The sequence below is a fragment of the Ctenopharyngodon idella genome, chromosome 11 (assembly GCF_019924925.1).
Source record: "Ctenopharyngodon idella isolate HZGC_01 chromosome 11, HZGC01, whole genome shotgun sequence".
Classification (NCBI taxonomy): domain Eukaryota; kingdom Metazoa; phylum Chordata; class Actinopteri; order Cypriniformes; family Xenocyprididae; genus Ctenopharyngodon; species Ctenopharyngodon idella.
In genome coordinates, this window is record NC_067230.1 from 6798371 (window position 1) to 7040485 (window position 242115).

General features: G+C 36.9%; 4 protein-coding genes across 25 annotated transcripts; 1 reads left to right on the forward strand and 3 right to left on the reverse strand.

Annotated features, from left to right (window-relative positions):
- Window positions 1–33506: 33506 nt before the first annotated feature.
- On the reverse strand, window positions 33507–48735 carry pfkfb2b (6-phosphofructo-2-kinase/fructose-2,6-biphosphatase 2b). 10 transcript variants are annotated; one of them, XM_051912359.1, is made up of 17 exons: window positions 48085–48261; window positions 47525–47671; window positions 45035–45160; window positions 44103–44199; window positions 42079–42145; window positions 41835–41909; window positions 41677–41733; window positions 41441–41565; window positions 40728–40935; window positions 40504–40650; window positions 40313–40417; window positions 40075–40204; window positions 39744–39806; window positions 39597–39661; window positions 37614–37807; window positions 35582–35604; window positions 33507–35035 (listed from the first exon to the last, which is right to left on the reverse strand). In XM_051912359.1, coding segments are annotated over exons 2-17 (1572 nt in total). In that variant the 5' UTR covers window positions 47613–47671; window positions 48085–48261; the 3' UTR covers window positions 33507–35033. The 10 variants fall into 10 exon arrangements, with proteins under 10 accessions (XP_051768319.1, XP_051768318.1, XP_051768314.1 ...); XM_051912358.1 differs by having other exon boundaries at window positions 33507–35051; XM_051912354.1 differs by lacking the exons at window positions 35582–35604; window positions 48085–48261 and adding an exon at window positions 48276–48735 and having other exon boundaries at window positions 33507–35051.
- Window positions 48736–48920: 185 nt separating this feature from the next.
- Window positions 48921–61676, reverse strand: phtf1 (putative homeodomain transcription factor 1). 2 transcript variants are annotated; one of them, XM_051912351.1, is made up of 18 exons: window positions 61350–61676; window positions 61032–61124; window positions 60890–60946; window positions 60718–60787; window positions 59166–59324; window positions 58772–58952; window positions 57512–57635; window positions 57247–57426; window positions 56921–57169; window positions 54028–54156; window positions 53501–53770; window positions 53107–53238; window positions 52647–52733; window positions 51218–51268; window positions 50251–50406; window positions 50034–50129; window positions 49837–49962; window positions 48921–49545 (listed from the first exon to the last, which is right to left on the reverse strand). In XM_051912351.1, exons 2-18 carry the CDS (start codon window positions 61059–61061, stop codon window positions 49525–49527), a joined length of 2118 nt encoding a protein of 705 aa, XP_051768311.1. In that variant the 5' UTR covers window positions 61062–61124; window positions 61350–61676; the 3' UTR covers window positions 48921–49524. The 2 variants fall into 2 exon arrangements, with proteins under 2 accessions (XP_051768311.1, XP_051768312.1); XM_051912352.1 differs by lacking the exon at window positions 51218–51268 and having other exon boundaries at window positions 61350–61674.
- A 17545-nt stretch (window positions 61677–79221) lies between these two features.
- Window positions 79222–228998, forward strand: magi1b (membrane associated guanylate kinase, WW and PDZ domain containing 1b). 12 transcript variants are annotated; one of them, XM_051912014.1, is made up of 24 exons: window positions 79223–80041; window positions 143024–143140; window positions 167774–167893; window positions 171284–171490; window positions 173470–173686; window positions 174768–174850; window positions 175558–175593; window positions 179694–179751; window positions 180520–180623; window positions 181833–181949; window positions 184218–184403; window positions 184486–185121; window positions 200514–200545; window positions 203048–203291; window positions 206458–206549; window positions 208786–208978; window positions 210984–211286; window positions 216159–216362; window positions 220476–220569; window positions 221206–221293; window positions 222329–222472; window positions 223233–223371; window positions 224742–224821; window positions 227192–227442. In XM_051912014.1, exons 1-24 carry the CDS (start codon window positions 79744–79746, stop codon window positions 227246–227248), a joined length of 3849 nt encoding a protein of 1282 aa, XP_051767974.1. In that variant the 5' UTR covers window positions 79223–79743; the 3' UTR covers window positions 227249–227442. The 12 variants fall into 12 exon arrangements, with proteins under 12 accessions (XP_051767969.1, XP_051767965.1, XP_051767967.1 ...); XM_051912009.1 differs by lacking the exon at window positions 224742–224821 and having other exon boundaries at window positions 79222–80041; window positions 216195–216362; window positions 227192–228998; XM_051912005.1 differs by lacking the exon at window positions 224742–224821 and having other exon boundaries at window positions 79222–80041; window positions 203048–203285; window positions 227192–228998.
- Window positions 228999–230724: 1726 nt separating this feature from the next.
- Window positions 230725–232704, reverse strand: rhol (rhodopsin, like). The gene has a single exon (XM_051913115.1). The coding sequence runs from the start codon at window positions 232333–232335 to the stop codon at window positions 231268–231270; it is 1068 nt and encodes a 355-aa protein (XP_051769075.1). The 5' UTR covers window positions 232336–232704; the 3' UTR covers window positions 230725–231267.
- Between the last annotated feature and the right edge of the window lie 9411 nt (window positions 232705–242115).

Genomic DNA, 242115 nt, shown 5'->3' on the forward strand with positions numbered 1-242115 from the left:
TGATATATGCTTTATTGCTCGATTACCTCATATGCTGGACACTGGACAGCAATCACTTCTTTTTACTTGTTCAGTAAAACAAATCTGCATCATGTGTGCCTATAGTTTTTCATTCACACAAATGGCCTATATTAATATATCTTTATTCTGTAAAAAAAATATAGGCTATTCATTCATTTTTATTCATTAATTCCTTCATTCATTTAGTGTGAATAATTTCTTGTGTAATATATAACATAAACATGCATATAAATAATTTATATAAGTAGTTCTTGTCCACCCTGATCTTAAGATTTCTCACAATATGTCATGCAGCAGAAAAAAGCTGGTGCGGGATCAGTGTGAATACTCTTCTTCTTCTTGAAGCATCTGCATGTATCTTTGACTTTTCCCTCTCGTGGGAAGAGTGGCCTCAGATAATTGTCCTCAAGGGAATCACATCCTGTCAGAAGTCATGTGATCGCTGTCTGACAAGGCTGCAGTGTTCTGTGCTGTGTCATCAGCTGGCTATGAAGTCTTTAATTCACAACATCACAGCTACACAAAGCAGTAGACACAGAAAGGAAGTGCTCAATGCAAAGCGCAATAAGACAATACAGTTCAACAAGAACAGACATAAAATGACCTAATTAGCTTGTATGAGTCATCTGACATTAAGTCAACGTGAATGGCTTTTCGCAACACATTTGGCTTCCGTAATATGACGCATTTCTGAAACAGGATTTTATCCATTGGGAATTGATTGGATGGTGGCCATTAAATACCAGAAAGAAGCCAAAATAAATGCAAGTTTGCTTAATAGCTATTTGGATATTGGTTAACATATTCCAACAGCTGGCGAGGCCTAAGTGGAAAAGTCATGACATTTTACAGTTTTTTTTTTTTTTTTTGTCCAAACCATTTTTATCTATTAAAGGGTTAGTTTACCCAAAAATAAAAATTCTGTCATTACTCATCCTCATGTCGTTCCACACCCGTAAGACCTTTGTTAATCTTCGGAACACAAATTAAGATATTTTTGATAAAATCCAATGGCTCAGTGAGGCCTGCATTGCCAGCAAGATAATTAACACTTTCATATGCCCAGAAAGCTACTAAAGACATATTTAAAACAGTTCATGTGACCACAGTGGTTCAATGTTAATGTTATGAAGCGACAAGAAAATTTTTTGTGTGCCAAAAAAAACAAAATAATGACTATATTCAACAATATCTAGTGATGGGCGATTTCAAAACACAGCTTCGAAGCTTTACAAATCTTTTGTTTCGAATCAGTGGTTCGGAGCTTGTATCAAACTGCCAAAGTCAGGTGATTTCAGTAAACAAGCCTTCTTTACGTCATAAGTGTTTCGAAATTTCAATGGTTCACCACTGGGGTGCGTGACTTTGGCAGTTTGATACATGCTCCGAACCTCTGATTTGAAACAAAAGATTCGTAAAGCTTCGAAGCTTCATGAAGCAGTGTTTTGAAATCGCCCATCACTATATATTGTTGAATAAAGTCATTATTTTGTTTTTTTGGCACACAAAAATTATTCTTGTCGCTTCATAACATTAAGGTTGAACCACTGTACTCACATAAACTGTTTTAAATATGTCTTTAGTAGCTTTCTGGGCATCTGAAAGTGTTAATTGTCTTGCTGACAATGAAGGCCTCAATGAGCCATCGGATTTTATCAAAAATATCTTAATTTGTGTTCAGAAGATGAATGAAGGTCTTACGGGCGTAGAACGACATGAGAGTGAGTAATTAATGACAGAATTTTCATTTTTGGGTGAACTAACCCTTTAAGGTATACATTTTACCAGTTAATACATTTCCTGGGAATTGAACCCATAACCATGGTGTTGGTAGTGCCATCCCCTACGTTTGAGCTTCAGATTTTGATAATTTTTTCATTTTGTTTGTGTCTTTTGACTTTAAAGTCTGCATGAAATGGAAAATTGAGTCATCTGTTTTCTAAATGCATGTGCTTTCATTGCGAATGATTCACTCATGCATCATTTTTAACTTTTTTGACCTCATAATTCCTAATCAAAATGTCAGAACTGGATCTTCAGGTGAAACGGCAGACTTCTCTCTGGTGACGTATGCAGGACTTCTCCAATCCTTTCAGCCTCCCCTTTCATACAATCTATCTGCCTCCATCCAATCAACACCTGATGCATAGGACCCCCACCCAACATTATATTCTTCCATCACAATATGGAAGAAAAGATCTGTCGCAACTTTAATCAAAATCCATTGGAAGCTGAATTTACTCTGTTAAAGTTTCAATACACATCCCAATACCATTTTTAGATATTATCAGATTGACCTCATAATGATACATCAACGCTCCTGGCATATACCACTCCTTCCTACATTCTGTGGTAGCATCTTGTGAACGCCAATCTCCACTCTCGCCACACACTTTCACACTCCACACTCTCCGCCTGGCTCCCACACACACTATCAAAGTGCCTTAATGGCTCCTAATTAGCTCCCCATCTGCTGGTGACAGAGCACCGGTGGCATGCTGAAGCCCCATTCAAAGAGTGGCCATTGTGTCCCAGGATCATTTCCACTCCATTGGAGATTGCCTGGAGAGGACTTGGACCTCTGGGAAGGGATAGGACAGGAGAGCCAGGGTTACGGAGAGGGAGGAGAGAAGCTCTGGACGCTGGGAGGTGCACGGGACAGGACGGGGGAGGAGGCCGATACACAATGGGCGACAGTGTTGCGGCTTGTTGCAAATCTAATAATGTCGGAGCTCTTTCTGTCCCCTAGATGCCCCCCGCCACCCCCCGCGCACACAAACACATTTTGTTTTCCTCCTCCTTTTTTTCTCATGCTCATTGGCGACAGCTCTGCTTCTTCGAGTTAATCTGTGACTGTGTCATCTTCTGGGAACAGACATTTGTTTTGTGCTGTTAGTGGGGTAATAAATGCAACCAGACAGCACCATATTAACATCCTCGAAAAGCGACATAAGGCAGAGCTTCTGAAAGGAACGGACAGTGATAACGTCCGGTCTGCGTGGGGTAAACGAAGTGTATGCAAAGTGGACACTAAAAGAGTCACATTTAGCATTCGTGGGCCAGTTCCACTTATTTCAATGGGAATCCACATGATTAGGAATTTCGCTTGAGGGCGAAATATTTCCCCACGCAGATTTCACAACAGGTTCAAATTTTTCACCGCGTTGGTCAATAGAAAGCTGCTTGGTTTGAAAGTGACTTCTGTGTGAGCTGTGCTTCAAACATCGCTACACTATAGACGATAGACAATGGATAATTTTGCCAATCTGACTGCACATTTAGGGTACGTTTACACGACAACGATGTACTAAAAACGGGAAAGTTTTTCTATGTACAGATAACAACAAAATCAAAAATATCCCCGTTCACACGGATCTGCAAAAATGACTAAAAATGCTGTATTATGCATGCCAGGCCAGTAGTGGGCGATGTCACTTTGTAAAGAAAGTCACTTTGTTTTTGTAGTTTACACAGAGATGATAATGGTATCGTTTTCAAAAACTTGCACTTTGAAACCTGCTTTTAAAAGTTTGCAAAATACTCTTGTCGTGTAAATGAATGGCCAAAATGCATAAAAAGTTTTCCATTTTTAGTTGAAAATGCTGTCATGTAAACAGCCCTATAGACATCGTTTTCGACTTGATTATTTAATGTGAATTTAAAGGGCTAAAACCGCTCCAGGTGGATAGAAGTTGATCGTTAAAGATGCTTAGATGACTCTTGTCCCACCTCAAAACAAGAGAAGCTGAATGATGTTCTCGCCTTAACCTCATTTACATCACATTGCCATTGTATGGACAGATCCAGAGGATGTGTGTGTGTGTGTTTATGGGAGACCAGCTGCTCACAGCTGGGGTATAATGGCCAAGTTTTGGAGGGAAGACCCTTACTACCGGGCAGCTGTCACCACCAGCAGGGGAGAGGGACAGAGGCCATTTAGCCAGAGACCCTCTGGAGAGCTTCTGCTCGTTCTATTCTAAACCCAGATCTCCCTGTGTGTCAGGTGCTGTGCTATTTCCGATATTCTACAGAGCTGTCAAAAAAGTTGCCGTCAGCAACTATTTGTGGTCTCGCAGCTTGTCGCAACTTGTTGCTTATGGTATGGTTGGGTTGTATCTAATAGATCTTTGTGTGCTCCAGTCACCTGACTTCCTCCACATACCTATATGTGCTAAAATACCACCAAACCCATCTGGAGACTGGCTGGAAGTACGACCTAAAGATGGGTGTGATGATGGTGGCAGCTGTGCTTCCCTCACAAAGCCCTATTCAGAGAAAAGGGGACAATACCGAGGCCTGGTTACTCTCTACTCTTCAGTTCCACACTAAGATTAATTCCTCAAATCCGTTTTCCCAGTGGCAGTCTCAAAGAATGGGAAGCCCTCCTGTTTGTCAGAGCGTATTGTGCCAGTCGCCTGAGAATGAAACCCGTTGATGGTTCTGATAAATGGCCGCCGGCGTTGACACTGAACAGACCTTTCCAGCTCTTTTGTTTTCAGTATTGCATCTATGTAATCTGGATTATTTTGGATTGTAAGATCATCCCCCTCTGGGTGGTACGGCACCCTCAAGATTCTTTGATTTGACTTGTATTGCCATTAAAGGAATATTCTGGGCACTTGAGGCATGATGTTGATCACTGCTAAAGTGGATTTCGACCTGCACTTACAATAAAAGTGAATGTTAAAAGGATAGTTCACCCAAATATTTAAATACTTTGATCATTTACTCTCATTTACCCTCAAGTTGTTCCAAACCTGTATGAATTTCTTTCTTCTGCTGAACACAAAAGAAGATATTTTGAAGAATTTGTGTAACCAAAGAGTTGATGGGCTCCATTGACTTCTATAGCATTTTTTTCCCCATACTATGGAACTCAATGGGGCCCATCAACTGTTTGGTTACCAATATTCTTCAAAAAATCTTCTTTTGTGTTCAGCAAAATTAAGAAAGCAATTCATACAGGTTTGGAACAGCTTGAGGGTGAGTAAATAATTACTAAAAAATGACATTTTTGGGTGAACTATCTCTTTAACTCACTCCCAGACAGCAACATAGTGTGGCCCAGATCCGGTCCACATCTGATACATGTGGATTACATGCGGACCAGATCTGGGCCGACACTATATTGCTGTCAGGGCCGTTTCAATAGTAAATCTAAAATATACAAATAAAACATGATTTTATTGTGAAAAATCACTAACATTTTCGGTGTAAAGTTATAGAATTTTTTATAATGTATAAAATTATAACATAAGGCCTAAAACCCTATAATGACCGTAAAATTTATGAGTCAAAAACTCGAACGCATCACATTTCTGCTCCAAAAACTGGTCCCATTTACTTCCATTTTAAGTGCCTCATTTTTGTGGTAATCAACATTATGCCACAATTAAGCTAGTCAATTAAGCTTAACCTGTATTACACCCAGTATATTCCAGGATGACTGTTTTTGAATTTGCCCAAATGGTTATTTTGGTAATCATTATGTTTTGTTCTTGCACATAAAAGCTGAGTTGCACAACTGTGGTGACGACGTCATACTTTCAGAAATGCCTGCGACCGCTTCACAAGCCTCGGGATCAACAGGTGCAAGAAATGGCAGAAGGCAATGAGGCAACCAAGTCTGCAGGCAAGAATTGTTTGGTTTTGACTCATTGGTTTCATTCCTTTATTAGAGTGTAAATAGGGTTGAAATCACATCAGAAAGAGGTAACCAGAAACTCACATGTATCAGGTGCTGCTGTGAGGCTGTTTGTCCACAGAGCCGAGGCAGTTAGCCACACCCTAAAATACACACACTCAAGCTGTGTTTCTCACACACACACATACACCCTCCACACAGGTGTTTAGCCTGGAGCTTTAGTACAAGTGAAGCTCATCAGCCATTTTGCCTATGTGTTTAAAAGTGTACACTCACTGCCTAAAGCTGCCTGGATCACTTCAGTGCCCATCTGCCATATGGCAGGGCTGGGCTGTTAAATATAATGCAGCTAAATTTCAACCACTCACCTGTTTTATGTAGGTACTATATGTAAATTCAGCCAGTTCCCACAAGAGTAGAACAATCTGTCAGTCAGTTGCATGTGAAGATCAAGATACTACAAGATAAAAGTATTTGGACATTTGAGCCACATTTCTATGGCTCAGAAAACAGTTCTAAAAAAAAAAAAAAAAGTCTAAAATAATTTGTTTCCAGTTGCATCTTGTTTTGAATTAGTGTTGTCAAATCCATTCAATCGCAATTAATAGCATCTAACAAAAGTTTGTAAATATATGTGTGTGTGTGTGTATATATATACACACACACATCTTTATACAACAGTTCTTGCAGGTTCTCGAATCTGATTGGCTGAGAGCCGTGCGAGATTCTAGTGATAACAGCAGTCCGACCTTTTCACTGTTTGTATCACACCGCTTGAAGCAACTGTCATGGCGGCCGAGCAAATCCACCGTATTTTTTACGAATACTACACTTGTTGTACCACAAACTGTAATTTTAAGAATTTTTTTAGATGAGAATGTAGTTGTTTAGATCTGAAATATGTGACTCATATTTAATCATAGCGCCTATTTTACAATTTGTTTAGACGTTTTCGGAGATGCGAGCTCCAGGCCATCAGCAGCCGTTCAGTGCTCGTGTACCCGCCGAGAACAGCTTCATCTCGGGCAGTGCTTCAGGATTTGGCGCTGGCTCTTATAGTGGTTAAACATGAGATATAATTCATTTTGGGTACATAAAACAGGCAATCTTTGGTCTTATTACTTGTTCCAGAGCAAATCGAATTGGGCTATGCTAAATTTAATAATATAATATTAAGGCTATATTTAACTTACATCTTGTAGAGCACTGCTTTTGTATGTTTGACTGAATTGTACAATTGTGTTTATTTCCTATTGTCATTTATAATGGCTATTGTTGTTAATTTAAATATTGTTGTTCAATAATTATTTGCAATATGAGCAATATCACACTCGTAGCTGTGCGATTTGGCTGTATATCAGTACGCTGTGATTACATACGGCTGTATCACAGCCATACTGCACAGCTACAAGTGTGATATTGCTCATATATACACACACACACACACACATATATTATGTATTTACAAACGTTTCTGTTCGAAGCGATTAATCGATTTGACAGCACTATTTTAAATATTTTTTATGTTTTTAATTAGTTGTTTTAAATCATTTTCATGTACATTTTATGTATGACATTTTTATTTTTCTGAGTAGTAATATCATATATATATATATATGATATTTGATATTTATATATATAATCTTTGTCTCTTGAAATCAAAATTTAATGCGTTTTATATATATATATATATATATATATATATATATATATATATATATTAAATTGACAGCCTGATTTTTACTTTTGGCTTATTGTTTATTTATTTATTTTTTATTTGCCCCTTTCATGTTACTTTCTTTTTCAAATAAATAAATAAATAAATAAATAAATGATTTATCTTAAAGTATTACAATTTTTGTAAGTTATCAGCACTTGTTGATGGCATTGCAACAAGTGGAGTTTTTCTGTGAACAAGCCTTAGAGTCCATAGGAATGACTACGGGAATGAATGAGGCTACAATCTGGATGCAAAGGATGCATCCCATCTCCCCTGGGCATTCTCACGGTACAAGAATGTGTCCACTGCACAAACACACACGCACACACACACACATACAGTGACGCTATCTCTTTTCCCACAGCCAGGCCCGAGCAACGCCATACACTTGGACACACACACATGTATCAGGCCTGACTTGCAGGGATCCAATTGTGTGAAACAGGCAGCAGAAGGTGCCCCAGTTCTTTTACATTCTTCTTCTTTCTTCGCATTGTTTCGGGGGGGTTACAGTAACAAAGGGAGAATGGGTGAACATTGTGTGTGTGGTATGTTCACACCATCGTCCTCTAGTGTCTGTCCACGTCTGTGCGCGTTCATCTGTAAGTATAGACTCTAAATTACTCTCGTGTGTATGTGTGTGTCAGCGGTGCTGTTGAGGGGGGTATCTGGAGAAAGTTGAATGAGGAGAAGGAGACACTCATGAACAGAATTAGCAGAGCACATTCCTCTGCTTTCTCCCGCTCTCTTTATTCTTTCTTGCCGTCCCCCCCCACCTCTTCATGAGAAAATCAAACAGGTGGTTTGGCCCTGTTGGAGGGGCTGCGTCTTGTGGAGTTGGGCTGTCCCGCAGCCTGTTGGAGGCACTGAAAGGCAGCGTCTCCTCTCAGCTCCAGCTTGAGTCCAGTGTCCAGTTAAAGAGAGCCACTCTCATTACCATCTCAATTCTGGGAACGGGCTAGAGACCTCAGCTGCACCCTAACAGGCAGCCCATATGGTGCTTGCTTGGCAACCAGGCAGGGGGAGACTGCCGTATCCCCCCCAAAACACATTCTCTCACACACATACAAATATTCACATACAAAAAAGACACATGAAGACCTAAATGACACATCTTACCTATATACAAACACACGCTTTCATCTTAATACATATACAGCACATGATGCACTAGCCTTTAGAGTAGGCATCAAAGCAAAATAGACAGTTAGAGAAAGCCTGGGGCTCCCGCGCACACCTCCTGGGGGAGCTGGACCACACAACGCCTATGGAAGGACGCTTGGCTTCATACACTCTTATACTGGGTTTTTGGAGGCCATTTCACCATAAATGGCTTTAGTGGTTACAGACCCCACAGGTCAAAATTAACATGCACTATTTGGTTTGCATTAGTGGTTTATGTCAAGGAAAGATTCACCAATTTAGGAAAATATAAAGTAAATATACATTTAGATAAATTAATATAAAGGAATATAGATATTTTATAAAATCATATTTTGGTTTTATAAAATTTATAAAATTATTTTATAATTTTATTTTATTTTTATTTCAGTTATTTATTGTCATAATTTATAATATATTAGATATATTTTTAGAAATATCATGTATACTTTTAATACTGAAGTAAAACGAATTAATTAATTAATTTGTAGAGATACAACAAAAATGCTACTATATTTAATATTTAATATATATTTTATATATTTTTTTGTAATTATATATATATATATATATATATATATATAATTACAAAAATAAAAATATATAAAATATTATATATTAAATATTATAGTAAATACTTTTTATATATATATATATATATATATATAAACATCTTTAAAAGTTATTATCAATTAATTATATAGATTATTTTAAAATTGTATTCATATAATTTACAAATATATATTCAGTAGGGGTGTAACGATATTCAAACTGTTATTTCTTTTCAGAATTTATAATATATTAGATATATATTTTAGAAATATCATGTATACTTTTAATACTTAATTTTGTCATTAATATAATTATATTAAATATTTACTATAATATTTAATATATTTTATTGTTGTAATTTTTTCATTTCAGTTATTTATTGTCATAATTTATAATAGATACATTTTAGAAATATCATGTATACTTTTAATACTTAATTTTTAATTAAAATAAATGTATAAAATATTTACTATAATATTTAATGTATAATATTTTATAAAATTTATAAAATTATTTTATTATTTTATTTTATTTTTATTTCAGTTATTTATTGTCATAATTTATAATATATTAGATATTTTTTTTAGAAATATCATGTATACTTTTAATACTTATTTTTTAATTTATATAAATATATAAAATATTTACTATATATATATATATATATATATATATATATATATATATAATACTGAAAATAATTATATATATTTTTCAAGTTATCAACTAATTATATAGACTATTCTAAAATCTTATTCATATAATTTACAAATATAAATTCAGGTATATTTTATATTTTCAGACATAAAGCATTCAGTTTGAAATGCTGCTGTCCTGAAGTAAAACGAATTAATAAATTAATTAATTTTTTAGAGATACAACAAAAATGCTACCTTGTACATTTTACTGCTTCATCCATTGATTTCAAGTGATATTTTATTCATTATTTGTATTAACAAATAGTTGACCTCACCACCTGCAAGACCTTTCATAAATATGTCAGGAAGAACAAAAGAAGTCAATGTGCAGGGTGTTTCTCTGCTTCAAACCATCAGAGAGACCGAAGCTGTGAGGCATTTCCTTCCCGAACAGAGGAATGTGCTGGATCAGAGCCTAATAGTTAGAGGAAACGAAAGGTGCATGTGTTTATGTGCAGTTCTCAGTGTCCTCTGCCACTGCCAGTCCTCACGTTGGCAAGTCATATCATGTTCACACATTATCAGTTTCATCGTCCCCAATGACGAAATGTCAGCGTAAGCCATGTATGTGCCTCTTTGTGATTGCACATGCTCAGTCCGCCCCTCTCTACGAAGCTGCAGCTGTGCAGTCACATACACAACATGATTTCACAACATCCTCCTTCTGCCTTCACTGGAAATATCCTCTTTTACTCCCCCTCCCTTCCTCCCTCATTCCCTTTCTCTGCCTGTGTAAGTGTCTTTAGTCAAATGCCCTGACAGCCCAGCAGGTGCGAGACTTAGTCATCCTCTCTGCCCTACCCATACTTGAGTATGTGTGGGTGACTCAACACAACTCCTTATTAAGTGAGCCTATGTGATGTTAAGTTACACCACAGCGCTAGTCACAGGTACATGTTGTAATCAACAATTTAGCCAACAATTTAGCTGCTCCCTAAAAGCCCAGCTGTCTCTGTGTTTACTAAAAGCATCACTCACACATGCAGACGCCAAGCACCATGACTCTGGAGTTTCCAGACTTTCATATTTGTGTGCGTTTGTGTGTGTTCTGGCAGATGGGCCTGTGCAGCGGTTCTGACTCTTTGTACAGCTGGCAGTAGTTTCTGTTTCTAGAGACGAGAGCAGGCTGAGTGTCACATCACTCACAGTATTCACTCACTACTGTTTATCATACACTCACAGTGATAATCAGCCTGCTTATTGACACCCTCACAAGTTTACCTAGCGATCAAAATGAGGACGTGCCATCGTTTTTCTGTTTTAAATTAGCATTCCTGTAGCTCAGTCAGTACAGCATGGAGTGATTTTGATTTTAGGCATTGGATCAATGAACAATAAGTTGTTATCAAGTATATTACAGTTAGTTTTAGTCCTCAGATTTGGGACTTTTCACTGTTTGTATCAGTTCACATTTCAGACTACAAGAGCAGGTTTTTTGAAAGTTTTTTTGTTTACTCTCACTTTATGATTGCTCAAACATAGAATGTTCTCATTAGTGAGGAAACCCGTAGCGGAACTTGAGTGGCGTGATTATAGATTGTGTTAATTTTGGTGACGAAGCTTGACACTTTAACTTTTAATGGAACCATTTATATAACTATCAATCATAACATCACAAACTTTTGAAAAGTATTTAAAAATTGGACAAAATTAAAAGGTACAAGGTTGTGTACTTAATGGCTTTAGTGAGGGAAAGAACTACAATCCCATGAAGCACTGCTAACGACATAATTGAGTTTAAAATGATGGAGAAATATAAAACTACGCATTTAATATATATACTTAAACAATATATTTTATGTTTATTGCAAAACATGCATATATACAATTATTTAAGTATTTTGAGAGGCCAGCTCGATTAAAGTGCTTCATGGGAGTGGGCGGAGCTAAAGACCTCGGCTGCGTTCAGCCCCGACAAAATGTTGCAAAACGTTTTTTTAAACGGAAACTGTGGTGTGTTGAACACCCAGCTCTGATGACGCAAGAGATGCAACTATGGCAAGCTGAGAAGGCCATTTCTTTTTGAAGAATCTTTATGTTTATGAAAGTTTATGAAAGTATCACTCCACAATACAATAGCAAAATATTTAAGTATAGTATTTTTATGTTACATTAATCTTCCTAAGGAAAGGATATGGACCAGAAGACATTGCAATTACTAAATGATATTTAGACAGACTTAAAGAAGTTCCAGATCTATACTTGTGCTCTTATTATTTGTTATTTTGCCATTAATGTACATAAACATGTGCAAACATTATACTTGCTCTTGTGAATTTATTTTGATGTTAATTACATTTACGAGCTGTTTCTTTAATACTGCGTGGTTTACATGCATGTTGATGCTGATTGGGCTGACATTTCTGACACACCCACCAAACGAGAAAATGTATCTCAAACCAGTTGCACACCGTTGCACACCGTTTTCAGGAAACATGTCGTTCAACCCGGAAACCGTAGCAAAACGTTGCGCATGGGTAATGTAGTTTTTCACCTCAAATCCACTGTTTAACACAATAAGAAAATAAATTAGTAAAAATAAGTTGAAATAATGTGGGTTGACGGCATCAACAGAGGCAAATACCATTGATTAGCAACCTTGTAGCTCACAGTAGGTCTGACTTTAAAGTCCCCCTGAAATCAAAATTTTGAAAAGATTTTTAGCTTGTAGTGTTACTATGTTAGCCTTAAGGTTATGAATAAGCTGGTGTGTTCTAAAACAATGACAAAATTCGCATTCAGGAGATATAAGCGTTCAAAACTTACAGTCTCTCACTTCCGCTAAAATGGATCACAGATTTTCATGACATCACCGGGCCCTTCAGCTTCTCATCAAATCTTCTGTCCAATCAAATGCTCTCTAGAATCTGAAGTCCCGCCCCCTCCTACACTATCCGCTTGTTAAGTCGTGACGTAAGGAACGCCCTTTCTGGGTCCAAGCCTCCAGTCGTTTCACTTGAGAATGAAATCTCGATGGCCGTTTATGAGCGCTATTTAATCATATTAAACATTTAACATTTTAAAAAGTTAAACATTTAAAATACTTAGTCTACACAACATGCTCACAGCATCACAGACATTCATATTTTAATGATTTATAAAAGATGAATCACTGTGTGGTTTTGGTATGGAGATAAAGGTTATGATTATAATTTTTTGGTAGTATTACACCACATCATGTGTGTATATTAGCACCTTTTGTTGTTTTCTTGTGGTATGAGATAGAGCGTTTGGACCCGGAAGCGCTGCCGCGTGACGTCAGACTTAACAATCGAATAAACAGACGCTGAAGCTGCGGTTGAAATCAGTCATTTGTTCACACATTTACTAGTTTCTATATGGTGAATGACACATAGTGCACTATATAGAGGATAGGGAACGATTCAGATAGTATGCTTTCCATTGACGCGAATGAAGTCCGTTTTCGCGTTAGTGTCAGGTGAACCGCCGCAGCGCGAGCACAGTCTGCTCTGGTCCAGACTCCACAGACACGAGAGTACAGAGCGAATCATATGCGCGAGTCGGCGCAGACCACAAAACGTATTGGACCCATTTGAATTCTGCACAGAATGCTGTATTTTAAAGCGATATTGATGAGATTATGAGGAGAAACGGTTAGAGATTACAAGAAACCAAAGCTTTACCGAGCTCATCGGCTCTGGCCGAGCTGTGATATAAACGAAACGCCATTGGCTATTTTTTTTTTTTTTTTTTAAATGGGGGGGGGGCTGTTAGAAATATTCCTGTTTTAGTTGAAATTACATCAACGCATTGAATAATGCTGCACGTTCCAAGACACTTCAGTGGGCCATTAAGTTATCTTTAAAAATAAATTTCCCTATTGAGAAAATGAATGGAGTTTTTACTTCTGAAACCCAATTGTTGCACTCTATAGAAAAGTACATAATCAAGTTCCTAATTATTACACAATTTTAAAATGATTGATAATACATAGGCCTACTGAGTGACTGATACAATCTTTGTCATAGAATAGCTTGTTTGTTCACACTGAGTTCGCAGTTTGAACGTTCTTGTTTGTTTTCATTTATTTTTAAGATCTGAGGTGAATTATCCATCACTGATTTCCATATGGCTATAAAAATGATACTCAAACTCACATTAGATGCTTTTAACATTATATAAAGCACATAATCAGTACCTGAGATTATTGTTGTCATACTTTGTACGTTGTTGTTCTATAAATACTCCAGGCTAAAGATTCTTTAGACTTAATATCTATTATTTTTTAACTATGAGGGCATCCCCAAAGAAAGATTCTGTCAGAATTAGCTGTTTCAAGGACAGTTTTGTCTCAAAGTATACGTACTCGCACTCACACACCCTGATAGATAATCCTTTAAATGCCGTATTTTGTCATTATGAAGTATGTTTCATATTTCCCATTATGATCTGGATAGCTCTCTGTTTTCCAGTAGAACCATATGTCTGTAATCCAACAGCTCTGTGTTCAATATGGCATCTAAACATATATATTTACTCTGGCTGATGTGCGCTATAAGATGGATGGAGTTTTATTATGAGACAGAAATCAGTGTGGTCATATTTATCATGATTTACACACATGCACACTCAAACACACACACAGACTTGAAGGTCTCCACATCTGTCACCAGTTAAGGCACACACTGTTGCCATATACATGATGAATTCATCCCGAGTCTGAAGGATACATTTAGGGCTGCTATAACAGTGCGAGTCACGGTAAAGATAATTGCCATGTGATTAACAATAAATATTGTTTAGCGTTAAGAGTCTATATTTAAAGAAGCTTCCAAAAAGAAATCATATGCACTTTCTTGTTTTGAGAGGGAAACAGATGGAGGATCTTTGGAAACACGCAACAATAAAAGGCTGAAAGACAGGAAAAAAGAGTGAAGGATCAGAGCTGAATGAGAAGAAGTGAATGAATAAGTGAAAGAGAGTGAGAGAGGAATGGGAGATTGTCTTTCTGGAAGGTCTCCTCTCAGATGTGGGGTCTTCTTCACATGCTAATGGGATGTTTCTTTAGCCCTGACCCTGTTAGCATAACAATGCTGAGAAAGTGAAGGAGCTAAACTTCAGCTTTCTTTGGGAACTAAACCCCGGGCTTTCTTCTGCAGAAAAACACTCTTCTTCTATTGTGAGAGCAATGAAAGTGGTTCGGTGCAGCTGTGTGAGGTGATCAAAGCTTCTGCTCAAAATGAGTTTGAAATGACCAAAGTTTGAGATGGAAAATCAGTGACATTCCTAAAATTCTGTTAGACGTAATACAACGAGGAGCAGAAGGAATCCATGTTTCTACCAACAAATATGTATCTCAGTGTGCACCCTCTGGAAATGCAACACAATGTGATATATTATGGTACGTGGTGATAAAACTGTGCTGAATTATGTCTGCGATGTTTCTGTGTGTCCTGTGTTATGTCTGTCCAGATGCTAAGCTAATGCCAGTCAGTCATGGCAATGTAACCGTCTGAGCGTGTCCTTGTGGCATCGCTTTGTTTTTCATTTGCTATCAGACTTGAGTTTGCTATCTTAATAACATGAAAAGGTCACATGAAATGTGGTGCCTTTGATCTAATAATAAGACATTACTGAGAAACCATGATGCTCATGCTTCCTGCAAACCCTGTCTGACGAATTTGAACTTTGAAGTGCATGTAAACCCAATGATCTTGTATGCTAAATCTGGTTAGCAAAGCAAGTCTTGCTGGTTTAAATAGTGGAGATACCGAGATTCCATATACCCATTGGCCACTTTATTAGGTACACCTTGTTAGCACCGGAGTGCCTTCAGAACTGCCTTGATTTTTCATGGCATAGAAACTTTCCTCAGAGATTTTAGTCCATATTGACATGATAGCGTCACGCAGTTTCTGCAGATTATTTCAGCTCGCATCCGTGATGCGAATCTCCTGTTCTACCACATCACAAAGATGCTCTAGTGGATTGAGATCTGGTGACTGTGGAGGCCATTTGAGTGTAGTGAACTCTGGTGTCATATTCAAGAAACAAGTTTGAGATGATTTAAGCATTGTGACATGGCATATTATTATTAAGTAGCCATCAGAAGATACACTGTGGTCATAAAGGGATGGACATGGTCAGCAACTATACTCACGTAGACTGTGGCATTTAAATGATGCTAATTTGGTACTAAGGGGCCCAAAGTGTGCCAAAAAAACATCCCTATTACAACACCACCAGTCTGAACCATTGATAAATCTAGGATGGATCCATTCAACCATGTTGTTTACACAAAATTCTGACCTTAGCATCCAAATGTCGTAGCAGAAATCTAGACTCATCGGATCAGGCAACATTTTTCCAATCTTCTTGTCCGATTTTGGTGAGTCCGTGCAAATTGTAGCCTCAGTTTCCTGTTCTTAGCTGACAGGAGCAGTGTTGGGGAAAGATACTTTTTAAAAGTGATGCATTACAATATTGCGTTACTCCCTAAAAAAGTAACTAATTGTGTTACTTAGTTACTTTTTATGGAAAGTAATGTGTTACGTTACTTTTGCGTTACTTTTTCTCATCTGGGCTGGAATGTTTAATTGTTTGTTTTTATAACAACAAAAAGTTCTATTTTTGGGAAATGTAAAGGCCCTTTCACACCAAAAGTGAAATGAATAAGCCTCAGGCTGAAGGACATGCAAATTTATGCCTGTACTGTAGAGGGCGCAACTCAAATAAACAAGCCTTTCAGCTTTGCTGCCATTCTGGATTGCAGAGGAAAAGGACGCAGGAGAAGAAATGAGTAAATGTATGCTCACATTTAGGCTACATCCACACGAAGCCAGAGTTTTCCCTATCCGATCTTTTTTTTCCTCATCTCAAGAAATATCTGCGTACACACACAAAACCACTGAAACAACTCAAAATGATGTAGTATACATACCAGACCAGAATGTGGCGCTGTAAAACCTTGCACGCTGTATAGAAACTTTAGTAAAGCTTAGAAATAAAGCTTTATTTTAATAAAGCTTTAGCCTCGGTAGCTTCTGCAGCATGAACACAAGCATGTAGTCCGCTATTGTTGTTGTTGTTGCTGCGTTGTGCTGTTAGCGGTGCCTGACTAGCACTGGTGTCAAAAGTATTCACATTCATTACTCAGGTAGAAGTATAGATACTAGGGTTTAAAAAGACTTCTGTAGAAGTTGAAGTATCGACTCAAGCTTTTTACTCAAGTAAAAGTGTAAAAGTACTGGTTTCAAAACTACTTGAAGTATAAAAGTAAAAGTAATGTAAGGAAAAAAAATCTTACTTAAGTAAGGTAACGAAGTATTTGTACTTCGTTACTTGACACCTTTGCTGACTAGGGTCGACACGTGGGGTGATGACATCATCGATTCACAAAATATACGGATTGGCTGTACACGCAAAAACGCAAGGGTGTCGTTTTCAGATTTATCCACTCTGGGACCCGGTTTCAAAAGATAGCGGTTTCACCTTCTGAAAACGCCGGATCCATCTGGACGAAACACCTATACGATACAAAATTTTTGCGCATACAGCTAAACTCGTCTCCGTGTGGGCGGGGCCTTAGTCTAGAACTAGTCTAGAATAACCATCATGTTCACACAGCACACACAACGCCTCTGCACGTACTCCCAATTTCTCTCAACATTTGGACAGAAGAGCTGGCAGTCAATAAATGCGAAAACAAAGTAACTGGCGTTACTTATTTGAAAAAGTAACTCTGATATTTTGTTGTAAATTTAAAAGTAATGTGTTACTTTACTAGTTACTTGAAAAAAGTAATCTGATTACGTAACTCGTGTTACTTGTAATGCGTTACCCCCAACACTGGACAGGAGTGTCACCCGGTATGATCTTCTGCTGCTGTAGCCCAACTGGTTCAAGGTTTGACGTGTTGTGCGTTCAGAGATGCTCTTCTGCAGAACTTTATTTAAGTTACTGTTGCGTTTCTATCAGCTCGAACCAGTCTGGCCATTCTCCTCTGACCTCTGGCATTAACAAGGCATTTTCGCAGACAGAACTGCCACTCATTGGATATTTTCTCTTTGGTTGTGCATGAAAATCCCAGTAGATCAGCAGTTTCTGAAATGCTCAGACCAGCCCGTCTGGCACAAACAACCATGCCACGTTCAAAGTCACTTAAATCACCTTTCTTCCCCATTCTGATGCTCAATTTGAAATTCAGCAGATCGTCTTGACCATGTCTACACGTCTAAATGCTTTGAGTTGCTGCCATGTAATTGGCTGATTAGATATTTGCGTTATTGAGCAGTTGAACAGGTGTACCCAATAAAGTGGCTGGTGAGTGTATATATATATATATATATACAATGACTTTTCCTTGATTTTGCCCGAGACTCAAAGTCCTGGGGTTCAAGGGCCGGTGTTACGAGTGCTAATGATCCATTAGCAACCTGATGCATCCCTAAAGAAAGGAAGCAATGTCCCACAAAGCCCTTTACAGTAGGTGAAAAGTTTTAGTGGTTAAACTTGCTGGTGCTACTTAGAAAGTGTGATAATTGTAATAGGCTATTGTCTCCAGATCTGTTTCCTTTCCAGCGAGGGTCGCGAGCCATTAGCAGCACGAGGTACACTTAGCACCTCTGCTTCTGAATGAGGAAGCTGATACCCAAATTAGGACGAGTATGCAGGCTTTGCGGCCATGTTTGTGGTCACAACCCTTAACGCACAATGATGCTGCCACTGTATTCATGTCAGCTGCCTCTACACAAATTAGCACCTACTTATCTGAGGTGATACATCTTATTTTAATGCAAAACAGCTATTTCCTTATTCTCTGTATGCTAAGTGTTCAAAACAGGCACAGTTAGCCTTTCAATGTTTTAAGCACATGCTCTGAACGCCGCTACGGTCCGTGACATAAACTTTAAAGACTTTTTTTACGAACCTGAGGGGAGTGTAAAAGAGTTGTTCACTAGCATGTGTTTTAAGACATTGTAAATATGCACCAGGTCGTGTCTTTGGCTTAATTAGTTCACAAATGTATATTTTTACCACCATTGTTTTCTTACTGACACATTAAACTAAACGAAAGAGATGAAAATAACGCTAATAAGACCAAAAACTGAAGTGTGTCCACACTGTAGATGAAAAACATGCTTATTTTTGTATGCTAACACAACGACAGACTGATGGCTGTGTGCTGTCACACATCTGTTCTTCACTGGAGAGACTAGTACCATGGCGACAGGAGGCTGCCCGACTGGTGCCAGTGTATTTTTACGAGGCGGCAAATAATAACTCACAGCTGGCAGTGTGGGAACAGCTGCCGCTAACATCACTACGCCCAGCATCTTTCTCTCTCGCTCTTTTCCTCCCTCGCTTTAGGGCCCAGACTTACTGGAGCCGAAGCTCCACAGCCCACTTCCTCTCTCCAGACTTCACTTCCTGTCATTTGATGGGGCTTCCTGTCACGCCTCTATGATCAGGCCTTGAGAAAGCTCTTCTCAGAGAGTAGCTTCCTGTTTCAAAGACAGCTGTAGAGATAGTTCCTGCTTTTGGCCTCACTCAGGGAATTCTCTCTCTGTGTCACACACAAACACACTCGCACATGTGATCTTCTCTCATCGCATTTGTACTGCTGATTTTTCCATTTCCCTTAGCTAAGCAGGTGACTGCTGTTTGCTGATGTGATCAGGAATCGTTTTAGTGTCATCAGTTCGCCCATGTAATGTCAGCCTGTGGGCAGATGAACAGACGGATCCGCTGCTCTATTGTGGAATTCCAAAAGTAAAGCACTGTAAGTGGAAAAACACTTGCAAAGTGAAACAACACTTAATGTCTCACACGTCTCTCACTCCATTTGCCTGCTCTTGCCACATTTTGTTGCACATGTTCGTCTGCAGAAACTCAAATAGACTAGCACTGCAACTAACTGCTAATCTGTTGATAATTTGTTTGATTTATTGATTAAATAGAAAATTAATATTCCTTCATTTGTTTCCAACACTCTCCTCTGAGCAAAATGAGGGCTATAAAACAAAAAAGCGTGAACGCACACTTGCACAAATACAAACCAGGCACATCATGACATCAACCATGAGGTCATAATGTCAAACAACACCGATTCTCATGTGACCGACCATGAGAGATCATGAGAAAAATGACACCAGCCTAACAACAAAAAGTAGATGTATGCTTTTGTGTGCAAAAAGTTAGAAATTTAAATGTTATAATAATAAAACAAGATACGCTTAATCAATATTTAGGGACACTTCATTGCAGGCCTACAAAACGAGTAAATCTACAAAATAAATACACTATTGACTTTTTAATGTTTTTAAAAGAAGTCTGTTATGTTTACCAACACTAAAAAATAACTGTACAAAAAAAAAAAAAAAAAAAAATACACAGTAAAATACTGTTTTCTATTGAAACAGTAATATACTTTAAGAACATTCTGGGTAATATTATTTGTCATTTTCGAGAAAGTAACCTATAGGATAGTTTCTCGAAAACAACAAATATTACCCAGAATGCATTGTTTTTACAGTATATTACTTCTGTATATTACAATGCATTCTGGGTAATATTATTTGTCGTTTTTGAGAAAGTAACCTATAGGATAGTTTCTTGAAAACAACAAATATTACCCAGAATGCATTGTTTTTACAGTATATTACTTCTGTATATTACAATGCATTCTTTAATAATATTATTTGTCGTTTTCGAGAAAGTAACCTATAGGATTGTTTCTCGAAAACAACAAATATTACCCAGAATGCATTGTTTTTACAGTATATTACTTCTGTATATATACAATTTTTGAGAAAGTAGCCTAGGCCTCTTTTCTTAAAATGACAAATATTACCCAGAATGCATTGTTTTATGGTATATTACTGCTTTAATGGAAAACGGTATTTTACTGTGTAAATTTGTTTAGTATTTTTACAGTTATTTTTTAGAGTGAAGCCTGCATTTATTTGATCAAAAATACTGTGAACTATTATTACAAATTTATTACAAATTTAAAATATTTTCATATATTTTAAAATGTAACTTATTCCTGTGATGGCAAAGCTGAATTTTCAGCATCATCACTCCAGTCTTCAGTGTCACATGACCCTTCAGAAATCCTTCTAATGTGCTGCTCAAGAAACATTTATTATTATTACCAATGCTGAAAACAGTTGTGCTGCTTAATATTTTTGTGCAAAACTTTCATTTTTTTCAGGATTCTTCTGTATCTTCTGTAACATTAGAAATGTCTTTACTGTCACTTTTGATCATGATTAATGTGCCCTTGCTGAATAAAAGTATTCATTTCTTTCACATTTTTTTTTCTGACCCCAGAGTTTTAAACAGTAGTGTAGGTTCATCCATCCTGGCAGATAAAGCGATATAAACCAGTGCTGGATAGCCTTGGAATGCTGTAGGTGGGGAGGCCTTCGGTTTTTCTGGTGATAGGCACTGATTGGTACATGACGTAAATGGTATAAACCTGGTGTGTGAGTGTGTGTTCTGGGAATCTGCTGGGACGGAGGATCTAGCATTGCTGGCATTATTTATAGACCAGTATATAAAGCTACAGTAAAAAACTGCACTGCTATTAAGAGAGCGTGTATAACAGTTACACTTTTGGGTATTGTTAGGTATATTTTTCCACCTGATCTCTTCCTTATTGACTATTCAACTTCCTAAACATGTGTTGTCCTTCTGTCCATCTACTGTGCCCATCTGGAGTGTGTGTGTTTGTGTGAGAGGGAAGCAGCGGGGTGCTTGGGCCAGGACATGTTGGAGACGCAGCATGTGTCCTCTGAGAGGGATACAAACAGGCTGGTTTAAACCCAACAGGCCGGTCATATGGGCCAGTTAGAAGAACCATTTGGCTGTGGCATGATTCTTACTCCAGCATCTTTTATAGGATGCATTACACTAATACAGCTACAACATATCACATAAACACGCTAGCTTTGTGTTCGCTGCCTCGCTGCTTACTGCCTAGACAGCATCATGAAACCTCACAAGGGACTAATTGGAAAAGCTCTACATAAACTCACATAGACTTGACTCACAACTGATTACAAAAGGTCAGCTACTCAATTTAAAATAAAATACCCATTACATGCAAATATTAGGTAAAATGATCAATTAAAAAAACAACTAAATAATAAAATGTTATTATTTAAATAATATAAAAACAAAACAGATAATGTACTGGCAGAAAATTGCCAGGACATTATACAGTAATTTTACGGACATTTCCATTAACCCTAAAATTAATACAATACATTCTGCCCTATTTTTATGGATTTTTTAAAGAGTGTATATTACATTCTACACAAAATAACATGATGATTTTTCATGATGATTGTTTATAATGTTATATTAATACTGAAAATATACATTTTTATCTTCTTGATAGATAACAAGACCAGCCTTGTCTAGGAATAGACTGCAATTCTGGTCAAATTAGTACAATACTGGTAATAGTAGCACTAGCCCATGTTATAACAACTAAACTGCACAGACTTGATCTTCAGCTTTTGGTTTTGTATACAAAAGAAAGAAAGTAAGAAAGAAAGGCGATTTCATTGTTAATTCATAAAATATGTCTATAAAAGATGTAAAATTATAGCAATTCAGACTCATAAAAGTTACAAAGTCAGAGTTACAGAGAGTTTTATGCTTGGATTTTTACAATAAACCTCCTCTGGGGAACAGAATATTATTCCAGTTAGATATCTGGCCGTGTTTCATTACAAGCGATTGGTAATGATTTGTAATGTGTTCTGCCTCTGTAAACTTTATTCCAACTCCATGATCTAAAAATAAAACACGCTTAGCAGTGAAACAAACTGACTTATTACCTTTATACATTTTATAATAAAAGTCAGCAAAACTATGAAATAACAACAACAAAACTTCTCTTCGTTATCGTTGGCTCAGTGACGAATTGCTTATGCTTCTCCATTGTGATAAAAGCATCTGCTAAATGCATACATGTAAATGTATAGAATTATATAGCAACCAAAATTAAAAACGGCTACGATAAAATAACATTTAGATGTTCAAAGTTTTCAAAGCAACAGTTATTGCATCTGAATCCAGATATATAGTACAGTCACTTTCCTCATTCCTTTGCTTTCTTTTTCTGTCTTCCCTCTGCCTCCCACCCTCCTTTTTCTTTCCTCTCTCTCTCTCTCCCTCTCTCTCTCTTTGGGAAGCATGCCTTCCCCAGCTGTGTGTTCAGCCCCCACAGTGAGGGCTCAGGGCAGGCCAGGCTCACAGCTGGCCAGACATTGTGGAGCCAGTCGACAGGCGCATGGAGGGCCGCCCGCCCCGGCCTCTTCCTTTGCAAACATGCCCAGGTGTGGGGCCTGATGGCTGGGCCTCTGATGTGTGTGTGTGTGTGTGTATGTGTGTGTGTGTGTGATGGGGGGGTCAGAGCAGGAGGAGGCATAAAGGGTGGGTATTCCCACTGAAGCTGTGTCAACACTGAATGCAGGGGAGTGTTTGTGGCATGGGGGGTGGGGAGGGGGCCGTTCGCAGCGATTACTGGCTCATTGTAACCACATTGTAGGGAAATTGCTCATATTTTGCCAAGCAGCCAGGCTGGCGCACAGGCAGATGCTTAGAGCGCGATGAAGGGCTTTCGTTTAAGATGCATGCAGGCACAGCGGTTGTTTAAGTCAACAATGCATTCTCGACACATGCATACATGCATGCTTCTCCGTGACCGCATATGGGAATTGTATACTTCACATGTCTGCTAAATTACAGCAGATGTATGATGTTTTGCACTCGTAGACGGACGGTCCAAGCTGTTAATCTATGATCTCATCCTAAGGCACGGTTTGTTAGAGACGAGGCCAAGGGCTGGACAAAAGGTGCTTAAATGAGATAACATCCAATAAGCCTTTGAACATCTTTATCTGTGGCCCAGACACACACACACACACACACACACACACACGTACACACACACACTAATGAGGTGTTTCTGGCTCTGTCTTGTGTTGGATTCCCCTGAAGTCTCGCTGTCTCTGCTCCATCTCAGTCACAGTGTTTCAGTCCCCCTAGTGGTGGAAAATGGAGTCACGACTTCACGATTCCTGCACATCTGTATCCAGCCTTCGTCCCCGAAGAGTGACAAAAAGATTCAGCGTGGTCATGAACGTATAATAAGTGTGAAAGCGTAATGATTTCTTCAAGCTGTGCGTGACTCTCAGGAGACTAATTCATTCAGTTTTCTCTTTATTTTATGAAACATAACAACACTTTCGAAATGCATACGGCTCACCATCAACAGGGACACAAAAACGTTTTGGTATACCATAATTCATTTGTTGATTTCTCTTAAAAAGTAACATGATACAATTATAATAGCAGATGGTTTTACCATGTTATATTGATATATAGTATAGTAGTGAATGATTACTGTATTAAAGGGATAGTTCACCCAAAAATGAAAATTCTGTCATCATTTACTCACCCTCTGGTTGTTCCAAACCTGTATACATTTCTTTGTTCTTTTGAACACAAAGGAAGATATTTTGAAGAATGTGGGAAACTGAACAGTTCTGGGGCACCATTGACTTCCATAGTATTTTTTTTCCTACTATGGAAGTCAGTGGTGCCCCAAAGTGGCCTGGTTACAAAATATCTTCCTTTGTGTCCAGCAGAACAAAGAAATTTATACAGGTTTGGAACAACTTTAGGGTGAATAAATGATGACAGAATTTTCATTTTTGGGTGAACTATCCCTTTAATATACCATGTATTACCTTTACAAAATTATTTTGTGGTAATATCATGGTACAGTGATGGTGTCACATGATAATACTATGGCATTTTGAAATATACCATGGTGTTGAAATTCAAGTACCATCGAATTTACATGGTACTCTGGGGTATGTCCAAAAATAACATGGTATTACCAAGGCACATGTCTCAAAAACAGGATATTTCCATTGCACATTCTTAAGAAACCATGTAACTATCTTGATATTATGTCCAAAAACATGTTAATAAACATACAAAATATTCAGAATAGTAGTAGATAATTATGTTTACTATGAATAAACCTGATTATTCGGTTACATTCACAATATCATAGTACTTTGTTATATACCAAAGTACAGTGAATGATTACCATTTATTATACCATGATATTGTGGTAATACCATGGTACAGAGATGGTGTCACATGGTATTACAACACTGTAAAAAAGAATTGGTGTAACTTAAAAAAGTTACCTGGTTGCCTTAAAATTTTGAGTTCATTAAAATGAATAATTTAAGCTAATACAATGAAGGCAATTGGTTTAATCAACAGAAACTCAAAATATTATGTTATCTGAACCACATTAATTATCTAAGTTGATTTGACAAAAGAAAAAATGTTGTGATAACAAATCATGAAATAATTTTTTACAGTGTATGGCATTTTGAACAATACCATAGTACTAAAATTCAAGTATCGTGGTATTTTCATGTCCAAGAATACCATGGTACTGTGAAAAAAAAAAATGTTTTTTTTGTGTACAATGATACTACAAATACCTGCACATGGTACATACCTAAGAAACCGTGGTATTACCTTGACATTGGTCCAAAAAACATGGTATATCATGCAGAAATTGTAGTGGATAAATTTTCTCTTATTATTTGGTTACATTAACAATACCATTTTGTATTACCATGATGTTTTATTGTTCACTGCAATCCATACTGCAACAGGTGAGCAGAGAAAGAGTTGAAGAATTCCTCATAATTCAAGCATAACCCTCAATAATGGGGTGAGAATTGTTCTGTGTGAGGTTACTTGGCCTCTGAAACACCCAAGAGATGTCAAAATCTCCACAGCATGTGTGTGTGTTTGAGAAAATAGACAGCAAGGCAAAGTGTGTATGAGCTTGTGCTTGTTACAGTGTGTGTTTGCTGCATATTTGTTCTCTCTTGTGTGCATGTGCTCGTATTGTATCGGGGGAATGAATTGTTGCTCACCTGTTCACACACACTAACAAAAGCCAGGCAGCGGAAGCAGCTGTCTCACAACTGTATTGGTACAATACTCGGGTCACATACTCCTGTTTGCTCAGTACATATTCTCACCCTGGTCAGCTCAAACAGTTCTCATGTACAACTCATGTCCCACAGTTTAAACAGCTGAATATTTCCTCCAGCCCTGTTTACCAAACGAATATTGAGTGCTAAATTTCCTTGTGCTTCAGGTGTATGTACTTACTGTATCCTGCCAAATCAAACACAGCTAGACAATCTTTATAACAAAAATAAGAGATGTTATTGAATATTATCTCATACCAAGGTGACACTTTAATGTCTTTCAAACACATTTTTAATACATAATGTTTAGTGAGTTAAAAAATAAATAAATAAATAATAATAAAATGAAGAGGCAGACAAATAAATAGCCAAATTAACCCTAATCTTACAGTGAATGATGGACTGGGGTCATATCTCAGAACAAAAATATCAGAGATTTTATGATATTCTGGTAAGCAGCCACATAGCAATCACCTCAACACCATAGCAACTGCATAGCAACATACTAAAAACCCCATAGTAACACCCTGGCAACTATCCACAACAAACTCGCATCATTGAGGAGACTTTTGTAGGGTAGATCATGTACAGTTGGAACACTTTTTGCTTTTTATATTACCACACAAAAACTAATAATTTGTTGATGTGATATTTATTTTATTTGCCTATTAAAGAAAGTATGATCAATAACATCTATAAATAGTTCATATTTTCCACAGTTTGTTCATAAAGACAAGAAGTACTGTTGTTCCAGTTGTACTCATGTCAGGTAAAGTTGAAACATTTATCTTTAATGCTCTAAACTGACCTAACTAATTTCAAATGCTAACATTTCTTAAAATATATAATTCTACAAAAATAATTTTATTTCAGCGGCTTCACTTTATTCTTGTTCTTTTATTATATACATCTGATAATTTGCTATTCAATAGCAGAACATCTAAGAGTTAAATAGCCCATCAGTAAATCACTGAACAATTAAAATTAAGAGTTTACATTAGGAACAGTTAATCACTAAAATGTCGAACAACAATTTTAAATTACAAAAATATTAAATGATTAAAAAACAGCTCATTGTATAACTGTAAAAACAATATTCACTCAGTCAGTAAGGGAGTAAGTCATTCATTCACATACTCATTAATCAACTTACTGTTAATCAGTTACTCAATGTGGTGTCAGATGCAGTTGTTCATCCCAAATGTCTAGGCTTTGACAGCGTCCCAGACAGGTGAACGTCAGTTCACCAAGTACAACATATTCCTGGATCAACATCTTTGTTGATCCTGGAGCAACATTCCAATCAACCAATCAGATTTGAGGATTCAAGTTTAGGCTTACAATCAGGGTTTGGTGCTTCTACATTAGAGTTATTCACTTATAATTTCCCTCTGATTTTAGGGATAACTTATGAGTAGGGTTAGGTTTAGGGATAGGACTACATTTTCAGACAGGATTGTTGTTCCAGGATCAACAAAATATGCTGATCCAGGAACATCTCTTACTTGGCAAAATCACAGTGACTGTCCGGGACAATAAGATTCTACAGCAGCTGATACTATGTTTCATCCATACCCGCTGACCACCCGCATGTCCTGATTTTGCTGAGTAAGTCGCGTTCCTGGGTCAACATATTTTGTTGATCCTGGAACAAAATTCTTGACCGAAAATTTAATTCTAACCATATCCCTAACTCTAAACCTAACCCTACCCATAAGTTATCCCTAAAATCCTAGGGAAATGATAGGTGAATGACATAAACTGTAAACTTGTCCCTCAAATCAGATTGGTTGATTGGAATGTTGTTCCAGAATCAACAAAATATGCTGTTCCAGGAACATGTCTTACTTGGCAAAATCACGGTGACTGTCTGGGACAATAAGATTCGACAGCATTTGATACTGTGTTTCATCCGTACTCACTGACCACCCTGCACTTCCTGATTTTTGCAAGTTAGATGCGTTCCTGGGCCAACATATTTTGTTGATCCTGGAACAAAATTCCTGTCTGAAAATGTATTCCTAACCATATCCCTACTCATAAGTTATCCCTAAAATCCGAGGGAAATAATAGGTGAATGGCAGAAACTTGTCACTCAAATCTGATTGGTTGATTGGAATGTTGTTCCAGGATCAACAAAGATATTCACCCAGGAACATGACTTACTTAGCAAAATCACAGTGACCGTCTGGGACAATAGGATTCTGCAGCAGTTGATACTGCTTCATCTGTACCCGCTGACCACCCTGCACATCCTGATTTTTCTGAGTTAGACGTGTTCCTAGGTCAATATATTTTGTTGATCCTGGAACAAAATTCCTGTCCGAACATTTAATCCAAACCATATCCCTACCCCTAAACCTAACCCTACCCATAAGTTATCCCTAAAATCCGAGGGAAATGATAGGTGAATGACATAAACTGTAAACTTGTCCCTCAAATCTGATTGGTTGATTGGAATGTTGTTTCAGGATCAACAAAGACATTGACCCAGGAACATGTTGCACTTAGTGTAATCAGGTTCTGCGACCACCCTGCAGATTATGAGTTTCTACACACAATAACACAAAGAAACTAAGTTATGAAACATGGCAATTTTTAGAGGGCAGTCTAAAGATCACAAACATCAAAGTTCTTCAATATTAAAGTGAAGTGGTGAAGTGAAAATCTTACCCCGAAAAATAGACTTTGTTCTACCAGTGAACACCACTCACATTATTATTTTTTTTAAAATAAAATCTAATTCCAAATCTGTTATTGTTCACATTTCCACAGGTCATTTAGTTTCTGTTTGAGGAAGACAGCGTGAACTTGTCAAGTTGACAAATGACTGTCCATAGCATGCAAATACACACAGAGTCTTAAGGCAATACTGTAACAGATACTCAAGTCTTTGCAGTACAAAACAAACGAGACACTGGCACATGTTCAAGCGTCCATTGCATGTTGTGCGTGTGTTTGTGCATGCTACTGCGATCTCTAGAAATGATACGCCTGTTGTTCTTTTGCAGTCATGATTGGTAGTGCTGTAACTGTGATGACATGTGCTGCTGATATTTACTGAAGACCTCAGGGGCCGCTGCGCACATCTGGAGTCTAGACTCAGCGGCTCTACAGGCCTGAGACTCCCTCACTCTCTTCCTCTCTCTCGCCGCTGTCCACTGTTTGCATAGCTGCTTGTGTTTAATTTAAATTAAAGTTGCCCCCCTTCAAGTGGTTAATTGATTCTAGCGATGAGGGACAAAGTAACTGGAGCCGAGTGTCCTCAAAACACACTGAGAGAAATATTATTATGAAGACTTACGCAAACCAGCCCGCAAACATCTGTGTTTGTGAGAGAGAAACAATATGATTATCGCTGGACTGAGTTGTTGGACTGAGAGGAGCCATATATTTTACTTAATGCATCATTGTGTTTACAAAAACACTCGCACAAAGGCTCTTGTTAGCTGCAGTGTAATGATGAATGCTGTGTCATTGTGGGTACGTGCGGTTGAAGAGGTCTGTTTTACCTGTTAATCTCTTTATCCCCTCCCACCAGCTCTATAGCTCATATACTGAGAGCTTGAAAACTTGACAGTAGTTTATTTTACAGACGCTCTCTGGCTTCTTCTGTCCTCCTTTTGAATTTGTGTTGAACAGCTGAAATCATCATGCTCATACAGCATCAGTAAGGGATACAATGGAGTGAAACTTTTTATCCACTGCATATTCAAAATGCAAAAATATGTTTCTTAACTATATTGTTTTTATCTTGTTTTCTACTAAAAATATGTAATCCTTTCTTAACACAAAATTGCATATAAATTAAGACTTTTTCTTTATCTTGTAATTGAATTTATTTTATATGAACTCAATTTATCCAAATATTTATATTTTATATATATATATATATATATATATATATTCAATTTTTTTTTAAAGAAGTCATTTATTTGATCAAAAATACAGTAAAATCAATAATATTGTGAACTACTATTACAAATTAAATTAACTGTTTTCTATTTTGATATATTTTAAAAGATAATTTATTCCTGTGATGCAAAATTTGAATTTTTAGCACTACAATTTTTTTCTCCATAATTTGTTATAACAATGTAAAAGTCTTTACTATGACCACTTATCAATTTAATGCATCCTTCCTGAAAAGTATTAATTTCTTTAAAAAAAATTGTACTGACTCAAAATTTTGAAACTATCTTTGGCAAAAAAAAAAAAAAAAAAAAAAAAAATATATATATATATATATATATATATATTTGTGTGTATGTATATATACATGTGTTTATATATATGTACACACACACACACACACACATATATACATATATATTACACACACACACACACACACATATATGTATAAAGTTAAAAATATATAATAATTAAATATATTTCTCATTTAACTTTATACATATACATATATATATATATATATATATATACACACACACATACATACATACATATATATATAATGTATGTATAAAGTAAAAAAATATGGTATGTATAAAAATAAAGTAACTTGAGAAAATATCTAGGATGTTTTTTTTTTTTTTAAGCATTTTAGTGAATTTTCTGTTTGTATATTTGCTTTTTGTATATAATAAAAGTGCATACCTTTGCAGAAAAAAATCATACTAGTTTTTACTTTAGTTTATTTTTCCAAATTGCCCTCACAGAGAGGTAGTTTTGCATTCACACCCTCAAAATGATGGAAAATCTGGTTGAAATGATCTTTGTGTGTTTGTGAGCGAGAGAGAGTGAGAGAGAGAAGGTATAAATGAACCCCTGATTTACAGCTCGTCTTTAGGTACAGCCCCTCCTTGTTCCATGTTCACCCCTTCTCTCCTTTCTCTGCCCATAATAATGGACACGGTGTTTTTACGAGAGTACCAGACCAAACCCTATTCACACTGCAGCACTGAGTCGGCACTAAATGGCTCCGTTCAGCTCACTGCTATTAAACAGCTCATAAAAACTGGCCACACAACCGCTTGAGTCACACAGATGCAACTGCATGGCTCCTGATCCCAGCGTGATGTGGTTTGAGACAGCTGGCTTTGCCTATTTGACATCTAATGCATGATTATTAGGTATCTAAAATGACCTGAATTAACCATAACCAAGTCATAATTACACTTGGGTATTAGAATCAGTCACATGAATGAAAGCGGCCTGCGCACTGATCATAAAAAGATGGACTCCAAAACTTATCACATGACTCCTTAATAAATAAATAAATGCAATACTGATTTGAGTTTAAATTATGTAATTATATGAGAAGAAAGACATACAAGATCCATTAAACTAACCCAGTGTGAGACAAAGGTCACGTAAAAAAATATTTGACCAATCAGAATCGAGTATCCCAGAGAGCCGTGCAGTAATAATAATTATTAGCACCTTCTCTGAGGGTCGTGGCAATTCAGGTTCTTTCCCACCCTGCTTGCTTTCTCTTTCTTTGCTTTTTCTTTCTGTCTGACACACTGTGAGTGAAGGATATCAAATTCCCCTGAAAGCTCTCGGACAGGTGAGCGCTGCTTTTGGTGACCTCCATCTCTCACATTACGGTGCTAAACTGCAACTCCCTGCTGTTCTCGATTACATGCGCACACACACTCACACAGGTGTGATCCTTACACATCATTCTGTTTTTGTTGTCACTGAGTATCATACATCACTAAGGCCAAGAGTATTAAATTACAGTGCATTACGCATATGTATAACTGACATTATCATACAAAAGGGTTTTGTATGATCGATTGGGCCAGGTAAGATTGTTTATTGCTTTCGAAAGAAGTCTCATGCTCATCAAGGTCACATTTATTTGATAAAAATGCAGTAAAAACAGTAGTATTGTGAAATATTATTACAATTTTAATATTTTCTATTTGAATATATTTGAAAATGTAATTTAGTCCTGTGATAGCAAAGCTGAATTTTCAGCATCATTACTCCAGTCTTCAGTGTCACATGACCCTTCAGAAATCATTCTAATATGTTGATTTTGTACTCAAAAACATTATTTTTGTGGAATTTCTTAATTTCTTAGGCTTATTTGATGAATAGAAAGTTTGAAAGAACACCATGTAATCAATTTAATGCATAGTATAAAAGTACTAATTTCTTAAAAGAAAAAAAAATCAGTTGAATGATACTGTATAATCTTAACATTTTAAGCACTTTTGTAAAAGACCTCATGTTGCCAATATTTTGATCAATAATATTAAATATTTTCACTGATAATATCTTCACTCCACATGCTTTAGTAGTAATTTGATACTAGCTTCATTGTGAGCCAATGTAAAGAGGCATTGATATAATAATATTATTTTTATATCACATTTATCTAAAGGACACATTGAGCAAAACCAGTCTTGTTGGGATCTTGGTGGGTAGTTAAAGTAAAAGACCTACTACACACAAAAGACTAACAAAAGATTCTAATGTGCTTCAAGGAACCGGTATATAATTACCTGTCTGCATCAACCACAAATTTGAAAGACAACAGCAGCTTTACAAAGTGATGGAAAAACAAATCAGAAGGAAAGCAGAGAAAGAGTAAGTGGGGGAAAAATAAATAACAGAAAGTTGATCTATGTAATCATCCCTAGATAGGACAACCATGCTATTGTGGTCAAGCTGGAACACTTGAGCTGAGGTGAAACCTCAAAAAGTTTTCATGGGCTTTTTAACATGCTCTTATGAAGCACCTGCACTTTTCAGCTCTCACTGATGCATGAAATGATACTGACACATTCATTTTAAAGAGAGTTAAACGATTTGTTGCGCCACATTCAAAAGACGATACGTTTAGCATCCAAGCAGACAAACAAGAGGAAGAGCAGGTTGCACCAATTTTTGGGTTGGCAGTGTAAACATGGCAGTTTGAATATTTCTTCCTTCACCTGCAGTAACTCAGAAGTTAATACTTCTCTTGTTGGTTCTCCTCTGTCTCCATCAGGGTTATGTAACACCAAGAGGGCAGAGTGTGTGTGTGTGTGTGTGTGTGCTCCAGGTGCAGCCATTCATTTCTGTCAGTCACACTATTGTGATATAGCTGAAGAGGAAGTGCAATGGCCAGGCTGGATATCACTGGCAAATGTTATTTAGGACAGATAATTTACAACAAATATTTGAGTATAATGGACCAACATCCCATTACAAGAGCTGTGATGACAAAAATATTGGTTATAATAAAGAAGTTCCGGTCCTGGCTTCTGATTGGTCAATACAGCTTTCCAGCCGTCACCTGTTTATATTGCTAAGCAACTTCGTTATTTTTTCTGTGTAGCAAAACCCGTATCAGGGATTTAATTCTAGCTAAATTAATTTTTTCCATAAAATAACATTTTAACGTAAATTTGTGTTCTTAATATCTTACTAAGCACCAAAGAAGGTAGGCTATGCTTTATAACCAAAGCATTTTCAGGCCACAGCCACTTTAGCAGCGACAAAATTCAAAACATAGCACAGTTTCTATTATCTCACTGCTTAAATATAATGTAACAAACCCTTATCTGTTTTTCATCGTGAAGAGACTTCATAGCTGGTCTGCCGCTATAAAGTAAAGTGTTTTGGCGCCATCTTGTGTCTATATTGCCACTGTAACGGACACACACATCCACGCACACATCCACGCAAGCCGCGCACGCACGCACACACTCGAAAGCGTAACGACGCAGAATAAGACTGGCTCATCAACAGGAGATGTTTAATTGTATGTATTTGACAGTATGTATATTGACAGTATGTATATTAACAGCATGTATAATTTATAACAGTTGAAAGTCACATTGTGTGCAGTATGTAATGTGCCATCAAAGCAGTCACTACTCAAGGGCAATGCATGCTTGGATACATTAACAGCACTTGATTGTAGTGTTAGTTTTATGCAGCAGGGTTGAACAGACATAAACAAGTACTGATGGTGTTGCTGTCCTGGACACAGATCATGTTGACATGAAATTGAAAAGTTGATGTGAAGTTGTGACATGCTATACTCCATTCTGAACAATACAATTCTCCAGCATTTTGCTAATTTATTTGTAATTATTATGCATGCAGCATTTATAACCTTATTTCAGACTACATGGAATTACTTTTAAAAATGAACCTTCATTTCAAATGATGTAGTGAGGCAAAAATGTGATTAAACACGTAAAATAAAAATGCAAAGTAGTAGTGAACATTACAGCATGAAAAGTCTGTGGGCATGTTATGCATTAACTATTTTATCCAGCATCACTGGTTGATAACATGCTGATGAGAATAGTAGAATAGAAAATGAGCAGCTCCTCACACGGAAATATAAACAGACTTGTTAAGCTAGTAATTCCAGTTTTAACAAACACATAACCAGAGAAAACATTCCTAGCTTATTACATTCAAAACCTTAATAAAAACAACATTTGCTAGCAACCTTATAAAGTATACTTCATTTACATACTGCATTCTATAAATCCTTGTCATTTTGACAATGCGACACACAAATACATTTCTATAAAAATATCACGAGTAGCTAGCTTTGTACAATTTCCCCATAAATATCATTCTTATTAAGAAAATGTGCAAGACAAAAGTACTTTCATTGCCTTTCCTTGAAGCGACAATCTGTTATAATACGCAAATCTTTCCTCTATCTGCATCAAATCTCTGTTCCATTAATTCCCTGTAATGAAATTTACCATAACATTGCGGCCTGATATATGGTACCAGCGTTGACATAATCACCCTGAATAAGGCTTTTCTTCTGTCTGATGACTGACTATGGTATATATGAAGATGTTGTAATGGTTATGATTGTGAAAATGCTTCATTGCAAACAACATTGTGTTGCAACAAAGACACTGTATAAAGGTTATAATCATTTGCACAACCCACGTTGTGTTCAAGTTCTATCAGAGAACATTCAGCTCCTTTGTTCATTCTTCAGTAAGGCATCATCACTTAAAATAAATATTCTTGGATGGTCATATATATATATAATATAAACACTTACAGACGTGATGATAGATGATGAATTCATTGTAGTCATAGCAGTGGTGATTTGTCATGCAGGGGGTGGATGGGAAATGTAATTCCAACACTGATAAAGCAAGCAGGAGGTTGGGAGTGGGAGAATCTAAAAACAGAGTTTCAGTGTCATGCAGATTTTGTAAATTCTCCCATCTCACTCAGAAGCGGAAACAGTCATTAACTTCGTCTGGGCAGTCAAAGTTGATTCCTTCACATAAGGAGTCCTCAAAAAAAAAAAAAAAAAAAAAAAGATTGAGATAAAGTTAAACTTCAATATAAGAAGAATTACTATCGTTAAGTATCAGATTCTATAATATATATATTGCCACTGCCTTCAGAAAGTATATAGGCCCCTGTACATTTTCGATTTAAACTACTTTTTTTCAGTATATTAATGGTACTTTTCCTTCATGTAATAACTTATCAAAGCATTTGACAAGGTAAACAGGATTTTCTACAAAGATATAATGTCACAATACAGGTCAACTGGAAAACCTGCTGCATTCTGAATATTTGCATAATTCAGTTACTCTTCACAATTAAGCCACTACAAAACACATAAAAACATGATTGTGACTGAATCTTCCAACATAAATGCAGGTTATAAGAAAGCTGGCAGAAAAGACAACCGAGAATCAACATACAACCAAAAAACACAAGGTTTGTGACATCACACATATACCGAAAACAACTTTTTAAAAAATGCTACGGGGTAAACAAAAACGTTCAAACTCATGGGATTAAATGTACTCACAGATGACTGCCAACCACACGAGACTGTGAGAACAGAGAGAGGATGAAGGGGAAAGAGAGACAAATATGGAGAAGACAAATGAAGCGCAAGGACAAATTTGCATGTTCAGAGTAAATCATAGACAAGGAATACTGATTACTGAAGCACAACATCAGTTTGAAGAGACAGTTCACCCAAAAATGAAAATTTAGTCATTTACTCACCCTCATGTCATTCCAAACCCATAAAACTTTCGTTCTTCTGCAGGACATAAAATATGTTACACTGTTCGCTTCCATACAATGAAAGCTAATGGTGACCAGGGTCAGAATCCTTTCTTTTTAGTAAGCATGGTAATTTCACAAGCAAACAGAACTTGAGAAGTCGAGAATTAAGATAGGAAATTTCTACAATATAGACCCAAATCTTCCTCTCCTTTTAAATCTTTTGTGCAATTTGAATATGCCTTCAGTATGATTTAAAAATGACTTACATTTTACTAAAGTCATTTTTGGTCACCTTTCACTTTCATTGTGTGGAAAAGAGCAGCTAAATTTCTCATTTTATGTTCCACGGAAGAAAGAAAGTCATACAAGTTTGGAACAACATTTACATGAGTAAATGATGACACAATTTTCATTTTTGGGAGAACTATTCCTGTAAGCACATGAAATAAATTGGCAACAATTGACTGATGATTTTCTTAAGGAGAAAATATTTATAGAAAGAATCAAGAAGAAAAATGATTAGATTTTCACATGTTGTTGTTATAAAACTAAGTAGGATAATGCCAATTAGAACTGTTAGCTGATAAGTATATTAAGATATAATAAGGATATTGTATGATCTGTCGCATGTACCCATACAGCAAAACGAAAAAGAAGCTCAAGCTGAACAAAGAGTTAAAGTATGTATGTATGTATGTAGGGATAGTTCACCCAAAAATTATCCCATGATTTACTCACCCTCAAGCCATACTAGGTGTATATGATTATCTTCTTTCAGACGAACACAATCTGAGGTATATTTAAAAATATCCTGGCTCTTCCAAGCTTTATAATGGTAGTGAATGGGGGGCGTGATTTTGAAGCCCAAAAAAGTGCATCCATCCATCCATCCATCCATCATAAAAGTAATCCAGGGGGTTAATAAAGCCTTCTGAAGAGAAGCGATGGGTTTTTGTGAGAAAAATATCCATATTTAAAACTTTATAAACTAAAATAACTAGCTTCCGACAGACAGCCATACGCATACTGCGCAAGTCGACTTGCGCCACAAGAGTAACCCCTGACGCGATGTATGAAGTAGCAGGTAGGAGTAGCGTAAGCTTTGACACCTCTCGCGGTTTAAAGAAATCAGGCTGGGCAACAAACTCAAACTCCTCATCTCGAAATCCACTGACATTTCTCTTTAAAAATTCTCATTTTAGACTTCTAATTCGTGACTGGTGTTTTGTTTTGCTCTATCCTCTGTGCTTCCGCGTTCATCATTGCGTCATGCGTCGGGTCAGAAATTATGCTTCCGCCATAACAATGCGTACGGCCATTTGCCAGAAGCTAGTTATTATAGTTAATAAAGTTTAAAATATCCATATTTTTCTTACAAAAACTCATCGTTTCTCTTCAGGAGGCCTTTATTAACCCTCTGGATTACTTTTATGATGGATGGATGCACTTTTTTAGGCTTCAAAATGATGAGCGCCATTCACTACCATAATAAAGCTTGGAAGAGCTAGGATATTTTTAAATATAACTCAGATTGTGTTCGTCTGAAAGAAGATAGTCATATACACCTAGGATGGCTTGAAGTTAAGTAAATCGGGATAATTTTAATTTTTGGGTGAACTATCCCTTTAAAAACATGCACTTAGATAAAAAAAAAAAGGAACAAAATAAGAGATGACAAACTGAAATAATTTCATGCGATTAGCACAGTCAGTACTGGGTGTGACATTCACAGGTGATTCAGAACACCAGGGTGAGGTTGGGGTAGTGTCAGGACTGGGTCAACTGAGTCCATTTAATATTACAGGGCTTTAGATTCTGACACTAACTTGGCTTTGCTGAAGCAGCAGCGCCCCGCCTGGCGTGTCAGGAAGTGCAGGGCGGTGGGGGAGGGGGTGAGGGACAGCCAGGACCGGTTGCCAGCGCTGTAGAGGCGGGGCCGTTTAACCTGGTCGTGACTGGAAAGTGGGGTGTAACTATTCCGCCTTAGCAGCAGAGGGGCAGAGTCTCGTCTGACTTTCCCCTGGTATGAGATGAAAGAGACTGGGTGGGTTAAAAAGAGAGACCGCCTACATATATAGCTCATCTTTAAAGACCTTTAGCACACATCTCAATAGCGAACAAGACACTTGAGTCTTCAGTCTCCACAAAACAATTAAGTGACATGTTACCTGCAAGTATTCCCAAAGACAATCCACGTTAATCAATATATATACACAGACTAAAAAGTATGACAAGTTACTCCAGGTTAACATTATAAAACATCGAACGTGTCTACAGTGATGAAGAACACATCACCAAAGCACAATGTCGTTCAATGGAGCGTTCAACACACGGATAAGCATAACTCACAATACAAACCCACAGTTACAGTACAACCACAGGCTGCTGGGACATCATAACTGTGATTAACACACAAAACTGTATATCACAACTGTATAAATATTATTGTAAATCAACAATATATAGATAGGGATGCTGAATCTCACTCTGATGAGGTGAATAAGCACAAGAGGAAGAAGATTTTTAATCAAACCATTTGACTGACAGTTTGATTAAACAGAGAACATAGCTTAAAGAATGTTATGGGTTAACTAGTTACCATAGACAACAATTTTGACCTGTTAAAAATAACATAAATTACATTTACAGTGATGCACTTAGCATCAGTGACAAAGTAACATGACATTTAGTAATATTTATATAGTATTAATTATTATTTTGAATTTTTTTATTTTCAGTTTTCATAATTTTATTAGTAAGTTAATATTTATATTTTAATAATTTATGTTTATTTCAGTTTTAGTTATTTTAGCATTTTATTTCAGTTTTTATTTTTCAATTAACGAAAACCATTTTTAATAATTTTACACTGCTTAGAGTAGAAGTCTATGAGGCAAGGCATACATGGTTAAGAACACAGATGTATGAAAGTGACATGTGAAGGCCAAGTATAGTAACCCATGCTCAGAATTTGTCCTCTTCCATTTAACCCATCCAAGTAAGTTCACACACATTAGGAGCAGTGGGCAGCCATTTTGCTGCAGCGCCCAGGGAGCGATTAGGTGCCTATTAGGTGCCTTGCTCAAGGGCATTTCAGTCATTTCCTACCAGTATTGAGAATCGAACCCGCAACCTTCGGGTTACCAGTCTGACTCTCTGACCATTGGGTCATGACTGTTGTTACTTGTTGTTAAAGAACTTGCATAAGATTTTCTATAAATGTGTTATTTGAGCTGCAGTAGAGGTGGGATTATTGTTCCAGGAGGATGAATTTCTGGTTACACATTAGCCAATTCTAGAATTTTTCTTGATGTAAACAGTCCAATTCTGGTATCCTTGCACACTGAATGTTAAAGTTACTGTGTTAGCAGTTTTACAGTTGACATATCGAAGAAAGCAATTTAACATTTATCCCATTGCAATGTCTTTTGTTTTGTTTGAAATTAGTCAAAATTATTTCCTGTGGTAATTGACAGCACAGATGCTGTGGATAGAGTTTAAGTTCTATTGAACCCAGAAAATTGCTTTAACCAAGGTTCTCTAAAAAAAAAAAAAAAACAAGCATCACAGACAGCAAACATGCAGTGATGAAATTGTGATTCCCAATCAAAATAAAGCTTATAAGATATCAAAAGCTGTACCATAAGAAAAATAGCATGCTTGTTGTGAAGTTTCAAAAACATTACTGAAGAAAGATCCAAATCTGAGAGATAAATGTGGCACCAATTATTTTAAAATGAATATTTAATATTCTCCATTAATATTTCATTCTGCCAGAGAGAACATCACAAAGACAGATGTGGACTCACCAGCGGTCGGTCCCGATGTGTATTCACTGCTTCCACGTTCAGATAAAACATTTCCACTTTGCAACCTAAAACATCATCCAAAATTGTCTGTGAGCAGAATTTCCATGTGTATGTTTGCAAAAGTGAGGAAACAACTGTCCAACCCACCATAGGCAACAGGAGTCAGCTTCATGACAGTGTGAAGGGGACATTTCAAATAGGGGAGATCCTCTGAGACAAAAGATAAAAATAGGTTTCATATGACCATCTAAAACATTTCTGTGATGTATTGATCACTGTTGCTGCTCAGTTATCTAGCTGGCTGATATATATAAGGTCTTGTTGAAATTGTTTTTTTTTTTTTTTTTTTTTTTACATAGTCTATATATGAAGCTAGCTTATATATAGACAGTTTATATATATGAAACCAGGTACAGTTGCAAAGATTAGGCAGTTATGTGTGTTTTAGCATAATTTTCAAAATGCAAATGCATCTTGCCTGCACTCTTGTCCAAGAAATAAGCTAGTAGGCAGCGCATAACTGCCTGATGGCAGACGACTAGGACATTGCCTTGTCTCTCAAGCTCCATAATCACAGGTTCCAGTCGCTGAACCAGGTCCATATACGACTACAAGAAAAGAGAGCCTTTTGAAATAGTCAGACCTTCCCACAAGAACCCAGATATCAAGATAAACCAACAAACCTAGAGAACTACAGAGAGTGAGAAGACACATACCTCTCCTCCTGGATATCTGTAGTGGTACTTGTCCTGATCCCTTAAAGCAAACTCTTCTGGGAATGTGTTTTGGATCATTTCGTAGGTCATCTCCTCACATACACCCTGTTTTAGAACAATAATCGCTGATCAATGAACATACAATACATATAAACTGCATTTAATCTTTGCTGTGACCTGGGCATACTAACGGCATCAATCTCGTTGAGGATTTTCCACTGTTCATAGGGAACTCCCAGCTCTTCAGCAGTCTGGATGGTTCTCCTTAACTGGCTGGTCCAAACCTTCAAGTCGGACAGCTTATGCTCCTCAATGAACCCACGCAGGGCACTTGCAAACTACACACAAGGAGAAGGAAAGTCAAGCATCTTCTGATGAATAACCACTATAAAGGCAGCAATGAATGAGTTCAGACCTGTCTCCCTCGTGAGGAGAGTTCAGCGTCTCCTCCGATGCGGCCCTGGACGTTGTGCTCGCTTTCTCCGTGCCTGCAGAGGTAGATGGAGTGCGAGTGTACGTGGATGTTCATGAGGTAGTAGACAATCTTGCTCTGGATGTAGTCCTGAACACGGTTTACCAGGAACCGACGGCCCACGTTCATCACCTTGATGAAGGACAGGTCTCTGGGGAAAAAAAGTGAACGCTATGATCAGGAAAAGACCTTATAAGATCTTAAAATATAAAGTGCCTCTATTATGCTATTTCAGATATTACCTTTCATTTAGTGTGTAATACAACTGTTTGTGAATGTAAAAATTCTGCAAAGATTCAAAGATCATAGTGCACGATAAATGGAGTTATTGTACTTGTGCTGTTAGTGGTAGACCAATCACAACAGATTGGGCTATCTGACCAATCAGAGCAGAGCAGGCTCTCGAAAAGGAGATATTTGGAGAGACCAGATGTAACCATTTTAGACAGTGAGAAATGAGGCGATGCCGCAATGTATATTATGAGAAAAGTATTTTTTGACTTTTAATGCATGTAAACCTATTGTAGGAGATCTCCAAAACAAAATTAGGAACCTTTAAAATAGCATATTAGGGTCACTTTAAAGCAAAATAGATAGAAGATTTATTCCAAAGAAAATGATATTCCATCACGCATGTTTTTTCAAAACATACTTACTTGTCATATTCATCAGGATCTAGTGGTTGGTAAGTGACTTTATAACATTCAATGCGTTTAAGGAAATCATCCATGACTCTCTCTCTATGTCTTTCTGGATAATCTGGACTTGAAACCTTGACTTCCTGAAGATACAATAGGCACATAAGAGAAAACTGAAAGATAATGAACAATAATACTGCTGTACTCATTATATCTTCAGTTTAATGAAATGCAAACCAAATATCACAACATACCAGGATGTTAGCAGCAATAACCTCTGGATCATCACATACTGACTCCACAAAAAACACCTGCAAATGGTAAACACACAGAAATAGGAAAATGATATCACTAATCACTTCCACACAAAGATAACTCATCTTATGAACATTTAAATTGCACATTTGGCTACCTTGAATGCATTCTCCTGTGCAAAATTTAATATGAGATCTCGCCTTTCCCGGGTTGTGTTTGTGGCATCAAATACCTTAAAAGGACAAAAAAAAAAAAAAAAAAAAAAAAAAAAAGACAGATGACAATGTCACATGATTATCTAGTCAAATATATATAAAAATTCTGAATCTAATAAATATTCTTAAACACTCCACACCACATTAAAGTTACTGATGTGAACAGAGAAAAAGGTAAAACCTTACAGCTATTTGTCCACCTTCCTCATTAAAGTAGGTCTTGACATCTTGAAGGGCCACCAAGGCACACTGTCTATTTGGGATGTAAATATAGCTGTTATGATTTCAACACTTTTTAGAAAAACCACAAACTGTCCTGTCAGAAATGCACTAATGTAACCTTCAGGAAATGTGTCGAAACATCTCATAGGCCTTCTGCCATCATATTAGTCTAACTGGCTTACTTTAGTCACATTAATTTCTTGGTTTACTGAAAACATACAACCCGAATTCTGCAAATGTTGGGACGTTTTTTAAATTTGAATAAAATGAAAACTAAAACACTTTCAAATCACATGAGCCAATATTTTATTCACAATAGAACATAGATAATATAACAAATGTTTAAACTGAGAAATTTTACAATTTTATGCACAAAATGAGCTCATTTCAAATTTGATGCCTGCTACAGGTCTCAAAATAGTTGGGACGGGGGCCATGTTTACCATGGTGTAGCATCTTCTTTTTAAAACAGTTTGAAGATGTCTGGGCATCGAGGTTATGAGTTTTTAGAGTTTTGGTGCTGGAATTTGGTCCCATTCTTGCCTGATATAGGTTTCCAGCTGCTGAAGATTTTGTGGTCGTCTTTGAAGTATTTTTCGTTTAATGGTGCGCCAAATGTTCTCTATAGGTGAAAGATCTGGACTGCAGGCAGGCCAATTCAGCACCTGGACTCTTCTACGATAAAACCATGCTGTTGTAATAGCTGCAGTATGTGGTTTTGCATTGTCCTGTTGAAATACACAAGGCCTTCCCCAAAATAGACGTCATCTGGTGGGGAGCATATGTTGCTCTAAAACCTTTATATACCTTTCAGCATTCACAGTGCCTTCCAAAACATGCAAGCTGCCCATACCATATGCACTTATGCACCCCCATACCATCAGAGATGCTGGCTTTTGAACTGAATGCTGAAAACACGCTGGAAGGTCTCCCTCCTCTTTAGCCCAAAGGACACGGCATCCATGATTTCCAACAAGAATGTCAAATTTAGACTTGTCTGACCATAGAACACTTTTCCACTTTGAAACAGTCCATTTTAAATAAGCCTTGGCCCACAGGACACGACAGTGCTTCTGGACCATATTCACATATGGCTTCCTTTTTGCATGATAGAGCTTTAGTTGGCATCTGCAGATGGCACGGCGGATTGTGTTTACCGACAGTGGTTTCTGGAAGTATTCCTAGGCCCATTTAGTAATGTCATTGACACAATCATGCTGATGAGTGATGCAGTGTCGTCTGAGGGCCTAAAGACCACGGGCATCCAATAAAGGTCTTCGGCCTTGTCCCTTATGCACAGATTTCTCTAGTTTCTCTGAATCTTTTGACGATGTTATGCATTGTAGATGATGTGATTTGCAAAGCCTTTGCAATTTGACGCTGAGGAACACTTGTTTTTAAAGTATTCCACAATCTTTTTACACACTCTTTCACAGATTGGAGAGCCTCTGCCCATCTTTACTTCTGAGAGACTCTGCCTCTCTAAGACATCCCTTTTATAGCTAATCATGTTACAAACCTGATATCAATTAATTAGTTGCTAGATGTTCTCCCAGCTGAATCTTTTCAAAATTTGTTGCTTTTTCAGCCATTTGTTGCCCTAGTGCCAACTTTTTTGAGACCTGTAGCAGGCTTCAAATTTGAAATGAGCTCATTTATTGGATAAAAGTGTAAAATTTCTCAGTTTAAACATTTGTTATGTTATCTATGTTCTATTGTGAATAAAATATTGGCTCATGTGATTTGAAAGTCTTTTAGTTTTCATTTTATTCAAATTTAAAAAACGTCCCAACATTTCCGGAATTCAGGTTGTACATTATTATTACATATACACTATTAACACTGTAAAAAAATATCCTGAGCTTTTCTACACAGGACATTATATGAAAGTAAACTTCTCTTTTCATGTTCCACAGAAGAAATTCAGTCATACAGGTTTGACACAACATGAGGGTGAATAAACAATGACAGAAATGATATAATCCTACTTCCGTATCTTCATGGCTTCCTCATTGTCATGTCTGAAGAAATCATATGACTTGTATGCTTTAACTGCTTCTCTCCGGTACACACCAAGGTTAAACACTGCATAATAAACCAATAAACAAGAAATTGATGGTTAATCTGTACATTGTCACATTCTTGATTAGTTTTTGCACAACTGTAATGCATCAAGGTGATATCACTCTGTATGTATACCTCTGACTTCTGTTACAGTGTTTAAAACACTTGCATTGTGGGTCATGATGCACTCAAGAAAGATTGAGTTGAAAGAGGCCATATTATGCCTGTTTTACAGTCTTGGTTTTGTTTTTGGGGTTTACTAGAATAAGTCTTCATGATTGAATGTTCAAAAAATACATTCTTTTTTAAATATATTTTACATTTTTGCAGCACCTCTTTTCCCAGTCTGTCATTTATACTGTTTATTTCCTGTCTCTATGAAGCCCTTCTACCAAAAAGCATAATGTACTCTGATTGATCGGTTGGACAAGTTTGTTGTGGTTGGTCAACCGCTTCGAGTGTGTTTCGTAAATGTCACGCCCCTTATTCGTAACCGCAATATTCAGCTTCTCAGGTGTAAGCACTAACACTTGGACATGGTGAAAACACACTACTAGAGTTATTACTACTAATAACACCCTTTGCAGTGACTTTGTGCTTTTAAACTTTACAGATCTTTTTCATGCTCACACAGCAGCATTACACACTAAAGAATGTTGAAGATGTAAAAAAGCATAATAGATCCTCTTTAAATGTGTTGATTGCCAATGCAAGTTCAAATTTAACCTCTTGATATACTATTGATAGAAATGATCAGCTGAGAGCTAGATGGAGCATTTAAAATTGGAGACAGATGATATTTATAGTGAGTGACATTTGATATGTTGCAACTGTCTAAATCCAGCTGCCCACTCACCCTTTGTGGGAACTCCTATCCAGTTGAGGTAGCGTGTGAGTTTCTTCGACATGTATGTCTTGCCTCTGGCAGGGAGGCCGATCATGACAATTAATGTGGGGGAGTTGGTCATGTAAGACGCCCATGCTGTGGTCAGACAAAAACCGAAAAACAGACAGTTTCAACAGCACATAATGGGCTGGAGGAAGTTACTGTATCCAGTACTAACAATTATAATCTGCCAAATATAAAATACTAAAATTTCACATACCAACACCAACAGCATCTGCACCAAAAATTACATAAAATCAAACAACACAATTACTTTATGCCTGATGCATGTCATAATGTATGAGTTTATGTTTGTACTTTTATGGTTTATGGTACTTTCCATAACTACAATACAAAATAGGACCTGAAACTCTGTGACTGTTGACACCTTTTATCAAGGTCATTAAGATTTTTTTTTTTGAAAGTAGTCTCTTATTTAAAATACAGTAAAAACAGTAATACTGTAAAATAATATTACAATTTAAAATACTGTAGCTGTTTTCTATTTTCTGTTTTCTATCATATCATATAACATGTCAGGCATATTTTAAAATGTAATTTATTCCTGTGAAGGCAAAGCTGAATTTTCAGTGGCCATTACTCCAGTCTTCAACAGTGTTGGGGGTAACTTATTACAAGTAACTTGAGTTACGTAATCAGATTACTTTTTAAAGTAACTAGTAAAGTAATGCTTTACTTTTTCAATTTACAACAAAATATCGAAGTTACTTTTTCACATTTATTGCTCCCCTGTCCCCATGTTGAGAGAAATAAAGTGCAGAGGTGTTGTGTGCGCTGTGTAAACATGAAGGTTATTGTAGTTCTAGACTAAATGTGAACATGCATTTACTCATCTCACTTGCACGAAAACATTCAGTATTCCTCAAAATGAATAAAAACAATGAAATGCAATCTCAGAATTTTACGCAAACCTGTAATAATTAACTATATTAAATTACACAAATATACAAATATATGTATTTAATCTCACTTTATTAACCAATGTCTTTGCTGCTGAACTTCAATGACCTAATTCAACCATACAAATTATCAAAAATTACTTTAGATTAGATTTAGAAATAAGAGTGTTGAACATTCCCATGATTTTTTTCCCCCCAAACGGTTCAGCGGAAACCCCTGCCCTGCAACCAATTTCATTGGCTGAGGTTACAGTGACGGGTAGGTTTAGGGATCAGGGTTGGGTGTAGGTAATCGTTACTGTGATTGACATGGCTAATTAAATGTTTAGAATCGGCTCCCGGGCGGGATTTCCACTAAACTGGTTTGGGAAAATTCTTGGTTTTGTAACCTATTCTTCTTTGAAAGGTTTATTTGAGCTGCGCCCTCTATTGTACAGGCGTAAATATGCATTTCCTTCAGCCTGAGGCTTATTCATTTCACTTTTGGTGTGAAAGGGCCTTAACATTTGCCAAAATTTTTTTTTGCTGTTATTAAAAAACAAACAAGCAGCCCAGCCCAGGTGAGAAAAAGTCATGCAAAAGTAATGTAACACATTACTTTTCATAAAAAGTAACTAAGTAACAATTAGTTACTTTTTTAGGGAGTAATACAATATTGTTATGCATTACTTTTAAAAGTAACTTTCCCCAACACTGTTCTTCAGTGTCACATGATCCTTTGGAAATCATTCTAATATGCTGATTTGGTGCTCAAGAAACATTTCTTATTATTATCAATGTTGAAAACAGTTGTGCTGCTCAACATTTTTGTGAAAACTGTGACAGGTTTCATTTTTCAGAATCATTTGGTGAATAGAAAAGTTCAAAAGAACAGCAATTATTTGAAATAGTAATCTTTAAATGTCTTTACTGTCACATTTGATCAATTTTGATGTGTCCTTTTTAATAATATAGAGCATTAAACTTTTTTCTAGACTATTATTAAACAGAAATGGCTTTATTAGTTATTCTGCTAAGATCTAGGTATGTTTTTTTCTTCTTCTTCAAAGGATCAAAAGAATATCATGCAAATTAAATCCTTGATTTTTTTTTTTTTTTTTTTTTTAAATATTAGGTATGAAGAAAACATTGCATTAGGTCAGCAATTTGATAATGACTGAAAAAAAAAAAACCTAAACAAAAGTGCCTCTACCTTGATCTGCAATTTGAAACCAGCATAACAGACAATGCATGTCTAAATAAAGGGGAGCACAGCAGGTTTATTTCTAATCTAGACTGACAGTGAACTTCTGTTTAACAGCCTCAGTGACATCTGACACTATAAGAGGGCAACTGTGATATGATTCAGGCCGTTGTTAAAATGCACTGGGCCAGGGACAAAGCTGTTTTGTGGGAAATATTCTCAACAGCTAAAAAGTACCTCTCAAAACCCACTAAAACCCAAAAAATAGACCAGCCTAACCAGTCGACCACCTTAGACCGGTTTAACTGGGATTCAAAACAACATCTTGTGGAATGTGAAAGCATGTCGTATACTTACAGCATTTCTTCTCTTGGCCTCTGGGCTCTGATTTCTTTGCTTCAGCAGAACTGGTTGGACCAGCCTCCTGCTGCAGCCATGCAGACATACTGAATCTGACAGACTTAATCACTCGCTTACTGTTCCTGCTATAAAAACACAGCGCACCTGCAGAGAGAGGGGGAGAAACTGCGAAATAAAGACACTATACGCAACCTACGTTAGTGGAAATTACGTTATGGATTTATTCAAATGATAACTAACTAATTAAACGAATAAAAATGTAAAACATTTCCCCCATACAATTATACTCTACTGAGTGACACGCATCTTTTATTTTGCCACATCATCATTTTCTCAGTCATCCGCAGCGAAGTAACAACAAATGTCGCGCAGCGTCATTACAGAGAAGAGGATGCTGAGACCACCATGTTACGTCATAACCGTAAACAGAGGGTTTGTCAACAATCAGTCACTGATGGTCTAATCCACACATCTATTACATCATGGAATCAATATATTAATCAAACGCATTAAAGCACTGTGGCTATTAACGAGATACGTAAAACGTGAGACCTTACTGCTTCCTAATCGTCACCCCTTAAACCTCAGGGGTCCGTATTTTATCCTCTGTCCGCCGGTCCGACCGGCAGGTTCAGTGTCTTTGCACAGAATGTCGTCGCCTCAGCCGGTTTTGCACTTGATAACCTTCCATGGCAACCAGTGCCAAGCGCGTGAGTGAAGGTGTGTCTCTACGTCACCGTTTACTTACCGTAATACCTGCAAAAGGACGACAGTACGTCCGTCTAGGTGAACTGAAGTTCAGTTGACTTTAACCAAACATTACAGCATGCTAGTCAGTGAAGATGATTTTGATTCTTCTCGGTGACTCGACTCTTTTGAATCACCCATTTGTTCATTGGTGAACTAATTTGTTCAGTGGCCCTTTCTCGATACTTTTAGTTAAAACGTTAAAATCATAAGCGGCTTTTATAAAGATATAGAAAAAGACACGTACAGTTTTATGATTGGTTCATTTAAAAGATTCGTTCACAAACAAAATACAGAATATAAACACTGGCTAATGATTGCCGTATAAAAAAGTACATCAGTAAAATAACTGACTTTCCCGTTTATGATAATTAAATGAAAAAAAAAAAATAATAATAATAATATATATATATATATATATATATATATATATAAAAATAAAATAAAAATTTGGGGGGAGTCCAGATATTTTTTTTTTTAATAAATCAGAACACTTGTGATAGAAATATTTTATGTCAACATGAAATGTAAAGAAATAGTATTAGGAATGTCCATGACACACTACATTGTAATTCAATGGTATAAAAGTATATGTGCCCCCCAACCATAAACTCAAATATATGGTTAAGAATTGATGATTACGGACTCTCAGAGAAGGGTTTGTTTATTTTAATACAATGCCAGTAAAAAGTGCTCCCTCCAAGAGCTTCAGTGTGCAAGTTTTTCCGTACCCTTTTCTAAAAACCTCAAGACTTTTATTTAATTGCCCATTCAGCAGTTGACAAAGCCATGTCTCATAAATAGCTTATCTAAAAGTACTTTTATATGCATTTATCCACAAGGCACATAGTGGTTCTGATTTAAGTGGTTGTTTCCAGACCAGATAATACACTTGCAGAGTATACATTTATGAAAAACAGGGAGCACTGGTTGGAATATAACAGCAAGCTGTTAAGTAGTTACAATAAGCAAGTGCATCAAGAAAACCTACTGCAGTCTGGTTTGAGCTTAATGATTCTACAGTTCAAATATGAGGAAAACTCAACAACAAAGTTGAGCTGAACACAGGTTTGCTCGGTCTGGCCGAAAGGCAAAGATTAGCCTATGGAGGAAAAGTCATGCATAAGTTTGGTCAGTAGATTTGCACAGTTTTTAACAGATAACTTGGTCATCTAGTAGGTTGTGCACAAGCACACTTAAGAGTCTCTCTGGCCCCAGTGTTAAGACGCTGGCAGTGTAAAGGCATCGCATCAAGGTTTAATCTTCCAGAGCTGTTAAAAAAAAAAAAAAAACACGACTGACATTGTTAAACCTGTTAGTTAAAGATTGCTTGCACATTTTGTACTGCTTAAACACCGGTATGATAAAAGTCAAATACTATGAAGAGTGAACAACTCCCACTGTCCTGATAACAGGAAGTAGTACCAATTGCATTTATGACTTTAGTCATAAAAAAACAGATCAATAATTCCAGACATCTGCATTTCAGCGGGTCAATAAAACAGACCCAGGAAACAGGTGCAGATAACCACTGTACTTAAGAGTGCAAATGTTCCACTCACCCGGATGTTGAACCCTAGTAAATCGCTGACAGCAGCTGAGATGGCTGACAGGATGACCACTCTTGTGATATTGTAGATAAGCGGATTCACAGTCAGACCCAGCAGACGAAATGGAGTGTCCAATTCCTGAAAGCAGCAAATGATTGTCAATGCAATGCAAAGCATGTTTTATTGTTCTCAATGAATAATGGTCTTACTTTTAATAATTTCGTGGCCAGCCTCAGTACGTTGTTCACTATGTTCAGCTGGTCCTTTTTGTTTGGTTTCTTCTCCATCTTAAGATACAAGTTTATCTGAAGCAGAAAATGTAACAGCAAACACACAGCTAAGCTGTAAGCAATGCTGCATAGTGCATACATGTGAATGGTTCACTTGTTTCTGAACAATACTGCCTCTTTGTTCTTTTTATCTCACCTGTTCAGTCAGTAGCACAGAAGCGTTGCTATATTTTCGGTTGGTCTCTGCTCCGAGGGTAGCGAGGCGTAGGAGGAAAACCATCAGAGCAGCACACCAGACCATCAGCTCCCAGTTGGTCTCGGAGTCCAGAAATGTGTGATGACTGTGCAAAAGCTGAAACATAACAAGTGTTATCTTCCCGTTTCCTTCGCTATATTAAACAGTCACTTCTTCAAACTGTGAATAGATTTAACAAGCACAGCAATATTATACATAACCGAATAACACTTTAATTGTTTCAGAAGATGACTTTATAGGCACACACAACTAGTCTGGACCGTTTATACTTACGACTGTTCTTACAAGAAATGACAAATATAAATATAAATATATATATATATATATATATATATATATAAAAGTTTGAGACAACCTGAGTGACAGTGATATTTTAGTATTATATGTATTATTTATATACTATTATGGTTTTATAGCTTTTATTTATATATTTTCAGTTTTTATTTTATTTTATTTTTTAAGTTTGTGGTTTTATGTGCTTTTGTCATTTTTACTTTTTTTTATATATTTTTTGAATACTATATAGTAGCGAAGTATTCGATTTCGGATACAGTGCAGGTGTGAATGCCTTCCTAAACGCTTTCAGATTTAAATCCGATCACTCAAACCATTTCAGGAATTGGTCTGAGACCCATTCCAGACAAAACTGGACAAGTGTAAATGCATCTGGTTGTCGAAACTACATTTGTAAATTTTACTCCTCCCAAAATGTTAAAAAATAAATGTGTGAGAGCGTTATCAGCTATATGACGTTACAGCCTGATAAGACAGTGCTAATGCAGATGAGTAGCTGTGTATGTCTTCAGCAAGTTGATGCGCAAACTGCCGCAAATGAAACTGAAAGAAAGTCGCAGACGGTCAACACACAATCATCTTCATTAAAATTAGTGATACTAAATGATCTTACCAGTGCCGATGGCGCTCTCTCTCCTATTGCGGTCTTTGATCTTGAAATTTGCTGATGATAAATAAAATGCAGCTCATATCTGTTGCTTTAGTTGATGTGAACTCCGTTATATTTGCATATAGCTTGGGAATTGAAGATCTGATTTATATTCGTTTTGCGGAGACGCATTTATAGGGCCAAGTGTAAATGGAACAGTTTTAACAAATCAGATAGCTATCTGATCAGTAGAAACACATGAAGTGACCAGGTGTAAATTGGACCAAAGAAATTTAGAACAATACAGGACTTGACAACAAGGACTGCATGATGGCCCAGGACAGTTGAAGAAATTGACAAAAAGTTTATCATGCATATGCGTGTGTTTTGCCAATTTAAACAATAAAGGAGATTTAAACGATTTAAGCAAAAGACGACGCAAAAGAGAACTTAATTCGGGACGGTTTTCTGTGCACACACAAAGCGCACACACAGAAAGCCGCCTATCACAGCATAAGAGTACTGAATTGAGTTCTCTTTCTTGTCTTATGTTTGAAAGGATAAATACACACACACAAAAAAAAAAATATGAAACTGCCTATTTAATTGAATATTCATTTTAATGGATTGGTTATTTCTTAAGTGAAAGTAAACAGTTCGGAGAAAATCATATTTGGATCCGTGCATTAGTTCTTAAAGTGACAGTAGCCTAAACCCGCTGCGGTTCTAGTCCTTAATGTTAATTTAAATAGCAAAAGATAAAGACAAAATTACTGACTGCTCTTGACTGAGTAACTTTAGCAGCTTTAATGAGGGTTTATACAAGGACACTTGTGGTGTTCCTAGTCAAAAATGACCTGCCTACAAAATATAGCTTATAAATCTGTTGTTATGCTATATTATCACCAAATATTGGATTCAATCTTTTTGTCAACTTGTTTTCTTTCAATTAGCAAAACTTAAAATCACTGTGCGCAATCAAATATTCGTGTCACTGTCACTTGATGGTGGATCTGGTGAATAAACTGCCAGCGATCAAAATATTGATTTTGAAGATGATGAAAACAATAGTTTTGAGAATATGGTTGAGATCGTGAATATGAGCCAGATGCTGAATGTACTGGGGAAATGGGCTCTGACAATGTCAGTCATGATGGTAAAAGGCATCTGCTCAAGTGGAACTCTTTCAAGTTCCAAAAGGTAACGAAATATGCTAATATTTATACTAAAAATATCATACGTTTTTTATTGCGGCAGTTAGAGAGCCATCTGTGTTGGATATAGATCTGGGTCGCTAAAGACCCGAATATGTAATAATGATTGGCGAAACATTCATGCGTTTAAGGGTTAAAGGTACAGAAGGATCAGGATTAGTTTATTTTTGAAGGCAAACCTTAAAAAAATATGTCTGAAGGGTGTGTCAAAAGCATTGTGGAGTAGAACAATAGCTGACCTGGGCACAGATGATGAAGGCAATAGACAAAGCCAGGAGGAAAATTGATGATACAATGACATCAACAGAACGCTGAGGCCCTCGTCTCTGTTAAATAAAAAATATATTATTAAATTGATCTTCATATAATGTCAACTAGGTATCTTTAAACAGGACTACACAAATGTCACTGCCAGCAGAAACACTCATTCACTGTCATGTGTGCTCATATAAAAAGACTGGTTAAGCAAGTTGGATTAACAAAGCAACCAAAAAGCTTTTACTCCTCATCAGTCTATAAAGTTGAAGGATGAAAAATTATTTCATCAATTATTTAAAAGTCTATACTATTTTATTTTGTCTAAATAAATTAAAACTTAAACACAGAAAATCAAATCAATCAGTTAATATACATTTAATAAAAAAAAAAAAAATGCTAATATCAGTACATGATATGGTACTGATAGTAGGAAGAGGATACCTTCAGGAATGATCGAAGTGAAAGCCACATCTTGATATTCTGTACTTTCTTTAGCCGAAAATGAGGAATCTCAGATTTTTTGGCTTTGCGTGCAGATGTGAGATGGCTGAAAAGTTTCGCAAATAAAAGGCGCTGTGGATGACATCACATTTGTTGAGAACAAAAATCCTGTCTGGCTTTATGCAGATTTTGTGGCACTAAGACTCAGCAACACTTTACAATGAAGTTCAATTTGTTAACATTAGTTAACGCATGTTAGTTACAGAAGTGAACATAATATAACATAAGTGAAATTAGTGTTTTAACCAAATGGTGGCCTCAAACATAAACGTTAATAAAGCAAACACTCCAGAGCGCAACATACAAATTAAACATAATTGATTTTCATCTTCACCTGTTTATATGTCCTCTCAGCCACACACATCATAAAGAAAAAAAGTCCAGAGAGGAAAACTCTTTCCACTGTGGTGATGATGAAGAACGCATAAGACAAGGCACAAGGCGGCCCGATGGCCACTGCTGGAAGTTCCTCAAGGGAAACAGAATTGAGATTGGCAACATCCAGTTTCTGTGCCAGTCTGAAGCAGTAGGGCAGCAGAGCCAGTGAGGCCGTAACCAAGCTGCCGAAGATCAGATAACCCATCCCTTGCTCAACCACCTTCACCTGAAAACAGAAATCATTCAACGTAAGTTAACAGCAACAACACTGACCTGTTACTTCAGATCAGGTCATTCTGAAATGCAAATACCAATGCAAATCTCTAAACAGTCATTGTTAAAAGGCTTACATGGAGGTGTTTAAATTGAATTTGAATAAAATTTACTATTAAAACAGAAAGTCAACAGTTTTCTTCCCTTTCTAGGCAATTTAAACTACTAAAGTATAAATAAACAGAGCAGAGTGGTAAAGAAGGACTTTACTCGTGTGAGAATGATACCACTGATCTCCAGCACGGACATGTCAGCTTTCTTACACTCTCCTTGCTCCCAGATTATGGCACTGACGCGGTCTTCGGAGGGATGACAAGCTTGCAGCCATGAAAACTGGTGCTAAAGGGAGAAAATTAATAATTCAGTAAGAGTCATTTCTATGCCACTTATATGCTGTTTGATGAGGTTGTTAACCCTAGTAAAAGAAATCAATGACAGTTCTGATTTCCACACGTTAAATAGTTAAGGTAGTGCAGTTGTCCTGATATCGTAATAAAAAAATAAAAAAAGTTATCAAGAAAATGATATTCTTGAAAAATAGAGCAACTTAATCTATTTTTTTTAACTGTGTATTAATATAAAAACAATCATCCAGTGCAACCAACATGCAGAAAAAAAAGAAAGAAAAGAAAATGACATACAGAAGAGCCCTGCACAGATCCCAATGACTGCCAAGTTCAAAGTTTCTTGAATTATCAGATAATTTGACGTTTTCGTGACAAGGCAAGGTTAGTTCAGGTTATAAAATGCAATGTGGTGTGAAAAAAAGTTTTACTTTGAAAAATATTTTTTAATCTTTATCCCTGGATTGACATTGTCCTAGATCAGTGGTTCCCAAACTGGGGTATGTGAGGTGACAGAGGGGGTACGCGAACAAAATGCTGAGTTGTGACGTTCATTTAATTCTTACAATAACATTAAAACAGAGCATGTATTTCTAACAGGCACAATGCCGTAAATACATGACATCTAATCAAAATACCACCTTTTACGGTCAAAACTGACTGCATCCATTTCCACATAAGCAGCTGTGTGCATACGGGTGGCGCTATAATAGTTCCAACGGAAGCCACAGCAGAACTACAACACACAGCGGTGTTCCGTGAACGAATCGAGTTGAGTCATTTCATTGATTCAATGATTCATTCATAAATACAGTCACTTGCTTCGTTACTGAATCGAATGACTCGATGACTCACGCATTAAGACAGTGACTTACCGCCACCTACTGGCGGTTTTAGTAATTAAAAGAATCACTTTTCACGTTTTTATCATCGTTGCATATATCTCTATTGAATTTTTTTATTTTTTATTTAAAACATTATTAAATGTTGTAAAGGTATTTATAAGGATAAAAAAAAAAATGCACTGGGAAGTCAATTTAGGGGGCAAATACTGTCCCTTAATGGAAAAGAGGGGGTACGCAGAAGGATGGTAAATGCCTCAGGGGGTACTCCATTCTAAAAAGTTTGGGAACCACTGTCCTAGATTAACTTAATCCAGGATAATGTTAAACTTAATCATGGGCAGTTAGATATGCAAATTTCACACTGCACATTGGGTTAACATTATTATTTGCATATTCATGAGGTTAATAACATGGATATGCACAGAATGCGAGGAGCGCACAACCTGTGCTCAAAAGTGCTTGTCTATCTATGGAAATTAAATGCATTTGACACTGTGGATCCACACTTTAATCGTTGCCTTCAGACAGACACTAAAATTAAAGATGCATGAAAGTATCTATACAACCTGTGCGCAGCACATAAATATTTAATTAGGTAATTATTGTATAGTTTGTGATTGGTTGCCTGTCTAAACAAATTACATATTCATTCTAAAGCCCCATAATTTCGCACCGCAATCTTAATTCGCACAGGTGGTGTTAAAAGTAGCCTTTACTAGGGGTTAAAAAGACATTAAAGGTTATAGTATACTCAAAAATCTAATTTTTTTTTATTATTAATCCATACAACCCCAGTGGATGGCTCAATATCTTCTAAAGCGAAGTGATAGGTGTGTGTGTGTATAAGAAAAATACTAATATTTTTTAACTTTTTAAACTATAAATCATTGTTTGCAATCTGCTGTCGTACGAGCAATCACGAAAGGGACTTTGTGACACATGATGTAAGTGTGTTGTGAAGCTCACGCAAGGTGGCGGTCCTCTGTGCTTCGGCATTACTTCTCGCGCAAACTTTGCAGTGTGAAATTGTAACAGCAAAACAGTTCACACCACAATCTTAAAGGGTTAGTTCACCCAAAAATGAAAATTCTGTCATTAATTACTCACCCTCATGTTGTTCCACACCCGTAAGACCTTTGTTCATCTTCAGAACACAAATTAAGATATTTTTGATGAAATCCAAGAGGTAGACAGCAATTTAACTGACACTTTCTAGGTCCAGAAAGGTATTAAAGACATTGTTAAAATTAGTCGACGTGACCACAGTGGTTCAACCTTAATTTTATGAAGCGATGAGAATACTTTTTGTGTGCAAAAACAAAATTAATGACTAAATTCTACAACCTCTTCTCTTCCCTGTCATTATCCTTGCATAGTTGGCGCAGTAAGCACAGTGAAGGCTTCCGTGTTTATGTCCGAATGCCGGATCAGTATTGGCCGACGCTGTTCATGTGAGCAGCACGATGCACGCGTGTGATGCTGACGCAGGAGCCAGCCAATAATGAGTCACCGTTCTGACATAGAACCTGGAAGTGCTGGACATAAACAACGTATGAGAATGACACAGAAGAGAAGATATTGTTGAATAAATTAGTTATTTTTGTTTTGTTTTTGCGCACAAAAAGTATTCTCATCGCTTCATAACATTAAGGTTGAACCACTGCAGTCACGTTGACTTTTTTAACAATGACTTTAGTACCTTTCTGGACTTTGAAAGTGGTGATTATATTGCTGTCTATGGACGAGTCATATATCTCTCAGATTTCATCAAAAATATCTTAATTTGTGTTCTGAAGTTGAACGAAGGTCTTATGGGTGTGGAACAACATGAGGGTGAGTAATTAATGACAGAACTTTCATTTTTGGGTGAACTAACCACCAACTAACAACCAACTAACCAAAACTGCAACCCACTTGCGGTAAAGCCTCATCCTCATCACTAGTCAGAGTGATGTTGGGCAGAGGGAGGGAGTGGCTATGACTGTGAGGCTCCTCCCCCCCACTGTCACTGCTTCCTGTGGAGGCGGAGTCAGGATCATGTAGAAGCTCCTCCCATAACATATCATCTGTGTCAGAGGCTGGACGCGAGCCCTCTGAAGGTCGCAGAAGCTCGACTTCACGTGGAAGAGCTGGGGTGTCTGTTGGCATCCCATTACTGTCTCCCTGTATAACACAATGGTGATGAATATTCTGAACTATTTTACAGAAACTTTTGACTTTGGTTTTAGTAAGATACTCACCTGAGTCTGTGGTGGCGAATTGTTCTTGGGGACTTTGTGAAGTCTATTCCTGAGCGCTCGGGCATATTTTGGAGGTGCTGATGAGAAGAGTCTCTCTCTTTGCAGCTCTGCTTCATCTGCCTCCTCTTCCTCACTGGAGAGATCTTCAGAAGCCCCATACGGAGGCCTCCTCAGGGAATTCTGCAAAGTCCACAGGATCTCAATCAACACAAACATGAATGTTCATAACTCTTCAAAAATTGCAGTTCTAAGGAAAGTGTTTTACCAGTCTCTTCTCTGATCTGTAGAACCGGTTGTTGTCTTCAAGTTGATGGGGTTTGAGTTCTACTATCCCTCCCCCTCTGCTGCCCTCATCCTCAGACCTCTTTGCTTTTCTACTCTTCCTCTGTCTATGAATAAACATCAAAAATAATGACACAAATTAGATCAAAAGAACGCAGCACTGACCAAACAGAAGCCAGGACCTATCTGTTTTACAATATATAATATTAGTAATATAATGTATCAAATTTGGTGCCTGTTTTGACACTAGGGTCGATGATATCAATGCAATTTTTAGATCAATTAATTTATTAAAAAATAAATTAAAATGTAATCCATACATACAATAACTAGAATACATATTTTATTATGTGCATGTTTTTAGTTTTTTAAATAAAAATAATTTTGATAAATTATTTGATTAAATTATCGTAAAGTAAAAATGTCAGGGTGGTACAATTGTTCTGATATCATAACAAAAGAAAAATTGAAAAGCAGTGTAGTCTAATGTTATATTATTTTTAAAACTGCTTCACTGTTTATTAATATTTATAAAAAAAAAAAAAACTTTGTCTCCCAAGCTGAAGTCATGTAGTTCAACAAACATGCAGAAACAAAGCAAAAACAGGATATGATGTTATGGAGAGGAACCCTGCAGCTACTCATGACTGTGTCAGGGTTAATAAGTCCTTTGACCTAAGTTTGACCTTTTTATGACATTGAAAGGTTAATTCAGGTTGTAAAATTTCAATTGGTGCGACTCAATTTAAAAAAAAAAAAAAAAACCCTATTCATATTTATGAATTAATAATTTTGACGCATAAAATAAAACTTTTTCCCTTGTAAAAATATATTTAAAACATTATATTTTTTTAAATTTTTTTTTTTTTTTTTTTAAATAAATATTTTAAGTTTTAAGTAACTTTACCATGTCACCACAACATTTTTAGAGTAATTAAATAAAAACTTTACATGAAAATGGTATGAAGTTTTCCGAAACCACATGACATCAACATGAATACAAAGAGTACATTTCTAAGAACTTGGCACATGTGTTTTAAATTAGATTTTCCTTCTCTTCATTGTGGACACTCTTATTTGTCATTGACCCACTAGTGTCAGCTGAACACTAGCACCGCTGATTAAACTGCCAGCCTTGCGGAACATTAGATGTATTGGTCATTTGATGAGAGAAAAAAAACAACAACACTTGGTCCTTTATGGCTCTGAGTCTCTCACAAATCTGACACAGCAGTAGCTTAACCTTTTCCTGCGAACAGGGCTGGCTGTCCGACTTGGGACAGGGCTGTTGTCCGGGCTTCTGGAGGATTCTGTAGATACTATTTGGCAGTGTACTGTACCCAACAACAGCATGAGACACAATGGACCCACAACTTCACTGGCACAGGCTGCTGGTACCTCAAAATACAACACTGCTCCTGCCACTGTAATGAACACAAATCCATCAGATCATGATACCATATGGAGAATTTCAAGTTTAACTTATTTTCAATTGACTTAGAATGTATTATCACTAATATATCACGTGTAATCACGCAACAAAATCTGAAATATTTAAAGAGTGACTAATGAAACTAGGCAAAAGGAATTTTTATGTCCATGTGACTGTTATGCTGAAAAGAAGAAAAATTGCATACCTTGAAGGAAATACATAATCAAGATGAGGGTGGAGATGCATTTGGAAGTAACTTGGATCCACCACTGAAAGAAGAAAGGAAAGAAAAGGACCCTGACCAAGCCTTTACGAGTCAGAGCGGTCCAAGGGCTCTCTGGTTTGGCCTTACTAAACGTGGAACCTGCAGTTGTAAAGACACTAGGTCAAAAAGAGAACCATACTGTAAAAATGGTATAGAAAAAGAATGCAACAATGTTAAAGTAAAACCCTATTAATTATTTACCTGATAGTTGTCTTAATCTATAGTGACATTTTTTAAACATTCAAAAGTTTGCAGTTGGTACGATTTTTAATGTTTTTGAAAGACGTCTCGGTAACACTTTACAATAAGGTTCATTAGTTAAACATTAGTTAATGTATTAACTAACATGAACTAACCATGAGCAATACATTTGTTACTGTATTTACTAGTCTTCGTTAACGTTAGTTAATGAAAATACAGTTGTTCATTGTTTGTTCGTGTTAGTTCACAGTGCATTAACTAATGTTAACAAGATTTTAATAATGTATTAGTAAATGTTGAAATTAACATTAACAAAGGTTAATAAATGCTCTATAAGTGCAGTTCATTATTAGTTCATGTTAACTAATGTAGTTAACTAATGTTAACTAATGAACCTTATTGTAAAGTGTTACCGACGTCTCTTATGCTCAAAAAGGCTGCATTTATTTGATCAAAAATACAGTAATATTGTAAAATATTATTACTAATTTAAAATAGCTGTTTTCTATTTGAATATATTTTAAAATGTAATTTATTCCTGTGATGCATAGTTTAATTTTCAGCATAATTACTCCAGTCTTCAGGGTCACATGATCCTTCAGAAATCATTCTAATATGCTGATTTGATGAAACATTTATTATTATTATTATTATTATTATTATTAATGCTGAAAAAAGTTGTGCTGCTTAATATTTTTTGGAAACCCAAAAATTGACTCTTTGATGTATAGAAAGTTCAGAAGAACCCTTTTTTTTTTTTTTTTACTGAAATAGTCTTTACTGACAGTTTTGATAAATTTAATGTGTGCTTGTTGAATAAAAGTATTAATTTCCAAAAAAAAAATCTAACTGACCCCTACACTTTAAAAAGGTTGTGTAATTTTACAGTAAATTAACGCAAGTTATATAACATAAATTACCTTATAATTTATGGAGAATTTATACTTGACATTAATATACTGTATTTACAGTGAAAATTGAAACAGGGTGTTCCCAGAAGCCCCTGTATGACACATTACATTTGATTATATTTAGTTAAATTAGTAGTTCAAATAAGTTACACTATATAATTTAATTATAATATCTGGTTATAAAGTGTAAAACATACAGACATGAAAATGTCATCCTGTAATGCCTAAAACAATGTCACTTTTTTACAGTGAATTTCTGGCAACTTTCTCTGGCTGTTTTACTGTACATTTTTACAGTATAGGTATGGGATCTAAACTGACAGCCTATAACAATTATAGAAATGCAATAGATTCAGATGCTAAACTTGATGGTAACTCGCCTCTCACTAGGTCAACATCAATGAGGTCTGGCTTGATATGGCCAGTCTTCTTAGGTTTGCTTCCAAAGCCCTGTTCAAAAAGGAACAGAGTTTCAAAAGAGTCTGTGATTGCATACATTTTACACAATATCAGTAACCACATCTATGCTGCAAACACGAACAGCCAAATTACCTTGATCTCATTCTGTTCCAGTGATTTCTCCCAAATCTGCTGATCATACGCTCCAATCTTTGACACAAGATCATTAGAGAACTTTTAACACCTTTCTAACCACAATCTGTATTTACTGTAAGACAGATGCAGAATGACTCACCTTTTTCTGATACCATGCTATTCCTGCCATGTTTCAAATTCATTAGGCCAGGTAATCTCAGGGAGTAGATGTCAGTCACAGAATATTTCATTCCTCGAAAGAGTCAGACATAAGGGTTATGTCATCGCTTACATTAAGGAGACGCCTGCTCGCAGTTGAATGTACAAACATAGGAAGCGACTCATCAAGTGTAAATAGTGAGAGCGGTTCTGTTTCAAAACCTAGTGAGCTGCCTACCTAGACTGCATTTGATAAAGAGCTCTACGATTAAAGTTGCTCGCTTTTAATTCTAGGAAAATTATACAACATTAAACTTACCTGGAGCCCAATAAACGGTATCTGGTTGCGATTCTCAGCAGTGCGTGTTGTCTTGTCAACATTTTCAGATGTTTGTGTTGGAGATGAAACAAACCTCGCCCCCTACTACAGCAAAACTATCTGACGCTACATCATGAACATCTAATTAAAATGTAAAAACAGCCGTCTAAAGTTGTGAGCTAAGTATATTTACTGTCAAACCACCCTGGCATCAATTCGATTAAATCTGATCGACGACAGAAAGATCTTCTTGTAAAAGAGAAGTGATTGTCAAAGTTCCCCCTCTCATCAGCGCCTGAAAGTATGTGAAGCAAGCGACGACACCCAACGGCACATCACATGTAAATGGCGGAACTATATTTTGTACAAAATAAACTTTAGTAATTAGTATAAAATAAAATAATACAATAAAATAATTATCAGTGAAAATACTTCAGTTCAATTTTAAGGTAGAATGTTCATAAAACTCATACAATGTGATAGAAAGTGTGTTGTAGTATAATTAGTAAGCTATACGTGAATCGTTCTTTCGAGTCGAATCTTTACAACGAATCATTCTTAAATCGGTCCGAGCGGTCATCGAGTCAACATTGAACCAAATATCACTTTTTTTTTTCTTTTTTTTTTTTTACGTGAGCTACATCATTTTAAATTTTTTTTTTTCAAAAGTGCTATTGATTTCTTTATATTTAGTACTTTAAAAAATATATTTAAAGTCCCCATGAAATCATAATTGAAGTTATTTGACTTTGAATAGGCAATGTTAGCCTTACTGTTAAGCTAGTGTGCTCCAAAACAATGACAAAATTCGCAATTAGAAGATATAAGCATTCAAAACTTGTATATCACTTCAGCCAATATGGATTTTTGATCACTTCAGCTTCTCATCAGATTTTCTGTCCAGTCTTTAAAATAGCCTACTTCACAAAATATACCCATGTAAAGCATTCTTATCAAAATTCATGGACATTGATAGCAATGCACTTTTTGTACAGTTCACAAGTTAGACTTGGATCATTTGTTTTACAACTGTGATTTAGGCTATCTTTAAAATATTGGTCTGATGTTAGTTCTTTTCCATTTGCCCCAAGAGATGTTGATTATAAATTATCTCAAAAAGATGTTGTATGTTCAAACATAGAGGCAAAATGTTTGAATAGGTTATGAACCAAGTTGGCCTCAAACTTTCATTTTCCATTTCTTTAGAATAATTCACAAACAGATCATTGTCACTCAGTTTAATTTTCAATTCTTCTGCGTCCGAGTCTGATTTTTGAACAAAAATGACTCATTATTCTGATTTTCCATTTATATAGGCTAGCGCTCGCGGTTGGATCGTACCAGTACCGGCGGGTGATGGAGTGGGGTGTGGATGTATTCAGAGCGCTGTAGCGTTATGTTTAGGCCTATGGCACACTGGCCATGCAATAATTTATCGCCTGCCCCACACTATATGCCAGACAGTGGCAATGTAACGGAGGCCAGCTGGTAGTCGCTGTGCGAAACCTTACTCCTCTGATCTCAAGAGATGCTCTAGCGAGTGATGCTAGAGGTTGCAGCCTTTAGCCTCCTTGTTAGAGCGTCCGACTCCCACGCTGGAGAACCAGGTTCGAGGACTGCGCAGACTGGGGCGAGTAGGACCTGGGTTGAAGGGTTACATTGGTGCCGTGACCCGAATGGGAGTGAGGTTTAGGGGGGTGAGTGTAACGGAGGCCAGCTGGTATTCGCTGTGCGAGTAAACCTCACTCCTCTGATCTCAAGAGATGCTCTAGCGACTGATGCTAGGGGTTGCAGCCTTTAGCCTCCTTGTTAGAGCGTCCAACTCCTACACCGGAGACCCAGGTTCGAGGACTGTGCAGACCAGGGTGAGTAGGACCTGGGTTGAGGGGTTACAGCAACGCGCTGAGGGACGGCAAAGTTTTCAGACACGTCAGTCTTTATAGTTCTTTTGAGGCAGTTTCTATCACGTTATTTTAATAACTATTGTCGAGAGTATTTAGTGGAGCCACTAAAGGGACATGGTGGCAGAAAAAATATGGGATGGGAGGAAAAAAATATTTTTCAAAATTTTGCGTTCCCCCAAGAAACTTTGTGTTCCCTCCGGACAAACACTTCCTGTTTAACGTCCCGCTGGCAGTGTTTCAGACAGCTCTGTACAGTACGCTCACAATGGAGCAATTAATAGAGTTTTACTTTGAACTTGGACTTAAGTAGCCTATAAAGAAATACGGTCAGTGCTTAACTCAAGGTGTTCAGTAAAGTTCCTGGATCAATAACTCGTGAGCTAAACGTTTTTAAAACACAAATGACACCTCTTTCCAATCATAGTAATGTAGACAAAGAGCTACAACCTATTTTTCCTCAATACGAGCCTTATAACATTGATCTCTTTGAGCAGGCGGCTGAGAGACAAGTCCGAAGGGACCGTCTGCAAAGTGCAAAACCCAGAAAGCGTACTACAAAAAAAAAAAGTCACTGTAGTGTCACCAAATTGAGTTTAAACATCAGTGGTCTCCTACTGGTCACACTGCAACAGTTAGTTTGATAAAATATGCTTTTGCATCATTTTTAGGCCTATTATTATTATTATTTTATTGTGAAATTCAGTAACTTCACTGTAACACACTGTACTGTCACCAAATTCAGTTCACACATCAATGCTCTCCCCTACTGGTTGTAGCCTACTACAACACTTAGTTTGATAAAATGTCTTTTTACATAATCATAGCAAAATCATTTTCACAAAATCATAACAATTATGCAAAAGCACTTTTTTTTTTTCAAACTAAGTGCTATAGTATAACCAGCAAGAGAGCATTGATGTGTGGACTGAATTTGATGGCATTACACTGTATAACAATGAAGTTATTGAATATTTTTTCTAATAACAGTGAAGTTATTGAATATTTTTTATAATATGATTATGCAAAAGCACATTTTAACTAAGTATTGTACTATGACCAGCAGAAAAGCGTTGATGTGTGAACTGAATTTGGTGACAGTACAGTGTGTTGCAGTGAAGTTATTGATTTTATTTAATAATAAAAAAATCATAAAAAGTATCCAAAAGCACATTTTATCAAACTAAGTGTTGTAGTGTGGCCTATAGTAGGTACTCGTCTGAAAACAAGTGATCTTCTGGCGAAGGCGATTTCACATTAATTTATTCAGTCAGTCAGTCTTTCTGTCTGAATAAAATAAAATAAAATAAAATAAAATAAAATAAAATAAAATACAGTCTAATTTCACATGAAAATGATAGTACACCTCACAGCCTGTCACATAAGCTGAATTCCAAAATAAAAGTCTACCTGAGAAAAAAAAAAAAAAAAACAGGCCTAAATAAATAAATATAAATAATATTTCACAGCCCAATTTCACCTGAAAATGATAGTACACCTCACAGTCTCACACTGTCTGCTGCTGAATTCCAAAATAAAAACCCTCCAACACTCATAGCCTATATATGCTGTTTGACAATACATTCAGAAACTAAGAAAAAGAAAAGTCATAGTTTCCACAGTCCAATTTCACCACATATTGAGAAATACGCTTGAAATACGCTGTTTCAGGACGGTCTGAATTACAAAATAAGAGCCCCCAAAGCTCTTTACACAAAGGCTATGCTGTTTTGTCAGAGTGCGTTTAAACCAGTGTTAAAGTATTTTCAACTTTGGTTATTTTTAGGCCATTTTTAACCGTTAACGTTCATAATAATTTTGAATATACAAAAAAAAAAATAAATAAATAACGAAATACAAATGGAAATTCTCGTTAGATATCTGTAAAATAACTAGCCTAGGCTAAATGCCTTGTCAGTAATCCCAAATGACTGTGATTAGTCTATCGTGATCAGCGCTGAGAAAAGTAACAGTACCACTGCCACAAGAACGTAGTCTCACAAGAATGTACTGCCAGATTTTCACCATTAGATGTCAGCATTTAATTATATTAGATTAGCCTACGTCACAACAGATTGCTGAGAATAATTATTTGACTTTGTCTATTTACATCTGAGATTAAAAAGTGAAGATCATTTACAGAGCTGTTGCACTTTTTAAACTTGAATCTGGCTCTTCATTCCCTTTTTATATGGTATCTATATTGTCACTATTCAAGGAAAAAAGAACCGCTCATTTCTATAACCTAATTGAATTCATATGCTCGCTCCTCTCTGACAAAATAAAATTATCGCAGTAATCAAATGCAATCTTTAACAGCGTAAATCGTAAGATGGGTGTTGACTTTTATTTGAATCTTATTTGTTCACTGAAAAGTAATCAGAGTCGTCTCTGGGATCAAAACAAACAGGGTTCACAGGCTTTGTCACTCTGATCTTGAACTTATTGGATAAAAAATGACTGCAGCTAACAATAATTTTATGATAATATTGTTACTTACTGCTTGCAGCAAGTTCTGTGTTACTGTGATGACTGTCTTTAGAACTTTCGATATAAATTAATACACCCACACTCTTTTGGGTGGGTTATGTCATTTTCCTTGAACAATGCTTTGAATAGTTTCATAGACACATATAATGAGGGACATGCAGAGTAATCACAGTAATCAGCACAAGTACTAGTTTGACACCATAATGTCACCATATGAACAAAAAGAAATTACATGAAGCAGTTATGACAGTGACAAATTGCTTGCAGTGATTATTATCTGGACCATACTGCAAATCTGCAGTGTCTAAAAGCCAGTGTTTAAGGATTAACCAAATGGACAAAATACACCAACAGAAATGGCTTTCACTTACCAAATCATATATGTGTTTGTTACTGCATGGAGTCAATATAAAAATAAAGTGATGAGAATTAATATAAACTATTGTCTTACACTATAAAAAATTATTTTCATGATTTGTTATCACAACATTTTTCTTTCGTCAAATCAACTTAGATAATTAATGTGGTTCAGATAACATAATATTTTGAGTTTCTGTTGATTAAACCAACCGCCTTCATTGTATTAAGTCAAATTGTTAATTTGAGTTAATACAATGGGGCATAGGGAGCATAGGAAGCAATGACATTTCCTCTCTCAAGATCCATTAATGTACTAAAAACATATTTAAATCAGTTCATGTAAGTACAGTGGTTCAATATTAATATTATTAAGAGACGAGAATATTTTTGGTGCGCCAAAAATAAATAAATAAATAACGACTTATATAGTGATGGCCGATTTCAAAACACTGCATCACTGCATCTTCCTGAAGCAGTGTTTTGAAATCGGCCATCACTATATAAGTTGTTTTTTTTTTTTTTTTTTGGCGCAGCAAAAATTTTCTCGTCGCTTTATAATATTAATATTGAACCACTGTACTCACATGAATTTTTGGCATGGCATTTTTGGGTGAACTAACCCTTTAAGGCAACCAGGTAACTTACTTTTTAAGTTAAACCAACAATTCTTTTTTACAATATAGACCCATATTGGGTCTGTACATACTTTAGAAATTACTTTGCACGTTGAGATGTTTTTTACCAAAAATAAATAAATAAATAAATAAAATAATTCAAAGGTATTCATAAAGTTAGTATATCATTTTTAATCCTTAATTAATTTAAATTTCCACACAACATAATCTTCACACCTTTTTTAATATATATATATTTTTTATTATATTTCGTTGTGTTTTTATTAAGAATTATTTTATTTATAAATATACATAATTTATTTTATTTTTTATTTATTAGAAGTAGTATTAATACATGTAATAGTAGTAAATTCATGCCATTTATTGGTTTTATTTTATTATATATTATTATTTTATTTAATAAGAATGATTATATATATATATATATATATATATTAATTGTATTATTTGTTATTTTCATTTATTAGCAGTAGTATTTTGTAGTAATAGTAGTATGCCATTTATCTGTGTAATTTAAATCGAGCAATGGAAGTTTTACCCTTAATTTACAGCAGAAGTTATCTCAGATTGTTTACATTCTCATTTGAATGCACTAATGGTTTCTTGCCTTCAGTATGTCCATAGATCACCTGCTATTTTGTCCAGGAGTAATTACCCAGTGCTCTTTGGGACCGTACGTGAGCACTGTGTATACTGCTTATAGATTTCATTTTGTGAGGTTTCTCTCTGATTTCCCTTGCCTCAGTAAGAGGTTGTTATTGACTGGCATTATATGAAATGTCTCAGTCGATTTTTTAGGTCCACTAATACTGTGACCTGGGGAACTTCATCTGTCCTTCGAGATCCATCTTAATGAGACTCATATGCAAGCCAGATCTCACCTCCAGCGGTTGGAGAAGATAGATGATTTCACTGTATTTCCTAGTTGTCATGTATATCTGTCCAGTGCTTTTAGACCTCATCATCAAAAGGGGTTTTTATTATTCATGGCATGGTGAAGTAAGAGGTGGGAATAGCCTTTTTTTTTGACTCTGTGTGTTTTTCTTACATTAATTAAACATGGCTGTCAGTTGTGGGTCGACCACAGGTCTGGTCATCTCATCAGTATGTTACATACACACCTAAGCCTTCTTTCATCTCAGTCCAAGCCAAAGAAACAGTGTAGCCAAAAATATTGAGACTGGAGACTAGAGTTTTCATTTAACAGAAATAATGATATGATTTGTTTACATGCTTTTGCAAATTTGACAAGCTGGCTATAAGTATTTATTTAGTGCATTTCACCTCCCTAATCTTAGTATTTTCTACATCTGCTTCTCAGGCACAGCTGATGTGACTTGCCTCAGGCTCATACATACATACACACATATTCACAGATGATACAGAGGAGATGACAGGAAAACAGAATATTCTGCCACCCTTACTCTCTTTTTCTCCCTCACATGATCCAACTCAGAAGAAGCACAGAGTATTTTGTGCTGACAACAGTCTGGCCTCACGCTTGACTAGCTGCTCGCTGACATGGATCACTTTGTTTCCGGAGTTATATTCTGGAGTGCTATGTGTGCACATATATATATGCACTGTTACATTATCAGATTAAGGTCACAATGAAATCAAAATGGACAATTCTTGTTTTTTTTTTTATGGAATATTGCAGTATTTATTATAAATAATTTAACTGTGCACATTATTATTATTATTTTATTTATTTTGGCCATTTTTGCCTTTAGGACAGTAAGCGAAGTGGGAGAGAGAGAGGGGGGCAGGATCAGGAAAGATACGCCAGTCAGGACTCGCACTCAGGTCGCCCGAAGCACAATGGTGCTATATGTTGGTGCACTGCCCACGAGGCTATCAGCACTGACATTTTTTTTTTTTAATTCATGCACAATTGTAATATTTAATAAAAATAACTTCTCCTCTCTCTTGTGACGACATCTCTTGCTAGGGCGGGACAACCTGTCACTCTCATGAGATCACAGCAATAACAAACCACAACCATTCAATGATCCAATCAATTCCTGATGGACAAAATCAAGTCCTGTCCTAGAGCGCAACAGTGTCCGCTCCCTTTTTCGAGATGGTCCTCACTGCAGAACACGAGATCCAGGGGGTTGGATCCAGATCCAACTCCTCCCACTTTACATATCCCTAAACCTACCCGTCTCCACCCCTGGATCTAAACCTACCCATCTCCACCCTCTGGATCTGGATCCAACTCCTCCCCCTTTACAGATCCCTAAACCTACCCGTCTCCACCCCTGGATCTAAACCTACCCATCTCCACCCTCTGGATCTGGATCCAACTCCTCCCACTTTACAGATCCCTAAACCTACCCGTCTTCACCCCTGGATCTAAACCTACCCATCTCCACCCTCTGGATCTGGATCCAACTCCTCCCACTTTACATATCCCTAAACCTACCCGTCTCCACCCCTGGATCTAAACCTACCCATCTCCACCCTCTGGATCTGGATCCAACTCCTCCCACTTTACATATTCCTAAACCTACCCGTCTCCATCCCCTGGACCTAAACCTACCCATCTCCACCCCCTGGATCTGGATCCAACTCCTCCTACTTTACATATCCCTTAACCTACCCGTCTCTGCCCCCTGGATCTCGTGTTTTCTGCAGTGCGGGGCTACTGTCATTTTCAGCAGCACTGGTTCCAGAAGTAACTTTCCATTCATTTTCCCCAAATCTTAGTTAAAGAGTTATAAGCCATCAAGAATGGTACATTATAATACATTTATGTATTTTCAGAGCATAGAGAGCTCAACTCAGTTATGTCATTGGCTGTTCTTCATAGGAGTGGGTGGAGCTAAAGTGCTATTTTGGCATGTGCAGATGAAGCCAAAGTGTCTCGATCACCCCCAGTTGGCTGGATGCAGTATAGGTCATAAACCCCGCCCTCTCCATGTAATGTAATGGGATTTGAGACAAACTAAACAATGAAATTACACATCAAATATTTTTTTCCAAAGATGGTTTCGTTCATTTCAGGCAGTTTTTATCATGCTGATGTTAGTTAAAATGTTCGTTCTTTAAATAAGTTTGTTTTTAGTTAGTTATTTGATGCTATAAAAACGTGGGATTTGACGTTGGAGCTTTAACTTTCATTTCTATATTTCCAGAACTGTTTATTTCACACTGACATAATGACACAACAGGACCTTGATATCGCGGCTTCACTTTGCGCTCACTACTGCGCAGACTCGGGCTCCAAGTTCATTATCTGCATTCTGCAGACTCAAGACTCATGATGTCAGCGCCTTATTGACACACTGGCGGCTTTACATACTACAATGGAAGAGAGTGAAGGTGTGTCGTCCATATTTTTTTACAGTCTATGGTGCAGATCTGTTGAGAGAGCTCCTCTCAATATGCATGTGTTGCTCTTTTCGACTCTTTCGATTGGTGTAATTTTCTGTATAGCATCATCATTTTTTCTTTTTTTTTTTTTTTTTACCATTAATTCCACTGATAAACACAATTATTTGAAAAATAAGTTGAAATAATGTGGGCTAATGGCTTCAGCAGAAGCAAATACCATGGATTAACAACCTCATAACTCACAGTATGTCTGTCTTTAAAGGTTTATAATGAAGTTATCATTCAAAATCAATTTCCCAATGGAGAAAATGAATTGAGTTTTTTGTTCCGGAACCTGACTGTTGTACTGTTGAAATGAATATCGCAACTAACTAAGGTGAAGCATGTGATTTCTGTGCCACTAGTGGCATCAAACTGTTTGAGCATTGAAATAGCATTCACGACCACAATTTTACTTCCATAATAATGTAGTATTTTTTAAGTAATATTTTTGAGAGAAATAATATAGTCAATAAAATGTACAGGATTGCACAAATTAATTGTTAACTATAAAAAGTATTAAAAAGTTTATTTTGCTTTTTATGTTGACTTTAACTGCTCCTGTTAGAGTTTTTCTTTATAAGTAAAAGAACATATATTCAGGTCCATATGTAACATTTCCACAAGTATTATGAAAATGAATGGCGTACATGCACATTTAGTCTGTATCTATGCATATTTATAGCCTATATTTCACCCTGTACTCCTCAAATCATATCACAGTATGAGCAGAAACTGACGTACTGTGGACTGAGAGATGTAATTGAATGTGCCATGTTAAGCCTGAGGTAGAGAGCAAATGTTATGTAGCAAAGCAGAGCAAGAGAGAGAGAAAGAGCAAGCCTCCAGAGGGACTTCAACAATATTTTCCTTGTGTGTATATAGCCACATTCCGGTAAGGCATGCATCTTCTGAAAGTTATTTTGGAAAGGTGCTGTTTTGAATTATTCTGCCTGAAACTTTATACATTTTGAATTGACCTATATACTTGTAGGCACTGTAACAATTAGCTGTATGGCCCCTTTATCCTGGCATACATGCTTGGCACATGCTCACTTTCCTTATTTTCATCTGGATTTCAGCCAACACTACATTATAGCGCAGCACACATAAAGAAATGTAAAGACTTTCTGCCACACAGAGCCTCAAAGTGCACTTTAACACATGCAAGAGACATTAGCATAAATTAGAGTGCTAGCGTTAGCTGGCTAATCCTTTATCCCGAATTAGCACTTATGATGGCTCTGTCTCTGTTGTACAGGAAGACCTAATAAATGTGGGCCAGCAATTAGAGGTTATCTCCAAAAGTTACGTAAAAAGTTTATAGCTTATTCTCTTGAGGCAATCCGGACCTTAAATGGGTAATGAAGAGAGCACCTAGCTCTTTTCATCTCAATTTTCATGGTACTGTATGCGGTAGACCCTACTGCATATTATAATGACACTGTTTGTAAGTCCAGGAATCTTTGAAAGCCTGGAATACCATGTGCAGATATCTCAGATATCTTTCCTCTTTCCTTCACTCAACTATTTATAAAAGCTATCAAACATACTGTCTTGTTTTTATTTCACCGCTCCTTAGAGCCAGTACAACCCATTTTGACCTTTAGTTTCTATATACAGTATGTCAGGAACAATATCATAATTTCAAATGATAAAATCCAGATACAGAATCAATGAGCATGAGCGGAAATCCTCGGTGCACAGTGCAATCTTAAGGGAAGGCCTTTACTTTACAAACTGGACACCAGGGCCACTCTTAGAAGATTATTTGTTAAGTCTACCCAAAACAATTTACTATTTTGTTTTAACCAAATCACCTTTGGTGTTTAATATAGAATAATGGATCTGCCACTAGGGGCAGCAGTGTGGAGAGTAAGTGATCTGGCCCTTGATCAGAGTTACTTTTTTGATCTTAGGTTTCTTTTCCACAAATGTGCTTTATTATAGACACATTTACTTCAGTGGGGCCTATATATATATATATATATATGTGTGTGTGTGTGTGTGTACTGTAGAAGAACCTCTTGAAATCTCCCATACCCCTATATAAGGTTGCAAAATTCACATTTAAGGATACAAAGTTCTCTTCTTGCATAATCACATTCAGCATATTGTGTTTAACTTGCGGGCCAGTCAAGGTTATGTGCTGACTATAATTTACTTACCCACTCATTCTCCAAAAAAAGGAGAAAAGGATCAAAAATGCAGTGTAATTTGTAGGTAACGTTGTTATTGAAACTGATCACACCAGAAAAGAGCTCATCCTTCCACATCACTTTCAAAGCATTCCTGCAGTCTCAGAGGAAGCTGACACTGGAACCATATAAAGGGATACTGGGGCCAAGCAGCATGGTATGTTTTGGAGCTGTTCCAGGTTCTACAGGAGCTTGCTGGTTACATCGACAATCACATATAGACATACTACACACATAAGAGAGCAGGAGGTGCTCTTATAAAGCTGCAGTTCACTGAATCTGTACAAGAAGCCCCACAAAGTGGGTGGTGAAGAGCAAAAGCCAAAGCTGAATTGAAGCATTGATATAAGCAGATATACACTTAAAGGGACAGTTCACCCAAAGATTTGCTTTTTTGGGGGGATATTACCTTTCATGTAATATAGCTGTTTGTAAATGTAAAAGTTGCAAAAGATCAAATGATAAATGGAGTTTTTGTCTCCCAAACGAAAGAACCAATTCTGAACTGCATGAAACGAGTCGTCAGTAATTCCAGCCTAAATTCCTTCACAAACCTACGGAGGTTTGTAACAAATTATTTAATGCCAGCCTATGGTCTTCATTGGCTGCCCGCAAACAATGTCTACTTTGACCTGCCCTCAAACACTGTAGTTGTAGCTGAGGCCTGGAAGACTTTAGTATGTGTTGTTGACATGTCGAGAAGACGCTGTTTTCTGCGCTGCAAAAACAAAACCACTCTGCATGCACTTCCAAAGGATGAGGACGAATTGATAAGGTAAAACTTACACCGTTGTTACTGTTTGTTTAATTGTGTGTACAAGTGCTAAGGAGCTCAAAATTCAGATAATGGATGTTTTGTTTCGTCACAGGTTACAGTGTATGTTTTGTTATATACACTGTAAGCGATAGACCAATCACAACAGACCAATCAGATCAGAGTAGGCTCTTGAAAAGGCGGGGTTTAGAGAGACAGAACTGCCTGAAACGAGTCATCAGTGAGACTGTAAGAAAAGAAATGATGCTGCAATGTATATTATTGGAAGATTAAAGTGTTTTTTGACCTTGAATGCATGTAAACCTATTGTAGGGGACCAACAAAACCAACCTTTAAAAAAACATAATGGGGCACTTAAATTCTGTCAACATTTACATGCACAGGAACAAATTTCACCTGTTCATTTAATTTGTCATTGATATTGATGACAAAAAGTACAAAGCAAAACATCAAAATGGGAGAATGAATAAATGAATACATGAATATGTATGTACATTGATTATCAAAGAAATATGGTGAATAGAAAATGTCACATGACTGAGTTATACATAATAAGCCACAATAACCCACACACAAAATATTTTCTCATTATCTGTGCACACTCTTAGAGTCAAAAAACTAAGCAAGGTCACAAAGTTCCCATCCAGGCATTTACTATTCCTCTTCAAACAGTTAAACATAGACAAGGACAGCAGTTCAATTAAAACAGAACAAAAGCCTTTTATTCGTCTTGTATGTCTGGTAAAGCCTATCAAGGCTGATTCCAATGTCCATCCATGCTTCGAGTGACAGTTTATTTAGAATACCGTGCACATCACTGTGAAGGGACCATTTGGGTTTAATAGAGAAGTTTTGCATGCGCCTCTTTTCATCTAGTTGCCAACGAATTCAAAACTGTGTTTAAATAATGACTTTCAAAGAAGAATACATTTTACAGTGGAGCATTTCAAGCTAATCCAAAAATCAAACTGGACTTAAAAAAACCTGATTCTTTTAATCCTCCCACTGAAGAGTTTTAAGGGATCAAATTCTGACCAAAGGATGTTTGAAGGGTTTTATGGTACTTTCCAGCAATTGGATAGCACTCAGAGTGCATTCATGTTAAGCTAATGAACAGGATTACAGCCATCAGAAATAGAAAGACAAAGGATAAGACAAGAGTGAGGCTAACATCACTGAATTAATGCGTTTGCTTGGAGACTGTACATAGTATCACATTAATGTTCCCTTATCTATATTATTTAAATTCACCATATTACATTTTATGGAAGATAAGTAATTTACTTAATTTTTACATCTTGTGTTCAGGCCCTCAAGATACAGTACTGAGATGGTATATAACCATGTATGAAATAATAACTGACAATAAATATTGTTGCCTGTTTCTGGTAAAAGTGATTTACAAAACTTGTTAAGATATTTTATTTAAATTACTCACTTGCAGTTGTTTTTTGTATTTGTTGTGCTGGCTGATATGGTGGATATGGTGGCTATAGTGGTGTGGATTCAGTATCATTCAACACGATACCAGTGTCAATGTGTATTAGCAGTCAGCCATTATTAATTTATTCAGTGTGCAAAAGTATCCATTAAAAGGGGAGATACTGAGATAAAGCAACTATATTCATCAGGTCGTGTGATCTCAACATGAGGTGACCCGCTCCATGTAAAATAAAACAATTTAGACCAATGATTCTGTCATGTTAGTGTGTACACAGTTTTATAGATATTTGGGTCATTGAAGAATAAGGTTTTTAAAAGTGTAAAAAAAAAAACACAATGGAGATATATGGAGATGTGTTAATGATGAGATGTTTTTGTAATCGATTAACACTGCTTTTGTCATTCTTTACAAGATGGACAAAATTTGTCACCAAAAAAGTAATTCGGTTTAAACAAAATTTCGTTTTTACCAAATGACAGTTTTGGTTGTACCGAATGACGAATATCTAGCCAGTTAGCTTGCTAGCTAGCTAGCAAAAGGACAATCAAACATATTATTTTTAGTACAATTTTTTTAAATATTACAACATTTTCCATGTTTTATAGCAGTTGTACCGAATGACCTGATGTTTCGGAACATGCATATGAGCAAGTGAAAACATGAAATTTGCAAATAGTTAAGAGAGAGTTAGTTACTTTGCTTCACAGCCGTGTGGTCCTTTGCAGGTGTCTGAATGATGGCACATGATACTGACAGCATGACTTAATCCAAAATAGTCCCTTCATATTGGTTACTCTGAATGACATCAATGAAATTCATTTTTCCGGACATTTTTTCTCATAAAAAAGCACCGACTTCTACACATAATTTTAATACCATGTTGATATAATGTTATATAATCATGCCAGAATAAAAAATATATACATTTATTACATTTTAAGATGTTTTAATAACAAATGAAATGGCTGTATTGGCCTTTGGACGGTTCAACCGAATGACTTTTTGACACTTCAAAATCTTTAAAATATCTTTATATGTAGCAAAATATAATTAAAACCTTTTGGATTCAATAAAAGAGATCTAGTTGTACTATACCTTACACTTTGGATGTAATATCTTTGTTTTTTAATATTATTAAGGCCTTTGGACAAAAAAAATGACCTGTCACATCATTGACCCATTTATAAAAAGTGCTATTCATCTATTTAGGGGTTAAAACTTTGTAATGAGAAATCAAATCAATCAGTGTGCCTTTAATAGTATCAAACACGTGCAAAGAGGCGTAATTCGGCATAAGCTAAAATCTTGAATCAGGCAAGATAAAACAGCTCTACTCAGCTCTTGTTCAGCTCTACTTTAGTGAAAAAATATGTACTTATTTATTTCGTTGCATATTATTATATATGAGAGGTTTTCTGAGTCAGGGGAAAAGGAGATTACACAAAATCGGTATGTCACAGTTTTATGTTTGTTTTCCCTCTTTATCTCTCTCTCTGCAAAAAGAGGTCAATAGGCCACATGGTATTATAGATCAGAACATACTGCTCGCAATGCCAAAAACTTAAGCAATGAACAGTACTGAACTAGTGAACATCATGGCATATGCTACAAAATCTGCATACGCTATATGCGAGTTTCTTATCTTATGATTTGTGTAAAGCTTAAAGGGATAGTTCACCCAAAAATGAAAATCACTTATCAAGCAAACACAGTTGAGTTTCTGTTTACCATATTTATTGTACTCTATATACGTGCATTTATCAGTGTTTATATATGAAAAGTTTTAATTAAAAGCTTGAATTACAAATGTTCATTATATAAAGTGTCTTTTCAGAAGACTTGGAGTAAACTGCTCGATTCATATGAATTACTTTTACAATGTCTGAACTTATTGAAACCTAAAAATGTTGGTTGCATGGACTTTCAATAGTTGGACAAAAATGATGAGAAAATATTAAAATATCTTCATTTGTGTTCCGAAAATGAACAAAAATCAGTAAAGTGAGTAAATGATGAGAGCAGTCTATAATGAAATGATCAGGGGAAAAAGAGAGAAATATTTGACAAAGATTTAAACTGATAGTACACCCAAAAATGAAATCTTTCCAGCAGATCTCACCCCCCATTGACTACCATATTAGGGGGGAAAAAAAAAACTATGGTAGTCAATGGGGGCCAAGATCTGCTCAGTTACAGACATTCTTCCAAATATCTTCCTTTGTGTACAGCAGAACAAAGAAATTTATACAGGTTTGGAAAAACTTGAGGGTGAGTAAATGATGACAGAATTTTCATTTTTGGGTGAACTATCCCTTTAAATGAACATGAAAGTTCTTTCCTGGTTTTCAATGAACACGAAAGTAAAAGAGACAAGTTTATTGCAAAGTCAGTAAAAGAGATTTATTGAGTTCATGAGTGGGTTGCAGAATGAAAATGCTTGTCACTTTTTATGCTGCTAATTACACTGAAATCAAGCTGAATAGTCTTTTTTTTCTGAGAGTACGACCTTCATCAGTGTCATCTTCCAGTCAGACAAGATTTCATTTCATAAACTTATATTATCAGACACAATACATCTATATATCCATTAGGTTTGATAGCAATGCTTGCCACTTACCATTTACAACAAGTACAATTACAATCAATATTAATAGTCATGAGTATGCTTTTATATGTCAAATACAATTAGAGACTAAAAAGAATAAACATGCAGAAATCTAATTTGATCATAGTCTGTTAAAATACAATGGGATTGTGTGGTGAAGTAATACTGTATATGCAATCTTCTGTAGGTCAGGTGATAAATATGCTTCCCATGTGTTAATCGACTGAGAGCAATGAGGGGGTTGGGAGAAAAAATATAGATAGTTCACCCACTGCAATAGGGTCTGAAAGGCAGATGCAATCAAATGAAAAACAGGCCACTCTGACTTAAATGATGTGTTCTGGCAGGGAGGTTTGTGGTAGAAGGCCAGTGATGAGAAAGTCATGCCCTCTTTCAGGTCATAGAGGATTTGACTGGCAAAATGAGAGAGATGTTGCTAAGCTGCACACTCAAATATACAAGTCTACTTCCACATCAGGTGAATGCCATATACCACACTTCCTTTCAGAATCAGGAAGTCTCAATATGGCACTGAAGCACTTTTAACATGCAAGCAAATTGAGGTTTAGGTCTCAGCTGGTGACATCAATGAGAGGGACATCAGGTTTTAGCCAAACCTTTGGAGCCAAACAACATTTAGTAACAACTTCAAATTTGCTCATGATTATTTCAGGAGTGAAATCGGGTTAGACGTGTTACATCATCATTCAAAGATCCCAGATGCAGCAGGCATGAACGCAGCGTGCGTCTGATAGCTCCGCTGATGATTGGAAGAGAAGTTGCACGGTTTAAGCTTAAAAGCACTCTGTTTCCTGTCCCATCCAGGCCAATGGTTGGCGTCTCCAGGGAGAAGGAGTACTTTGAATGTTATTTTTAGGATCAGAGAGCTCATTTGCTTTTCCCAAGGTGAACAGCGAAGCCCATCTGATCCCGACGACGGCCCTTCACGTGTCAGGCTGTAACACGCTGTCAGACAAACACATGCAGGAAAAATATACTGACTATTGACATAGGCGAGAAAGGGACAGAGGTGAAGAAAATTTAAAAGGGACTTTCATTTGTAGAAACACATTTACAAATAAAAAGCTATAGAATGGTTCATCACGATAATTATAAGATTGACAATATTAATTAAGTAGATAATTTTGGTACAGGCCAATGTGACGGGATGATGACTTTGTTCAGTTTCGAATATCTATACCTCATTAACTTGCTATCTACCCACTGCTTCATTATAAATAACGAGAACAAAAACAAAACAGAAACAAATACATAGAATATTATATATTATAAAATTCATTCAACTATAATATATAACATTTATAATATTATTAACCAGGGCTACAAGATACAGCATTAAATTTTACAGTAATTCCAGTGAAAATCATAAATCCAATGATAATTTTGTAAAAATGACTGCTCTTACTGCTACATCTGGTAAAATCAAATTACTATTTATGTTACAAGAGTGTCAACATTCGTAAAATCTTACATTTATGATAGTTACATAAATATGCAGTCACAGTGTTTTGGAAAACAGGGCACAATTCTTTTAGGACAACACACGATAGGCAGGCTGAACCTGATTAACAGGGATTCATATTGGATGAACCTTTATGCTAGGCTAAATTTCTACACAAACCAGCACTCTGGGCAAACCGACAAAACTGGTCATGCAAGAGTAGCCTACTTCCTGTCTTTGTAAACAGCAAGTCTTAAACATAACAAAGACAAAACTACGTTCGAAAATCTTTCATGATTTATGGCTAAGGCCCAGTACTTTGATTCTGGAGATGTTATCAATTCATCTCACTACAATTAACCCGTTTTAGATGCTGATTATAGCCTTGAATGCAGTCCAGGTGCGAATATTTATACATGTTTATGTTTGCTTTTTTATTGCAGCACTTGGACGGTGTATAATGTGAAAGACATTTAATCAAGAGTTCACAGAAATCGGCTTAGGTTCGTAAATATTATTCCTTTAAGACGGGCTTTAGGACCTGGTGACAGGCGCAGAGAGGATTCCCTTCGAGGCCGAAGGGAAATAGTGCGCATGCGCGCACGTTACGTTCGCTCCATCCCTACTCGCGAGCAGGCAGAACAGGATGAAATGTATCAAAACAGACGTCAACGCTGTACCTGTTTAAAGGAGCCGTGAACCAGGAGGAAACGCTCACCAACAGTCTGTGTGCCAAGGAAAGCTGCGGAAATTGTAGTTAGAAGTGTTTTAGAAAATATTAAACTATTTTGAAAACAGCTTGAGACTTAAAAAAGTGTAGTTAAAGAGGTTTATGAAATTAAAACACAAGCAGATGAGCGCAACCAAGAGGATTAAAGGGCAAAGATGTTAAGAAGATGAGGAAAACAATACAGGCTAATTAGGGAAGCGTTCGGACGGGGAATTTCATTTAGTGAACAGCCGGACAATGGCTTGGTTTTGTTTTTTCTTTCTTTTTTTGGGCTAAGAAGAAGCTGCATTCATGACCGAGGGGACGGAAAAGAAACTTTACCGCGTGTGCGTGGGATATTTCATTCTATGAAACTATTTCGTTTTCTCGTCTGTCAGTGGAACCACCTGTTTCTGGACGGATTTTATTGATTCATCATGTCCAAAGTGGTACAGAAAAAGAATCACTGGACCACCAAAGTTAACGAGTGCACGGTCTCTAAGGACGCGCGTGGCGAGCTGAACGTGCAGCTGCTTGGCGGTGCGGAGAATGGTGAGTTCGCCTATATCGGACACGTTAACGGGAATGCCGTACAGTACAGAAATGGGAAAGTGTCCGAAGGGGAATTAGTGCTGGAAGTGGAGACGCTCTCTGTCTCTGGATTGCCGCTATATGATGTGCTGACAGTGATCAAGAACTGCAAGGGACCTATAAGATTGAAAACTGTGAGGCAAGGTAAGTGCTTTGATCTCACTTTTTTCCCCCTCCATGTGATGTATTTCCTGTAAACAAATAAAGGAATTATTGTTCAATAACCAATACGTAGAACCAATATTTAATTAGTTATTTCTTTTTGAAACCATACAAAAGCATTACACTGCAGCAACAATAATAACAACATAATATAATGTTATACATATTTTATTTTTTATTTAGTACAAATATTTATTTATTTATTTGTAGTTGCTAAAATTCACTGACCAAGACCAAATTTTTATGGGTCAATTCAAAGGACCTTGGTTGTGCCTCCCTAAGGAAAGCCCTGAACAGCAGTAGCAGTAAAGTGTTTTTTTTTTTTTAAATTATGCCATAACATTTATGCATTTTTGCACATTTATTTTTATCATTGCTTTCAACTTTATGTAATGCGTTTCTCACTTGAGAATGAACAAATCTCTATTCTTAGGCATTTTGAAACATTTTGCCCCAAATTACATTGAAATAAGCGTAACTTGACAAAATTTATTTCACAGAAGGTTAGAAACACCCTTTGTAGACACACTTTGAAAGCATGACTCACTAAATAAAATCACATGTGATTCCCTTCTTCACATTTCTAAGCCCATTCGTCATTTATTTCACTTTAATCCTTTATGAGGAGTTGATGAGTGAGCCGTAATTCCCAGGTAAAGTCACTACAGACTGTCCATTGTGCTGAAGCTGTGGTGACTCCCCACAGGGCTCTGCCTCATCACATGGTTTGAGTTATGCTGCTCTCTATGCTTCTGCCTATTTCACCAAATGACTTCAGACAATATCAGGAAACCAGCCAATCAACTCGGACTGCATTCCCAGAGCACCACTGGGCCCAGCTCCAGCTCTCTCTCTCTCTTTCTCTCTCTCTCACTCATACACTCCTCATATACATTCTGGTGTTGAGTTTCACTGTTTATAATCTATCATGCTGTCTGGGAATTCTTTGTTGTAACCAGCCTTAATTATAAAGATGTTTTTGGCAACACATGCCATCTGTGTTTCTGTGAGTTTGTGAACAAAAATACTTCATTTTTTTTGTCTCAACAAGCTGATGATCTCAAACTCTCCCATTCTTCAGACTTGTAGGATGAATAATTGATATGAAATGCATTAAGCTGAGCTTGAATGCTTTTTTTTTTTTTTTTTGTGGATCAAGGCTTTGTATGCTCTTGTTCATACAAGCACCTGTGGGTCTTCACAGCAGTCATATGGCCTTTTTCATTTGTGTGGGCCATTATTATATATGGTGTCTAATCATGAGCACACAGCCCATCCATAACCTTCGGCACAGTTAATGCAGCGCACAACAAATTCACTCATTAATCTTCATTGATTTTTACATTAAGACTCTCAGTCCTGTGGTGACCTCAGTAACAGTCTGTGCCCTGGCAGCTCTCTCTGGTGGTAATATGTAATAGGAATACCTTTCAACGCTGTTGTATTGATTGATGGAATAAGCCTCTTCAGCTGAGAAAACACTGTTATTGGCAATCCCAGCTAAGTTGAGCCAAAAGTTACATGGGATGGCAGTTATGGAAGTCTTCAAGTGAGCAAGATGTAAAAAGATTCATGGTTCAATCAATGACATCACTTGACACTATTTTTTTTTGTCCTATTTATTAATTTACTCAAAAATATGTTAAAATGCAATTCGTACATATGACTTGAATAGATCTCTTCTATGACAAGCTTGCATTTCTGAATTAAAATATTTGGAGCAGTTTTGTAAGCCAAATTAAAGTTATGTCGTGTGACCAACATAGAGAATTTTTTTTTTTTTTCTCTATGTTGGTCACACAACATAACTTTAAATGATATCATAGAGAGGTCCCCGGCAGATCATTTGACATTTTTATGACAAGGCAAGGTTAGTTCAGGTTGTAAAATATCATGTGGTGTCACTCTCTAAAAACATAATTACTTATAAATAATTAATTTATCACCAAAATGACATATTTAAATGTTTTTTTTTTTCTTTTTGTTCATGCCTTAAAGTCCCCATGCAAATTCATGCAAATTCATAAGTCAACACCATTGCTGAGTATTTTCTATTTAAAACTGCAGTGTAAAAAACGCAGTTTGAAATCGCTGGTGTTTCTGACGTTACAAACTACCTTGTAACCAATCACGTCACCGTGCCAGCGGGCTTTAGCATATCATTAACCATGACCGCTCTGAAGCAGGAGAGTCTCAAGAGAATATATATATCCTGGTATATTTTTCTCTTGATATAAAAAATCTGGTAGATTTGGCAATATAGCGGGTGTATGATGTATATAGCGATGTATGATGAACTATATGCCTTTCTCCACTGACATTAATTAGTTACAAAGCGTTTCTAAGGATACTGATTGTTAGAAGACAGAGGTCTGACTCGCGAACGGGAACATGGTTTGTGTAACATTAGCAACACATTATTAGCTGTTTGATGACTGTAGCAAAAAGCTAATCATATTAATTACAGTTATGTGTCCGGCGTTGTAAAAAGCGATACCATTGTGCAGTGTTTACCTCAGTAAGTTGACCGAGTGGATCTCTTGAGCTCGTGCGAGCGAGTGGAGGCGGGGCTAATTAGCATATTCATAGATGCGTGTATAATAAATGAGGCAAGGGTGTAGAGTTACATTCAAGCTATTTTAAGGCATAAAGATTTTTTTTTTTGACAGGACAAAATGTTTAAATGTGTCATTTTGGTGATCAACGATGAGTTTTAAGGGATACAATTACTGACTTTAAAATAGCTTGAATGTAACTCTACATCCTTGGCTCATTTAGTATACGCAGTTCTATGAATATGCAAATTAGCCCCGCCTCCACTCACTCACACCACCTCAGAGATCCACTCGTTGACGATCACACGTTGACGTGATTGGTTACAGGGTAGTTTGTGACGTCAGAAACACCAGCGATTTCAAACCGCGGGTTTGAGACTGTCTTTGGTTCACTGCAGTTTTAAGGAGAAAATACTCAGCAATGGTGTTGACTTATGAATTTGCACATGTTTTTTCTTTAAAGCACATTAAAAACACCACATAGACATATAAACAACATTAAAAACTTGATTTTCAACACAGGGGGGATTGAATTTGGCACATGTGTTTTTAACGATATTTTCAAAAGATTTTTCCCTTTCTTTTTTTTGTGGATACTCTTACATGCCACTGACCATCATATTCAAGTTTTTGTTGGGCTGCAAATTAGTGCATACAATGTCTGTCCAGACTCCAGACAGGCTGTTGAGTTATCATGATGCTTTTCACAGTAGGGCAATTTATCCTGTATCAGATTTCTCCCATGTCTGTGCTCATTCATTGTAAACAAATGCTGATACTAGATCAGTTTCCCACTCTGAGCTGCTTTCTGAAGGGGTGGAATGACACACTGCTCTACATCCCTCTGTCTGGGAGCTTCTGTGTGGGATTTGACATCGGGCTGGATTAGGCTATGCCTGGGGAGAAAATGCATGTGTGTGTGTATGTGTATGTGTATTTAGCATGTTCACAGCCTCAGTTTGCACAGGGATCATGCTAATCTACCCTGAACCATTAGAGAGGGGACTGTGAAATGCCATTAAGCCAGTGGTCAGAGGCTACCATGAAGGTATTTACTATCTGGATCACATCAGGCTGTCGAGGCTGTGCCTTTACGTTCCACATCCATTTTTATTGTTTACACAGTCAAATTTCAGTCTTGCTGCATTTCACATATATCAAACACAATTCCATTTCATATATACATATATTGTACGTTTATATATGGCCGGCTGATAGATTTACAGCAGTGTAAATTAGCTGAAGGGAGGGGTGGAGGCCTCAGTGGGTAGATTTCATGTGGAAGTGTTTATTTCCTTTTCCTGAGTTCAGTTTAAACATCTGTGTTCTTCAGGAGAAAGAGAGGAACCCACTCTGCTTCCTATCACAGTTGGTGAGCCGGAACAACTTAAAACAATAAGGAAAGCTACCCATTCTTTCAGTGCTTCAAAAAAGGAAGGAAAAATAAAGGAGTGAATGAGTAACCAAATGATCTCAACCGCACATTTGTGCATCCACCTATGATTATGCAACAGCAATTTGTGTACATTACTATTATGGTAGCGGTGCCCAATCCTGTTCCTGGAGATCTGCCTTCCAGCAAAGTTCAGCTCCAGCCCTGATCAAACACAACCGAACCAGCTAATTAAGGGCTGCATCCGAAAACTTAGGCAGCTGACTTGTTGCCTCGCTGCCTTAGGCAATGACTCTGTAGGCAGCGTTTGCGCACAAAGGTGCCTCACGAAACTGATTTCGGACAGACTTCAGTGTAGTGTTGTCAAAAGTACTGACTGCGATACCAAGTCGGTACTGAAATTTTAAAAATGTGAGGCTTTGAGCGCTGTTGGGCGGAATCGTAAACACCTCTGATTGGCAATTGTGTTCACGCGCTCATCAGATATGTCTGTGATTGGCTACAACGAGCAATGCACGGGAGCGTTTGAAAGCACACGGAAGTGTTTGAATTTGAAAAGCGTTTTGAAAGCGGGAGAACGCTTTCAAATTCAAACACTTCCGTGTGCTTTCAAGCGTTCCCATGTGTATCTGTCTCAGCGCTCGGTGAACAGCGTCATTGATGTCTATTTATAACATGTTTTTGAAGTGTTGATCATTGTAGCCAATCACAGACATATCTGATGAGCGTGTTAACACAATTGCCAATCAGAAGTGTTTACGAATCTGCTCAACAGCGCTCAAAGCCTCACATTTTAAAATGTCAGTACCGACTTGGTATCATGGTTGGTACTTTTGACAGTACTACTTCTGAGGCAGTGTAACAGTTTAATGATCTACAGCAAAATAGAGCGAGCTTTCGTGAGAACTAAACAAATAGATAATTACTACAGTAGTAATTTCTCACTAGAAATGACATCAGAACTGGAAAACATTGGTCAAAAATGTATATTTACACACAAACTGACCAGAAACCACAACTTTCAGATGCCATCTTTCTTTTTTTAGCTCAACTGTCACCGAATGGAACGCATAGGATTTTGTGATATCAAAGGCAGTGAAGGATACATCTATGCTGCATTCAAAAATCGATCAGATGAAGTTATCTCAGGAGACAGGAAGTAAAGCTAACAATGGATTAAGACTTGCCCTGATGCCTTCCTACCTTGGAATGTGTCCTCTGAAGGCAGCATTTTTAAGTTTTTGGCTGCAGCCAAGATCTTTAGGAACACTTGATAATTACAGATAGGTGTGTTTGATCAGGGTTGGATGTACTCTGCAGGTAGGTCCCAAGGAACAGGTTTGGGCACCCCTGTATTAAGGTGTAACTCATCAAGGTGTTGCATGTAATGCTTTTATTAAGGTCAATGAGACTTTTTATTGTCATTTAGTATGAAATTTAGTACAATCAGGGGGGCGGGGCTGACTAGGGGACCTCAGCAATCTTCCGAGGGGGCTGCAGGGTGATTTAAAAGTATTTAAACTTTTTTTAAGATGATCTAATCTAAATTAAAATGATGACATTATTTTACCCACTAACTACTCACAAAACTCACTATTGAGTTGATCGCTATTGAGCTAACGAACTCAGGAAAGTGTTTTTGTGTTTCTTACTAGACATACCAAAACCCTGGACAAGGAGTTGTACACCATGCTTGGATAGGAAAGGTCTGATTTTCTTGATGTTGTGGAGCACAAATATGTATGACTGAGTGTCTTTTTGTTTTGCGACGTGGTCGGTTAAGTTCATTAACCTGGATGCCAATATCATTGACAAGCCTAGCTGAATGTTGAAACATGCTAAACAAAAATCTTTATACAAATCAACAGGGGCTCGGCCTCCTGCTCACTCAATCATGGACATTTTTATAAGTGGTAAGTAGGGGGAACTGGTTACACTAGTGTTTGTACAGAATGACCGTTCCAGGGCAAAAGCTCTTTTTTCCCCCTCAAGCTATGTGTATCCACAGGGAGAGTTTCCGTCCAACTGGGCTAATGGGGTCTTGTGACTGACCTTGTGACTGACCTGTGGAGGATGCCGTTCTTATTTGCAGATCAAACTAGAATTTACTGTATCAGTATCAAAGAGCATTATTTACAAGGGGACTCATACTTATGTGAGGTGGCTGTTTATCTGAGATCTCCCCCTCTGCTATTAGACTCACAAAACAAAAACTTTCTTGCTTGCTGCTTGAAAAGCTGACCCACGTTGTGAGATGCTTGACATGAGCAAATTGTGTTGTTAATTGTGTAATTGGGACTTTCTTGTGACATTATTTCATGTAATTCTGACAGTTTCTACAATTGTGACTTATATCACACAACTGTGACATTATATTGCTTTATTTTTTTTTTTTTTTTAGAATTTTTATTAAAATTACACTTTTATCATTGCGACTTTTTTTTCTTCTTCTTTTTTTTAGAATTGTGACTATATTTCACAATATGACTTCTAAGACATCTCAGAATATGACTTTTAGTCTCATAATTGTGACATTAATTCTGTAATTGTGGTGTGGTTTTTCATTGTTAACTTTTTTTCATAGTTATCTTGCAATTATGACTGTTATCTCACTATTACAGCTTTATGTCTCATAATTGTGACTTTATATCTCACAGTTGTGAAGTTTTTTTTTCTCTCACATCTGTATCTTTAGGCTGTATCTTTAAATTTCACATGTGACACCTCACAATTACAGCTTTATTTCCTATTTTAAACTTTTAATCGCACAATGAGTGGTTTTATTCTGTTGCTTCTTTCCTGTTGTAAGTCTGTGCGAGTGTTGGAGGTTATAGCGATTACTTGCATTCATCTGAAACCCCCAGTTACCAAAGAGATGAGCAAACATTCAGCTGAATGTCAGATACTCAGGGCCGGTGTGTGCTCAGTGATGTGTCAACAGCTTACCTGTCTCAATAGAGGTTTCTGGGGAAGGCTCGGGGTGGCTCTTAGATAAAACTCTTTGGTCTTTGTTTTGCCTGTCACTTTTCTCAAGATATCACATTTAAATACTAAAACATACATACCGAGTCAAAACATGTGAAATCTGATATCTCCTTTCTCCCATTCTTATGTTATCTGGTCTCTCTCTCTATGTTCGGCTGTTGTTTTTTCTCTCAGTTTAATCTGAGCTTAAATACAACTTTTGATTATTGTTAAAACAATCTTTTTTGTGACGCTTTTGTCACCTTTCAGTCAGTGATGCTGCCCCACATGTTTCACAACATCACAGTCAAGGCATCCAGCAAGCCATGCAAGTTTGGTTAGTGCTTATGAAAGATTTTAGAGTTTTTTTTTTTCCATTAGTAAGGCTCTTAATATTCACAAACTGTCTCTTTCGGCCAGAGAAGATCAACTAGTCACACAAGAACTGAAAGAAAGTGAAAGATGTGATTTCTGAATCAGCAGATGCTTTGAAAGGCAAACAAGCTTGTGGTGAGTGATGGCTGTTAGAACATTGCGCTTTTGCCGGATGGGTGAATAAATCAGCATCTGTCAGTTGTGAATCTGTGAATCAGTTTCAAAAGATGTGTATGGGTTTCATCAGTTTATACAAGGCAGATTTATAGCTGAAATATGGCCCATCTTGCAGTCATTATGACAAATGAAACTTTTGTTTAAGGATGGGAATTGTAAGAATTTAATGATTCTGACTTGATGAATGAATGATTCTTTTTCTAATTTTGAGAAAGAAAGAATACACAATGTTTGGAAAACATTTTTCATTGCATTTGTAACGTCTTGATTCCTAACCCTGCTCTGGAATCATAAACTACAGACTTGGACATGATGATGAAAGTTGGAAAAAACCTGGAGAATATCTCCTTTAGATAATATTATTCCAAGTGACATCTGTGAGAGACTAAGTTTAGCACAGAAAAATGCGATTTGATAGTTTCTCCTGCAGGGAGAAACGTTGCAGAAACATACTTGCGCACATCAGATGTTCTGATCACCCATGCATAGCCACAGCTCTGCAGTCGTTGCCCTCTTTTCTCGATGATTTTCAGAGCAGTCTCTCACACAAGCACTAAATTGAACTTAACCTCGGGATAATCCTGACCTGGCACGAATCGTCAGCGGTTGTCTATATTCCAGAAGTCACCAATTAGCGTTTTGTGGTTCACTCAGCCAAATTTTCTTTGTCTGGCTTTAATGTAAAGTTTATTTTAGTGAGTTATTTCTTAGAAAATACCATTGCTGGGACTATTGGGATAGTCCAAAATGCTATTGCTTTGACATTTACAATAAGTATTCCTGCAGTACACATTGCTTATAGCATACAAGCCATATCGGCTACTGAAACTGTGTTAGATTTGATTGTCTGGACTATGCTGGGAAAGAAATGTATAGACTGGACCTTTCCAAACTTTAATCAAATACCCCTGTTATATTTGGTTGGATTATGCTTCATCATCCCAGGGTCTCTGGAGAGGTTGCTGTGTGTCCAGCACGATGTGTTTTTCCAGCACGGTTCCGTTCAGCCAAAGCCCAGGGGTCTGAATACACAGATCTCATTAAAGAAGAGGCCTTTTCTTTCTCGTATGGCCTTATTACTGAAAGAGAGATGGCAAGAAAAGAGTATGGGGTGTCTCGCAGAGAGTTTGGAGGGGGTCAGACTAGTTCAAGAGGATTTAGACAGGCTTTTATTATCAACAATAGCAGACAGACAACACACTGCTACCCCGGTGTCCGATATGGTCGGTGGCTGCCCATGGATTCTCCTTTGGTGCCTTCTTTTTTGTGCTTTTTTTGTTGCTTTTCATGTAAGAGAGCCTAATCACTTGCTCTTTTCAAGTATGTTTTATTCCAAAATGCATTATTTCAGAGATTTAAAATGTAAATTAATGCAACCTATGTATGCATTAAAGGGATAGAACAGATCTCGCCAGATCTCGCCCCCCCATTGACTACCATAGTAGGAAAAACAATACTATGGGGGGGCAAGATCTGCTTGGTTACAAACGTTCTTCCAAATATCTTTGTGTACAGAAGAACAAAGAAATTTTATACAGGTTTGAAACAACTTGAGGGTGAGTAAATGATGACAGAATTTTTGTCTAATTTTCTGTAGACAGTCCCAAAATTATCAAAATATCTCCTCGGGGTTCATCAGAATTGTGTCTTGAAGCAATTGAATGTTATATGGATTTCAAAATCTTCCTTTAGCTTTGTACAATCAGTAGGCTACACTATTCTCAAAATTAGGAACTGCTGTGTCTGGCAGTGGTGTTATTGTTAACTAAAACAATTAAAAAACTTGCATGCAAAGGAATTTTTTTTAGAGACGGAGACTAATGTTTCAGCAGGAGGTACTTAAACACCCACCCAACCACATACACACCCACCCGTGGAAGGATGCACCCCACTTTCGGAAGGGAAAACAGATCAAGCAATTAAATGTAATAACCATGTGTTAGTATTTACAAAAGGAAGTGGGAATCTCTCCCACAACAAACCCTCCCGGAACACTCTGCCTCTGATATAAATAACATTTTTTTCTGCACATTTCAGTTATTAGATAAAAAAAATCCAGCTGTGATCGATTCTTTTCCTGCTTGTCAGTTGTTCTGTTTTTAATTCATCTCTCGCACAGTAACACGCCGTTCTTGCTTTCCAAACAAATCAGATCTTCAGTTTGAATTGCGAAAGCCTCCATCTGCAAAATAACCAGCGTGATTCGAAACACTTGTGGTGCCGATTGTAATGACTGGAGCGTGTCGATGTCTAAACCATCCTGATGCCTTTTGTTAGCATGTTTATGGTGGGACGGAGGAGGGGGGTGTGTTTGACAGTACGCAGCTGTGGAGGTGAGGCTGCCATATGTTTACAGTAGGATTTATCCTGACAGCGAGGGCCACTGTACGCGGCATCTGCTGTCATTGTCCCCATCTTTGTTTTCAATGAAATGAGGGACATGTGCGATCTTGTACTAATTTATTAGGTTGGATTGTGTGCAGTTTTTTTTTTTTTTCTTTGTTTGTGTCTTTAATTGCTGTGTGTGAGTGTGAGAAAGAGAGTCGTACCTCTCATCAACACCTTTTTAATTGCTTTCTTTCACTGTTCATCTTCATTAATTAGTCTTTACATGCTGTTCCGTTGTGTCTCTGGCTGTCTCTCTCGCCATGGTAACTGAAGTCATGGTGTTGTGATTTGAGTGGCGTTTATGTGACCGTGTGAGCACAGTGTGTCCCAGTTGACAGGGTCAGAGGCACACACACACACATACACGCACACATTGTCTGTTGAGATCCATCATATTCTGCCTGCAGTAAGTCAACAGGGTAATTTCAGTTTCTTCTTTGCTATCTACTCACACACTCAATGGTTCAATTTGTCATATCTTATCTGTGTTAATTTAATTTTAAGCCTTGGCTTAAAAATGAGTAATTTTATACTACAGTGACGGGATGTATCATGATGCATTTGTTTATAATTTAAGTAACCATAACCCTAACCATTTTGGATAATCTGGTGAATTAAATATTTTATTTATTTTATTTTTTATTTTGGAACTTAATAGATGCAGACTAAAAGATAAGATTATTTCTAAACATGCTTGGCAGGAAAACATTTTTTTTATACAAAGAATCAAAATGGTAATACTAATGTGATAAAATTGATAATTCTGATTGGATAAATAAATGTGGCTAACAAAACCAACACAAACTAAAAACACTTTTGTGATATAGACACTCTCTCTCTCCCACTCTGGTGAATTAAGTATCTTTTTTAATTTAATTTAATTTTATTTTATTTTATTATTTAATTTCATTTTTAATTTAATTTAATTTATTTATTCAGGGGAGAAATACTAAACCATAATTATGAGCATTTAAAATATAAATTAAGCGTTTTAGCATGCGAATAAAGCTTGCCGCAGTGACACGGGCAGATATTGCATGAACTTTTCTGATATAAAAATGTATTTTGAGATCATAATAAATAACCTATAATATAAATAACAGCCTTACCTTTAGCCCCCCCCAAACTTTAAAGAAAACATAAAAAAAACAGGCCGACAGACAAACCTTAATGTCGAATGAAAACTCAGAGGTCCGAAAACAAATATACATTATATAAGAATGAATAAATAAAATATAGCCTATCCACCTTATTCCTACGCCCCATGACGCTTTGCGCGAATTATGGGTGTAACTTCTGTTAAACTGTAAACAGTCAGTGAAAGGCTCACTCTATGAACGCAATAATAATAATTTTTTAAAAACTGGGTACAATGAGATGACATTATTCTACTCATCCTTCAGCCAACGAACATTAAAAGGACATTTAAAAGTGTAAAAGCATCAACATGGTACTTTCAACAGGCCATGAAAATAACCCGTCCGTTATTTCCACAGAAATAACGGACGGGTTAAATATAACTAGTGATATATATCTGTATTATGTAATATACGTTGCCTTAATAAAAAAATGTACATGAACTTCAGCATTGCGTGATACTATTTCAAAGTGATTTCTATCATTTTTACAGATAATAAATTGTATTTACCTGTGAAAACAAACCTGGAAAGAGACGTGAGGATTTGAGGAGAAAAACGAGAGATTTGTGCATTCCAGTGAATTATTAATGGGATATATCGGAAATTATATCGGGAGAACAGACCACAAATGTGCAGTATATGTTGTCCTTTTTCATACTATTACAGCGATATGCAAAGGGAAAAAAGAAAATAACCACAAGGATAGAAAGCAGCGACTGAAAAGAGCTCTTGCCATAGATATTCTTGTTATAACATGTTACGTTAAAATACCAAGTGTTACGTTATTCTCACGATGTCTGGAAATAAAACATGAAAGAAAAACTGACAGCTCATTCAGTCATTCTGACGGATAAGCTTTATTTGTAGGGCAACCTTATGATTTGAAACGATTCGTTTCAGTCTTTTAAAATGGAAGTTCCCCAAAACGGAAGTGCAACCCATAATTCGAAACACAGTAGACTAGTCAGGAATAAGGTGGATAGCAGCAAACTGAAACATACCTGACTCACGGTCACTATTTTTTTTCTCATATTATATGAGAAAGGAACATGAGTTTGTCCACATTGTCAGAGAGAAGTGAGCTTTGTGTCTTGCTCACAATGAAGCTTGCCTTTGTGAAGATGCGTGGAAGTTAAGTTAAACATGTCATGCAATAAGTACGATACTAATTTAACAAACACTAGGATATGCGGCTAATATTGGCGCACATTTACGCTGCTCATTCTAACTAGGTTAATGTTAGACCGAGCGGCCATGAAAAGTAGGGCTGGGACAATACATCGATTTTGAGATATAATGATTCTGGATTGATTCTGATATTTTCTCTTGAATTGATCCTGAGCTTAGTTTTAGCAGCAGATGGCGCTCTAGTTTTTAACCGCACACTCAAATGCTCATGAAGAAGAGTGCTGGAGAGTACTCGTGCGTTCGGCTAAAACATGTAGGTGGTTAAATATACTTGCACCTAAGCTCAGAATGCTTTTATGATGCAAGATTAATGTAAACACAGCCCACTGCGAACACCCTTGTAATTCGCTTCAACCTTTTCGAACTTTATGAATGATTATTTTAGGTTTAAGTGGTGTGTGTAAAGGAACTGGAAGCAAGCAGAGTACAGGTGTTTCTAAAGCACGTAGTGCCATCTGCTGTTAAAAACTCTTAGAATCGATTCAAGAGAGAATCGCGATACATCGGAAAATATCAGTATCGCTCCAGATTCTTTGTGTCGCGAACCGAGAATCGATGTATTGTCCCAGCCCTAATGTATAGTGGACAAAGTAAGGCTACTGCATGTTTTAAATAAGTCATGTTTGAGGTCGCATCACCTTTTTGTTACCCTTTTGAAATGTTCCAACACTTTGGATTTTCAGCCCGACATATTATTGCATGGACTGACTGTGTTAATGATCTGTCACGGCGTGACGTTTTTTTTTTTTTTTCTGTGACTAACCAATGGATTAAAGTTTAGTCAGCCAAGCCTCTTCACGTCGACTAACGTTTAGTCGACTATGAGGGGGCAGCCCAAGATAAATCTGATAATTCTGACATTAAAATTCTGATTGGATATAAATGCGGCAATTTGCTAAGTAAACAAACACAAACTAACAACACCTTTGCAATGTAAACTCTATAGCAAAATTGCTACAAATATCGTTGTACCACTTAGACTTACTGCTTTCTCACTTCTACTCTGTCCATCTCTCTTCCTCAAACTTCATGGCAGAAAAGCGTGAAGACGAGGGTGGTGCAAACGTTTAAACATTAAAACGTTTGATGCTATTCTTAACCCTTTAATATAGCAGCGTCAGTTTAAATTAGGCTGTACAGTACTGATTTACTGGCATGGCCTGTAATTGCACCAACAGCTTTAAAGGAGGCAATTCCTGGTAGCCATTTTTTTTAAATCTGCACCTCTCTTGCTCTCTGTGGATGGTTGGGCGGGAATAATTTATGCTAAGCTAAAGGGCTAAAGTTGCCTTGCGGTGCAGTTGGTGTTTCTTTCTGTCTGTTTTTCATTTGGGAAGGTTTTTTTCCTCTATAGCGGCATGCTTTAGACCTCTTCTCCTTCATTACAGGGGGAAGGAAAACAAAGTTGTCTTCAGCACCTCTGAGAGGAAGGGAGGAAGAGGCATGACGAACCAATTCTCTCCATCTGTCGCTTTTTTGTGGTGGAAAAAATAGTTCAGACTTTGAAGTTTTTTGCTTCTTAGGTCATTGACAAAGAAGGAGACAAATTGTGAATCTTGGGAGTCACTGGGATTCGTGAGGAGAATTCGAGTGTTTTTTTGTGGTTCTTTCTCACATTTGCACATTTCTCAGATTCTTTAGAGGTCATTTTCAAATTAGGTTGACTTTTTGACTTTCAAAATGTGTAACAGCTGATATTTGACCATTTTACAAATCACTGGGTAAGTGCTTCTTCCTAGTTGATCTAAATGATCCAGTTCACAAATCCTTGAAATGTATAGTTTATGGACTTTTATATAGTTCTTTTTGCCCATTTTGGAGCTTCACAGAGGTGATCGTTATAAAAATGTATTGTATTTCATTGTAAGGGAAAAAGAATGACATACGGTGTTGGAATGACGTGCGAGAAATGACATAGTATTCATTTTTGAGTGAACTGTATCTTTGATTTTATGAAGGCTTTCTGCTGCTTATATTTTAACCTCTCTCAGCATGTTTTGTTTGGAGAAGTTTACATTGACCTCATCTCATTGGTGGGCTGCACTGCATACACATATTACCTAATTGAATAAGTCCTGTTGCCAGGTATTGCAATTAGATCTCTCTGTGGAGTGCATTGTCCTCATTTAAAAAGTGCAGACTGCAGCATCTCTCCTCCTCTCTTTCTTTTCAGCTTTTCTTTTTCTCTGTCCCCATCGCATATCTTCCTTTTTCCCTCTTTCATTTAACTTTATCCATCCTTTCCCTCTTGCACACTGGCAACCTATTTTTAGTATGTCAAGAAACATCCCGTTTGACGCATTACTTCTTCTGTTCAGTACATTAAGAAAGGCCTCTGTTGGAGCCCAGTGGTTAGCACATGCACTCCAGTCACATTGAGCCTTGGTGCACATATGGGAAATGTAGGTTTGAGTCCAGCCTGCATTGTGTTAAAATCTTGTTCTCTGTTGGAGCTCTGGCCTAGTGGTTAGCACATGTGCTCCAGTCACGTTGAACCCTGGTGCGCATATGGGAAATTTAGGTTTGAGTCCAGCCTGCTTTGTGTTCAAATCGTGTTTTCTGTTCGAGCTCTGGCCTAGTGGTTAACACATGCGCTCAGTCACGGTCAGTGTTGTTTCAGTATCACTGAGATACTATTATAGTTTTCATTAATATTTTGTATATATGTTTTATTTTTATTTTTTTTGTTTTCATTTTTATTTTAGTTCAAGTTTTAGTAATTTTGTTGGTGTTTTTGCCATTTTTATTAGTTTTTATTATTTTGAATATGTCTATATAGTTTTTACTAATTTTTTACATCAAATTAAATGAAAATGAGAAATGTTGCTTTGGCAACCTGCTGAAATAAAATTAGTTTAAGTTTATTTCAGTTACAGTTTTTTTTTTATTTGTTTTTATTTCATGTAACAGAAGTTTTTTTTTTTTTTTTTTTTAAATGGATTTAGTTTTAGTTAACTATAATAATCCTGGTCACATTGAGCTTTGGTGCTCATATGGGAAATTCTGGTTTGAGTCTGGCCTGCGTTGTCCAAAACCCATTTAGTCTTCCCTATAATTTCCTGTCCTTTAAATACTGCCAATAATCAATAAATATACAACAATTCAATAATAGCTTCATAATTTTTATTTTTTAAATGTTAGTTATTCATTCATTTATTTATTCACTTTTACTTTTTCAATCAGCTGATTTTATTTATTGTTCTGTAATATTGTTCTGCAACTAAGTGCTGATAAATAAATAAAATAGGCCTCTTTTGATGTGCAAAAATGTAAAAATCCATATTTAGAACATAATGAATAATGTAGAGGCTTTTAGATATTTAAAGGGCTCTAACTAATGGTCTCTGATGGTATTGTAAGTTAATTTGTTAGTACTTTGCTGAAATACACCCTGAGTAAAGTTCAAGAGCTGAGGTGGGGAAAATATTTGGCATAAGCTGCATTCAATTTAATAGTGTTTGCTGACTCAGATACTGCAGCGCTTGTGAAACACAGATGCTGGGAAAGTTTTAAGTCCAGTCAGAAACGACACGATGAGCCCTTTCTGCTGTGTAGCCCTGACCAATGTCACTTCCTCAGTATAATTTCCTGATTCCTTTACTTCCTACCTTTTTGTGTTTGTCATATTTTTTCCTCTTCACTTTTTGCTGTGCGTGTCCTAGAATTTATGTTTCTGGGAAAGTGTAGTTTTTTTCTTTGAGTGAATATCGGATTCTGTGGAGGGTCAGGAGGAAGTTTGGCACCTTAAAGCAAATAACTGAGAAATGAGTGACTAAAATATCCACAGTGCCAGAAACTTCACATGACACCTGTTTGCTTAACACACAGTGGAAGAGCTCTAGAATGTTCTGCTGGATGTTTAAGCGTCTCCATGCCCTCTGTTTGCGCTATGTGATCTGGAATGTCAGGAATCTTGCCTGACCGGTCTCTTCTGACATTATCTCTGGTTTTCTGTACTAGCTTTGTCTCTTGTGCGTAATAGTTCACATATCTTATCTTGCACTGGAAGCTGCGCTCTACAGAATGCCTTTGAAACAGATACACTTTGCTAAGATGTTGTACTTACATATTTAAATATATAGCACTGAATTCCACTGGCTCATTCTTTAATCTGAATACCAGAGATTACAAAACCGCTTTACTAGCAAACCATGAACTGACTGTATATGTAACACACCTGCTCTCTGGGCGGGACCTGTCAGACAGGTTAGGGTGAAACCGACACATATTTTCATTCCACCTGTTGACAGGTGCAGGTAGATTCAGGAAGAGAACCCTTTTTCCATTGCTGCGCAATCTATTACACCATTTGTAGATGTTCTTTGTGGGTCAGATGACGGTGTCAGATTGGATACCATGAACTTTGACCTGAAAATTAAATTAAATGAATTTAAATTAAATATTAAATATTAATTTATATTTAATATTTAATTTAATATTTAACATATAATATTAATTAAAATTAAAATTAAATTAAATTTTAATAATTTAATTTTATTTAATTGTAGTCATTTTAATAATGTAAGTTAATTCCATTGTCTTGTAATAATAATTTCATTTAATTATAAACATTTTATTTAATTGTAATCATTTTGTTAAATTGTAATATTTTAATTTAATTTAAATTGTAATAATTTAATTTTAATAATTACATTTTATTTAATTTAATAATTTTATTTAATTTAATTTTATGATAAAATTCAAGTTAAATTTTAAGGTCATTTGAAGATTTAAAATCACTAGATAAAATCTAACACTAAATGTGGCTGAATGTAACTTAACTGAATAAAATCATCTTCCTGATGTTGTTATTTATTAAAACCGCCATAAACCATGACCATGGGGTCAAAGAAGTTTTGTTAATTTTTAAACTAGTTTGCATTTGAAGATCTTTTTCTTAAGAAACTCTTAATGCTGCATTTTAATTCCCTAAATGATCATTTGACCCTTTGGTACACCAGATGAATGTAGTGATTGTTTCACATTTATGTTTTGTAAGTTACTTCAGTCCTCATAAAAGGGTCAAGCATAATTAAAATCGCTAACATATTAATGAGAGCTTTTGTTAATACTCTAGTGGGAGGAGAAGCAGGATCTGGACATTAGCATATTAACAGTGCATAATTTCCTGCAGAAAGTTTTTTTTTTTCTTAGTAATTCCTCCTAAGTGATCATATCATAAGAAGAACATCTCTGCATTTAGAATCCAGAAGGTTCCGGACTGTAAAAGACAACAGCACCACCATTACATCAGCACAAAATCTCTTGTAAAGCCACCCGAGTGGAGGCTCATATATTGATGTGAGGAGTGGACAGTCATTGGTCACATGATTTGAGGCTTTATGGCCCACCAGAGGGTCCTAATGGACTCATACACTGATTGATGTCAAACAGCCTTTCCTTTAGTAAGCCTTGGCCAGCGATTCTCAATGTTGTACAGTGTCTCATGTAATAACACGGAATACCACACACAATTATAATTGTAAATGATACAATAAAAAAAATGTTGTTATTGGTGCATCTCTAACTTTGAATGTACCATTGAGTAGACAAGACAAAAATGGATTTTAATATGTGGATAGATTAATTTACTTGTTTTGAAACCAAAAATAAGTGATAGCTAGATGTGCAGTGTGACACCACTGGAGGCGGCTTCCATTTTGTGCACCAACCGCTGCTGTGAATCCAGTGGTGGACTGTAGACATCCAAACAGTGATGTCATGCCTTTCAAACACAAACAGCCCTATTGTAAAGCAGAGCTGAGAAAATTATATTATGTTGAACTTCCTTTCTCATGCCTCCACCATGAATTTGTAGTGCTTTTAATTGTGTCCCATGCAAGAAGGTTTTTTTTAATGTTTTTTGTGAGTGAGACGGTTTTGTAGGGTTACATTTCATTTAAATTAAGAACTAGCGTCCAAACACACAAAATGCTTTTACTACTATAAGGTATGAGGCCATTGTTTGCATGACAGTTTTGACCTTTAGATGTTGTTGTAGTATTTACTCAATGCAGATGACTCTAGGGTGGATTCCAGTAGGCCAGTGTAACGGAGGCAGCAGCAACACTCGTTTGAACCGGAGGAGGCCGGTCAGCCACCCGCTGTGTGTTTCCCCTCTCTGATACGGCAGCAGGATGTGTGCAGTAAGCCTTTTCATCCCTTCACTGGGCATGTCTGTCTGCCTGCCGCCCGCTCTGTCGGCTCTGTGGAGCATGAATCAAATATGTGCAGTCATAGTGTGTGTTGTGAGCAGCGCAGGGCGGCTTTTCCCTGAATACCAGAGGCAGAAATGTTTAGTTTACCTGTCCCGCTGAGGTTTCCTTCCCCAAATGGCTGTGTTTGTTGACCTGAGTTCATTTAGAGCTGTTCTGAGCCCCAATAGAGCTGTGTTTGTTTTCATATGGTGACTTTGTAACAGCGACACAAGGCTCTCTTCCAGCCTCTGTCTGTAATGAGTCACATGCTGCTGTCTGCCTGGAGATACCCATGTGTCCATCTCCTTATTACAGAAGGCTTTCTTTTTTTCTTTCTTTCTTTCTTTCTTGTGCGCTTTCTTTCTTTTGCTTTCTTTTGCTTTTTCTATCTTTCTTTCTTTCTTTCTTTCTTTCTTTCTTTCTTTCTTGTGCGCTTTCTTTCTTTCTTTTGCTTTCTATCTTTCGCTCTTTCTTTCTCTCTTTCACTTTTTCTTTCTTTCTTTCTTTCTTTCTTTCTTTCTTTCTTTCTTTCACTCTTTCTTTCACTCTTTCTTTCACTCTTTCTCTTTCTTTCGCTTTTGCTCTCTTTCTTTCGCTATTTCTTACGCTCTTTTGCTCTTTCTTTCTTTCGCTATTTCTTTTGCTCTTTCTTTCTTTCGCTCTTTCACTCTTTTTTTTTCTTTCGCTATTTCTTTCGCTCTGGCTCTTTTCTTTCTTTCTTTCTTTCTTTCTTGTGCACTTTTTTCTTGCATGCTTTTTTCTTTCACACTCACTCTTTCTTTTGCACTTTCATTCACTTTCTTTCCGAGTTTTTTTCGCACTTTTGTTTTTCTAACCCTTTGTGCTGTCTTTCTTTCTTTCTTTCTTTTTTAGTGCTTATTTTTTGTACTTTGTGCATTCTTTTACTGTTTTTCGATCTCTCTATTCTTTCTTTTGCTCTGTCTTTCCCTCTTGTTTTTCTTTCCCTCTTTTTTTCTTTTTTTCACTCTCTTTCATTTCTTCTCATTCTTTTAGTTTCTTTTGGCTGTCTTTCTTTTCCTTGTTCTTTAGTTTTCTTTCTTTTCCATTTTACTTTTCTTACACTATTTCTTTTCTTGCATAGTTGCCTCTGTCTTTTGCTTTTTAGGCCCCTTCACGTCAAGGCTGATAACTACAAAGATAACTATAAAGATTATCATCCACACCAGTGGACGCTCTTTAAAGCAGGATAGATTCTGATTGGCTGTCGATGGTTTTATCAAAAAATCATTCTAAAAATGATTCCAACGATATTTCTCTGTGCTGTTATCATTATAGTTGTGGTGTGGACTGTGATATTCTTTTATATTTAGAATGATTTTTAAAACTATATATTTATTGTTATCGTTATATCTTTTTTTTATTGTTATTGTCCTTGGTGTGAACAGGCCTCAACTCATTCTTTTGCTATATGTTTCTTAGTATCTTTCTCTAGCTCTTTCTTAAACATATTTATTTTCTTGTGCTTTTTTCATTCTTTTTCTTTCACCCTTTCTTTCTTTCTTAGCTCTTGTCACTCATGTATTTTTAAGCGTGTGCTGTGGTGTACAGTAACAGTAGAGTGACTCTTTGTTTTTACTATCGGGCATATGTCATAGAGCTTATTGGAAATGGATACTTTATGAGCGAGGAGGGGATGGCATCACGATTGCTCTTTGTGGTGTGTAATGTAATTGACGTGTGTGCATGAAATGCAGAGTGTGTGTGTGTGTGTGTGTGTGTGTTTGCGTAAAATGGGAGTGGGAGAGATCATTAAGCTGTCAGGCCCTTAAGCAGAAGGCTGTAGATATTGCCGCTATAATTCACTGGGGTTGTGGATTGGTCTACTCTGTAGGTTCCCATTGGGAAAGCCCCTTGAAGCAGCATGCAGGCTCTAGCTTAAGTGTATGCCAGCATATGGGTGTGCATGGCAAGAAGTTGTGAGATTTCTACTTTCTGTTCAACAGAACATTGCTGTGTTTTGTCTCACTGTTGACATATCACATGCTATCCTCTTTCTAGTGTGTTTGGGTGTTTCATCGTGGTTATTGTGTCTGTTAAGTGAGTGTATTCTCCTTCTGGTGTGTTTGGGTGTTTCGTCATGTTGTGCGTGTGTATGAGAGCGTCTGCTGTTGTTGGTGTGCGTGCTGTGTGATTGATGCGCTGCATCCTCAGTAGTGTCTTCTGAAGCTATTTGTCTGTATAATCTTCTCCTCCTGCTGTTTCTCTCTCTCTTTCAGAGACCCAAATAACACTCAACATCAGCATAAGAGTGCATCATGCTTTGAGACTGACTTACCACAATATTACAGTACAGCACAGTTTATTGTGCTGTTCCGAGAGGGTGTTGGCTAATCAGGCCTCTGTTGTTTGGGTGTTTTCTGATCATTGCAGAATGTTAATTTTCCCAAAATATACTCTCAGATTTTAACTAGTGATTTCAGACTGCTGTATTTATACCTGCTGCCTGTGGTTTAGTGTGGAAAGCTATGATGAGAAAAAAATTAAATATAAAGGTCTGTCTTTCACAAGTTATCTTGCTTTTTCACTGTTTCTTAATTTTTCTGTCTTTCTCACACTCTTTGTTTTTATGCCTTAGTCTCTAATTCTAATATTTATTATAATAATCTTATGTATGGGAGAAAATCTTTTTTTCTCTCTTGTTTAGTAGTGTACACATTAATTTATGTGGTTCTTCAACTTTATCTGTTCTTTCTTAAAGTTGAAGTGTGTCGTTTTTTCTGTGTTAATATATATGTAAATCCACTCGTTGATTTCTCAGAAAAGTGTAAACACTGTGACTCAGAATAATGCTCTATTTATTTGAAAATCCTAATGAGTCCAACACAGCAACATTGGCTCAAACAATGGTGTGAGTTTGGGGCGGGACTATCTGTTTTTTGACAAATGGCAGACTGCAGAAGTGTTTTTTTTTTTTCTTTTTGTTTTTTTCCCAACTTTTTTAAGATTTATTTTTAGTGTTTTTTTTCTTTTATTATGGAAAATAGCACTATATGTCGGTGCGCTGCCCACAAGGCTTTCAGCGCCGATGTGCAGAAGTGTTTGAGAAAACTTTTTTGCTTATTTTTTCCTTACTTTTACTATTCTGTTTGATGCTGCTAGTACACAGTAAGAAAAAAAAAGTTTACTAGCAGAAAATTATCAGTAACTTTTTTTTGTTAATTTTATTTAGGCTACATTTCCCTCAACCCTCAAAGACAACACAATGAAATGCGTAATTCAAAAAAACAGAAAAAAACAATGTCAAATCATTACAGAATGTTTAATATTAACACAGTACATTGGCAGTATTTTTACAGACTTGCACTTCATCTTGAACTTTGTACATGGATAATGATGTGACGGGTCATTTTTTTTGTCCAAAGTATGTAAAGTATGTAAGGTAAATTGTCATTCGGTATAACCAAAAGTGTCATTCGGTAAAACCGAAATTTTGGTTAAACCGAATGACTTTTTTGGTGACAAATTTTGTCCATCTTGTAAAAAAATGACAAAAGCAGAGCTAATTGATTATAAAAACCACATCATCTCATCGTTAACACTTAATAAAATTTCAAAATTAATTATATCTCCATTATGGTTTTTTTTTTTTTTTTTTTTTTTTTTTTTACACTTTTAAAAACCTTATTCGTCAATGACCCATATACCTCTTTGTCTTTTTATGTACTTTAGTTTTTCTTGTCTTGTTCTGTCTCTGTTTTTCTGTCTTTCTCTCAACTGGCCAGTCCAAGAACACAAGGGGATCTGAAAAACAGGACAAAGTGAATTTTTGAGGATATAATTTTTGAATGTAGGCTGTAAACAACTAATTAGTGGGCACAAACTGCCTTTGCCAGATGGGCATATACACCCCTGCAGTCGGGACGGTGTGCTTGAGCCGGGCACCACCCACTGGGGGATTTTTACCCGCACACCTGTGCTTCCAACAGCAGTGTTGGGTTCATACCTGAAATCAGATCATTTCAGGGTTTTTTTTTAAACTAAGCTCCACTTAGTCACAAATGAAGGCAATGTGATATAACAAAGTTTCTGAATGGGTAATCTGATCTAAAAAGTGTCTGATTAGAGTCTGATTATTCAGTATCAAATTAATTTATTTATCTTCATCAGCATCACAAACAAAAGAAGATATTTTGAAAAATGACCATATAATAAAAATGCTTGAAAAAATCTCCTTTTGTGTTCCAAGCAGAATTTTCCTTTTTTTTTTTTAAACTATCCCTCTAAATTTGTTTGTAATGGATATTTCACTCACCTAATCTGCCATCTTGGATTTTGGTTTCATTGAGCTTGTTGCAGTGCATTCTGGGATACATGTGGCCACTGGTCTTCAAAGGGTGCTGTACTGAACTTATTATAAAGTTATAAATCATAGGCTTTCCTCACTTTACTTTACTGTGCATTCTGATTGGCTGTGATTTTGTTGCTTCCCGCAGTATTTCACTTTCAGTGTGTTGCGTCATGAAAGTGTTATACCTATTCACTATAATCTTGCTTTTCTCTCAGTCCTTTTCAGTTTTATGCAGATTCAGTCCAGAATCTCCTTCTCAAATGAATAGAAAAGTGGTACTGTGGGAACTGAAGGGAATGAATACATGTCAACTGATAGATTACCTGTGACACTATATTTTTCTTCACACACTGCGCTTCTCTTCCTACTGTCAATTCTGCTGACCATGCGTGGTAGATATTTCCCTTTACGATTTGCAAGATATTTTCCTTTCTTTACTGCCATTCCTTGTTAGTAAGAGTGTAATGTCTGGCTTTTAGTGGCCTAAAAGCTTTTCCTTTGTTAGGGAATGGGTTTAACTTCCATTTATGGAAGTTAATATTTCTAGGTATTTCAGGTCAGTGGTAATGTATATCCTCTGTTTATCTAGCTTGGAAAGCTCTTAGTAAGAGTTTAGGGGGAAGCCCTTCTCAAACCGTAAGCCAAATAAGCTAAAAAGAGCTTGATACGAGTAACCTTTTAGTATTAGACTAGTTCAGTATGATGAAATCCTAACAGTATCAATGAGCTGAAAAGACAGAAGTCAACATGAAATGTCATTCACAACCCATTTGATTCCATAAGCTGATGTATTTCCAATTAAAACTAGATATTCAATGACAAAAAAGTGAAATGAAAAGGTGACATAAGCTGAAAAGGAAAGTTGTTTTAGAGGTAGAGGTTGATAAATAAGATGCCTTGATGAATCATGCACAATGTTGATTTTAAAATCATAAGCAGGAGTGAATTATGATGAAGAATGAGTTGGCAAATCCAGTTTGGAGAGGGACTAAACCATAAAAGTTGTTTGCGAGCTTTGATGTGGTGCTACAGTATAAGTGAGTAGAAGGAAAGAGAAAAGTGAAAGAATGCCACACAAGTCGATGAACCTGCTACAGGGGAATGCGTGTGTGGTCTGATGTCATGATTCACAAATTCAGTCTGTCAGTTTCTGGCCCGTCTGACTTCTCCTCTACAGCCGGTTTCTGTCTGCGCTCCAGTTTCCACAGTTACGATACATCAGCCTTCAATTTCAACTGACTCTTATTGTTACATCACTGCAGTTCTGTCCTAATAATAACTCTGTCCTGTTTTATTTTCATGTTCTTTGAAATATTTCAACGTGGTTCAGCAGATTGACTCGTTCTTTTGTTCATATTTTATTTGTGGTTCATGGTCGTGCAGAAACGCTCGTGTACTAACAATCTTTACAAAATAACTAAAACCACTCAGACCGCTGGAGTTTGGTGAACATTTTTTATATTTATATTGCTCTGACATTTTGGAGGGGTGACGACATAACCCTGGGCTTACTTATTATCTCTGTGTGTATGTGCGGTACAGGAAATGTGAAGTGAATCAGGGCTTGCTCCTTACTGGTTTTGTCTCTCTTTTTCAAAAGATAATATAAAATAAGCATTCATTTTTGATGACGCTCAAAAATAACACCAGTCAAAGCATGTGGTTAGCTTACTATCAGTACGGTGAGTTGTGTGGACAGATGTACGTAAAGCTTATGCAAAATAGGATTCATAGTTCAAAGTTAGCTTGAGGATAGTGGACGGAGCTGACAAGCTTCATTATTGTGCTTTGCTTTAGCTCTGCCTGGATTTGGGGGTTTAAGTCAGAATTCATAATCGTGCCGTTGTCCATGTGCTGTAGCTGGTGGTAAACACAAAACATATTTGTAATGGCTTTTGGAGAGTCACATAAAGGGTGTCCTGAAGGCAAGAAAATTTTCTAATATGAGTGTAATATGATGGTTGAACCATATCTGCTCCTATGTATTATTATTAGGATGGTAAAAATAGAAAAATGCTGATTGTAGATCTGTAGCCTTGTAAATGATACTGTTTGAACACTGACTACATTTACATGTGCAATAATAATGTGATTATTTCCAATAATCAGAGAAAGGACTTAATCACAGTAAGATGTTTACATTACATGAGCAAACCTCTGATTGATAATTGTGGTTATTTTTATGGTCATTATGCATATACCCCAATGCACAGCACAAATGATGAACTCGCATACATTAAGTTTTTTACTGGCCACTGTTTTAATCTACTTGCATCAAATGGACAGATTGGATTTTTTTTTGTGATGTGCCTGAAAATGACTTCGACGTTTTCGGTCATCAATATACTATATATATTCATGTTGCACAACGTTGTCAACATGAACTCAGTTTTTTCAGCACCTAAAAAATGTGATTCCTTCTTTACCACTATGTTTATGAATCTGCGCATGGCAACGTCCTCTGTGTACATCACAAGCACATGCACACTTTGTTCGGAGTGGAAGAGATGCGATTACAGTGTTTACATGCCTGCTTATTGCGATTTAAAATCGGCATATGCCATATTTTACTATGATTATGGTTACTACGACTATGAGCTTAATCGCATAAATTTGATCAAAGTATTTTGATTACATGAGGTAAAGTTTAATCGCAATATTGCCTAAATCTTAGTTATTAGTCTGATTTGCAGAGGTATAAAATCAATAGTGGACGTCAGCACTTTTTTTTCATGAGTTTTATATCAATTCATAAATTGGTAAACAGATAAAACCTTTTATTTGAATTAATTACATGAAATAGATTAAATTAATCACAGTTAATTGCAGAAAAGCCCTGATATGAAGATATTTCAAAGACATGACATTATTATGACAGACAAGTAAAGCATTGATTAGAAAAAGTGGCTTTAGAAGTCCATATATTGTTTATGTCCATATCATTGACAGTGAGCATACCACGGGCCATAGCAGTTCATTTTACAATTCAGTTTGTCATTCTTTCAGTTGTTTTTTCAAAATTCCTCATTAGTTAATTTACATACGGGTTAAGGGGTATGATTAATTATGTAAATTTTTATTGCACATTTTTATGAAATAATTAATCGCAGCAGATTAAAATGTTAAATTAGTGGCCCTAATTAAAATAGTTATTAATATTAATGTTGTATTTGCATATTTCAAGGCTTTGACATTTCATATTTGGAACAAAGTATGCTCATAATACAGATAGTCAATGTACTTTTTATTCTCTCATTTGAGTGAAAATTCTGATGGGAAGACTGTGGCATTCTTTTTTTTTTCAGCTGTGCTGTTTAATATTTTTGTAGAAACAGTGATCCATTTTTTATAGATGACATTTTTTTCAACATAACATATAACACATAATACATAACATAACATAACTTAACATATAACATATAACAACATATCACATAACAACATATTACATAACATATTAAACACAACACAACACATATCGGATTTGGTTTGAATAGAGTTTATAAACGACAGATTTGCAATATGTATCCTATTTTGACCTCTGAATTGTACTGTATTGTGGGATCCTTGGTAATTCCCTTTTAAATAATTGTGTAGCAAAATAAATTCTAAAATGATGGTAAACCTTCATAGTGAGAGTGATTTAAACCAGGCGAACTGTTTCCTGCCTCAAAGAGGTGTAGATGGGGCTAAGTGGCTTGTCCCAGCTGGGCTTGTGGCGAAAGACTGATGAAGCATCTCCGAATGGTTTATTTGTGGATTGTAAAAATGATTAACATCCCCTTCTTTTAGTGGTATAAATGATTGTAGTTGGGGAGGTTCAGGTTGTGGTGTTCTCTGATTGGCTATTTGTGTGAGTTTGAGAGATGAGGGGGCGGGGCAGTGCGCTCATTTCTCTAAATCCTCCTGGGGTTCTCAGTCAGAGCAGTGCCCTGTCCTGTAGCCCCGCCCCCAGAAGTCTGCCATCGTTATGATACACTTCACAGGGACTGGAATTAATGTTAATGATCTTAAAGGTGTCAAGGCACTTAATTGATCACCATGGCAACGTTTGTGTGGCTGGCAGTTCGTATCAGCACATGCAAGGTACAGACAAAGGATATTGTGAATTTTGACGTCACAGTGCATTCTGAACACAACAAATCAATTTGCACTCAGACCCCCTCTGTCATCTCTGAGGGACGGAGTCTTGATGTGGGCAAAGTTATTTGCATTTTGTAATGGTTCTGGAAACCCCAAAAAGCAATTAGTGATAAATTTAGTCTGCAAATGTCAAGCCAACTAGACCAACCCCGAACAAACAGCGTCAGCCATCCTGGATGTTACATTGGCAATTAATGGAACATTTTTAGCATTGGGTCCATGTCTTCAGGGTGGATTGTGGACATCTGTCCAATAGTAAGTCATTACGGTTGAAATCAGTAATGTGTGTGTTATGAGTGCTGTGCACTTAATTGCAGAAGGTTAAATGTGCTCATCTAGTCTTTAACAGCTTTTCATTGAATAGTATAATATAGTTGCTATATTTGTTACAGTGTAAATAACAGCATAAATAACTAATTTTAAGCATTTAAAACCCCACTTTTTTTTTTACCTCTTGTCCAATGATGCCTTTTGTTTGTGTCTTGTGGTGTGATTCAGTTTAAGATCAGGTTGTTTATCCAGAAGTTTCAGACACTTCCAGGAAATGGCACTGCAACTGAGGAGAATTTGAATAGTTAGCTTAATCATTTGTTTGCCAAGCTGTATGAATCTTTCACTTATAGCTGAGAACTTTGAGGATTCACAGAGATATTTGCATTTATTTACAGCCCGGTACACATTGTACATTTTTGTGAAAGAAGTTCAAAGACGGTTGTTGTCACGGTCTTGCGACCAAAGGTAGTCTGCGATAATTTTCCGACACTGTCAGAAATTTAGCATGATCATCTCATAGTGTGTTTGCTGCTACGACCTACGTCTACTGACTAGCCAATAAAAATGCGACATGAAATGGCGTATTGATGATCAATGCGACATGGTGCTAAAACTTAAAACTACTTACCTCAAGCTCCATTTGCATAATTAGCATGGCAAGTTGGACACATTTTCCCTAGCCATGACCGTGTCCTATATTTTCCTCTTTTGCTTCCTCCTCTTTTTTTCGGAGCACATAAAACCACAACTGCCAAAGTGTGATTCATCTTGCTTTATTTGTTTACCACTAGCGCATACTGATGGCGTTTTATTCTTCTATTCTAACTTGCGTCGTGGCTTACGATTCAATAGGTGTCATCATCGTATAGTTTACATACATGTCGTACCCAAGTTTATTAGATTCATGTAATACAGTGTGATTTGTAATGATCTAGGATTGCCGAAATCATACAGTCTGTAGCAGGCATAAGTCGTTACTGATTTGTGAAGTTATAATTAATTAATTGGCACACAAATACAATTCTGTGTTCAACAGGAACAAATGTACAAAATGTTGGTATTTGTTGAAGCTGTTTATCAAGAAATGGTCCATCTGTAATTATATTTGGCTGTCGAGTCGGCTGGTAAACACATAGCAGATGATTTTGTTGGATATTTGGAATGTGTCCGGCTGAGGTATTCCAAAGAATGTCCATCACGAGGTTGGACACACACAAAGACACTCCATCTTTTGTGCCAGGTTTAGGCTTGTAACGGAGAACAGAGTGCTAGCAGGACTCAAATGAACTGAGAGCAGCTGAGATGGAGGAAGTTTCATGCTTGACTTCTTTCTCCATTTGTTTGCCTCTTTATTTCATGTCAAGTGACATGAATCTCCACAGTCGGACATGTGATGTGTTCGCTGGAACAGACACGGACAGCAGAGCAGTGTGGGTTTGTGCTGAAGGCAGTGACACACATTAGCACTTCATTTTGCTCATCTAATGTATTTGCGCTGAGACTGAAACATACAATGTGTTTAAGGCCCATTCACACCAAGAATGATAACTATAATGATAACTATATTAGCATCCACACCCGCAGACGATATCATTCTGTTTATTCTAAGCTCGTGCTGCAGTTTTGTTGTCTGTTGCTTTAAATGATCGAGCTTTTTTTAAAGCAGGATGGATTCTGATTGGCTGTCAACGTTTTTATCGCTCATCCGGTGGAAAAAACATTATGAAAGTGATTCCAACCATATTGTTTTAACCATATTGTCCAACTGCTATTCTTTTATATTTGGAATGATTTTTAGAACTATATCTTTATTGTTATCATTATAGTTATCGTCCTTGGTGTAAATGGGCCTTTTATTCCTTCTGTCTGTCAAGTCTTTTTAGAAAATGTAAAGTAGAATCAGGCTTGGAAATACTTGATTAATAATTTCTTATTTTTCATGTTTTCTCTCTTTTATTTCCAAAACATTGTTTTGAAGCAGGTCTATCTCGCTTTTCATCTTGCTCTTACACAGGACAGTCTATATAAATGTTTGTAGTTCTGTTTGGAAGCTAAAATATTGATCTTTGATTTAAAATGTCTAATTGTGGAGCGCACACAATTAGCAGTTAGCAATTCAACTGCTAATCTACAAGTGGCTTAGATAAAGTGTAGATGTCATGTTGAATTGATGACACTATTACGACTTATTAGAGAAAAGGCTTTATTGTTTTAATCTTTAATCACAGATTGCATCAAATAGCCTGAAACATGTTTAGGAGGAAGATTTGTAATGAACCATTTGTGAGATTACTTTAATAACAGTTTATTAGTTGAATGCACCAGTAATTAAATGCACTCTAATTAATAATTAAACCCTGAACTCGAGTTAATCCTCATTTAGATTGAATTAAGTAAATAAAAGCATGTTTGCCTCTGATAGTTGCATTTTGCTTTCCACTGGATAAGGATTCAGAAAAGATTTGGCCCAGTATCTGTGACTGTGACAGCTGGAACTTTGCAGTTAAAACGTTTTTTGATGGCACAATTCTCATTTTTTTCTCACAATATATTCTCCTAATGAAAAAAAAAAAAAGTTTAAATCAAAAAGCACAGAATAACTTAACTTATGAATTAATGGTTTAATGAAACATCTGTTCAAATGGATACCTAAAGCTGAATGTGTCATTTTTATTTGTTATAATACTTTTGCCTTTTCTAGGTTAATAATATATAATTACATAATATAGAGACAATAATATAAGAATAAAGAGACCGCTATAAACAAGCTGTTTGTAAATTTAACCAACACCAGCTCAGCCAATTGCATTAGTTTGGGGTTGGGCTTTCTGTTTGTTCAACCAATGGCAGATAAGGGTGTTTGAGAAACCTGTTTGCTAACAGTAAGCTCCCTTTAGTGATGCCAGTGGCACAGAAACAAGAGACTTCAATTTAAATCTGTATCTAAACTTAAACTATATTTAGACCATCCCTGTTGATTTGTTGAATCCATCGCCCAGGATTGTTCATAATTGTGTTTTGTTTGGTCTTTTGTTTCCCGACACAAGTAAAACTCTTCTGTCTTTGTTTAAGACTCTGTCTGTCCACTCCCTGGTTGGCGTTTCTGTCCAATATTCACTGTTGAAAGAGTTTACAGCCACACAGCTTAGTCAGCATGCTAATGGAGAGAGTACATGGAGGACTGCCCAGCCTTATCAGCTCTTGACCAGCGTCATGGTGTTAAGCTCATGCTGCTCCAGTTGTCCAACCACTGGGACGTCTCTCCATGCATCTATCATTAATAACTCCAACTCAGGAACAAGGAAAACTCCACATGCCTGCTGCGTGACCAGCGGTTGGCCTTCTGTATCCTGCATGAGCCGCACCAGGCACTAATTGTAGCTTGTGGGGTGCTTTATCTCCAGCACACATGGCTGGGGGTTACGCTGACTATCACAGGTTGGAACAAGATCATTCTGTGTAGACAGCACACTATCTGTAGTTTTCGTTATTCATACACCCACAAAATCCCTCCTTTTGAATTCCCTTTGACCTCTTGACTACATTGCAACTTTAAGCTACACATTTCGCACAACTCATTATCTAATTATACCACAAAGTTAAAGCACTAATGATTTCTGCAGACAGCATGCTCTCGATTTAAGCCTCCTTCGGAATGTTTGAAGACTGATAGAAAAGGCTTTCTCTCCAAAGTTCTGGATTATGAATTGAATTATGAGTCGAGTAGGAGGAAGCTGCATTTTTCAATCCATTAATGTTTGGTTTGGATACAGAAGAAGGTCAGACTCTGGGCACTGATGCCAAAACTGGAATTCTTCCTGTTGACTCAAACAGCTTATCTCAACTGTACTGTTTCTCATTCCACTTGTGAAGGTTAATGATTTGTAAATGAAGAACACACACCAGGGGCCTCATGTATGAAACTTGATGTGGATTTCATCTGAAATGTTTTCAGCTTTAGAAATCTGTACATATGCCTGAAACTATGCTGTGTTCCTCTAGATAGCATTTTCTGGTTTTAACAACAAGGAAAATAGTAAAATGATACCGATAATTTTTTAAAAATCTGTTTATATTGTCTAAGAAATATTTAAATGTCTTTGAAATTAAATATATGTGTTCATGAGAAATTGTTAATCAAGCCTCAGATGTTGGTGGTCAGTGAAATGGTCTTTTTTTTTTATTCAAAATGTCTAGCGATTACTATATGGAACATAATAATACAGGGTTATCAGATTTGCAATTGAAAATGCAATAGAAGTATGCAATCTATTTTGAATTTAGTATTAAATTAATCTACTTGTGAGTAGCGCATGGTTCAGTGCTAAGAATCTGACACAGGAGGAGAGCTTTGAGCTCTGTTTACTCAACTGGAGCTTTGTCGCTCTCTTCCACAAAAGCATGAGTGGAAAATTCCCATTCCAGAGTTTTACACAAAGCCAGAGCCTCTTGGTTCTCTTAATACCAGTGTTTGACACTTCATCAAGGAGTTTTATTCTTCAGAATATGGAGCTCAAGTGGTGCAGTCCGGAATATGCAGTTCTGGAGCAGGATGTAGAGGATTCTTTGATGAATGGAACATTCAACAGAACAGCATTTTTTTAAAAAAGAAAACTTTTGTAACATTATAAATGTCTTTACTGTCACTTTTGATCATTTTAATGAGTCCTTACTGAATAAAAGTATTTAATTTAATTTAATTATACTGGCCCCCAAACTTTGTAACAGTAGTGTAGATGTATGTTGTTCATTAAATTAATCCCACAGTCTCTAAGTGTAGCTTTTAGCATCTAGGCATCTTAAAGGGATTTGGCAAAATAGCATGTTTACAGTGCAGGAAGTGGATTAGTCAGTGTGTTGTAGTACTTGAGTCCATTCCTGAGACGTCTGACTCGAGTCCAGCTCCCTGCGGAGTGATCAGTGCTGTTACCTGCCTGCTTTAGCACTCTCACTGATAATCTGCTCTGTATGCAGTCACACACTGACAAAGAGGCTCAGAGCTGTTCTTTACGATCTACTCAACCATCACGTCTGCTCTCAGTCTCTCGCTGCCTTTCACTCTTTCCTAACTGTGCCATCAGTTTGGTTCTGTACACACAAAGAGTGACAACTGCATTCAAACCAAATTCACTCAGCTATTAAATATATATAGTGTGTACTACAGAACCAAACTGAGCAACTGTTAAAGGATTAGTTCACTTTCAAATGAAAATTACCCCAAGCTTTACTCACCCTCAAGCCATCCTGTGTATATGACTTTCTTCTCTCTGATGAACAAATATTAATAAATATCCCGATGTTTCCAAGCTTTAAATAAGTAAAATATCTAGCTTCCGCCAGACCGCATTCCATGTTCTAATTATGAAGAAAGTGTAAAACTCTATCAGTTAAGTTTTTTTTTCGTAACTTGAATATGGTAGGCGGTCTGGCGAAAGCTAGATATTTTACTTCATAACTTGTAAGATTTTTTTTTTTTTTTTTTTTTTTTTTTTTTTACACAAACACATCGCTTCGCTTCAGAAGGCCTTTTTTTAACCCCCCAGAGCCGTGTGGAATATGTTTATGATGGATGGATGTGGATGAAGACACTTTCTTCAGCTCATACTCGTTTGGTAACGCTAGTCTGCCATTATAAAGCTTGGATGCATCAGGATATTTATTAATATAACTCAGATTGTGTTCATCAGAAAGAAGAAAGTCATATACACCTAGGATGGCTTGAGGGTGTGTAAAGCTTGGGGTAATTTTCATTTTAAAGTGAACTAATCCTTTAATACAAAAACAATTGCCATTGGCTGATTTGTTTCAGGACTGAATTAAGTTGTTGTCACTCTTATAAATAATCAAAAAGAGACCACCTAGAAACCACCCAGAGCAACTGCATAGCAGCATCCTGGCAACTGCTAACAACACTTTAGCATTGATTTCTAGGCAAACACTAAGCAGATTTCTTTTATAAAATGTAAAAATCTGGGCTTGGATTTGCAGAAGTCTTCTTTGGAAAGAGGCTGAGAAATTTCATCTTATATATCAGATATTCGTTAGAAGCGCAAGTCTTGACAAAGTCTTAAGTTCTCAAATATTTTCTCAAGAACTGATTGTATAGTGGTTCTTGCTGAAGACTTGCTGATAAACTCAGTAAAAAACACCTCAAAGATCGCCGTTTGCATTGCATGCAAATTACCGGAAAAAAGCTTGTTTTATGTTGCAATGCTTATTATTTGAATCAACCCAATAAATTCATTAAATCTTACCTTTAGGGATTTAAAAGACTAGAACATTCTTAAGAAATGTTTTCGGAATGCAAACTATTCTTAACTTCAATCTTAAGTATTAACAAAATAAGAATATTTTTCTGTTATGATTTATTGAGTGTAAATGGGTTTGTTAATAAGCAAAAAAAGTTATTCAGATCATAAAAATACATTATAACCATTGTTTTACTTTTAGTAGGTTTTAATGACTTGATTGCAGCCAGGGAGAGTACAGAACACCAGTGATCATGAAATGGTGAGCAAATGGTGCATGGGGACTCTGTCTGGCCCACATTATTGTTCATTTCATTTATCAGGTTTGAGATGTTGGACCAAAGACTGTGAAGGGAAAATATTCTCAGGTTTTCCCCTCATAGCACCTCGAGAGACAAATGTACACAACGCTTGCCTCCGCAGTTTATTTTACAGTTCTTCTGAGAACAGGCCAGACTGGCGCTTTTGTTTCCATTGACACCTTTGCTGTTATGAGTTCAAACAGAGCCACAGAGACCGGCACACCCTGGCATTCCTCAAGCTGACTGTTCGCAGACCTTTCAGTAAAGGACGGCTCATGGAAATTTTCTTTTTTAATGGAGGCTGTGGAACTTTTGGCTGTGTTTTATTAACCGTTTGAACCTTCTCTTGCTCTCTTTTTTTTTCTCTCTGGGGCAAGTATATTTAAACACTGGTATCTGTGCCTGAAAGCAATTAGCTACAGCAGGTCACAAAAAATAGCCTCTACTGCTTTCAGCAGATCTGTCACGGTCAAACAGAGGGAATGAAAGTACAGACTCTAGGCAATGCAATGGTTAAAGTGGAGGTCTTGTCATCTGCGGGGTGTTTTCAGTGGTTTTGTGCTTAGACCGCCCTTCACTAATTCACTAATTGCTATAATGTGCTGCTTTTCAAATGTATATTCTCACTTGCTCTTATAACAATATAAAATAGTTGTCATTACTTCTGATTAAAGGGATAGTTCACCCAAAAATGAAAATTCTGTCATCATTTACACCCCCCAAGCCTGTGTGAATTTCTTTGTTCTGCTGTACACAAAGGAAGATATTTGGAAGAATGTCAGTAACCAAACAGATCTCGTCCCCCATTTTCTACCATAGTAGGAAAAATAAATACTATGGTAGTAAATGGGGGGCGAGATCTGTTGAACATCTTTGACCATTTGACTTTGAACATGGCTCATCCACTCAGAATTGAGAGTTGTTACCCTGTCTTTAATAATGTTACAGTTAGAAAGTAAAGATTTCGTGTTCTGAAGGCCCTGCATCATGTTCTTGTGGGATGGGTTAAGGTGGGTCAAGCTGGAAACAATGCTAGTACTGTAGGATGTTCCTCAGGCTGTGGCATGCTGCCATGTATTTTACCGAAACATCTGCAGTGTCTCTCTCTACCGGATGAGTTGAAGAGTTTCTCAGTGGTTAAAAAGAACGGCAGGCCATGCTCGCTTTTCTCGTAGATCTCAGCACTTGACTTTTGGTTTGTGAATAGAGCATATTATTGACCCTGTTCTTTAAACACTTTTTATCCTGCTCTCCGTGTTTATTTGCTTTTCTGTAAGATTTTAGCTGCAGTCTCTGAGGATGATGTTGGACATAAACTGGCCCGTCTCTGCAGCTCTCTTCTCCAAACTCTTTTTTTTTTTTTTTTTGTCTGTCAGAGCGGATTTATATCTAATTCTGCCTGTCTTCAAAACCTCCTTTAGTTGTACTTCAAGAGAGCTGAGATTCTGCTGTCACTGTTAGCTCAAGATGTCGTCATTATCCATTCATTTTATCTTTCAGCTCACAGAAGAAAACCGATTGGATATGATTATTATAAAGTCTTTCTCTCTGTAAGACACTAGATATAATTTTTTTATATTTTTTACTAGTGGGTGCAGGACACTATAGTTCATTTATGTAAGTGAGGAAAGCAAAATAAAGTAAACTGTGACATATTATACCCAAAAATTCTTCATACAGTGGACTACCAGTAAAATTGATAAACATTTGGGACCAAAAATTATTCAGACACTTTGACCTGACCATGTTTTACTTAAGTGTTATCTGACATAATTAAGATTATTTTTTCTGACACAGTTTAACTCTGAGATCTTGTTATATTTTATTACCATTTTTTTAAACTATAGTGAATAAACTGTATTAATGAATGAAATGTTCAAGGTGTCTGAATACATTACATACATATATATATATATATATATATATATATATTCTGCCACTTAACATCTAAAACATTGGTCTAAAACTTTGTCTCCAGCAGGTCTGTCAACTAATGCTACATTAAGGGTCAGGTTGGCCAACAATAATCCGTAAAATGGCATAAAGTCAATTTTACTGCACCAGTAGCATTTCCTATTTGAAGAACTTAGTCAGCACTGTGCTGAATTTTCTGCTGCCTCTTTAAAAGCCCCCCATGCATATGGTGCTCTAACATAGTTTATGCAAGTCCGATGGGGGCAATATTCCCACCCACTACTAATTCATGTGAATTTCAGATTCATTGAGTAGTATGTCATTTGTGAGATCGTTTTTGCGTTCTCAGCACTTACCAGGAGTCGTGCCTTCATCAAAAATAGAGTCAGTGAAAATGTTGTTGGAAAAGGTCCTGTGATGAATGGCTAATGGCTGCTATTAATGGTGTTCCTGTTCCCCATGTTGATGGAAATTTTAAGAAAAGCTTTTATATATGATTGTTTTTCTCTCAGCAATTTAATGTTACTGAAATTAATCAAAAAGTGAAACAAAATTTGCATTTTATTGAGTGATGACATTTAAAAAAAAGTGAAAGAAAGGAAACAAAACTGCAGAGTCACTGCAGTAACACAAGAAAAGTCCCTTTAAGGCAAGTCAGGTCACTTAGCAGCTGACTTGGCAATACCTCTGGGCAGCTGTTTTCTGTGTAAGCAGATACACTTACTTAATGATGTTCTGTTATTTTAGTATTATTTATTTACTATTACACCTGTAAAAAATTATTGATCAATTATTGATAATTGATCAATAAGTCATGGCAACATTTTGTTTTACTTCAACTAATTTAAGCAATTTCCAATTTCTTTATACGTGGTATTCCACTTTTTTTTCACAAGTTATACCAGATTCAACTTGATTTTTTTAAGTCAGTTTAATGTAATTTAAAATTCAAGGCAGCAATTGAACTTAAGTTTTTAAGTTAAAGTAGATGGATTTTTTTGTACTGTGTATAGTATTTATTAATATTTTGAATTAGCTATTATTTTTATATTTTTATTTCAGTTTTAGTTTGTCATTTTATAATTTCAACTTGCCAAGGCAGCATTTCTTCAAGTTTTTCATCTTTAATTTATGTAAATTTATTTTTTAATAGTTTTAGTTTTACATTTACATTTAATTATTTAGCAGACACTTTTATCTAAAGTGACTTAAAAATAAGAAGAACATTAGAATTAATCAAACCAACAATAGGGCAACAATATGTGCTGTGACTAGTTAGTCTAGCACAGTACACGTAGCGAGGTATTTATTTATTTTTTCAAATAAAAAAAAATAAAAAAAAAGATGTACAGATTACTAAGTGTTTGTATTAATTGGTCAAGTGTTGATGAAAAAGATGCGTCTTTAGCTGTTTCTTGAAAATGGCTAAAGACTCAGCAGCTTGGGTTGAGTTATTCCACCATCATGGAACAGTCAAGGTAAAGGTCCGTGTTCATGCCGACTTTAAAAGTTTGAAAATTTCAGTCTTCACTTGAGCCGTTGTGTATATGCAGTAACTCTTTGTTCACTATCTGATCTGATTGGTCGTTTCTTTCGGCCGGACGGTCATCCCAGCCAGTCATTACAGCCTGCTGTGTTCCTAATCAGACCGAGAGGAAAGAACTCTCATCTGATAAGGAGATAGACGGCCTTCACAGTGGCCTTACCATCAAAACTAAGGGCCCTTGTTTCTGTCTAGCTCATTCTCTTTCTTTTTTGTTTGTCTCTTAGCAAAATTAGAACTGAAGGTTAAGGACATAAGACAGCGCAGGAGATCGGCCTGAGAGATAACCCTCTATTTCCTCCCTCTGCTTGTCTGATAGGCGGGGTTGGATCCTGGCATGTGAGGCATGTGTTGTTGGAGAGGGGAGGGCGGTTATATAAACTCAGGATCACTGCCCTGGGTCTCAGCTGCCCTGCTTGAGCAAATGGGTATGACATTACTACAGCCCCCTTGTCTCTCTTACTTAGAAATGTTTTCATGTGTGTTTGTATGCGTACGGCCCTCCCGTGCCCTCTTAACACGCCATGCAGAACGTCACCCAGTGTATTCAGATGGTATGCATGACATCGCAACGCAAAAGCTTTAGCCCAGAAAATACTCATCAGAGCACACAGTGATTCTTTTTTTCTTATTTGAGATGAATCGCTTATTGTATTCCTCATTTGTAAGTTGTTTTGGATGAATTCATCAGCTAAATGAATAAATGTAAATATGACTACTGTTGAAAACATCTGTACTTTATCTGTAAAAAAAAAGAAAAGAAACTTTACACAAAAAATAGCTTGACAAATGCAGTTTTCTTTCCTGTGTTGACCTATTTCCTGTTTAAACAGGAAATTGGGGCGGGATATATCGAAAGACAGACAAAAACAGTGACACTATTCGACTATATGTCTATAATGTGTATATGTGTGTATATATTTATTTATACATATATATTTACATATTTTATAAGTATTTTTATATTATTTATATATATATATTTTTCATTTCCTTATTTAATTTTTTTAAACTCAGTCAGTTTGCCCAAGATTTAGTACAGATTTGAGTGCTTTCTTGCTATTTCTGTGTTTCCTGAATTAAAAACTCCAATTAGTTTATGAGATTTTCTTGAAATGAAATGTTGTGACATGTGCGGACAAGCAGCACATCTATCAGGCCGCTGAATGTTGATTGGTGTCAATTTCCCCTTCATTCTCATGTTGACTAGAAAATATAAATATTATTATAATGTTCTGACACATGTCCATTCTTGAATATAGCTAATAGGCATCTTTCTTTAGGGTTTTTGTTGCATTTTGATGGTCCCTTCAGGGTGTTTGTTCGGATCACAGGAACGCTGTCAGTCGTTTGCCGTTTGCATGACAGATTAATTTCCTCAGCCTCCGCTCTGCTGCGCTGTCGCCACAGCGATCTTTCCATGCTTTTTCACATCCGTGTGATCAACTGCCATGTCCCTCACACTTAACGTATTCAGCACGCTGATTAAAAATGAAAAGAACACCTTTTTAATGAAATAATAGTGTAAAAGTTCATTTTAACAGAGTGCATGAAAGCATTTGTAAGAAAGCAGATGGAGTGCCTGGCTAATATTTCACCTTTTATTTCAAGTTGAAATATTAGACACTGGGTTGTGCTCTGATTTGTTTTTTGTTAGGTCTGTCGGTCTCTCCCTCTATCACACACAGGCACACGTGGTTTCGATTGAAGCTGACATTTGAGGTCATCATTGAGCAAGAATTGTAAATGGAGTTGATAAGCCATGAAATTATCCTCTGTAGAGACCTCACTTCCATGGGATCAAAGAAAACACACTGTCAAATTTCTTTCTCTCTCTCTCTCTCTCTCTCTCTCTCTCTCTCTCTCTCTCTCTCTCTCACTCACTCACTCACTCACTCACTCACTCACACACACACACACACACACACACACACACACACACACACACACACACACACACACACACACACACATCATTCATTCAGGTGCTGTAAAATATATCTAGGGTGCACTCAGAGTTCATAGGTACTAATGTTCATACATCACGTCACTTCCCAGACCTGCCAGATTTAATCTGTGACTCCTTTTCAGTGATTTTTCTCCTTATAGGATGTATAAACACTTTCTTCTAATTTAAAGCAGTCATATCATACTTTTTTATTCACTTATAATGTTAGTTAAGTATATTTGCACCATAAACAGTCAATTTTAGTTTTACATGATCATCTTCATCTATCTCTGATCAAATGGGCTGTGTTTTTGGTGCTTTTTTTTTTTTTTTTTTTTTAGAATTTTAGTTCACCCAAAAATAAAAATTTTGTCATCGTTTACTCACCCTCAAGTTGTTCCAAACCTGTATGAGTTTCTTTGTTCAATTAAACACAAAAGAACATATTTTGAAAAATGTCGGTAACCAGACAGTTGACTTCCATAGTGTTTTTTTTTTCCTACTATGAAAGTCAATGGCTACCATCAACGGTCTGGTTACCAAATATCTTTTTTGTTTTCAACAGAAGAAAGAAATCTGGAACAACTTGAGAGTGAGTAAATTATGAAAGAATTTTTGGGTGAACTATCCCTTTAACTTAATGCTCTCTTTGACTATGAGGATTCAAATTCTTAAAGTTCTTAAAAGTTTTTAGAGTACATAGAACGCTATTAACTCAAAAGATCAAGGAAAAGTCCAATTTTATTTTGAAATGACCTCTTAAACAACAGAGCCATGGGAATGTTAGAGCACAGCCAGATGTTACAGTGTATGCTTGTGTGAACGTACACTATTGTTCAAAAGTTTGGGCTCAGTACAAATTTTTTTTGAAAGAAAGAAATTAATACTTTTATTCAGCAAGGATTCTGAATGATTAGAAGTGACAATAAAGAATTTGACATTTGTTATAATTGTTCTGTTTCAAATACATGCTCATCAAATGTCCTGAAAAAAAAAGTATCAGTTTGCACAAAAATATAGCAGTATTATATATTTCACAATATTGTGGTTTTACTGTATTTTTGATCAAATAATTGAATTGAAACAGTGGTTCGGAGCGTGTATCAAAAAACTGCCAAAGTCACCTGATTTCAGTAAACAAGGCTTTGTTACATTTTTTTTAAATTTCAGTAGTTCACCACTAGTGGGGGCGTGACTTTGGCAGTTTGATAGATGCTCCGAACCACTGATTTGAAACAAAAGATTCGTAAAGTTTCAAAGCTTCATGAAGCAGTGTTTTAAAATCGTCCATCACTAGATATTGTTGAATAAAGTCATTATTTTGTTTTTTTTTGGCGCACAAAAAGTATTCTCGTCGCTTCATAACATTAAGGTTGAACCACTGTAGTCACATAAACTGTTTTAAATACGTCTTTAGTAGCTTTCTGGGCATCTGAAAGAGTTAATTATCTTGATGGCAATGAAGGCCTCACTGAGCCATCAGATTTTATCAAAAATATCTTTTTTTTGTTCCGAAGATGAACGAAGGTCTTACGGGTGTAGAACGACATGAGGTGAGTAATTAATGACAGAACTTTCATTTTTGGGTGAACTAACCCTTTAAATAATATTAACAGATACAACTTTTGATTTTAATAATGGGTTAGTAAATGTTGAAAATATCATTAACTATGATTAATAGATGCTTTATTCTTCATTGTTAGTTCATGTACACTAATGTAGTTAACTAATGTTAACACATGAAAGCTTACTGTAAAGTGTTACCAAAAATTCATACAACCCCAACATTTTTGAAGTAGTGCACCTCTCTTGCCTAATAAAATGCAACCAGGGTTGGTATATTGTCTTTATTAATCCTTAATATAGTATTCAGTTGATTCTGATCCTCCTGTAGTTCAACAATCACTCTATTGACAACTTAAAGGCCTAGTTCACCCAAAAAATTCTGTCATCATTTACTCACCCTCACATTGTTCCAAACCTGTATGACTTTCTTTCTTCTATGGAACACTAAAGAAGATCTTTTGATGGATGTTTTCACTGTTTTTATTCATGCAATAAAAGTCAGCAGTCTAAAATAACATTGGACCCCACTGACTTTCATTGTATGGAAAAAATCTCAATATCTTCTTTTGTGTTCCACAGAAGGAAGAAAGTCATATAGGTTTGGAACGACATGAGACATTTAATTTTTGCGTGAACTATCCCTTTAAGCAAAGGTACAACATAATCCATAAGAAACTGTTGAGGTGAATTCAAATATGTCTTGCAAATATATCTTGAAGGGTGTTGGTGGTGAGGAGAGATTGCGGTTCTCCGGGGTTCAAAAAAAGGTATAGGGATCTCAAGTGTGCCAGTGTGCTGACAGTGTGGAATGAGAGAGACCTGGAAAGTTTGTCTTTCCTTCCCTCAGTTCCACCCCCATCTCCCTGTAATCTCTATCCCAGCTGTGTCAATGCTGTAAAAAAAATCACATTCTTCTCAATTAGATCTTTGTCTGGTTTACCAACCCATTTCTTCTGTGTTCACCTCAGATGGCTCTCAGTGGAATTACACTTTCTGTAAGTTTGCCACACAACTAGGGAGGTCTAACTTAATTTTTATCCACAAACACCCAGATGGCCGGGGCACTGAATGAGGTGGAGTGCTGAAAAATATATGTTCTGGCAAGAGACATTTTGAAACATTGATCTGGATTGAAAACAAGATTAAAGTTGCACCTATGCTTGAGGCTACGGCTACATTTATCCAGGTACATTTAAAAACGCCGTTTTCGTATCAAAACGCTCTTTGTCCACACTAGTATTTTCAAGTTTCTTGTCCACACGGAAATGTCAGAAAACACTAAAATAATACTGTGTATGCATAAAACATAATACAGTCTCCCTGAGATGATACAGAGAGACCAGACATAAAAAATTTCTCATGCTTTTCTTTTGCATGTGGGTCCAAGTCGCACTCAATTGCCATTCCATGTCTGGTCTAAAATGCAATTGCCCATGTTTTGCCACAGGACAGCAATTGCGAGTAAATTTTCTGTCATCTTTGCAGGAATGTAAAATGAAGATACAAAGTAACACTTATTGTATATTTAGCAAAACTCTGTGACAGTGAGTAGCACATAGCAGGCGCATAACGGTATAAACAGAGGGTGCGTCTCAATCAGCTCCCTAGCTCCCGAACTTGTGAATCAGTATATCGTGTACACGAATCAGGGCACTGGTAAGGACACTGGCTCACTCCAGCACCCTGAAAACAACCCCCAGAGATACAAATTTAATGGAGAATTCAGTCGCCCAAGGAAGAAGGTCACATCGGGCTATTTTTGGGCTACTTTTGACAGGCCATTGGGCTACTTTTGTTGCGCAGACCTGGCAACCCTGCTAATCAGGGAGTCAGCCATTTTAAGAGCTGTCTCAATCCCGAAATCCTTCCAGTGCACTGGAACGTTGGCTCCCTGAAAACTCCCAAAATGCACTGCAAAAACCAGGGAGCATTGATGCTCGCTATGCTCCCTTACCGAAAATTACATCACATTTCTAAAGCGCAAAAACATAAAACGCATGAGCCAACTCAAATATAATGATATGCAATAGAAGATTTGTGGATATGTAACAGAACAATGTGTTTAAACAGCATAATATATAAAATCAAAAAGATATATGTAGTAATCACTGTCCCAATGTGTAGTAGCGCATCAACTTAAAAGTAGCCTAGTTCCTCAGAAAACCGCGGACTTGGCAACACTGCTGATTAGTGCCCTGTCTACTGAACTAGGGAGCTGATTGAGACATCCCCAGAGATCTGTCGGTACAGTATGCATCACATGACTAAACGTGTCAGTTTTCGAATACCACCATTATCACAGTCAACACTACAACACAAAAACTGCATTTTCATGTTGATCAACTTGAGAGAGTGTCTTCAAAAAGATGATTATGAAGGACAAAAACATCATCTCAGGCTACATCTACACTAATTGAAAACACATCTTTTTCTCTACATTTTGGCTTTCCGTCCACACTGAGACTGCGTCTTTTGTCATGTGAGCTTTTTGAAGATGCCTTCCCAAGTGGATAAACTTGGAAATGGCGTTATTGCGTTGTGGTGTGGACTGTGAAAACTGAGGTATTTGAAAACGATGATACATGTTGAGTCATGTGATGCATTATGTACCAATAGATATCTATGTGAGTGAGACCTGAATGCACCAGTAAGATTTTGCTAATAAAATGATCATGCCAGAAGAATAGCGTGAAGAAGGTGAAAACGCAGAGAAAAAGATGTGTTTTCAAATGTATCTGGATTAGTGTCGATGTAGCCTAAGATGCCTTTTAATCCCAAAACAACTCCCAAATTTGATTCGCATGCATGTGTGTTGGAAGCCTTGCATACAGTTCTGTGATTCGGCACAGTTTGGGCATTGTGTGGTGGTTGTAGGTGGTCTGGGGTTTTTACCAATTCAGCACATTGTACTCATGTGCACATCTGGAAAAAGGGGAGGGGAAGTCTACCTTCTTGGATTCCCTTTTTGGCATCTGGGAAACGCAGTTACTTTGGAAGTACTTGGATGTGTTTAGTGTGTGAGCCTCTGAGAAATGCTAATCTGCTGTGACATGTTAACGTAGCATGTGATCACACATGGCGTACGAGTGTGCGTGTCAGCGAGTCTGCAGGAGGTAAAGTAGTAAGCGAAGGTTGAAAATTCAACGTCTTAATGTGGCATAAAGCACTTCAGCTAAAGAGCTTACAGCTTAGTTAGGATCTCGTTTTTATCTGCAGAGAGCGAGAGAAAGAAGAGGTATTAAAGTGAAGGATGGATGTAGATCTTCTCTAGAGGAAGGGAGGGATCAGGTGCTCTTATGTTGCCATGATGTTACTGTGGGACTACAGTACGTTCACAGTTATGAAACGGTTTCTCAGGGTTAAGGCCTTATGTGGATATGTATCTTCACAATATGTCTGATCTCAAATACATATACACTATACCATACAAAAGTTTGTGGTCGGTATGATTTATGTTTTTGAAAGAAGCCTCTCATGGTCACCAAGGCTGCATTTATTTGATCAGAGGCAGTAAAACAGTAATATTTTGAAATATTATTACAATTTAAAATTGCTGTTTTTAATATATTTTAAAATGTATTCCTGTGATGATTTTCAGCATCATTACTCCAGTCTTCAGTGCCACATGATCCTTTAGAATTCATTTGCTGATTTGGTGCTCAAGAAACATTTCTTATTATTATCAATGTTGAAAACAGTTGTGGCTGCTTTTGGTGGAAATCATGAAACTTTTATTTTTATTTTTATTTTTTTATTTTTTTTGAGAGAAATGTGGTTGTGGCACGATGTGGTTGTTCTGGGTGGATACACACTGGCCAAATTTAAAATGGCCCTCTCCCAAATCCCTGACATATTGGATGTATATCTAGGATTAATATTATGTGATTTTTGTGACTTTATTTTCTGTCACACAAAAATCTAATGTTTGATTGCTTTAAACATGAATAGCAGACTTTTCTCCTGAGCAAGGATGATTTGATGCTTCATTTATGTGTATAGCATAGGAAAACAGTCCAAAAATCTCACATTTAGGGTTACAGGTTTTTTTCTCTGACCCTAAATAGCAGAAGTAATAGTTATAAAGTTCTTGCAAAAATGGTTCATCAAACACATATGGTCCTCATGTGTGTGCATGTGTGTATTAATGCTATTCTGCTCTTTTTTTTTTTATTGTACTTATGACCATCTTTTTCCACTTTTGAAGGCTGTGTTTATTTGAATGTTTAGTCTTTTTTCCATTATCCAATGTGTGGAGGCTCAGACTGTTTTGTGGCTGCAGGGCTAAAGGCATCGAGGGCAGGATTGGAGGAGTGACTGAAAACGTTTTGTTAGCATGTGGGAGGGACGGTCGAGCGGCGTAAGGGTTGAGTCTGGATGTTCTGGAGCGCTGCCAGGTGGAGTTGTTGGATAATTGCATCATTATCTCTGGTTCTCTGTGCATGAGCTCCTTCATCTCATTACACGGCAGTAAAGTGGCTATACAATGGCCCCACTGCATGCTTCCTTGACAAAGCTTGTGCTCTTTAGCGCTATTAGCTGCGGTATGAAATTAATCATAGCTTTATTTGTGTTCTGTACATGTGTTACCTTTCAGCTACAGTTCAACACTCAACATCAGTGTTGCAATTAGAGGTGTGGGAAAATATTACTGTACTGTGTCAATATTCAAGAATCAGTATTTGTGGGTATTTTTTTACACTCTAAAAAATGCTGGGTACAACCCAAGTTGGGTTGAAAATGGACAAACCCAGTGACTGGGTTAAATGTTTGCCCAACATGCTGGGCAGTTTTATTTAACCCAAGTATTGTTTAAAAATTACTATATGGCTGGCTTAAAATGAACCCAAAATAGGTTTGTCCATTTTCAACCCAACATTTTTTAGAGTGTACATTTTAAAGGTAATGTTCAGGGTTTAATACTTGCTAAAATAACATGCTTTTTTATTTTATTTTATTTTATTTTATTTTATTTTATTTTATTTTATTTTATTTTATTTTATTTTATTTTATTTTATTTTATTTTATTTTATTTTATTTTATTTTATTTTATTTTATTTTATTTTATTTTCACCTAAGTCCCATATTCCCACATTCCACTTGCATTGTAAGGTTACAAGGGCCCTGTTTCCACCTGGTATCAAGATGTGTTTTGGTCGATCGGATCACAAGTGGACGACGCTAAATACAGGTGTAAAAGGGGAGTAAAATGTTTTGAGCTTGTCCACTTTTGACTCGATTTTCCACTTTTGACTGGAGTGCTTTTGTAGTTAAAACGCTCATGTGGTCGAATGTGTTCAAACAGCCTCAAATAACCGCCTACTCTCCGCCTACTGACCTAACACGTAAACATTATGAAAAAATGTACCAAGCACAATGTTCTCTCAACATTTCTAACACGCACTCATCGCATTCGGCGTGGTCTTGCAGGTGTCAGTACAGAAACGAAGGCTGCTGCTCTCCATATGTTTTTGCGTCGTCTCCAGTCACGTTCATATGCAAATTGCGCAAGCTTATTTTGCCTATTAGATCGAAAGATCTGAAAAAAACCATACATTTACCCGCCCATAGATCCTCTCCTCGAAGAAATTAGGATATAAGTGATTGAAAGTGGACAAAAGAGACGGATTAAAACACCAGGTGTAAATGGGTATGTGTGTTCATCATCAACTTGTGATCCGATCGACCAAAACGCATCTTAATACCAGCTGGAAATAGGGCCAAGGTGTGAAGGAGTGAGAAAGACAGAATAAAATGCTGAAGATTAACGAGTATCAATCAAGCCTTTAGATTTAAATTCCATCTTTATTGGTTCATTATGTTTGGGCCCCTCTCTATGCAAACCAGTGGCCCCCTCAGAGAAGGTCACTGATTGGTTTTGCCCAGTAAAATATGAGCTGCACTGGATCACCTCCCACTCTGTGCTTCATTTCCATAGCACTTCCTGAACATGTGCATATTGTTTAGGACAGGTGGAGAAGAGGAAGTGATATTTTCCAGAGAAGAAAAGATGAAACGCCGACGCTCTTGTAATGAGGGTAGATAGGATTGAAATGGAGATGATGTTGTGAGGAACCTATTGTTGCGGATCCCGGTCTCATAAAGAGGTTGATGACATGTAGCATGAAAGCGTTTAGTCACAGTGCAGTGGAATGGATGATGAAGGAGCCGGCACTGCAGAAAGCTGTCACTTCCAGCTTCATGATTAATTCCCTCACAGTACAAGAGAGTCTGCAGCCACTACAGCACAGAGAATCCTCTAAACGTCTGCATTTTCTTGTACAGTTTTAGTGCATTCGCATAAACTTCCCAAATATGCCTTGTAACGATGTTGGATATGAAAAAGAACCATGAGCTCCAAATGCAGAATGTCTGATGCGATGCAGGTGATCAGCGCAGTCATGCATCGTGCCTTTGTTTGTATCAGTGCAGGTTGGTCGGCTTGACAGATTGTGAAGCCCCTCGGGGTGTGCGGCGTTAACAGAGTCTGCACATATGGAAGCTTGATATTTTAAGCATGAAAATTTAGGAACAAAACAAATCTGGAAGGCTAGGCATTAAAATTGCATGTGCTTCACATTCGCTTGGCTACTCGAGTATGTTTTGAATGTTTTTGTATTCTAACCAAATTTTAGGTGTTGTTTTTTTTTTCTTGGGTAACCTTGAAACTGTTTTATGGGACAATGATGCAATGCTTTGTTTTGGTCTGATCTTTTAATTTATTCAGAAAATACATTAAAAATGCAATCTTCGGTGATGTGCATGTCTCTTAAAATATCAGATAATTTGACTTTTTATGACAAGGCAAGGTTAGTTAATTTATGAATCATTCATGATGTTTGTAAAAAAAAAAATACTTTGAAAAATACTCTACTGTTTAAAAGTTCGGGGTCAGTAAGATTTTTATAATGTCTCTTATGCTCAGCAAGACTGCATGTATTTCATCAAAAATACGGTAAAATCAGTGATATTGTGAAATATTATAACTTGCAATAACTTGAAAATGAATATATTTTCAAATTTATTCATGTGATGGTGAAGCTGAATTTTCAGCAGCCATTTTTGATGAATAGAAAGTTAAAAAGAACAGCATTTATTAACAGCAAATATTTTGTGACATTATAATAAATGTCTTTACTGTCACTTATGATAAATTTAATTTGTCCTTGCTGAATAAAAGAATTTCTTTCAATAAAATCTCAAAAAACCTTGAATGATATTGTACTCAAAACTATTTTGGAAAATAAATATATAAAAAAAGATGTCTACACTAACATATATTTTAATGGTGTAAGGTTGCACTTTTTGTTTACACCACATGGCATTATTATAATAAAATCTATTATTTTTCATTATTAATGGTAGATTTTAGATTTTATCTGTTCCTGTACATAGTATGAACATTTTTCAAACCTTATCAAACCTAAAAACTTGACTTTCATTATCTTAAAGAGTTAGTTCACCCAAAAATGAAAATTCTGTCATTAATTACTCACCCTCATGTCGTTCCATACCCGTAAGACCTTCGTTCATCTTCGGAACACAAATTAAGATATTTTTGATGAAATCCGATGGCTCAGTGAGGCCTCAATTGCCAGCAATATAATTAACACTTTCACATGCCCAGAAAGGTACAAAAAACATATTTAAAACAGTTCATGTAACTACAGTGGTTCAACCTTAATGTTATAAAGCGACGAGAATACTTTTTGTGCGCCAAAAAAACAAAATAATGACTTTTCGACAATATCTAGTAATGGACAATTTCAAAACACCGCTTCATGAAGCTTCGAAGCTTTATGAATCTTTTGTTTCGAATCAGTGGTTCGGATCGCATATCAAACTGCCAAAGTCACGTGAGCTATTGAAATTTCAAAACCCTTATGACGTAACAAAGCCTTGTTTACTGAAATCACATGACTTTGGCGCTGATTCGAAACAAAAGATTCGTAAAGCTTCGAAGCAGTGTCCATCACTAGATATTGTTGAAAAGTTCTTATTTTGTTTTTTTTGACGCACAAAAAGTATTCTCGTCACTTTATAACATTAAGGTTGAACCACTGTAGTCACATGAACTGTTTTAAATATAACTTTAGTACCTTTCTGGGCATCTGAAAGTGTTAATTATCTTGCTGGCAATGCAGGCTTCAACTGAGCCATCAGATTTCATCAAAAATATCTTAATTTGTGTTCCGAAGATGAACGAAGGTCTTACGGGTGTGGAACGACATGAGGGTGAGTAATTAATGACAGAATTTTAATTTTTGGGTGAACTAACCCTTTAATTGTGGATGCTCTTATATTTTTATAATGTATTTTTAGACTGTTTACAACTTTTATTTATGTATAGTACAGTATCCATATAAAAAGCACTTTATAAGAGCTGCCATATTCAAACACACTTTCATTACACATTCATGTGCCACAGTTTAAGAGAGGCTTAAGACTAAATTTTATACTGATCTAGGATTTGAAGCTCTCTTTTATAGCCCATGCGATTTGGGTTAAATTTGCTTTTGGGATCATTTTGTTTAAGTCATTTAAAATTCATTTAGCAACACAACGAAACGCAAGTGCTGTGGAATGGTATAAAAGTTGTGTATGGTCTAGTATGCTGTGTAAATTGCCACAGTGCTCTGCCATAGAGGGGTGGATCAAAGCTGCATTTGGGCCACTGTTAGATTAGTGTGTCAAAGACTTGTTTGGGAAGGTGCCTAAGCCCGTCTTTATGGTGTACATGTATGTATACAATCAGTCTCTCTCTCACTGAGTGTAGTTAAATGTAGTAGACTGGGGCAGTTGGGTGAGTGCGCTTCTGCTGCTAAATATAGATGGAGGCAGATGTGGCGTGTGGAGGGAGGCCCTGATGTGGATAACATCACCTTGCCTGCCTCTGATGTGTGTAACGTCCTGCTGGCCTGTGACTCAGCATCACCGCTGCAGAAACTAGGTCATGGCCATCTGCTCAAGGGTCAACGGCAACCCGAGGATAAGAGAATGACAGGAAAAGAGAAGGATGGAGAGAGGAAAAGTCTGGAGGTTGAATAAGAGTGATAGTAAAGGGTTGTGGTGGTGAAATCCCAGCATTGAAGAGTAGCAGTATTGGGTGGAGCTGTAGGGAATGGCAACTGTGAAGTGAACTGTCCATTTGATCACCAGTGTGATTCACTCATAGGTGATGGTTTATTTTCATTCCACTGTACAAAGCCTGAAAATTACTTTTGTGAAAGGTTCCATCTGGAGTTCATTTCTAAATAAATGTCCCTTTAAGAAGGCCTCACACTATCATTTACTGATAAGCTAAGTATTATGACCGTTTTAACTTTATTACATATTAAAAAGCTATATATTGTGAAATTAAACTTTTGTCATTCTTTTATTTATTTATTTATTTTTTAAACCGCTTACAATAGTTTAGTATATTACATGTTATACTACGTTACATGTTATATATGTGACCCTGGACCACAAAACCAGTCATAATTCGCACGGGTATATTTGTAGCAATAGCCAACAATACATTGTATGGGTCAAAATTATCGATTTTTCTTTTATGCGAAAAATCATTGGGATATTAAGTAAAGATCATGTTCCATGAAGATATTTTGTAAATTTCCTACTGTAAATATATCAAATATTTATTTCTGTGAGTGGATATGCATTGCTAAGGACTTCATTTGGACATCTTTAAAGGCGATTTTCTCAATATTTCGATTTTTTTTTTTTTTATTTTTTTTTACACCCTCAGATTCCATATTTGTATCTCGGCCAAATATTGTCCTATACTAACAAAAAAATTCAATTTCTTAATTTAAAAAAATGACACTTATGACTGGTTTTGTGATCCAGGGTCACATATTTATTTTTTTTATCGGGGATTACAAACAGCTCCCCCTGGGGTCCTATGTGGAATCAACTCGAACAGCTGGACAAAATTATTTATTACACATTATTCTACATTATTCAATGGGCAAAAGCATCCATTTTTTATTTTATTTGTGTTATTTTATTTTATATGTTTTTTAAAATTTAATTTAATTTATTTTTTCAAAATGCATTTAATTTAGATTTTATTTAGTTTTTAGTTTTATTTTATTTTGTTATTTTTCTTCATTTTATTTTATTTGGGTTATTATTTTATTTTATCTTTATTTTTTATTCTTTAATTTAATTTAATCTAATTTTATTTTTATTTTAATTTTTTTTGTTTATTTATTTATTTATTTATTTTTGTATTGAACAAAGACACCTGTGTCGCTGCTCTGAAATTAAATGTCAAATTAGGTAAAAGTTTTAACTAAGTTAAAATTGAGGGTTGTATGTATTATTATTCTCAGAAGATAACACATTTACTAGCCTTCAACTTTGGACCATATTCACCCATGCCCCCTAGTGACGGTCTTGGAAAGATCAAAGATGATGTCTGTGGTCTTGGCTCAGCTGGCTGCTGTTTGCTTAGTCACAGAACTGTTCTCCTTGAGGGCTCCGTGAGGACGAACACGTGCTTTATTTAGTTATTGTGTTGCATCAGCAAAATGAAAAACCATTGTGGCTGAATGAGAGTGAGAGACAGGTTGGTAGGGTTCTTGTTATCATGGCTGGCGTGGTGCCACACCCCTGAAGTCTGTGTTGGTTGCGTGGAGGGGTGCCATATTGACTTGTGAGTGCACCCAGCTGCTGTTGTCCCTGTGTGGGGTGAGAGTGGGTTATATCACAGAGGCTTTAATCAAACCCAGTGGTGGGGCGACAATGAAACTGCAGCATAGTGAGAGAGACATAGTGTGATGAACGGAGGGTAAGAAAGTGACACATGCATCAAGATGATTAAAAAAAGGAAGACAAGGACACAAGCATGGATTGAGGGAACAACAATTAAAAAGAGGAGAAAGAAAGATGGCATGGGAGTTCAGAGGAAGGAAGTGGCAGGAAGCAGGAGAATGAGGAGTTGGCCCTCAGCAGTGCAAGCACAACAAATTTTATTAGATATGGGGCTTAAAGTTTCTGTAAGTAGTATGTCAAAGTCCAGTAATTCTTTGTGCCATAGTTTGTCTATCTATCTATCTATCTATCTATCTATCTATCTATTGTCTGTCTCTCTCTGTCATCCATTCATCCATCCATTCTACTTGTACATTTGGCACATTTACTGTAAAATACAACCCAGGTCAATCCATTTCCACCTGCTTTACTACTTATGCCTGTCTTATAAATCTCCTTTTGTAATGTCCTGAAAGAGCCAGACTCTTTAAGGTTTGTAAGGTTTGCCCTAATGAGGAAATATTTGTAAGTAGACAAACAATGATGCTAAGCTGCTTTAACAGCAGTTCCCATCAAGCATAGAACGCAAGCTAGCAGTGTTAATAGGCTGTACTAATTAATTGTGTTACTTCGCACCGGGTGTTCAGAGTCTTAATGCTTCTCTCTTAATCCTATCACAAGGGTCTGATTTGTTTGGTGGTGTGAAAGTTTAATTTGGTTGTCTGATGCTTGACTGGATAGAGTATGGAAAGAAAAAAAATATATGTATTTTTAAATTATTGTATTGTTCGTTCCCTTTAAAGGTAGATAACTGTTGAGTCAAGCTATGTTTTAATTCAATGCCAATAAGAAATTGCAATAAGTAATTTAATTAATATTAAACGTTAACCAAAGAAATAAAAATCTATACCCTATTGCAATCATGTTTTCAATATTAATTGCAATTTTGGATGATTTTTTTTTTGTTATTACTTTGCAATATAAAGAATGACACAAAATTGAGATTATTTGGGACTGAGACTTAAAAATTGACAAAAAATAGTATGCATACTTAGTATTCCTATTATTCCCATTTTTTTATTGCAACAAAAGACTGACCACTTCAAGGGTAAAACTTTATATAAAGTGTAATGATCTTTGACTTACATTTCTTTGGTTTTGTGCCGTTCAGCACCTGCTGCAGAAACTCTCAGTGATTTCTGGACAATTAAAGATCATTTAAGATAACATATCAAATTTATGGCTACGTGTTTACCTGTGGTTGCCCCTGAAACAGTTTTTTTTTTTTTCTTTTAATATGCATATTTTTATAGGCAAACCGGAATTTTCAGCAGTCATTACTCCAGTCTACAGTGTTACATGATCCTTCAGAAGTCATTTTAAAATGCTGATTTGGCATAATATTTCTTCTTATTATCAATGCTTGATATTTTTATGGAAACCGTGTGACATTATAAATATCTTAACTGGCACTTTTGAGCAATTTAATGCATCCTTGCTGAATAAAAGTATTTTATTCATTTTTGTTTTATAAATCTTACTATACCTAAACTTTTGAACTGTAGTATATATCAACTTGTAATTGTAATGGGCAGATGTAAGACGTCTGAGTTTGGTGCTTCTTTGTGATCCCACAAAGATGTTAATGCATTCACATACCCATAAAACACACAGACAAACCCAACAGTAGTCAGACACAACCATAAAGGCCAGTGAAGCTGAAAAGCTTGTCTGATGCCTGCAGTCAGAGAGGACTAATATAAATGACAGCTCTATCTGATCAACACTGCATGTCTGAGATGAATCATTTGAGGCATATTTTCTGCCCAGAGTGCTGGGAATCGATAAAAGCAATCTGGAATGTGGTAAACAATTTCACTTGCTACTTGAGAGAGATGCGGCTGTAAAGTGTCCCTGTCTGTTTTATCTCGTATGGTCATTTAAAATCCTCAGGATGAATGGCGATAGGCTGAGATTGTCATAAATTTGACCGCAAAGTATGTTCCTTGTTATAAATGAGGGGTTAATATGACACTCTGACTGCACTCATATTAAATAGCACTGCTACATAATCACATTAAAGGATTCTTATTTTATTTTTTCAGTAATACTATTAAATTATTTAAAAAATTAAATATAAAAGTGAATTGGTGTGTAATGTAATTAGACTAAAATGTTTAATTGATTTACAGGCCTATGTGAAAGAAATTTGTTTCTGTTTGCTGGCTAAACCAAATTTATTTTTAGTTTTGGAGTTTTTAGCAAATAGTTTTTGTAAAAACCTGATATAGTTTTACCATAAATTTTTCTCGCCATGAAAATAGCCACAGAAGCTGAAATCACGTTAAAACAAACAAACAAACAAACAAACTGTTTACTTCTTCCAAGTTTGGTTTGTTTGGACAATAAGTGCTTGCAATAATATTAAAGTTTAATCAAAAAATAAAATTCTGTACCAAAGTTGCCATACCTTTAATATTAATTGTGATTTTCTATGAATATTTCCATATATTTTTAAATATTTTAAAAGAATATTTGTATATTATTTGTATGTACACATATGTGTGTAATATTTCTGATATAATTGGGGTTATTTTGCTCATATATCAAGTATGATGAAAGGGGGTTTTCAGGCTACAATGTCTAGTAAGTGCAACAGTGCTCAAATTCACAAGAGCTTTTTTATTTTCAAAACTTTGGAATGATTTATAGAGCTCATAATTTACTATGTTTGTTTATTTATTTATTTATTTATTTATTTATTTATTTGTTTCGCCTTTTAAGTTGGTTAGTATGTAGCACCAAAGAGAGAGTTTACCTATCAGTTATTGTATGTGCTTGTTACCTTTAACCACCAGTAGGGGGCAGCACACTTAAACGCCAAAGCTGGATGAGTGCTGCTCTGACCAGCGTTGCCATGGTGACAGGGCCCAGTGTGATGCAGGCCAGGCGTAATGGAGGGAAACAGAGAGGGCAGTGTAGAGCTGAGAAAGAAACGAGAGCAGAATACCAATCAGATGCCTGTTTACAGACCTCATACCTGTTTTTCCACACAGAATCTTGGACACATGGATCTACAGAGCAGAGCAGCAGCACGCTCTCTGGTTGTATTTGTCGCACTGTATTCGTACGTTGTCGCCACTGGGTTTTTAACCTGTGAGACTGCATATTTTTAACAATTACTGAGATTTGTGCTAAATATAATCCTTATTACTATCAGAGTAATGCTTAAAAATCCAGTCCCCCCTCCAAAGTTTATATAGTTATGTGTGTGAAAGGTGGACTGAGGGTGATATGTGTCTCAGCAGACTGATCTGTCTAATAAGAGCATAGGCTGATGACACTGACAGCCGTAGTCTGTCCACAGGGTGCCTTTGAGCATGTTTTTAAATGATGGTTAACTATGATCAAGCCTCCCCTGCAGTGTGGTTTTAATAATAATAAAAAAATTAAATAAATAAATAAGTGTGTGCTTTTAATTTATTGTATTTTTAATATATACATACAAAAATAAAAGAAAAACTAATATTTCAAGTAAAATGAAATTGGATTTATATATATATTATAAATTTAAAAAAAAAAAAATTATAGTATAATTATATTATATTATATTATATTATATTATATTATTATAATAAAATTAAATAAATAAGTGTGCTTTTAATTTTATTTTTAATATATACATACAAAAATAAAAGAAACTAATATTTCAAGTAAAATGAAATTGGATTATGATATATATATTATATATATATATAAATTATAGATTTTTAAAAATATATTATATTATATTATATTATATTATTTAATTGTAATGTAACATATACCTACAAAATAAATATTTCAGAATATGTTAATGTAAACATAAAAATATAGTCAGTTTTTTGTCTAATAATTTAAGTTAAATAATGCTTCATACTCCTTTAACCTGAAAACTGTTCAAATAGAATTTGAATGTGAAGTTTTATATAAATTATCTGTTTTTATTACTACTGTTATTATTATTATTATTACAAATTATTAAACATTACTTGTTGTTGTATGTATTGTTAGTATTTTATTATAATATATACATACAAAAATACAACGACACATTACAAAATGTTAATATAAACATACAAAAAATATATAGTCAGGTTCTTGTTAGAAACAATCTCCGTCTACACAATATGGCCGAAAACGCATGTCACATGACCGTTAATGCATACTGAGCATGCGCGTACAAGTGTGAACAGTTACCTCTTGCGCATGTAGGCAGCTGCAGTATTAAAAAAATGCAGTCTTAACTGGACAATGGCTGCTAAAAATGACAACAAAGCCAGCAAAGATTGTAGTCCATTCTCCATGTTGTTGTTTACACGGTCGTCAAGGATACGCAGAGCGAATGTGGGCAGCCACGCCATTGTTTTCAAAAGTCTCTGTTTTCGTACGTCTATACTGAAACGCAACCCCAGCGTTTTCAAACTAAAACGGGCTCAGCAGCGTTTGAAAGTCTCCGTTTTCGAGATTTGAAAATGCCTGCGTAGTGTAAACAACAGGCATAACCGTAGCAAAACGTATGCGTTTTAAAACGAAAATGCACTAGTGTACATGGGGCCTAAGTTAAATAGTGCTCCATATGCCTTTAACCTGAAAACTGTTCAGACGGATTTGGAACATGAATTTACATTGGACCAGAAACACTCAAGTGCCTTTAGACTGCTGGTTAGTCTGTGTGTCAGACACTTTCTTTACTTATCTGTCAGGCAGCAATTTTTCCAAGAGCCTTTCTGAACAAAGTTATATTTCCTGCTTTCATGTACAGGCAGAGGAAAACGTTCAGAAAGTAGCTTGACTCCAAAGAAATTTGCAAATCTGACAGTTCTTTCATTTTCCATCGCCAAAGCCAAGTGAGTAAAACAAGACTCAGTTCAGTTACTGGATTTCGTTTTTCCTAGAACTTAGGGCTGGCGTCAGCTGGCAGTGATGTTTCTGAGTGGTAGCAAGACCTGTATACACACACACACGCACACACACGCTCACTCTGTCTCATCTCGCCATTCTGAATGCCGGATGCTTTGTCTGATCCAGTAATCTCTTCTAAACACACTGTGCTTTAGTTTATTCTGATGGGCATTGAGATCCAGCAGGTAATTGAAGATACTCCCTGGCAACTGAGACAGTTGTATTACACACTTGCGTACATGCAGATACACATAAATACGTTGGAATTAATCCAGCATGCTTTGGCTGTCTGTGTTAAGTGGGCGCTCGCAGTTGGGAGCTTATCGGTATCTCTGCCAGGTGCAGTTGGTTCCGTGGCAATTTGTTCTCTAATTATCTGTTTTAGGAGGGATTTGGGGCTCGGACACCAAATGGTGTCCCCCATACCCCAATATGCATACGCACACGCATTAATATACACAGACTTATCTTTCCTTCTGAACCGCCAGCTCTTGGCCTGCATTTGGAGAGTGGTGGAGTAAAATACAGACTGTTAAAAAAATAAAAAATAAATAAAGATAGTGCTGCTACTTGGTCATCTTCACACAGGATTATGGACACACTGAGCAAGAAGAAACCAGTCAGCCTTGTAAGATAAGATGTGCACCATTGGGCCGTTGTAATTTCTGTCTAGAGGGTCTGCATAAATCAGCAGAGAGTCAGCAAAATGAAGCAGAACCGCCGGCCTCACAACAGATATCATACATCTGTTTGAAAGCTGCAAGATGAATTAGGTGCTCCCAAAAACTGATTCGCTTAATAATCAATAAATAATCCACTTAGAAAACATTGTTAATTCCTTTATGTTCAGGAGTCGTTTTGCTGTGTTTGTTCTTTATTACATTGATTTTGTGGTTCTCGATGTGCTTTTTGTGTGAGTAATGTAGTTATCATTGGTATGCTGAACTCCCCATTTAAAAAATATCTTGTAATCATATTTTCTTCTCAAAACACTTGTTTCCTCGAAAAGGTGCTTTTAGACCCATTCTTTGCCCTGCACTAAAGCCATTTCCATATCACTCACAGTGCACATAATAAGATTATATCTTGTGTAATCTACTCACTGTCTGTAAAAAGTGCATGGGTCTGTGTAAAAACACACCCTAAACATTTCAGCAGACTACATTTATTTATTTATTTTTGTTTTACCCCTTTTGTATTTACCAGACCAAATAATGGTACAGTAATTTAAGGAGCCAATATTCCAGATCAGGGAATGTGAGAATTTTTATTTCAATAACATGAATGTACTATAATTTGGTTCAATAATGTTTATTTAATGTTTTGTATTTTTAGGTTTACTAAATTATATTTATGCAGTAGTTATAATCCATATATTCGCTTTTTGAGCATAAATGTCCAACTTAAACTGTCATAAATCTCAAATGCTTTGGAGCACAGACTTAAGTGTGGTCTCTTTTTAAAGAGTGTAGTCTCTTTTTAAAATGTGTTTTTTCAAAACACATTTTACTCTTAAACTACAAGAAAATCAAAGCCATAAATCTAAACAAGTTGTATTCCAAATTTGAGCTTGATATCTCAAAAAATGAGCTTTCAGTAAGATTTAGTTTGGCCGCAGTACCAAAAGTTTCCACTAGATGAAATTAGTGTCCTATTCATTTCCAATGCGGTCATTTTTGATCGACGACGAGCACAACGAAATGTGACTATTTTATTCAGGACCATTTAACCTTTTCGAATCATGTCCATGTTTTTTGTGTGTTGTGTTCACATAGCAAGTGCCAAAACCTTTACCAAGTATTGTACCATTCTGATTAAGTAAAAAAATTATATATAAAAAAACTAAATATAAAATGTTTTGGTCAAAAATGACTAAAGAGCACTAGAGGTTTACAGCTGTAAAAAAAAAAAAAAAAAGTTCTTATGTTTTTTTTTTTTTTTTTTTTTTTTTTTTGAAGATTTTGAATTTTTTTTCCTTTTATTTCGAAACTTTCACATACTAGTAACACATTTTGTACTCATTAGTTGTGAATGTCCACTCAAACCACAGGCCATGACAGTACCTTGGTGGTAGTGACATACAGTAAGCTACTGCAAATCCCAATTACTGTCTTTATTAAAAATTTGTAAAATAAGCCAAGCCTTTGTTTTTTTCTTCCTACACATCTCTCTGTTTTCACATCCCTTGGAGCTCAGATCTCGTCAGGTTTAACTCTCGTAGGCCAGAAGTCCATTGTTGCCGTTGAGTCCGACTAGTAAGCAGCTAATTGGAATAAAGTGAGTTTAGGATGATGGATGGGGGTGGGTGTGTAGTCTGGCTGCTGTAGGTTTGAGTAATGACTCACAACCTGTTGCAGGGATTAATTCACAGCGGTATGCCGCGCTGCTAACATCAACGCCAGACTGCACACACCAACTCAACAGGAAGCTTCACGCTCACATATTACTCCCGTTTTAGTTCTGAAAAAGCAGTCTAATGGCTTTCGCATCAAAATGTATTTTTAGACTTGGATGTGGCTAGATTAAGAAACGATCCTCCAGAGGTTCAATTAGAAGAGAAGAGCTCTTTTCTGACCTTCTAGCTTGAACATTGCCTGGCAGAGCTGTTACTTGTTCTACAGCTAATTGTACAGCCTGCTCAACATGGCAGCAATAACACGAACTGTGTGCTAAATGTATATTTTTACCTCACTGTAATGTGTGCATTTTTTTAAATGATTAAAGATCCATAAATGTTCTGATTTGTAGACCACAATATTGAATATACTTATTGAAAGCATTTCTGTGGTTATTTATTTATTTTTGAACGCCCTATGACGAGAGTAAAAATGAAGGACTATTGAATTATTTTTATATTATTGTGTTTGTAGCTAATTGTACAGCCTGCTCAACATGATAGCGATAACAAGAACTGTACATTTTTACCTAACTGCAATGTGTGCAACTGAAGATGTCTGCTGTTTTGGATCTGGTTTTCAGTTCTTAAATGAGAAACTTTGCTGAATGGACGATTGTAAAAGTTCTTTGTTTTTTCCTAAACAGTTAAAGGATTAGTTCACTTTCAAATGAAAATTACCTCAAGCTTTACTCACCCTCGAGCCATCCTAGGTGTATAGGACTTTCTTCTTTCAGATGAACAAAATCAGAGTTATATTAATAAATATCCTGTTGCATCCGAGCTTTATAATGGCAGTAAACAGGACCAACGAGTATGAAGCTCAAGAAAGTGCATCCATACAAAGCAAAACATACTCCACACGGCTCTGGGGGGTTAATAAAGGCCTTCTGAAGCGAAACGATGTGTTTGTGTAAGAAAATTATCCATAATTAACAAGTTATAAAGTAAAATATCTAGCTTCTGCCAGACCGTCTTCCATATTCAACTTAGAAAGAAAGCGTAACTGGCATTGCGTCAGTTAAGCTTTTTTCCGTAAGTTGAATACGGAAGGCGTAGGACGTAGCGTAAGCGTTTTGAACTGCAAGAGGCATTACACTTTCTTTGTAAGTTAAATACGGAAGGCGGTCTGGCAGAAGCTAGATATTTTACTTTATAACTTGTTAAATATGGTTATTTTTCTTACACAAAAGCATTGCTTCGCTTCAGAAGGCCTTTATTAACCCCCCGGAGCCGTGTTTGCTTTGGATGGATGCACTTTCTTGAGTTTCATACTCGTTGGTCCCGTTCACTGCCATTATAAAGCTCGGATGCGTCAGGATATTTATTAATATAACTCAGATTGTGTTAATCAGAAAGAAGAAAGTCATATACACCTAGGATGGCTTGAGGGTGTGTAAAGCTTGGGGTAATTTTCATTTTAAAGTGAACTAATCCTTTAAAGTTGCAATGCAACAAGGGTAGAAACAGATCTTTTCTTCCATATTGTGGTGTACATTCGAGTGAAAATTAGAGATTATTGAAAAAAAAAAAAATACAGGGCGGGGACTTGGCTTTATCCATTGGTTGTTGATTGGATGGAGGCAGATCTGAATGCAAGCTTGCAGTTGATTGTAAGAAAGGGACGGGGTTTAAATTGACTAAATGATTGGAGAAATCCAGCACCAGAGAAGAAATCTTTTGTTTCATTGGAAGAGTTTCGTTAGGTCAAAATTAAGAAATGAAACGTATGCATAGATGAATCACTTACAGTAAGATCAATAACATGCATTTAGTGAATTTCTATTTCATGTTGACTTTAAAGATCAATAAAGGCTTTGGATTTGTAGACCACAACATTTCATTTTTGCAAAAATATTAAATATTGGAAAACATTTTGTGGTTATTATTTGTTTGAACACATTATGATGAGAGTAAAAATGAAAGAATATTAAATTATTATTATTATTTTTTTTTTTTTTTTCAGAAAAGGACAAAGAGTTTACTGTAGACCCTTAAACTCATCCTCCAAACATAAAAGTAGAATGAAAATAGGTTTTTAACGTGTCTGCATGCTTATTATCCATTTCAGGGATGAAATTGCTACAAGTGCCCATTTTTAAAAGCATGTGTTTGTTGATTTTGCTTTGTCCACGTCGAATAGGCTGTTTTCATCCTGAGATGTCGACTTTTGAGTTGTTAAACTGTTTTGATCTCATAAGTGCCCCCTTCAGATGGTTTATTTTTGTTCCAATTATCTTTTTATTTCTTAGCCAGAGTTCAATGCAGAAGCGCTGATGTAGTGTCAGACTCCTCCAGTCTACACTTATCTTAGTCAGTGTGCTGTACTATAGTAATCCCGTATTCCCGAAACACTCCACAGGAGGAACTGCATTGGAAATAACAGCAGTTTAGTGACTAGGTGATGATTCTGAACTAGTATTAAGCATCACATTTAGAAATTATTGTGAAAAATCTCCACATCTTGATCAATGCCTGTAAGTCGCAGGATGCAAAATGGTGTTCATGAGCATTTTTACATCTTCTATGCACCTTCTATGAGCCCAGACTGGTGTAAACTTCACAGTGGACTATTACTTGACAGTCTATGCTGATTTATGTCACCTAAGTTTGCATTCGAATGAAAACTACAAGGACAGAGGACGGCGTTTGGGACCCGAAGCCCTTAGTATCACCATGGCAATCAATTATGTATGTTCATAAAGTTTAAAAATGCAGTCTCATTTGATCAACGCCAGACTACAGAGCGGGCGAGAGAAAACGGAGAAACTGATTGCATCATTAGGCCTTAATGAGACTATCCATTCAAAGAAATTCTCCAGAAATGCACTATTCCCATTAATCCGGCAAAGGGAAATCCCTGGAGTCTCTTGTTCATGTGAGAAATCGAGAGTTTGTCGGAAGGCAATGCCGGCGAGTGATCTGGCATTGGTGCGGGCACCCAGCGGAACCACATTAACACATAAACAGCTTTTGGCTATTGGCATCTCTTTGAAATGGTGCTGGGTAAGCGATCTGTGTCTTCTAAACAGATGGTGGAGCTGAGGGTGGGAAATGTTTCACATGGCCCACTCTATTGCTTGCACTGGGTTGAGGTGGCAGCCAGGTATCCCCATGAGTGTGAATGGAGGTGTGCTACTACGTGTTAATGTCTCGCATATTACAGTTTCACGCCCATACTCTTCGATTAATATGTTTACGAATGTTTTTTTGTTTGTTTGTTTGTAATTTATTACATTGAGAAACAGTTGCCTGACATACTTGATGCAAACATCCAACAACATAATTGTAAATCATTATGGTTAATACACTACTGTTTTTACCGTAAAAGTAAGATTTTTTTTGTTTTGTTTTGTTATTGAAAGAAGTCTCTCATACTCACCAAGGCATTTATTTGATCAAAATATGGTAAAAACAGTAATATTGTGAAATATTATTATAATTTAAAGTAACTTTCCAATTATATATTTTTTTAGTTTCTGTTTTAATATATTTTTAAATGTAATTTACAGCATCATTACTCCAGTCTTCAGTGTCACATGATCCTTCAGAAATCCTTCTAATTTGGTGCTCAAGAAACATTTCTTATTAGTATCAATGTTGAAAACTGTGCCTTTTCAGGATTTTTTTTTTGATAAATAGAAATTTCAAAATAGCTTTATTTGAATTGGATTTTTTTTTTTTGTAAATATTTAAGTCTTTACTGACACTTTTGATCACTTTAATGCATCCTTGCTGAATAAAAGTATTAATTTCTTTTAAAAAATATATTACTGATCCCAAACGCTTTTACAGTAGTATGTATATGTGTGCATTAGCATTTCTTATAGCTTTCCTTTTCCTCCATTTTTGCTCTCAAAAGCTTCCTGAACTCCTACTATTTGAGACCATTGACAAGTTATGAGTTCGTTTTACTTATTACCAGTAATATTTTGAAAAGAAGTCTGTCTTTTTTGTGGAATTTCCCCTAAACGCAATACAATAAATACAGGATACAAACCTGTGTTCTGGGCGTTGTTAATGCAATACTATAGGAATGCTCAGAAATCCTCTTTTGACCACAAATATGTACCTGCTACGATATATTAGCCATTTTGGACACTGTTAGCAGCATTAGCCACTAGCAGGAACTTTTATCCAATGGTAGTAAAACAAAGAGTCAGAAGCAAACTGCACTACTACAGATATCTACTGAGTTTGCCCATGATTCAGAATCATTAACATGTGTGTTTTCCCTTTGTTTTGAAGGAAATAAACTCAATAAAGACCTGAAGCACTACCTGAGCCAGAGGTTCCCGAAATCCTCCGCCGACTACGAGCTTCAGCAAACCATACGAGACAACCTCTACCGCCATGCTGTGCCTTGTAAGTATTTTTGTTGTTTCTTTCTTCTTTTCTATATCTTTCAAAACACTCACCTCCAGTGTGCAGTGTATTCTCTGTACTGTACTCTTCTATGTTGCTGTATTTCTCTCTATTATATTCTTTTGCTAAAGTTCATATGCAGAAGCTGTGTGCGCATCAAAGTGATGGCTGGACTGTTTGTACTGAGGCGGTGGAAGGGAGGACGCTATCAATATTCACAGAAATCCTCCTTTCGATCGAGTAGGTGGCAGCCATGTTCTTGGAGAAGTGTGATGAAATAGTGTGTGTTTTTGTATTTGTGTAGAGGAAGAGAGTATTGGATATGTGCAGTTGAGTGGATATGTTTCAGTTCTGTAAGACAGATGTTTCTAGTAGTCTATATATAGATTTTTCCCTTGTGCATGTCTATCTGTAGAAACTGGCAAAGATTTGAATGTATTTCAAAGCAGTGATAATGTAACTTACTGATACTGTAATACTGCAATTTACATAATTTGATGTACATGTATGTTGTGTATATACAAACTGAGTTTTTTCATAAATACATGCTACCTGTTACATTTATATTATTCGACACTAAAGCTCTGCTGCAAAACCTACTGAGTTGCCTACCTATACAGCATTTTAAGAAATCATTATTTGTATATGCTGTTTATATATATTATGTACAAAGCTGTGGTTATTAGCTTAGCAACATGCTAACGTCAAACTCTACTGCGCAAGAGATGTGACAGTTTATTTCAATGGAGTTTGATGTTAGCATGTCGCTAAAACAACAAAGCGAAACTCTAGCATTACATAAGGCAAGAGACAGCAAGGCAGCTCTCTGAATTTTTGCTACAGCTTTGCTGACGTATTTCTCTGTTCTCTGTGATAAGTCATAATATTTGTAGCAGCACTCTCTATGCTGTCTAGTTGAAAGGAAACCACCGCTCAACTTTAAACTGTTTGGATGGTGAGTTTTGTGTCTTTCTACAGTTAATAGAGCTGTAGACTGTCTCCGATTAAACACTCAGATCCATTAGCTGATGTGACAGAAAGTGAGTGGCAGTGTGTGTTTGAGAGTGATTGATAGACATGAGACAGCTGGAGGGACAGATGGGAGGGAAGGACTGATCAAAGTAGTGGGCTCCATCTCTCTTCTCAACTTTGTCACTGTTTCATGGATACAAAAACACAGCCGTGGCCTCCCAGAATTCAAAGACAAAAATCATTTTGTGAAATGTGACATTTCTGCCACTAGTTGCACCAAACAGAATTGGTTTGGTCGAACAATGGGAGACGGGGTGAGGGTTGAGTTTGGGATTGGTTTAGAAACAGATTTGTTTAGAACTTACGTAGATTGTGGACATTGAGGACAGATGAGATGTGTGAAAAAGGCCATCTACAGTATGTGAAACTGGAACGGCCACCTCTGAGTGGGGGGGATGTGTCCAGATGCTCCAAAATAAACTTCTAAAGCAGTTCAGCATTTGGGACTCTTCATATAACATGAACTCATGCTGATCTGGGATCAGTATCTGTTGTAACTTAAATAAGACGATAGGAGTAAACTAAATAAGACGATAGGAGTTCCTGGATATGATATTAGGTCACTATACCTAATCTAGATCATGTTTGATATACAAAATGTGCATGTGTGTGGATCTGCTTACCGTCATATCAACCACTTCAATGGGAAAACTGATCATAATCTGCCTGTTGTATACTGTATGATATTACCACAAATTTTGCCTCCCAAGTACACCAACTGTTGAAAATTTTGGAGTCTGTAAGCATTTATTTAAGCATTTATCTTTTCTTTACTGTCTTTACTGTCACTTTTGGTCAATTTAATGCATCCTATATGAATAAAATTCATTAAAAAAAAAAAAAAAAAACTGACAGACCCCAAACTTTTGAATGGAAGTATATATTAAGATGAATATCGTATAGTCTAAAAAGACTGAAAAGATGAACATGTCACACACGACTCTACGAATTCCATTTTAAAAAAAGCCATGGTTCAAATTTATAATAATAAAAACCACTGTTTTACTCTCCTTGCCAAATGTACATTCTAGCTCACATTCTTGCATGTTTATTAGCGGTTTGTTCCATCGGGATGAAAGGATGTATGTTTTAGTATCAGGTTTAATGAAGCAGTTGGTATCTTGCTGTCAATTACCTGGTAATTTTACATGACGTGGTTCTGGTGAACATGACAGCGATGAGTCAAGATTGATCAGAGCTTGTGAATGTGAGGGTGTGTGTGTGTGTGTGTGTGTGTGTGTGTGAGGGTCAGTTGGTGCTTATACATGAGGAATGTGGAGGGGTGCAGCTGTCTCTTTTGTGCACTGATGGCCCGAGCAGCTAGTTGCCTCACCAGGTGGCCAGTGGCAGGGAGTGTGTGTATAATGATGTGTGTGTGTGTGTGTGTGTTGTGTATGTTTGGGGTGTTGGGGGTGAAATGGCCGGCTGGAGAAGAGTGACAATGAAGGCAAGTGACCCTGAGATAGGACTGCATGTCACTAATACATTTAAAGATACAGAGGCAGATTCAGCTGTCATTATGTGCGTCTACTCTGACCAAGGTCTATTGTCTCACAAAGTTTGCCAGTGTTACTGTGAACTGAGTCAAAGTGGTGTTACTGGATCAGTAACACTGAATTTTTTTATTATTTTTTTTTTTACAGCTCTCTGGAAGCTCTCTTGGTCAGTCGTGACATTCTGGGGTCAAATATTTTTTTCCCAGGAAACATAGCTGTGCTAGTTTAATTATAAATCTCTTGCTTTTTGTAAATTGTATTTATAATTAATTAATGAAAATATTTTTGGGAATATATATATATATATATATATATATATTTATATATATATAATATATATTATGAAAAAGCAGACAAATATGCATTTCGTTGAGACAGATGGAAGCAAAATGAACTGCTACTATTGTAAAATGTCCTGATGTGGGCTATAAATCCAGATGTCCAGTGCACATTCATTCTGCTTCTGTATCTCAGAGTGTTTTTGTCTGAAGAAATTGCTGTTTTTCCCCTTCTATTTCTCTCATATTTCTTCCAAACCTCAACTCTAGCAGCTAGAAACAGGTGCATATTAAGTATTTTTGTGGCCGTGCTTACATTTAATTTCTCTGATTGTTGTCCTGTGATGTAATAGTAAGGAACAAAAAGCTGTGCCCTTTGTCTTTTCCTCATTTCGCGCTCCAGCTTTTCACATGACCGACACCGTCAACATAACAGATGCCGCTGGAACAGCGCTCCCTCCCTTAGTGTTTTCACATTTCCTTCTCAGTCCCTCTGTTCGCGTCTTCATCTATCAGTCTATTTAAGCCTCCCTGTGGTTAGCCAGCCCCTGCTTGCCCTCTCTCGCTCCCCTCCTCTCTCCTGCATCCCCACACCCCCCCTCCACACCCCCTCTTTGGCTCTCTCACTCCCTCCATCCCTCCATTTGTTTTTCTGCTCGGTAGCAGACAGCAGGATTGCAGCTGAGGACAGGTTGCTGCTGCGTTTTCTCGCCAGAAAGAAAGAAAGGATTACCGTCTGGAGGCTGCACTGTGGCGAGGCAAGTCCGTCTTATTTTTCTGCATGCTTTCGGTCGCGTTTCGCTCTATCTTCTGAGATGCGGGAAACGGATTAGAGGGTTTGTGGGTGATGTATGGGGCTTAGTGTGTGCAGTGGATGCTTCATATATAGGCTAAAGGGTTGGATTGGGGGTGGGGTTGTTGTGGGGGTGGGGTCGGGGGTTGTAGTGGGGTTGAGTCAGGGGAAAGAATACGAAAAAAAGAGCGTAAGATCGAACCCTTCAGTCACATCTCGTTCACAGGGACAGATGGCTCATAGCTGAGGAACTTTCTCATCAATATGATTTATTTTCAAGCCATTGTCTGGAGTCCCTTTGGGGCATGGAGCTCATTTTTCCTTGGTGAGCGTGTGTACGCGTGTGTACACATGTATATATGTGTGTGTGTGTGATGGAATGATGATGTGGCAGAGGGAGTACGGTGCACTGAAGGGCCATCACCCTTGATGTAATGAGCAATGATCAACTCACCACCTGAACAAAAGCGCCCAGCGTCGAAGCGGCGCAGAGAAATTCAATTTGTCACTGCCCTTCGCACCACAGAGTGTGCTGTGGATCCCTCATATGCTGCCTCAGACAGGTTACTGCCCAGTCATATGCTGTCTTCTTATGTTAGGCATCACAAACATTGTTGCTAGGTAGATCTCTGCATCTAAGAGAATGTATTCATTCATTCTGTGACTTGTAGGTTTCATTATTTCAATAAAAATCTGATGTTTTTCAGCCTAATATGCAAGAAAACAAACACAGCTCGAAATTTGCATCATTCGTTTTAGCTAATTGTGTTAACATAGCATTCACAGCAACTGATGTCTGTGGGAGCTAGCTAATTAGCATTTAGCATGTGTACTACTCTGTCTGGAGACAAGCAAAGCGCTTCAACCACAGGCTTGGAGACAGGGTAGATCTGAAGAGCGCCCCGGTCGCAAGTCAGCTACGATTAGCAGACAGAAGAGAGATAATACCTGCAGGGAGCCGAGGGCTCTCAGTAGGGAGGACCGAAATTCGAATGAGTTTTAGCATTGACAGTCTGTGTCTGGATGGAATGATTTTTGCGTAATGTCGCTAAGTTTAATACAAAATGCATTTTTTTTCCCTGCCATCTAAAATGGGCTATTTAGAGGTCTGGTCCTCTCTGTTTGGGTTCGTCTTGAGTTTCCAGGCTCCATTTTGATATGTCAGCTCAAGCTTGATATCACTGAGCAAGCATATGTGGGCGGCATACTGAGAAATTCGACGAAATCTGGGCATGTTCAGAATCCAAATCCCTTTCCACGTTTTCTTTGGCTAACACCTTGTTGAGCGTAGACGAGTCTTGCGATTTGGCTGTTCTTGGCCTGAAATGCCCATTTGCTCACAGCACTTGACATTCTGAATTCGAAAGCATTTTGTGAATTCATTTGCAAGTCTAAAGAGCCCTCAGAAACTGTTGATCACCGTGAGAGTGGACAAACTAGAGACCAGCATCAGGCATGTCCAGGGGGCACTACTTTGGATGGGCGGATTTAAAAAGAGGTTTGAGGCACAAAAGGAGAAGAATGCCTCTTCAGATACCACTCCATTCATGTGCTGCTTCTGAACAAGAAAGACCAGGACTGGGGATCTGCAGCAAGTTGCCTAGTTTTCTTTTAGACGTCCTTCAGAATCAAAGGTTGGAATTACTCCAAGAATACTAAAGTATCTTCAACCTAGTGCTCAGTTGTCCCTCGTCCACATGGACTAGCATCTACAAATACTTTCCTTTATAAACTGACTATTCATTTATAAATTAAAGGGATAGTTCACTTAAAAATGAATGTTCTGTCATCATTTACTCACCCTCATTACAAACCCGGTGGAACACAAAAGAAGATATTTTGAATAATGTTACTGTCCATACAATGAAAGTCAGTGAGGTCCAGAACAACTCTGAATAAGAGATATTTTATAATATCTTCTATGTTCCACAGAAGAAGGTTTTGAATGACATGAGGGTGAGTAAATGATGACAGAACATTCATTTTTAGGTAAACTATCCCTTTAATCATGTAGCCAATATGGAAAAGCTCTAAAGATGGAAGTCTAGATGCACACTAAGGCATTTACCTCCAATTTTTGACACAACAAAGCATTTCCGCTGTTCTTCAGCAGTTGAAAGTTTCATATTATGTAAAAGGTGAGCTTTAAATCCGAATCACAGCTCCACGGGGCTGAGAAGATGATTCACGCTGAGCTCCACCCAGAAATAGAAGCTCATACACAGGCTACAGGACACACTGTTTCTGTCATTACCTCTGGCCTATTTCCTCAGGGTTTCATTTGTAGATGCGTGCTTGTCATTTTGCCATTGTAATCATTCAACTTGAGGGTTAAGAAAACAAGAGAGGGAGTTTGAGATACTTGCTTGTGATGTATGGGACTTGTTTGATGGATGAGGGAAGTAATTTCGTTGAGTGGCTATTCGTGGTCAAAAGGCCATTCAAAACCAGATTCTTTTGATTTAATTTATTTTCAAGTTCACACATACATTTAAAGCTCATTTGAAAAATGGGGAACAATATGTGGATTTTAGTCCAAGCTAATGAGATGCCACATGCCTATAAAAGACAACAAAACATTTAAAGGGACAGTTCACCCCAAAATGACAATTTTGTCATTTACTCACCCTCATCTTGTTTCACACCCGTATGACTTTATTTATTTTGTGGAACATAACAGTTCAAGTTCACATACACATTTTAAGCACAAATGAAAGATGGAGGACAATATGTGTATTTTAGTCCAAGGTGATAAGACCAATATAACATTTAAAGGTGCAATATGTAAGAATTTTGCAGTAAAATATCCAAAAACCACTAGGCCAGTGTTATATGTTTTGTTCACTTGAGTACTTACAATATCCCAAATGTTTTCAACTATTTGTAATTCGTGAGAAAATTGCAATTTTAACCAAGGCTCCGGGACGTGTGAGGAGTCGCCTGTCAGTTGCGTCATACCCACGTTAACCCTCGGTCTGCCTCGGTTTCCGGTTTTATTTTGTAGAAACCATGGAAACACCGAAGACGCTTAAATATATTACATGTTTTAATAGACAAGGGAACAACTGTTTTGATATATTTATAGACAGAAAATTTATTGTTGTTATATAGCTCAACACGTTTAGTCTTATTGTTTAAATCTAATTTTCTTGATTTTTTTTTTTTGCGAGTACGATGCTTTACCATGCCTCAAAGAAAAACACTATTTTGTCAAGTAGCTAACATAGCATAATCAGATGCAGCTTTATTTCTAGTAAAAGTAATACAGAATTTTCTCCATCATACAATACGTTTTAAAATTAATTGCATGCCATTTATCAACACATTTAATATGTTATTCTAAAATCGATCTGAAGTGTGCAACAAGTGTCTCAGCGCAGCCACCGAGAGAACGCTCAGAGTAACGTTATAACATTTTCAACACACTCAATTGTATCCAATATGATAAACAGAGCTGTGTTACCTCATAGTCATGACCGGAAAAGCGGAAGCGGCGCCGGCGACTGTGACATAATAAAAGTTCCACTGCTCGTGAGGCGTGTGTTGCGCAATCGCTCCAGCGGCCTCGTTCAGCTCCCACAACACTCGGTCCTGCTCTGCTTCATGCTATAATAATGTTATTAATCACATCCATGAACATTATTTCTTCCCGAGTCCTATTCCTATTCTTTTGCACCGTCCGTTGAGATGAAGACCACATGTCCGAAGATTCCGCACTCAAACTTGGCGTCATCAAGCTATGCCTTTGTTTTGAATAGCCCTCTAGCGTCTTCTAGCAGACAGAATTCTTACATACTGCCCCTTTAAAGGGACAGTTCACCCAAAAATGAAATTCTGTCATCATTTAATCAGCCTCGTGTTGTTGCAAACCTTTTTTTTTCTTATGTGGAACATAAAGATATATTATAAATGTCTCAGTGTTTTTGTGCATACAATAAAAGTCAGTAAGGTCCAGTTTAGTTTTAGTTAGTTTTAACTTATTTCTGAGCAAAACCAAATATTTGGTGGGAAATAATGTTGGGCAGGACTTAGGTTTTCATAGAATCATGGATTGTTTGCTGTGATATTACTGGTTTATATTATGTTTCCCCGCCCACATGGCCATGGTTACATCATCAGAAAGTTTTGGAGGCAAAACATTTTACATTTTGAAAGGCCTATGAAAACATGTTTTTTTTTTTTAAATACATTGAACTGGTAAATTGTTCACATTAATACCAGTAGCACCAATAAAAATAATGTCATACAGTAGATTTCAAATCTATCATTTCTATAAGTGCTTTAAGACTAAAAAAGTCCTCCTGTCATTGGTTTTGTTTTGTTTTATGTGGAGGCTTAATAAAGGGAGGGAAAGGACTTTGGCCAAAATGTGGTCACACACAGAAGAACCCCCCCACCCCTGTTGTATGCCCCAGTGGCCTGCTGGAGTTAAACAATAGTATTGTACGCATTCACATGGCTGGCCTGACCAGCCCGATTTTTATCTGCTAAATCTCATTCATCCTCTAATCCCCATCCTAGCCCACCATTTGATTGCCTTAGTCACGTTGTATTTGTGTATGTACTTGTGTGAGCTAGAGAGAGTGTGCAAACGTCTTGTTTGCAGCGGGAACCATGTGTGTATCTGTCTGCAAGTGTGTGTTGGAGGAGGAGGAGGGAGGATGTGAAGAGAGAGAGAGAGAGAGAGAGAGAGAGAGAGAGAGAGAGAGAGAGAGAGGTGGGCGGGCGGAGGTGGATGAGTGTGAGCCTGAAGACGTTTAGCTCAGATGGTGTTTTCTGTGCGAGCCCCTCACATTGGCTGAGCTTCAACGCTGGGCTGGACGACTGCTTTACAGAGAAAGAGATCGCGAGGAAGAGGAGGAGGAGGGACGACAGACTGGGCAGTGCTAGCTGAGATACAAGCATCTGATGCTCACCGGAACAGGATTCTGGGATTTTTCTGCTCTTTTCTATTGGATTTCGTCTGGTTGTGCAAGATCTTGAGTGGATTGCATCCATTGGAAGTAGCAGCTGCGAGGTTCTCTGCTAAGGTAATTTAGCATTTCCCCCCCCCTCCCAAATATCACCTGGACTCTTTGGCTTCCGGGATTTGACAATGGGGGGTGGTGAATGAGAGATGGAGAAAGAGTGACAGAAAGCTGGGAGCAGCAACGCAGCGAACGCAGCTGAATATATGACTGTCTTGAGGGATGTGATAGGATGTGATTTGTTGAGGATGGCAAAATGGTGCACCAGAGATGCCGCGGTCCGTGTTAGCTGCTGGAGCGCGCGTGTACGTGCCTGTCTGCTTGAGCGAGTGGAGGTTGAATTAAGCTGTGGTCACTTGACGTGTTGGAGGCCATTATGTTTGGAGTTGAGCAGTGTGGCAGGCGTCTCTCTCCCAGCCCCCCCTCCCATCCACACCAGCCCCATGTCTGTCTCTCCGCTGCAGCCGCTGTCTTCAGCCGTATCTGTGTCTGAAAGGCTTTCTCGTGCTCTTTTTCTCTTGCCTTTTCATGTAAGCTCAGAAAAGATGCCCATTTTGAAAGGTTCTCTGTATCTTAGTGGCATTTATAGGTTAAATAGCTTCATACTCTGGCCTAATAATAACAGGCTGGTGTTTTATGGGTCTTATGATGATTTGAAGATGAAGATTTGAGCCGAGTAAAACTGAAGCCGGGAAAAGGCCTGGTGTTTGTATTGCATGGCATTTCCTCTGTAAGCTTGGTTTTGGTGTGTTTAGACTCCATAAAATCAAATCTACTCAGCTCATCATTAATCGATATTTTCAGCAATGCATTATTTGGCATGTCTTGATGCATTGATCAGTCATTTCAGCACAGACATCATTGAATTGAGTAGATTTGATTTGATGGAGTCTATGAATGCTAAAACCGAGCTTTGTTTTGAAGTGGATCTCCAACTGGAGGGTCTTCTGGGGGGATATGCTTACAGAAAGCAACTCCATTTTGCTAATGGGAATATGCGGGGTGGAAAATGCTAGAATCGGGGATCTGTGTTGTGGATTAACCCTTTGGTGGGACAGATGGTTCTCTCTCCCACTGAGCCGGAAGGGCTGGCTGTCAACATCAACATGGGCGCACATCCCCAAGCCTTTCCCAATCATGTGTCTTCCCTTTCCCAGTTTCTCCCGGTTCCAGATCTCCCAAAAACAGGGAACGTGAGATGCCAAGTTTCTCCTTCTCTTGCGCTCTTTCTCTCTCTTTTAAACCTTCTGGTTTTCTATTTTCAAATTATTTAATTAGAAGATAGTTCATTAATATAGTTTATTAACATTTGCCATGCTCCTTTCCTGGATCGTTTGCCTTGGCAAGCTATTTCAGACTCCTGAAATGGTATAAGTTTTGGCCTGGTATTGTTCGAAATGACATCACACCAGTTCGATTTTGCTTGAAGTAAAAGATTTCACTCTGATTCATGTTATGCCTAAGAACAACCCTTTACCATGGAAAAATCACTGCAATGCATTGCCTCTTATTGTTGTGATATTCTTGATTGCATTGATAGCTTTAATTATGCCTTGGTTGTGCAGATATGCTGCTTAACCAGTGATCGGTTTGTGTATGAATGTAATATGAGCCCTTATTAACATTACCAGTGTAAACTGTTGTGTCATTCAGTGTGTTTTGATAAATCTGTAGTGATCTGTCAACACTTTGCGGGCATCAGTCACACAGAAGAGAAGGTAGAGGCTCTCAAACGCCTCTGCTGTGACAGGACTGTCAATATCTTATATCCCTTTGAACTCTACTGACGTCGCCTCCAGCCTGTACATGCCATTTATTGGTGCTTTGCCTTTTGATTAATGCTTCTGACAAAGTAAAGGTGCTTTCTGTGTTTTTTTTTCTTTTTTGTATTTCAAAAATTCTTTCTTCTTGCCCATGTCAGTCAGGATAGGCAACAGATGTTGAAAGAACTTCAGTGACTTGTCAAAGGTTAAAAAGGGTTTTATTTATTTAATTTTATTTTTTTATTTTTATTTTTTGCTTGTTTAGTCTAATTCATAGAGGTATTTGTTTTACTATTTTACAGAGAAAATACCACAAGGTATTTGGAGCCTTGCTCGCGGTTTCAATCTTAGTGGAAACTGTGGCCTTGCAAAAATGCATCATGTAAACATGCTTTCTGCAATGTGAATCCAAGGCCACACTTCATTCCAGTGTGGGGAAAATCTGGTCTAGTGTTTCAGTTTGAACTGAAAGTTAGGTTACAGTGTTAAATGCTATTCTTATGTTATTTTTATTGGTTACACTTTATATTACAGTGTCCAAGTTACACATATCACATGTAAATATAGTTAACTGCAATAACAACAAGTTATGTTAGATTACAAACAGCTGTACATAATTTGCACATTAAGTACACATTAATCACTAATTTATTTTACTTATACTTTTTTATTACTCAGAATTGATTGGTTTCCTTTTGAAAAAATGGATAAAAGTCTCTCTTTGTTTAGAAAGATAGGACCATGGCTCTTGTGTGTGTGTGTGTGTGTGTGTGTGTGTGTGTGTGTGTGTGTGTGTGTGTGTGTGTGTGTGTGTGTGTGTGTGTGTGTACAGTGAGTGTACGGTGGTGCAGTGGTTATTTATGTTGTCCTAAAACCAGAGGCTTTAGAAAACTGTGATGAAATCACAGGATATAAACCAAGGATACATGTTTTATCAGGTGTAAATGACAGTTTCTGTGGTAAATGGGGAAGGGCATTCTCATTTTAGAGAGCATTTAAATGGACAGAAATGATTTATACAAGTGTTAGAGTAGTAGAAATATTACATTTTTCCATAGGAGAAAGAATGTTTTAGATTTTTTTTTTTTAGTAATTTTTAAATGCGCATGTCTGCTAAAAGACCAACTTTTATCAGTAGTATATGATGTATACAGTGTTTGAGAGCCAACACTTTCAAGTTTGATGTTTTGCCACTCATTTGATTTGTTTAATCATCTTTCCAGTCATGCCATTGCCTTTTTAATTTATAGATTATAGAGAGAAGCACATGCAGGAAAAAAAGAGAGATGACATGAGTGCAAAAAAAAAGGAAGAAGGAGAAGAACGAGAGAGAGAGAGAGAGCAGCCTGTATTACTCACTGGGTCAGGCTCATGAAAAATTTAATCAAGCCATGCAGATAACAGCTTCAGCTCCGAACAAACACTTCCCAGTGTACAAGAGCATTTTTCAATTAGTTTTTATGTATTTAACTGGGAGGGCATCAGAAAACGCATGAAATTGCTTCTGTGAGAATAGTGCTGAAGATTTAGAATCTCAAACGAACCTAGTTTTTGTTGTAGAAATATTGTAATCATGCTTATTTCAAGCCAAAAACCACAGGCCCTTTAATAACTTTGGAAATGCGCAAACATCCGAATGCTGGTATAGTGAGAGTCTCGACTATTATTAGAATGATGATAATGAGTCGTTTCCAAATGCTTTAACAACAGCCTACGCTACATCGCTAACTGAATCACGGCGGTGAGGTTCAGAGTCACTTAAAGCGTTGCGTCTGATTGATTGCCTCTCCAGTTACTGCAGTATTGCTCTCCAGGAATGCAATACGTCCCCTTAAACACCTCGATCCGCTTTATAACTGGACAGTATGTTGCTATGTTCGATTTCACAATGCCAGGTAACATTTGTGTTGTTATGGCTGTGAGAGGTGAAGCTGACCTAGTATTAGAGAAAACAAAGAAGCACGAAACTTCTTTGTGTCTAAATTGAGAATGGAAATTAACTTTTGTGGGCAAATAGGTCACCTTGAAATAGCATTAACATTTAATCTTTACATTATATGAATTGTTATGTTTTGAGGTTTCTTTTTATTGGTGTGGGATTAGTCATTGTTGGCCATTCGAAAAAAGTACAAGACAGTGAAGAAGTATTTAATGCACCAAAGATGTGGTGCTAGTTTCAATGTGTGGAACACCTTTGCTTGACCTTTAAGGATTTGAATATGGATACATGCTAATTTTAATACTTATTATGTATAAGAGTCATCAGACACTGCTGAATCATACAGGCTTACTATTTTTGTCCACTTTGCAACTGTGATTTTTCCTCATCGAGGGATTAGTATGCGCATACACACATACTGAGCATTAAGTTGGCTCAGAGACCAGCGTTTTGAAGTCAAAGCCTTGTTACACATAGGTGAAACGAAAGCCGACATCTAACTTTATAATTCAAATCTGCCTGCTTTTTTTATTTTTTTGTGTATGTGTTTATTCCGTAGCATTTATCATCTCTGAGATTGCATTGTGCCATTGTGTCTCTGCCAATGCCATTTGCCAATGTTTTACTAATACTTAGGCTTAGAGATTTGAACAAACTCTTAATGGCGGGGTGTTTTGAAGTTTTGTAACCATGATTTGCTTATTGTTAATTCTAATCAGAAGTTGTTGGTAAATAGGGAGAGATATTCTCATAGCAGAGAGACCTTTTTTTTTATGATTGTGAGAGCAAGATATTCAAGACTTTCAAAAAAGTCAGTATTTTGATCTGTTTGTCCATGAAATCTTGCAGCTTGTTGTGCTTTTACATTTCTAAGCAATTGGATCTCTGCCTGGTGGACAAAAACATGCATGAATTCCATAGACCAGTGGCACAAGATGACTTAAATTAATACATTTAAATTAATAAATTGTTAGTAATATATTAAAATAATCTAACTCAAATATAAATTAAAATGTTAAAAGATGTAACTGAAATCATATATTTCTTGTCCCCCCTCAATAGTTAGGCTATTTTTGTTTATGTTGAACACTGTTATTGTTATATTGAACATTGTATTGTTTTTATTGACCAACGTACAGTTCTTGAAACTTATGGAACTGCAAAATGAATTGTGGTTAATACTATAAGTAAAGCCTATATGGGGGGCCTTCAAATAATGTGTTGGACAATTGGGGCCTTTGAGTCGAAAAGGTTGAGAAACTCAACAGACTAACTAACACAGAAGAGCAAATAAGAGGCCAATAAGAGACAGATGTCACTGCATTGTCACTGCATTGATGCAGTGACTTGCATGGGCATTGTCTTTTTTTCCAGAAATATGTAAAATCTTGTTTTCAAAGGGCAACATGTTTAGCAATTTGTTTTGTGACAACGAAGCTGAAGGAATCTTTCCTAGGCATGTGGGTAATGTGAGTAAAGCTTAATGCTTAAATGTAGGGTAGGTCATTTTGAGAGAGGCTAGCAATAGCGAGCTAGCTTTGAAAAGATCCCACCCTCCGTTTAGAGCGTCTCCTAAGCCATGCCTCCTCCAAAACACATGAACACGTACAGCGGGGAGCAAACAAAAGCGTCACGATAGACGGCGTTAAACTACCTCATGTCTCAAAGTACATGACATTACAATAATAATGAACGTAAACAACTTAAAGAGCACTGACCTGTACCACCTGACTGCTGCAGATACATTTTGGCGTGGATAGTGTTCCATTGAAATGCATAAATTCGAGTCACGAACCGCACTGAGTATAACGTCACAGGTTTCCATCTCTTCCAAATTATGGTAGTTATGGCATGAACGCTGCATAAGCTTATTGTTTTGGTTCAGGAGGAACTGTAAAAGGTGGCTGTTGTTTCGGTTCTCGCGACTGATGTCTGTCTAACTCTGCATAGCATGAAACGCGCTGATGACGTGTGATGTCTGCGTGAACAGGGTGTGCGGAGATATGGACATATATACGTTGACAGGCAGGTAGTACATTGAATCATTGCATTCGGACCAAATTTAATGATTGGACGAACATTTTATGGTTCTACGCCTTCCACAGACGATGCATATATACATATAAATGCATTTAGACCACTTAACATAGTGATTGCTATCAGGATGTGAAGATACTTTCAACCAGTATAACAAAAAATGTTTCTGGGACAGTTCTCCTACCCTGCCTTTAAGGGCTGTGACACACCAAGCCGACGGTCAGCTGTCGGCCAACGTCGAGCTGTAGGTGAGCGTCTGTAGGAATAGTTTATGCAGTGTGCGCCACACATCGGCATGTTGAATTGGCATCGAGGCTGCCACAAGAGAGATCGCTCTGATTGGCTGTTGAGTTTAGTCAGTGTACAAGAATAAAAACAAGTGATGAAAGCAAGCAAAGAAATCAAGACGGCACAGACTGAAAGGCTGTTCTAATTTTATGTTGTTTTACCTGAGCACTCAAATATGCAAATATTTTCATAACAACATGAGCCGCCTGGAATGAAGAAAGTGATCAGCTTGATTGATATTTTTAAATGGTAAGCAAGCGCTGCTTTGTTTACGATTTGCACATCTGCAGTCCAAAAAATGGGAAAACAAAGTAGCTTGTGTTACTTATTCGAAAAAGTAACTCAGATATTTAGTTGTAAATTTAAAAGTAATGCGTTACTTTACTTGTTACTTGAAAAAAGTAATCTGATTATGTAAGCATTACTTGTAATGCATTACCCTCAACACTGCTGCTGATATAGATAGTTATTTCCTTACACAGAGAACACACATGCTTGTTGACAGTCAGCTGTAGTCTTTGCTGTGTATTTAAGCGTAGCTTTTTGGCCAAGACGCTGCTGACATTAGGTGACAACACAGTCGGCTTTCGTCACCACTAGTTCTTTGGTGTTGACTAGCTTTAAGAGATGTTCAAAGGAAGCTGAATCTTCTCTGAGCAGAACTCTTCAGATTCTTTTCTTGTAGCATTGTTAATTACAGTGTACTGACCAGGGTCAGTGCATATCCCATTCAGATTACTTCACTGACTTTAAAACAGCAATTCTAAGGTTGTGCTTATGAAATGGTCTTGGCATCCAATGTTTTTGTAAAACCAGAATGTATTATGTTTTTATGTTACCCAAAAATGAAAATTCTGTCATCATTTACTCATCCTCATGTCGTTCCAAACCGGTATGAACTCCTTGCTCTCCAGGCAATGAAGTTCGAATGTAGGTCATATCAGAAACCTGAACTTCAGGAACACATCGCTGGGTGCTGCAGTGCTCCTGCAACCTCAGCCGCAAAAATAAACTGATTTATCAGACACGGCTATTTTTAGAGCCTGTTTGTGTGCTGGATGTGCACATGGCATTGCTGTTTTTCAGATGTATTTTAGAATGTGTGATGTTAAATATGTCTGCCTTTGGTGTTTTCAAGCTCCTTGCTGGCTTTGCACTTCACAATGCAGCTATTTTTTACTCACAGAATGTATTTATGTCATATGCAAAGATGTGTAGAGAGATCAGGCTCCATTTTGTGGAAAATAAGGCACAGAGCTGGCATGGAAACAGCTGAATTGTAATATTTTTACAGCGATGTAGCACACCGTGGAATGAAATATATATATATATATATATATATATATATATATATATATATATATATATATATATCACTTTTTGGGGGCATAGAAATCTTGAAACTTTGTCATTTGAGACACTTGAGGAGAAATGCCTTAAAATAGGGACCAGTCTTTCATTAAGAATGAATGAGCTTCTGTTTTTGCTGCCAAATCAACTGCACTCATTTCAATTCCGTTCACAGCTCTCAGAACCTGTCCTTGTCTTTAACTACATGTTCACTTAAAGGATTAAATCACCACCAAAATTAAAATTCTGTCACGATTTACTCACCCTCATGTCGTTCCAAATCCGTATGACTTTGGTTCTTCCATGGAATACATAAGATGTAATTTTAAAGAATGTGCTTGCTTTGAGGCAAAAGCACCATAAAAGTATTATAAAATTAGTCTAGAATTGTGTCCTTGATTCCAAATCTTCTGAAGTCATATGACAGACTGAACAAGATTTTCAATGAATCATTTTGGCACATTCAATGAATCAATGGAACATTTGATCTGGTTTGAAAACTGGTCTGAATTATTTGTTCACAAATCAGATTAAACCTGTTCAGCTCACTTCAGTTCGTCACACAAAACTATGGCTTCTGAACACTTGGAATATAGTGCATGAGTTTTATGAACCACTTTTATGATACTTTTGTTATACCTATGTGTCTTTTTTGAAGCTTGAATGATTCAATCCCCTTCCATTATAACTAGGAATGGATAATACAGTACTATGTTATATTAGAGATTCTTTTTTTAGTTTAACATTTGATGTGGGTTATATATCAGGATAATTCTATGCTTGTTTACTTTATTTTTGCATTTATATTACCTTTGTCATCATCTAACGCTCACTTAAAGTCTAAACACTTTAAAAACACATAGTTTAATTAAAATAATAAATATAATCTTTAGCAAAAGTCTTAATGAATATCATTTTTTTCATAATGCATATTACAATGTTGTAGCACTTAAAACGATTGATTTATTTTATTTAGACAAAATAGTGTAGGATTTTAATATCCAGCATTTATTGGCTGTTGGACAAATAATTCTAGTTTTATCGTATCACTCAGAATTTTATTTCGGGTACATCCCTAATTGTAATTGCAAAAAAAAAATTGTTTCACAGAAGGGGAAAAAATTAGTTTGTGTTTGATCTGAGGGTGAGTAAACAATTATATTTTTAAAATTTTAATTTCTACATATTCAAATTAGAGACAATATTTAAATTATGCACTTAATCTACTCTTTGAATCCCCATGTGGACAAAAAGGAAGCTGTGTACCCAAATTTACCCAAACTGATGCTAACTGAAGAAATGCCATTCAGCATGACAGACAGATCCAGAATCAGTCATAATCTGAGTCAACAGCTCAGCCAGGTTTAGGCTACATTGAGACTAAAGGGGATTACTGCCTGACAGACTGATCCAGAATCAGACAGCATGTCAACATCTCAGCCAGACCTGCCAGACCTTGACTACACCTAGAACAAGAAGAGAGTGCCTTTCTTTTCACTGAAAACCACAGGGATTCATTTCATCTTCACCTTTAAGGCATTGCATATTTTTCACTGACATCCACTTATAATGTTAGCCAAGGATTTTGCACCAAAACAGTTTTAATTTTACTTTACCTGGCCATTTTACACCCTCTCTGTGACCATTAGAATTAAATGGGTTGTTTTTAGTGACTCTACCTTTATATAAGACATCTAAATGTAAATGACCTTTGTTATGATTGGCTAACTTCTTTGCATATGTAAACTACTGGTGCAGTTCACACTGCATTCATCAGGACAGGCCATGCTGTTGAATACTGAATAGCTGTTGATGTGTAAATGTGGGCGGTAATATGTTAATTCCCTCATGGTTGTTACATCGATACTGTGACAATTACAGAATGACCTGTTTTTGCAACTTAGTTTCTTTGAGTTTTGAATGCTTTCCGTAGTCTATCGAGGTCTTTTATATCAAAAGTAGATGCAGGGAAAATCCTGTTTTCCATGAAACAACCTCTTTGAGGATGCTTTACCATCACCTCCATAAAAAAATAATTTGAAACATGTGAAATCTGATCTTTAAGATTTCCCTGTTGAAATGTATTCGCAATCGCAAAATATAAAGTTTCAGTAATGAGAAACGAATGCAAAATTGTCACATTGTGAGAAATAAGGCGATAATTGTGAGATATAACATCACGGTTACTTCACAATACACTTCTTTTTTTTATGGAAACTGGCTTTGATAGAAAACACTCCATATACAGTACATAATATATCATTTTAGTCACTTTCTATGAACAGATTTGAGGTGATTTTTGAGTGCACGTGTTGCATGTTCCCAGGCTGCATTGTGGGAACTCCTGATGCTGATTCATTGTGAAGTGGTGCTGTTCTTTTCCGGAGAGAAAATGTGTCCAGCCGCACATACACATACACTTTACTGCTTGGAAATACAAAGACCAGCCAATGTAGTAGCAGCTACAGCCTGTGACGCAGCTGTGTGTGTGTCAGTGAGGGGGTTATCATTTAGCAGAGGGTTGTAAACCCCCATTAGGTAATTGTTTCTCTTTTGGGCCCTGGATCATGCCATTTGGCGACAGTAACCCCTTCTGTTCATAGTTACTGACCCACAACTGATGAGTGTGTGTAGGCTGGGATCGAACAGCTGCAGATTGTGATGTTTGTTGTCACGGCTCCTCACCTTTGGTTCATTTAGTACTTGGGCACCCTGTGAGCTTTCAGTTGTCTAGAATAAGTACATTAACAGCAGCATCAAGGTGTGTTGACTTCTTTGTTTGAAAAAAATGTCTGTAAAGAGAAGTGTACTGTACTCTATACTGTAATTTAGTCTTGCTAAACAGTGTGCTTATGTCACATGTACACCCAGGGATAATTAAGGCCATTCACAATTGAATTCAGGGTTTCCACTGTCATGGAAAACCTGGAAATATCAAGAAATTTTACATTGTGTAAAAGTCATGCAAATAAATAAAATATTAAAAATTGTAGTGAAAATTGTGGACATTTCTGTAGTAAACATACAGTACCATTCAAAAGTTTGGGATCAGTACATTATTTTAAAAGACATGTATACCTTTATTTAGCAAGGGTGCATTAAATTGTTGAAAAGTGACAGTGAAGACATGATATTTATAAAGAAATTAATAATTTCTTTCAAAAATAAATACAAAATATTTCTTTCAAATAAATGCTGTTCTTTTGAACTTTCTATTTATCGAGGAATCCTGAAAAAAAAAATGCATCATGGTTTCCACAAAAATGTTAAGCAGCAGTGTTTTCAACATTGATAATAATAAGAAATGTTTCTAGGGCACCAAATCAGATTTTTGAAGGGTCATGTGACACTGAAGACTGGAGTAATGATGTTGAAAAGTAATAATAATTGTAATAATATTTCACAATATTACTGTTTTTATTGTATTTTTGATCAAATAAATACAGCCTTGGTGAGCATGAGAGACTTCTTTCTGACCCCAAACTTTTAGTGTACATATTTATTTATTATGTAATATAGACAATGTTGTTTGATTTGTAAGACATTTGTTCTTTTGAGTAGATTCAAATAAATTTGTCAATTTTATTTAAATGTTTGGAAAAAAAAAATACCAGAAAAGTCATAGAGTTGAGGTGCCAAACCGGATGTTGAATTGATTATTTTTTTTGTAAAAGCACGATTATGTGGTGGTTGGTTGGTGTTATATTTGTCCCGCCCCTCCTCCAATGTGATTGGACGGCTGGGTACAAAGTGACAGTGATGAGCATTGCGTTTTACCCAAAGTTGAACATTCTTCAACTCGAGGCGACCGTTAAAAAACGCTGAGAGTTCAGCGTTTCAGTGTAAAATAGAAGCTTGGCGCCTCGTTACACTCCTGCCGTTTAAAAAACAAAACGCTCCCATTGAAAACAATTGGAAAAGTACACTAGCCGCTGGAAAAAACACTTTGCTGGACACACGGCCTTATGGAAAAGCAGCGATATACTGTTTCCATTGTTACCTCTGTACACAAATCAGTGTTGTGCTTATACAGAGGTAGGAGGAAAAGAAAATGCCATCAAACTTTTCTGAAGACGGCCCCCTCCCCCAATTCCACATCAAAGAAGGCTGTATTTCAGAGCCACACCTACCTATTATGTAATCGCCATGAACCAATGGTTCTTCGAAGGTCTTTTCCGAAAAGTTTGCTTTGGTTAGAACTCTTGAAACGAACTTTGCTTTGGCCTGATTTTGTTCAAAATGACATCACACCAGTATATCGAGGGCCTTAAGCAAACAAAAGCATCAGTGACTCAGTGTTCCTATAATACTTGACAAAAAAAAAAAGCTATCTATACTTTTCAGGGGAAATACTAAGTCTAAAAGGTATCGTATCACTGCAAATCATCCGCCGAGCCTTTGACAACAGAGTGCTTTTATGGTCAGAAGTCTGAGGTATCAAGTAGGAGTATCCCACATCCGACTTAGTTTGGAATACAGTATGTTTATCAAGCATGTGCATGAAACGGTACATGCAGCTTTTCAAGTGCAATAAATTGACTGGCCTGTTTAAATGGATAATCTGTTGTGTGTCTGATATAAAAGTTTACTTCATACAGGTGCCTGACTTACTGTAAATAACAGAGATTTGCCTTGAAAGGGTGTGTTTATTTTTGTGGCTGTTGTTTTGCACTCGGTTTTCACTGTGGCATAGTGTGTGATATGAAATAGTTTGATCCCCTCACAAATCAGAGATGAGGCTCTCAGGGATTGAATCCTTCAAGGGTTGTCCCTAGCAACAAGAAATTATATCATCATGTGACAGTCATGCTATTTATATATATATGTGGATATATTTTTTTTCTACTTGCAGTAGTGACATCGGTTCATGTTTGTACGTGTTGTGTAAAGTGTACATACATCAGTGCTGTTTTCTATTTATTGTTCTGAGCAGCAGAACTAGGGTGTATTATTGCATGCTTCAAATAGTGAAGTGAAGGATAGCATGAAAATGTATCATCTATCATCAATACTGTCATTGAGTCATTGGATTGATTTCTTCAAAAATGATATTTACAGCTCTTTATTGCTTTCAAAACATTGCTCTTTTGTTTGAGCAGTCTGAGTTCAGTGAACTTCTGGTTCAACCAATAGCATGTATGATAATCTGTTTGTCAAACAATGGAAGACAAGGGACTATATTGTAGTATTGTTGGTTCCAAGGCACATAGGGCCCTATCATACACCCGCCGCAATGCGACGCCAGGCGCGAATCAAGTGTTTTTTGCTAGTTTCAGCCCAACGCAGTTATCATTCTCACATCCAGTGCCCACGTTGTTTAAATAGGAAATGCACTTGCACCCATCTGTTCGCCCATGGGTGTGCTGATCTGTAAATGAGGTGTGTTCAGGTGCATTGTTGGCATGTTGCTATTTTGAGGAAACTGAAAATGACTGCGACATTGACCAACAAAAACCTGGTCTAAAGTCAATACCGCAGTATTTTTTTTATTTTTATTTAAAGGGTGCAATGTAATATGTGCCTATAGGCGGGTGCACAGCGCTCGTACACTCCAAATATCAAAAAAAAAAATGTCATAATGAATAGTCATCGCATGTATCAGAATTACTATTTTGCAGTAATGATGAATGAAATTGGCTAATTATTTAACCCATGTATTTAAACTGACTCGTCAGGTTGAGGGTGTCTATATTCCGCCATGTGAATAGCAATCCGATATGGTGCAAGTGTACCTGGCTTTTAAAGGGAATTGGAGATGACACTCTGATTGGTTTATTGCACATTGCGCCCTAAACACACCCGTGACTCATTAAGAGATTAGGTACAGCCCTTTTGGACCATGAGCCTGGCGCACCAACCTTTTTTTTTTTTTTTCAATTTTAAACTAGCAAAAGTGGATTCGGACATGTCCTAAGTGCACCTGCACCATGCGCTTCAGACCATGCGCTTAGTTCGTTAAAATATGGCCCATAGAGTCATTTGACCCAAAATATTTCAAAATTTTCAATGAATTTTTAGGTCATTGTCAGCATTAATATATACACTATAATTCAAAAGCTTGGTGTCTGTAAGATTTTGTAATGTTTTTGAAAAAAGTCTCTTATGCTGACCAAGGGAACCTTAAAATACAATAAAACAGTAATATTGTGAAATACTATTACAATTTAAAAGAACTGTTTTCTATTTTAATATATTTTGAAATGTAATTTATTCCTCTGATTGCAAAGCTGAATTCTCAGCATCATTACTCCAGTCTTCAGTGTCACATGATCCTTCAGAAATCATTATAATACGCTGATTTGCTGCTCATGAAACATTTCTTATTATTAATAATGTTAAAAACAGTTCTGCTGTTTTTCAGGGTTTTTTATTATTATTATTAATAGAAAGTTCAAAAGAACAGCATTTATTTAAAATAGAAATCCTTTGTAACATTACCAATGTAGTTACTTTTAATCAATTTCATGCATCCATGCTGAATAAAAGTATTAATTTCTTTAAAAAAAAATCTTGTTATCCTAAACTTTTGTGTAGTGTGCGTAAATGACATTCTGTGACCGTTGGAGAAATTAAATACAAATATGCTCAAACATTTCTAGCAGATATAGGCTGTTTTCAGTTTTTGAGGAAAAATCATGCTCCTATAAATCACAAGCTCAACGAAAACACATTTCATGGAAGTTTACATCTAAATGAAATGGCTAAAAAGACCTGATTCCTATTTAAAGTGACACACAGGCTTTGCACAGCATCCATTTTGGGGCTTGTGTTTTACACTATGCTCACTGTCGATAGAGCCTGTAAACCAAAGAGAATATTACATAGCGAGGTTGTTAAGAAAACTGAGTTATCATCACATCTTTGATTTATTACCAGTGTCACTAAGATGGCTGCCAAAGAGCATCTCCCATCGCGGGGTGCTATTTATATCAGCTATTCATCAGTTCCATCAAGTGATGGGGAGATACAGCACACAGCAGGATGAGTGTGTGAGACACGTGTTGACTGCCAGGCCACCGTCTTAACCTTCAGCATCACAAATAGCTGCAGAAGACCCCAGTGTCCATGTGCAAACAAATACAGTTGTGTTGACAAGACGTGCTTTATGACAGGAGAGATATTGATTACAGGTACAACGCAAGGGGCAAATGCACTTCACATCCGTAAAAGTGCTGTGTGTGTGTGGATGATATTATGATTGATCATGATGTCTAATAAACATGCTCTAGGGTTATCGGAGTCCACTCGAATAGAATGTGTGGAGAAAAAAAGGAAAGAAGGAAATATGTGATGCAAGGCCTGTTTACACAATGGCATGAAAACTGGCATCTTTTTTGTACTATTTTTTTTTTTTTTTTGAAAATATATTAAAAAAAATCTACTACAATATTTAATTTTTTACATGATCATATCATATATCATATATATATCATGTCATGTAATATATATCAATCATATCAAATCATCAAATCATAACATCATATCATATCGTAATATCATATATTCAGAAATGTATTAAAATATATTAAATCTACTACAATATTTAATTTTTACATGATCATATCATATATCATATATTGTCATGTCATGTCATATATCATATATCTCATATCAAATCAAGTCATAACATCGTCATATCATAACTTCATATCATATTCAGAAATGTCAGGGCGATACAATTGTCCTGATATTATGAAAAAAAAAAAAAACTGTGTCAAGTAGTTAATATTAATATTGTATTATTTCTTAGAGTAAAATTACAAAACCTTTTGAAAAATATATTAACAAGCAAAATTAAGAATCTCTTAAAATGGATAATTATATATTATTTATATATATATATATATGTAATTATATATATATATATATATATATATATATATATATATGTGAATAATTTTTAAAGCATTTATTATTTTTGTGGAGTTGCACTACATGACATTTTAATATTTTAAGATCTCATTCATGTGTTCAAGCTTAAGGAAAATATCTGATTACGTCTTTTTTGATGGTTACACCACATGACATTTTTTTAATAGTGATTAAAATGAAACATTTCTTGAAAATCATAAAATATTTTTAAATAATATGAAACCAGGATGAATACAGCAAGATTACATTTAAAAGATCTTTGCATGTTTTGAAGCTGTTTTTTAATAGATGTGTTTATGAAATTTTATTTTAAGTGCATGGTTGATTGATGGATCAATAGACTGTCTTTTACCATTGTTTGGGATTCATTTGGACCATATTTACACCTGTATTTATTACTGACCACTTGTGATTGCATTCCCAGAGACAGATTTTAATACAAGGTCTAAACGGGGTCTAGAGGAATGTGATAGAGGAGGCAGAGCAGCCGTATGGACTCTTTGATCCCTAAAGCTACTTTAATCTAATATGTAGTTAGAGCAATACAGTGGGGGTAGGGGCACACTTTGCTCTCCTACAACCAATTATCATCAAGGTGTTACAACATCTTCACTTTTAGCTGTGCAAGGCTCTCTCACGCTTATTTCACACCCAGCGATTGGCTTCCAGGAGCATGTAGACTGTAGCATGTGGTTGTTGTTGGCCCTGATGTAGGTGGTAATCGTAGACATGGTGGTATATGTGGTTTTGAGCATAAATTAGCAGTTTTATGTTGTCATTATCTTATGTGTTCTCTCTCCTTTTTTTGCTTGTTACAGGTACGACCCGCAGTCCTCGTGACGGAGAGGTGCCAGGAGTAGATTATAATTTTTTGTCAGTGGAGGAGTTTCTAAAGCTTGAACAGACTGGGACACTGTTGGAGATTGGATCTTATGAAGGTAAACTGCAATCTATAGAGTATAAACACATGCTTTTTGCTTAGCCTTTACATACAATATATTTTAAAAAAAAATCCCAATAATGATTGGAAAGATCATTGAAGGTGTTGGAAACCTTTGATCAGCAATGCATTATGGGATGCAAATTCTTATTGAATCCTTCCCATGAAGACATCTGCTTTTCTCATATAAATACATAGAGAATTTACTTTTATTTATTGCAAAACTTTTTGGATTTGCTTTTGTAAGTCATACAAACAATATAAAGATTTAGTTACGTTAAACCAAAGCTCATAGATCAAGATCAGCTCACAATAACTGTGGATTGTGAGATGGAAAAAGTCTGACCTTTATTATACAATTACATAATCAAATTTACTTTGATTTGATTAGTGACCTATAAATAGTGCACACGCTTAATAGTTCTTATTTATTTAATCATAACATTTTTTATTTTTTTTTTTTAAACCTAAAAGTCTGTCTGACATTTTTCTTTTAAATGAGCATTTTTATGTTTTTTTATTTTACTCTTATGAGTGACATTTTTGAAAATAAGGCATTTCAATAACTGACTAATAACCTTTTTCTTTGTCATTAAAGTGAAATTACTGAACCTAAACATAGGAGCCTGATAAAGATGCTCATTTAAACTGCATTATTTTATTGTTTTATTATGTTTCCTGAGGTGCACTTATAATGTTAGAATGCTTTTTACATCAAAAATTGTCGTAATTTAGAAATAAAAGGCATTTTCCTACAATGATTTTAGCCCTCTTATTTGAATGCTCTGACATCTCACAGCAGACACGCCCCTTAAAACAGTGTACACACCCACTGCTGTGATTGACTAACATCTTTGCCTATGAAATAGCTAAGTATTACTCTCTCGAAAACTTTTAGCACGTTTTTACTATTACAGCTCTCAAGGTTAATTAATTGTGAAAAGCATTACATTTAGATCTATGGCATTATATTTAGATCCTGGCATGAAAAGTTGCAGTGATGAGCATTGTAGCCGATCACAGACATGTTGTTGAGCGCATGAATGCAGTGATCTTGTCATTACAACTCAATTTTTGCACACTAATGAATGCTTTCATCATAACTAACAGTGCAAACTTGATGCAACTAAGAGATTCTTTGAATAAAACGAGAGTTTTGGTGCGAGTCCAGAACTCAGTCACTGATAAACTTGCGTTGTTTAATTGACAGCTCCAGCGCGCACTGCTTGATTGACAGCTCTAGCGATTGTAAAGTAAGCGTTCTTTGATCAATTTCTATATATAATTTAATCACCGTTTAAATAACAGATTATTTTCATCCTACTAAGTGAAACAACGTGAAGTTGACCTTTTCGTCACTGGTTTGATTTACTGACACATCTGACTGTACATGAAACATTCCATGTTAGATCAGGCATTAGAATTAACACAGTTACTTACATGTTGTCGCATTACTGTTGAGTCCATATAGTAAAAGTCTGTTTGCAAAGCTTGCGTCGAAATGCGGTTGATTTACCAAAGAATCCACAGTGAAATGTACTAACTACAAATAAATAAAGCTTAACTGAGACATTGTTGAAAATAAATAACCATATTCCTAGCATGAGGATCCTTTGAAAGGTAATGTTATTTTTAGTCCTGTATCATGACGTCACACACAGGCACATTCCATGATCAGTCGTTCGTTTATACCTGGTGTCAATATAAGCTTTTATTGGACTAACAAGGAAATTTTCAGTTCTGCAACTTACAGGATATTCTTATAGTATGATGCCCTCTTATATATCAAAAGCTCAAGGAAAAGTTGATTTCTCAATTCATGACCCCTTTAAAAGAAAAATGTCAGACGGACTTAGAGGTTTTACATCTGAAGTCTTCATTTGTGTGTATTTAAAAAAAAAAAAAAAAAAAAAAAAAAAAAAAATATATATATATATATATATATATATATATATATATAATATACACTACCGGTCAAAAGTACTATTTTTAATGTTTTTGAACGAAGTCTCTTATGCTCATTAAGGCTGCATTTATTTCATAATAAATACAGAAAAAAACAATAATATTGTGAAATATTATTACAATGTAAAATTATGGTTTTCTATTTTAATATACTTTAAAATATAATTTATTTCTGTGATGCAAAGCTGAATTGTCAGCATCATTACTCCAGTCTTCAGTGTCACATGATCCTTCAGAAATCATTCTAATATGCTGATTTATTATCAATGTTGGAAACAGTTGTGCTGCTTAATATTATTTTATAACCTGTGATACTTTTTCAGGATTCTTAAGTTAAAGTTAAAAAATATCAGCATTTATTTAAAATAGAAATCTTTTGTAACAATATGCACTACCGTTCAAAAGTTTGGGGTCAGTAATTCTTTTTCTTTCTTTTTTTTGAAAGAAATTAATACTTTTATTCAGCACGGATGTGTTAAATTGATAATAAGTGATAGTAAAGATTTATATTGTTAGAAAAGATTTATATTTTAAATGAATGCTGTTCTTTTTAACCTTTTATTCATAAATTAAAAAGTATCACAGGTTCCAAAAAAATATTAAGCAACACAACTGTTTTCAACATTGATAATAAATCAGCATATTAGAATGATTTCTGAAGGATCATGTGACACTGAAGACTGGAGTAATGATGCTGACAATTCAGCTTTGCATCACAGAAATAAATTATAATTTAAAGTATATTAAAATAGAAAACCATAATTTTAAATTGTAATAATATTTCACAATATTATTGTTTTTTTTCTGTATTTATTATGAAATAAATGCAGCCTTAATGAGCATAAGAGACTTCGTTCAAAAACAAAAAAATTAGTAATGTTTCCAAACTTTTGACCAGTAGTGTATATGTGTGTGTGTGTGTGTGTGTGTATATATATATATATATATATATATATATATATATATTATATATATACAGTAAGTGTGAGTTCACTGGTAGAGTGGGCACACATTAAATATACATAACAAAGGACATTCTTGTTAATACTTAAAATCTTTTTTTGTTTGTTTCTACTCTGTGCTGCTGTTGTTTTTAATCAAAATGAATCTCTTAATTAATATTAAGGTTGATCACTCGGCCTGATGTGGCTGAATTCTAAATTTATCACTCTCATTTAATGATGTGGAGTGCTTTTGTTCAGACAGACAGCTCTGTCCATTGTGCACGCTCATCGCCCTTAAACAATACTGCCTGATTGTCCAGACACACTGATACCATTATCTCCCATTAAAGTTGCATCAACTTCATGAAGACAAGCAGTCATTTTCATAACAGAGCATTTGCAAAACCCCACATCATCATGTCTTGCATTTCCTTTAACCCTCCTGTTCTGAATACTGGTAATATCCTCTTGTTGCCTAGGTAACTATTATGGAACACCCAAGCCGCCCAGCCAGCCCCCTAGTGGGAAAGTGATTACTGGCGATGCTCTGCAAGACAGCCTTCCTGGTTCCCAGCAGTCAACCCCACGCCGCACCAAGTCCTACAATGAGATGCAAAATGCTGGAATAGTGCCTACCGAGACTGAGGATGATGATGAGGTTCCTGAAATGAACAGTAGCTTCACAGGTCAGCAGTGAGCCGATTTGTTTGCGTTTCCGTCTGGCACATGGGAGAAGGGAAGAGTGATGCTTCTTTGTTGCTTTCCTTTTCCTTCGCCATTACGATTCAGGGAGGAAGGGGGAAAGAGCGCCATCTGGCTGTGGCAGAGGGCTTTTGTTTGTGTTAGAAAGCACCAAGATGGACTCTCCCTGTCTTTATGTATTGATCCGACAGTTATGCGCTGCCAACTTTCGCACTATGTGTCATAGTATTGAATGGTTTGCATTTTGTGTTGTTCTTAGAAGGCATCTGTCAATGAAATAGATTGCTACATGCAATAGCTGCTGCTGGTCGATGAGAGGTATTGATATACTTGTGATCTGATCACAAGTGGGCAGCACTAAGTACAGGTTTCAATGCTTTTGTGATATGATTCGATTGCTCTAAACATATTCAGAGATAGTCGAAAATGCGAATGTCTACAGTGTTGAAAATGCAAATCTATCCTGTTGTGTATTGGACAACAGTGACGCACCGCCTATTCATCAGTCAATAGACATTTATACTAAAACAAGGGTTTAAAACTACTTCAAAGACATTTTCCCCATCCAAGTAGGTGGTTTACACTAAAGTTCAGTTAATAAATCTGCACCACTACAGTAATATTGTGCATTCCTTTCTAAATGCCATGTTTGCTGTGAGATTGGGAGTGTATGTTGAAGCCGCGCTTTTGTACCAACACTTTTTTTAAGAAGATATTGACATAGTGAATGATTCAAAAGTTTGGGGTCGGTAATATTTTTTTAAAAAGAAGTCTCTTATGCTCACCAAGACTGCATTTGTTTGGTCAAAATATATTAAAAACAGTAGTATTGAGAAATATTATATTAATATAAATAAATATAACGGTTAAATGAACTGTTTTCTATTTTAGTATATTTTAAAATGTAATTTATTCCTGTGATGGTAAAGCTGAATTTTCAGCATCATTACTGAAGTCTTAAATGTCACATGATTGTTCAGAAATCATTCTAATTTGCTGATTTGATGCTCATAAACATTTCTTATTATTTGTTAAAAAAGGTTAAAAATTGTTGAAAACAGTAAAATATTTTGTGGAAACCGTGTTCCATTTAATTTCAGGATTCTTTGATTTATAGAAAGATCAAAAGAACAGCACAAATCTTTTGTGTTCTATTATAGATGTCTTTACTGCCACTTTTGGTCAATTTAATGCATCTTTGCTGAATAAATGTATTAATTTATTAGAAAATTAATATAAAACTTGAACTTTTTGAAAGATAGTGTAGTCAGCACAGGAGATGCATTTGAGACATGTTACAAGGTGTCTCATCTAATGACTTGCGATCGAATCATCCTAGACGAATGTAAATACCATTCCACAAGATGTTTTGTGTAAGCATTATGACATTTTTTCCAATCCATACTTCAGGCTGTAATCGCATATTTTACTTCTAGGGAATTATAATATTTTATATCGCACGTTGTTATGTTCAATATCCAAGTTAATTCTAGGGCCCTTCATTTAAAATAGGCAATAAGCTGTCCTATTCATACAGGTTCACGCCTTTCATTTGGCAGAGTGGTTTAATTTAAAGCAGCCAATTCAGTCAGGCGGGCCATGCAATGTAGTTGAGAGTCGATTTGTTTAGATTCCTCACCTCTCCAAGAAGGTTAAGTGTTTAACTGTTTACACTCTTGTTGATTTGAGGGGGATGTTGGCGATTTTATTTTTTGGTGTGGGTGGGAAAGTGTCAGACAACCAGGTGTCGGTATGTGTATTTGTGTATGGTAGAGTGTGAATAGTGTTTGATCACTGCAGAGTTTACAGGAAGTGAGAGGGAGGGGGCCTGGTGCCACTCTCCAAACCATTAGCATTAGCAAAAGTAGATTGCCACTTTCATTTGGGATGCAGTTCTTGTTCAGAGCCTCATGTTGAACTGAGAGGGTCTGTGTTTGTGTACTGAACTTATGTGTGCATGCAGGAGACTCGAGTGAACCGGACGACCACCCCTCCGTGCGGCCCTTCGCCCGCGATCACGTTCAACCCTACGGGCTCAACAACACCTCGGCGTCAACCACGGAGAGCTCTCAGAATACACACACACACCCCGGCTATCCCACGGAAGAGGACCCTCTGGGGCCTCTGCCTGAAAACTGGGAGATGGCCTACACTGAGAACGGAGAGGTCTACTTTATAGAGTAAGAACCAACTACTATCTTTATGATGCTTTTTTAGATGGACAGTTACAGTGGCCCTGAAAAGTTTTTGGACAATGCACACATTAAAAATGCATGAATGTTTGTGTTATATAACAAAGTGTCAAACCAAGTAGCGATTTTATTTTATATGTCATACTGAAAGGCAATTATATTTGCATAATATAAAATAAATACATTTAAATTTTTTTTTTTTTAAATTTTAAAATCAATTTTTAAAATAAATTAAAACCATAAATGAATAAGAAAAATAATTAATTAATTAAAAATAAATATAAAAAAAGTTTAAATTAAAAACGGATTTAAACATTAAAATTACTGGTTTAAATTCATTGCAAAAATTTACATTGATGTATGGAAATCAATAATAGGGAAACAGATCATAGAAAAATCAATAAAGAAATTGAAAATGAATAAACCAGTAACTTCATTTCCGCAAATTAGAATAACTATGTTTTCTTTTTTTTTTTTATCATTATTTCTATGTTAATAATTGGTGAACTTAACATTGTTATTATTTTTGAAGATTTTCTTTAATATTTTATCAACATAATATCAAGCAATAATTAATTGGTTGATAGATTTGTCAGTTGATTTTTTTTTTTTTTTTTTTTTTTTTTTTTTTTAATATATTTACTAATTTATTGGCCTCCATACAGAAGTGAAATCAGATCTGAGAAAAGTTTAAAGATCATTTGTTTGCAGATGCCACTTGGTTTGATCTTTTGAATCTAATGCAATGAAATACATTGTGAAGTGTAACCTAACTGTCCTTTTCAAATATATCTTGGGAGCACTATCAGTATATTTAGATATTTTTGTGTATAGACATAGGTTGCACTATAAATATCTTAGGTTGCAATGGTTTTATGTTTCTTATTTTAAGTTTAGAAATTGCTTCTGGCAGTTTTTCAGATATCAAGACAGGAAGTATCAAACGTTGCGGTATCTTTAGTATATGTTTTCCTGCCTGCTGGAATGCAGAAAAGAGACCACAGGATGTTTTTCTGCAGGCATCTTTTAGAACAATGCCTTACTGTCTGTGTTCTGCATCTATTCTTAGCCACAACACAAAGACAACATCCTGGATAGACCCCCGATGCCTGGATAAACCTCAGAAACCCCTGGAGGAATGTGAAGATGATGGTATGGACGTGTGGTTGAGTTTTTGTCTGGTTTGCTTGCGCAAATATCAATTTCATGGTGTGCTTTAGATTACATACATTCATAACGCTTGCTTGTGAGTGTTTTTGTGAAATTGTTCATAAGCTTTAAGTGTAGTAAATCTAAAATTTGAAATAATATCTGTCAAAATAGCAAATACAGTTTTAATCAGGCTCATACACTGTATAAATCCCTCATATTGTCCATTGTAATCTCGTGATGGCCTGTAGAGGGCGCTCTTGAGCTGTCATATATAAAACAGACACTCTCACCTTGTGACAGGCAGCTGCTATAATGCTATAAGGAGTGTCTGGATTATATTGAATCTCCTCACACAAACAAATATTGAACCACTATAGCCAGTTTCCCTGTGTGGTGGAATCTGGATGGATTTCCAGAGCAGTTTTATGATTATGCCAAATATGATTTTAGTTCCTCATATCTCACACAATAATTCTCACACAATCTAGATAATTTTGCTATTAATAAATGCCACTAATTTTTCATTGTATGATTATAAATTAGTTATTTCTACTGTCTATGTAATATGGTGGCATAATTATTAGGCTTTGAGCTGTAATTTTGCTTTTTATTATCAACTAACCCTCTCTGCCTCTCTGACACTCTTCCCCTCTTTCTCTCGCCCCACTTTGTGCACACCTGCTCCCCTTTTACTCCCTCTCGTGAAGAAGGGGTACATACAGAGGAACTGGACAATGAGCTAGGTAGGCCACTATTCCATAGGGAAACATTTTTTTCAAACCTGTAGACACATAACCTGCATGTTTGTGGGATAGATCAATCATTCTGTGCTGCTTTGGGACTAGATGTTTTTGCTCAAATCCTGGAACTGATTATGAAAACGGACCCCACAATTGATCCCAGATCAGTGCAAAGGGCAACATTTACCCACAGTGCACCTGCTAGGTTTCAGTACTGCTGTCATCTAGTTTTTTGGTATTCATTTTGGAATGACCGTAAAACACATTTCATTACTTTGAATCAAGGTTCATTTGTGTTGTCATGGGCACTGCATGATATAAAATATTCATTGTTACTATTTCTACCGCCGAAGCATTTGGAGTTTAACTCGGGACTCTCGCAGCTGGGAGTGGTTCCGTTTTCATTATGCATGCAAATAGCTCAAGAGATCCGAAACTATTATGTTGAGCTAACGGTGACAGTCAAATTATTGAATAATTTGTTGCTTTAATCAGTATTACCATTGCCAGAGAGCACACTATATCAGCACGCAGAGCTCTCTCTGCTGTTCAATGTGCCTTTGTAATTGAAGGGCTGATTCATCATTAGTAACGGATTAGGTGATACAGGCAGTGGCCTTGAGGAGGCCTGTGTTTTTGTCCGTGCTGATTGGAAGAGCATGGTCAATAGCTATTGATTTGAGAAATCGGAGCCATTAAATAGATGCCGTGACTGCGGGATGTGGGCAGTAGGTACGAGAGTATCTGGTCGCACAGTAGAGACCTGATCCTGTAGAGAGGGAAGATGGGATGCAAACAGATTAATGGCCAATTTGTCAGTAGAGTCGCAGTAATGATGTGGGGGAAGGACAGGACGTACTGTCAACAATTGCTATTGGGAGTCGTTTACACTTTCTTCTTGACCAATCAACATAAAAGAAATGGAAGGAAAAAAAAAAAAAAAAAAAAAAAAATATATATATATATATATATAGTAAAAAAAAACACCCATATATTGTTGGGTGAAATTCAAATTTTTTGTATAAATTATTTAAAAAAATATTTTTTTTAAAAAAAGGAACACTTTACAATAAGGTTTCATTTGTTAACATTGGTTAACTACATTAGTTAACATGAACTAACAACTAAAAATACTTAAAATAAAATAATAAAAATGTATTGCTTATAGCTAGTTAATGCATTATATAATGGGACCGTATTGTAAAGTCTGGTTGTAAAAATAATAATGGTTTCAAACAGGTTTTTGAACTAACCCTTAAAGGGTTAGTTCACCTAAAAATGAAAATTCTGTCATTAATTACTCACCCTCATGTCATTCCACATCCGTAAGACCTTCATTCATCTTCGGAACACAAATTAAGATCTTATTTTGATGAAATCCGAGAGCTTTCTGTGTCTCCATTGGGAGAAATGCTGCAATTTACACATTTCAAGGTCCACAACGGTAGTAAAGAAATTATTAAAGTAATCCATGTGACTCCAGTGGTTTTAACATCAATTTTATGAAGCGACGCAAGTGCTTTGTTTGTACAAAAAAAAAAAAAAAAAAAACCTTAATTGACCTCTATATTTACAAAATAATATCCAAAGTGCATTCACAGAACAACTTCCAGTCTTCAGTCAACACAACTCTCCTGCGTGGTGGTGCTCCCCCTACTGGATTGGAGATCAATATTTTCGTAAATAAATTGGTAAATTGTTTTTTTTTTTTTTTTTTTTTTTTTTTTTTTGAGCAAATAAAGCACCCGTGTCTCTTAATGAAAACTACAGGAGTCACATGCATTACTTCAATGATGTCTTTCCTATTGGTCTGGACCCTGAATGTGTAAATTGCATTACTCCCAATGGGGGGGACAGAAAGCTCAACAAAAATAATTTCGTTTGTGTTCCAAAGATGAATGAAGGTCCTATGGGTGTGGAACGACATGAGGGTGAGTAATTAATGACAGAATTTAAATTTTTGGATGAACAATCCCTTTAAACACTCCCCCTTGCTGCTATTCATCAGACAAACACATAATCACACCCCCAAACTCATTCCATTGGTTGCTCGTGTTGCTATGTTAGTCTGGTCTGAACCTCCAAAATAAACAGATCAATAGGTGCATCCCAATTTAGTATAAATAGTGTGAGTAGTGATTTAACACTGAGAATTTCAAAAAGAAAAAGTATACTTCAAATGCCCTGATGATTCCGACTCCGATTGTGGATGACAAATTTAAACTTGTAACATTTATACACTAGATAGCAGAGTGCATAGTGAGTTGTATGTCATTAGGGACAAAACTAATGTTTTGAAAGCACCAGAGAATCACAGTGCTTACACTTTTTGGGTAAATGGCTTAGCTATATGCGTTTTTAAGCTTTTTCAATTATTTTAACAATGGAAAAATGACATGCTTCACCTTTATCCAGCATAACAATGATTTTACGACAGCTTGTCTATTACACAGTTGCACAAATTTTATGGCGTAAATTGCACCCAACAAAAACACTCGTTGATTAATTATGTTAAACTCATGAAAGATCAGGAGGAGTGAAGATATATGAGACAGAGGCTGCTGAGAGAATCGCTCACTGTTAGATCGTTATTTGTAAGTAATTAGTGTTGGTTGACATTTATAATTTCATTAGGACAGTACAGGAGTCTGACTTATCTACTATTGCTGCTTGGGAGAGATAATGAGTTCTTGCACACAAACACACACACACACACACACACACACACACATATATATATATATATATATATATATATATATAAATGTGTGCTGCTTTCATTGGCCAATTAGAAACTGCCACAATATAGAAATTTTCTATGGGAGGTATGATGATGAGTTTCCTGTGTGCTGCAGGCGCTATGCTAATACAGCAGCTCTGTGTCCCTGGCACTACGACATTTCTGCTTAAACATGGGTTGCTATGGTAAAGAAAGCAATATTTTCATATGCATGAAAACACATTTCAATGTCAAATGCAGCAGAGCCTTTTCATGATTATTTTGTTATTCTAGAGAAGACGTTGTGTATCTTTTCGCCTTAACAGTGTCACGATCAAATCTCTGAATATCTTGTGTTGTTTTTGTCAACCTTTGCCTGAAATATTTGTAGCAGTTTGTATTTTTTGTTGTTTGCCAGGTCAGGAGATTTGGAAATGCTGGTGAATATATATTCTTTTTATGTAAATATCACAAGGAGAATTCTTGTCAGAGGCTGTGTCTGAAGACAAATAGCAGACTTGTACATAAACTTCATCCTGTTGTAGCATATTTTGCATCTTTAGTCTGATGTCTCAGTTAATACAGAATTCCCTGGATATGTAGCAATGTTTTTATTACTTTGAGATGGGAATCATCCAGTTGGCAAAAAATAATTGACAACAGACTGCTGCTTTATTGAAAATGGTGGTAGTGCTTCCGCAACATGCACAGTGTGCATTACTTTCAAAAAGTGTGTTCCATTTATCAATTATTTTGCTTTATACTGTGGTTTTTCTCATGTACATGTGCTTATCTTAAACAATTTTAATGCTTTAATCCTGCGTTAAAAAATTTGTGTGTAGAACACCGACTCAGGATCAAGCCATCATTACTAGTTGGTTTGAATGAATCACCCAAGTCTCTGTTAAGTGATTCAGAAGCATCACTTTAACAGTAGGGGGTTGTTTTTGAGCCATTATTGGAAACCGAGACAGAGAAATAATTTTTTTATATACTTCTTTTATATTGCTGTGGTAGACAATATTGCTCTTTGACATCACTAAAATAGTTCAGTGATTTAGTAAAGTGATATGATAATCTCAACACTTTACAACATCTGGCAACCAATCAGAATCAAACATTCCGTAGTGCAGTTGTGTTAATGTTTTTTTTTTTTTTTTTTTTTAAAAGAAAAAAAAAGTTAAGATTCAATTTTCATGCTATAATTATATAATCTGCTTGACATGGTCATTATAGTTTTAAAATATCTGGCTTGTTAGTTTGAAATCTCTTGAATTTTAATTGGTCGAACAATCAAGCCATCAAATTACAAAGGACTTGATAAAAGCCTTATTAAATTGGTTACAATGAGCTGAAAATCTCTTCTGTTTTGCTCCTTTTCCAGAGCTGCCCACAGGCTGGGAGAAGATCGATGATCCAGTGTACGGGGTGTATTATGTTGAGTAAGTGACTCATCAATATTACCTTCAAATCTTCTTTAATATATGACATCATCCTGAAACATAAAATAGACGGCTGCCATCCGTCCGATTGGGCCTGTTCCATTTCGGCTGTACACTCCCTTTGTTACTGTTACCATGTTGAAATCTTGTTCTCTCTCTCTCTCTCTCTCCCTCCCCTTCAGAGGGACCCTTGGGTTTGTAGCGCATAAATATGAATGCGTTCATATGTTTTGATGTTGTTTCAAAGCAATACCTCCGAGGAAGGAAACCTTTCGGTTTTTGTCTTTGGAGATGTTTATGTATGTTTTGAGCAGTATTTGCCTAGTAAATTGCGCAGGCCTTTTGGAACATAGCCTGGATTGCAGCTGGATGCGATCTGTATTTTTTGTTAAATGAGGTGATGGGGTTTTATTTTTGGCTTTTGATTCATATTTATTGAGCTTTCCTAGTGTAGTAGACAGATTTTGCTTTTAAGCACATAAGATAAGAGAGAATAGCATACTTTTTTCTCAATTTTAAATGAATTTTGAATGAATGCAGAAGCCTTCAGCCATAGTTTAAGCCATCTTTATTGCTTTTTCTCTGAATTAATTCACTTTATTTCTCGTTCGCTTGCCTTGCTCTCCTTCTGCTCAACCTTTACCTGCCCTCTCATTCTATTTCTTGTTTCTCCCTCTGGTTCTGTTATTGACTGTGTCCTCTGCTCACTCATCTTCATCACCTTTCTCTCTCCCCCTCTCACTCTCTCCCTCTTTCTCCACCTCCCAGCCATATTAACAGGAAGACACAGTATGAGAACCCAATTCTGGAGGCTAAAAGGAAGAAGCAACTGGAGCAGTCTCAGCCCGCTGAAGGTGAGCGGTATATCCAAGGTTCGTTTCAGGCCCAACATGCCGCCATTTCTTTCTTTTCCTACACGTTTGTGGTTTTTCCATTTTGTCATTTAGAGTTTTGTTGCAGCTTTGTTTGGAGTGGTGGGATTATGGTTAATCTTCACATGGATTAAGTTTTTCATTTATTTAATTTTGATTCATCAATATTTCACTGATTCATTACTTTAGGTTTTTTTTTTTTTTAAATATTAAATATAATATTTAATTCTAAAAAGAAAACTTTTTTTGAAGAGAAGTCTGCACATGACTTGATGCATTTTGATGATTAAATGTATATGTTGTGGGCCAATTTTTTTTTATATATATATATGTGTATATATATATAGATTACATATATAAATCAGTATTTTCCTAGTTAATTACCAGGAAAAACCAGTATTATAGTAATTATAAATTGGCAATTGCAACCTATTTTACTTCCATAATATGACAATTTTTGAGTGAAACTGAATTTTCAAAGTCAACATGAACTCATAATCGACCCCATTTCCTTTCTTAAAGGGATTGTTCATCCAAAAATTTAAATTCTGTCTCCATGTACTCACCCTTGTGTCTTTCCAAACCTGTATGACTGGCTTTTGCGGAAAACAAAAGAAGATATTTTGAAGAATGTTGGTAACCAAACAGTTTTGGAAACCATTGACTTCCATTTTATGGACAAAAGGAAAAGAAATATAAAGAAATATCTTCTTTAATGTTCCACAGAATACATTTCCAATGCCACAACAAATTCCTTCTGTGTGAGCACACTTGGCCAATAAACTGATTCTGACTCTGATTCTGAAAGTCATACAAGTTTGTAACTTTCTATTTATGAAAGTGAATCAGGTCGATTATGAGCTCATGTTGACTTTCAAGGCTGCTTGAGTCGCACCTCTTTCTATAAATGGTTCTACTGAAATGCAGGTTGCCTTGGTCTTGTTCCCAGCCCACTCAGCTGAATTTTGCTTTCTTGATTACCTAATAACTTCTTCTCCCTCAAGTTTAAGTATCTCATATTCTGCAACTGATTGTGATACGGTACTGACAATATGGAAGTTTTACACCTAGAGGAAGTTAGGACACCATAGGGGGCATTAAAGGTCTAAAGCTGATGGTTCCACAGCCTCAGTATTAGTTTGAATAGACAGGAAGTGCGACTGACTTGAGAGACACACAAAAAAGGAAGTGCACCCTTCACTCTTTCAGAATGGATAGAGGAGCATTCGTCAGGAGCACCGCTAGCGAGCTATGCTGCTAACCACCAAGAGACTTACAGAGACCCCGGCACCGCCCCTCCACTACCACCCCAACTGGGGGCTAAACGTATGTGTTGCCTCCTTTTTTTTTTTGTTTGTAACACAAACACATACACACCCGTACGTGGCGTATTCCTCTGTGGACATTCACTATTCACTCACTCCTGTTCACTTTTTCCAAATCTTCCTTCCCTCAGCTCTCTGTCTCTTCCGTCCTTGTATTGTTTGAACACCCAATAATAAGCTTATTTAGAGATTTAGCAAACACCCTTTTTTTTTTTTTTTTTTAGTGAAGGATATTGCGTTGCCCCTCACACCATTTGCCATCTCTCTCTGGCGTCTTCATGTGGGCACTCGTTCAGTTTCTGTGGTGCTTTCTATAATGTCACATACAAAATATGCGTAATGGTCAAAGTCAAGGATGTGTTGAATGAAAAGAAATGGTGTCGTTTCAAAAGATTGCATCTGAATGATTTGACGCATGAAAACTAAGGCTTATGCACTAAAGAATATTTAAGAAAAAAATTTACCTTGATTCAAATATATTTAGGATACATATGGATACGTTTAGGATTTTATACAGTGGGATTATAAAAGTCCATATTGAAAGTCTGGGATTCAGAATCAAATTTAAAATGTAAATATTTTTCATTATTTCTGTTCTAAGACTTTCTGAAAAGAGTGTTATTTGTTCTGTTCTTTTCACTCATTTTTATGTTAATATAATTTGTAAGGAACAATTTGTATTAACAGAAAATAGAAATATACGCATTTTAACTAGTGGTCTCAGACTTTTGGACCCCCTTGTATATGCAGTTTTGTGTACGTGTGTGCATTTAGATTTTACTCTGTTACGGACAGCTCTGTTTCTCTGTCTGTCATGTATTCCCTCCCTCACATATATATCTTTATCATGTCCAGTCATTTGCATTCAGTGTGCAGTGTGTCTCTCTCCTCAGGGTATCTCTGCAGCTTTCTCTGATCCTTCTGTCATGACAGACCATGATGAACAGATCACACATCATCTCTCTAGCCGATCACACCCTTCTTCTCTGCTCTCTCCTCTCATTCTCACTTGTATCTTGTACTAACATCAATTTTGCTCTGATCTAGGACTGATTACCAGCTGATGCATCTACTAACATTCATTTTGCCATTTTTCTGTATAACTATAATAATGCACAACATGATTATTTCACAAAAATATCCTCAGAAGTACACACTGTTAATTTCTTTTCTGACAGAGCAATGCTAACATTTTGAAAAGGAAGGTTTGTCAATACAAACTTGGATTTTGGCTGGACAGATTAAAGTTTTAAAAGGTGACTTAGACCCTGTTATTTGACTGACGCCGGTCGATAGACAGACAGACAGACAGACAGATAGATAGATAGATAGATAGATAGACAGACAGACAGATAGATAGATAGATAGGCAAATAGATAGATAGATTGACTGACAGACAGATATATGGACGGGCAGACGGACGGACGGATAGATATATATATATATATATATATATATATATATATATATAGATAGATAGATAGATTGACAGTCGGACAGAGAGACATACAGATATATATATATATATATATATATATATATATATATAGATGGACGGACGGACGGACAGAGACATACAGATATATAGATAGATGGACGGACGGATGGACAGATAGATGGATGGACAGATAGATAGACGGACGGACACAGGCAGATAGATGGACGGACGGACGGATATACAGACAGAGAGACATACAGATATATAGATAGATAGATGGACGGATGGACAGACGGACGGACAGACAGATAGACGGATGGACAGATAGATAGATAGACATACAGATATATAGATAGATAGATGGACGGATGGACAGATGGACAGACAGACAGACAGACAGATATATATAGACGGACGGACAGACGGACAGATAGACAGAGGATGGATGGATGGATGGACGGACGGACGGACGGATATATAGATGGATAGATAGACGGACGGACAGACAGATGGACGGACGGACGGACAGACAGACAGAGAGACATACAGATATATAGATAGATGGACGGACGGACAGACAGATTTTTTTTTTTTTAAACCTAAACCAAGTTTGTACAACAACTGTATCTTGCTTTTTTGAGCCTATTTAATTACAATATGGTTGGTAAAGTTAACTTTGTAGTGTAGCTTCTTCTTGAAACTTAAATTGTTCTTGAGATTTGCTGTGTAATACACAGAGGTTTCCGTGGTCATCTCACACAGAGGGGCCAACAGATTTACCTTCACCTATTCCCATAGCTCACGAATTGTGCAATGCTTTTCTTATTGCAGGAGGGAAGCCATTTTTCACAAGGAACCCTACAGAACTGAAGGGGACATTCATTAACACCAAGCTGAAGAAGAGCAGGCGTGGGTTCGGCTTCACCGTAGTAGGAGGAGATGAACCGGATGAGTTCCTGCAGATTAAGAGTCTGGTGCTCGATGGACCAGCTGCCCTGGACGGAAAGATGGAAACAGGTAAAACTAAAACTGTGGTCTCGTAACACATCTTTGTGCTGTAGTCTTTGTTCTTGGGCCAACACGTGTTTTGCTTTCTCAGGTGACGTTATCGTGAGTGTGAACGACACCTGCGTGTTGGGTTACACACATGCCCAGGTTGTGAAGATCTTCCAGTCCATCCCTATCGGCTCTATGGTCGACCTTGAACTCTGCCGTGGCTACCCATTACCCTTTGACCCTGATGACCCCAACACCAGCCTGGTGACTTCTGTGGCCATTTCAGACAAGGAGCCCATCATCGTCAATGGAAAAGAAAGCTACGACTCGCCATCCAGCCACGGGAGTGAAACTACAGGTGGTGGCGGTAGTTTGAACGGCTCCAGTGACCCACCTCGCCCCCATAGCCCTTCAGCGGAAGTGGCTTCAAATGGCTCTCACGGTTATCCCAGTGACGTGGTGACATTGGCGTCTTCGATTGCAACCCAGCCCGAGCTCATTACTGTCCACATGGAAAAGGGCGACAAAGGATTTGGCTTCACAATAGCGGACAGCCCTTCTGGGGGAGGCCAGCGAGTGAAGCAGATAGTGGATTACCCACGATGCAGAGGCCTGAGGGAGGGGGACATCATCATGGAGGTGAACAAGAGGAACGTGCAGAACCTGACGCACAATCAGGTGGTCGATCTGCTCAGCAAGTGCCCCAAAGGCAGTGAGGTGACCATGCTGGTGCAAAGAGGTGAGCTCACAAGGAAATTTCTATTGTTTTAATGCTTTTAAATGTTCTAAAATGAAGTTGTGGGAGAAAAAAATGAGGGGGGAAAAGGCATTCTAAGGAAAACATGCACTTGCAAGGAAAAACTAGCTCCATTTGTAAAAGTTTACAGGGTTTATGGCATTATTAAAGGATTAGTTCACTTTGACAAGTATGAGCTAAAGAAAGTGCTTCCATCCACATCTGTCCATCATAAACATGTACTCCACACGGCTCCGGAGGGTTAATAAAGGCCTTCTGAAGCGAAGCGATGCATTTGTGTAAAAAAAATCCATATTTAACAAGTTTTAAAGTAAAATATCTAGCTTCTGCCAGATCGCCTTCCATATTCAAGTTACGAAGAAAGTGTAAACTGGCGTCTCGTCAGTTAAGTTTTTCCGTAAGTTGAATAGGGAAGGCGTAGGACGTAGTGTAAGCGTTTTGAACTCCAAGAGTTTTACACTTTTTTCGTACGTTGAATATGGAAGGCAGTCTAGCGGAAGCTACATATTTTACTTCATAACTTGTTAAATATGGATATTTTTTACACAAACACATCCGAAGGCCTTCAGAGGGCCTTTATTAACCCCCCAGAGCCGTGTGGAGTATACGTTTATGATGGATGGATGTGGATGGTGCACTTTCTTCAGCTTCATACTCGCAGTGTTGTGCAAGTTACTTCCAAACTGTAATACATTATAGATTACTTGTTACTGTTATTTAAAAGTAATTCTTTACCTTACAATATTACTGTCTCAGAATTGTAATGCGTTACATTACTCCTGTATTACTTTTGAGTTACTTTCACCAAAATAACTACAGAAGTATAACTTAACATTCTAAAATGACAAAATGTACTGCAGAGCATTGGGCTATCCAGGCTACTAACAATATAGCTTATAATTGGCAAAGTGAAGTCTCAAGACAATGCAAGAGAGGATGACAGACAGAATCACAAATTATCCAAGTCTGTTAAAAGTATGGTAGAGGTATAAAGTGATTATCTGACAAACTCGAAGTAATGCACATACGTCCATCTCGCGAATGTACAGTCTTCTTCTGCCATCTTCACCCATTAGCCACTTTTCCACTGGCCAGTGCGAGCACAGAGGCCGAAATCATGCCGCATTTCCACTGTCGGGCCAGTAGCCTCTCGGCACTCCTGTAAAACCCGCCCTAAACACACCTTCACTGGGCTACGTCACACAATACAAAGTTACACCAGCGAGAGGGAGATGAAAGAAATAAAATTCCTAAACAAATATATCAGAAACTGTCATTTAGTCTTTATTTACAAACTTGGACACCACACGCGGCTATTGACTGACCACAAACAGGTAATAGAACTTACTTGCAGCATTTTTCATTCGTTAAAGTCCACTTTCTAATAAAAATTTCCTGATAATTTACTCACCCCCATGTCATCCAAGATGTCCATGTCCTTATAGTGGACTTCAGTTGGCCCCAAACGGATGAAGGTCAAAATTACAGTTTCAGTGCAGCTTCAAGGGGCTTTATCTAGTGAAACGATCGGTCGTATTCTTCAAAAAGCTTACGCTGAATGTCCTATACCTTCCCTATTCAACTTACGGAACGGACGCAGCGCCAGTTCTGTTTTTTCCGTAAGTTGAATAGGAAAGGTGTAGGACATTCAGCGTAAGCTTTTAAAGTAATATGTTACTCTAATGCATTACTTTTGTAACGCGTTACTCCCAACACTTCATACTCGTGACCCCTGTTCACTGCCATTATAAAGCTTGGATGCGTCAGGATATTTAATAATATTTATTTGATTGTGCTCATCAGAAAGAAGTAAATCATATACACCTAGGAAACAGTAAAAACAGTAATATTTGATCAATGCAATGTGTCCTTGCTGTTTAAAACTATGATTTTTTTTAAAAATCGTACTGACCCCAAACTTTCGTACTTATGCATCCCTATAAAGCAAACTGTCTATTCCTCGAGTTTATATCCCATTTTAGGTTCTCCCACTCCTAAATGTTATGTAAAATAATGAACTGTGATTGGTTGGTTTACAAGTCAGCCAGATGGCTGTATCCTGTTTAAGTGGGTGCTTTTTGATTACATATTTCCGCTTTTATAAATCTAGTACACTTTCTTTCTCACTTTTTCTAACTCTGGAATTGATTTCTTCTGAGTTCCAAGCCTAGGAATGTGAAAAGGGTCTTGCAATGTGGACCTGACTTTATGGAGATTGTTAAAAGTCTTACTACTTGAGTGTAAAGAAGACATGTAAAGCAAGGGAAGAGTGAGAGAAAAGGCTGTTCAGTCAGAGTTCCTGAATGAGAGGCTTGTGCACTTGAGATGAAGAGAGAATGACAGGAAAGCGTCCAGACAGAGACAGTCTCAGGTGAGAGGTCTATGCCGATCATGAATATGAAGTCTGTGACATCTGCTTTTCCCTTGAGGGCCACCAAAATCAGCTGTCTGTTAACCCCCATCTGACACTTCCACACAGATTTTTGTCTTTATCTTGAATTTTGGGAGAGGAAGTTGAGATAGAAATGTCAAGGTTACCTGCTTTTGGTGGAAAACCGCTGCCTCTACAGTCCAGAGACAGCACAAGAGAATGAAAGAAATCCAGAGAAACAGACTAAGAGGAATAGAGAGACTCGTGTGTGTGTGTGTGTGTGTGTGTGTGTGTGTGTGTGTGTGTGTGTGTGTGTGTGTGAAATGGGAGAAAACACTGAATACCAGCATCTTAAAAGTTACAGCTTGGGAGAATTACTCCAAGAGTTTTGCGCACAAATCCAAAAGCCTTCCAGAAGCTCAGAGCTTCAAAATCCTGTTTTGCCTGTTTTCAGAGCATTCAGTCAGAGCCTGGCACTCGGATTATTAATTTGATGAATTGAAAGCACTTTTATCTGTCTTGTGTAAGTGCTTTTAACAGGGCCATGAAATTGCTGCATGCCAATTGCAAGGCCAGAGCCTGTTGTATTAAAACATCCCCATTTGTCATTTGGGACAGTTACCAGCATGTAAACAAAAGAGTATGCAGTGCTTATATCTTTTATGGCTCATCAATAGAGCTGCCGCCTAGCTATTTTCAGTAAAGAAAAAAGCCATGTTGTCCTCCAGGATTTGATGGCCTACTGAACTGACGTCACATAACGTGTACTGAAATTTATGCACAAACTGCATGAAGCAGAATAAGATGGCAGGACAGAAATGGCCTGTTTTATATCTGGCTTATACGTGGCTTACGTGTTCTATTGCAGTACATTTTTAAAGCACAACCAGAAATAAACAACAGTAAGTATTTTATTCTGTTATAGTGCAGATTTTTTTTTAAATGTTTTTAATATATATATATATATATATATATATATATATATATTGAATGAAATGTTCAAGGTGTCTGAATAAATTTTGGTTTGACTCTTTCTCTCTCTCTCTCTCTCTCTCTCTATATATATATATATATATATATATATATATATATAAATTGTGTACAGGGTCAAAGAGAGGGTGGAATATGAACATTTAATACTAAACTTTGACTGTTTTTTGGTGCAAAATACCTTGACTAACACTATATGTTGGCCTAAGGATAAAAAGATAAAAACTTTTATGTTAAAACCACTTTAATTGTCATTGGAGTAATCCAAGTTCAGTGGTTCATGCTGGTACACACCACAGGCATTCTCTAATGTCTATGAAATGTGTCTGGGATGTTTTAAGTATTCTCTGTGCTCACATCTCACCTTTAATTGCTGGCCTTAATGTCAGGCATCAAATCCCACCACACACAAAGAAGCACACAAACACACACACAACATTCCTTTTCATCAACACTCACTGGCCTACCAATTAGAGTAGAGTCCGAAGAAAGATCTAAAGGGTAAAAACATGATATATGTCTCTTCATTCCTATAAAAGACATATATATACACACGTATACTCGTGTAAAAATTACAGCATGTTTGGCCTATTAAAACACATTTCTCATTGCAGGAAACGCGCTGTTGGCTCAGCTGGTTTTCTGGATAATTGACTTGTGTGTGTGTGTAAATATATATATAAAGATATAGATAATATAGATGGTATAACATCATTTGAACTCTCATAGCTTGTGTCCTTTTTTGTGCCTCTGGTCCAGCAGGTTAGGTTGGTGGTTTAAAATACTACATCATTATTTGAACATTTTATTCTCTTACTAAAAAGAAGACTGTTCGAGTTGCACTGTAACTGTGGCTTCCCTTAAAGAACTATTCTGGGTCGGTTACATGTTAAGATCAATAGACAGCATTTGTTAAAAAATTAAATAAGTTGATTTTTGTAATAATTTTATAAATATATATTTTAAATAATTTAATAATTTACCATAAAAAAGTTTTTAAAGGCCATGTTAAGACTCTTACAATAGAAGGTAATGGAGTACATTTTTTATTTAAAAAGAGAAATAAAACTTGTGTATTAGTTCATTGTTTATGGATTTTAGCTTTCATGACAGTGACGTAAAGTTGGATTTTTTTTTTTTCCACAATTTTGTTAACACGTATTGTTTGCGTCTTGGGGCTATGCTATTGAAACACACATACATATCACTAAAAAATATTGAGTATTTTAACATTTACAAATTGGCCCCATTAACTTCCATTGTACGTGCCACACTGTAACCCAGATTTTTGTTTTTCTGAAGAAAAGGAAGAACTAATGAATATGAATTTTTCTAGTAATCAACATTATTCCACAAGTGCCATCAATTAAGCTTATCTTGTGCTAAATTCACAAAATATTCCTTTAAGAACCAAACATTTTGAAATTATCTGATGCTCGACAGAGAATAAAACCAAACCTCTGGTTTGCAATGTTAGGCTGTCATCGTTGACTTTTTTTCTCCCATGAGGCTTGACCACTGTCAGTTTTTCCTCTAGATGTTTCTCAGCTGTTCAGGTCTAAATGTCACGCTCGCAAATGCTCAGTATAAAGGAGATTCATGCATCTGTTATGCCCGGGGTAATCAGTTCAACACAATGTGTGTTTGCAAGCTGAATACATTATGGCTTTGAGTTAGTGGCCCAAAACTCCCTGGAGTGTGTGTGTATGTTTATGTATTTATGTCAGTGTGGAATAACTAGCGTCGCAACATATAGAAGGCCGTTTCTAGCCTCATTGCAGTTCCTCCTGCTGGTGTTTATCAGAATCTGCCACTTTGAGAAAGAAAGTGAAGGATGCTTCAGCTATGGATAGTGTGATGAAATGAAAAGGTGCATACTACTATCTGATCCTCTCCCTTTATGAGACATCAATCATGACAGCACACATCTTGATTTCCCCAGCAGATATGAAACCGGCTTCTACACAGGCATCGACTAGTCTGGTCTCATTAGCTGCTTTTCCAAGCATCCAAATAAGTGTGTTGAGGCTTATTCACACCAAGAGGGAAATGAAAACACAAAACAAATCAGAAAATGTTAAACTATTCGCACTAAGAATGAAAGGCGTATATTTGTGGGGCTGTTGTACAGGGTGCGTCTCCTCTCTGAATGTCATAAAGGGAACTGGAATGCTAACGGATAGCTTTCTGCATGTATTGTAGACTTTCTTAAGAAAAATAGCTAGTGTTGTGAGTTTTTGTAACTGGGGAAAAAAAAAAATCAATCTCCAGGAAAAAAACCTTTTATCATTGAACAAATTTTCATCTCATGTGTGAACATTAGGTTCTTATAAATCCATTATTTCATATAAAGTTTCTCGAATTTAAAGTCACTGCAAATGTTCCAATGCATTTTTATTGTGTTTTCACCTTCATCACTCAATTCATAGTAAAATTGTGAGAAAACATTGATTGTTTCTATTGTCAGCATAAAGTGAAGCTCATGATTAGCTGCCTGCTTCTGCATTAGAGTTTCTGTCTGTTGAAAAGACCAAATTATGTAGTGTTTTGGATGCTGATTCCCACCTGGCATCTTAAATAGCTTAACCAGTAAGACTTGGTCAGCTTCACAAGAAAGATCATGCATGTTTTAACCAATACCAAACAACCCTACACTCTAAAAAATGCTGGGTTAAAAACAACCCAAGTTGGGTTGAAAATAGACAAACCTAGCGACTGGGTTGTTGGGTTGTTTAAAAATGACTGTATTGCTTGCTTAAAATGAACCCAAAGTATGTTGGCAATTCACATTTATTAACCCTCTATGGTACGCAATATGATATCAATGAGGAAAAAATTATTTGTGTTGTTTTTCCTGCTTAAAATTGGACACTTTAACAATATCAATAAACATTTTCATAATTTTTTAATTTATTTAATTTTTATAAGTTTGTTGCCTCAAGGCAACATTGTACAACAATGGAAAAAAATTAAACATTTGGCATTTTCATGTAGAAAAAAGAAATATATTTATTGAAAACATCAATTTCTTTAATTAGACACTTGAACAAACAAATTTATCCAGTTTTTAATGTATTAAAAGTTTCATATTTAATAAAAAGTAACATTTTATATCCAGCTGTTGCCCTCAGGCAACGTTGTCCCATAGTGGAACACAAGTATTACCAAACCATCATATTATTATGTTATTATATCAAGTTATCATATCCATCTTCATCCTCATCTCCATCTTCTCTCTCACCCTCACTCTCTCCCTGATGGATTGTCACTATGATTTCATCTTCCTCATCACAGTATGACCCCTCATCATCAACCTCATCAACTGCCAGTGCTACCTGTGTTTTATACATTTTTAAAGTGCTATAGAAAATGTGTAGATCATAATATATGCAGATATAGTATGTGAATTACTATTCTTATTAGTGCATTACAAAATCATGTGAAAATGCCAACATATTTAGATAATTCTAACTCTTTTCCTTACAAATATAATGCATTTGTATTCAAACCTATTATGCCTGTATGCCCTTATGCGATTCCAGTATGGTACAATGTTGGCTTAAAGGCAACACACAGTTTTTTGTTATTTTCTCGAAAACATTTGATGATATATAATGTAAAGTTCTTAAAAATACTTCTTTACTTGCCAGTGAAGGTGACTCATATTTTTTGTGGGTGATTAAATGGATACAAACAAGTGAAAAAAGCACTTTTCATTGGAAAAAAATATCGAGTCATGTGACGTGCACATGTGCTGAAACAGGACACAAAATGGACCCCTGTTGGTCATGTTTTGGTCTTTTTTGCACTTTTATTAATTAGTATTTGAGTTATTCTGTCCTGAGATACATTTAATCAAATGAAAATTCTGTCATTAATTACTCACCCTCATGTCGTTCCAAACCTGTAAGACCTTCGTTCATCTTCAGAACATAAATTAAGATAGTTTTGATGAAATCTGAGAGATATCTGACTCCTCCATAGACAGCAATTTCCACTTTCACCACTTTCAAGGTCCAGAAAGGTACTAAAGACTTTAAAATAGTCGATGTGACTGCAGTGGTTCAAACTTAATGTTATGAAGTGACGAGAATACTTTTTGTGTGCAAAAATGATTTAATATATGCACAGGCTGTGCTTACGTCTGCCATTTTAAATGCTTAAAGGGTTGGTTCACCCAAAAATGAAAATAATGTCATTTATTACTCACCCTCATGCCGTTCTAGACCTGTAAGACCTTCGTTCATCTTCGGAACACAAATTAAGATATTTTTCTTGAAATCTGATGGCTCAGTGAGGCCTCTAATAGCCAGCAATGACATTTCCTCTCTCAAGATCCATTAATGTACTAAAAACATATTTAAATCAGTTCATGTGAGTACAGTGGTTCAATATTAATTATTATTATTAATTATTAATTAATTATTATATTAATTAAAATAACAACTTATTATAGTGATGGCCGATTTTAAAACACTGCTTCAGGAAGCTTCGGAGCGTTATGAATCAGTGTATCGAATCATGATTCGGATCGTGTGTCAAACCGCCAAACTACTGAAATCACGTGACTTTGGCGCTCCGAAACGCTGATTCGACACGAGCCAAAATCAGGGAAATTAATCTAAGCTGGTCTTTTCAGCATGGAACAGCATTGCAGTCTCGTTTCTCTTTCTGGCTGGACAAATACAACCATGATTGGTGGTGTGTACCAAAGTAACTTGATTTAATGTTTTAAAGGAAGGATTCCAGCAAGTTTTTTTTGCCCCTTTTGCATTAATTTTTTGCTGATTTGTCCAACAGCAAAAATGAATGGCGCTGCAGACAAACACTTGAGATAGCAACAGTCCAAAAGAAGTGGTCATCTGGCTCTAAATCAAATCAAGAGGGTTTTTGGTGAAAAATATGTTTAGATAATGGTTGTGGGGAGCGTCTTCTCCCTGACTGCTCACCCTTTGGCTTGCTAAAGGGTTGAAGCATAGAACCCACCAATCACATGATTTCACACCTTGTTTCCATGACGATGCTCTGCTGCACTTTGCGGTGGGGTTTCCTGTTAAAATGATAAAGCGGAGGGGTCTGTCTTGCACACAACATGCAGGCGCATCACATTTTGGAACAAATGCCAGCAGGCAGTGAGGACAGACAGACAGAGACAGGCAGGTGTTTTCAAGTCCACTCTGCATCTTATTCTTTCATTTTGTGTTACCCTTGAATGAATTTTGATTGACATGTTTGTGCAGACCTACGGAATCCACACAAGCAATGGAGGGGAAGTTGTACGATAGCCATCAGAGCTCTCTCTCTCTCTCTCTCTCTCTCTCTCTCTCTCTCTCTCTCTCTCTGTGTGTGTGTGTGTGTGTGTGTGTGTGTGTGCGCGCACGCACTGGTGTATGCACAGGGCTATTTTAACATCACCTCATGGCCTGTCACCTCTAATTGCAGGCCATGTCATGTTAAGACTATTCTAATGTACACACAACAACAACCATGCACACATAAGCTGTGCTCTAAAACCTAGTGAGCAGCCTACATAGGCAGCTGTATTAGGCCATTTTGTAACTCACATGGAATGTCATGAGAACAATTTGAAACACTTTACATTGGCAGCAACTACACACAAATATCATATCACATGGGTGGCTGGACTAACTATTGATCGGAATTGATTTCTTTTCTGTAATGAGTGAATTATATTTAGAAACAAAATTTATCTTGGTCTACCATCTTACACTAAATAATGTATTACTGATACTTAAAGGGATAGTTCATCCAAAAATGAAAATTTTGTCATTAATTACTCACCCTCATGTCGTTCCAAACCTATAAGACTTTTGATTATCTTCAGAACACAAATGAAGATCTTTTTGATAAAATCTGAGAGCTTTCTGTCCCTCCATAGACAGCTACGCAACTAACACTTTGACGCAAAAAGTTCATAAAGAGATCGTAAAACTAATCCATATGAATTGAGTGGTTTAGTCCAAATTTTCTGAAGAGACTCAAAGGCTTTATATGATAAACATATTTAATTTAAGATTTTATTCACTTGATCAGCGAACATAAACAGAAGCTTAAACAAACCTGCTTGACACTTGAGAACAAAGTAAAGGTTAAAGGAAGCTCAAACGTGCTGCGTAACTCACAAAAATGAACCTCATTGGTTCTCGCACACGTAAAGCAAAAATGCTTGAGCTTCTGTTTACCACAACTGATGTGTGAATTGATGAATGTTTATATGTGAATAAAAGCCTAAATTCAATCTGTTCATCATATCTAGCGATTGTGTCTCTTCAGAAAATTTGGACTAAACCACTCAATTCATATGGATCAGTTTTACAATTTCTTTATGAACTTTTTGAAGCGTCAAAGTGGTCTATGAAGAGACAGAAAGCTCTCAGATTTCATCAAAAAAAAAAAAAAACTTAATTTAGGAACTATCCCAAGGAACTATCCCTTTAACAGTATTGAATGAAGTATATTTATTAACATCTCTCTCACTTTGTCTTCCATCTTGGATTTATCTCAGAACATTATTGGGTAAAATAATATTTTTTTAATTATACCGAATAGTTTTTTATTGACATCTTTCACTACTAAATTAAGTATATTTATAATCAACATTTACATAACTATTTAATAATCACTCTAATTATGTTAGAATAGGAAATGCCACACATCAACTATTATGACACAGAGTGATGATATCGTTGAGATCACTTTCAAAGTATTTAAAGCGGCAGACAACATATCTGCAGTGTGAGCTTTTAAACAGAACATTATCATCAGTGGTGTGGACACTAATATAGTTATCTTTATAGTTAACATTCTTGGAGTGAATGGGCCTTTACACTGAACAATTTTTATTGATATTTTTTAGTATTAAAGGAAGTGTATTTATAATCTCTCACACTTCATCTGCCATCTTGAATTTACCACAGAACTTAAAATGCATTATTGGGTAAAATAATACATCTTAATTACATTTAACTCTTTTCATTAATACTTTTGAGTATTAAATTAAGTATATTTATAATCAACATTTCTCTCGCTTTGTCCACCAAGTTGGGTCACAGAGGTTGTAGAAATGCATTATTGCATTGCCTTCTCCATAAATGTGATGCTGCCTTAGAATTTTGCAGCAGGCAGCTTAATTAAGTTGCCTACCTTTTGTAACAGACTTCACCATTTGTGATGCCTAGAATGCTGCCTACTTAGGGATCAGACAAGTTTTTGGAACCACACAATAGTCTTGCATGAAAACTGTTTTGCGTCTGCTGTCATACTCTCCGCACCAGACTCATGCTGCGGCTGCTCCTGGGAGACTGTCTTTCATTCCTCTGTGTGTCAGACTACATCACTGACAGATGGTCCTGACCGTCAGAATCTGTTCCTATCAGCCTGGCAGGGGAAGGGGGGTCCAGTACAAACCCTTCGCTCTCTTCATGCCCTTATCCACATGCACGTGCACATGCAGTGCACCATAATCTTCTCTTGCTAAACCTTCTTATTAGTTTCCTCTGTGCCTGACATGATTCACGCTGACCTGTCACCAGTGTTGCTGCTGATCAACTCCTGCATGTTTAACATAGTTATGGAGGGAGCTCATATGTCAATTGGGTTTTATTAACTGGCTTAGTCTCTCACACCAACAATTTTGTTAGTTTAAGTTTGGGCGTGAGCTGAATTACTTCACCTAATTTTCTTGACTTTTGTGCAGAACTGAAATATAACTCATCTCAGTCAGTTGTCGTTTCTTTGATGTTCTGCTCAAGCCTCTAAATAAATGACGAATTGTTGGAGATGTTGAGCTTAGAGTTGTCAAAAGTACCAACTTCGTTACCAGTCGGTACACTGTAAACCCGAATAAGTTGGGCTAACTAAAAAAAATTTGAGGTAATCAATTTTTTTTTTTTTGAGTTATGATGTTCCCAATTTTAAGTAAGCAGAACTATCAAGTTTTGAGTTGTAGTACTCATGCATGTTAAATCCTCCTAATTTGAAGTACTGAGTTAGCTAACTCATACATTTTGATAGCAATTGACATAAAATATTTAGTTAATTAACTTTTTTATTTTGAGTTTTTGCAAATCAAATTAGTTATTTACTTCACTGTAAATGCTAAGAAAATACAGAAAATGCCAACTTGCTAATTTGCTAACATGTTAACAATAGCATGGTATAGCACTTACCGAATAAGTACAGCAACTTAAAACATGTAAATTACCTGCTCTCAAACCAAGCCGCATTCGCTACTTATCACCATGATGGTAACTCTCCAAAAACCCACATTAACAGAAACTCTTCTAAATTAGCATAACAATACATTAATCACTACTAAATCTCCCTTACCATTAATCTTGCACAAAAAAAGCATTACATAACACTTAATTTTAGCATTAACTCTCCCTTTCGAGTGCCATGGGCAAAGCATGCTGGGAAATAGAAATCCCAGCCCAGTTTCAGTTAAACTTAAGTTTAAAGAAATGTGTTCATACAACTCAAAACAATGAAACAGTTCAGTTTACTTGAAATATGTCAGTGCTGTGAACTCAAAAGTAAAAGAAAGTTCTAAATACTCATAGCAGTTAATTTAACTGAACTAATTTGTTCAATTTAAGTTCGTCCTACTCAAACCAATTCAAGGTGCAGTAAGTGGTATTTGAACTACGCTGTTGGACATTGTTGATATTTGAAATCAACCCAAACAAACACACCCCTCTCTTCATTGCTCCGCCTCCAAAACTAATACTCCAATACTAACCACCCTGCTCTGAGTCGGACTCGAACCACTGCCCGATTGGTGCTGGCATGCGAGGCGAATACACTAACAAATGACGCTAAACACCTCATTCTCTAACGACCGTCAGTGCGTAGTGGTTTAACTGCACAACTCTCACTATCTGGCCTCTGTTGCACATGCAATGCGAGTTTATCACAGCCGACATGCAACAAAATGCTTCACGAAAAATAAAGCGCAGTTGATGAACGAACGACAAGGAAGCACAAAAAATTAACATACAGTACACAAGAGTAAATACGAAGTGTTCGTTGTTAGTCGCAAACAGCACAGTAGCTCCAGACAATTAAAACCCAGTGTACTCACATGATAAGTGGGATCAAAGCAGTTTTCAGGCCTTCCCTCTTAGCTCTCTCCAGCGCTGGAAAGCTTTTCTAATATAACCGGGTCCTAAAGCGCTTGCCCAGGCATAAACCTTCATTCCAGTGATATTCTTTTGAGCTCTTTTTTATTGTGTCCCATTTCTCATTCTGCAGTTTTTTTTTTTTTTTTCTTATTTTCAAATCTCCTTCTTGCTAATTTTCTCTCCTCGACCGGCATACGCCTGCTGATGCTGATTGGTTAGATGTTTGTTGTTGGACTCGGCCCGACTAACTTCCAAACAGTGTATTTGAAATATCACTGAGTCCCCCTTTAAGTATTTTGAGCGTTCAGGTTTACAGTGTACTGAAATTTTAAAAATGTAAACGCCTCTGATTGGCCATTGTGTTGACGTGCTCATTGTATATGTCTGTGATTGGCTACAATGATCAACGCACGTGAGTGTTTGAAAGCACACAGAAGTGTTTGAATTTGAAAGTGTTTTGAAAGCTGGTCCACGATAGACGCCTGCTTTCAAACGTTCCCGTGTGTATCTGTGTAATCGCTTGGTGAAGAGCGTCATTGATGACTATTTACAACATTTTTGAAGTGTTTATTATTGAAGCCAATCACAGACATATCCGATGAGCACGTCAACACAATGGCCAATCAAGGTGTTTACGAATCCACTCAACAGCGCTCAAAGTGTCACATTTTTAAAATTTCAGTACTGACTTGGTACCAAACTCGGTACTTTTGACAACTCTAGTTGAGCTCATACGGAAGCAGTCCTGAACAAAGGAAGTATGAGCAGAAATGGCAGGGGTCTTGAAAATACCTCAAAGTGCTTGACTAAAGGATTTGAAACAGGTCCAAGAGTTAAGCAGCAATCACAATAAGAGTCATCCACTTTTAATGCATTGGTCACTTTGTTTGCTTTTCATTCAGCAAGCAGCACTGCTTTATGGGATTCAGATAAAGCCATTATGTGCCCAGTAAAGTGAAATGGATTGATTGATTACAAGGTATTAGGCAGCATTTCTCCTCTATAAGCAACGACCTCCAGACACTTAACTGGGTTATAAAATTAGACTCACTCTTAAACTCGTAAAATAGCATAGATTCATTCTATTTTATGGATTCTTGTTGCTGTGCCACTCTGGAATACTTTGTCTGAGCAGGGAAAATATTATAGAAATTACACTTGAGGTCAGGAATTATCAACATTTAGCCAAATCAATATTACAATTACCATTGTCCGTTTCAGTAAAATTCCTCTACCAAACAAACCAATGTGCGAGATTTGAAGTGAATACATAAAGAGAGTGTGTTAGCAAAGAAGGCGTGTAGCAATGCTGCAGAAACTTTTAACAATTAATGGGCTGTAGTGGAGACAGGCATAGAGAAGAGAGGGAGGCGGCAGACTGCAGAGGACGATTGTGTTTGTTTTGGGGATAATGATTCAAGTTGGGGGCAGGGCTTTATGGGGCAGGTCAATTTTCGACGGAAAAGGCGATTGAATACCTGAAGTTGTATCAGAATAAAGAGCAGAAGCACTTTGTTTGATAGAGAGAACAATGTGTGCAGGACAGACTGGACGCTGCTTGTGACGAATGGCGCGAGTGCGCATGTGTGTTACCGTGGGCGCGCTCACGCAGACGACTTGCTCTCAAGGGAACAGCTTCATAGTAAGCAACCTTATTTCCAGGCCAGACTGGAATCAGAGGACTGATCAGGATCTTACAGCACCACACAGTGAAACACACAACCAGCTGCAAAATCACAACTAATGATCACACTAATGAATCTTACCGACATTGAAATACATTCGTTTCTTCCTGCTATAAATGACGTGCACATCTATTTATGTATGAATGCATAATTTATGCATGGCCTGTCATACCCAGCCTTTCTGATGGAGGCATGGGAGGGGGCAATGGCACATCAACGCATGTAGAAGTGGGAGGGAATCAGTGTTCGGAGGAGGGAGTACGATGGTAAAGCGAGCGCGAGAATGCTCGCGTCGGGGAGAGAGAAGCAGCAAACACATGAAGACGGAGCGAGGGTGATGCACATCGAAACAAGGAGGGGGAGGGCAAAAAAGAAGAAGGAGAGAGAGAGGGAGAGGGAGAGAAAAAATAGAAGCTCAAAAGACAGGAGAATCAAGGACTGGCTCTAGATGCAGGATCCTTCGGCAGCAACATCGCGAGGGGCAGGGACGCTGGAAGATGGTTTCAGTAAGAGGGGAACTGACCGTTGCCTATAATTTAATGTTCAGTATCTTGGACTCCTTCTCCATGGGTAATAGCTTAGCACCTGTCTGGGCATAAGCCCCTCTCTGTTTCTCTTCCTGTGTCTCGTTCGTTCTCTCTATCTTTCGCACTCTTCTTTTTCTGTCTTCATCTCTCACGCAGTGTCTGGTAGGTTTAAAGGGATTTTTCTCCCTGAAATAAAATTTCTGGCATCACGTCGTTCCAAATCTTGCGTAGACCATAAAAGGAAATATTTCGCAGAATGTCCCTGCTGCTTTTTTCCTGTACAATAGAAGTGAATGGTGCCCATTCACTTTCATTATAAGGAAAATGGCAGCTGGGACATTCTGTTGAATATCTTCTTTTGTGTTTTACGCAAGAAAGACCGAACTGTTCCTTTAAGTTCATGGGGTCTGCTTAGCGTTTAATCAGGGTAATGGGGGTCGGTCCTCTGATGCGGATAGTCCGTGCTGCCCTCTTTATGTACTGTCGGTGTAAAGGAACGAGAGAAGAAACGGAAAGAGAGACGGGGCTGCTGCCGCTCCACGCACCCTGATTGGAGTCATCCATCTGTCTTGGGATTGCTTTCAGATCTGTGCCTGTGGGGAAGGTGAAATCTTTGTGCACACACAATTAATATTTCTGTCTCTTTCGCTTTTTGTAGGGGTGGCACCTGCGAAGAAGAGCCCCAAACTGGTGAGTACAGATGTTTTATTCTCAGTCTGTTCTTTTCTCTTCACCACCATTTTTATGTCAATCTTCTCCATGTTGTTTCTGATTGCTTTTGCTCATTGACCGTGGCATTGGTCTTGTGTTCAAAAGAGGTTTTAGAATGTCATTGCTCTGGCAGAGAGAATCTGATATGCACTTCAATGCAAACACTCCATCAGTGAACGGAGAAACCATGTGGTCAATGTTGGGAGGGTGGTGTTCACCCCTGGGAAGAGGGCTGACTTTATTGGTCACATGGGCATCCTGTAATAGCTCTCTAATGATTTACCGAAAACAACGAAACCAGCAGGTTTCCATCCTTGGAGCTTCAAGGATAAAACAGCAAAAAAAGTGTTTTTATTTTTAATCTTTTGTGTTCCACCAGCCTGTTGATGATAGATAGAGGGTTTGAGCTCAATGAGTCTCTGGACAGTAGAAACAATAATCAGTGTTCTGTTAAAATGGCAGCCTTGGTTTCTTTTCTACTTTGTTGAAATGGAGTCCATGCTTATATGATTCCTCAATGCCAGGCGACGTTTCTCAATTCTCAAATGGCCTCTGTTTTATTTGGATGGATTTATTAGCTACTTATTGAATTGTGGTTTGATTTTTATTGCTGAATTTCTGGATGTCTGCTGTACAGATTCATAGGTTGTGCTGGGATGCAAAAGGAAGCAGAGGTGTGTGCGTGGGTTTAAAAAAGAACCTCAGATGACTTAGTGGAGGAGAGAACATTAAAAATTTCATAACCAAACCCCTCTGGAGGTATTAGTTAAATTGTGATTTATTACTTGGAATAAATATTACATTTAAATTAATTTAAATTTAAAACATGAATTGAAAATATTAAATTGTTTATAAAATAATTATTATATACAATGGGGTGAAAATGCTTCTTTTTTTTTTTTTTTTTTTTTTTTTGCATTTTTATAATATATTTTTTTGTTTGTAAATTATTAAAGTGCAAATTTTACAGATTAAATTAGTTCACCCAAAAATGAAAATTCTCTCATTTATTACTCACCCTCGTGTCGTTCCACACCTGTAAGACCTTCGTTCATCTTCGGAACACAAATTAAGATATTTTTGATGGCTCAGTGAGGCCTCCATTGCCAGCAAGATAATTAATACTTTCAGATGCCCAGAAAGCTACTAAAGACATGTTTAAAACAGTTCATGTGACTACAGTGGTTCAACCTTAATGTTATGAATTGACGAGAATACTTTTTGTGTGCCAAAAAAACAAAGTAACTTTATTCAACAATATCTAGTGATGGGCAATTTCAAAACACTGCTTCATGAAGCTTCGAAGCTTTACAAATCTTTTGTTTCGAATCAGTGGTTCAGATCGCATATCAAACTGCCAAAGTCACGCCCCCCAATGGTGAACCATTAAAATTTCGAAACTCTTATGACGTAACGAAGCCTCGTTTACTGAAATGACTTTGAAACAAAAGATTCGTAAAGCTTCGAAACTTCATAAAGCAATGTTTTGAAATCGCCCATCACTAGATATTGTTGAATAAAGTTGTTATTTTGTTTTTCTTGTCGCTTCATTACATTAAGGTTGAACCACTCTAATCACATGAACTGTTTTAAATACGTCTTTAGGAGCTTTCTGGGCATCTGAAAGTGTTAATTATCTTGCTGGCAATAGAGGCCTCACTGAGCCATCAAATTATATCAAAAATATATCTTAATTTGTGTTCAGAAGATGAACGAAGGTCTTACAGGTGTGGAACGACATGAGGGTGAGTAATTAATGAATTAATTTTCATTTTGGGGTGAACTAACCCTTTAATGACAGCAGCACTCAAGCTGTAAGTTTGGGTAAGAACTGATGATCATGTCATCTAGCTTAATTTGAGAATAGCATATTTAAACATCTGACCATCTGTACAACGGAGTCACATGATCAGACACTGTAATTTGCTTATTTGATTAGTGACCTAGTAATAGTGCAGAATCTGACATATTTCTTTAGTCATTTTAATGTTGTATTGTTTACAGTTTTCTAAGTTCTAAAATATGGTTTATTTCCAGGTTTTGGTTTTGAATTGCATAGTTTCAGTGTCTGAGACTTTTGGCCCCCACTTTTTAATATATAATATAATATAATATAATATAATATAATATAATATATATGTGATAACTGAAGCTAAAATACTGAGTTGAGTTGCTTGTTGAGAAGGTATTTGTTGAGAGGTTATGGTTGAATGATAGTTGAGGCAGAATATTAAAATAGCAGCTGAACGTATTGATATAATCCTTGGCTTGAATTAATCCTGACGAAATGGTAAAGAGAGTTGTGCGTCATTCTGTCCTTCAACTCATTCATTCACATTTCTTTCTTTGTTTCTTTTTTTACTTGCCTACTCCACATGTATTCAATTCCTGCACTCCATCTTAAAGATATCAGGGAGGTAGTGGTGCTGTTTTCTTCTCTATTCATGTTTCCTGTCTTTTATTTCTCTTCCCCCCACACAGCAACAGTTGGAGCGCAAGGACAGTCAGGGCAGCTCCCAGCACAGCGTGTCCAGTCAGCGCAGCATCCACACTGACTCTCCCCTCCACGCCTCCCAGGCTCTGCTCAACGAGTCGGCTGCCCCACCTCCCCCCTCTCAGCCCCTGCCAAGCCTGCCCCAGGACCCTCCAGTAGACGGAACTCTTCAGAAGAAACCAGATCCCTTTAAAATCTGGGCCCAGTCCAGGAGCATGTATGAAAGTAGGCGTAAGTAATATGGGATTCTGGTGGCGGGTGCATTGGCAGCGGATCACTGTGTCTCTTCTTTATATTTGGGATGGTATTGGGATATCAGGTTTGGTTAGTTGGTTGGGGCTGTATATCTTGTTTAGTTGTTCTGCTTTGCAATTTAGCTAAATACTAAAATTTTGGGGATTGAAAATCTTTGCTGGTGAAAAAGTGATCTAACCTTGGTTTAAACAAAAATTATTCATTGTTGGATTGGTTTAAAATCAAGGCAGTTGTCATTATATTTTAATGTAATTTTAACAGTTGATGTTGTTTTTAAGAGTCGATCTATACATCATCAAAACATTTTCAACCAGACTTAATATTCCCAGTTTCTCAATATTAAGTGCATTAAGTAGTAATTCGTGAATTTCAAATGTAGCGAGGCCGCTAAAAAGTCCATTTACATCTAACGTCCTTTTGAACACGGATGTAGTCTTTCAGTATTCAAATAGCTGTCCAAACCTAATGTAAACCATTAGCCGTCAGTTTGAATCCCCTGTGTGTGTTGTGATCAGAGAGCTGTGTTCGGATGAACCTGTCATCTGTACTTCCAAAGCTTTCATTAGCTTTTCTCATTCCTTCTTTCCTTCACTTTGCTTTCGCCTACTCGCTCACCGCCAGTGAGAAGCCAACATGAACGGCGAGGCACTTCTGACCAATTACACTCTTCCCTGCCATCAGTGCGTTCACACGCTCCAGCGGGCTCTAGAACACATCTTTTGACAAATGTGCATATAATTGGTAGTAGCGGAAGACAGTGAATCCAATACTACTTTCATGTGTGCCAGAGCAGAGGGGCTAATTAACAGGAATATCTTTCAGTGGATGTTAAGAGGCTGTGGAATGGAGCACTCCAGTGTTCAGTTGGAAAATGTTGCTAACTTGGAGTGTCTTCATTGTCTCTGTTTTTGTTAGGGTCTCTCATTAGTAAGTTTAACAACCTTAAGAAGGAGAATGTAGGGACTATAGGAATGGGAATCGTGCAAAATTTAACAGTTCCGCTTCTGATGTGTCTTAACTATTCTGGTTCTTTAACCGTTCCATTAATAACTATTCAAACTACTTTTCCTTTATGGATTTTTTTTAATTCCATATTTAAAAGCTATAAGTTCAATAATCAAGTTAAAGTGTTAGTTGATCCAAAAATGAAAATTCTGTCATTAATTACTCACCCTCATGTCGTTCCACACCCCTAAACCTTCGTTCATCTTCAGAACACAAATTAAGATATTTTTGATAAAATCTGATGGTTCAGTGAGGCCTGCATTGCCAGCAAGATCATTTTCTTTTTTCAATGCCCAAAAAGCTACTAAAGACATATTTAAAACAGTTCATGTGACTACAGTGGTTCACTACATGTGACTACAGCGGTACACTGATTTGAAACAAAATATTCATAAAGCTTTGAAGCTTCATGAAGCAGTGTTTTGAAATCGCCCTTCACTAGATATTGTTGAATAAAGTCATTATTTTGTTTTTTTGGCGCACAAAAAGTATTCTCGTCGCTTCATAACATTAAGGTTGAACCACTGTTGTCACATGAACTGTTTTAAAAATAACTTTAGTACCTTTCGGGGCATTTGAAAGTGTAAATTAACTTGCTTTCAATGCAGGTCTCACTGAGCCATCAGATTTCATAAAAAATATCTTAATTTGTGTTCCAAAGATGAAAGAAGGTCTTACTGGTGTAGAACGACATGAGGGTGAGTAATTAATGACAGAATTTTAATTTTTGGATCAACTAACCCTTCAAAACAATTCTTGCAAACGTGTGTTTATAAACTTCTTAATGATTCACTAAAGAGAATTGACTCTTTAGAGTCATTCATTTTGAAATTCGTCTACACTGGTTGCGCCATATGTTTTCAATTCTCTGAAAAGGACCAACTCACTGAAATAATTCATTTGGGAGTTGGATTACACTTATTGGACTGTATGTTTTGATTCACTAAAAAGAACCAAATTATGAGAATCATTTGTTTGAGAATCGGGCTTCACTTTTTGAAGTGTATGTTTTTGATTCACCTAACAGAACCGCCTAATGGGAGTACATTCTACAATCAGACTGTTGCAGTCCTTGAATGGATTGAGAGATAAATCATTGGCGTCTGTTTGGCACTTTAGGACCAGCTTGAGAACATTCAGTCCAGTCAACAGCTGCATTGAGAGGCTTTAACACAAAAGAATGAAAGTTGAAGGTCTATCCTTGCCATAATGCACAATTTGCAGAGTCTGCCACAACCGTCCTTGCTTCTTAATGGAGATCGAACGGTGTGGGAAAATTGCCCATGCAGCAGCCATTTTGAATGGCTCTGGAGCCATTCTACTTCCTGTCTCTGTTACAGTAAATAGCTGTACATCTGGTTAGGCTGGAGGCGGAGGTTTTTGTCTCTGGCAGCTGCTCCACACGTCCAACTGCATTTCAATAGCTTTGCAGCAGAATCACAAATTCAGAGCATTTGTTGTTAGCTTACGTTAACCAAAGCTCATTCTTAAAGGTAAGCACGTTTAAAAAAAGATCTCCGGTAAAAGCCTGCGTCAGAAATATAGAGCCACGGTTTCCAGCTCTCTCTTACTTAGCAGGCATAAGCGTCCCCCGACAGAACATCATGTGATGCATTGGAGAGCTACAGGGTCAATAATGTAAAACCTGACAGATTGCTGATGTCTGCAGGACTTCAAGTCTAAAAGAGGGGGAAGCTCTGCTGTTGCTTGTCCTGACTGATTTGACATGGAAGTGCTGTGGTTGAGATGGTACTCAGGCAGTGGTGTAAGCTCAAGGGCACAGCTGCTTCAAAAGACCTCTGGATTCTCTCTTCTGCTTCACTTGATCTGTAATCTAGATTTAAGCACATGTGTCAGTGCTTATTATTTTCTCAGATGGAAATACCTGTTAATCGGATTGTGCTTTGTGAATTCATTAGAGCAGAGTAGCCATTATATTACATCTTCATTGGTGTGAACCAATTAGAAAAAATCCAGATGTTTGAGAACTAGAGATGCAGTCATCATGAAAGTGACATTGTTCGCTTTTCCTTGAACCAGCAGCCGTTCTTGAAAGAGGCAGGATCGGGTTATAAATCAAAGCTTGTGCGTCATTCTGCAGGTGAATTGATCTCAAGCTATTTTCCTTCCTTTTCAGTACCTGATTACCAGGAGCAGGATATTTTCCTGTGGAGAAAAGATACCGGCTTTGGATTCAGGATCCTGGGAGGCAATGAACCTGGCGAGCCGGTGAGTTCAAAGCAATGAGTGCAGGCCTCATTTGTGCAATTCTGCGAGTATTGTGTTCATCATTTATTGATATTTATTATAGTTATTTATTCGTTTAATTTAGAGATGCACCGATGTATCGGCTAACAATCGGTATCGGCCGATAAAAGCTATTATTATCACTATCGGCCATCGGCCGATTGTTTAAAAACTGCCGATGGTCAGGGCCGATTATATCCTGTCAATCAAAAGGGTGCGGAAAGACGAGTTCAGACTGCAACTTATACATACTTTGTGTGAAGAAAATCACTCTTGTGTTGAATTTTAAAGCATTAACAGTTTAAAAATAGTGACGTTAAAGCAGGCTCTTTTTGACCCTATGAATCACCCGTAGTTCAAGCCAGGGTTGCCAGGTCTGCGTTTTTCCCCTACATCAAATATTATTTGTACCGACTCCCATCCAATAATCGCAAAAAGATTTGTGCTTTATTACTTCTGATAAGAATTAAAGTTTCAGTTTTCAAATTCTGTCCATTTTATCATGAAATTCTAACAATAAATGGCGTTTTGATGCTCTTAAATGTGACGTGTCAGATCGCTGTAACGCCTCAGTTCAGGCGGCAGCTCGGAGCGCATGTTTTTTTATCTCGAAAAACATGAATGAACATCAAAGGTATGTTGAAATATATTGTACAACTTACCAGAATGTATCATGTCTCATGTAATCACTTTACTTGTGTTTCAACCGCGGAAAGACGTCAATAAAACAGCTTGTGAACAATATGTCACATCATGTCACTTTTACCTCAGGAATGTTTTCCAATGTTCACAGTTCCTTAGCTATCTACATATAAAAAAAAAAACACTGGAGAGGAGATTATTTACTGTTAATTATATGCCATGAAGACAAGTGCTTATGAAAACTACCTTATGTGATACTAAGTTTTATATATTTCAGTTTTTATTTGAGTGTAATTATTATATCTGAAAATAAACAGCAGATGAATATAATACCTCTGCTGTTAATTGTAACCTCTAATAGTGTAGTGTACCAAATGAGAGGGTTCCCTGTATAGTTTGCAACATTATTTGGGAGAGATTTTTTTTTTTTCCTTAAGAAAAACCAAACTATCGGTATCGGCCGATATCATTCTGAATAATCGGCTATTGGTATCAACAGAGAAATTTAGTATCGGTGCACCTCTAGTTTAATTAGTTTAATCTGTGGTGGTTATGGGTAGATGACATGCAGTTATTTCCTCTGGTTTGATGTTGTAGTCCATCTAAAACAATTTTAAATAGAACTTAGCTAAATATTTTATAATTATTATGCATGCAGCTGTCATACTGCCAACATGGAATATTTATTTTATTAACACAAAAACACATTTGTCTCACCGCAGGGCCATTTATAATGAAATGATGAAGGCAAACAGTTTTAAAATTGCTGAAAATCTGTTTTATTTCTGCTTATTTCAGCTAACAAAAAAAACATTTTTAATAGTTTTAGCTTTAGTTAACACATTATTATGCTTTTCAATAATATTTGATAAAAGTGTAACAACATTAATTATTAATTGGTTTATTTTAGTTATAATGCCATTTTTTTTTATGCCTGTGTATAAATACACTCATGCTCTTTGACAGTTTCAAAGGCGCCCAACAAATATAGACCCTTTGAAGATTTTCCAAATGTAACAGTCCAAGCATGGCCAAGTTCTCAGATTCAGTCTTCACCGCTTGTGCATGATACCCTTTCCTATGTGAAATGTGCCCAGCACATTACAAACACTCCGCTTTTGGCAAAACTTGTTCCCAGTGAAAGCATCTGCCCTGTGTGTGTAGGTTGACAAAGGCTTTGATCTGTGCAGCACAGCCTCGATCAGTCAGAAAATATCTCTCAGACCACCAGTTCTTCCCTTTAATGAGGCCACGTTACATCTTTGAACTGATGAGCCAGTTTCTCGGACTCTATTCCTCGAAGAATGAAAAACCGAGTGTCTGCAATACTCCTCCTTTCGGCTGGTATAAGAGGTGTAAAAAATTCCATAGAGGTTTTGCTATTTGGAGAACATTTCACAACCATTAGACTTAAAACACGCAGAAATCTTAGTGTTTCCATGAATTTGAAAACCTTTGACACGACACTGACACAGAGTTTGAAAAGTGATGGACCTCAAGGGGTGAAGTTCAGTTTTGCCAAGACAGATTTGTTTCAAAACTCTTGTTAACTCTCTTTCTGTGTCTGTCTGTACAGATTTATATTGGCCACATTGTGAAATACGGAGCTGCCGATGAAGATGGGCGTCTGCGATCAGGAGATGAGCTAATTTGTGTGGATGGAACGGCTGTTGTGGGAAAATCCCATCAGCTAGTCGTTCAACTCATGCAACAAGCCGCAAAACAGGGTCACGTCAACCTGACTGTGAGACGCAAGACTGGATATGGATGTAAGCAGGCTACAAAATATTATTATTGTTGAGAAAAATTACAGGCCATAAATATTTATCACTAGTCATGAAACTGTATTATACATTTTTATTGAAAATAGATTTTCCCCTTATGACAACAGAATTATTTTAGCTGTTTTTCTTGGATTATTGTGACAGGTCACCAAATCAACCCAAAACTTTGGGTTGATTTGGATCATGCATTTGAAGTTCAAACTATCATTCTTGCATTTAATATAACCATGCATTCCTTATAAAGTTACTGACTGACTGATTGACTAACTATTTATTCATTTATTTTGTTTTTTACACTACCGTTCAAAAGTTTGGAGTTGGTAAGATTTTTTAAATGTTTTTGAAAGAAGTCTCTTCTGCTCACAAAGTCTGCAATAAAACGGTAGTATTGTGAAATATTTTTACAATTTAAAAATAACTTTTCTATTTTAATATATTTTAAAATGTAGTTTATTCGTGTGATGGCATTCGTGTGAACATCATTACTCGTCTTCAGTGTCACATGATCCTTTAAAAATCATTCTAATATGCTAATTTGCTGCTCAAGAAACATTTTTTATTATTATCACAGCTGAAATAGAAATCCTTTGTACCATTCTTTGCTGAATAACAGTATTTGTTTCTTTTTTAGAAAAAAAAATCATACTGACCCCAAACCTTTCAATGACATTGTACATTTTATTGTACAATTTCTATTTTTTTTTTTTTTTTTTTATGTATTAATAAATCAGAGTAAAAAAAAAAGAAAAAAAAAGAAAAAAAAAACACCAGCTCTGCACCGAATAAAACTAGTTTTGTCCAATGTTCATTTTGTATCCTGGATTTGCTATGAAGTATTTCATGGCCAGAAAAGATGTATACCTGAAGTATAGTAAACTCCAGCATGTCTTTGAGCAGTTGTAAAGCTTTTCTGTCAGTATCATATGTCATTTATATCAGTATGCGGTGTCAATTCCAGAGTAAGTGCTAATTGCAGCTTACATGTTGTACTCTACATCCCTTACGTAATGACCAGCATGACTAGTGGAATTGTGAATTAAGCAGGATTTTGCATAAGGTTGCTTGATTATCCATTCCTATCAGACAGACTTTATTTAAATGAGAGTTCATGGCACATGATAATGAGTCTATGCCTGCTGACTCTTGCTAATTAATCTATGCAGGGCACTGAGTCCCATATGTCAGGTTTCAGAGTATAAGTTAACCTTTTTTACTCATCTAGGATCACCTACCTGAATACAAGAGCAGGGCAAGATATTTTAAACATCCAGGGAAATTTTGCTTTTATGTAATTACATGTCCTAACTATAGAAGCTTGTTTCCGCCACGGAATAAAAAATAAGATAATTACAACTTTTTAATGCCAGTGTCTAGCTCACAGTTCTGCCTTTTTTTCTCACAATTGTGAGTTTGTATCTCAAAATTCAGACTTTTTTTCCTTGGAATTGCAATTTTATATCTCGCAATTCAGACTTTATAACTCACAATTAGGACTGTATATCTCACGATTCTGAGAAAAAAGGCACAATTGCAAGAAACAAAGTCAGAATTCTGAGATATAAACTCGCGTTTGCGAGAAAAAAAGTCAGAATTGCGAGTTTATATTCTGACTTTCTCACAATTGTGAGATATAAACTCGCAATTGCAAGTTATACAAATTTAACTCACAGTTTTGAGAAAAAAGTCAGAATTGCAAGATATAAACTCGCATTTCTGAGAAAAATAATTCTCTCAATTCAGACTGTATACACGCAATTGCGAGAGAAAAAGTCGCAATTACCTTTTGAATTTTTTAATTATGTAGCAAAAACAAATTTCCATACCTAACCATCTTATGCAGTTCAGAAGTGTGTTTGGTGCGTAGATCATTAAACCTTTATCTGTTGAGCTTGTTGATGTGGAGCTCCTGAATTGGTTTCTCCTTGACTTGCAGAACATAAATCTCTCAGAGTGACTTTTCTAACCCTCCCCCAACCCTCTTCCTCCTCAGTGGCAAAGGTGGATGGTGAGATGCCTCCTTCTCCAGCCTCCTCTCACCACAGCAGCACACAGGCCCCGTCTCTAACCGAGGAGAAGCGCACGCCACAGGGCAGCCAGAACTCCCTCAACACGGTCAGCTCCGGGTCAGGCTCCACTAGCGGCATCGGCAGCGGAGGCGGAGGCGGCAGCAACAATACGGTGGTCCCCAATGCCATCCAACCCTACGATGTGGAGATCCAACGTGGAGAGAATGAAGGCTTCGGATTTGTTATTGTGTCGTCAGTGTCGAGACCTGAAGCGGGAACTACTTTCGGTAAGTGTTGTGATTTAATGAATTATTTAATAATAAAACCATTCATTCAATGTATTTTTTTTTATTAAATATCCAGACAAAACACATTTATTTGTTGCAAATTAATTTTTTTTTTTTTTTTTTTAAGTATATATTTATATTAAATTAACAATTTTGCAGGTTTATTTATTTATTTTTGTCTGGATCTGCCTATGATTTTACCAAAAAAAACAAGTGTTTCTGTAGCTCATGGGACATGGCACTAGCAATGCCAGTGTCTTGAGTTTGATTCCCAGAAAGCACTTAAAATGACAAAATGTATAGCTTGAATGCACTGTACATCACTTTGGATAAAATTGTCTGCCAAATACATTGGGAACAAGCAATCACATATTTACATATTCACTTCTTTCATATTATAAAAAGAGGAAAGGACTAAGAGATTCACATTCTTCTGGGAGCTTTTTGCCTCTGAATGGTGCTTTGGTTGTGGTTTTCACTTTTTGGTGGGTGTGTGTTCTTCGTATTTTCCTTACACCAATCTGCATGTCCTGTGATTTTCTTACTTCGAAAGGCAGTGTGTTCGCAATGCCTGCCCGAAGCAGGGATCGATATCCACCCTCTCTTCATGGGCCTGTATTTCCGCTGTACTTCCCAAAGCCAGACAAGTCTCCATTACACAAGATGGTTGTCAAGTTAGTGAAACAGCATTTAGGTTGTCCAAATCTCACCATGTTATCCCAGCAGTTGCCAGTAGCACTTGCCATCATTATTTTTTAACAACTGCAATTGATAGAGAGATCAAGTTAGTAAAAAGACAAATCAAGAATGACATCCCATGTTTAAAGACACAGATCCTTCTTCGTCGTGTTCATCAGAACGCTCCCACTCTTTAAACTCACAATAGTGCCGTTGGCAGCCTTCGCATAAGTGTACACTGGATCCAGGACGCTCAGTGATTACACCACGTGGGAGTTTTGTTCAGAGTGTTATGATGGAAGAGAGGAATGACAGATCTGTGTTTGAGAGGAATTAAAGAGAGGGAGCAGTGCTTGGCACTCTTTTACTTACTACTGATGAATCGAGTTCCTGTGCCAGAGTCACTGTGAACGAGGACCTCAGAGTAAGCAGAGTTTCAGTCATCAATATTACAATCAAACAACAAATAATCTTCATAGCAGTGTGACAAGCTGGTTGAATTTTATAGTTGTACTAACATTCCTGCCCAAGTGCCATCACAGCATTTAAATTGATCAAACATGCATGTTTCGCAAGATGAGACCACTAAAAATTGTTTGATATAAAAAAATATATAAAAACAACTTTTAAAAACAATTTATCACATTAAGGGCCAGACTTACTAACAGCTTGCGGCAGCGCAAACCCTCTTTTGGCATTAAAAAACTACTGTTGGAATTTACTAAAGACACGCAGTGCAAAGTTAGCACTGAAAAGGCGTGGACTGAGTTGTTTTTGCTGACCTTATTGCATATGCATTTGTTGGAGTTTCTATTTATGGGAGGAGAGTATGTAAGTGAATCACGCAAAGCGATTTACTAATGTTTGTGCTAGTCAATTTACTGATATTTGCGCCATTATTTAAAGGGATAGTTCACCCAAAAATGAAAATTTGATGTTTATCTGCTTACCCCCAGGGCATCCAAGATGTAGGTGACTTTGTTTCTTCAGTAGAATACAAATGATGATTTTTAACTCCAACCGTTGCGGTCTGTCAGTCAAATAATGCGTGTAAATGGGACCTCCATCTATAAGTGTCAAATAAACACGACAGACAAATCCAAATTAAACCCTGCGGCTTGTGACGACACATTGATGTCCTAAGACACGAAATGATCGTTTTGTGCGAGAAAACGAACAGTATTTATATCATTTTTTACCTCTAAAACACCACTATGTCCAACTGCCTTCAGCATCCGGTTAGTGAGGTCTGAACGCGCTCTGACAACGGAAGTGATGTCTCGCACTCATTGAAGCAAAGCGCGAGACATCAGTTCCGTCATCAGAGCGTGTTTTTTTTGACCTCACTAACCGGATGCTGAACGGAGTTGGACATAGTGGTGTTTTAGAGGTAAAAAATGATATAAATACTGTTCGGTTTCTCGCACAAACCGATCGTTCCGTGTCTTAGGACATCAATGTGTCGTCACGAGCCGCAGGGTTTAATTTGGATTTGTCTGTCGTGTTTATTTGACTCTTATAGTTGGAGTTCCCATTTACACGCATTATTTGACTGACAGACTGCGACGGTTGGAGTTAAAAATCATCATTTGTGTTCTACTGAAGAAACAAAGTCACCTACATCTTGGATGCCCTGGGGGTAAGCAGATAAACATCAAATTTTCATTTTTGGGTGAACTACCCCTTTAACACACAAAAAAGCATGTGTTCTTTAATTTGCGCGTCAGCATTAGATCATGCGCAAAACTTGCCATTCCCATCGGCGCATTTGTGGAATTGTCCTGCACGCGGACAGGTACCCACGGGTACCCGACGGGTGACCCGCCAAATTTTATGTAATGGGTGGAATAATATTTACGTGTCGGGTGCGTGTCGGACGCGTGGTAGGCACGGGTAGACTACGGGTCCAATAGCCAAGACTATTCCAACTCAAATCGGTGCATTTGACAGCTGCTTTCAAATGGTCCCGTGCTTGTGTTCACGCTCTGTCTGAAGACCGTTAAAGGCTTCTAATTACAGCAGGATTTGTAGCGCTGAGCATTGTAGCCAATCGCGCTGCATCTGATTGAAAGCTATAGTGATTATTAAAGGGAGCGTGCTTTGCTCACTTTATGTATTTAATATAGGCTATTTACAATTTGAATAAAAGTTTTAGAATATTTTTCGCGCTGCTACAAAGAGGACCAGCAGCCAGGTAAACACTACTGAGTTTCAGAAGAGACAACCACTTTTAAATACCGTGTGAATCTGATATTTACTAGCTTTAAGCTTACAGTTAAATAGCCCTACTAAAACATTCTTTGTTCTATTATTTTACTTGTGTTGTTTAATGTAATGTTTAATTAGATGCAGCGACATATAATGCCTAATGTTGGTTTTATTGCTTGTCTTAGGCTACATGAGAAAAATATTTTTGTCTACCTGATGTAGGAGATTTAATGCGGGTGCGGGTCGGGTCGGGTGCGGGCTAAAATGAGTGTTTCTGTCGGATATCGGGTCGGGTGTGCTGTTAATAACTGCGGGTGCAGGGCGAGTGTGGGTTTATCAAACAGGACCCGTGCAGGTCTCTGAATTGTGCTCTCATGCTAATTTGCCCCGTTTAGTAAATCTAGCCCTAAAAGTTTTAAGGGGCTGTTCACACAAAACACGGTTTTGCATTTCCTTGCATTGTTTTTCCGTTGTTTTCTATGTAAATGTGCTAGATTAACGTGTTTGTCCGTTGTACTCACATCTTAAGTCTTTTACTGCGTCTCGTGCATGACACACCATTCTAAAAACGCAGCGTTCAAGTTAAAGGGTCAACTTTTAAATATCACGTTTTTTATTAATTCCACTGGCCAGCATCATTTTTAAGCACAAAAACGCGTTCTGTGTGAATGGCTCATTAAAGGATTAGTTCACTTCAGAATTAAAATTTCCTGATAATTTACTCGCCCCCATGTCATCCAAAATGTTTGTCTTTCTTTCTTCATTCGAAAAGAAATTAAGGTTTTTGAGGAAAACATTCCAGGATTTTTCTCCATATAGTGGGAAAAAAAATTGTCAAAAAAAAAAAAGATATACTTTTTAACCACAAATGCTCTGCAATGCGCCACACATTACGTAATCACATTGGAAAGGTCACGTGTGATGTAGGCAGAAGTACCGATCAAGTGTCTACAAAGCGAACATGCAAAGACTAAGTCAAACACCCTTTACAAAAAAGGTAAAACAACAATGTCAGACGATTTTGAAATTTGAAGGAGAAAAATAGACCGCGGTACTTCCGCCTACGTCATGAATGACCTTTCCAACCTGATTACGTAATGTGTGGTTCATCACAGAGCAGAGCAAGATGAGCATTTGTGGTTAAAAAGTATATAATTATTATTATTTTTTATTTTTTATTTTTTTGGAAAATGACCGATTGTTTTGCTAGACAAGACCCTTATTCCTTGGCTGTGAATAATGTAGAGCCCTTTGAAGCTGCACTGAAACTGCAATTTGGACCTTCAGCCCATTGTACCCTGTTGAAGTCCACTATATGGAGAAAAATCCTGGAATGTTTTAAAATTAGCCAATCAGAAAGGTTTTTGAATGGAGGGCATGTGGTTGAATTCAGCAAAATGGCAGAAATTAGCAAAACAGCTAACGGCACCTTTAGCGGCACACTACAGTAAGTAAACCACAAAGTGCAAACTTGAATAATCCTAATATTATCTAGTCATTTTCCATTATTCATCACACAGGCAGAGTTAAAGCACAATGCAGTGCTCTGAGGGAATTTCAAGAGTTTACACCTTTTTTCGCGTAATGAATAATTCAAAAGTGGTGGTGATTATTCACTGGATCTGAAGAGTGCTACAGAAATGATGCTTAAGGTGATCTAGCATGCATCCAAAAGTCTTTAATATCGCCAAATTCAGCAGATTCACTATGTCCATTCTTGCATACCTTTGCTGTCCATTCAGTAACATGCTTTTGTCTGTCCCAAGTTACTTTTGAGGTGTGTTTTGCTTGCAGGGCACAATTTGTGGGCATTCTATGAAAATGTTGGCACTTTAGCTTGGTGGCTTGGTGTATTAACCCCTACACATTCTCTCTTTCCCTTTTCTCTCTTTCTGTTTCTCTTTCTCCATCCCCACCAAAAAAAACAAAACAAAAATAACCATTTTAATTAAAACTCATACATGCTCAATCACTGTTGGCCAAAAGCTGGAAACGCATGTGTGGCAATGCCTCATAAAATAGGTCGCATCATCGAGGGAAGCCCAGCTGACCGCTGCGGGAAACTAAAAGTTGGAGACCGGATCCTGGCTGTAAATGGCTGCTCCATCACCAATAAGTCCCACTCAGATATCGTCAACCTGATCAAAGAGGCTGGAAACACGGTGACGCTGCGGATCATTCCAGGAGACGGTCAGTTTCTCTCTCATTCTCTTTCCCTTCAGTCAACCAGCATAGCTGAGAAGAAAACATATTGGGAATGTGGGTGTGTGCAATATGTGTAATAGCACGGCTTCTCAGCATACTGCTCTCGCGAGCCTCACAGTAATAATGTAGACGGTACGTTCAGCATTATTAGAAGAAGAATAATGAACAGGAACCTGTGAGGGGATCAACACACTGAATATGCAACACGCTCTTATAACCTTAGAGGCAGAACGCCTTCATATTGTGCTGTTGTAATAATGACAGATGGCACACCAACAAGGTTGGTCGGGGAGCAAAGACACAGCCGTACATAAGCGTCATGCACATTCTAATGTTTCCCCAGAGATTTCAGTAGCGTCACTATTGGTGGAAAGAAAAAAAGCAGCAGGATCTATGTGCTGCAGTCTTTATTAAATAACAAAAATCAAAATAGCCAAACACTCAGATTACTCAGAACTTCTCAAGAACTCGAACTGAACAACCAGTATACATTGATGATAATGGACAGAGAACAACTGAAGATGAGGGCTATAAAGGCACAGGGAAACAAACAGGCACTAAACGAGATAATTAACAAGCCACAGGTGAGATGCAACAGAAGAGCATGAACAAGAAAAACACAGGAAACTGAACTGAGAACAGTGCAAAACTAACTCAGACAAACTGAAGCAAAACAAAGACCAGACATGACAGGTAGCAACTTTTAAGAAAAATTGCATCTTTGGAAATTAAGTCAGAACTATGGAAGCTTCAAAAAAAAAAAAAAAAAAAGAATAATTGCAACTTTTTATCTCACAATTCTGACTTTTATTCTCAAAATTGCGAGTTTACATCTCACAATTCTGACTTTTATAAACTTGCAATTGCGAGATATAAAATCAGAATTGTGTGATACAAAGTCGCAATTGCGTGTTATATTCAGAATTGCGTGATATAAAGTCGCAATTCTGACTTTTTTTCTCAGAATTGAGCGTTTATATCTCGCAATTCAGACTTTTTTCTTGCAATTCTGACATCTTTTCTCAGAACTGTCAGATATAAACTCGCAATTGTTATAAAGGCCAATTCTGAGCAGTCGCGTGTTATAAAGTCAGAATTGCGACTTTATATCTCGCAATTATGACTTTATATCACGCAACTGTGAGTATATATCTCGAAATTCTGACATTATAACTCGCAATTCTGACTTTATAATTGTAAGTTTATATCTTGCAATTCTGACTTTATCCCCCGGTTTTACAGACAAGGCTTAAGCTAGTCCTAGACTAAAATGCATGTTTGAGCTGTTTTAACTGAAAGTAACTTGCACTGACATATCTTTAAATATGTCACTGCCATTGTTTTGTCTCAAGATGCACACCAGCAATGTTTTTTTTTTTTTTCTAAGGTATGTTTATAAAAGCTACTTAAATACCCTAATTGAAATAAAGCCTAATCCTGGCTTAGCCTAAGCCCTGTCTGTGAAACCGGACCTATAACTCGCAATTGCGACTTTATATCATGCAATTCTGACTTGATAACTCACAATTGCAAGTTTATATCACACAATTCTGACTTTATAACTCACAATTGCAAGTTTATTTCACACAATTCTGAGGAAAAAAAAAAAAGTCAGAATTGCGAGATGTAAACTTGCAATTGCAAGAAGAAAAAAAAGTCAGAATAATCAGATAAAAAGTTTCCCTTATTTATTAAACAAGCTTCTATACAGAAATGAACTGTAAGGATTGTTTTAGCAACATTTTATTTGTCAGAAAAATATGTTTATATTTTATAGAAAAATATATATTCACAGAAAATAAAATGTATTTATTTATTTATAGATTTTTTCCCCCCACTTTTCATGCTAACAAAAACTCTGTCTCTGACCTATATCTAAATACTAATTAGTTGTACTAAGTGTTTTATTTTCTTTGATTAAGTCTCATCTCACCTAGGGCACCAAGTGAGCCAGAACTGACACTGGTTCCCCCTCAAAAACGTAAGTGTTGGCCAATGGTATAACAGCTCATGGTATATGCGTGCATGCATGTGCCAATGTGTCGGTTCTCTATACTGAGTATTTTCCTCAGAGGGAAAGCGGCATGCAATAATGAGAAAGCTGTTTCCAGTGAAGTTTCGGCTCTACTATAATACGTGATGCCAAATACACTGGGGTCTGTCTGAGTTCTTCATACTCTTTAATCAGAGAGGAGGAGAGCGCTGGCATACTATGGGGATTTCCAAAATTGACAGAATGTGGGTGTGTACGTCTGGTTGTGTTTACAGGAGGGCGAAGACGGTTCGTTGTGGGTAGTTTTTCTTTTTTGCTTCCGTGAATATTACTTGACTGCAGTTACTAAACTGTACTCTTTTGCTTTCTTACTAGTTTATGTGTATAATTTATGCATAATTTATCATTTATGCATTTCTTGTGCTTTCTGAATGGAGAAAGAGGGAAAAAAACAAGATAAAACCATGAGATGAGGAAAGAGAGAGAACGCCAAGTCTGTTCCCAGCAGAGTGATGGGGAAAGGCTATTTTAAGACGTGGGATTCACGGGCTGTGCACTCATCAAAGTCCCCTCTCTCCCCCACAGTGACTGCCCAGTGGGGCGGAATTAAAGCAGCTTTTGAACGCAAGCAACAGCAGCCCGCATTTCATTGGTGACAGCTGATTTAAGAGATAGGCCAATGCAGTCAAAGCAAATGATCCAAGATCAATAAAACTAGTACAGTGGTTCACCCCAAAATGGATCAAAGGAGATGTTTTGAAGAATGTTTAAGCTGCTTTTTTCCTTTCGACAAAAGCATACAAAGACTACAGTCTGTCAAGCTCCAAAAAGTGCAAGAGGCACCATAAAATTACAATAAAATATAATGTATTCCTGGGATGTGTTCCTGGAATTTTCAGCAGCTTTTACTTCAGTCTTCAGTCTCTCATGATTCTTCGGAAATCATAATAATATGCTGATTTGGTGCTCAAGATATATATTATAACCAATGTTGAAAACTGTTGTGCTGTTTAATATATATATTTTTAAAGAACGCACTAAATTGATTTAAAAGTGACAGTAGAAACATTTATAATGTTACAAAAGATTTGTATTTTAAATAAATGCTGTTCTTTTGAACTTTCAATTAATCAAAGAATCATGAAAAAAATGTATCACGGTTTCTACAAAATCAACATTGATAATAATAAGAACCATTAATAGTAAGTGAGCATCAACAAATGATAATAATCGAGCACCAAATCAGCATATTAGAATGATCATGTGACACTAAAGTCTGGAGAACTGGCTGCTGAAAATTCAGCTTTGCCATCACAGGAAAAAATTCAATTTTAAAATAGTTATTTTGAATTGTAATAATATATCTAATAATAACAATATTACTGATGTTATTGTATTTCGGATCAAGTAAATACAGCCTTGGTGAGCATAAGAGACCTTTTTTAACATTTGAACATCTAAACAATATTTCAAAAACATAATTATTACAAGCTTTTGACCAGTAGTGTACAAAATATGACGTGTACAATATTTTCCAAGACCGAAAATTGAGTCATTATTCATATTATTCATAATTCAGTATAAATCTGATCATCTTCATTAGGTTTCAAATTTAATTCAGACTTGGGAACTCTAACCACAGCATGAACACTATTCAGGATATCTTAATTTATGTTCCATTGAAAGAATAAACTCATACAGGTTTGGAACTGCATGAGAGTAAATAAATGCTACAGAATATTCATTTCTGGGTGAATTATCCCTTCAACACGTGCTGTTGTAATTGTTAATGTCAGGGTAGATTGTGATATGAGATTACAGACAAAAGAGGGAAACTGGGTGTTCGGCTTAGCATGGTATTCGGTCATTAGGCTGTAATGTAATCTCTGAGATGAAAGCTGGAGCCAGAATGATAAATGTGCCGGTGTTCCTGCTGCCCAGCTGGAGTGCGCTTGCACAGTGCAGTAGTGCTAATGTTTTGTTGTATGGAAAATGGGCCTCTGATACTTGGTCCACAGGGTACACTTACACACTGCACATGCATTATGGGTAATGATGTAGAGGCTTCTCTATCTTCCTTAACATTTTCGATGTTCCTCCTGCAGAGTCCTCCAATGCATCACTGCTGACCAACGCTGAGAAGATTGCAACCATAACTACCACACACACACCTCAACAGCAAACTGCACCTGAGCCAAGGTACACCTGAACTTAAAAACACCCATACCATACAGCCATTTTGAGTTGGATTAAAAAAGGAATTTGAAGTCATTTAAGTTATGTAATATTTTTGATGGTTGCTCGTTATTTATTTATGAAAGGAAATCACATCAGCTACTCCATTAAAAAATGTAATGTGACTCCAAAATGTATTTGGACACTTAAGTCACATTTAAAATTTAATGAACTTCTTTGCTTCGGATAACAATAAATCAAACCAGTTGGTATCAGTGCTTTTCAGAAAGCTAACTTTTCAGAGCCATTTTTACTGGTTCCAAAATTGTTTTTTGATAGTTTGGGCTCAAGATATTTGGAAGAATGTTTGTAACCAAGCAGATCTCGCCCCCCATTGACTGCCATAGTATTTTTTATTTCCTACCATGGTAGTCAATGGGGGAGCGAGATCTGCTTGGTTACAAACATTCTTCCAAATATCTTCCTTGTTCAGCAGAACAAAGAAATTTATACAGCTTTGGAACAACTTGAAGGGGAGTAAACAATGACAGAATTTAAATTTTTGGGTGAACTATCCCTTTAAGTGTCCAAATGCTTTTTGAGGCTGCAATGTATCAGTGTTCACAATTTTACAAAAGTTTTGTTTGTCTTTTTCCCCAGAAACAACACCAAACCAAAACAGGAGTCTTTTGAGTTCAAAGCCCCACAAGCTCCACCTCCTCCAGCTCCGACACAAACTTCAAATCAGGTACATCGCTCAATTCATCCCCTACACTGCCATCTCCTTCAGATTTTTTGTCCTCTGAGAGAGGGCATGCCAGTAGTTTGATGAACTGTCAAAAACAAAAGACAGCAAAATCTTTGAACTACTAAAGCGAATTTATGAAACATACCTTATGAACAGGGCTTGACATTAACTTTTTTGCTCATCAGCCACTGTGACTAGTGGTTTTCCAAAGTTACTAGCCACAAAGATGTTGACTGTTAGCAATAAGCAGTGAAAAATAACTCAATTTAATTTAACTCAACTGAGAGGTGGCTTTTTGTGTGCGCACTTTGAGAATGAGTAAAATTATGTGCAATATGCGCAATCCCATGCTGAAATTCAAGCCCCGTAACACCAACAATATTGATCCAGAGTAAATGAAACCAGTGAGTGAGGGAAGGTGGGTTTGTGTCAACTCGCTGTAGGAGAGATGAGAGAGCAAGAAAGCGCAGCTGGTATCATGTGTCTATTCTGCGGAAAATGAGTATTGGAAGCATTTCAGATATTTCAGTATCTATGTGTATCGAAAAATCTATATTTTTGACAACACTACATTGCACTTAGTTTATTATTTCAGATACCATTTTAAAGGACTACAATTGAAAAGTGTATATATTATATATAAAATTCAACCCGCCAAAGTGGCTAGTAGGAGTGACTGCGTTTCACGCCACTGCTGAAATCCACTTGCAGGTTGGTGGGTGTTAATGTCAACTCAAGCCCTTCTTATGACTAATTTTACACTAGAAGTTTCCCTTATTCTATAATTGTATGGTGGTATTTTGGACTTTGAATGTGTTCGTTGGTGCCTCGTGATGGCCCTGTTTCCCTTTACCCAAAACCATCAGAGCCAGATCAATTATTTAAGCTATTCCTCTGATGATGCTACTATCAAATGCATGTTAGTTTCCTGCTGGTGTCTTGTTACCTTTGCTGAAATGGGAGCCTTGATTAAAAAAAAAAAAGCACAATTATAGATTCATCACTGACCTTGGCGTGTATGTGTTTGTGTTTTAGGATGCTGAATTCTACTCTGTTGATCTGGAGAGGGACAATAAAGGCTTTGGTTTCAGCCTTCGAGGGGGTCGAGAGTACAACATGGACCTGTATGTGCTGAGACTAGCAGAGGACGGAGCAGCCGTGCGAAACGGAAAGATGAGGGTAAGTGCAGCTAACCGTGAACATCAGTATGCGCATATTAGGATTTAATCTTACTTGAATCAGAATCAGCATCTGAATGAGTAATCTGAGCTTACATTCATTACCTAAAAAGATGCCCCAGAACTAGTTATGATAGATGGCCATTATTTATATGAGTGGTACTTAAAGGGTTAGTTCACCCAAAAATGAAAATTCTGTCATTATTTACTCACCCTCATGTCGTTCTATATCCATAAGACCTTCATTCAACTTCGGAACTTTCCACAGTTAGAACCCCCCACAACAACAAATCCCGTTAGCATCTGTATAACACATTGCTCGTCTCAGGACCCAGACTTGCATCAGAATAGCACATTTAATTTCTATCCCCATAGTAATCTTAGAAGTAATGTTAAAATGTGGATTTTTAAAGTAAATAATAAATAGAGTGATTAACAGTCCATTAGCATCAATGCTAACAGCCGCTGTACTAAGCTCTGCAAGTTAGATGAGAGGATAGCAACGCATAGCGGCTCTGTGAAGCGCAACGAGTTGTCAGCCGAAGACCCATTTATGTGGAAACGGTATTCCCTTGATGGAAAGCGCTGACAGATAACCAGAGGCAGAGAGGGAAAATAGAACAAAGGAAATTCTACCTTTCTCTTCATCTTTAGCTTTCTCTACGCATGACGATGTTTTCTGGATGTCACCGCTAAATATAGGTACCATTGCCTTATTTTTATTCTCTCTGCATCCTCTCTCCCGCTCTGTATCGCTCTAGGTTGGAGATGAGATCCTGGAGATCAATGGGGAGAGCACCAAGGGCATGAAGCACGCCCGTGCCATTGAACTGATCAAAAACGGTGGCCGAAAAGTCCACCTGGTCCTAAGGAGGGGGGACGGCTCGGTGCCAGAATATGGTGGGTCAATCTACGAGAACATCCCCTTCTCCCCTGTCTTCACACCTTGAGGAGTTTCCCCCACGGGGGTCGACAACACCACCACCTCTTCTTTTCTGCGCACTGGTCCTCTCCTCTGACCTCCTCCCGGGTGATGGGCCTTCCTCTTGCTGCTGTTGCCCCCCCTTGCCTCGGTGCACTGGGCTAGCCTAGGGGACTATGGGATATGTGGCTTTTGGGTGGTGGTTGTGGCACATGCTTTTCGTAATACTTCACAAGAATAAAAAAAAAAACGCAAAGCGAGGAGGCAGAAATATTAACATTTCTAAAACTGGATATACGTTTATTGTTTTTCAGAGAAAAAAAATATGATAAACTCTGCCATGCCCTCCATTGAGGTGGCACGACCATGTCAGTGAGTTGTAACATATTTATGATATTTATTGAAGGTGAATGTAAGCTACTGAGAAGGGTCTTTAAAGAGACTCCATGACTACAAACGCATTCTGGTATCATTAGCCGTTTCGGTGAAAACTCACAATACTGTATTCAACATATTCACAGATCTTTTTGCACGTTGTACATGTCAACTGCTTCATTGCAAACTTTACAGATGGTTCTTAAACTCCACATTCCATTATCGTTTTTTTTTTTTTTTTTGTATTTAACGGATTGTTATCAGACGTTACATTTTTTCCATTTACAGACAGAAAGCAACTCACTTATTGAGCATAATGTCAGTGCCGCATGATGTCAGTGAATATCTAAATGTGTTTTTTTTTTCTTGTCAATTTCCATAATATTTATGGAAAATTCATGTACTAATTTGCCACAGTTATTTTTTATGCTTTTGTTTTCGGTTTTGACCATTTAAAGATGCTCATTCATGTATTTTGTCGAGTTCAGAATGTGATATAATGTGTCCTTTCCCGCACCAACATGATATCTCTGTGAGGTTGTATATTTTTATACCATTTTGTACTTGTTTTTCTCATTTTTCTCTTCCATGTCTCACCACTTTTGTTTTCTTTCTGTTTGCAATGTAAACTGCTTCATATGGTGTGTGTGTTTGTGCACATAAGCTTATTACGGCATCCACATCTCACTGTCTTTTGGTTGATTTGCTGCTGGGCGAGTGTGTGCGCGTGTGTGTGTGGGTATACGTGTGCGAGCTTGGTTCCGGCTCTCTCTGTTACTGTTGATTTTTCACTCAAGGGTGGGGGCGTTTTATGGACAATCTCTATCTTTGACTAATTGATAAAATAAACACTGTTTCCATTGCAAAAGAGCATAACTCTCTCACGACTGTTGTTTCAGGGATCTAAATGCTTCTCTCTCTTCTTTTTTATCTACTCTTTTTTGTTGTTCTGGGCTCTTCCTTCCACCCATAGCGATGGTTGCTCCCCAAGTCGCTGCTTGTATGAGATCTGAAAAGACAGCAGAGCCTGCTTTCTACCAAAATCAGACCACGGTTTGTAGATCCCGTGTTCCGTCTCATCACATCTCTGGCAGTTTTCTGTGCTGTGGCTTCCTCTCAACTGTACTGTCCCTTGCAAGTTCATTTACACAAGAATGCATTGCCAGTGCTGTGGCCATTCCTGACATTGTGACCTGAATGAGTGGGTTCATTCTTGCATTTAAAGTTTGCCGACATCCCCACAGACAAAATGAAAACCTCATCAATGAATGCAATTTTTTTTTTTTGTTATTAGTGGGTGTTTTGTTTTTTTTTGTTTTTTGTCATGCGTTTCTTTTTTTTTCTTTTTTTTTGTCGACGTTTGCCACCCACCAAAGCCATTACCCGGTACAGGTAAATTTTCTTTGACTCTTTGGATCCTTGTCTATCTTAGGCATGTAGAAAATATATAGCTCGAAGTGCTTCTACCTGTAGAATCTTAGTTTTGAACTGCTTCAGAAAAGAGTCGTGGGAACAAAAATGTTTGCCTGCAAGTTTTGCCTCAGGTTTGTTACATCCAATTTTTCTAATCATGTAGACATGTCTGTCTCAAACCAGTCCATTACGTTTGGAGTTAAATAATTAGAAATCAATTTGAACGGCATTTAAAAGCATCAAATGCATGAGTTTGTGTCAGATGAGTATCATCATCATCTGCATCAACACTAAACTAAAACTATTAAATTGTTGCTTGAACACATTCAAACAGAATTACCAAGTACGTTAACATGCACATTTACAACAGTATAGCCGAGCTCCAGTCATTCGGACTCTGTGCCCCTCATACACTACATGATTTTCTGTGGAATCTGTGAAGTCTGACTGACCGAAATACGCAGACTGGCTCTGACTTGCGGTGTTGCCTCCAATCAGGGCGAAAATCATGTAGTGTATTCCAGCCTTGATTATTGTTTTAGTTCAACTGAAATCAAACTTTTAAGGTGCATTTAAACATACTTAAAGTTTTAGTTCACCCAAAAATAATTCTGTCATTAATTACTCACCCTCATGTCATTCCACACCCGTAAGACCTTCGTTCATCTTCAGAACACAAATTATCCAAGAGCTCTGACTCCTCAACAGACAACAATTTAACCACCTATTTCAAGTAGGGCTGGGATAAAAATTGTTGCAATAAATCGAGAAATGATTCTGGATCGATTCTGAGATTTTCCGAATGCATTGCGATTCTCTTGAAGCTATTCTGAGCTTGATTTGTAACAGCAGATGGCGCTCAAGGCTAGTTTTTAACCGTACACTCAAATGGTCATGAAGAAGACCACTCGTGCATTCGGCTGAGTCTGAGAATGTACTTGCACATCAGAATGCTTTTATGACGTGAGATTAATGTAAACAGGCCACTGCAAACACCCTTCATAATTCACTTCAACCTTTTCGAACTTTATGTATGATTATTTTATAGAAGGGATTATTTTATAGGCCGTTTCTAAAGCACGCAGAGAAAGCCCAGAATCGATTTGAGAGAGAATCGTGATGCATTCGGAAAATCTCAGAATTCATCCAAAATCATTTCTCGATGTATTGCAATGCTTTGTCCCAGCCCTACTTTCAAGGTCCCGAAAGGTACTAAAGAAATCGTTAAAATAGTCCATGTGATTGCAGTGGGTCGACCTTCATTTTATGAAGTGACAAGAATACATTTTGTGCTCAAAAACAAAACAAAAATAATGATTTTATTCAACAATATCTTCTCTTCTGTGTCATACGCTGTTTACATCCAGTGCTTCCAGGTTTTATGTCAGAACGCGAGTCATTATTGGCCGGCTCCTGCGCCAGCATCGCATGCATGCATCGTGCTGCTCGCGTGAAAAGCGTCGGCCAATACTGAGCCGGCGTTCTGATGTGGAACCCAGAAGCGCTGGACTTAAACAGCGTAGGAGAATGTCACAGAAGAGAAGATATTGTTGAATAAAGTCATTATTTTTGTTTTGTTTTTGGGCACAAAAAGTATTCTCGTCGCTTCTTAAAATTAAGGTTAAACCACTGCAGTCACATGGACCATTTTAACGATGTCTTTAGTACCTTTCTGGACCTTGACAGTGGTGGTTAAATTGCTGTCTATGGATGAGTCATACATCTCTCGGATTTCATCAAAAATATCTTAGTGTTCCGAAGATGAACGAAGGTCTTACGGTTGTGGAATGACATGAGGGTGAGTAATTAATGACAGAATTTTCTTGTTTGGGTGAACTAACCCTTTAATGGGGGCACTGTTGTCTAGTCATGGTAACAGCCAAACCAATATCAGCTTTTCATGGAAATATAGTAAGGTTAAAGACACATTCACAATCCATCACATAACATGATACTTGTTCAGGCAGTAAATGATAACTGAGTTCACCCATAATTACTCATATCTTACAGACGGCATCAACGACGGCAACGGCCTCGGCGCCGGTGCACAAACTGTTTCGGAAGTGAACGCAGCTCCTCCCGAAAGTCGGCCCCACCCACCATCGGAGTCCAGCTATCCACCAGACCTTCACAAATCATCACAAAATGACGACAGGAGGGGGCGGGAGCCGGGCCAACGGGAGCACGGCCACCGGTCAAACCACCGTCACAACAACCACAGACACCGCTCCCCTGAAAAGAAAAGCAGGAGCAAGGGTCACGGAAAGGACAGCGGAACTTCAAAGCCTCACAAGAGGAAGGGCGACAAGAAGAGGTCCAGCACGGATGACTCACAGCATCATCACCACCACCACCACAGTCACAACCACCAACACCACCGGAGGCACCGCTCCCCAGACAAGCGCAGAGCTCGGAGCGCCGAGAACACCTTGGACAGTCGATACAACCAGAGACAAGGTCGCTCACCGGATAGACGGCATCATCGCCACTCTTCCCCTCGCAGACACAGTTCACCTCAGCGTTCACCCCACCGATCTGGTTATCGCCACAGTTCTCCTTACCGTCGTAGATCTCCCTACCGCTCCCCTCAACGCTCCAGATACCAGTCTCCCTCAAGACGTCCTACAGCTTCTTCAGATAAACCCTACAACGACGAGTTCGACAGGGTGGTGGATGAGACCTTAAAGGAACCTCCTCCTCCGAAGCCTCCATCCCGCTCCGAGAGCATTCCACTTTTGGCAGCATCCCTGGACCGGCTCAGTCTGGATAACACCCTACAGAGAGAGCCTCCCAGCTACCTTGATGCCTATCGTGATTCGACCCTTCTCCGCGGGGCTTCTCGTGACGGCACCTTTCCCCGCGTTCGGACACCTGACTCGGATTCGGCTTTCCGGAACTACAACTCTTTATTGAGGGGCCGCTCCCCTGTGAGAACTGGAGGCAGACAGGATGGATACCGTAGAGACGAGTCTCCGGTTTCATACTCGTACCGGACGAGGAGTCTAAGTCGAGACTTGTCTCCCATCAGAGGGTACCGCGATGAGGAGGAAGAGGAGGTGGGATCCCAGCTGAGTGGGTATTATAGCACGCTCAGATCCAATTACGGTAGATCTAACAACAACGTACCTGAGCCGAGGAGGAAGGCCTACAAAGAGAGCTCCAAAGACCTCAGCATCTGATGGGTCGACTAGGAAGGACACCACACCCAGAGCCCACTGTCCACACGAGCCTTCATCCAAGGACTGCGCAGACCCTGGATACTAAATTATTGATTTGAAAACTGGTGTTTTCTCATGGTTGAACATCTTTACAACTCTCAACAGCAGAAGAATGATTTCTTTTCTTTCCATCGAAGTGTCATTTGGTTTCTTTTATGACCCTTTTTATAAATCTGCTAGCAGTTCTACAGAGTTTGACAACTATGTATAAAGAAAACGATTATGTGCCTAACAGTACCATTCTTGGTGTTTTCTTTTGTTTTGTTTTACAAAGGACAGCCTTTTGGATTATGAAACCTTCTGTTACAGAGAGCCCTCTCATGCACCGAGCAGCTCAGTCAATGTGGTGCTCAGACATATACTGTGCATGTCTTTACACTTTCAATGTCTTTTCTCTCTTTTATTTTCTTTCTCTTCCCCAGTGCCACTGTTTTTTAGACATTTGACCAGAGTATAGCACAAGCCTGCATTCGTTTGTATATTTTTGACAGTTTGCAGTATGTGTACATTCAGAGGTGATCATTTTAAAAGAATGAAGGGATAATGAAATAAAAACTATGATGATAATGTTCAAAAAATAAAAACAGTATATATACACATTTTGATGGTCTTTCTTATAATTCTCAAGCTCACAAAGAGGAAATAGGCTAGTTAGCAGCCGGTTGAGCGGAGGATAACTTGGACTGTGAAATATATTCAAGATGGATGCGTGTGGGAGGTAGAGATGGTGTTTAACTGCACTGGGTTCTTTAACACTTTGCCAACATGTCTGGAAAATGAAGAGAAGGAGAGAACAAAGACTTCTTTATCTTCTTGGCAGTTCAAAAGGTGAAGGAAAAGAGATTCAATACACTACCCACGGAGTCGACAGCTTTTTAAAAAATCCAGCGAGAACAACTCCTCTCGGGTTATCAGATGAATAAGAGTCTGAGCCTTCCTCTCTGGCTTAAAGAGAATGATGTGAATGCATAAAAAGAGAAGTGCATCAGGTGTACTTTGTTCTCTACTACAGCCCTGGTAGGGATAGGTTAGGGTGGTTAGGGATCAGAGGGAATTAGTATGTCCTCTCTTGAACAACATAACTTTACAGAACGATAAACATTACAGACCCAGAAAAGTGTTTTGAAAATATCTTGAAACTTTCAGTTAATTTAGGTTTGCCCGACAAAATCTAGGGCTTTAAACTATTTAGTTAATGCTGGCACAGTTTAGTCTATAGCTAAATATTTAAAATATTTAAAATCATGATTTTAACACATGAAAAGATGACTGGGCAGAAGAACAATGTTGAAAGTTCTCTGAAATCTGGCATGAGACAAAAGTGGTTGATTCATTCCTGGTATGACATAGTGTTAGTTGAGCTACCTGGTGTGAATGGCTGTTATTTTGACCTCATTTTAGTCCCACTGCTGCATCCAAGAATAGAAGGCCTACATTTTGCAGAATAATAAAAAAAAAAAAAAAGAGTTGGAGTGACGTATAGCTACTGTTGCTTTCCAGCTGTGCAAAGTATGCTGACTTCCCAACATCTAGATCCAAGCAAAGATATCTATCTATCTATCTATCTATCTATCTATCTATCTATGCTAGCTTTTGTGCCTTTCTCTTCTATTTATGCAGGTTTCAATTTGTATTCTGTTGTACATCAGGGGAAGGGTAGGAGGTTTCTGGGTTGCTATAGTTACCTCAAGGTCATTTTTACAGAGTTTCATAGGCATTTGTTTCCAGAGAGCATGGCTCAAAAACTATAAAACGCCCATAAAGTAATGATCATGGAAACATTGATTGGATTTTATATGTTTAATTTTCCATGCTCACATACATGACAGAAAATGCAATTGTTTATAGTTGACTTTGGCAGTCAATGTCATTGTGTCAATGGTGCCTTGATCATTGTAAGGAAGGACATTTTGAAGTTTTGCCATCAACTGTTCGATATTGTAGTCTAGATTTCAGTCCAATAAATGACATTAAGTTTAACGTTAACTATAAAACCTTCATTGCCATTTACATTTAATAAAAAGTGATTCTTTGATTCATTCTCTGAAAACCTTTGTATTTATCTTGATCCTGTTTAGCACACACTCTTTTTCAGCTGTTGTTGCAGTGATCAGTGCATATATATATATATATATATATATACTGTATCTATCTATCTCTATATATAGATAGATAGATAGATAGATAGTGAAATATTATTAAAATATTAATTTGATTTAAATTTGCTTTTTATTTGAATATATTTTAAATGTAATTTATTCCTGTGATGGCAAAACTGATTTTTCATCATCATTACTTCACATGATCCTTCGGAAATCATTCTAATATGCTAATTTGCTGCACAAGAAACATTTCTTATTATTAACAATGTCGAAAACAGTTGTGCTGCTAATTTATTTTTGTAGAAACCATGATATATATTTTTTTAAGAAATATTTTGTAACAATGTAGAAGTCTTTACTGTCCCTTTTGATCAATGTAATGCATCCTTGCTAATCTCACTGACCTCACATATATATATAAAATCCCAATTATGAATATAATATATAACATCAAGATTTGAACCCAGGTCCTCTTGCACATTAAGAGTTGTGTGTCGCCCCTGAATTCACATATAAATATATAAAGTGCTGTTCTTATCATGCTATAATAATAATAATTGCACATATTATATATTTTTATATATATATATATTTAAAATCATTTTATCCCATTCACAGTCTGAGCTGTATTGAAACGCCTGTGTACTGAGATATTAGTATACAACTCAATCTGCCGTCAGAATTTTCCATATGTCCTTACAGGGAAGCTGTCATAAGTGGCAGGCAGTTGAATTGTAAATTCCACAAATAGCCTTGAGCATGACCCTCAGTCAGAAGAAGCAGAGCTTGAGGAGACGGATGAGGTCTCTGTCTTGGACTTTGAGGTGGAACTTACTTCCTCCTCATCCTGGAAAGGATCCTTTCCTGAGAACACTACTAACATCATGGAGTGACGGAACTGCTTATTCATCATGACGTAAATGAGTGGGTTGTAGAGCGCTGAGCTCTTGGCAAAGAATGCCGGGATGGTCATGAAAATAGGGCTGAACTGACTCCCTTGGTGGGTGAAGATATACCAGGCGACGCTGGCGTAGGGGACCCAACATATTAGGAAAGCGATGACCATGAGGATTACCATTCGGGTAACTTCTCGCTCGGCCCTCTGAGTAGTTTCAGATTCTTGCTGCTGGGCGGCTGCTACCTTGACAGCACAGAGCAGACGGCCATAGCAGAAAGAAATGATGGTGAGAGGGATTGTGAAGTGCACAAGGAACATGTAGATAACAAAAGACTCATTTTCAGTCTCAGGATTCAATGTGTAATAATCCACTCCGCATGAACACTGCAAGCCCTCAGGAATGTAGCGGGACCATCCAATTAGAGGCGGTATGGCACACGAACAGGCCATTGTCCAAGAGAAGGCAACACCGAAGGTGGCGTGGAGTTGCGTGAAGCGAAATTTAGTGAAGGGCTTGCAGACGACCACCCATCTCTCAACAGCCAAGACAACCAGAGACCAGAGCGCAATCTCACCACCGAGCGTAGCGAAGAGGCCCTCCAAGTTGCAGCCAGCACGTCCTAGGACAAAATATCCGTGTAAGGAGGTGTAGAAGGTCGTCGTGAATCCACCAAACACCATGAAGAGGTCGGCCACAGCTAAGTTCAGAAGGATGTAGTTCAGCGGGGTCCGAAGCTTCGTGTTTTCAATGGTCACATACAGTGTGAGGCCATTGATGGGGGTGCAGGTAACGATGAGGAAGAACATGTATGCGGCGACACAATAAAATGCCAGTGGCGATGCCAGGTAGAATTGTGGGTACTCGTAAGGGCTGCGCACCACTCCAGTCACATTGGACATGGGAACGTAAAAGTCCGGTCCCTCAGTGCCATTCATGATCGCTGGTTTGTTTCTCCACCTTTCGCTGTATGTTTGTTTGGTCTGGGAAATTGAGCACACTCTGTTTAAGTGCCTTTATAGGACAGATTATAGATTAGCATATTTGACTGCTCAGCAGAATATGGTTTAGACAATGCTTATGCTAATCTCTGCCTGCACTGACACACACTTACACTCATGGTGTGATCAGGTTATGTGGATTTAATCTGTCTACATCAATTGGGGTAAACAGATCAGTTAGTGCGTAGAGCAATTTAATACAACACATCTCCTGTTGTCTTCTTATTCAGTACATATCTTTAACATATTGTAAGTTTACTCAACAACTAAAGAGAGTAAAAGTAGATGAATGAAAATGTACATGAACTTTTTTTCAGCATAAAGATTTTAGGTTAAAAATAAAAGTGAAAGATTGTATGTTCTATATCTGGTCTTGTTTTTGTAAGTTGTTCACCAGTGTTTTGATTCGATTTCTATAGATTTAATTCTAACACTTAATATTTGACCCTAAAGTGCCTTACGCTATATGTACTCCAGAAAATTTTGGCAACAGATTACAAGCAATTTTATTTATTAAATTCGACAAATAGAATCGAGTTAGAATTAATCAAATCAATTCCTTAAATGTCAACCATTTAAAACAAGTAAAATTTAAACAAAAATATCTGAATAACAGACAGACGTCAAAGATGACATTAAGAACTCTTTATTTTTTATTGCCAACATTGAAGAAACCTGATGATAACAAGCAGAATCACTGAAGGAAAGAGAAACACAAGAATTAACAGAGGTTTAGATGTTGATGTTGATTTTATTGAAAATCTTTGGTCACCATTATGGTGATTAGTGCTTCATTTAGTTGGGCGGTTTGACTCTTTGCTTTTTATGTCAGTTTGTGGTTTTTGTAATGGTGTTTGCTAATTTTACACATTTTAAATGGTTGACTTTTAAGGAATTCATTAGATTAATTCTAACTCAATTCTTATATGTTGAATTTAATTAATAATATTGCTTGTAATCTGTTGCCACAATTTTACTGAGTAGATAGAGCATATTACTTTTTACTGAAATTCAAAACACTAATATAAAAACTGTTGAACATTTATATACAATAGTCAACATTTGTCCTAAAACCTTCTTCTTAGGACAACTTTGATTAACGTTTTTGATCCACTTCAAATGTTTACTACTGTAGTATGAGAGGAAATATTTATTTATTTGTTCAGTTTCTAATTTCTAACAGGATTGCCTTTAAATTCTGTAGTAGTGGTCAATAAAAGCCTGTCTAGAAATTGGACTTTGTAGACATGTTATTTAAGGACAATTTTAAATTATATTATTAGAATTTATAACTAGTTCTATTCTTAGAGCATATTTTTAATAATATTTAAATAGTTATTTTATAGCATATTTCTATTAATCATATTTCGACAGGCTTAGATTTTTAAGACAGTACACCACTATGATATAATATCTAATGTTTTATTTTCTTTATTATTATTTGATTTCAACAAAAGCTATTTTAATCAGGTTCTACTTGGTATTCAGCACTGGGGACATGAAGGCTATAATTCCATGTTTCTCTCAAAAGGAAATTCGAAATGTACTTATAATTTAAAATGGTTTAATATCTTTTCCATGAAGGGACAGTGTCATGTCAGCAGAAATAAAGAGATGAGACGGAAAAAAAGGTTAAACGTCAAGAGACAGCATGGACCCTCTGTGCATTTTTGGGCAATAACTTCCCATGCGCCATCTTGTGGTGAATATCAGAAATCGCTGATATTTCTCTACAACGGCAATCCCACATATTATTTATTTATTTATTTATTATTTTATAATTAACATATCTAAAATTCAGAAGCTGCTATATTGATTATATTGATTATATACTGACTATATATATTGATATATATACTGACTATATTTCTGTTATTAATAGCTATGTACATTTGAAGTATGATCAAAACAGACTTTTACAGACTACAGCAATGTTATATTTAGCTTAATGGGCTGTTTGAATGGACAACAATGGGGCCCATATAGGTCCTTTATTGGCACAATGTAGACACGCCCTCTACTGCTGACACACAACCCTGCAAGAGTGTGCAGAAAACCTCCATTACATTCCCACCAGATGTGAACTCAACATTATGTAATTTATTTAGTATTGCTACAATTTTGAACTGGTATAATTCAATATTTGGATTTATTATGTTTTCAAAGAAGGATACACCAAGTCCACTTTTTAGTGATGTCTTATTATAAAATTAGATTTGTTTCGTTTGCTTAGACTAAGTCATATAATTTGACATGCTTCACTTAGTACTTTTCCTATTTTGTTTTCTATTTTATTCTTTTCCATCTTCACATTTTTTTTTTCTATTTATGTATTTTTTTTAAATGTAGGCCTATAGTTTTATATAATTGATGAGTAATGGTACACGCACTTCTATTCCAAATGCAGATACACTAAAACTGCAGCTCTGGAGTGTGAGCCATTGCACTCACAAGTTTCTTTGAAATGAATGCAGTATTTTCTCAAACATCAATCCTTCATACTGCAGGAGCTATTGGAGGACTGGTTGTGTATTAGCATCGGGTTCTTGACTTTGACAAGAGATCTAGCCTGGGGAGTTGAATTATTTCATTCCAGGAGTGTATTAAATTATCTGTGCCTGTGACACAGAAAGACCAAACAAAGCTCTTCTCACATCAGCAGAACTTCCTGTGTGTCTTAAACAGCACTCTTATCTCTCTCTCTCTGGTTTTTAGTGCTGGTTCATGTTCATTTTGATGGCAGTAAGCTTTCCACTTCCTCCTGCTGGAAGCCCAGAACATTTTTTTTTTTTTGCCACACTTGATGGCAATAGTGGTACTTTGGTGTCAGCCTATATTTTGGTTTGTGTCAGACATAACATTTGGCTTTCAGGCCAGCTTTAGTGTTGTTAGACTACAATATTTTCTTCCGAAAAGTTTTAGGTTCCGTCTAGACAGTCCCGGAACACTACTGATGTCTGGATAGTCTCTTCAGTTTTAGTGTTGAAACTCTGTTAGTGTTGCAACTGACCTCTTAGTCTGACAATTGCTCTTCTTGTCTAGTTGCTCAATTTGTCTGGATTGTTTTTTGTTTTTTTGTTTTCCTGTTTTGCCACAGTGGACTTCAAAAACGCTTCTTAGAAGTTTCAAGGTTTTCCAGGATTTTGCCTAATAAAATCTTAAAGGGGACCTATTATGCCCCTTTTTACAAGATGTAATATAAGTCTCAGGTGTCCCCAGAATGCATCTGTGAAGTTTCAGCACAAAATACCTCACATTTCATTTATTATACCATGTTGTAAATGACCATTTTTTAGTGGAAGGGAAAACATGCTATTTTCGTGCATGTTTCTTTGAATGCAAATGAGCTGCTGCTCCCTACCCCACTTTCCAGAACAGGGTGGATCTTGTACAACTTATGTGTCGGATGCTCTACCAAAAACTAACAAAACATCTGTCTGGTTTTGATTATTATCGCTATCATGGCCATGCTCATGTGACATTGCAGTTCTTCGTCATCCTGAAAGTTAATTATTTGCATGCGTTTTAAAGCTATATCAGTAAAATTTATAGTTTCTTGAGCGCACACATCCGAAGCACATGCAAGAAAACTGGCTGTCAGATGGCGCGTTCTGTGAAAATTAAACTGATTTCGCTTACATGTCTTATTGCACTTAAACTGTCAAATACACACAAGGTTATGTAAAAAACACACAAAGTTCACAAACACAGTGGGTTATGTCTGTGAACGTAAACAACAGGGAAGGAAATTGCATATGTATATTAGATCTGTGTATTAAAGTGACAGCAGCGTAATATACAGTACCTACTGCTGTATATGCTGTTAATATGAACCAAACAACAAAAGAAAAACAGAAAATCATTCACTGCTCTTGATTAAATAACTTTAGTAGCTTTAATAAGAATACATTTCTTACTTGAAAGCTGCTGTTAAATGCCCTGGTGAGGAGATAAACATGGCGGACTGTACAGCTCACTCAGCGGAAATATATAAAATGCTATACAGCTCACTCAGCGGAAATATAATGAAATAGTTTTCATTTTTAGATTTATTTAGCAACAACAACACTCACTGTATGATAATAATAGGGGGAAAATACACTCTAAAGTCACTGCATAATATGTTATCAGCGAGATTGTTCATTTTGTGATCACTGAAGGTTGAAAACTGTAGACAATAACAAAGTAGTTTATCTTTTCTATGTCTGTATCCACTTACTTTACTTACTTACTTTGTATGACATTTTACTGAAATAAAATATTGTGCATGCTGTGATTGCAACAGGGCTTTTTGTATAGTTAGTGAGCCTGAGTTTGGGTCCAGAAAACTCAAAAAAGCACCATGGGGCAATGCACATGAGAAACACAATCACGAATCAAGCTGCCCTCTGCCAAAGAAAATATATAAATGAGACAGACACCTACTGCTCGAGGGCCCTCCGTTGTATACAATTGAGAAAAACCAACATAAGAAACAGATTTGCCCATTTTGAAACAGCAATCAAACAAACCAAGACTTGAGCTTTCTGACATTCTAAGCATATACTGTCAACATTTGTTTGGGTGATAAGTACAGTAGGCCTAGATTGAATTTCTACACTTATTATGCAGTTTTTGTGCTGGTGAAGAATATCTGCATAATTTATGCAAAAATGGTGACTTTCTTTTTTTTTTTTAATAAATCTTTTGTGTAGTCTTTCTGTCACTTTTGATCAATTTAATGCATACATGCTCAATAAAAGTATACATTTATTTTAAAAAGTGTTTCTTTAAAAAAACACACAATTGTTTCCTTAGCTCAGGGGATTCTGGAAATGATTTTTAAAGGGATAGTTTACCACAAAATGAAAATTGTCATCATTTACTCACCCTCAAGTTGTTCCAAACCTGTATTTCTTTCTTCTGCAGAACACAAAAGAAGATATTTTGAAGAATATGGTTAACCAAACAGTTGATGGGCCCCACTGACTTCCATAGTATGATCTTCTTTTGTGTTCTGCAGAAGAAAGAAATTCTTACAGGTTTGGAACAACTTGAGAGTGAGTAAATGATGACAGAATTTTCTTTTTTTGGTGAACTATCCCTTTAAGTTTTGGGGTGCGATCTGTTGCTCTGTTAGATGTTGTCATTTTTCAATGATCTGAGATCACTTTCGCAGTCATTCTTTCCCAAGATGTGGTTAGAAGTTGGCATTGAACATACTGTACAAAAACTAAAAAATACAGTTTAGGCATAAGTTAGACTGAAATGTTTAAAAGATAATAATCTGGAATAGTGTTTGTTTAGCCTTTGTGTTAAACGTGCAACAGACTAGGGGGTTGATAAAAAAAGGTCTGGAAGTCTGCAGTGAATCCTTACGATAAGGGTGCTTGCATATGAACAGACTCACTTCTCCACTAGATTCATCAGGCAGACTGATCTCACTGTACAGATCATTTGTAACACTGGCCTGACTGTAGGGGTCATTTAAACTGGTCTCTAATGTTGATTAATCTGTCGCAGTGAAACAGTTACAGTCTGTTTGGACTCAGAACAAGTGATAAGCAAGCAAAATATGAGCAGAACAGACCAAAATGTCTTGGCAGTGAAGAACAAAAATGATATCTGGAGACTGTCATTAGATAAGTTAGATAAGATGACCACAGAAGATTCTGGTCTCAACTGTCAACTGAATTCTCACTTCCAGTGACATTATCCTTGTCTATTACTAACATCTTATCAATAATAAATTCATTACTGTGCACTGAGGCAATGTTTGAGAGGTAGGCTATCATTTAAATTTGGCTACTGACCTTGAAATAGTGCAGGATTTATTTATTGCTCGACACTCTAGAATACTTGATTCTGATTGGTCAGTCGTGGAAGGTCAGATACTTCACACCATGGATTCACACTCTGTTCTTTTATACAAACATAACTGGTGTCATCTAATGTCGATATGGCAAATGGCACCCTAAATAAGCCCTTCCGTCTTTCTCTGAGTCCACACTTTCATGATGTAATGCCACATTGACTGGGCTAGGCAAAAGTGTACATCGAAGGCACAAAGGGGGTGCTCGAGAGTAAGTGCGCAAGACTGTCCCAGGTCTGAAAAATGCTCAAGCACATTACACTTAAGGGGTTAGTTTACCCAAAAATGAAATTTCTGTCATTAATTACTCACCCTCATGTCGTTCCAAACCTGTAAGACCTTCGTTCATCTTCTGAACACAAATTAAGATATTTTTGATGAAATCCAAGAGCTGTCTTGTGCGCTTTCTTGTTAACTTTATTCAACAATTTCTTCTCTTCCCTGTCATTCTCCTATGCTGTTCACATTGTAAACACAGTGCAGCACTTCCAGGTTCTATGTCAGGGTTCTATTTCTGAATTCTATTTCTTCAAAAATATCTTAATTTGTGTTCCGAGGATGAATGAAGGTCTTATGGGTTTGGAATGACATGAGGGTGAGTAATTAATAACAGAATTTTCATTTTTTAGTGAACTAACTCTTTAATTCATGCTAAAGTCACACTATTTATAAGGCCTTGTCCTAAAAGGCACACTTAAGCTGAATCCCAAATGGCACACTTCAATGCACTTTCGTTTTTGTGGACTTACAATGACTGCCGCGTGCGCGTGTCCGTTAAGTCCACGAGATCGTAAGGTGTCCCATTCATCATTTTAGGTTTCAGAAGGGTGCTCGCGAACGCCCCCTTTGTGGCCGTTATGCACCCTCGATGCGCACTTCAGCTGAGCCCGCAAGTCTGCGAACTACGCAGAGGACTTTACCCGGCAGTCAAAGCGGCATTACGTCACAAAAGTGCGATCTCAGCGGAAGACCGTGAGCAATTAGGGTGTCATTTGGGATTCAGCCTTAATATGCACTTACGGTCTTACGGTTTGTGTGCTTGTGATCGTGAAGTCCACGAGACGGTAGGGTGTCCCATTTGTCATTTTAGGTTTAAGAAGGATGCTCGTGATCTCCCCCTTTGCAGTTGATATGTGTGCTCGATGCACACTTTTGCAGAGCCCACACTGAAGCAAACCCAACAGTCAAAGCGATGTTATGTCACAAAAGTGCGGACTCGTAGGAAGACCCTGAATGTTTTTGGTGCAATTTGGAACTGGCCTAATACCGCTTAGAAACACTATTTGAGGCTAAGAGTATCCTGTTCAGGAACTTAACTTATGCGCCCTGAATTTGTGTCATGTGTAGGAAAACATTCCAGTAAGATGTTACATATCCTGTACATTGGTTGTAAAATGTAAAGTGTTGCACATTTTATTGATGCAGAGAATGCAAAGATTATATGTATTTTGTTAAACGTTTGCAAATCATTGAATAAACAAAAGTTTTAAAACACTTGCCGTCTTCATGCCCACTTGAACACTTTGGCCAAACTCCGGAAATTCATCATATATGTAGACGAGTGCACAGGCAGCAAGTGTGGGTATTTGGACAGGCTCCCGTAAATAAATATTGCCAAAGCTTTAAGATGATGTAATGTACTGTAAAGTCAAAATTGCGAAATAGTTTAAGCTAAAAAAAAGAATAAAAAAATCATGAAATAAGAATATATTCTACAGACTTAACAATTTATGTTTCGTTGGTTATTTAAAAAAAAAAAAAATCATAATTATTTATTTCCAGTCCTAGATAGGCCTGGTTTTACAGACAGGGCTTAGACTAAGCCAGGATTAGGCCTTAGTTCAATTAGGGTATTTAAGTAGCTTTTATAGAAAGTACCCTAGAAAAAAACATTACTGGTGTGCGTCTTGAGACAAAACATAAACACTGGCATATTTTAAGATATGTCAGTGCAAGCTGCTTTCAGTTGAAACAGCTCAAACATGCATTTTAGTCTGGGACTAGCTTAAGCCTTGTCTATGAAACCAGGGGATAAAGTCCTAGATTTTCACTTTGGCTTTTTGGATTCCACTGTGAATGTTTTTTTAACACACTTCCTTTTTGGTATATCTGTGACTGCACACATTTGAAAGTCAGGTATCAAAGGGATGTTGTCAACCACGGCTGCGTTTCTCAAAAGCATTGTGAGCGAAGTTGATCATAGAGACTATTGGTGCCAATGGTTCTACGATAAGCTTGCGATGCTTTTTAGAAAAACAGCCCATCTTGGTAAGTTTTTCAGTAAGGTAGGTGTCTTCACACAAGTTTGAGAGATGAAGATAACATTTTTGGGAAGGAAATATCCTCCACCATTTACAATATGTGTTTCATCCCTTGATCTAATCACCCACTTCAACACTATCAAACTTGGTCAGCTTCTCTTCTTTCCTGCTTCAAGACATTTGGCAAGGCTGCTTGTCTCTCCCTTTTGGATCTTTCTTTTCTCCATGTCTGCCAGGACTTCCTTCCACAAATTCATCTCAAAGCCTGACTACATGTTTCGGCTAATGAATCTGGTTTATGTTTCAGCTATTACAGTAAGGAGTACTAGTAGGGAGGAGGTCGCATCCTCCCAGGATGATTACATCTCTGATATGACAATGCTAGGCTGCGTGTGGAAAGGCCTGCACAATGAAACTGAGGTGGGGTCTCTTATGTTAGGATGGCACTGTCATATCCCATTCCTGACCTTTTGAGACGTTGTTAAACCTAAGAGGTAGGAAGTGATGCTGGATATGGAGGTGTTCACAGGATGTCCTGAACAATTATAGGTTGGGTTGACAGAAGGAAGTGACAGGGCTCCATGCTTCTGATGTTGAGGGGAGGGGAGTCGATGTGAATGTTGCGAGTGGCGAGTCGGCCCAGTTCTGTGGGAAAAACCAAATGAGCATGCTCAGCTTCCCTGTAGAACAAAGGCCACTGGTTGTGCCTCTCGGGACAAGCAGCAGATCTCATTCAGTACGCCTGCTGTGAGAGCAAAAAATAGAACGATTACACACTTGCTGATACACAAACCTTGGCCAAAATACACAGAGAGCATTTCTGAGCAGAGCAGCTATGATTTCAGGAGGTTAGCCAAAAATTGTAAACTAAATAGTACGGAGGCCAGAGATGGTTGTAACGTCTTGTTTCAATGTCTGTTTTAAAAATGAGTTAAATATTTATTTCAAACTTTGATATGATGTTCCCATATTTGTTTGCTACAAACTAAAACTGTTTTTGAAATCTAGAAACTGGGTAAATTTTGTTTACAGTTGTTTATTTATGCATTTATACTCCCCAATCCCATTTTACTGTAAACAAAAAGGAAAAAGAGATAAAGGTTTTAGCAAACAAGTTGGAAAAATGATTGAAAAAATACATAAAACAACCCTCCAGTCTGCTCAAATATGATATTTGTGACCCTGGACCACAAAACCAGTCATAAGGGTCTTCTTTTTTTTAAATTGTGATCAATACATCATCTGAAAGCTGAATAAATAAGCTTTCCATTGATGTATGGTTTGTTAGGATAGGACAATGTTTGGCCGAGACTGCTATTTGAAAATATGGAATATTGAGAAAATCGCCTTTAAAGATGTCCAAATGAAGTCCTTAGCATTGCATATCCACTCACAAAAATACATTTTTGATATATTTACAGTAGGAAATTTACAAAATATCTTAATGGAACATGATCTTTACTTAATATCCTAATGATTTTTGGCATAAAAGAAAAATCTATAATTTTGACTCATACAATGTATTGTTGGCTATTGCTACAAATATACCCGTGCGACTTAAGACTGGTTTTGTGGTCCAGGGTCACATTTAAACCTTATTTAAAC

Excerpts from the sequence above, each read along its gene's own strand:
- pfkfb2b (XM_051912354.1), bottom strand. The coding sequence starts at position 47,612 with ATGTCTGCATGGCTGCAGCAGGAGGCTGGTCCAACCAGTTCTGCTGAA. Across the intron at positions 40,205-40,312 it reads ACAGATATCCAGGAGGAGAG|TCGTATATGGACCTGGTTCA; the intron begins GTATGTGTCTTC and ends CTTTTCTTGTAG. Across the intron at positions 37,808-39,596 it reads CACATCGGGACCGACCGCTG|GGGAAAGTCAGACGAGACTC; the intron begins GTGAGTCCACAT and ends ATCTCATACCAG.
- phtf1 (XM_051912351.1), bottom strand. The coding sequence starts at position 61,061 with ATGGCAGGAATAGCATGGTATCAGAAAAAG. Across the intron at positions 51,269-52,646 it reads CCTTCATCATCTGTGCCCAG|CAAATTTCAAGATCAAAGAC; the intron begins GTCAGCTATTGT and ends ATTTATCATCAG. Across the intron at positions 49,546-49,836 it reads TACTAGGGTTCAACATCCGG|CTCTGGAAGATTAAACCTTG; the intron begins GTGAGTGGAACA and ends TTTTTTTAACAG.
- magi1b (XM_051912004.1), top strand. The coding sequence starts at position 79,744 with ATGTCCAAAGTGGTACAGAAAAAGAATCACTGGACCACCAAAGTTAAC. Across the intron at positions 179,752-180,519 it reads TACGGGGTGTATTATGTTGA|CCATATTAACAGGAAGACAC; the intron begins GTAAGTGACTCA and ends TCCACCTCCCAG. Across the intron at positions 223,372-227,191 it reads CGGCTCGGTGCCAGAATATG|ACGGCATCAACGACGGCAAC; the intron begins GTGGGTCAATCT and ends CATATCTTACAG.
- rhol (XM_051913115.1), bottom strand. The coding sequence starts at position 232,335 with ATGAATGGCACTGAGGGACCGGACTTTTACGTTCCCATGTCCAATGTG.